At 47.7% G+C, this 229,942-nt stretch overlaps 20 protein-coding genes across 37 annotated transcripts; 11 read left to right on the forward strand and 9 right to left on the reverse strand.

Annotated features, from left to right (window-relative positions):
* Positions 1-11,080: 11,080 nt before the first annotated feature.
* LOC108102272 lies at positions 11,081-12,013 on the forward strand. Its single transcript, XM_017207023.2, has one exon. The coding sequence runs from the start codon at positions 11,081-11,083 to the stop codon at positions 11,909-11,911; it is 831 nt and encodes a 276-aa protein (XP_017062512.1). The 3' UTR covers positions 11,912-12,013.
* LOC108102271 (seminase) lies at positions 11,962-12,967 on the forward strand. The gene has a single exon (XM_017207022.1). It carries the CDS (start codon positions 11,994-11,996, stop codon positions 12,891-12,893), a length of 900 nt encoding a protein of 299 aa, XP_017062511.1. The 5' UTR covers positions 11,962-11,993; the 3' UTR covers positions 12,894-12,967.
* Positions 12,968-21,706: 8,739 nt separating this feature from the next.
* On the forward strand, positions 21,707-31,805 carry LOC108102066. 7 transcript variants are annotated; one of them, XM_043209112.1, is made up of 6 exons: positions 21,707-21,854; positions 21,915-22,062; positions 29,528-29,724; positions 30,987-31,189; positions 31,245-31,415; positions 31,472-31,805. In XM_043209112.1, the coding sequence occupies exons 2-6, from the start codon at positions 22,037-22,039 to the stop codon at positions 31,643-31,645; spliced, it is 771 nt and encodes a 256-aa protein (XP_043065047.1). In that variant the 5' UTR covers positions 21,707-21,854; positions 21,915-22,036; the 3' UTR covers positions 31,646-31,805. The 7 variants fall into 7 exon arrangements, 6 of the variants coding, with proteins under 6 accessions (XP_043065047.1, XP_043065048.1, XP_043065046.1 ...); XM_043209113.1 differs by having other exon boundaries at positions 21,707-21,736; XM_043209111.1 differs by having other exon boundaries at positions 21,707-22,062.
* Positions 31,806-36,920: 5,115 nt separating this feature from the next.
* On the reverse strand, positions 36,921-40,313 carry LOC108097492 (serendipity locus protein H-1). Its single transcript, XM_017199795.1, is given in 4 exon segments — positions 36,921-37,634; positions 37,807-38,380; positions 38,382-39,018; positions 39,075-40,313. Coding segments are annotated over 4 exon segments (2,592 nt in total). The 5' UTR covers positions 40,067-40,313; the 3' UTR covers positions 36,921-37,245.
* A 258-nt stretch (positions 40,314-40,571) lies between these two features.
* On the forward strand, positions 40,572-46,003 carry LOC108097490 (pre-mRNA-processing factor 39). Its single transcript, XM_017199794.1, has 8 exons — positions 40,572-40,672; positions 40,909-41,000; positions 41,224-42,067; positions 42,122-42,330; positions 42,390-42,515; positions 43,791-44,065; positions 44,116-45,414; positions 45,475-46,003. The coding sequence occupies exons 1-8, from the start codon at positions 40,627-40,629 to the stop codon at positions 45,788-45,790; spliced, it is 3,207 nt and encodes a 1,068-aa protein (XP_017055283.1). The 5' UTR covers positions 40,572-40,626; the 3' UTR covers positions 45,791-46,003.
* LOC108097493 (DDB1- and CUL4-associated factor 10 homolog) lies at positions 45,990-48,587 on the reverse strand. The gene is made up of 3 exons (XM_017199796.2): positions 47,916-48,587; positions 47,494-47,863; positions 45,990-47,287 (listed from the first exon to the last, which is right to left on the reverse strand). Exons 1-3 carry the CDS (start codon positions 48,206-48,208, stop codon positions 46,115-46,117), a joined length of 1,836 nt encoding a protein of 611 aa, XP_017055285.1. The 5' UTR covers positions 48,209-48,587; the 3' UTR covers positions 45,990-46,114.
* Positions 48,588-48,856: 269 nt separating this feature from the next.
* On the forward strand, positions 48,857-53,194 carry LOC108097489 (nucleolar protein dao-5). Its single transcript, XM_017199793.2, has 4 exons — positions 48,857-49,177; positions 49,229-49,375; positions 49,445-49,650; positions 49,712-53,194. Exons 1-4 carry the CDS (start codon positions 48,998-49,000, stop codon positions 52,917-52,919), a joined length of 3,741 nt encoding a protein of 1,246 aa, XP_017055282.1. The 5' UTR covers positions 48,857-48,997; the 3' UTR covers positions 52,920-53,194.
* Positions 53,085-60,813, reverse strand: LOC108097494 (neural Wiskott-Aldrich syndrome protein). 3 transcript variants are annotated; one of them, XM_017199797.2, is made up of 7 exons: positions 60,616-60,813; positions 59,320-59,525; positions 55,865-56,092; positions 55,067-55,690; positions 54,735-54,896; positions 54,483-54,674; positions 53,085-54,411 (listed from the first exon to the last, which is right to left on the reverse strand). In XM_017199797.2, the coding sequence occupies exons 2-7, from the start codon at positions 59,434-59,436 to the stop codon at positions 54,160-54,162; spliced, it is 1,575 nt and encodes a 524-aa protein (XP_017055286.1). In that variant the 5' UTR covers positions 59,437-59,525; positions 60,616-60,813; the 3' UTR covers positions 53,085-54,159. The 3 variants fall into 3 exon arrangements, with proteins under 3 accessions (XP_017055286.1, XP_017055288.1, XP_017055289.1); XM_017199799.2 differs by lacking the exon at positions 60,616-60,813 and adding an exon at positions 60,091-60,577; XM_017199800.2 differs by lacking the exons at positions 59,320-59,525; positions 60,616-60,813 and adding an exon at positions 56,195-56,357.
* A 444-nt stretch (positions 60,814-61,257) lies between these two features.
* LOC108097405 (solute carrier family 41 member 1-like) lies at positions 61,258-62,589 on the reverse strand. Its single transcript, XM_017199659.1, has one exon. The coding sequence runs from the start codon at positions 62,587-62,589 to the stop codon at positions 61,258-61,260; it is 1,332 nt and encodes a 443-aa protein (XP_017055148.1).
* Positions 62,590-62,751: 162 nt separating this feature from the next.
* LOC108097589 (adenomatous polyposis coli protein) lies at positions 62,752-74,918 on the reverse strand. Its single transcript, XM_017199986.2, has 4 exons — positions 74,750-74,918; positions 67,387-71,416; positions 67,034-67,172; positions 62,752-66,970 (listed from the first exon to the last, which is right to left on the reverse strand). The coding sequence occupies exons 1-4, from the start codon at positions 74,796-74,798 to the stop codon at positions 63,593-63,595; spliced, it is 7,596 nt and encodes a 2,531-aa protein (XP_017055475.2). The 5' UTR covers positions 74,799-74,918; the 3' UTR covers positions 62,752-63,592.
* A 420-nt stretch (positions 74,919-75,338) lies between these two features.
* On the forward strand, positions 75,339-100,042 carry LOC108097573 (dedicator of cytokinesis protein 3). Of its 2 annotated transcripts, XM_017199957.2 has the most exons (13): positions 75,339-76,076; positions 82,892-83,133; positions 83,195-83,343; positions 92,732-92,852; positions 92,915-93,152; positions 93,303-95,036; positions 95,095-95,915; positions 95,974-96,083; positions 96,202-96,219; positions 96,376-96,582; positions 96,644-96,818; positions 96,878-97,099; positions 97,161-100,042. In XM_017199957.2, exons 1-13 carry the CDS (start codon positions 76,043-76,045, stop codon positions 99,168-99,170), a joined length of 6,081 nt encoding a protein of 2,026 aa, XP_017055446.1. In that variant the 5' UTR covers positions 75,339-76,042; the 3' UTR covers positions 99,171-100,042. The 2 variants fall into 2 exon arrangements, with proteins under 2 accessions (XP_017055446.1, XP_017055447.1); XM_017199958.2 differs by lacking the exon at positions 96,202-96,219.
* LOC108097574 (innexin inx3) lies at positions 83,560-89,213 on the reverse strand. Its single transcript, XM_017199960.2, is given in 7 exon segments — positions 83,560-84,536; positions 84,538-84,642; positions 84,705-84,858; positions 84,924-85,384; positions 85,724-85,932; positions 87,049-87,257; positions 89,126-89,213. Coding segments are annotated over 6 exon segments (1,188 nt in total). The 5' UTR covers positions 87,212-87,257; positions 89,126-89,213; the 3' UTR covers positions 83,560-84,440.
* A 630-nt stretch (positions 100,043-100,672) lies between the features above and the next one.
* On the reverse strand, positions 100,673-118,717 carry LOC108097609 (progestin and adipoQ receptor family member 4). Of its 2 annotated transcripts, XM_017200017.2 has the most exons (8): positions 118,267-118,717; positions 117,174-117,967; positions 106,509-106,724; positions 104,138-104,241; positions 103,924-104,061; positions 103,818-103,826; positions 103,550-103,690; positions 100,673-102,180 (listed from the first exon to the last, which is right to left on the reverse strand). In XM_017200017.2, the coding sequence occupies exons 2-8, from the start codon at positions 117,823-117,825 to the stop codon at positions 102,088-102,090; spliced, it is 1,353 nt and encodes a 450-aa protein (XP_017055506.1). In that variant the 5' UTR covers positions 117,826-117,967; positions 118,267-118,717; the 3' UTR covers positions 100,673-102,087. The 2 variants fall into 2 exon arrangements, with proteins under 2 accessions (XP_017055506.1, XP_017055507.1); XM_017200018.2 differs by lacking the exon at positions 103,818-103,826.
* Positions 104,154-106,441, forward strand: LOC108097607 (neprilysin-1). Its single transcript, XM_017200015.1, has one exon. The coding sequence runs from the start codon at positions 104,372-104,374 to the stop codon at positions 106,397-106,399; it is 2,028 nt and encodes a 675-aa protein (XP_017055504.1). The 5' UTR covers positions 104,154-104,371; the 3' UTR covers positions 106,400-106,441.
* LOC108097608 (endothelin-converting enzyme homolog) lies at positions 107,510-109,898 on the forward strand. Its single transcript, XM_017200016.2, is given in 2 exon segments — positions 107,510-108,072; positions 108,074-109,898. Coding segments are annotated over 2 exon segments (2,025 nt in total). The 5' UTR covers positions 107,510-107,748; the 3' UTR covers positions 109,775-109,898.
* On the reverse strand, positions 109,956-112,147 carry LOC108097606 (neprilysin-4). Its single transcript, XM_017200014.1, has one exon. It carries the CDS (start codon positions 112,137-112,139, stop codon positions 110,100-110,102), a length of 2,040 nt encoding a protein of 679 aa, XP_017055503.1. The 5' UTR covers positions 112,140-112,147; the 3' UTR covers positions 109,956-110,099.
* On the forward strand, positions 114,396-116,644 carry LOC108097605 (neprilysin-4-like; the record flags this gene model as incomplete). Its single annotated transcript, XM_017200013.2, has 1 exon — positions 114,396-116,644. A coding segment is annotated over one exon (2,142 nt), but the record flags the coding sequence as incomplete, so codon positions are not given.
* A 735-nt stretch (positions 118,718-119,452) lies between the features above and the next one.
* Positions 119,453-155,893, forward strand: LOC108097525 (serine/threonine-protein kinase Doa). 7 transcript variants are annotated; one of them, XM_017199862.2, is made up of 13 exons: positions 119,453-119,920; positions 121,218-121,336; positions 121,480-121,575; positions 132,799-132,997; positions 152,534-152,609; positions 153,271-153,337; positions 153,397-153,510; positions 153,576-153,666; positions 153,731-153,901; positions 153,966-154,135; positions 154,198-154,311; positions 154,401-154,591; positions 154,662-155,893. In XM_017199862.2, the coding sequence occupies exons 1-13, from the start codon at positions 119,732-119,734 to the stop codon at positions 154,787-154,789; spliced, it is 1,725 nt and encodes a 574-aa protein (XP_017055351.1). In that variant the 5' UTR covers positions 119,453-119,731; the 3' UTR covers positions 154,790-155,893. The 7 variants fall into 7 exon arrangements, with proteins under 7 accessions (XP_017055351.1, XP_017055349.1, XP_017055352.1 ...); XM_017199860.2 differs by lacking the exons at positions 119,453-119,920; positions 121,218-121,336; positions 121,480-121,575 and adding exons at positions 123,600-123,703; positions 124,894-126,760; XM_017199858.1 differs by lacking the exons at positions 119,453-119,920; positions 121,218-121,336; positions 121,480-121,575; positions 132,799-132,997 and adding exons at positions 143,771-145,818; positions 147,723-148,224; positions 149,323-151,140 and having other exon boundaries at positions 154,383-154,591.
* A 701-nt stretch (positions 155,894-156,594) lies between these two features.
* LOC108097755 (prolyl 4-hydroxylase subunit alpha-2) lies at positions 156,595-158,517 on the forward strand. 2 transcript variants are annotated; one of them, XM_017200266.2, is made up of 8 exons: positions 156,595-156,754; positions 156,816-156,967; positions 157,026-157,173; positions 157,224-157,417; positions 157,473-157,966; positions 158,024-158,077; positions 158,133-158,298; positions 158,363-158,517. In XM_017200266.2, exons 1-8 carry the CDS (start codon positions 156,636-156,638, stop codon positions 158,419-158,421), a joined length of 1,386 nt encoding a protein of 461 aa, XP_017055755.1. In that variant the 5' UTR covers positions 156,595-156,635; the 3' UTR covers positions 158,422-158,517. The 2 variants fall into 2 exon arrangements, with proteins under 2 accessions (XP_017055755.1, XP_017055756.1); XM_017200267.2 differs by having other exon boundaries at positions 158,027-158,077.
* Positions 158,518-205,265, reverse strand: LOC108097754 (lachesin). The gene is made up of 11 exons (XM_043209143.1): positions 204,137-205,265; positions 161,104-161,537; positions 160,918-161,036; positions 160,750-160,850; positions 160,579-160,685; positions 160,352-160,525; positions 160,155-160,283; positions 159,665-159,863; positions 159,383-159,531; positions 159,184-159,243; positions 158,518-159,109 (listed from the first exon to the last, which is right to left on the reverse strand). The coding sequence occupies exons 2-11, from the start codon at positions 161,189-161,191 to the stop codon at positions 158,991-158,993; spliced, it is 1,245 nt and encodes a 414-aa protein (XP_043065078.1). The 5' UTR covers positions 161,192-161,537; positions 204,137-205,265; the 3' UTR covers positions 158,518-158,990.
* Between the last annotated feature and the right edge of the window lie 24,677 nt (positions 205,266-229,942).

A 229,942-nucleotide genomic window follows, 5' to 3' on the forward strand; every position in this document is an offset into this window, starting at 1 on the left:
TAATCCATCTAAATACCTGAAACATTTACAATCATATTATGGTGATTGTAGTTCCTGGATTTGGTGATGGGATTTGTTATTAAAACTTTTCCTGTATGCAGTTCTTTCTCTCTTTTTTATGCAACATTATCCAAAGTAATTATTTAAGCCTCGCTTCGCTTTGTTGTAGTGTAGAGTGGCAGGCAAATCCGGAGCCGAATCATTCCATTACCACCTCGGGCGGCACTCGCGCGTGTTGCACAAAAAGCTGATTAGTTGCCACGGTGGCTCACACACACACACCTATTCACTGTTGCAGCGGCAGGGCTTCCAGGTGTTGGAAATGCCTTCCCGTCGGCACCCCTGGGATAACCCCGATTCACGCGATTCCCAGCTCACTGACATATTACTCCGTTCTATTGCGGAGTTATAGCAGAGCTTCCTCATTAGCATGCGGGTGCTTAATGTGTTCGAGTGCACTCGATAAACTTTCGATTCGATTAGATGCACAAAGCCGATTGCACAGTCAACGGCATTATCTTTAATATTAAGGCAAAGCCTAAAGGTAAGGAGGATTATTATCTAAGGGCTTAGCAGCTAAGTAGGACAGCGGAGGCATTAAAACCTGATTCAGGACCAAGCAGCGGAGTGGAAACAAAGCCCAAAGAAACCGTTGGGTAATAAATAAAGTGGCCATGTTGCCGGCAAAAAGGTGTCACACCCCCACTTGCAATTTCAGCCTGCAGCTTGCAGCGTATAACCTGCAGCAAGTGCTTAAGCCGAAGTTGAACTTTAAGTAGTTGCCACCTCGAGTCGCCGCCAGTTGCCAGTTGCAGGCCAAAAAGCGAAGCGTGGCATATTGGCCCATACGGACTGCCAGTCAGTCCCCGTCCCTTTCCCCATCCCCGAGTCCAGCCAGCAAAAACGCTTTCCCACTCTCCCCGCCAGAAGTGAGCAAACTTTTCCATTATTTTTATCTGCTTCACATTTTCAAGTAGCAAAAACTTTGATGCTGTATGCAAAAATAAGAACACAATCCGCCAGCTTGGGAAAACAAAACCAAAAATTAAATACGCTTTTTTTGTTTTTTGTTTTGTTGTGTGCTTCCCTGTTACAACGCAAACCAAAGCAGATTTTCTCATATAGCCCGGCTAAGACCCTCCCAAAACGAACTCACAAACGAACCAACGAACGAACGGTTATTGTTGCTGGCCCGGCCAATTCAAGGCCCCTCGGGCTGGTGTCCCCGGCATTTTATTTGGTTTGTTATTTGTTCATACTTAAGTGTGTCGCCAGCGTCTTGTATTGGTTTTATTCGAAAAACTTGTCGTATGTCGTCCTCGGATCGAAGGAGGAGCCCAGGACAATAGCCCACACCATAACACTCTGATTTCGGATCCACATCCACATCCACAGCCACAGCCACATCCACACTCGTATCCTCGGGTAAGCAAAGTAAGTTGTTGAGTAGATTACGTTTTTGCGACGCTCGCCTGCCATTGTCTTTAAGTTTTTGCCGTCCTTTATGGCCAACGAGGTGGCCAGGTCCCCGGTGACCCTGTAAACTTCAAATTGCTACAAGTGACACACCTATCCTTCGATCCTTCGGCCAGGACAATGGTCAGGTGGTCAGGCGGCCAGGTGAGGATGGGTGTGCCTTCTTCCGGTGGCAAGGCGCCTTCAATGACACAAAGCTGGCGAAAAAATCCAAAAATAAACAAATTCGAACAATGTCGTGTGTAATTTAAACACTTGTCCCTGGATGTTTCTGCTGGTTTTTGGCCAGGTTACGGACAGCCTTGTTGTGTCCATTTGGCAGTTTAAGTTATTCGAATTACATGTATTCATAGTTTATATACATGAAAGCAATCAGTCAATACAATATAATTTTATTAAAATATAATATTGGGTTTGTATTGAAATCAATTTCATAGTTTTAATTACGTTCCAAACTATTATCAGTGACTCCTCCAATCCTTGGCTTAACCCACTTTTAAATAGGTTTTCTGGTCTACTGACCTCATCCCAACTAAACATATTTAGCCCCCCAAACCCCTTAAAACTCAATACGATCCAATTCCGCGAGTGGGGAACTGGGGAAGATCCAAATCCCTGGGGCCGCACACATGACAGGCCGTGCCTAAGCCATATTTTGTGCCACAGTCATGTAAGTACATAATTCAGCAAAATGTTAATTTAATTAAATTATGAATATGAAATTTTCGGTGGCTGGCTGCTCCGTCAGGTGAAGAGGACCGAGGACCAAGGACCAAATTCGGGGGCGGGCCACTTTGAATGGCACCAAAAACTCGACGCGCTTCGACTGGGCAAATTCATTTATATTTCGCACACGGGGGCGACTCTCTTCGCTCCGCTCCGGCTTTGCTTTTTGTGTGGCAGCTCGGAACATTTACTGGGGAGCTGCAAACCGAGTTCTGAATGCTGAATTCTGGAACGGGGCTCCCCGTTCTCAATACGGAGCGTGGCCCAAAGCCACATACGGCGCACGAGCCAAATGGCAGCATGACCAGCAGCAGCCATTGCCACATGTTGATTTTGCAAACTGAAATTATATAATGCTATGGCTGGTAAACAAGCCGCGGCACACATGACTGCATAAATAAACTGGAATTCGAAGAAAACAACATCATTAAAGTATTCTCTGGGCGGCAAACATGGAGCAAATGTGTTCCGCTTCCGAAACACACAGCCCCAAACCCCAAAACATACTCGTATATTCGTATATTCGTGTTCTCGGAGGAGGTCCACAAACACACGTGGTCCGCAGCCACAGCCGGCTAATATCAGCCGAATCCAGAATTACTAAAAACCAAATGTGCAGCCGCATTATAAACATGCAGCGAGGCAGTTACCAAAAATAATGAGCCCGCTGACTGAGTGTTTGTTTGGTCAGCAGCTCCCAAAAGGGAATGGACTGAGTGCACTCAGAGCAAGTGGATAGTACTCAAAAATAAATACATAATATTTTTTTAGTTTTAAATCCTTTCGTATCTGACACTTTCTTTTGGAGTGCTTTTGTGGCTTGAAAGACGTTAAGCATTTTATTTTATAAAGGGGAAAAACTTTATTAAACTTCCGCTTTTATTGTTATTTGAAGCGGCCAAGAAAACTCCTTCGCAAATGCCAAGTGCTAAGTGTACGAAAGTGCAAGCGCTCAAATTAATGAAATTCTGGATTGAAAAGTGCAAAATTCACTTGAAATGTGAAATGTGCAGTCCGCCAGCTCGGTCAGTTGGTTTTCGTTGGGGAGCTGAAACGGAATCCGCTGCCGGCGGAATTGAGTTGCTGAGCCAGGCCAAAAGCTATCGGTGCAGAATCTGCGTGGCCAGCACAATGCGAAAACACGCCAAGTCGCATCATAAATTCAATTTTTTTATGCGGCTGCTAAGACAAAACGCCAAGAGTTGACATTAAGCAGCCGGATGACGGAGAACGAAGAGCGAGGACGGCAGGACTCGCAGGACTTGCAGGACTCCCCAGCTGCAGTGACAGCGATGACGACCCACGACGAGTGGGAACGAGTGAGTGGGAAAGGAGGCCATCAACTGAAATGCAACCGAGGCTTCAGTTCCGACTTCGGACTCAGATCCTGATTCAGATTCAGATCCAATGCGCGTGACAGAAACCACAGGGCTGTCAGCAGAGCAACCGCCTTGGATGGCCATTACCCGAGTCGCAGCGTCCTTTGTTTGACATGAAGTCCTGGATGGCTGGATGGCTGGCCAGGATGGGGACCAGGATGGGGCTCCAATGGGGTTGTCAACGGCGGATGCTGGATGGCTGCCATAACTGTAACTATATATGGCAGCGTTCTTATTCCGGGCCCACTGCTCGCTCTGCATTTGTAACAGAGCTTTTCGTAAATTGATCCAATTTATGCTTATTTTATGGCAAATTACGAGCGAAGCAAGCAAGTCGTCCTGGGACCCTGGGACCCTGATACCCCGATACTCTGGCCACCGACACCACACCACAGGGAGTCCTGCAGTCCGAGGACCTGATTAAAGGCCCTTTACGTATCCATGTCGTCAGCTAAATGATGTACATCGGCAATCAGGAAATATTTAAAGCAGGAGCTCGAACATTGAGGGAAAATAATACAATTCGGAGAGAGCACTTTCTACCTTTCGATAGAGAACCAATCCAATTGCTTTCACCCGATTGATTGTCTTTGTTCTAAATATACAAATTTAATTTGGTTTTCCCAAAAAAATGTCAGGTGAAAGCAATATCATGGGATAAATATACAACTAATCCGCTTTTTATATTCAAAGGCCTTTAGGCGCATTTAATTTTGGCAATCATATTTATTGAAATTGTTCTAAGCATTTTTTTTTGGCTTTTTGTCCCGAACAGGTGACACTTTTTTGGAAAATGAAATGCAGCTTTTGCCGCTACTGGTATTAAATAAATGCAAAATTGAATAGCCGTCAAAACTGAAAGCGGGCATCATGTTTTATTGAAATGCGTGGTGTGCATTTGAATTTATAAAGCCTGCCTGAGCTTCTCTGCAATATATATACTCTGTATGCCAGCTCACATATATACACATTCGATCTGGCATCCACTTGAGTTGTCGGGCGACAACTGCTGATTGTTCGCTACTTTCACCCACACAATTTGCCTGCTAACTTGCCTTTATTGGCTTCTAAATGCAGCTCTAAATCCTTTGTACAAATTGCCATACTGCTGCCAGCTGCCTCTTGTGCGGAATGTCCTTGCTTGTTGCATTGTTTTCGTATAATAAAATTAAACTTATGCACTCGCTCCACCCCCTCAAGGATTTCTGGGAAACTGGGGAGCTGGAGAAGTTCCCGCCCGAGGCGATTGGGTGAGCATTTGTTAAGTGGCAAAAGATTGAAATGAAGGCAAACACACAATTGCATGCGAGCGGGAACTGACGTGCAGATTATTGGCATGTAAGCGTAAGTGTGCGTGAGTACACTGCGAGAAATTGCCTAATAAGTTTGTAGGAAAATCTAATAGTAAGCAAGGAACATAATTCGAAATTAACCCTATTATTTTGTTTAAGTACCTACTATTAAAATCTAATTTGATAAACAACCTCTTTTTGTTTGAATATCTAATAGTGCAAAGTATTTTTCCCTCTGGTGTTTGAGGGTGTGTAAGTGAAATGAAATGGAACGAATCGGTTTCAACAAAGTGGGGTTCTGCATGGGGCTTACCGACTGCCAGATAAAGTTAAAAGGGGCGCCAACGCAATTTGCTCGGGGTCAGTTCGCCAGCAATTTCGTTGATAACTTATGTCATTCAACAAATGAAGTTGACATGAAATGCCCTGCCCCTCTGCCCCCTTCCATCTGCCCCATTCTGCACCCCCCGTCGACAGGCAGCATTTAATATTCGAACTTAACTTTGGCCCCTGTCAAATGGCCCACCTACACGTGACGCACACACTGAGTTGTTTCAGTCAGTCATCTGAGCCCTGTGCACCTGGGCGGCAAAACCTTAAACATGCTGCAGCCACCGCCTCTCAATTACCTAATTGAAAGTCAAGCCAACGAGATGGGCACAAAGACAAAGCTAGATTCTGATTCTGATTCCGTTTCTGGATCCCGGGGAGAGAGAACCCAGAGCACAGAACTCAAAGCACAGAGCCCAGAACCCGTGGCCTCTCAAGGCTGTGGATGCTGCATATGATTATAAGTTGCAGACTTGTGCCATTCCAATTTGCTCTTTGACATCGCCGCTCTGTGTCGAATGCAAATTGAAAAATCATCGAATGGCCCCGGCGAATGGCTTCCAGTCAGCAGTTGGTAGTTGCCAGTTGGCATTTGGCTGCCGGAAGCGTTTTCCTGCCGCCCCAAACTAATATTGAGTCGGCGGGCTGCAAACTGTTTCCGCTCGACGGCCGGCGGGAAACTGGGTGGCGGAGGCGGAGGTGGAGGTAGATGGAAAGCTCCAGCTGATCCCCAGAACGCCTCCAGCCATGGTTTTTTTGGCACGCAAGTTTTGGCAGTGCTCCTGCAGATCCTGCCTCGCCGCTCTGCTCCTGTTGTTGCCAAAAGTCGCTTGTTAAACAGCGGAAACGGAAACGCCAACAGTCGCACAAAGGGAGCACACAGGCTTTTGGCAACAGGACCCGGCCCACCGGCATCCATCCACCCACCTATTCATCCATCCATCCATCCATCCATCCATACGGCGGGCGAGTGGCAACGTTTCTGAAAAGTGTAAATCAAACTAATTGAATGTTTTTCGCCGAGCGCACAGCCGGTGCCAAGGATATATAGCTGCGATGCTGCACGCCCCGTTAAGCGGCCAGATAGTCGCGCAACAAAAACGAAATCGACAACGAAATCGAAAACTGGAGCACCCCTGTGATGATAAGAAATTCAATTTCGCCCGATGCACACGCTTCTGGTTGAGTGCCGCACGCTCCTTTGACAATTTGATTTGGCAAATATCGCGCATACGCAGCGTTGCTGGGGCCAACTAATCAAAGGCCCATAGAGTCAAAGGGTCGAAGTCGATTTGGCTAATAGTAGCTATTCATTAGCACCTTACAGCGAAAAAGTGATGTATGCCTAAGAAGCCAGCACTCAAATTACGCATGTAAAACGCTGCGAAAAGAAACTTATCAATGGCCCTTTGAAGTAGATGGAATTTAGCTAGGTTTGCAAATAGGCACGATGCATTGAACACACATTTTGACTTGTCGTCAAGCTTCTATATTATTTGTATTCGCACATTTTGGAAAAATTTGACCAAAACAACAATTTTCAGATGATAATGCCGTCTGTCTTTTCTTTATCTTGTTACACAAAAATCTCTACAGTTTTTGACAGGAAAATCAGAATCATGATTTTCTTAAGGTGGGCTAACTTTAAAAAAAAAAAAAAACGAAAACGCAGTTTCTTTGCAATATCCCATAACTTGGCCAATTTCAATGCGATTCCAATTTATTGGCGATTTGGAATTTTATTGCGAGTTTAACGAGGTATGACATTCCACATTCTGAGCATTTTTTGTTAAACAAGGCGTTAAGCAAAGGGAGTACAAACTGAATATCCCACATACGCACCGTTGCCGGCGGCCAACTAATCAAAGGACCACTGAGCCACCGAGCTGCCAAGCTGTCGAGCTGCAGGATCTTGGCTCGTTCAACTAATAGCCACTATTCATTAGCCGGCAAACCGTCGAATCAATTTGCAACGAACCCTTTAAGCTGCAGTTAAGACGGCTCCCCTTTCCCCTTCACCTGCATTTGTCTGCGGCTGCGAATTGCCGTTAACTTAATGAGCATTTTAGCCATAAAATCACTTGGCATGGCTCAATTGCCACGGCGCTGGCAGCCGGCACAATTTATTTGACTGTTAATTAGAAATTTAAGTTATGCGCTTAGCCTCTGCTCTCGAAGAGCCACTTCCTAGCCGCCGCCGATTAATTCTCTCCGTTCGCCGTTCAATTGGCGCTGCACAAAATTAATTGCAGGCAAAGGCGAGGAAAAGGCAGTGGCTGTGGAATCGGCAGCGGCAACGGCAACTGCAACGGCGACGGCAGCCAGCGCCTTGGAGCATCGCATCGTTTGCGCCCTGGCAAATTCGAAATAATTTATAATTTGGCACAATTACGCCCAGCCGCAGGACGGCTTCGTTCTACGTCCTTCGGCAAGTGCTCCTTGCCGCAGGACGAGGCCATGAACCGGTCTGATCTGCTCCGCGGGTTTCGAGTTCGAGCCCCGGGCTTTGGTCTTGGGCCCGGGGTTATATGGGTCATTTGCCATGCAATTGCATTCTATCGATTTTCCTCTGCTCTGCCGGAGATGTAATAAACTTTCACTTGTTTTGTCGCCGTTGCCGTTGCTTTTGCCGCGAGGCGGGAAAGCGGAAAGGCGGGAAAGCGGAAGGGCGGGAAAGCGGAAGGGCGGAGAAGCGGAAATCAGCGGGTGCCGAGGGAAAGTTGCGGACGGTGGTAAACACATTGCTCATAGCCAAAACATTTGGCACACTGCCCCGCCAGACAGCCAGGATGCACTGCCAGAGAAAGTGGGCATAAAAGCCATTATGGAACCACAGAACATAAAAGCCAACCAATCCTAAACTTATTCTATCTCTAGTCAGTAATTTAGAGCACTGTTTTATTCATGGAAAGCAGGAAAAGAGTTTCCACCCAGCAGCAATAGAAGTGCTCGCCTTAAATGCAGGAATATTTTGGCCTCACTAAGCTCCAGCTTAAGTGACCATAAACTTTCGGATTGCCGGATTAAACGGGGATAAATCTCATTTTTTTCTCTCCGTGCAGCAACACCAGCAGATTTAGCTGGGATTGTCAAGTGGTTTTTGGCTCGGTCCCGAGATTTGGCTCCGCTTTTGTGATTTCTTTTCAGCTGGTCCATTGTTTGCCCAGAAATTGGGTCAATAGCCTTTCGGGGGAGGTGTTCTGCCCGCAGCTGCTGGCGATCCTGCTCCTGTTCTCCCAGCTTTTCCTGTTTTTCCTGCTGCTGCTGCTACTACTGCTGCTTCTGATGATAATGACGGGGATGATGGCGATGGCGACGGGCAATGGCGATGGCCATGGAGATGGAGATGGGCAGCTCGGTGATGAGCAGTGGGCCTGGCCCGGACTTGCAGCCATTGTTTCAACTTCTGTGCTTGTAATTTCCTCCTGCTGCACATGCAGCGTGCAACACAACTCAGTCCGGCTGGCTTTTCACTTTCCACTTTCCACTTTTGTTGCTGCCGCACTGATTACGGCTGCTTGTTAGTGCGTTTGACTGTGCGGTTTTTATGCTCGTTTACATGCATGTATTTGTATACCGGAGTCCTTGCCAAGCGCACTAAGCACCGAGCACCCAAAACACACATTTTAGCTTAATTTGCAACTTGTTAGATGTTAGCTGTTAGCTGATGGCTGATGGCTGTTGGCTGGCAGCAGAAGAGTCTCCCTCGGTCTCGCCAAAAACTCATGTGTAAACAAATCAAACTTGAAACTAAAGCTTAGCCCCGAACATTTCGCAATAATGAGCAATGCTCGGGGGCCAAAAGAAAACTTGGTCTGGCCCCGATCCGATCAACGAGGGCAACAAGTTGGCCCGAAGAAGAAGCCAACATTGTTAAATCAGCTTTAAGCTGCAGCTATTTGCGGCCCTCCTCCCGAAGCTCGAGCTCGAGCTGTTTGTCTGCCAAGAAGCGGCGATGTTTGCCAAGTTCCTTTTCATTTCGGTGAAACAAAGGTCCTTCCAATCGACAGCCCCCTCCTCCTCCCCCTCCTCACTTGTCCCGATTCCGGACTTAGTCGACTGGCGTTGTTTAAAATGCGTAACCATATCCCGGCCATGAATTTATGCAGTCAACTGTATAAAAGGCGTAAAGTGTCCGAGGACCATCAGTGGCATCGTGGCTCAGTGGCATCGTGGCTCAGTGGCATCGTGGCTCGGGTGGCCGGTTGCGAGGAGTTTGTTTTGGTGGGGGAAACCGCCGCAAGGACTCCACTCCAGAGCAGCATCCGACCGACGGCCTCTTCATTTATTTCATGCTTCATTGCATTGCGATATGTGTCGGGAAGCAGACAATCAGGCACTCAGAAAAACAAGTGATAAGAAATCGAAGGTGGAGTAATAGTACTTAAAATACTGGTGTATTTTCATGCTATACATATATTTCTTAAATAGCTTGTATTTAAACTCCATTCTGTTTTTTCTAGTTTCTCTAGGAAGGTTCAACTCCTTTCCATTTCAGGTCAATATCCATTTCTCCCTCTGCGTCTTAAACCTCCAGAGCCTGGGAAACACACTGGACACCAACTCCTTGTGGGACTTGTTTGGCCAGCACTACTCGTCCTGGTTGTTTTTATTCAATTACCAATTCGAATGCTGACATTGCCCCACGCCAGTCGATAGTCGATAGTCGATCGCCAGCAGCTGCAGCCGTTTGTCTTGCCAATTGGCCGAACCCATCAACAAACCGAGCCAGCTGGAGCATTATTGTAATTCAGCCAGCTCGACCCGCTCTCGATTTTAAATTGTTTGGAAGCAATAAAAAGTTTATCAAGTGTAAAGCGAAAAACAGCGCACGAAGCCCTTGACTTTCGGCACTCAGTGTTAATTGTTCTGAGCTTTAAGTTTGGAAACGGTGCCACATTTCAAGGACCCTGCTGGCAGGGCTTAAGTCGGACTAAAAGTAATACAAAACAATGGGCCAACACCCACACACACACACACACACACACAATCACACAAAGCAGAAGAGCAGAGAGAGAAAAACGCACAGCAAATAAATCAATTGGCTTTGCCTAAAACGTTCGAAATTGATTTCAAGTTCTTCGGCCCATTGTTTTTATATGCAACAAAGGGACAATTTTTCATTTCCAGCGGCAACAATAAAAGCAATACAAGGTCCTTTTCATGGCGGCACACACTTCATGGCGGCCGACACACACATGCGGTCGATCCCTGGGCATGTAAATTGGCCGCATTGTTTATGAGCCCGGCCATCCTGCGAGTCCTTCGACCAGCCCCCCTCCTTCTCCTCGAACCCCATGTTCTCCGAAGAGTATTGATTGTCAATTCAGTTTAAGCGCCGGCCATAAATTCAGTAAATGACCAGCGTCCAGCCGAAGCTGCCGCCATTCTTCTTAATTTTCCGAAATGCACAAAAACAATTTTCAAATTGCACGAAAGACGCCCGCAACGCGGACAAATGAGGAATCCATTTCTTAGGGTAATAGTTTGGTTGTGTTATAAATTCCAGGGAGCATTCGGATAGAACAAAACGATCATCAATTTGTTTGTGGTTGTATGACCTATTTTAAAGATTTAAAGAGCTAAACAAATCCTTCTGCTGAACTGCGTGTTATTTCAAAGTCAAAGGATATCGGATTGCACTTGAAACGCGTGAGGAGGGAGCTCATGTTTGGTCATTAGACCCGACACATTGTCAACACGTAACAACTGCCAACTGACAGCCGTCAACTGTTTATGTTTGCCATTTACCAGGCACAACATTTTGATTACGCATACGCCATGTGGACCCAAGCGAGGTTGGTTGCTTTGACAGGCGCCTCGAATTCGATTGCGCCCATAAATAAAAGTCGGCTGCTGGTCATCAGTCGATTGGAGATGCACCCGCTGCTTGTTTGTGTTTCGGCGCTTTGCTTCTGTCGGCTTTGTGGAGCGGGGACTCCACTTTGCCGGGATTGCCGGGTGAATGTCATATATCCGGATGCGGAAAAAGTGCCGGAGCAAGTGCCAAAAAGTCAACGAATAGTGCGCATCATCAACGAATTCAGGCGAATCAGCAGGGAAGAATTGGAACGCAGAGATCAAATCAGGACGCATAACTTGCAGGCCAAGGATCTCCGCTTTATAGCGAAGGTGAAGGTCGGGAACTCCACTCGATGCAGTGCAGCCTTGGTGGCCCCCAGCTTGGTGATCAGCTCCAGTGTTTGCTTTCGAAATGAGAGCCCCCAGCAAATTGAAGTACTTTTCACTGGTGGGAAAAAGTTCGAAGTGGATAACGTAGTTAAAGCGGAGTTCTGTCCCGAACTCATCCTGCTCCACCTGAAAACTCCTACTGCAATAAATCCGATAAACATAAGCCATCAGAGCCTGCAGTTGGGCGATAATGTCTCCATGATGATGGCCAGTCCAGATCTGAGTTTTTATGGCCGTCGGCGCACTAAAATCATTTCGAATCGTGCCTGCAAGTCAACTTTTATGGAGGAGGAGTCTGTTTTCATAACACCCAATATGGTGTGTGCTAAGAACTCCATTACTCCGGAGAAATGTGCCACTTTTCCCGGAGATGCTTTGCTGATGGACCACGAATTAAGTGGCTTGAATATTTATGGATTTCGTTGTTTTTTAAACGCACTCAATGGAGATTTTTATATTAACCTTAGTAAACTGCAGCCGATGATCAGTGATTTGATACGGAAACTTAATGGTTAAAAGCTGAAAATTTTAACTGAATCGATTAGATACAGATAAGAACTATTTATCAAAGTGAACGGATTTCTATTTGAAAGCCATTATGCAGCTAAAGAGTCTGCTAGTAATACCATTTGGTTTTCTTTCTATTTTAGTCTCTTCCCAATGGGTGCCACAAGTTAATGAGGGTGAAGTGCCGCCAAATGGAAGACCTTATCAGATTGTGCGGGTAATAGAGTACTTAGTACCCTATCCGTACCACAGATCACCGAAAATATCTGCCAGAAGTCAGAATGTTAACAGCAAGGAACCCAATAGCCTGGAGATTATTCCAGCTGAAATCGAAAGACTTCTAACGAATGATGAAGCCACAGAAAAACCAAAGACAGTCAAACACTTCCTGATGAAAATTCTCCACGAAAACAGAGTAATCTGCAGTGGAGCCCTAATCTCCAGTCGATTGGTTTTGACCTCGGCCCACTGTTTTCCCAGGACCTCCCGCAATCCTTTAGCTCATCAATACAAACTGCAAGCCAGTCGGAGTCGCATATATTCGGTGGCGAGTATAATTCGAGGGACCATTGAAGACATGGCCCTGATGTTGCTCCAGTCTCCGCTGCGGGATGCATTCGTTGAGCCCATTGGACTCTGTGCCACTCCTCTGCAGCGAAACGACAACGTCACCATGTTCATGTCGCAGCAGCATCTGCGATTCCTGCGCACCAAACTCATCGCCAACAGGAATTGCAAGCGCAGTTATGCCCAGGACGAGAACGCCTTCATCACCAAGACCATGTTGTGTGCCCAGAACTCCAACAGACTGGAGGACTGCCAGACGATGAAGGGGGATCTGCTCCTCCACCAGGATCGGGTGTGTGGGGTCGATATTTACGGGCAGCACTGCACCGATGGAGCTGTGAATGGAGAGCTCTACGCGGATGTCTTCAAGGCCAGGACACAATTGCAGCGATTGATCGAAAGATATTCCCCATCCGACTCTTAATGATGAATAATTAATCACGTATTTAATAAATATTCATACTGTAGGGTAGGGGAAAAGTATGCATGTAAAATTCATATTTTTATATCTTTGTTTTATTACTATTTAAGGTTAAATATTTACCTCTGCAGCTCAGCTCTGTGGCTCTGTAACCCAGTAACAATCCTCATGCCGAGAAATCAAGAGATGGCAAATACATTTATTGTCGTTGCTCAATGCTCGTGTGCTGCCCAAATCAAATCAATCTCACTAAACAAACACGGGAAACAAAAGGACGAGAGCGGGCGGAACTCAAAATGGCAAATGGAGTGAAGCCGCCTTCCGTTCCTCGATGGGAAAATTGAAAGTCGCCGAACGCAGCCAACAAAATCAGAGGAACACAAGGGCAATATTTTTGTAACATTTTATTTTCTTTCAATTTGCGGCTTAAAAAAGTTAACTGCTCCCATCAAAATGCCCTGAACTGCAATGACTATGATGTATGTAAATTTGAGCGGGACACAAAAAGAAAATTGTAAACCAAAAAAAAAGGAAAAAAAAACAAAAACAGACACGACCAAACCCCCTAAAAACATCATGACAGCAAAAAGGTGTTACACTTGGCTTGAAATTTACACCATCGGTGGGCGTGGCAACAAAGGGCTTCTGTGGCAAAAAGGGGGGCCACTGAAGAGCTGAAAAAACCCCCGAAGCTGCGCCGGCGACCATGGCTTTTGGCTTTGGCTTTGCGCTAAAATATGCAATTTTGTCATGAAATATGCACATGTCCACCGCGCGGCAAGGACGATCCGCCAGAAGCCAACCCCACTATCGGCGACAGCAACAAAATAAATTTAAAAAGCAACATACATAAATAAATTAAACATTTTAAAAACCCGACGGGAATAATGAAAGATATAAAAGGCGCGGACTGAACGAACACGGAACTGCCCTACGCGGGGATTAAGTTTATTAATAATACAACTCTTCTTCGGCAAATTAAGTACATAAAAATCATGTGTAAGGGAGACATAAAATGCATTAGCTTAAGCAAAGAATTAGCCAGATAAAAGCGCATTGGGGCATCAATCTGGCCGAGAGAAAAGTCGGCTAGTTCGCCAGCCACACCCACCATTTGACATTTAAATGCGGCGAAGCCTGTCGAAAATGTTGCCGGCAACATCAACGCGAACAACTAAATTTATGTACATAGAAATTAATATTAAAGAAAAAACGAACGCTGAATAGCATGTTCTCGCATAAAAGGATGATGGTATTAGTGCGACACGGATAATATTGAAACGGAAAACAGCAATGTCGCGCGCAAAACTTCGGCACTCGTGTGATAATAAAAACAATAAAACAAATATATTCCATTTGACTAAAAAATTGTTTCCCCGGGGGTTTCGGCTGGATAATGCGCCCCGACCACTTGAACCACTTAGCCCACTTCACCCACTTCACCCACTTCACCCACTTGGCCCACTGTGGCACCTCTTCTGCAGCGACCCGCTGACCCACCGCAAATATTTATTGTTTGACAATTTTTATTGCCTACTTTCAGGCGATTGTCGCTAGCGCAAAAACGGAAGCGCCGGCTAACAAAAAAGGAGAAACTTTTCAGAAAAATTCAAAAGGCGTTAAAATGATTTCGAGAAACTTTTGCCTTACGTGACTTTGGGCCCAGAGCATCGCCGGCCCGGCCTACATATTGTTCAATTTCCGACCGAGTCGCAGTCGGCCTGACTGAATCAAATAGGTGGCATAAACAGCAGCCGCCGCGGCAGCAAAAGTGTTCGGGGACCCGGCGCTGGGCATAAAATAAAAGTTTTCCACTTAAGGTTTATGAAAAGTTTAAGTCCGGCAGGCCGAAGGGCGAATCCAACCCACCCACCAACCACCACCCACCGCACACATTCACACCTATAGCCTTCGAATGCGGAAGCGGAAACTACGGTCGAAAAATGATGAATACCCACTCCGGCCGAAGGACTCGAACCCGGGACCCTTCGATCCCCGGCCGATACACAAAACACACTCCAGGGGGACGCATCCTTGGACCGCTCCAAGATTTCCCCCAATGAGGAAGCGCCGCCCACCGACTTTCCCGGTCATAACCACTTAGGAGCCGCCAAGTTTTCATCGGTACAGTAAGGCGGCCGTGGAAAACTCCCCGAATGCAAATAATAATGTAATTGCCAGCCATTTGGCTCAAGTCTGTTTACCTTTCGCTTCAGCGCTGTTAAACTTTTATGAGATTCGGACTGAATTTTAAAGCATTTACACCTGGCCCGCGATGACAAATGGGCAAATGAATTGAACCCGATTGCGGGGCTGAGAGCCAATTTAAAATCCCCCGACTAATTGCAGGTCGGGCCACTAATTGAGTGCAAGTCAAGCAAATCGCCTAATTAGCAGCGCCCATCTAAGCGGACTACGATTGCCGGCCGAGGACCCAGAGCCGATGAAAAGGATATGCAATTTGCACGGCCAGGACACTTGATCTGAGCCGGCGCGGAAAATTGACAGGCAGGCCGCGGCATTCCGGTTTAATGCGCTATTAATTGGCTGCTTAGCGGGCCAGCAGTTGCCATTCCCTTTTCTGCCTATAGACTATAGACTGTGATCACAGAATCCTAATGATTTCTGAATTGTAGCATCAATAATTACCTTTTCTAAAATAGGTAACTACAGCTTATATAATATTATATTTCTGACTAAAAAGTCGCACAATGTATTATGTTCCTTAACCAAATAAGATTAGGTAGAATTTTTCTCTTCACTCCTAGGTAAAATTGCTTAACACAAAAAATAATTCCGAGTGCACTCGTACGACTGGTGGTGTATGCAAATGAGCGTGCATATTTTTTCGACTCCACTTACGGTCTAAGTGCTAGGCCGGAGTACATTTCGAGAACGCCCTCGGATGTCGCCGGGAAGACCACGTGCCAAGGGGCCACCACGTGCCTCGGGGGCCAACCACGTCGCCCGCTGACTTTTCATAGATTTAGGAGTACATTTTTCTCTGGGCCACAGCACCACGGCACCACTTTGCCGCTGAGCCGAACGCACCGCACAATTTGGTGGGTGGGTACGTGCCACGTCCACGGAAAACCACCGATGTCACTGTCTCCCGAACATCCACACGTGGAGCAGACACACATATTTATTTGAGCTGCGCATAATGAGCGTTATTTATATTTAAGCAGCTGCGGAGCAGACGCAAATCGTAAATAAAACGTTTTAATTTATTAGGCAAATGATAATTTTGCGAACGCATAGGGGCAGAAAACGCCATAAAACCGATGTGATAATTGCAAAAACGGAGGCCCAAGGCCCGAATACGTTTAACCCCAGGACAATCAATCAAATTAACCCAGTGCCCAAGGCCAAGTAGCCAAATGCCCAAATTGATTTGTTGGCCTTCGGGCAAGGTCGGCCTTTGACGTCGCCAGACGTCTAAATTGAATCAGTTAGCGTTGGTGTAGAAATATAATTGGGCAAAGTGAAAAACTAATTGAGCCTAAAGAACCCAGGCAGGTTAACCTAAGGCGATTGATTTTCTAACTTCAGCTTAATAATTAAATATACAGTGTGTGGTTACATAAATAAATAGTAAAACTGCATATCCAAACAATTTATTTGAATTGAACGATTCTTTTTCTGTTAAACAATACTTAAAATGGCTAATTGATCTAAGCACCTGCGGCTTCCTACTTTCAGCAGATTCTTTTTCCTTTTCAAATTATTATTGCATCTCTGGGTTCCATTAGGACTCGGCCAGCTCCTTCGTCCTGAAAGCTTATTATGATAATTGGAAATTATATGTAAAAGTGATGACTTAGCGGCCAGGGGCCCCGAGACAATCATCCCGGCCAAACTAGCATTTGTGCCGCATTAATCAGATTATTAATGGCGCACAAAAGAGCGATACGGCAGTGAGGGCAGGGAGCCGAACGTAATTGAATACTAATGCAATCAATTAAAGTTGAACTCCGGCACACGTGCAAGGACGCGGGAGTCGCAGGATAAGACTTGGAGCCTCTTCCGGCCAAGACGCAGATGCCACGGAAGCCGAAGTGGAAGTGCAGTGACGGATGGTCCGATGCTGATGCCAATGCTGATGAGTTCAATCAAGTTGTAAACATGATTCCTCCACATTCTATTAATGCGCCGACAGTCTCAGTAACTCAATACACAATCAACGGCGTTTTAGAGTTCATTTGCGTGGTATAAAAAGGGAAATCAAATCATAAAAAATAATACGCCGCTTTGTGGAGGTCGGGCAGCAGCAACAGGATGTGTGTTTGGGTGGTGGGTGGTGGGTCCCACCAGCAGACAGTTGCGGAGGAAAAGGAATCAACATCGGCAAGTCCTTACCTTTGGCATTCCGCCGGAGAAGGCTGGGTCCTCCTTCCGCTTCTCTGTTCAACTTCAAATTGATGCAATTTATGAAAACTTTTGTGCGCTCAATTGCAAATACAAGTGTACAAGTGTACAATCTCTGTCATTTTTATGCACTTCCCCTAGTTATGCCAAAGCAATTTCTCTCTTTTGGCAAGTTTGCTTTCGTTTTCGCCCGAGTTCCCATCTTGATTTCCCAACCTTTTTTACCATTTCACGTACTTCTGGCCCTGGAATCCCTTCCTTTTGCGCCGTTTCCCCTTTCCCCACTCGAGCATTGTGCGGCAAATTAAGCGCATTGCAAGTGATTTGATTTGCCTCTATATAGAAAATACTTCAAATTTCCTTTGCCATAGCAGCAATCGCTTTAAAGCTCCCAGAGAACGACTGCGAACGAAAAGTAATTCCCAGCTAATGACTGTCATTTGTATCTGAGAATGAAATGTGCGCCACTCCTGACGGCGTTTATTTATTTTTATTGCAAAGGCACAGCGCGTGTCTGTAATTACCGCCAAGCATTCAAAGTTCCGCCAACGAATTATGGCGTTTAATAATTTTGAGTGAGTGCAGCGGTGCCGGAGATCCAATGCCTCAAACAACTCCAGGCGGGAGTAGCCAGGCGGAACTGCACAGGACTGAACGTAATAATTTAGGAAAGTAATTCAATGAAGTGGTAAACAAAAATTAAAGGTATTACCTACAGTTCAAGACATTGAAACAAAGGGAATATTTGAAAGCAAATCTCGGGCTTAAATGGTTTAAAGTAAAAAGAAAATTTCACATTTCTAAAAATAAATTGTACAAATTTTAAAGGTTGAGTGACCTTTATTGACGCCACGCTTATACAGCTTCTAAAAATAGCCATTTGTCTGGGCAATCCAATAAATACAGCAGTTATTGGAAACAGAGCCAGGGAATCCATAACAGTTAAAAAGTTTCATGAGTCAGAAGATGACTGTCCACAGCCATTTTAACAGGTATAAGGATAACAGTCCTTGCACAACAGGGCAAATGGCAGCATGACTTAATAGACCAGAGGCACAACATTTCCGTTACAGAGAAACCACCCCTGAATTTCCCCCTCCTTTTTCGAACATTGCCCCGTTTCCAGGGGATGTTGAGTCTACAGAATGTTAACCGACTACGGAAGTAGTACTGCTAATGTAATGTTAGCAGGAATCCTGCCGCTGCCAGAAAAGTCCTGTAAACTGATGCTTCATACAACCTGTTTCCTTTTATGAATAACACTCTGAAGGAATTTGAATTGAATTTTGTTCTATGAGCTATAACTGCACACAGAAAACACATATGTTGATTAAATTTAAAAATAAAAGTTGTACTTACCTTAAAAAATCCTCTTCGTATTTAGGTAAAAAATACGTATTACTTTCTTTTCTTGCCTTCGATTTACGTTAACATGAAGTCAATTGACCTGTGGGAACATCTGGACAACTGGGGTAAGTAGAGCGATCAATCTAACAAATTCAGTTCACCGCAAGAAAAAGTGTATTAGGAATTAATGGAGGTTTCGACTGCAAACAGAATTATTTCCGAACACTAGCAAGAGAAGGTCTCTTATACATTTCGTGCAGTGTACAGTGGGAAGTTCATTTGGCAAATGGAAGTTTCTCATTTAGCTTCCGGCTGATGAGGTGGAGATGAGGGTCTGAGCCAGGCCAGTGGCTTTTGGCCCCTTTAAAATAGTTTTAATTGAATTTATTGATATTTTAGAATGGAGCAGAGAGATAGACCGTCGCACACACACTCTTCCTCCACTCAAATGCAAACCCAGAAGCAGAATGAACTGGGGACTCGAGCTCGGGGCTCTGGGATTTGGGAATTGGAATGTGGGGGCTGTGCCAAATGTGGCCCGAAAAACCAAACTTTAGTTAACTTTTCATCAGGCTAATAAAGCGTGCGTCTTTTGGCAACAAAATGGCGGCGATGGAGACAACGACACCAAATCAATGCTCAAAGTCTTGGCCCCTCAAAGCGAGTGTGGGAGTGTGTTACTGTGTGTGTGTGTGTGTGATTATAGCTGCGACTAATGAATAGAAATGTCGTCCTTCAAAACTTTTCGGTTGCCAGGCCAAGGAAAATCTACCAGTTTCCCTCTCGTTCTGCTCTTGTGTGGGGGGAGTGGGGGGGTTAATGAAAATCTGATTTTTGTTCCATATCCCACACACAAATGTCTTACGCTTTCAAGTTGACTTTGAGTTCTTGGCTTTTTGAGGGCTCAAGGAAGCGTGGCAGAAGATTTGCGGCTCACTTGGAATGCAAAACTTAAATGCGTGCCATATGAATCGTTAATTGTGTGGGCGTGGCAGCAGGCGGAGGCGGAGGCGGAGGCGGAGGCGGAAGCGGATGCGGGTTGGAAGAGGAAGAGAAAGTGAGCGGCAAAGGGTGAATGAATTAAGTTGGCGCCAAAAGTAAGCGAGCTTTGCAGCTACTAGAATACGAAAACATATTGGAACGTTGCGGTTCAGTGTCATAAATGTTAGATGAACTGTAGAATTTTAAATTTACCTTATCTCGGGAGCTTTTCATTTTAGATTTTAGCTCTGTACAAAGTAGTTTTATTTGAAAGCGGATCAAAGCATAAGCATATATTTGTACAATCCAATTTGCTCGTCTGCTAACACTCACAAGACATTAATGGGCTTCCCTCCTCATCGTAAATACTTTCATATAAAGTCTAGCAGCAATGGCAAATATTTTCGTGCGCATTCATAAAATTTGACATTAGCATATTGCATTTCCATTGCGTTAATGTGACAAAATGACAAATGAAGTTGGCTCCGCTGCTCGAGTCGCTCTGCCAGTCGAAAGCCGTCTGTCTCGTTTCATTTCCTCCGCCTGCCTTCCGGTTCGCTCGAATGCTATTTTATGCGTTTCGCGGCAAGCTGCACTTGAATCTGCATTTGCATTTCTCCGAGCGTGGCAAGAAGCAAAACACCCTGACAAGCGTTTACAAACTCGCCAGTGCGACAACGCCAGCAACAAGCCAAGTAGCGCGGCAACTTTGAAATTGATAAATTGATTTATGCAGGCGAAACAGAGGGAAGGGAAGGAATCTCCCGAGCGGGCGAAACTTGGCTGGCTGCACAAGTCCCTTTTTATATATCTATTCGCTGAGGATAAAACTGGAGCGGCGGGGGCGAGAACAGAAATGTGTGGCCCACCCACAGGCTGACGTGACAGCCTCGGGACACAAAAGGCACTGACACCGAACCTGCGGCTCAGACAGGACCAGCTGCCCAAGTGCTGCTACATACGAAATCAATTAATAAACAATATGAAACAGAGTTTGCAATTGTTCGTGTGTCCGCTGCAGATTTGACCTCTCGACAGCTTTTGTGGCTATTTCTGCCACATCGCATGGCATGTTTTTTGTGAAAGCCTCGCTTTAAGTCACTCTCGGTTCCATTGTGCCGGGATTTGGGGCCATTACTGCTGCCGTGGTTCCTGCTGATTGACCCACGCCCCATCACGTATCGACGGCAGGCCCACCGTATCAGTATCATTTTTTGCGAAGCTCTTTCTGTTGCTGTGACCGCCCACATATCATGTACACCTGTGGTTGAAATTAGAGCTTACATTTCTGTACTTCAACTAAAAGACATAACAAGGAGATCCCAAAAAAGCATCTTTCAGCATTTGACTATTTTTAAATAATTTGTAACGTTGTGTATAAAGTAACTGATGTTTCCTTAAACTAGTTTACTGGCTACAACTAACTACATGTTTTGCTATCTTCGTAGGCACAACTGTATAAACCATGATAGCAGATTTTGATCTGGACTCGTGTGTGTATGTGTATCTTTTGCATGTGCACTGCGACATTTAAGACAAACATCTCTATATGGTAAACAAGTCACGTGCCACGTGTGTTATTGCTTTTCGTTGCCTTTGATTTTCTGCAGCGAGATGAGGGGGCGGATAGCAAGATGTCGGGCTAATGGGCGGCACCACTCCCACTTTTCCGCCACTTGCCAAAGCAGATGGCATTATAAACTTAATTAAAATATCGGCAGACAGTAATAAATGACAGCCCCCAAAAGCAGGCAATGTTTTCTTTCGCAAAGGCAAGCGGCAAATATTTAAACTCGCACACATATTGCGAAGACTTTGGCGCAGATTCGCGGGCGTGTGTGTATTTATAGACACACCCCAGCGGGAAAGTGAGAAGTAGGTTTTTTATTTGAGTGGAAAACCTCCTTCTTTTAGCAGGCGTAGGGGTAGGGATAGTTGAAAACCTACTTCTTTTAGCAGGCGTAGGTAAGGGATAGAAAATTTCGGACCGCTAAATGGGGTGGGTTTCTGAATATGACCATAAGTTACAACGAAGTTGTGACTAATTATTGTCTTTGTCTTTGTGATGCACGGTCACATCAGCATAAAATTTCGTGCAAAAAGTGTAAAAAGTGAAAAAAGTTGTGTTAATCTTAAAAAACAAGATAAAGGTAAGTTATAACATAAATATTTTTGTTTGTATTTCCTTATTTCAGCGTTACGGATATGGTGAGCATAGGCATTTTTACTAAAACTAAATATAAGCCGCCAGAGGCGGTTGTCAAGTAGGTAAGTTTTTTATTTAAATTTATTTTTCAGTTTTTCAAGAACAAACAATGTTTTTTCTAGAATTTGTAATAGATTCGACTTCAAAGATTCTGGCCCTTGTGTTAATATTAACGGCAAAACTTAACGTGCGCAAGCGGACATTCCGATTTCGTCATTTGAAGAACTCGGCCATTTGGACTCCGATGCCGAAGCTAATCCAGAAGCATTTGTAAGTACTTTTTTTCTTTATTTATTTATTTAGTGCAGAATCTGTACAGCAAATTAAAGTACTTAACAACACAGGTGTCACCAATGAGAAAAGTAAACCAAACCTCAGCATTAAGAAGAGGATTATATATAGTATTTTCTTATTGATTCCTTATCGTCTTGGCAAAGCCTTGCCTTTTGAGACGCCTCAAAGGTCTCGCTGGGAGTAGATTCCTAGCCAGTAAGCTGCGGTGTCTTTCTAATCTATCTCGGTATCGGCTTGTGTGTCTCCCAATCTGTTCTTCCACAGTGTGTAGATTTAGGTCTCTGTGAAGTGTCGTGCCACGCACATACCAGGGACAGTCAGTAATGGTACGTAGAAACCGATTCTGCAACACTTGTAACCTTTTGTAGTTCGATTTGGCTGCGATCCCCCAAATTTGAATACCATAAAGCCAGATTGGCAGGATACAGAATGCATATACTGCCCTCTTGCATCTCAGCGGCAAAGTGCTCCTTCTGTGTGTAAGCCAACGCAGTTGCTGAATCCTTTGGTTACATTTTTTGACTGTTGCTTTCAGATGTGGTCCGAACGTAAGGCGCTTATCCAGTGTGATACCAAGATATTTTGCTTGCGACGGCTGTTCCAAACTGACTCCCTCTAGCTGGATTTCAGGGGTGTTAGATACAAGTCTCTTCAGTGTAAAGCAGGGGTTCGTAGTTTTTTGCGGATTGATTCTCATATTCCAACGTTTACACCAAGCAGAAAGATCCTTAAGGTATTCTTGTATTCCATTTGCTGCTTCCCTCCGACATCTGGAATTGTAGATGACTGCAATGTCATCTGCATATGTAGCAATCAAAGCTTTGGAAGGATCTATCATGTGATGTCTGTTTGGGCTTGGTATATCCACTGTATATAAAGAGTAAAGCAGCGGCCCAAGCACACTGCCCTGAGGTACTCCTGCTCTCATTCTATAGTTATCAGAGTATCTGTCCCTAACTCTGACCTTGAACTCCCGTTCTTCTAGGTAGGATCTCAGAAGACCATAGTAGGGGGCAGGTAGGAGGTTTTTGATTTTAAGCAAAAGTCCAACATGCCACACCTTATCGAAGGCTTGCTGCATATCAATGAAAACTGCGTTGGAATACTCTTTGTCATCAAAGGCCTGCAAAATATGTTTCACCAATCTATGCACTTGTTCCACAGTGCCGTGTCCTCTTCGAAAACCAAATTGGTGGTCTGGCAAGATATTGTCTCGATTCATGATAACTGCTATTCGATTGGCAATGAGTCTCTCCCACAACTTGGACAGGGACGATAAGAGGCTTATCGGACGGTAAGACTCAGGATCAGCCTCTGGCTTACCTGGCTTGTGGATCATCTGAATTGCTGCTAATTTCCATTGCTTTGGGAACACTTGAGTCCTAATAATAGCATTAAATATTAAAGCTATAAATAGAATCGCTTTTATGGGCAAGGCCTTCAACGTTACGTTGCAAATTCTATCAATTCCTGGAGCCTTATTTTTCGGTAAGGACTGGATAACTTCAGATATTTCTTCAATCCTTATAGGCTTTATTGGCAACGACATCTGCAGAGGCGTCTCCAGAGTTTGATGGGTCTCGCTAACCTGAACTGTCGATGCAAAGCTATACGGAGTGAAGCGTTCTTCTAGATGTAGACCGAAAGCATTGGCCTGCTCCACTTCATTTTTTGCGAGCTCACCACTGGGACACCGAACAGGAACCTGTCTAAGGGGCTGGCGCTTAAGCGATTTTGTACATTTCCACAGTGAATAATTTGCATCCACCGTGTAGTCCATGGAAGACAATTTATGCTCAAAAAAATCGCTTCGAAGTCTCCTTAAAAGGGTTCGAAGTTGCATTGCAGCTCTGTACCACAAAATACGGTCTTCAGGATCTTGAGAACGAATTGCTCTTCTTCGAAGGCGCCTTTTTGTTACAATTAGCACCTTGGCTTCCCTTGTGAGAACAACACCATAATTGATAGGACGATAATCCGGTTCCAAAGGCGTCGAAGCAGAAGCAGCCATATAAATATTATTAGTTAGAGTGTCAACTGCATTCTCAATGTCTTGTCGTGAGTCCAGAGCAGAATTTAGTTGAAAGGAGTTATCAAGAATTTGTTTGAAAGAAGTGAGATCAGTCCGACTTGTTATTAACCGAGGGCTTCGGGTGATATTGGAACCATTTGTTAGTAGATTAACAATAAGGGCAATGTGATCAGACTCCAAGTCCCAGTTTTGGCAGATATTGATTTGAGAATCCATAATTCCGTGGTATAAAGCAAAATCGATGCAAGTAGCAGTGTGGCTAGGAACATATGGGTATCTCGTTGGTGAACCAGTGGCAAGTATTTTGGACCCTCTGGCTGAAATCGATTCAACCAGCTCACGGCCTCTGGGTGAATTGTAGGTGTCACCCCACATCCAATGTCTAGCATTCCAGTCACCACCAACTATGTACCTCTGACCACAAGAAGAGAGTATATCAGTGAAATGTCTTTCTACAATTCTTTGGCCTGGAGGACAGTATATTGCGCTTACATCCACGAGTCCTAAGCCGGTCGCAACTTTAATGGAAGACAATTGAATGCTTTTCGTTTCTATAATACGTTGTGGGAAATGACTGAGAGAGCTTCTTACCAATACCGCCGCCCCACCCATTCCTTGATTATGTCGTGAAGGTTTATATGCTGGATAGAAGGAATATCCGAAAATTTTGACAACTTCACCTCGATTGAGCCTAATTTCACTTAAAAGTATAATATCAATGTTGTTGTTGTGCGCAAAGAATTCCACTTCTCTGGCTTTACCTGAAATGCCATTGACATTCCAGATAAGGATTTTGAGTGTATTCATTTTGAGGCTGAAACGTTGTTGTGAAGCACTGATTTGCCCCCAGTCCACTGCTTAATAGAATTGGCCATTTCGAAAACCATATTTTCAAGTCTTTCAAGTCGAAGGCTGTTCTGTTTGTTTTGCTTTTGTTGTTCCTGCTGCTGTTGTTGTAACCACAAAAAGAATTGCTGCTGCTGCTGTTGCTGAAGTTGTTGTTGCCATTTCATAAATTGCTGTTGCTGTTGCTCCAATATAGACTGAACGTCAAGCACATATTGTTGTTGTTGAGTATTCTTCGAATTTTGTACTTGCGGCTGCGCTTGGAGATCATGTAGACGGCGCTGGGCATGACCAATTCCATTTCTTACAATAGAGGCATAAGATAAGCCTATATTATTGCTGGCAGAAGAGTTAGGCATTTGCTGAGATTGCTGCTCTCGGATTGGCTGTTGTTGCTGACGTTTTTGTTGTGGATGTTGTCGCGTTGATTGTTTTTTTGAACTCATCGATCGCCTAAGGTATTCTTGATAAGATTGGCAACCCTTGTAGCTTGCTGTATGATTCCCTCTACAGTGCATACATGTAGGCGGTTGATCTTGGGGACGAACACATTGCTTTGTATGGTGATCTTCTCCACAGCGAGCACAATTAGGATGCCGGCGGCAGTACTTCGCTGTATGTCCAAATTCTTGGCAACGAATACATTGAGCTATTTCAGATCTTTTACGCATCCTTTCTATTCGCACTCGTTGGCGGCAAAGAGTTACTATATCATATATGGCATTAATTTTAGCACATGGCTTAATATTGATAAAAAATATGTTGAGTTTCTCATCTGGGTCAGACCTAGATCTTGGGTTATGCACCTGAAGAGCTTCAAAACCTAAGGTTTTAAAATTGGCAACAATTTCGCTAGTTAATGTGCTATGATGAAGCCCTTTAACTACTATTCTGTGTGGTTTATCTTCCTTCATTTGGTACGTATGGAATTCAATTTCCATTTCATCAAAATGATCAACAATGTCTCTATAAGTTTTAGAGTCCTTGGAAAATATTCTTGCTGTAGATCCCTGATTTACTTTAACGATAACGTTATCTAGACTAGTGATCCCCGAAATAACATCAAATAGATCGTTAAGGTTGACAAAACTTAGAACAATTTGTGGTGGTTTTAAATTATTGTTGGGATTATTCTTGCCATTAGAATTATTTTGTTCAAATTCATTATCTGAGACAATTGTTTCCATATCATCATTTAAATCTGTTTGGGCATCTGCCAAGGAAAGATTACTTCTTTCCTCAACAGGTCTGTCACTGTCTAGGTCCACCTCCATGTCTAGTAAGGCAAACCTATTACTAGAGCTTGCCTTGCTGGTTGATGCTGAGGGTGATCCAGATAACTTTTCTTTGTGCACCTTCTTAGGGTAAGGAGTATATGAAAGTTGCTTCTTCCTCTTGTACGACAGATGGCTTTGGCTTAGCTTCAACTTGGTAGCAGCATCAGAAAACGGAGTTGAAGAAATTTTTGAATTATCACCAAGAGTTGGAGAGACAATTGCAGCCCCACCTCTGGGTAATGGGGATGAATTACCAGATGAGCGTTGGGAGTAATAAACATTAGTTTTATCCATACTCGCGGAAGAGCAAACACTGCTGATTTCCGCATCTGATGCTGTAGCCAGCATTGAGGTTATAGTACTAGTGCTCGCAGATTTTGAGCACAGTGGGCGTTGTAAACTGATGATCTCTTCCCTTATCTCCGAAGGTGTTTTACCAGCTATTTGGAACATTTTTTTATAATCAAACTGCTTACCGCTAGGTTGAGAGTTAGAATGAAGATTTCCATCCATTACCCCTCTTGCGCGGCAGCGCGCGGAGTGAATGGTGACCGTCTACAGATGAGTATTTGTAGTTGTACGTCTGCACTAGACAAAGTCCAATTAGCACACGAAGAGTGCGCAAAAGAAAAATTTGAGATCCTCTTGCTTTGCTTTTGGTTTTTCTGTCCACGGCACCACCGAATCTCATCAAGAGCCTTCTTGCAGTTTTGTAAAATAAAATATTTTTAAATTCCAGTTAAGTAGCTATTTTGACGTGTGTCGGCAGCGCTGCTTGATTCGGAATTCCATTTGTAAGTACTCGCTAAATTTTTAATAAGTTTCAACAGCCCTGTGTTCCCATGCTTTTTACTATGTTTATTACTTACTTTTCTAAATTTCTCTAATTTTCCCATTACTTTTTATATATTTATTATTTGTGTTAATATGTAATATATTAATGTATTATGGTTTTTATTTTCAGAGTCACTCAGAAACGACAATTACAGTCTTACCCAATATCAAGATGATCTGCGTTCACCGTTCACTAAGGCAAATAATAACATACAACAATACTTATGATAAAGGCCCTTGGACTGTAAATAGATTAATAAATGCATATACCAAATAAAAAGTATTATTTTTTATTGTGGAAATTCTGTAAAGCGGGAAGGCCAAAAACCAGTGGATTTTGCCCTGCATTCAGCAGTTACAGATCCACTGGATTTTGTCCTGCATTTAGCAGCTGTAGGTCCAGTGGATTTTGCCCTGCATTCAGCAGCTGTAGGTCCAGTGGATTTTGCCCTGCATTCAGCAGCTTTAGGTCCACTGGATTTTTCCTTTACCCCTTACTTTTGTGTGTCACCCCCGTGTATTTTGAAAGGAGAGACGGCAGATTTGTAAGGGGTAAAGGGGATTTTCCACATTCCGCTTGTATGAAGAAACCACTGGAAAATAGCATATTTTCCACAGGTTTTTCCCGCTGGGACATCCCCAGCGGGAAAAAACCTGTGGAAAATATGCTATTTTCCAGTGGTTTCTTCATACAAGCGGAATGTGGAAAATCCCCCTTTACCCCTTACAAATCTGCCGTCTCTCCTTTCAAAATACACGGGGGTGACACACAAAAGTAAGGGGTAAAGGGAAAAATCCAGTGGACCTAAAGCTGCTGAATGCAGGGCAAAATCCACTGGACCTACAGCTGCTGAATGCAGGGCAAAATCCACTGGACCTACAGCTGCTAAATGCAGGACAAAATCCAGTGGATCTGTAACTGCTGAATGCAGGGCAAAATCCACTGGTTTTTGGCCTTCCCGCTTTACAGAATTTCCACAATAAAAAATAATACTTTTTATTTGGTATATGCATTTATTAATCTATTTACAGTCCAAGGGCCTTTATCATAAGTATTGTTGTATGTTATTATTTGCCTTAGTGAACGGTGAACGCAGATCATCTTGATATTGGGTAAGACTGTAATTGTCGTTTCTGAGTGACTCTGAAAATAAAAACCATAATACATTAATATATTACATATTAACACAAATAATAAATATATAAAAAGTAATGGGAAAATTAGAGAAATTTAGAAAAGTAAGTAATAAACATAGTAAAAAGCATGGGAACACAGGGCTGTTGAAACTTATTAAAAATTTAGCGAGTACTTACAAATGCTTCTGGATTAGCTTCGGCATCGGAGTCCAAATGGCCGAGTTCTTCAAATGACGAAATCGGAATGTCCGCTTGCGCACGTTAAGTTTTGCCGTTAATATTAACACAAGGGCCAGAATCTTTGAAGTCGAATCTATTACAAATTCTAGAAAAAACATTGTTTGTTCTTGAAAAACTGAAAAATAAATTTAAATAAAAAACTTACCTACTTGACAACCGCCTCTGGCGGCTTATATTTAGTTTTAGTAAAAATGCCTATGCTCACCATATCCGTAACGCTGAAATAAGGAAATACAAACAAAAATATTTATGTTATAACTTACCTTTATCTTGTTTTTTAAGATTAACACAACTTTTTTTCACTTTTTACACTTTTTGCACGAAATTTTATGCTGATGTGACCGTGCATCACAAAGACAAAGACAATAATTAGTCACAACTTCGTTGTAACTTATGGTCATATTCAGAAACCCACCCCATTTAGCGGTCCGAAATTTTCTATCCCTTACCTACGCCTGCTAAAAGAAGTAGGTTTTCAACTATCCCTACCCCTACGCCTGCTAAAAGAAGGAGGTTTTCCACTCAAATAAAAAACCTACTTCTCACTTTCCCGCTGGGTCCCTGTGCACACACACACCAACACCCACGCACACAATGGCGCTACAATCACAGGTAACTGCTACATGTGTAAATATATTTACAAAACGCGCCAAGCGTCGACAAACCGACGCCAGGCATCTTCACTTTTGCCGCCAACGAGCGGCTCCTCATTGTTGTTGCACCGCGCAACTCTTTAGGTCCTTCCAGGAGCGGATCCTTCGAACGCCAGCGAGCGGGTATTCCACACAGTAGACTTTATTACCTACAGAAGCAACAGAGCTTGTCTCCTTAAAGTGAGGAAAACTGAATCCCGAATATGAGAGATCCCAGCCAATTTATGTAACAATTTGTACGTTTTGTATTTATATTAGCAAAATAAATTCCTTTGTTTAAGCTAACGCACTGCAAAAATCTATTTTAGTAACCTGGAACTATTTTTATTCGGCAATGAAGGAAAGTGAAGCAGTGATTTTTTCATGACTTATTTATAAAAACTCTAAGAATTATCCTCTTCAATTTTTCTGTCACTTTACAGGTATTTTTGGAAGGTATCTTTGCAGGAAGGGTTACCCGCAGGACCCTCAGACTGCTCCTGCCCTTTCGCTCGCCCACGCAGCCAACACAGGTTTATTTATGCCATTCGATATTTATCGCTGTTGCTCTATTTGTTTTTGTTGCTGCCGCTGGTGCTTTTGCACATTTCCCCCTTTGGAAGTGGAAAGTGGGAAGTGGGTGAGTGTGCCTGTGTGTTTTATTCCCTTTTATTATTATTATGCTGTCATTTCTGTTGTCGCGACATTGTCAGCGAATGTTGTGTGTGGTCCCTTTTACGGGTACGCAGAACGTACTGCCGGCATAACATGGATAACATTTCCATGCCCACTCCTTTACGGCGACATCGGAAGGGTTTTAGTTGCCCCCTTCGAACCAACAGTTTTATGTGCCATCCACAGCGGCTTGCCATTTGTAGGGCCTCAAAACAAATCGCTTTACTGCCCCAAAAGCGGTCATAATACGAGACAGAAATCAAAGTGAGAACTTCATTTCGATTACCCGATATCCAAATCAATTTCGTAATTTGTCCCATTTCACATTCTGTCGAATATGCCTCATAATGTCAACGAGGCAATATATCAAATGCTCTCCGACGATGTCTTGAATCTTTATGTTGCCAGTCTACTGGCAGGCACTAGGGTGCCATAAATTTGAAATTACAGAACCCAAAAAGCAGAGGAAACAGAGTTAGTTCTCGTGTGTTTTTGCGTAAGGCTGTAAGGCTTAAAGTAGAGTTTTTGAGTTAAGCAGCTACAGTGATAGGCATATTTTTTTTAGTTTTTTAGATGTATTAAGAAGTTAAAAAGGGTGGAATAATTTATTAAATACGTATGGGCTAGGACCCCTAAGTTCACCCCTCTTTCCAATGCACGGGTAAGAGGGTAAGTAAGCCCAACCCCTGACTGAAGCCTCAAAGGCGCACCGTTTAAACTCATTGCTTGCCTGCTGACTTTGATATACGGCCATTTGAGTGTCGCTCAAAGTAACAGCAAAAAGAACTGGAGTATGTGGAACAACCCTTAGGGCACTCCAATATGCATTTTCCGCTGCCTGGCAGTTCCCTCTCCTGCCTTTTCTACAGGATAACACGACCATTTAAATAAACCTTTATCAATAAAACAATTTATATTATTTTCAAAGCGAAATCTTTAAAATTTGAAAAGGAAATCTTTTTGGGAACTTCATATGTTCATGTACTTGAATTTATCTCGTGTGAAAGTATAGTGTTTTTAATGGCAAATAATTTTAATTATAAACTTATATGTGTAATTAGTGGTTGCTCTTATTGTGAGATGAACCTTGAGTATTATTACTATTATTAACAGAACAGTGGCGTGTTACTGGCCAGTATAAAATGTTTTAAAAAGCAACGTTGGGGCAAGTTTGCTCGATTAAAATGGATCCGAAAGTCATTTTACTGGCGGTGTTACATCTTTTAGCCCATGCCAAAGGGTCTAGATACGAGCTTTCGGTGGCGGATGAGAATATATTCAGCAAATGTCCTGATAATCCTCCCGGAACATTTGACGTAGACAGAATGATGGACTTAACAGAGTTTCAAACTACGATGGATGAAAACGGCGTGACTATCAGCGGAAACTCGACGTTGGCTTGGGAAATTGAACAGGAGGATCGCGTTCAGGTGATTATGAATTGCCCAAAAGACAATGAAAACGTCGACAATCTGTGTTTTTTAGTTGGCTATAAAGCTTCTGTACTTTGACCGAGGGACCTGGACGCCAACGGTGCTCTCAATGCTTGCAAGGGATTTCTGCAAGATCATGTACGACCCGAACCAGATATGGTACCAGATGTGGACGCAATATATAAAGAACGATGTTAAGGACAAATGTGTTAATGTTCCCGGGGTAAAATAGGCCCTTTTGAATTCGTCCATGTTTATTTCCAAACGTTCTATTCGCAGACGAAATTTATCATGCAGACCTACACCCTGAATATGAGCACCTCGATTGCGGGACACCTTCGTGAAGGACGCTACAAGGCCAACCTACTTTACCAGGCTTTCGATTCCTTCGGAAAAGAGAGACCCACTCGCATATGCTTCGAAGTAATGGGCGACCTGTTTAAAGTTCGATAATAATTGTCACTTGTTCAGCTCCAACAAAAATAAATTAAAAATGATTCTAAACAAGTTCATAAACGCATTATATAAAAATAGTTTTGGTATTTTTTTGTTGTTAGTAACTTGTTAGGAAAAACAATGATGTCCACTCTGCTACTTATAAACTCTGGGTATAGTTATTGGGCCTGAAACGCATGCGTTGCCTTTACCTTTTAGTTACATAAGTGATATAAGATTTGTTAAATTTATAACTTATAGTAATAGTTATGTAAAAACAATCGTGAGCATTCTTGTTCATCTCAGGAAATGTAAGATTGCACAAGCTGGTTAAAAAATATTATAAGCCGCTAATAGTTATATAATAATTATATATTGCGGGAATACACTAACAAAAAGCTAGTTACTATAATTACCCACACGTGATACGAAAGGTATATATCGGTCCGAAATGCAATGACCACGCTACAGTTCACGGCTGTGATGCATCTTAAAATTATCCTTCTGGCGGTGTCAGCCATAGCAAGCCAGGCAAATGGAGCAAATTACGTACTCGCGGTGGCGGCACGCTTAACATCAGTGACTTCATGGACATCTCATTTTCACACTTCCATGGATGCTGACGGAGTGACCGTGAGCGGAAGCACGATTTTGCGGTGGGACATTCAATTCGAGGACCGTGTGCAGGTGATTGAGCTCTCGAACCCAACCGACAACTAAGAACGATTCGAAATTCGAATGCATCCTTTAGATGAACATGGTCATGCTGCATATGGACCGAGGCACCTGGACGCCCAAAGTGTTCTCAATGCATTGCAATGATTGCAAGGGACTTCTGCAAGATCATGTACGACAAAAATCAATACTGGTATAAATTTTGGTCGGGACACTTATAAACGACGTGAAGGACAAATGTGTCAATGTGTCATAAAATAAAATCATAAAAAATAAAAGAAAAATTATGTTTGAAAAATTCTTTTTGCAATTATTATTATACTAGCAAACCCGGCGAACTTTGTTCTGCCTTTTTTTGGAAAAAATTACAAAAATAATCAAAAACCTACATTAATATTTAATTTTTATTTCTGTATTTTGGTACATAGGCGTCGATCAAGTTGTTCTTCCATGTTTCATTGCTTAATGATACATCTGCTGAAGATTTCTCGAAGCAATTGCTGACTATCGGCAATGGTCAAGTACCTGTCGATGAATCGAGCGGATTAATATCATTTCGAAATAATTTTTGTAATTTTGTCTCATCAAAAAAGGAACTTATCAACAACAGACGTAAATTATGCGGTGGTAAGCCAGGCACGTCCAAAGAGTTTAAAAATTCAATTGGATAGTTGGTGGCTTCATCTTCATTTGTGACGCAGTCAATAGATTTGAATGAATGCATTGTTTCAATGATCTTATTTTGAATTATGTAGTTCAGGTCGTCAACATCTTTATTCTTAGCCGCTAAAATTGCTCTCTCACTCAACCATTCCTTATTTTTGTAGTTAGAAATAAAGTTTGGAAATACATTGTTGATAAGTTCCTCTTTTGATGAGACAGTAAAATCATTGCTCCTCCAAAACATCTCGAGTCATTCCGTAAAAACTTTAATGTTCGGTTAAGTGCTTCTAATGCACGTTTATGCGCCATTGTGCATTCGTCCCAGATGATGATTTTCAATTCTTCACATGCAGCACGATATGTTGGGAATATTACACCATTAACAGTTCGTAGTGTCTCAAATGATGTTGGCCCACGCACATTTATCAGCAACAACCGCAAATAGAAACATTCATCATTCTTTGGATGAACTGTATACATACGACCAAGAGCATCAGTAGAACGCACATCTGGATACCCAGGAACCGCATCCCCTTGTTTCCGTCTTTGAAATTTTTTCGATGAAGCATTCCAAGTATAATAACGTGGCATCTCCGAGTAAAACAAAGTTCGTGCAAACTGATCGCTTTGGCAGATTGCAAAAAAACTGGTCAATGTAGTTGCTGGAGGTGTTTCAGCACGTTGCATAGCATTCGAAGCCGTGAAATACACTCGTTGACCATTCTCCAGATGCACCGCCAAATGCATTACAGTAGGATGACGTTCGTGAATGGGAAATGCGAATATACGCCAAATAGCTTTATTACTGTTCACATAACGACCAACTTGATAGCGAGAAATTTCATCGTTGGTATTCGAGGATTGCAATCCAAAAACCGCCATATCACTGCCTTTCGTGACATATTTGCATATATATTTTATGGACTTAACTGAATTGCAGTATTCAACGTTGCAATGTGTCTTGAACGTTTTAGAAATAAGAGGCGAATATGGAACAATCCAACTGTTGTCGACAACGAAATCCATTCTTTTTACTTTCGTTGTGACAGTTCGACCGTTGTCATCTGGTGATCGACGCCGATACAGCGGATAACCATCATTGCCAGTGACAGTCTCCGCCGTTAATTTCCGTGGATATCGTTTTGAGCACTTACCATTGACCATGCAAGGCGATTGGGGATTGATGGCACCACACGGTCCATGAATCATATTTGTAGTAATAACGTCATGTAGGTCTGGATCGACTTCATAATCAGGAATCTCGGCACATATGATATCATCTATTTGGTCAGGTTGAATTCTTTCCACTAACCAAATAAGAATGTGTGCGTGCGGCAGGCCTCGCTTTTGCCATTCGATTGAATACATCCAGCATCGAGTATCTCCAAAGACGCGTTGTTTAACAATAAAGTTCTTCAGAGACCGAATTTTTTGCCTGAAAATACGTGCTGTGATGTCGGGTCTATCATTTGATGTTTGTCCAGGAAGCAGCAATTGAGTAATTTCTATCCATTTTGGATTACAGGTAAAAGTAATAAAAGATCTGGCCGACCGTAATGACGAACATATGTCATTGCATCTTGTGCATATTCATGCATATGACGTGGACCAATGTACGTCGCTGGCAGAATAGTTAGTCGCCCAATATTAGCTGCATTTTCTTCAGTACTAACTGCATCACGTAAATGGATGTACTCCTCAGAACGCAGTTTGGATTGGTTCAACCTAATGAATGTTAAACGTTCAGTTTCTATTTTTACATACATGTCAACGCAGTACTGCTGAAACAATCGACGAAACCGCAGCAAATAGTTGTCAGTATTTTGACGAATCATCAAACGATATGCGTAATAATTCATTGAGCTTACTTTCTTTGTAGTTTCTTCACCTGAAATTAAAAATTTTATAATTAACCATTTCAAATGCAAATTTTAAAGGCAAAGAATACACCATTAGCCATTTTTTTTAATAAGCATTATTTTAAATCAGTGTCTTTTAAAAATAAATGAAATAAATTATGATACTAATACTCACCATTCAATGGATTAATCATTTTAATATTAAAATAATATCCATCTTCTCCTTGCCAAAACATTAGCGGGTATTGCAACGCGTCATATGATCGATGAGTTTCAGATATTTGTTGCAGTTGCCCAGTATCGCGACGTTTAAGCACAATATCGCGGTTTCCAAATTGTTCACCAACAATCAGGATGGCGACTTCGTCTATTGTTGGAGCATTAAATGTCCTTTCGTGTGTTCCAGATGGTCGTTTATCTGCTTTTATGACAACTTTATAGTCATCATTTGGCATGCGCTCTAAAGCACTCTTAAACAACCTGACCATCGCATGATGTTCATGAAGCAGACACTGCATGTCTTGAAGAATTGCTCGCTTCATCCCTTCATTGATCGCTAGACGTCGATCAAGTTGTTCTTCCATGTTGCCCATGAAATATATTTGTAAAAATTTTTTTTGTGTATCTTCGAAAGGTAGTAATGATCCAATTCGATGGTGAATCTGCCCTTGTATCTAAGATAAAGTAAGTTATTCTTTAACTATATTCTATGTAATACAAACAAAAAAAAAACCTTAAATGTCGGATTAAATCCTCGTTCTTCGATAATATCTGCCCCAAATGACGTCATTTGGAAACAACCATTGTATTTTCGGGTATTTGCAAGAAAGTGGCGTGATTCTTGTGTTTCACCACAAAGCAACGAATACAATGGCTCAGGTGGCGGAGTCAACAATGGCAATTTAACTTTACCATTAAAGCAGCATAATCCAGGCGTTTCTCCGGAAAACTTCAGTGCACCGCAATACTCGCAAACAACGTCCATTTGCCCAATGCAAACGCTAGGATGCAAGCTGTAATCAGTGATGCAATCGTATTGAAACGCTGCTCGATTCAAATCAGCACTTGATAAATTTCTTCTGCGTCGCAAATGATCTATTTCTTGACCTCTGTTGTAAGCTCGACGATTCTGCATTGTCAACCGAGCCGTATTACGGATTGCCTCTCTTTGCTCTGCTGATTGAGAAGCACGAAGTCGACCTATTCTAACGCGGTTCTGTTCACGTTCAATGTTTTGTTCTTCTTCAGACCTTCCATTTGCAGTATTTCGTAGTCTTCTTGCATTACGGCTTTGTCGGGAAAGATTCGATCGTCTTGGTCGCGGCATTATTAATTAAACTTCCCTTCACTTCAATTCACAAAAAGCACGAAAAACTTCACTTCACTTCAATTCACCAAAATCACAAATAATTTCTACTCACTTTAAAAAAATTGAGTTAAAATGCTATGGTAGTGTGTGCTTGTCAGTTTGATGAGGTAATAACTCAGTTTATATGCGATTTTTGGTATGTCGAACGGAATAAAAAGTACCCTAACTCCTATTCCGGGCTCTAAGCTACCTTCCTACCAATTTTCAGCCAAATCTGTTCAGCCGTTCTTAAGTTATAAGTGGTGGAACTAACACAACTTGCTTTTATATATATAGATGTATTGGTTTTAAGAAACTTTTTGGATCCAAAAATTTTAGTTTTCAAGACGAAGGAAAAAGTTTTAAAAGTAGTTTTTCACAAAAATTCGCCCTTTTCAATAAATATCTAACAAGTGAAGAAAAGTATGCTATCATTCTATCGGCATTTAAATTACCTTTCCATTGATACCAAAAGTTAAACCAAGCAAGTTTAAGTGTCGAGTATATTTCAATAGTAGCGGTTTAAAAAAACATTTAACTTTTCGGATCGCAGACGAAAATAATTTACAAGACCTATGGGCTGAGGTTGACCGCTTCAGAAATGGGAAGCCTGCGAGAAGGACGCTACAAAGCCACTATTATATTCCGTGCATTCGATTCCGCCGGCATTGAGATGCCGACGCGAATTTGCTTTGAAGTACAAGGCGGCATATTCAAAGTTCATCATCCAACAATAAACATCACTTTGTATATTTACTAAAATATGTACGAAATTTATTATTGGTGTGAAGCGTACAAATTAAAGATGTATCATTATGTTTCTAAAGATAATCGTTTATATATACACTCAATACATTTACGGGCTATGCAGAATTCAGCTTAGGTCTATCACTTAAACAAATGTAGCGTCATACTCTTATAACCTACGGACACTTATCCGGATTAATTAAACGATTGCCAGCGGTCAGCGACCGCCCAGTTGCTTGGGCGCCACATGGTCGACACTGCTAACTTAACTAAGACACAGGAGATCGTTGAGGCGTTCATGTTGGTGGGCAGCAGGCGCCGCCCGATCATGTCAGATGCGGCGTGGCCACCGTCGCCGTCTTTCCCGCAAAAAATCGACTGCCGCCGGTCTGGGTGGTGAACAGCAGAGTGTCCACGGAGGGCAGCATCTGGTTGGAGCGCACTACCAGCGGCACATTAACCATGGACACGGAGGGAGTCTGGGAAAGGCTTGTAGCCACGGATTGCGACACACTGACCGTACTACTCAGCTTGCCGTTCGCGTTCAGCGTAAAGGCGGGCAGGTAGTAGTTTCCTGACCGCGTCGGTATTGCCTGCGTCGAGGCGGCAGCACAGGATGCGGAGGAAACGGCGGTCAGCTCCATTGAGGCGGGCGACGAGAACGGTGAGGACTCCAGTGAGGGGCAAGCTAGGCGATCGCTGGGTTTACAAGGCACTGCAAGTACAAAGAATCACATTAAAAATTAAATCTTGCGACAAATTTATTAAGAGCAAATCTATTCAATTGAAATTGAGGCAACTCGCTTATTTAAAACGAATTAAAAATAAATCATAGAAATAATGACAGAGTAGATATCTACTCTAAAAAGAGATTTCAGGGCACTTACTAAAATCATCGTCCGGCAGGAATTCGTCCGGTATTTCATTCTTGATCTGAAAGTGCAGGGCAGCAGCCGAGTCTGAGATTGCGTTGTCCGACGTGCCCATTTCCGCGTTCGCACTGGGTGCGTCGTACAGACCGCACTCCTCCATTTCCAGGGCCTGCTCCATGATCAGCTCCTCGGCCGAAGTCAGACTCAAGCCGTGCAGGTCAAGAAAGGGCCCTTGGTTCTGCACCGGCTCCTTCTTGATTTGCGGCACGGCAGCAACGGGCTCCAGGCTGGTCGGTTGAGTCTGAGCTTGCTGCGGTAGCTGCGGCTTTTGCTGCAGCTGCTTGGGCGCCAGCTGCTTGCGTTCCCGCTTGGCTTTGGTCTGCTTGGGTGCCGGCGGAGGCAGCGCAACCAGCACGGTGGTCAGCTCCTGCTGGTGCGATGTCGCTAATGACGGCGCTGGATGTACCTGCTGCAGGGCTGTGCCCGCCGGCAGAGTAATTCCCAATGCGGCAAGAGTGGCCTGCTGCGGCTGCTTCTTTTTGCGAGCTTGTTTGGCCGGCGCAGGCGCGGCAGCTGGTGCAACGGGGGGGCTTCGCTTTCGGGTCACCGGGGGCTGAGAGGTCGTCCGGATTCGCACCTGATGTTGCCGCCGCAGCTGCTGCTGCAGCCGCCGCCGCCGCTTTTTGGGCCTTGTTGGTGGTGGATTTCTTGGAGCAGTAGGAGGGAATGTTTTCGAGGTGTTCGCCCGTCTTGTGGTCCACCTTGTGCCGGCGCCTCGTGTGCTTCAGCCAGTTGGGGAAGTTGGTAAAGTCACGCGGACAATAGTTGCACTTGAAGGGCCGCATGCCCGTGTGTATGTTCGAGTGCTGCTTCAGCTTCGAGTTGCTGATGAAGCTCTTGTCGCACACCGTGCAGGCAAAGGGCCGCTGCTCCAAATGCACCAGGTTGTGCACCTTGAGGCAGCGTTCCGTCTTGTACATCTTGCCGCACTTTTCGCAGCGGTAGGATCGCGTCTGCGCGTGGTACTTCTGATGGCGCTGCAGATGCGAGCGCTCCTGGAAGCGTTTCTGACACTCGGGACACTCGTACGGCTTCTCCGACGAGTGAATCCGGGCGTGGTGCGTTAGGTTTATTTTCTGCACGAACTTCTGGCCGCAGATGTCGCACTGGTACTTCTTGTTGTCACTGTGGATCTTTCTGTGCATCCACATACTGCCCAATTTGAGGCTACAAAGCGGATAGAATAGTTAAAAAAAGTTTTAAGTTGACAGGTTTCCACTCACCACTTGCCGCAGTCGGGACACTTCTTCCAGGTGTCCTTGCGTCCCTCGGTGCGGTGGGTCTTGAGGTGCTTTTTCAGTCCGGCCAGCACCTCGAACTCCCGTTGGCACTCGTTGCAGCGGTAGGTGAGCCTCATTCGATGGGCGGCCGCCTCGTGCTTGGCCACTTCGTCCGGAGTTTCCAGCAGCAGGCCGTTGCAGTCGAGGCACTTGTGCAGCGGAGTCGGGTCTACTTCAAAGGGCTTGGGTTCCGAGGTTGCCGGTGGCGGCATGCTAACCGCGTCCGCCTCCGCTGACTTGGCCTGCTGAAAGATGGTGAACGAGGGCGGCAGGATCTCGGACTCACACACCTCCACTTTGGCGACCACCTGCTCAGGCGGATGTTTCTCCTCGGGCGGCTCCTCCTTGAAGACCTTAAGGCGCAGCGCCGTGGCCGCCGGCAGCTTGGGCTTGCGCTGCAACAGCTGCGGCTGGAGCGGCTGCTGCTGCTGCTGAAGCTGTTCTGGCGAGAGCTTAATGGGTGTCGACGTGCCGCTGGAGGGGGTCTTTTTGAAGGGTGAATTGGTGAAGGCGTTCGGCGGCTCGGGCCGCAGGAAGGTCACACTGAACTCGGAGCTAGAGTGGTTATCACTTGCTGAGGCAGAGGAGCTACTTGCCGCCAGTTCATCGCGGCAGACGTCCGAAGAGAGGTTCAGCTCAGTGTTGTTCTGAGCACTCTCGTCCAGCACGCGCCAGAAGTCCGTCGAGGACAAGCTGTTCCCGTTCACCAGGCTGGCCGAACTGATGGTCACGCACGCAGACAGATCGATGTCCAGCGACTCGTCCTTAATGCTCGAGATCGAGTCGAAGTTGTTTATTCGCAGCAGTGAGCTGAGGATCTCGTCGTGGGCCGCCTTCGTGGGCGTGCCCTGGCCCGCATCGCCGCCGTAGATTTTAGGCGGCAACTTCTTGCTTGGCGCCTCCTCCTTCATTCTCTTGCCCTTTCCGCCCTCCATTCAACGTACAGGTTATGCGGTCGGCGTTTTCGCCCGCCGTATTTTTGCTTTATTAACCGCGCCGCTGCGCTTCGCGTTCACTGGTCGGGATTGCGTGGTCACTGGGTCCCCGAATCACGCATTCCGAACGCTTTCAATCGGTTAAACGCGCCGCGATTGCTCGAAAAACATTTAATTATTGTGAAATGCGCCTTGGCTTTGTTGTTTTTGTCACGCTTACAATTCCAGTCGCCATTTTGAGAACAGTGTTGGGCTACGCGTGCGAATGGCAGCCCCGCAACAGTGTTGGCGAGAATGCAGGCCAATTCAAGGCAGTGCTGCCACTTTAAAAAAACTCGTTGCTAGATATCACAGGTTCTAAGCAAATTTTAAATTGGATTAGTAACAAATTATGAAACCTCCTTTTTTTACAATATTTGCAATACATTCTCTTAATATATTTGTTTTCCTTGAGTACGTATGTTTGTTAAAAATAGCTTTGGAAATTTTGGCAACACTCCTACTGGTGATGCCAACTCGGGAAAAATATGTAGACCTTGCCCAGCACTTTCAACACTGCAATGAATATGGCGTCAGAGGGCGAAAACGTTGTGATGGAAGGTCCAGGTAAAGTCCAAAATTTTACAAAAGTCGAGCTTCGATTGAACGAAACGCAGTGACGGGCGAAAAGAAACTCAGTTCTGGCAAGGGAAGACCAAAACCAGAATTTTATAGTTATCTAAGCCTGCCGAAAAAATAGGCTGAAAAATCGTTAAATTCACGAGGCCGCAAATCGAGAAAACCGCGCGTACAGTTTATGTAAACCGCGTGGATTAAATTGGCCAGTAATTGCCTTTTTCCAGGTCGCCGCACACGTTCCGGCCGAAAAGCCGCATCCCCGGCTGCATCACTACCAACAAGGAGTACCCGGCGCACATCCAAGCGGAACGCACAGGTCAGTTTAACCCCCGCATCGTCATATTTACTTTACACTGATCAAAAGCAACTGATGCAAACGATTGCAATTTCCAGTGCGGATGTGGCGTTGTTCCATTCGCACATGATTCCCCTCCCAGGAGGAGGAAGTGATTACCTGCAAGGGCCAACTGATGCATACAATGCTTCAGTTATCCTAAGTATTACCCTTTGGCATTAAATAACCCGCCCTATCCTTCTAGCTAAGTGACCACGAAGAGGAGCACGAGGAGCACATAACTATGGTCCAGGAGGAGGAGGAGCCCTTTGCTGGGACGGCCACTGAGGAGACTCCCGCCTTGGAGCCGCAGTTCGAGGAAACGCAACACCAGCTTGACGATGACGTGGAGATGCTCACACCTGCCGAAGGGGGCGGCGTCGATGAGAAAAGCTCTTCCTTTCCTTTCGGCACGGTTGCTGAGCAGCATTCCGAGACCAGTGACGACATTAAGGAGAGTCGCGGCGTAGACACGCTGCTTGCATCGATGGCCGGTGACAATGCCAACAGCCTGCCCTCCGTGGGCGGAAACGATGAAAGTGACAACGCCAAAAAGGCGGACTTTGAGTACAATGTAGAGACGCTGCAGCCGCAGGCAGATAAATTGAATTCGTCCGAAGACTCTAGTTCACACCATGCCATAGCTGAGGAGCTGGGAGATGAAGCGGACACCAGCAACGCCACCATAGTCAACACTGAGATAATATCTGAGGACGAACTGCCTCCGCCTAGCAAGCCGGAGATAAATGATGCCGAGGAGGTGTCCGACGAGGAGCTCCCTGCTCCACAGCGAGCTGAGTTACCGGCGGATGCCGAGGTAATTTCCGAGGACGAGTTGCCCACAAACAACAATAACAACACAGCAAGCGAGCCCAAGGCTCCTGTAAAGCGCAAAGCTGAAAAAGAATCCGATAAGAGCCCAGAAGATCAGAAAATAAACAATCGTGAAACGAGCACAAAGGAAAAATCTGGGGAGCAATACAATCCGGGAAGTCCCACGTCAGAAAGCAACGATGCACAGCCCTCGGAGAAACGGGTCAAGGTTGAAGGTGAGTTTCTAGAGCTAGTTGATAAAGGCAACAAACTTAATATCTAACCCACAGAACCTGAAGCCAGCGACAAGAAAAAGGAAAAAGAGCGGGATAAGGAGAAGGACAAAGAGAAGGATAAGGACAAGGAGAAGGAGAAAGATAAGGACAAAGAAAAAGAGCGCAAAAAACTGCCAGACCTGGATAAATACTGGAGGGCTGTGAAAGAGGACTCCACCGACTTTACCGGCTGGACATACTTACTGCAATATGTGGACAGTGAGGTGGGCAGACGCTTAAGTTGCTTTTATTGAACCCTATATAAAGTTTGTTCCCATTTCAGTCTGATGCTGAGGCAGCGCGCGAAGCCTACGACACATTCCTGTCCCACTATCCGTACTGCTATGGCTACTGGCGCAAGTACGCCGACTATGAGAAGCGCAAGGGCATCAAGGCGAACTGCTACAAGGTGAGTACCCCCCCTAAATTTGGTCGTGCAATTAAATACCTTTCGCAATTTTCTGTACTACGCTTACAATTACGATTACAATTGATATTCATATATTTGTTGTTAAATGCAATTTATTATGACCTAATAAAAATACATTCAATAAATGCAACATCTACAAAACAAAAAAAAAATGTAAAAACAAAAAACCGTAGCAATGAGAATAGTGTAGCCTCCTATCAGGGTCGACTTTTCTCATAGGGTTCGACTTTATTGAATATCTGTTACAGGGAATGAAACCGAAACTGGCTCGGTGTCGGAATATTTCAGATGCTGAAAGTATATTCGCCTTGATTTATTTGGGAGTGCTTATTGGGAACCATATTTTTCAAAAATAAATCCGGGGAATCTATTAATGTTTTAGGTATAAATGAGACACGTATATTGTCAAGTCAAAAAAATGTTCTCGTTTATCTGCATTCATCACTTTTCAACATTTTTCGCTAACTTTAGATCAGTTGGTATTTTTATTTGAATTTGAAGTAGACGTCGAGCATTTTAATGTGCATTTTGTTTCGGTTTCATTACCTCTTCTCGGCTCAAGCAAATCACAGTTCTTTAAAGACATTCTTCGGTGTCGACCTGATTATAATTTTGTTTTTAGTCCCTTATTCACCACTTGTACTCAGTACCATTTACATCACCTAACGCACACGTTTTTTTGGTGACTGCCCCTGAAATGTTGTAAACTTTCTCTTCACGACACAATTTGGACGTTTTTAGTATTATTCACCCCTGTGTCGCACAACTCACGTTGTAGCCCAGCTCAGTTGACCCCTAAACCCAAAACCGACCTGAACCCGAAACGAATGGTTCGTCTAGTCGACGTTCGACCCGTCTACTTTATGATCTTCGTACGTTTGTATCACCAGTTACCTCCATCCTTCTTCAACGCGATAACATAGTGAGCTCGCATCTCGTACAGTCGTAAGTACAAATGGCGTTTAAATGAAATTTTTAAGTCTCTCTGTGAATTTTCTTGTAAATTGAACACTCGAAGTGTGTGCCAAAAAGAAAACAACGACAATCTGTGTTTTACGTATTCCGTGTATCTGTAAAGTCGCTAAGTTAGCCCTAAGCTCGAACACCATTCACATCATAGCCCTAAGTCTGAGCCCGTTGCAATTGAAAGATAACTATAAACCATGAAAATTTCTGTATTTCTCTCCTGTGATCGATCGACAATAATCGAAAAACCCAAACTTGTACCGAACATACGAAATGACCAAATCCTAGGTGTTTGAGCGCGGCCTGGAGGCGATTCCATTGTCGGTGGACCTGTGGATCCACTACCTGATGCACGTTAAGTCGCACCACGGCGAGGATGAGCAGTTCATCCGCGCTCAGTACGAACGGGCTGTGAAGGCGTGTGGCCTGGAATTCCGCTCGGACAAGCTCTGGGACGCCTACATCCGCTGGGAGAACGAGTCGAAGCGCTACCACCGCGTGGTCCAGATTTACGATAGACTTCTGGCCATTCCCACGCAGGGCTACAATGGCCACTTCGACAAGTAAGTTGAATGGCATCTATCGAGATCTTTTTTTTACGATTTCCTTTCAGTTTCCAGGATGTGATCAATCAGCACACAATAACCAGCACAATTGGTAGCGAAGAGCTCGTTCGCCTTCGCAAAGACTTCCACGACCGCCAGCAGAGCAAGTCCTCCAAGTCCTCGTCCAAGCACAGACGCGACAGCAGCAGCAGCTCCAAGGAGAAGGAGAAAGACAAGGACAAGGACCCAAAGGACAAGGAAGACAAAAAGCGAGACTCTGGCAGCGGTGCGGCTGGTAAGTCGCCAAAAGATACTAGTGAACCTCATGTCGATGAATCAGATAGTACTACCACCGATCTGACCGAAAGCGAGTCGTCGCCCGCAGCTCCAAAGGCGGCAGTCCAGATCGATTTCAGCGATCTTAGCACGCTGACCGACGAGGAGGTGACCAGCCTAAAGGACAGAGCGATCTCGGCGCGCCGCAAAATCCACAAGGTGACCGTTAGCGCGGTGACGGCGCGGTGGTCCTTTGAGGAAGGCATCAAGCGACCGTACTTCCACGTGAAGCCCCTCGAACGGGCTCAGCTTAAGAACTGGAAGGACTACTTGGACTTCGAGATCGAGAAGGGCGATCGGGAGCGCGTTCTGGTTCTCTTCGAAAGATGCCTGATCGCCTGCGCCTTGTACGACGAGTTCTGGCTCAAGATGCTTCGCTATTTGGAACCCTTGCAGGAAGAGAGCGGTGTTATTGATCTGATACGTGATGTGTACCGTCGCGCCTGTCGCATCCACCACCCGGACAAGCCCAGTCTGCACTTAATGTGGGCCGCCTTCGAGGAGTGTCAGATGAATTTCGATTCCGCTGCCGAGATCCTGCAGCGCATCGAGCAGCGCTGTCCCAATATCCTGCAGCTTGCCTACCGCCGCATCAACGTGGAGCGACGCCGCGGAGCGCTGGACAAGTGCCGCGAGCTGTACAAGCACTACATAGAGAGTACAAAGAATAAGGCCATCGCCGGCAGCCTGGCCATCAAGTACGCCCGCTTCCTCAACAAAATCTGCAATGATCTCGACGCGGGGGTGGCCGCCCTGCAGCAGGCGCTCGAACGCGATCCGGCCAACACCCGCGTGGCTCTGCAAATGATCGACCTGTGCCTGCAGCGCCCGAAGGTGGACGAGCAGGAGGTTGTCCTGATCATGGACAAATTCATGGCCCGGGCAGACATTGAGCCCGATCAGAAGGTGCTGTTCGCCCAAAGAAAGGTGGAGTTCCTGGAGGACTTCGGCAGCACGGCCCGCGGTCTGCAGGATGCCCAGCGTGCCCTCCAGCAGGCTCTCAGCAAAGCCAACGAGGCGCAGAAGAAGGGGTAAGAATGAAGAGAAACAAAATCAAAGTTCAAAAGTAATTCCTTCACTTGTTATTCCAGCGACAGCAGTCCTAGTCGCAAGAATTCTACAGCAGGCAGCAAGGAGGGTTCGGCACCCTCCGGAGCCTCGTCTTCGGTGGCGGCATACAACAATGGAGGCTCGGCCGCCGCAGCAACTGGCTACAGCTATGGAGCGGCCAATGCCTCCACATACTATGGCCAGCCGAACGCCAGTGGAGGTCCCTATCCGCCGCAACCGCCCCAACAGCAAGCGTCCTACGACTCCTACTACAACCAGTGGGGCTACGGAGCCAGCGGCAGCAGTAGTGGCGGCTACAACTATGGGCAGTGGAGCGGCTATGGCAACTACTACTGAGACCGACTCGTCTAGATTTAAAGCACTCCCTTGTAGTTCTAAGAACCCGACTCGCTAAGTTCCGCCTTGCTGTTCTGTTAAGTTATAGATGTGTACACTTAATTTTTTATCGAGTCCGAATAGTACATACGGATATGTAGAATCTTTGTTTGCGCCCACACAACAGCTTGCAATGCGTGAAATAAAGATATCAGCTTAATCGGTTCACCATAATTATCTGCTGCTTGTATTTCATGCTACCCATTTTCGATGGGGATAAGTCAAAGTATGCCTAAAAATAAAGTAAATTTACAGTGCGACAGGACTCGCGGGCTCAACTTAAGTCTAGAGGTTGGGGCGGTACCAGGTCACCTCCCCGCCGTTGCAGCCCGTTACTAAGAGCGGTTCGCGGGGGCTGAACTTGGCGCACAGCACGACGTCCTGGTGTTCGGTGATCTTAGCCAGCTGGACCAGCTTCCGGGGATTGCGCTTCACCTCCTCGAAGGCCTGGGACTGGGGAAAGTCGCAGCAGTCATCGCTGTAGCCAAGTAAACGCACCCCGTTGCCATACGGCGAGCACACTATCCGCCCGTCCGCTGAGAATCCCGGCTCCTTGATGAAGCCCGGCTTGGTGTTCGTCTCGGCTGCATAGTAGAGCAACTTCTTGGCGTTCACCAGAATGGAGTGACCGTTCTCCTTGGACGTAGCCGCTGCCGCGTTGCTAGTCATCAGAGGTCGCAGACGAACGCGATGGCCAATCTCAAGTCGCACCGTGGTGTCGCTGTTACTGGAGCTGCTGCTGCTGGAACTGCTACTACTGGAATTGCTGCTATCTGAAGGCGGCGGAGTACTTGGCAGTCGGTTAGAGCTGCTGTTGACCATCAGGCGACTGGCCACCGAAGGCCGCAGCGGGAGCACGCCGCTGCTGATTGCGTACACAAAGTTGTAGCCGCTCACCGGGTTGTTGGAGTTGCGCGCCCGGCTCTGTCGGATGGCCCGCTCCTGGACCGTGACCTCCGCAGCCCAAATGTCCGGTATGAAGGTGTCCGCTCGCGGCGATGCGGGGGCGTTGCCGGATCCCAGTCGGCCCGAGGCTGCGTTGTCCAGGTGGAACACCTGCACGGTACCCATGCGCAGTCGCGGTTGTCTGGGTGGCAGCCCATCCGTATCGCGGTCCTGTGAGGGATCGCTCGATGCGCTGCGGCTAGCGGACACTCGCTTTCGCTTTGGCTGCGGCTCTGTCTCCTCGGGGTCATCCTCACTGCGCACCGGCTCCTCGTTGATGTCATGAATGCAGGTCCACTCGCTCTGCTCGTCGCAGCTGACGTTGCGGGTCAGCATGCAGCGACAATGCGGGTGGATCTGCAGGGCCATGATCATCTCGGCATCGTTGTGCTCCGGGAAGTCGGTGACCAGCTCGACGCGGTTTTTCTTCTGGCGCTTTGAGAAGACGTGGTCGTACTTGGCAGCCTGCGGGATGTACTGTTCGCCCAGCTGCATCAAACGGTAGATTCCGGGCTGAAACGCAACACAGAATGCGTAAGTTACCTTTACACAGTTTTTGGCTTAACAGATTAATCGATGATTGTCATTGTTTGCAACACTCTTTGTTTTGGTATGAGCCTCAATGCTAATGCAATACTAATTAGTGTTGCATTAGAAGAGGCAATCAATAAAAAATACTCTAACTGGCAAAAAAAAAAAAAAACAGTCGTCTGGCTCACCCTGAATCCGCACAGATCCTTGTGCAGCGTGGTTAGGTCGAGATTGTGGATGATCATAATATAGCCCCCGCTGGTGCAGAGGACCAACTTGTCGCCCGTAGGCGAGATTCGGCAGCGCATCAGTCCGCTGGCGTGAAAAACGCGCTGCGAGATAAGGCCCTGTTCCGTCTGCGAGTTGATGTCCCAGGTGAAGATGCTGCCGTCGAAGCCGGAACTGACGAGCAGTTTGTCCTTAGAGGAGTACTCAATGTTTTTTACCCAATTCGAGTGTCCGTGGAGCATCCGCAGCTTCTGCTTCATGTTTCTTAGGTCCCAAATGGCAACAGTAAAGTCATCGGAACCAGTGGCGAATAAACGCTCATCGAAGAATCTACAGAGTTGGGAATAAGGTTGGGATAGAGCGAAATAAACTCTGCACTCACTTGATGCAGTTAACACTATCCGAGTGGGCGTCTGGTACCTTGCAGATCTCCTTTTGTGTAATGGCGTCGAAGACCAGAACGCACTTTCGCTCGGTGGCGGCCACAACGACGTTGCCGTCGGCATTGAACTCCAGGTTGAAGATTGCCCCAGTGCGCCCCGCCTCTGTGGGCTTGCAGTTGGCGTGGTAGCTGTTGAACATATTCATCGAGCTGTAGATCCGCCGCATCACGAAGTTCTCGTCTCCGCGGTGGATGTGGAAGCCACTTTCGCGGCGGCTTAAGTAGCGCTCCATCTTGCGAAGATCTTGGGGAGGGTATCCCGAGTCTCAGAAACCAGAAGGAGCTCTCTGCGTGCGTGTGGAGCCCAATTCGCGATTTCTCAGACACCGCGAAATTAGTTTCCCCCGTGGCCTTGGTTTTTTTTTTTTTTATCAAACGAGGGCTGCAAAACAGTGCAGCATGTAACCGAATTGTTTTTTTTTTTTTAAACTAAACGGGACTCAATAAAGTGAAAACATTTTACGATCACATCCGAAAAGTTAACTGTTGTCATTTCAACTCATCCATTCCTATTCAACGCGAATATGCCTGTTTTCTAATAATACTGTTTATTTGACATGGGAATCTTTGAAACATGTAGTACATTTTTAAGCTATTTGTTTAAATAATTTTGCTTGTTAGGCAAACAAGAAATTTTAATAAATGTTCTAACATGTACATATTATAAATTTTCCGAAAACTTAAACAAAACGCTAAACGTTTATATAAAATAGATATATATATATTTATTATAACTATTTTATGTTTACACTGACAACACTTCGACGCTGAAAAAACGCAAACAACCAAGCTTAAATGTTTGTTTTATTAATGGTTAGTCAATAAATGCAATAATAAGTTTATTTAAAATAACATTACTGGGTTAAAATGTATCGATACCAAATAGATTTTTCCACCAAACCTAAGGAACTTCTCAACACTAGCAGCTCGGAATAAACAAAAATGCGAGTTCTAACTTTGATAAAACCAATAAGCATGCTGAATTAAGTGCAGCCGAGATACCCAACAACGATCCGGCCAAGATGGATCGATTCGCTTTTAAGATTGATGCGGCCCTCAAGGCGAATCTCTGCAAGATCTGTCGGCTATGCGGCATCGATAATCCAGGAAAAGTGCAGATACTGCTGCCGAATGAGGGCGACACTATCGACCTGGACGAGCCCAGTATGTCGCAAAAGATCTACGAACTTGTGGGCTTCGCGGTGGGTATTACTCAAGTTACTCCTGCCCAGCTAAACCAACGCCCTTTGCAGGTGTCCACGGACGACAAAATGCCGCAGACAATGTGCAGCCAGTGCGTGGATAAAATCAATGATTTTTACGAGTTTCGGGAAATGTGCTATGCAACGAACAAACAGACGCGAAACCTTCTGGGGCTGAAGCAAATAGAGCCCATGAGGGTAAGAAACCTTTTACAGTGTTTTAAAAACAAAACGTGTTGTCAACATGCTTATAATTTCTTCTCGTAGCTCATTGATCTTAAGCCCATTGTAAAGGAGGAACCGCATTTCTCAGGGCCAGCTGCCAAACGGGGTAGAAAACGAAAAGGCGAGGACTCGTGGCCTAGAAGTAACGTAAAGACACAAGTCAAAAAGGAGCCTTTTGTGTGGCACAAAAAGCAGCGGCTGCAGACCACACAAACCTCTCAAATATATTCCAAAGGAGAGCCTGACATGTAACTAAAACACGATTTATTTTTTTTTTTTTTTTTTTACCCTAATCTTTTGCACTTGCAGCAAAGAGGAGCCTACGGAACCGGAAGGGAGCCTTAAGTTTCCGCCCAAGAAGGGCGGCCGAAAGTCCATCTGCAGCGTATGCGGCGAGAAATTCTTCAGCAAAGAGCTGGCCGATGAGCACAAAAGCCTGGTGCATGTACCCTCGATACCGCGCTACATCTGCAACGCCTGCAACCAGACTCATCACAACCAAAGTGACATTCGCGCCCACCAACTATGGCACAAACTCTCGAAGACGCCATACAAATGTCCGCTTTGCGATGAGAGCGTGGCCAACGCATACGCCTTTACGCGTCACCTGCGAGAGCACACACCGATTATTCCCGTCCAGCTGTTAGTCCTCGACCGGGAATGTCCGCTGTGCAAGAAGACCTTCGTCACGAATTTCTTCTACAACACGCACCGCTGTGCCATTCGCAAACGCAAGTGCGGCGGTTGCAGCCGCGCCTTAAACACCGAAGCGGCCTATATGCGTCACGCCCCAACCTGCCCCAAAATTTACCTCAACCACTCAAGGCACATAATGCCCGAGGTGGTGACCAACGAGGCGCAGATGCGCATCAAGAACGAGGTGGAGGACGACCTCGTAGGCCTACCGCCGGTGACAACTGTACCTCCGGATTTCGTTATAGACGAGGGCATGCAGCCGGTGGTGGTGCTCGAGCGCCTTTCATCGCCATTGTTGCGGGCCTCTGCCGGAGTCAATCGGCTGGGTGCCAACAAGAGCAGGAACAGCGATCGGGTCTCAGCTAAGAATTACTTGAAGCGGGTGGATCAGCTGCTAAAGAACACGATGAGCACTCTGGTAAGCATCAAACATGAGCCAGAGGTGCACATCAGCGACACTGGTCCAGCGCCAGAGCAGGCGCCTAGTGAACCCGAGGAGGAGTCGGCTGGGTATGCAGATGATTTCCATTTAGCCAACGATGATAGCGAGGAGGAAGCTCAACCGGTGTCGGCTCCTGCCCTAGCGACAGCTGGTGACGGTGACGAAGTGCCCAGTGTGTCAAACCGGATTAAACAGGAACCTATAGAAGGGGCCTTCCATAAGCAAATGGAACTGAAGCAGGAGCCACTGAAACTGAAGCTTAAAATAACCAAGAACCATGGTAAGCTAAACTCCTCGCTCATTGACGATCTAGACGAGGTGGGCCAAGCACCCGGCAGGATAAGCAAAAAGAAAAAGAAGCGGAAGCACAAAGAACGCGAGAAGGAAGTAGAGCACAGTCAAGCAGAAGCTCATGTTCGACCCGAGGTTAGAATCAAGCAAGAACCCGTTGACTTCGTTCCAGAGGCCACAGTCATGACCACCATTCCAATGACCCAGTTGGAGAGCAACTTTAATGAAAGCGAACAGCCTGCAGAACCAAATGAGGCCATAGATCAGCCTCTGGAGGATGTTAAACCCAACCGCATGGAGCTTGATCGCCTGATGAAAATCTCACATGTGGCTAGTGGCGTGGACATGGCCGAAGAGGCAGTGCCATTAGAACGAGCAGAAGAAGCCACTCCCGACGAGCCCCAGCCAGTTGAGCTACCGTCGACGAGGCAATCCCCGCCAAAGCCGAAGTCCATAAAGTCCACAGCGAGGAAAAGTACTGGTGCCGTTCAGCACAAGCCGCAAACGCCACCAAAACAGGCTCCTCTGCCGCAGATTGTGGCCGTGGAGAGTGGTGAAGCTGTAGCGTTTAATATTTCTATCAAGTCGGAGCCAAGAAATCGCGGCTATGGGGATGAACCCGTGGAAGAAGAATCTACGGCTACAGAAGAGATTAACCACAACGAGAAGATGGACGAGGAGAATGCCTACATAAATAGTTTAGATCTGAACAACGTGACTGTGAAGCAGGAACAAGACTTGGACATTTCCGAATCTGACAACATGCTGTGCAATGGCGAATTAGAGCGAACTGGCGATGAGAGCGATGAGGACACTGCTTCATCTGCCGACGAAGCCGAGGAGGCAATGGAGGAGGACGAAGAGCGCATCTATCGGGAAATCGAGCTGCCACCACTGGAACCTCTATGCGAGGATAAGGAAGCATCACAAAGGGACCAAGTGGAAACCGAGAGAATGGGTACTGAGGCATCAGCTGCACTGCCAGCCGCAGAAACTCCGGAAGTGGTTGGTGTGGAAAAGCCAATGGTTTCTGCTTTCAGTTTGGTTATAACTAGCATCTGCAGCCAAGCGGTTGCCGAACCACCAAATGAAGTTGCCACTAGCCTTGAAAACATTCCACCAGACGCTGGAGAGGCCCCATCTTTATTAGAGCTCCAAATCCAGAAAGACGAAAAACCCCCTCCTTCTGCAACGGACATCGAAACTTCTCTTGAAGATGGCCGCAGTCTGGCTGTGCCGTTTTCCTCTTCGCTAACAAATCCACCGGCTGCTGCGAGCCAAACCTCATCCTCGATTGATGTCGACCCTAACGTAGTAGTTGAAACCCCGTCCCTCGCAGAGGTTGATGCTGCTCAATCCCCGATATGTGGTGCCTCTATCACTGCAGATGAAATCCACTCTCCTTCAAGCCAAATTCAAACAGAACTTCGCTCAGTTGCGGATCATTCCCTGGACAATAATGGAGCCAATCCAGTAGAATTGTTAGGTACTTCTTTAGTTTATGGAAATCTGACCGATGCAAACGCGGAAACCTCGCTTCCAAGTGGGAGTTCGGCTGCGCTTTATCTTGGAATTACTTCACCGGAAGATCCAGCCTCATCCTTGTGTCCACCCCCGCCTTATGAACCCTCGGAATCTCTAGAGAAATCAGGCAGTGACCAAGAATCTCTGCCAACGGTTTCCCTCCACACCCCCAAGGACAGTGAAGATCAGTCGCCGCCGACATGCGATACAGCTAACATGGAGAGCAGCTACACGTGTGATGAGGAACAACAAAATGTGCTTAACCACGAGCTCTCGGAGCAGCACCAATCGTCACTGGAGGATGCGCTGCTGTTGGTCCACGAAGAGCAGCCGGCTTCACTGGAGGTTATCCCACCGGGACCCTCGGCGAGGCCAATCGAGGAGACTGAGAACCGCATCAATGAGCAGCAGCAGGATTTGGAGCAGGAGGAGCAGCGACAGCCACGCTGCCAGGCCAACGACGACTCCAATATCAACGAAATAGCCGAGAACAATAACAATGCCAACATTGAGCGCGAACTGCAAGACGATGCGCTCGGGGCTCAGGAAAACGCGAATCCATAGACTACGACTAGCTAATAGGCCATACCAAGATTAAACTGCATGTTTTTCCCGATTCAGATATAAATTGTAAATAGACGTAGATTGGTGAATCATGCTTGGGCAATTGGACAGAATCGGGGCAATAATTTATACCGGAAATTCGGAATGAACTTTAAACGGATAGCATTAGTTTTAAGTTAGGTATACACAACTTTATTACATAAATTAATGGCTTATATATTAGCATATGTAAGTATTATGTATTGAAATACATAAGTCGCACAAAACTCTTTAAACATGCGTACATATTAATCCAAAATCTGATCCACATAAATTTCTCGCTCTGACAAGCTTATTGGGTTTAGTAGTTTCAAAAAAGTCACGAAAAACATACATATACGTAATCTTGATTTAAATACAAACACACAGAAGAAAAATGACTACAAGTTGGCATTAAATGCACTCAACTAAAAAGAAAATACTTATGAGTTACTAGGTCGTTAATCAATTGGGTGTAACTGGATGCAAAAGACAGCCTTGGCGGACATCTGTGTCCGAGGAAGCCTTTGAGTCAAAATAAATGAGTACATCCCTTATTAATTGGTTTAGCCATACTTATCGCTGTAGGTAATTATTATCTCAACAAGTAGTGAATTATTACTGAGCAAATTTGGTAAATTTAGTACATGGTTAATTGCGGGCAAGTCGATTAGTTTAAACTTGTCTATGTAATAATTCCCAACTGTGGCTTTATTAAGTAGTCACAGTTTATTTTTCGTTTGATCCTTTCCTTTGTTGTAGATTTATAAAATATATTCACTATAATAAATTTCTATCGCTCAGTTTACAGTTTTTCAGTTCGCAGATAAGGTGAATTTCTAGTTTGCTCACATTTGGTGTTCTCAACTTTTTGGCACAGTAGTCTGAACGGGGATGCAGAATTCACCCACTTATATAATTGGATTAACATACATAGATGCGTATCGTTCATATTTAATTGAGCAGCTTCATGGATATGCAAATGTGATCGGGAACAAACGAAAACGGGCAAATGCTGATAAAATGTCTCGATTTGTGGTTATCCTTTAGTACTTTTTGCGATGGTTAAACTCGTACAATTAAATTAAAGAGGTATGAAAATTCACTAACAGTATTTACAGGGATTTATCTGACGATAAACCAAAATGCCAAAGCACGAACTAAATTATTGCTTATATTTGGAATAGTGTCTGCTGCCCCGCATCGTGTCATCCGTAGCTCCTTAATCCCACTCGCCCTCGTTGTCCGACGACTCGGTCTCGTCCTCGTCCGAGTGAATGGCGTTCCCGCGTGCCGCCAGCGCGCGACGCAGTGCGTCGGCCAGGGCGTCGGTGCCGCCTCCGTTGTCGCTGTTCCGCTGGCTGCCCAGCTCCCGCTCCTTGGCCGGCTTCAGCACGGTCCCCTGTCGGATGTCCTTCATCAAGTCGCTGCGGGAGTCGCCGCTGCCAGTGCTGAGAGCAGACGTGTCCACTTTCTGTTCGGGTTAAGGAAAACAATTTGATTTTATAATGAGTATTGAAGCGAAGGCTATGGGGATTCATCCACCTTTAGCTGGGTTCCCTTGCGAATGGCATCCATCAGTGCGTTGCGTGGATCCGGAGCCGCTGGAGCTGCTGGAGCTGCTGGCCTGGCTGCTTGATTGGGTGCGTGCGTGGTCGTGATGACGGGGATCTCTCCCACTGGCATTGGCGGTGGTGGTGGCACCGCTGCCGGTGGCGGTGGTGGAGGGGGTGGCGGCTGTCGAACGAGAGCAATTAGCAAGCTGTCCAGTCGAATAGGAGCAACAAGATGACTTACCGCTACGGCGGGAGCGCTGACTGGCGGCGGTGGTGGTGCGGTGCTGATGGGTGGTGGTCTGCTGGGTGGAGGGGGAGCTCGCGAGGCGCCCGGCACAGTGACGGGCACTGGGGGCGGTGGTTGCCTTGCCGGCGGCGGAGGTGCACTTCTTTGGTTGCCATTCTAAAATTAACATATGACATAAATTCCCAGAATAACATCATAACTCCTAGAGGGCCTAAAACCCTTATCAGTGTGGCTATAAAACTAGTTCTTCTTATCTCTTAAAAAATGCCCCAAGGGCTGGACCATGAATAGTGCTTGGATGCAAATAGAGATAAGCAGAAACTTACTGAAGGATGACGGGTTGGCACCGGCGGCGGCATGGGCGGCGTCGTTTCCGTAGGGGACTCCACGCTGTCCTGCTTCACCGACGCCAGGACGTTGTTGCTCTGTATGAAGTCGTAGATGAAGGCGCGCGTTTCCCGGTCCTTTAGCTCCATCTCGGAGACGCCGGCCCTGACGAAGAAGTCGTTCAGCATCTGGTCATTCTCGTTGCCCGTCAGGTCGAAGCCCTTCTCCGCATCCCAGCCGACGTGGGTGATGTGCATGAAGTTCGTGGGCTGGCTGATGTCCGCCTTGGTCACCTTGCGCTTCTTGTCCTTGGCGTGGTTGCCCAGTCCGAAGCTACTGGACAGGAAGTTCTTCGACTGCGCCGGTGCGGGGATCAGAGTCACCGAGTTGATTTTGTTGTTTCGCAACTGAACGCCTCCGCCATCTGTGGCGCTCTGCATGGGCGGCGGTCTGGCCGGCTCCCGCGGAATCGGAGGCACTGGAGCATTGGGCGCCTGCTGGCTCTTCTGCCTGTTGCGCTTCTCCTGCCTTTTTCGGTTGCGTGTCTCTATGGTGGAGTCCACAACGCGGAAGAAGGAGTCGCACTCCTCCTCGGACACAAAGTTCAGACCCACATGGCCGTCCTGGAAAACATTTAAAAAATATTTACTTGATATAGTATGGCTTGACCAGTTCTCACATTCACATAGCAAAACTGCCTTTCGACATCTTAAGTCAACATAAAATTTTGAATTTTAACTAGCTCTTCATAAGTTAGTAAGTTGAGTGACAAGTGAACCCCTCGGAAGGATACTTACACTGCCCTCGAAGGTGAGGAGGAAGGGCCGCGACTTGACCACCTGCATGCCATCGTAGATCTCGTGCTCCCAGATCAGCTCCTTCTTGATCAGGCAGTAGGCCCGCATGAAGTAGGACCGGATGGCGCTGTCCTTCACGAAGCAGACGACTCCGGTGTGCCGCTTCTTCCAGTGGGCGTGGGCACTGCCCTCCGTCTTGTAGATCTGCACCACGGCGGTGTTAAGCGTCTGAAAGTGGAGCAAGCGGAGATTGCGTTACACAAATTATGACCAGCGATAGAAAGGCCCGCGGCGATTATCTAATGCGGTCGAACAAAAGCCTGCCAATACCTTCTGTTTGCGCCTCATTTGAATGCAACTCTATTAATCCGACGACCACGAACTCAGTGAACTGTCGCGCTCGAGCTGAAAAACTCATCTGACTTTCGGTTTCGCCAGTTTCTGGCCATCGAGTCGATGGCCCCAAGCGAGCGTGCCGCTTTTGCATACCGATTAGCCTGGCAGCCCAGCTCTTGCAGCAACTGCAACCTGGAGCTGGATGGCCAATCCCGCCGCTTGGCATGGGCATCACGTAGCTCCGGTTGTTGGAGAGCGTGGGTCTAGGCGGTGGACATTAGTCTAGTGCAGACCTCTCCGCCGATCGGTGCTTATTCTGCCAAAGAGTGCAACGGAAACCCATAATCTGCACAAGGAAAAATCTGATATCTGTTCTATCTAAATTGTAGGATTATATTTCCATGAATCTGATTCCCAATGAAAAGCAATGTTTTTATAAACTGAGATTAAATCGAAATTGTTTGCCGTGTGCCATGTGTGATGAGAGACATCGTTTATGACCCAGACAGGAAATGGTGGCGACACCGAGAAGAGAAGTGCAGGATGCCAGCGAATTGCCGCATCGCGTACTTGCCAAAACTATAATATACAATAAGCCCATTGATTTGGCGCCAGAGAAGTCAAGGCAAACTGTGCTGTAGTTATTGAAAGCGTTGTGAGAATTTTCTCAGCATGGTCACAGGAATTACTCGTGCTTTTAGGACATTACGAAAGTGAGTGTGTGATTTGCGACCCTTTGACCAGTTGGCATTTGCCCGAGGCCATCGCATGACCCTCTGGCCGAATCGTGGCTAATTGATTCAACTTGCCGCCCTGGGCGATGATCCAAAATTGTTACGTGCCGGTAATTGAAACAGTGCAGCTGAACAGCAATCCAGCATTATCAATTAATGGACATTAGAGATGGACTGATGGATGGATGGGTAGATGGGTGGATGGCCATGCAGACTTTTGCAGCTGACCTTTGGGGCAAGTGAAAAGAGAAAGAGACATTGACGAGCAAATGGGTTTCGTGTGGCTGTGGATGTCGATGCCTTCCAGCTTCCAGCCCACACATTCGCTCGAACAACTCGTCTCCGGTCTCTGGCAAGTGCGAAATTGTGAGCACATTTGAATTTTTATTGATGCTTAGCTGCTGCTTTTTACTCGGCGCGCTTGTGTGGACATAAGTAGCATTGTAAAATGATGTCTTGCCTTCTACGTACAAGCTGGCTGTTTCTGCTCGACAGCATTAAAATCGATGGAAAACCAGCGGCAACAAAAAGTGGTCATTGCCACCGAGCAGCGAGCGTTTGGCCAACACAAAGCGGGCCGAAGGAAAGGGGTCTTAGCGGTAAAAATCCATACATCCCAAATGGGCCAAGCGGTAAACACGCCCATACGCCCTGTGGTCAGCATATTACGTATGTCACATTATAAATAAACATTCGGCCAGCTATCTATTGCTCCCATTTTATTCGCAATATATTTAGAGAGTGCCCCCTCTATTTATAGTTTCCGATTAAAATATACAATTGCTTCCAGTGAGTCAGCCCGAGACTTCTGTAAAATTCTTTAGAAAGTAATCGAAATTTGGTTGTACGGGCCACCAACATGTTTAACAAGGGTTCACAGCTGACAAAGCCAAACTTAAACATAAACATCAATTAGAAAGTCCGGCTTTGGAAGAGGCAATGTGCAGAAAAATGCGTTAAATAAGTGTATACAAATAAATGCGAGCAAATGTTGCGACAAGCGACTGCCAAACCACAATAACAACATCGGGTTATCACACGATGAATGTGACACTATGTCATCCACAACAAAGGCAGGGACGTACACAGGGAAAAAGATATAGCAGATGATTGATCGGATTATCATCCCGTTTAATCAGGAGACTGGGATTAATGCAAACAAATTACAGCCTGTCATTGCTAGTTAGTTTTCTTTGCGCTAATAGGATTACAGTAGTTTCGCTTATACAAATAAGTGAACCGTCAAAATTTGGTCAATGTTTTCTCTGCGTGGATTTGGAGGGGCTAACTACCTTAAGCGGCGGTTGGTTGGCTGCTTTACTTTGGCCGAGTTCATGTGCATTTGGAAATGTTTTGTCAATGGAAAGCTGCGAATTAGCAAAGCGTGAATTGCGAATCGAAATGAGCGATTTTCCCATGTTGTGCACACCATAATTATCCACATAAATGGCCACATTCCAGGCCTCCACTCCGATTTCGAGCATTCTTATCGCACTTGGCATTGGCCGGTGATTCGCATCGGGCGGATGGATTGATAAGATAAGGTTCGCCGCAGTTGCCCACAAACAGCCAATGACTTATCGCGACCCAATGAGGCGAACTCAGCGGACTGGTTTCTCTTTCGTTTTGCACTAGAATTGGTTTTGACACACCGATAAAGGGGAAAATAAGGCACAAAATAAAAACTAATCAAGAAATGCAAACAACTGCGTTTGTGGACTATCAATGCCGGCTCAAGCCGTTTGCTGATAAGGGCAATAAGCAAAGCTATGTAAATATTAGTAATACCTTAACAAAGCCTAACGAATTGCTCTTCACTGTGTTTTAACTGTTGTGAAAACTGGGGAGAATGACTTAATGATATAATGCAAAATACAACTTTACACAGGTAAAACAACTGTAGTTTCATAACTTGATTCGAATTCAAATAAATACAATTCACATATGTATATGTATATAAAGGCATAAACCCGATTGTAAAAGAATGACTCATAATTTCTTGCACTCACTCAAGTAGTCTTTGCAGCTTAGACAATTTCGTATATTTTTAGAATACTTCATAATTGTTAAAAGTCCCAAAATTAGCTAACATTTCTTTCTGCATTTTCAAAGTGCCTTCAACCGATTTCCACTGTAGCTTCCGCTCCAAAGAGTGAAAACGGGTAGACAAGCCAGCGAGAACAGCTGGCTACCGAATGATATTGGGTTACAGAGGTTCTGCGTTGGATATTCGCACACGATGGGCGACACTTGAGCCGCAGGAAGTGCTTCATCAAGCTCAGGGATTTATTCGACGGCGGGGAAGCCGGACGGTCGAATCGTGTCATTGCCTAATTGTTAATCACCCAGTGCCGAGTAACATCATCGTGCATCATCACAACTCACCTGGCACTTTCTGCCCAGCAGCTCGAAAACGGCCTCGTTCTCCTCCTGCGTGAGCAGAGTGCTGGCGGCATTGACCTTCGCCCGCGGACCGTCCTGCGACCTCATTCCGCTGCTCATCTGGCCGGAGTCGATGGATCTGTGTCTGGATCTGGATGTGGGTCTGGATCGTTGTCTGGAGACGGAGCTGCGGATCTGGGCTGGTTTCCCTGCACAATACACACACAACACGCATTTTATTGACGGGTGAAAACAATACGCAAATGAACAAAGGCCGAAATGTATTAATTTAATAACACAATGCACAGGGGACCCCGAAAGCAAATAAATATGATAACAAAAAGCCACATAACAGTCGGTCTCCCGTAAATCGAACGTTTATATGAGAGTTATGGGATATTGCCAATAATAATGGTTCCACTTTGGGTAAGGGAAGTTCGAGTTATGGGAGCTTGACTGTATTGCGAAAGAGGTTGAACAACTGGAGCCTAAACCGTTTGTTTTTGAATCTTTTGAATTGAGTTTTCAAACCGATAAGCAGTATTGTTTTTGGCGTTTGGAATGGGGTTTTTAGGCCAGTAACTGAGAAGTTTCGAGCAGATCTCTGGGGGTTTTCCACAGATCACGCCCTGAAACTGAATTGGAAATCCGTGACTGGTTTTTATTTTTCGAAATGATTTTCAAATCGATCGATAGTTTTTGTTTTAGTAGTAGTGTTTATTTCGAATATACTTCAAAACCGATGGCTTATTGGGTTTCGAACGGGGTTTGTACCGAATTCCGGCCAAGAGCGCGAGCGAGAGAGACGTGCGTTGGCTGTGACGATATGGCTGGTTATGATGGAACTGCGAGCGGATCGTTAGGTTGAGTCACGGGTGCCGAGAGTCGGAAACCAGAAGTACGAAATCAGAAACAGAAACAGTCAGCCAGCCAGCTGCTTTTGCTTTTTCGCCTCGAATGTGGGTAAAAGCGAGGCAGCTCTTCGAAAAGAGCCCTTATCTTTGGCGAAAAGCACTGATATCGCTTTGCGCATGTATCCATGATGCATACATGTCTGGCTTATTCAACCTCAGAGTTTGGCACTCGCGAGTCGCGAATCGAAGATGTGACAACACCTGTCCGCCTCGCCAGGTGGGGTGAAAAATGAATATGTAAATCGACGGACGGAAAGTGGCTGCCCCAAGGTCTTTGGGGCTGGGGTTTCTCGTGTGTGAAAGGGGTTCTCTTCTGCGGGGGGGCCATTGATTTTTGCGTTTATTTTCGTGCACTTCTTCACTTTTTTCCCACACACACACGCACCACTAAGTCTCTGCGCGCTGCCTGTTGTCCTTGGCTGGCCGACTCCGGGTTCGTTGCGAGGAGTCTTTACTGTGCGCGCCTCCGCGTCATCGCTGGCTTTTCGAGGTGTTTTTCTCCGGGAAGATTGGCTGGCTCGATTATTCGCGACGAACTTAGTTTGTTTATTTGGCACTCAGTTTTAGTGTTGCCAGATGTGGGAACTTCCGCCCATTAAACCCAGCCCTGGATCACCGACAACCCAGTCGTGCCTAAATTTGACTGACAAAGCTGGTTCTTCTACCTAGCACATAATGGGGTTGCAACTCGGTTGGAGTTATCCGTTACAAATTTACAAGACAGCTCTTCGTCTACTTTTCAAACACTAATAAAACAGGAATCTGATTTAAATTAGAAATGTAGTGGACTTAGAAACGGGGCATTTTGGTCAAACATTTATAGGTATGCCACGACGAACTGGTGAAATTTGTTAATTTTTCAGCCCTCTAAAAAGGGTACAAAAACCGTTATTCGAAATAAAATATTTTTTTTAGGCTATACAAAATGTCAATCTCACTTATAAAAACTTGAATTTGATCCCCATAAATTCTCAATCACTAGAATGCAAATAAAATCTACCTTCGGATGCAAATGAGAGCATTCGTTTCATTTGAGGTACCTGATCTTCAGCCAGGGTAGTGCGTTGGGCTCGTACTCCTTGTTCGCCAACCGGAGCAGGTGAAACATGACCGCCAGCAGCCCGGTGCCCAAGGCATCGCCCACAGCGGTCAGGTACGGAATGGCGGCGGTATCCGGATCAATCCTGCGCCGCCAGAGGAGGTGCACCAGGGCGTGGGCCAGCCACAGTAGGACCAGCAGCTGGAGCAGGCTGGTCAGCACGAAGGCGACCACGAAGGTCCACTTCACGGACACGTGGGACATGTACAGGTAGTCGGCCAGCAGGACGAGCCCCACGTTGCCGGGTACAGAAATACCAATTAGAATTCTGACCACGCGGGAGTAGACGGTACCCCGCAGGTAGACGCGATGGGGCCACTCCAGGATGCGGCAATCCTCTGGCAGAGTGCCCAGGCTGGATCGCTGGTAGAGCACGCTGCCCATGTGACTGGCCTGCACGGAGACGAGGTTGCCCCCGATCCCGTTGATTATGGGGGAGAAGATGGCGAAGCCTCGGAAGTCCTCCACGGAGGAGCAGAGCACGAATCCCGCGATCTGGCTGATGCACAGCGCCCCGATCACCGGGATCCAGCTGACCATCAGGATGGGGCGCACGTACACGTTCCGGAGCACCACCACCAGCCAGACGAGCAGCATGACCACCAGGTAGCCAACCGCCAGACAGACGCAGAGCCACCAGTAGTCTCTGCACAGGTCGTACAGCGTGGCGGCGCTGTAGGAGAGCAGGCTGATGGTCACCATGTCGCCGATGGAGGCCACCAGCGGAATGGCCATGTAGTCCGGGTTGAAGCTGTAACGCTGCGAGAACAGGACCACCACCATCACAATGGAGTCCAGGAAGAAGCAGGAGGAGCTCGAGGTGATCAGGGCAGCCGCAGTGAGGACGAAGTAGTGTTTGAGGGAGAACTCGCGGTTGACCAGGGCACTGATCCCCACCGTGAGGGAGCTCAGCAGCACGGCGCACACGATGGCCTGCAGCTGCACCAGCGCCATGTTGCCGACGACGATCTGCAGGACGGCTTTCCTGCTCGAGAGGTGGCCCAGGTTGGAGTGGGTGCAGATTCGCGAGGCCACGCACATGTCCAGGTTCCCCTTCAGGCCGCACAGCACCGAGACGAGGACGAAGAGCTCGTTCACCTGGCGGTACACCGTCCAGTCCTGCACGTTGCCCAGCATCAGTCCCGCCGTAATGGTCCCCAGTCCGGCGAGGAAGAACGGGATGCCGATCTGGAGGAGCGTAGAGTACCAGCGCTCCTGGCTGGGGTCATCGGTCGGTGTCTTGGGCGCCGGCTCCTCCATCCCGGTTCCTCCTCCAGAACGTCAGGATCATAGCAAAGCTGTGACTAAACAACCAACTACTATTCGATTTTGGATTCCGATTTTCAAACCTTTAGAAAAATATATAGAAGGCCTCCAGACTGAAAGATTTATCTCAGCAATAAAAATAATAACACTCCGTAATAAACTTCACTTTTTTTTTATTGATGTTGACAAAAAGCATATTTCGATTTATTATTATTAAAAATGGTTAATCGCGCTGGATCGGTAAAACTATAATAAGTCGCAAAAGATTCGCTTAATACAAAAGCCGTCGCCTAAAATCGGTTACCCTTAAGTATGCTAAATTATATAAAAGAATACTTAAAAAGCTGTGACTACAAAGGTGATTCTCCACTCTCTTCTTCAGATATTTGGTTTTGCATAAGGAAGCCAAGGGCGTACTAAACCTATAAAGTATAATCCCAAATTCACTGCGGGTCGATTGTAAATAATGCAAGATGCGAACTAAACTAAAATGAAAACTTGGTAAACCTTTTCTAATTACGTTATTATTACGTTATTACGTGTCAAATCGAATATATAGCAATTATATATATGCCAGTATACACCTTGTATATATAGGGAGTTGTACACACGTTGAAAGGCCCGATCTACTCGAAGTGTATATATATGCGATACATTTGGCTACACACGGTCCGGAGCTCCGGGGAGATCCTTCTCTGACTGTGACTTGGATTAGTTGGAGTTACTAGGAGTTGCGCTAGCTCTAGCTTACAAAGTTTAGGGACTACGAAGTGTGTAAAGTGGAAGTGGAGGAGAGTAGTGTATTGAGTATATAGAATATATATGCCTGTTGCCTCCTAGCCTAAAAACTCTTTGATTCTTTGATTTAACTCTGACTCTAGCTCCTTTCTTTGTGGATGTGGACCTGTGCGTCTCTCGTTCCAAAAATGCGTAACAAATACAGTCCGTTTCCGTTTGCAGTCTCCACACTTCCTCTCCTGGCTGATATCGATCGATCCTACTTCCTGGCAACCCCCACCACTGGCAACTTGGACTTGGATGCTGATACTCCTCCTCCCGCCGAGGGATTCGGGCTGTTGTCGAAGGTCGAGCTGCGCAGGAGCGTCGGCCTGCCTCCGTTTCCGTTGAGCGTGCTGGAAGATTTTGTTTTCTGAGTCCGCAGATTGGACGACTGCTGCTTCGTTTTGGCCTCGTCCACGCGCTTCCAGATGTTGGCAATGCGGCTCTGGGCCTGGTTGATCTTGGCCGCCGCCGCTGCGGCTGCACTGCCTCCGTTCAGGTTGGAGTTGCTGCGGGAAGGCGGCGTGGTGGTGGAGATCCGCGAGGGAACCACTCGCGTGGCGGAGGTGGACTTGGCCCCCGCCAACCGCAGACTGGTGTTGGCCCTTTGGGGCGTCACCCGGCGCACGGGAGCCGAGCCAATCCTCTTGGGAGAACCGTGTTTAGAGGGGGAGTCCCCGCTGGATGCTGCCTTCTTTGTGGGCAGCTTGGAGGCGCGATGCGTGGGACTGCTTTGAGTGGGCTTCGCCTCCACCACGGGCACCTGGACATTGGAGTTCGTGGGCTCGTCCTTCACGAAGGTTCCCTGCCGTTCCAGGCGAGGAGCAGTAGGAGCAGGAGCAGGCTCCGTCGTTGGCTTCTTCTTGGCCGGCAGCCTGACTCCCGCCGCGCCACCAACCACACTCCTCTTGGCAATCGTGGGGGAGAGGGTCTTCTTCTTGGCCGCGGAGGCGCCGTTGCCACTCCGCTGGCTCTGCATGCTGTAGGGCGACACGTAGGCCGGCTTCTTGCGACCCCGCACCACCTTCACCGCCGTGGCGGGCTCCAGAGTCGCGGGCTTGGAGGAGGCGGGGGACTTGAGCTCCACGACCGGCGGCGGAGGAGGCAGCTGGGCGGGCTCCTGGCCCTCGCAGGACTCCGTCTCCGAGTTCTGGTCGCACTCCGGCGACTCCTCCGCCTGGGCCTCCGGTTCCTGGCCAATGTGGATGTCCGTGATGAAGGTGAACTGCTGCATCATCGCGCGGATGGAGGAGAGCTCCTCGCTGGGGCAGTCATCGCTTGGCGGCTGGATCAGCGCCAGCGGGCACTCGATCAGCTGCGTCTTGTACCGCTCCGCACTGCCCCTCCTCCTTCCATTGGCCCGCGGCGAGGGCGTGGCCACGGGGGGCACGGCCGCCTCCACGATCTCGATCTGCAGGGTCTCGTTGGCCTCCAGCGCCTCTATGCCGTGCTCGCTGCCATGTTGGCTGGTGGCTATGGTGTAGGTCTTGTAGCGGTCCTTGGTGAGGCGGCGCTTCTGCTTCGGCGTGAGCGAGCGGCGACTGGGCGAGGGCGTGGATCCCTGCTTGGGCGTGGACTCCGCCGAGCTGTAGTCGTTCACGGTGGCGTCCTCGTCCTCGTCGAAGCAGCTCTGGAGAACGGTGAGGGTCTGGTCGTCGCAGGCGGTCTCGTAGTTCGAGACCGAGATGGTGGTGGCCATGCTGCAGTCCTGCTCGCCGTCGGCCACCTCCGACTGGATGCTGTCCACGCTGATCATGGAGTCCAGCAGCTCGTCCATCAGCGAGGGCGGCTTGATGTTGTCCAGCAGGTTGCAGCTGGAGTTCACGCTCTCCGCACTGCCCGCCAGATGGCCCAGTGCCCTCCTGGCCACCAGGTTGGCCGGGAACATCTTGCGCGCGAATCGAGGACTCTTGCTGGGCAGCTGCTGGCGCAGGGAGCTCGGCTGCGATTGCGAGTGCAGGTGATCCTGGTAGCAGCTGTTGAGCGACTCCATGCCCGACGGTGGGCGCACGTTGTCCAGGTCCAGGACGTCCAGGCTGTTCATGCTGAAGTCCATCTCCGTGCTATCCTCCTCGGCGGAGGTGGCTCCAGTTGGAGCCGGCTGGAGCAGGTTCTCGGCCAGCGCCCGTGCCTCGAACGCGATCATCGTGGAGTTGGTCATCATGGAGGCGCTGGTTCCGTTAAAGAGCAGCCGCTGCGGCTCCAGCCGGACGCCCGCGTTCTGCACCTGTCCGCCCAGCTGGAAGTTGAGGCCGCCGGACGATCCCGAGTGGCTTTCCCGGTCCTCTACTCCGCTGACCAGCGTGTCCGTCTCGCCCTCCAGCGAAGCGGGCTGCTGCTCGTTCGTGGGCGTAATCTCGACCAGCTCCCGCAGGGATCTCGCCTCCGTGGCGTCCTCGTCCAGGCTCAGCGAGGCCAGCACCGGAGCCGTTTGGCTGACGCTGGGGAAGCTGACGTCGTCGGGACAGGTGTGCTCGTTCCAGGTGTTGTTGCTGCTCGAATTCTTCTGGCTACTGCTGTTGTGGCTGCTGCTGTTGTGGCTGCTGCGCAGCTGCTCCGCCGAGGTGACGAACTCGAGGGTGAGCCGCTCCACGGACCTAAGCATCAGGTCGGGGTCCTTGTGCCGCTCGTTCCCGCTGGAGGCGCACGGCTCGCTGGCTGGCGCGCTGTCCAGCCGGACCATGGTCTCCATTATGAACGACTGGTTGGACTCGTCGCTGGAGCGGTCCTCCGCGTCCAGGTCCTTAGACCCAGTAGCGGTCGCGGGAGCGCTCGGACTCGCGTTCCCCGGACCGGGAGCTGCTCGACTTCTTGCTGTGTCGGTGGCGGTGGCGATGGCGCCGGTAGGACTCGGCAGGATGGGGCTGCTGCTCGACAATTGCGGCTGCCGCTGCTGCTGCTGCAGTGGATTGCTGTGACTGCTGGGATTCTGCTCTACGTCTGGAGCTGCTGCTGTGCTGGGAGCACTTGCTGATGTAGTAGCTGCCATTGGGCGACACGGTTCCAATGCAGCCGCAGACGTAGCCAGGACGTTTTTTGGCACGGCGCTGATCTTCTTCGAGATGCCCGTGTTGATGCACTCCTGCAGCAGCTTCTCGTCCTTGCGCTCCCGCTCCCGCTCCCTGTGGTGCTGGTGATGATGGTGGTGATTGTGGTGGTGGCGCTGCCGCTTCTGCTGTCCAGAGGAGGGCAGCTGCACCGGCAGCGAGTCGAACTGCTTGAGATTGGGGTGCGACTGGGTGCCCGCGGCGCCCACCAGGGGCTGCTCCTCCAGCTGCCTGGCTCTGGCGCCCGGCTCCTTCGACTTGTACATCCCCTTCAGGATGCAGAGCTCGAAGAGCGACTTCGACTGGTTGTCGTTCGAGTCGCTCGAGTCCACCGAGCTGTACGACTCCTGCTGCTGGTGGTGCTGATGGTGCTGGTTTCCTGGTTGCTGCTGGTGGTTCCTGCGCACCGTCGTCGCCGAGCTGAGCGAGCTGGCCGAGGTGGCCGCATTGATGGCTATCGGCTGCGAGGAGCTCAGCGAGCTGGAGCGCTTGCCGTTCGAGCTGAAGCCGAGATTCGACTTGGGTCTATTGCAGCCAGCGGCAATAGCCTGAAAAATCATTGATTTATCTTTGAAACATTATTTTATTTAGGGGTTTCAACGGAAGATTACCTGACTCAGTAAATTGGTGTCGTCCTCCGAGTCGATGGATAGAGAACTCAGCGAATCATCTTGCCAATGCGGCGGCCTTCGGTTTTGCTCCTGCCTGGTGGTCTTTGGATCGGTTCCGGGTTTCGGATTCGCGCTCGATCTGTGGGGGAATCGAGGGATTTAAATCGGAATGCTTTTCCATCAGATGAACTTTTCTAACTTGAACCATCGCTTCACATTAAAGCAAAACATTATGATATATTTAAGATTGAAGGGGTAATACTTTAATATGAACATTAGCATCAAAAGAAATCACCCAATCAATTTGTCATTCTTATAAAAAGCCTACTATAGTGTACAAACTATCTACTCACGATATTGTTTCCTTGAGCTGCACGGCTGGGCCAACCAGACTGGATCCCACCGTGAGGTTGGACAGGCCGGAGACCACGGAGAAGTTGCAGGGGCTGTCCTCCACCAGGAACTTGTTCATCTCGTCGGCGGAGGGCAGGAAGCCGGACAGTGGGTTCCCGCCGCGTCGCAGCATGGCAATGGGATCTGGATTCCGGTCCGGATTCGGGATGGAAACCCCTTCGGAGGGGGGCTTCTGCATGCCATCGCGGATGCACTGCTGCAGCAGGCCAGCTGCTCCGCCGCAGTCTGAGGCATTGGAGGACACGTCGTCGGACAGCTGGTGGGTGTACATCTGTGCCTGGCCACTCGCCACCTCCTTCGGCTCGTTGGAGCTCATGGAGATGGCCGACAGGTTGGTGTTGCTGGCCACTTTGGAGAGCAGGGCGGGAGTGTCCTCGGTGCAGTAGCTGCGGATGGTCTCCTCGGCCACATCCACTTCCGGGTGAACGGGCGTGGACTTCGCAACCTCCGCAGGCTTCCGCTGCATGCCCATGTTAATGCAGTTGGCCAGGAGCAGCTCGTCCTCGTTGTCCTCCTCGGCCACACTAGGCGGAGCCTTCTCGTCGTCCACGATGCTCAGGTTGCTCAGACTGGTGGCCGAGGAGAACTGGGCGGGAGTGTGCTCCACGTTGAAGCTGCTCAGGTCGTCCTCGAACACACTGCGCAGTGGTTGCAGGCTGGCCGGGATTGCGGCCGGGGGAGAGTCCGCATTCGCCGCCGATCCAGCTGCACTGTTTCTCCGCGGGGATTGCGGCATGCTCTGGGTGGGCGAGTCGGGGATCTCGGAGGGGGAGATCACCCCGCTGGCCAGGCGACTGAAGTCGCTCACCACCGAGCTCTTGTCGTCGCAGTTGGCCACGTCCACGTCGGGGTCGTGGACCAGGGAGTCCATGGAGCTGCGCCGCGAGAACATCAGCGGGGTCTCCAGCGCAGAGTTCGCCTGAGTGGGGGGCTTGGCCAGGTTGGCCTGCTCAGCTGGCTGGGATTCGTGCTCCTCCTGCTTCTCCTCCTTCGGCTTGGGTCCCACGCCCGCCTGGTTGGCCTTGCCCGACTCGTCCAGGCTGCTTAACGAATCGTAGCGACTGAAGTAGCCGGGCGTTCCCTCCTCGCAGTAGTTGATGGGCTTCTCGGGAGTGTACGACCCCGATCCGCACTGCGAGAGCTTGGGCAGCTTCTTGGGAGCGCCCTCCTTGGAGGGAGCCTCCCTCACCTCCGGCTTGGCATCCGCATCCGCATCCGCCTTGGCGGCCACCCGCAGGTCGGTGACGGAGGCCGCGTTGGATATTACGTAGGGGGTGTCCTCGGTCTGGTAGCACTTGACGCTGTCCTCGAGGATCAGCAGGATCTCCTGGCCCTCGGACTTCGCGGGAACTGCCTCCGCGGGAGGCGTAAGAGAGGAGGAGGTCTTCTGGGCTCCCGCCGATCCTGATATGTCCATGTCCGACTCCAACTGATCCAGCTGGTTCTCCGCGTAGCGCAGGCTGAAGTCAGTGGGCTGGTCGAGGTCCGTCTCCTGATATGTGGACACAGTCTTGGCGGCTCCCTCGCTGTATTTGGCCGAGTAGTCGATGGGCTGCTCCTCGGTGGCCTCCGCGTCCTGTTCCATCTCCATGTCGAAGTCGGTCATCTTGGACGACTTCCCCTTGCGCTGCGCATCCGAGGCGGAGGCGGACCGGATGAGGTGGTCGTAGGCGCAGTCCGACTTGGCGGAGTACACCGAGTCGCGGCTCTCGCTCTTCGTCAGCATCGCGGAGCGGGTCAAGCGGGGCACGGATGCGGCTGGATGGCGCCTTTGCGAGGCGGACGTCGAGCGCTCCTTGGCCAGCTTCCCTCCGGAGTCGAGGTTCTCGCAGGTCTCCGCCGTGTGCCGCTCGCCCAGCTCCTGCTGCAGCGCCTTCGCCTTGCGCGCCTCCAGCGTGGGCAGCGCCTTCAGTCCCATGGAGCGGGCGATGGGGTCCAGCTGGTGGTGGTTCTGCACGGCCGGCCGGAAGTTGAGCAGGTTCTTCAGGGCGGAGGAGCTGCCCTCCGAGATCATGGCGTGCTTGGAGTGGATCAGCGAGCGCAGCATCGGCACCGCCCCGTTGTCCCAGAGGAACTTCTGGTCCTCGGGCGAGCGGGCCGAAAGGTTCCACAAAGTGCCGCACGAGTTGCTCACTACCGTGAGGCTCTCCGACTTGAGCTGCTGCAGCAGGATGGCCAGGCAGTTGTGCTGGCGCAGGATCTGCCTGTAGGGTTCGCACACCGCGATGTGGCTGGACACGTTGCGCAGGATCCCTCCCGCGTTCTCGATGATCTTGAGCGTCTTGCTGGGTCCCTCGTAGCTGAGCATGCCCACCAGGAAGGCCAGTGCCCCCTCCACGGCGCAGAACTCCGCCTTGTTGGTGCTACAGTGAGCGGAGAGGTTCCACAGCGCCGAGAGGATGGCCTTCAGCGTGTTCTCGCTGCGGTTCCGCATGGCCGCCAGCGCCAACGCGGTCACCGTGCCGATCTCGTTGAGCACCGCCTTCATGCTGCTGTCCGCCCGCCAGGAGAGGTTCCGCAGCACGCTGGCCGTCACCTGGAGCAGGTCGTCGGGCGCGGAGTCCAGCTGGGCCACCAGGGCCTCCATGAACGGCTTCTGGCCGCAGAGCAGCGCCTTGTTGTTTTCGTCCCCGAAGGTGAGGTTGGTGAGCGCCATCAAAGCGTACCTCCTCAGCGAATTGCAGCACTGGTCCTCCGGCTTGGGTCCGTGGACGGCGTGGTCCAGGTGGACCAGGTTGGGGATCGCGTGCAGCGCCCCCAGCTCGCACATGGCGTGCCGGTGCTCCTCGTCGAAGCTGACCTTCATCAGCGAGGAGATGGCCGCCAGCGGGTGGCGGTCCGAGTCGTCCGCGATCGCCTCCCCGCCGCTCTGGAGCAGCGTCTTCAGGAAGGAGCAGTAGTCGACGATCTGGTCGAGCAGGCGCAGCACCTTCGCCTCCCTTCTGCCCGCCTTCTCGTCCGGGTGGCCGTGGACCACGTTGTGCAGCGCCTGGGAGGCGCACCGGCGCACCTCCTGCTCGTTGTCCGCCGAGTGCATCATCTGGACGAGGAGCGGCATGCAGCCGGAGCGGCGAAGGGTGGCGCAGCTCTGCGCGTTCCCCGACAGCTCCAGGAACTTCTTGGCCATCTCGAGCGGATCGTTGGAGCCGAGCATCGAGAGCAGCGAGTAGACGCACTCCACCTTCGAGCCAAGAGACGCCTCCACCGCCGCCGAGCTGCTGTACCGCTCGTCGAAGCTCGTTGTCCAGGCGGCTCCCTTGGGCAGTCGGCCAGCGGGAGTCGCCGTGGCGGGGGAGTCGCCGTCCAGGAAGCGGGAGAGCGTGTAGGAGGGCTCCTTGCTGCGCGAAGCTCGCCCTGCGCTGGCCGGGGATCCGCCGTTGGTGCGCGGAGGCAGCTCCTCCAGCTGCTGCTGCTGCGCCGACTGCCGCTCGAAGTTGCGGTCCAGGCTGCGGTGCTCCCGCATCTCGCGCAGCTCCTGGGCCAGCATGTAGTCCGGCGGAATGGGGTTCTCGTCGAGGAAGTGCTTGGCCGGCTGCTTCTTATTAACGGCTCCGGATCCCAGGGGTAATCCTGCTCCGCCGCCGCCACTCTGGTAGTGGAGCGTGTTGTCGTCCTGGGTGAACTCCTTCTTGGTGTAGCCGCTGGCGGCCAGCTCGTAATCGCTGACCTCGCCGTCGCGCTCGTACTTCTTGTCCATCTTCAGCTGCTCCCCGGAGCTGGTCCCATGGAACATGGGCTCCTTGTAGTCCGGCGGCGGTACGGCGTCGTAGTCGAGGAAGTGCGGCTTGCGCTCCGGCACCGCGTCCACGTCCACGTCCACGTCCTCCAGGCTCAGGCCCGCGATGCCCTCCTCGAGGTCGGGAGTCAGCGTGGGCTCCAGCATGGTCAGTGGGGATCTGCAGCTGGAGCGGGAGCGGCTAAGGGAGCGGGATTCGGGATGCTCACTGCGCGGAGTCAATGCTCCATGGCCTGCAACGGTGGGAGATAGAGTAGATTGAGTACAGAGTGAGAGGGACTCTATAAATTGCAATAGACTTGGTGGTGGCCGGGCCAGGGCGTGGGCTAATTATAGCCACAGCCGCAGCCGCCTTTCCTGAATCCGATGCCTGTAACAATCCGATGGGCAAGGGTGGAGTAGAGGGGAATCGGATGGCCAAGGGGATACCTATATCGAGTGTCAGGTGTGGGCAGCGCTCAAAAATGCAACCGGATAAGGCGGGGATGGGTTTCAGGTGCCTTGTAAAGTAATTGCAAAAATAAACGAGGAATATGATATGTACTTAAAAGTTGGAAAACCTCTTATTCAAATATCAAAAACTTTTGAACTGAATAACGACTTAAACTATTAGGAGCCTACACTTAACTCATCACCAGCATATGACTCGCTTTATGATCGATTGTAACTGTGCCAGCTTTATGATATGATAATCCCAACACGATAATGTTATCTGAAGAGGGTGAGGTCACTTCCGAAGGGAGATCTCAAGTTCAAAGTCCCTAAAATCGAGTACTTGTAAACCATCAGGTTTTAATTAGTTAATCAACTAAGAAAATTAGCTGACCCTCTTCGCTTGCTACCCTTTACTTTCTAAGCGAATGCATAATTTAAGAGCCGCCCGAAAGAATTCGTCTGTTGTTGCGGCAGGTTCTCTTGATTGCCTGCTCTATCGCGCTGTAACTTAATCATCGGACCGACTTTCAGGTAGTGCCAACAACAATGGCAAATAATCAGCTAAATCATTATCATGATTAGCCGAGCTGGCGCTGCATCTTTTAGAAAGTTAGCGGCACACGGCGTCGTCTTTGCGGAATTTCCAGTGCATGAAAAAAAGATACAGATGCGTTTTCAGCAGATATATTGCTTTTGATATTGTTGGTGTTTCTCTTGTTATTGTTGTTGTTGTTGCTACACACTCTGTTCGAGTACAAGACATATTTCTCATTTGAGCTACCGTTGAATTATGTGCAAATGCAATTTGGTGCTGCACTTCTTTTTTTTTAGTTGTTATTGTAGCGTAAAATTGAGCATGGACGGACAAATGTGTATAAATATGTATGTGCACAGAGAGAAAATTCTAAATAATTTCATTGAATTTTTATTTCACAAGTAAGTAGATTAATGGAAAAAAATAATACTTTTTTTACTGTGCCGACAATCCCAGCCAAAGTGGATCGGGAATGACCCGGGTCGTGTACCAGTTCTCGCTCCCCACAAGTCAACTTGTTCAAGCTCCAATTGGCAAATTAATCAAATTTTAATTGCGACCAGCATAAAGAGAAACAACGAAAAGTGGTAACCGCAATTTGAGTGGCTGCGAAATGCAAATCGCTTGTGTAACAGCGGAAATGCATCCATCGAATCCACTCGAATCGGAATGGAATGGAATGTTAGATTGGCCGGCCAATTGGTGGCCAATCATTCATCATTCGAGTGGCTGCTTGCCTAGGCCTTCACCCAAAATTAACTGTTGTAATCAGACCCTTGATAAGGCGGCCCCACTGATTAACACTTAGCAAGAGTTCCGCGGTATCTATGTATGTTCGTAGTCTTTAAGAATTCAGAGGACGAACACTTCGATGAATCAACGATCCGCGAATTAGAAGAATCAGCCCCATATAGATCCTATACTATATACTATATATACATGGGGCTGGCAAGTGCCACAAAGAATGCGAAAACATGCGTCACTCGTCTAGCCAGAGAGCCAGAGCTCTATAGTTCCCCCAGAGACGACTCCTCCTCGAGTCATTAACCGGGCAGCAAAGCACATAAGGAACCCTCGCACAATGGAGACAATTCAGCTCTAAACGGTTTGAGTTTGCGAATTCAATTGGATGGCTGTGGAGCAGGCGACTTTCAAAACTATCCCACGCTTTAAAAAAAACATTTGGGGATCATGAGTAATTGCAAATTAGAAAGTGAATCAGATCGTTTTAACCTCTTGACAAAAACAAGACATTAACATCTAAGTATCACTTACGTTTGACAAATTTAAAAGAGTGGAAGGCGGGCAAGAAATTTGAATAATTAAATCAAGATGAGTGCGATTCCTTTTATGGTGCAGCAATAAGGCAAACTCAGTTTCGTTTTATTCTAGTTATGTGGTCTATAAGATTAACCTTTACTTAACTTAGTTGGGAGAGCTACACATACTGTCTAAGAGGGTGAGCAAAAATGGATTTGGGGTCCGAAACCGGCCATTTTAGAGGGTAAAGTACTTCAAAGAAAAGACTAAGGGTAGTTTCATCTCATCATCCCCTATACTTTTATTCTCGAAAAGTACAAACGGAAAACGATACATCAAACATGAAATACTTTAGCAAGGCAGGAATTTAAGCCCATCAAGTCAATCAACTATTCTGCCCCCCAATTCCCCGACGCCCCCCACTGTGCGGCTCTTCGGTATGGCACACATTTTGCATACCGAATGGTTTATTTGGCGGCAGAATTATCAAAGAAAGAAGAATTGAAGATTTACAGGGGGGATAAAGAGGGGACGATGAAAGCCGAAAGCCATTAAACAGGCGCACAGGGAAATATGCGCAATAATATTAAATAATAAAACTACACACTATACACTACTAACTAACTACTGCCACTGTACTGATTCATTCGGTTTAATGAACGCCGCTTTGTTTTGTTGTTTTCTTGTTTTGCTGCCTGGCTTTACGAGTTGTCTTTGCCGCGAGATGATGATTATGTAAATTGTAGAAAAGTAAAAGGGAAACTAAATACGGGCGCATGCAGTGTGGAATTGTGTTGTGTTTCTGTTTCCAGTGTTTTCGGAGTCGTGTAAAACAATCGAGCGTGCAGATATTATTGTATTTTCCTTAATGGGCGTGCAGCCGAACTGCGGTGATTAATTATGCTGCGGTGAAATGGAAATGGAAGTGGTCGAAAATAGTTATCAATTAGGCGTGCCACAATCACTTGCAGCAGCGGGAAAACGGGAAAGAAAACATTGAGCAGTGCGTTTTCCAACTGATAAAGGAGCACCCACACACGCACGCAAACACACGGTGACACCCTCACTACTGCGCAGACGCATTCTGATTGGGACCTTTATTGATTTTTCCTGCGGAAGGAATCAGCAGGGAAACAGGAATTTCGCAGATAGCCCATAAACACACAAATTTATCACTTAAATCTCCAACATACACACACTTCTGCTATATAAGGTTTTAGCTTATGTATTCAGTAAACATTCCGCGTTTATTGTCACGCCAAAAAAGAACATTTCCAATTGGAAGAGGCAGCGACAAAACTCCCACACACACAGGCAGATTCTCCAACTGGCGTACCTTGACTAAAACAGTTTCTCCTCTTTTTTTCGCCCACCAGATGACACATATCACTTTGTTTACCCACAGATATCAACTATTTGAGTTCTGGGTTCATTTCGCGACAAAACAAATAGGAATCGCGCCCGAAAGTCCGCTTATCAACAAAATCGCGACCAACCGCGGCGAGTTGTGTGACCGTTGTGAAAAATCTAGTTGAAAAACAAGGGTGTGCCCGTCTTCTTGTTCATTCGAAAACACCTTACAATTACTATTGGGCAGTTACATTACAGAATGTCGAGAACAGAAAAGAATAAAATTTAAAAAATATTTTTGATTTTCTACAACAGAACATACTGTCTTTGCTTTTATGAAAAATGTACAACAAAATGCACTTTAAAGGAATATATTGGCACTTGACTATAAAGTTGTCTGGATCGAAGCCAAGGTGCTATAATTTAGCCGTGTTTCAAACCAACTTTCGACCAATTGGAGACTTCAACCAATGACAATGAGAATTAAAAACCTTGCTGGATTTTTTAGTTTGAATTTAACGCTAGCTGGGAGAAAGCCATATCTCCGACTGGTAACTCTAATTGGACAGCTGAGCGCCAAGGAGAGTACTTTGTTGTTGCTGCGCCCGGGAAGCTGCCAACGGAAAAATCGAAAAGCAATAGAACGCAAAAACCAAACAAAACGGTCGCGAGTGCGCGACGAGCTAACAACAATTGGCGGAGCCAAAAGTCAAACCGCTAAAATTTGCAAAGTGAAAAATCCAATTGGAAGTGCAGATGCGAGTCCGAAATTCGTATTGATTTTCTTGTTTGTGTGTGCGCGGGTCCGTGAAAAACGCAACAAAAGCAAAAGCAACCACTTCCAGACTCCCCAATCAGCCACTTCCTTTTTCTCCACCTAGCGGTAATCGTCGCCAATTGGAAGCGCGATCTTTGCCTTCCAGTGGCAGCAACAACAAAAGCAGTAGAAAAACAACAACAATGTAGACAAGTGCAAGTGTCGTTGTGCGTAGTTGTAGTTATTAAACAAGATAAAGTGGAGGAGAGCGAGATAGAGACAACAACAAAAGCGAAAGTTTTATTGCGTGCGCTTGTGTGTGTGTATGTATGTGTGCTGTGCGAAAAATGGTGGATAAATATAGGCAATAATAAATGCAAATTCAAATGCAAATGCAAATCTTTGCCAATAAAAAGGGTGTTTCTGCCGCAATAACTGGATAAAATACGTAAATGCAGGGAGTGGCCGGCTGAGTTGGATTTTTTCGGCAAAACCTGAAGCTCTGAAAACAGCAGCGACAAAATGTGGATACCTTCGAATAACAAATACGGAGTCGGTGAGTAAATAAACGAAATGTACCACCCACTTTTCCAGCGCACCCTGCCTCCCACCTTCCACCACCCCCCGCCCCCCGCTGGGCGTCACGTGCGTGGCCTTTGTTTTTATTGTTGCCTTTTGCGGCGATTCACGCTTTTTTCCGCGAAACGCCGGATACCAAACCGAATACCCACCCAACCACCCCCGCACTTTTGGGCGGACAGCAGGGAGGAAAAGCGATTTTTCTACTTATTTTCGTACACAAACTGTTTGTAGCATCATCATCCCCCAGTCCACCGCCCCCCTGCACCCCCTTTTCCTTTCCACCCAGCGTGTATCTCAAAGAGACTTCTCTGTTTGTTGCTGCTGCCGTGCTGCGATTTGATGTGTTTATACACACAGCTTTCCCCGCTCGCACTTTTCCGCACAGCGCTCTTCTGTCTTCTGTCGCGCTGCCAATTTCCCGGCCAGGTGCTGCCAATTTAAATGCTTTCGTAATTACACACCTAAAAAAATATATCTTTTGTATTTTTTAGTTATATTATATAGGATTGTTTAGTATAGTAAACATATGGAATGGAAAATTATAACTCTTGCAATCAAATATATATATTTTCAAGAATTCTGTTGTTTTTGTTTTCATTTTCTGTCTTTAGATTTTTCTCATTTTAAAGATGAAGATACATAGTTATCTCTTTTTTGCTGCACAGCTAGTTGGCAAAGTGGCTATATCTTAACCGCCGTAGAAAATCGCGTTGCGTGTTTTGATAACACACTTGCGGACAATTCAAGTAGATCTTGGAGTTCTTTGTGCCCACTCAGTCGCTCCTCTCCAGCTGGATTTCCACATTATCTCCGCATTCGTCACACTTCCCGCTTCAATGGCAGCGCTTAACAAATTGCAGAGGGGGCGGGGCAGGGAAGTTGGAGAACAAAATAAAACAAAACGAGTGAATGAAATAAAAGACCGAACGACAGCATCTTCAGAAGCAGACTCTGTGCCAAGTTTTATTCATTGTGCCGCTTCAATGGTCTCCGCCCAGATAAGCACCAATTTTTATTGTTGTTGAGGAAGGCAATTTGTATACACTTAAAGGCTTAAAAATTCAATCCACAGTATGTCAGATTTAAAATAATACAAATTATTATAACTAAACCATTGGTTTTAATAGTATCTTTAGTACTTTTGAAGTAATCGGAGGTTTGGCAGGGTATCTGACATTCGGTGATGAAGTTTCTTGTGGCTCCACTGCTGAGCTGCTTCTGCTCCAGTTTCCCAGCTTTTGCCGCTGCTCGCTGATGTTTGCCCCCCATTTAACCCGCCAAAGATTGACATGACAGCGGTCAGAGTTTACACAAATCAATCAGTCACTCGGCGAACGGCGATCCATTCTAGTTGAACATCATTAGCGATTCGAGGCGCTGTCAAGCCAACGCCCTAACCTTGCACAATTACCAGTTCCCAGTGCCCATTTCCCAGTTCCTCCCCCTTTTGTCACCGCCTCCTTGAGGTCCTTGTGCCGCTCCTCTTTCATCCTGTCTTTCATCCTGCAGCGCCACGTGCTGGCCAACTGCAACTGCTGGGCAATGACTTCATTACCATCGCACTCTTTGTCTCCTTTTCAAGTAATCATTACCGCTGCGGAAAATACAGTCTGCCATCGGTAATCAAAAACCACCATCTGTCACTTAGAGAAATATATAATAGAAATTTTCATTGATCAAACCACAATTTCGTTTATAAAATTCTTCAGAGGAGAAACCACCCCCCAACATTAGTTACCATTTGCGGTATTTCATGTTCCCTTAAGAGTCTTGCTAATCTTCTCCTGCAAAGTCTTCTTTACCCAGGTCCAACTGTAGTTATTGCCCTCGATTGCGCAGTGAGTCGAGTGCACAATGGTGACAATTTGCGGAGCAACCCTCGTGGATCTGGGCCCGTCCATGCGGGTCACTTCCACTCGGGAGTTGCAAACTTAGATTCGAAGCCGAAACTTTACGCAACTTTAGCCAAAAAATCAAAATGAATCTGTGAAGGGAGGGGAGGGAAGGGAGGGGCGGAGGAGGGGACTGTGGACCGGATGTTGCCGCTCCGTCTCCCCGACTTTTCTACGTTCCGACTTTCCGTATTTCTGCCTGGCTGTCTGCCTTTCCAGCGAATTCCGCTGTCGCTGCGGCAATTTCAGTTTCAACTTTAATTTAATATTCATTTTATGCATTTGGCCAGTGGAGCCGCGCACAAATTTGTGCAGCGCTTCCTTCCTCCAGAACGCACAACATACACACTCTACACTCAACCACACACATGAGTGCGCATAAAATTGATTCATTCCCATTGTTTAATATGCTGGGCGGCAAGGGTTTCTCTGATTCGAGCTGTGCGTACGAGGCACTCGTCCATTTGAGCTGTACTTCCATAACTCGTCTTTAACGATTTATTTATGAATTGCCATTTGTGGGACACGCGGCGTATGATTAACAGCCCGCGCACACGCACACTCCACTCGAAATTTATCGGGGAATCGCATCGCATTTGGGCGCATTATCGGTCACATTTCCGGAAGGACGGACGGTTTCCCCATCCGCCGGCTGATTTACTCGTATGTTAATGCAGGCATTGTGGAGGGCTCGTCTAGTAGAGCCTGGGGATGTCCCCCATTAGGAAGTTCGATGAGCCCCGAAAGATAAGGAGTTACCTGTCCCGCAAAGTGATTAAATACGCCAGCGTAAATACACTGTACAAATAGTTATGAAGGTCTTCCGGTGGAGCCCCAAAAAGGGGGAGCATTGATGGGAAACTGGCGTTAGCAGTTGTCGCTTATCGATCGATATATGTAAGTGGATATAAGTGGGGGCTTACGAATTAAATATCCGAAATGAGCAAACAAAGTTACAGCGCTAAATGCGCGCCATGTGGATTTTAAATGCTCATTTACATGCGAAAACAAAATGCAAACAGTGACAAAAAACAAACAAGTGTGCAAGCACTCAATTGAGTGGCACATATGAAATGCTTTTAATTACAGCAATGCCAGCCACATCGGGAGATACAAAATGCATATAATAAGCAAATATTTTCAGACCCGCCAGCACGAACACATACTCATTCCCCAACTGATGTCACTAACTCGCAATTATAATAAAATCCACTTGACAATGGAGGAAAGTCCGCTTTGTTCGGCCGGAGTTCGCTCTCCGAGCGGAGTGAATGCCACAGCAGCATCCATTCGGGCAACTCTATTATTCAGACAGCGCCAGTGATAATGACATCTGATTGACATTTGGGTCATGCTTCCTCCTGCGGACAGCTTTCGAGTGGTTCCGCTAAGCAAACTAAAGCAAAAGGGTGTTATGCCCTCTATATACACGTTTCACTTTGATTTGCATTTGAAATGTAGGTATTGCACACTTGCATTGACTGCGATTTTCATTGGTTGCGAGATTAACTTGGTCATAAATGAGACAAGTGGGGCAAATATGGTAATATAGTATAACAAATACATTCAATTTATAGTGGCATTTTGTCGTCATATGCACTTCACCGTATAAATCCACATAAACTGACTATCTTTATTGTCTGCCTTATCGGTTTTATATATGTAGATTGCAATGTTATAGATCATAAACTTGCTAATAGTTCACGGCACAAACTCAAGCTAATATACAGCTTATAAATCAATCAACCAATTAATTAACCACTTTCGAACACGTTTGCTTTGGTAGTCAAATTTCGAATTAAAATATTTTCCGGACGACTTTCTAAAACAACCTTTAAATAACTTTTAAACAGAGCATGTGTCATAAGTACTCCGCTTTAGAATATTTAGTAGTACGAGAATCGTTACCTGCGAATGCGATAATTAAGTTTTTGTCCCCCAGAGGAGCTATAACCCTATAACCCCAGCCGATTCAAAGCTAATTTTAGTGGGTTTGGGCCAGCCACTTGACCCACATTCGGGCGGTTTCCCTTTCCGCGGTCGGCGGGTTCCGCACTTTGCTGGCGACCTCATATTGTTGGTTATAACACAATTAATTAATTAAATTCTTAAGCCTCCCCGGCGGCACTCGAGTGCCGTGGCGGCTGAGGCGGATGCGGATGCGAATGCGGATACGCGGGGGGGTCAAGTGCGAAGATGGCCCCCTCGGGGGGCTAACCACCACGCCCCTGCAGTCGGCCAGCTCATTCAATCCATTTGCAGTGGGGCTTCTACTGAGGCTCGCCAGCAGCGAGTAGTGCAGGCAGCTCTTTCATTTAATTTAAAATTATTTCCCCCACTTTCCCCTTTTCCCCCTTTCCATCTGGCATGCACTTGCCTTAACGACTTTTTTATTTAAATACGTTTGTTGACATTGCGGACTTGTTGGAGTGAGCTTTGTGTGCTCCGTTCCGCTCCTCCTTCGGGGTGGATACAGTCCCAGCGCTTCCCCTTTGGCCTTTGTGCGAGGGCAAACAAAAGGAGTGATGTAAGCCGAGCCTTTTGGGATATTGCATTCATCGTAAAAGTAATTATGCGGCTCAGCCCTGCGATGATCCTGCCAATTTCCACTGCCACTTCAAGACAACTTTGCGAAGTTTAATATTAAATTTCCCTAAGTCTGCTAAATGCTCATTATAATTATGTGTGCACGCAGAGAAAAGTTTGATTATGCTGCACATTAACCCTTTTGTTTGGGATATACACACTGTTTATTTAGGCAGCTATTAAGCACTTCTTAATCATTTTGCTGAGATTGCTTAAATTAGTTTGAGCTGGCAATCAAAGATTTCACAGTCCCTCCGATCTGAGCTTAAGGAAATGCGTTCCCCTAATGGCTATGACTTTTTTGTCAGTGTACTCGAGAGGGTTTTTCCAGTTGGCTGTGAGTTTTAGCTGCTTGCCAGGCCGACGCCTGCCTAATGTGACTGACCTAAATAGTGCAAACGCTTGGCTGGCATTTTGCCTACTACGCTGCGGAATCCAGGATGTGTGCAAAAGTACACTCAAGAAAATGTGTTATAAGGAACCCAAAAAATATATTAAATTTTCCATTAGAGAGGGCATAGATTGAGTATCTGAAAAAGAGGAAAGAAGTTGGGTTTTATTTTCATAATGCTGAGCTATTGCTTCCCTCTTCAACTCAAGTACCCTTTAAAAGTATTGATCCTTTTTGGAGTAGGAAACACTGGACTATTTTCTGAGTGCCAAAGCATGTGTGTGTGTGAGAGTGTGTGTGTGTGTGCTCATTTGGCGGAGTGTTTGCCCGCGCCGGCTGAAGTGCCAAGAGCGGAGGTCTTCAACTGGCGTTTTAAATTATAAAATACTTGCTATTTAGCATCTCCAGAATTCATTTAAATCAGGCTGCCGCATTCGCGGCGAGTGGCGCAAATTGAAGCCAGTTAGCTACAGCTGAAATAAAGACGAGGGACTCTGGCAAAGGCAAAAGCAAAAGCAGCAGCTCCATAAAGCACTCACAGCAGCAACAGCAACAGCTACGACAGCAGCAACATCTACAGCAGCAACAGCAACAGCAACAGCTACAGTAGCAACAACAGGAAGCAGTTTGCCCATTTTCATGGCACTGAAGCATTTCATTTACATCTCCCCTCCCGAATCCCCTTTTCAGTCTTTCTGACTCTCTGTCTGAATGTCTCTCCGTCTGAATGTCTGTCTGTCTGGGCGTGCGTTTTATTAGCTCCTTTCGTTGATATGCTCATGCCGTGCTCGCTCGTTTGTCTTTCAACAGGGGAGCCCACATACACACACACACTTACATTTACTGCCAGATCCACCCAGCCCCACAGACACCACCTCCGCCACCTCCACCACCAGAATCAGCAGCAGAGCCCGCAGAACCGGCAGAAGCACCACCACCGCCATCAGCACCACCCCATCGCTGCCGGGTTCCTCTTCTTGCGGCGCCTCCCAGACTAGAGTGTGTGTGCCTTGCATTTGTAATTGAAACACGGCGAAAAATCGGACGGGCTTGTCCGGAATGTGAATTAGCCACACGAACTTTGATATCAGCGATGATAGTGGGGAAACTCACTGATTCATCAACTTACCTACTAGTACTTACATTTGGTTTCTTATCATATTATTTGTCTTACGAAGAAAACTTTTCTAATCAATGTATCGATTACCCAAGGTTAGGTTACCGACTTCTTAATCTGTATTAACAAAAAGTGTAGAATGTAGTGAAGCACAACTAAATCATGAACAGAAATACCTAAAATATTTTCCTTCATTCAAAATATGAATGTGCGAAGTACGAAGACGGAGTTCAGTAACCTCTTCAGAAAAATATAATTGAAATTCCAGATGGCTTGTTTTTCCCAATCGAACATTTATTGTCCCGAGACCAAAACCAAAGTTGGCAGTGTAATCGTTACCATATCCATATCCAGCATTGCGGATACATGCAGCAGCTTTCTCAGCCGGCGATGTGGCTCCCGTTTTCGAGCCCGGATCGGAGTTATGGTGGCTCCCACTTGGTTTGCTGGATCCCTGTGTTCCCAAAGTGTTCGATTGCTTTGGCATTGTTCCGTTCTCGATAAAGGGACACCCCCATCACCATCACACGAACCACACTCGCCTGGCTCCATAAAAACACGCCCGGGTGCATATATTTTCTTTTCATAGCCATTTGCCTATTTATAGTTGAAGTATTTATTGTTGCCGGGCCACTCGTGGCATGCTCAAGTGGCCACTCGTGGGGGCACTTTAATTGCCACGCCGTCCATCCTGGGGCAATGTCATGGCCAAGAAGTGCGGCGCAACTGGTTGTAATCCTCCGCTGCTAAATCTTAACTTTTCCTGCTCTCATTTCGTTTTCCCTCTCTGTTCCCCCAAACAGCCATCCACAATTGGCATGGCGATGTCCGGTTCGGCTTGGCACTCGACGTCGGCGACTCCGTGGACATTGTGGAGGAGTGCAAGTTCTGGTACCGCGGCTCCTGTCCCCGAAAGTCCCGGACGGTGGGCCTCTTCCCCAAAACCTACATACACATCAAGGACCTGTCCAAAATCGATCCCGTGGTCGCCGAGTGCACCCAAGTCCTGCGAGAATGGTCCGAGATCTGGAAGCGCCTCTACGTGGTAAGTTGATTAAACACCCCTAAGAAATATAAAGCTAAATAAATCCAAATCCCTTTTTTAGGATCGCGAGGCTTACAAGTTCCAAACCCTGCGCAAAGTAATGTTTTCCATATTGGAAAGTCGGAGGGAGCTGCTGAGTGCCACCATGACCCAGGACCAAACCCTGGAGCTCCAGATGATGGTGGTTTCGAAAATCGACTGGGGTAACCGGTAAGTTGATCGCTATTCATTATGATTTCCCAACAAGCCAAGCTTGAGTGCGTTGTTGGAGTTCTGCTTTGTTGAAAAGCATTCCCACGAAGTTATGAATGCCGACTGCGTAGTACTACAGTCGTAATTCAATGCCCTTGCTAAAACAATAGAAATTCCAATCTTTGTTGTTACGAATATAAACACAACCGTTTCCCGCCATTGATAAGACCGGAGTTTAGCTGAAATTGTATATAGAATATTTATTACAACTTTGAACTTAGATAGCTTGGGTTCTCTTTTGCTTTATGTAAAATGTGTTCTTTTCTAGCAATAATCACAATAATTTTGTTATAAACAAAATTCCTTAAAATTACGATATATCTGTAGACTAAATGTTAGGACAAAAATAGCGAGAGCATCGTGTATACGTATACTCGATTAAATATTCGTAATTATATCCTCGTCGTACTCGTATCATTCGATTACTACAATTTTATATAGATCAACGTTTCGTGAGCGTGCGTGAGCGATAAGCAGATATAGCTGCATAGGTTTTCTTCCCGGATCGGATCGGATCGGTCATCCGAACTAACTGTTAAACTTAAGTGTATATTTAAATGGCGCATCATTGTCATCGACCCACCTACGATACCCAGTAGCCAAATCGCAAATGGGATCCTTCATACTCCATACTCCATCCTCCAACCTTCAAATCCTCAACCTACAAATTGCACGGTCTTCCTGTGTCCCTCTTTATAGTTTCCCCTCTCCTCAATGGGGTATCCCCAACTCATTCTCACTCTGTGGCACTCACTCTGTACTGCACTCGTGTCACCGACGAACTGCACCTGCTCTCCTGGGATTCAATTCAAAGATTACTTCCTTACAATTTCGCTAGATATATATTTCGCATAGAACATACAGAGCTGGATCTCCGCTGATTCGTGATTCGTCCTCCTGCAGTCCTGCGCTTACAAATGGAAATGCCTAAACTCATGACACACAACTCTCTCCACTCCTCTCTCCACTCCTCTCCTCACCTCCCTACCTCCCCTACGAATATTATTGAGAAATCATTGAAATCATTGTTTTGGAAGCCAGCCGGAGCGGTGGGCTCATGTCTCCGTCTCCTTGCCGCCGCCGAAGCTCTCCACCGGTGGGTAGATCGGGTGGCTGATGGGGTTCATCTCGAGGGTCGAGGGGGCCGAGGGGGGTTCGGGAGGCTCCGAGCAGGCTGCAGAGCTGCTGCAGCATGTCGCTGTACGACCTTGTGCTGAGGTTCTGGCTGAGGAAGTGCAAGATGAGGAAGTCACCAATCTGCGGGATAGAAAATGATGGTTAGAATCGGTTTAGAGGGGATAACCAAGAGTAACTTATACCTCCAAACGCCTGACCAATCCGGCGATCTCCTTGCGCTGTCCTGAGCGATAGGACCGCTTGATGATGGTCTCCCGGGTGGTGGGCATCATGATAACCACCAGCGAATACAGCACAGCCACTCCCGAGATGGTGGCCAAAATAATAAACCAGAACCTGTTAGGTAATCAAAAATCATTGAAGATCTATTCAAAGAAATGGGTTCAAGCTCTTGAACTCACCATAGGAAAATGTAGATCTTCTCGTTCAAAATATTCAGAGCGAGCACACAGAGCGTGTCGTGCTTCTGGATCGATCCACTGGGACCGAACTTGTGGAAGGTGCACTTGGTCAGTCGCGGGAAGATCTCGATCATGGGATCGTAGCGCTTGTCCTGGTCCATGTTCGAAAACTTGACCACGTCCGTTCCGTAGGACATGAAAGCACCGCCCAGGAACTTATCCACCATGAAGATGTTCACAATCACATTGACGAAGTTCAGCAGCTCGCAGAAGAAGTAGGCGAACGAGTAGCCGTTGTGGGTGTTCAGGCTGCTCACGAAGTACTTGAGGATCCGGTCCTGGCGATCCCGCCGATAGTCGTCCGGCACACTGACCATGCCGCGCAGCCCATCGGTGATCATGCGGATCTTGCCGTCCTCCATGTTCTTCCAGACCCAGTGGGGCACATAGAACATGAGACCCTGCAACACAGTAAACAGATTTGTTTAGTCGGAAGTGGAAATTACATTAATAGACACTAGACCGCCTTGCTTTAAGTGAGCAATAGTTTCTGTGTCTAGAGTTCAATTAAGTCCACTTAATCTTACACAAGATGGTTATTTTACCAGTCTCATTTGATCATCTTCGTGATAATTGGAAAATCGTGTGGAATATAAGATCTGCTTACATTGTTACTAATTCAATTTAAAAGCTGTTTTAAGCATGAAGATAATCTTTTGAAAAACATTAGGATGTTTTAATGTATTCTATCTGTTTAGTTGTTTCTGCTATCTTATCACTTTTTGGTCGTGTAAACTCACCTGGAAGAAGAGCACGAAGGGCACCCATTGGTAGTAGCTGTGGTAGCGCTTCTCTTGGCCGTACTCGTTGCCCAGGCCCGGAGCAGCCACGTCCGTCCCGATCTGGCGGTGCTGCTGGCCAGGTATCGTGAACGTGTAGGTGATCCAGCAGAACGTGTTGATCACGTGCATCGGAATGGAGCCGTCGTTGATGCAACTGATGGGATCGCCTGCAAGCGCAAAGATAAATACAATTTGTAGATATGCACTCGACCTCGCCGCAATTCGAATTCCTCGCCGGCAACCTCGCAGGCGAGCCGTTCGTCAACGTCAAGTGCCATTAGGGCAATCTCTGGTCCCGGCTCCCCAGCTCCCCAGCTCTCCATCTCCCCAATCCCAATTTGTCGGCTTGTGGGTGCGGTTTTTCTACGGTTACATTTATTACGGTTGCAGGTCGCTATACTCGTACTCGTGTAGACGACGTGCCTAGGCAGACTTGCAACATTCAAGCGGGCGGACAGATAGACGGACGGACGGAGAGAGACTTTTTGGGTGCGCCCCAACTTCAACATCAACTCTGCCTTTCCCTCTGTTTTGGGCAAACAAAGTGGCTACAAATGGAGCTGCAGACGGAGGAAAAGAGGGTGGAGAGGGGAATTCCCAGAACCAACCGTCAATATTTGACTGTGGTTCTGTCAGATGTTCACTTTTAGAGCACTTCTTTTAATGCACAAATATTTGGCTCGAAGCTGGGCGGCTGTGCGGTTGCCTAGACTTCGGGTTGAAGTTTCATGAAATCAGTATTAAAGCCATCTGCTCTAAACTTGTTACCTTAACCAAATGTTAGGTAACCATGCCTGCTTTACTATTATTTACAGCTTTTGAGCTCTTCATGAGTTCTTAATTTGCGAATCGCTAGTTGGGAAGTCTAATTATCACCTTTTTATGCTGGAAATAGCAACATTCTTTTCTTAAAGCCCAATTGTGAGTGCGTGGGAACGCAAAATCACATTTATTTCGAGTATCATTATGTAAAGCACCTCAGTGATACATTGATTTTCACGGCTCTTTCGAACGAATCGCAGGTTACCTCCCGCAGCGACCGAGTTATGAGTCATTTGAATAAATGGCTTTGGATGAAATCCGATCAACGTGCTGCGGTCAATTTGTGAAAGCTATGCACGAGCTACTTTTCTTTATGTTTCGATGAGTCGGATTGTGTGTGGCTTGCACTTTAGTGCTGCATTAGCAGCCGTGTTGCAATTGCTTGAGCAAACTGGGCTAATCGGGTGCTAAACACTTGCAGGGCTGCACTAATTTCGGATAGTGGGCGGGTGCTAACTTACCGATCAGATTGTTCGCGGTGACGATGATGCAACAGGTGAACAGAATGGCGGTCGTGATCCTGTAGTGGCAGCGGAACACCATGTTGTCGATGACCGCCTTGTCCAGCAGATAGCGGATCTTAACGAAGCCGGACACGGCCGAGACCATGCCAAAGACCGCCATGTTGATGGTTGCTGTTGGTGTTGATGTGCTGCTGCAACGAAGCTAACTGCAAGTGGACAAGCGAAGAGTAATTGGATGAGAACGGGTGCACTGAGAGAAATTGATAGTTGGGAGATGTTATTCCCAAGGGGTAAAGACTCTTTTATATATAACACCCTTTGATAGGATTGTAGTCTTCCTAGTTGAATGCTAATAAAGGATATAGGGAATATCCTGTGGGAATATGGGATGCTTAGCAAGCTCCCTTTTTCCGAGTGCACTGCCATCGCTCTTTCTTTTGCCATACTTAATTGTGCGCTGTGTTTGCCTTGTGCGTTATCTAGGACAGACATGACATATTCCAAATTATTTCACCACTGCTCATACATATAGGAACGAACTTCCTCCCCACTCCCAATCTCTGGGTACTGAAAGTGCCCTCCCATCGTTAGTTTCGTTCGTTCGGTTTTTGTGCTCCAGGGTTCTCGGCGTTATCGTCGACAAGCCGCACTTACAATTAAGTAAGTGCTCGGGCAGTGCCGGAATCGGAATTGTTTGTAGGAGCATAGCTCCACGGCGGGTTGTGCAATCTAATCTAATCTGAGCTAAGCTGGCCAGGTTGAATGCCCTCCCCTCCAGGCCCCCAAAATATGTACGTTTCGCTCGGTGCCAACAAGTTGGGTTCATCTCAAGAACTCGGCTCTCAGAACCGGTACAGCGCTTTTTGTCAACCCACGCATAAATTTCACTTTGTCCCCAGTCCAAACCTCTTGAGGTTTTGTTTTCTTTTTCCCAGCTTTTGGTGCTTTGTGGATTTCGATTCGGTTTTCGGCTTTCTGCTTTTGGTTTTCGGTTATTCGGCTATGGATCAGGTTCTGGCTGGCTTTCTTCTTGGCTCTTTTGTTTATATGCAAATTTTTTGGTGGGCTTTATTGTGTGTTTTATGTGTGTGTTTTGGCTGTATTTCATTTCGGCACGACAGATCGAATAACTCCGTCAGTAACTCTGAGAGCAACGCACACACACGCAGCGAGCATAATGCATGTACCATACACCATATAGTCGTCTCTGTCGCTCGCAGGCGAGCAGCAATTAAAGTCGCAAAGTATCTGTATCTGCGCAACGGCAGCTACTCCTTTTAAATGCATCAGCTTCTGCATTGAACATTCAATCTTACCACGCACACACACACACAGGCACCTGGCACACAGAAACACACACAGAGGAACACACACACAGGAACACACACGAGCACTTCATTTCAACCCAACTTCAATTCTTGCCTCTTTTCTTTCAATAAATTTTTTTCTTTTTCGAAAAAGACAAAAAAGAAACTGGTTTTAAGGTATTTTCTTTTTGGGAGCGGAGCGGGCGCGATCGGATCGGATCGGTTGTTGCCACTGTTCTCTCTCATTTGTTGTTTGTTCGTTTTCCTTGGGCCGACTTCTTTCGGTCTGAAGGTGTTGCTACCAAGATTGGCAGCAACCTGCCAGTTGGCCAGAACCGAATGCGACGACCCCTTCGCACACTTAAGTGATTCTTTTGCTCCTGCCGAAGTTCAGTTTTAGAAGTCGTATATTTTAGAGCTCCCCGCTCGCATTTAAATTTATTGCTGCCACTTTTTTTGACACTTTGCAAACTCGTTTTCTCGTTTCGCTGCTTGTATTTATTATTTCTGGCTAGCCCCTGTGTGTTTTTTGTTACTTTTGCTGAAACGTTGTTGCAGATCCGAGATTTCTATTATACACAAGTACACACACAGATACACTCGCACACCCATCCAGCCAGCCCGCACACACACACACACAATCTGGCAGAGAGACTCAGCTGGGAGCTGGAACTGCATTCGTAACTGCACTCCGCGGTGGTGGTGTGCGTGCCGCTTGGTGGTTGTGGCCCAGTGGTGCTGAGCTGAGATTTAAGTGGTGCCCATACCGTATCCGTATCTCGAGACTCGAAAGTGGGCAGCTGCTCTCAGCGGCGTTCAAAAACCTACTGACGGCGTCGCCAGATTTCGAGAGCCAGCCGCCTCGCGGTTCCGATCGGAGCCACTCTCTCGCCTTTGTTCCCTCTCGATCTCGAACTAGTTCTCGGTTCCCAGCTCCCAGTTCGCGGGTCGAAGTAACGCTCAAGCTGCATTCGCGCACCACCATTACCTTTTACCTGAGACCCGGCGTTACCTGTAGACCAAGACCGAGACCCACCCAGCCACCTCGGGTCACTTAGGTAGTCCTCACTCCGGTAACCTTCCGATTTTCCCTCTATCTTTAACGGACTTGAGAACAGCAAACTGAAACCATCTGGACTGAAAATCTGTAAATCTGTAAATCCATTGATTAGTTGGGTATCTAGGATGAGCTGACGATTTTATTGCTTTCTACAACTCTATCAACTAGATCTGAAAATCAGATTAAACTACTGGTAAAAGAGAGGAAAAGTCAGAGTCGAAGTCATTCGGGCGAAACAATGATATTGATACACAAAGGGCCAGATCTGGAACACCATATAAAAGACTTACGAAACAAAAGATTACCCGAAAATAGAGAAAAGCGATCGAAAAATAAAGAATATCCTATGGTTTCTTAAGTATATGTTATTATACTTATATTAAATTTTTTAAAGTAATATGGTATTTAAAAGAATATAAAAAAGTTTCGTAAAATATGTTATGTAAGGTATAGTGTAACTTAAAAGCAGTAAAATCTGGCAAAAAACATAGTTTAATTCCAATTTACACAAAGTTGTTCTGCAACCTAATTCCAGTTTTAATCACCTCTAAATTTATGTTTTTCTAAATCCGAAGCCAGGTAACTGAAATTAATGAGGTAGACCGCAAGTACTTCGGCTGAGTCCCTCTTGCCTCATTATAAAAACGCATTGCAATTAATTCCGCGCAACTTGAAGCTGCCTGTCCGCTTAATTTATCGTTGTTTCCACGTCCATCGAATCCTCTGCAGAGGAGAGGCCGCCAAGTGGTCTTAGGAACCCTTCCTTTTCCAGGGTTAAATGTGTCGTCGCCGATCGCACACACTCTCACTTGGGGTCCGAAAATCAAGATCCATTTGCATGCTGAGAGCTAGACAAGCAACGCCAAACTTGTTGCCAGGCATTCCTGGCCCCAGTTCCAAGTTCAAGCCTTACCCATACCCATACCATACTATGCTATACCAACTCCTTACCCCCGCCGAAAGCACCAGCTCCTCCTTCCAGCAACTCCTTGGCGGAGTGACTCAGCTCGGCGGCTTTGGCTTTTTCTTTGGTTGTGGCCTGCCTGCTGGTTCTTCGGTCTTGGCCATAATGAAATGGCATTTCGAAATGGCTGCTGCTGCCGTTCTTGGCGGTTCTGAGGCTGCTGTTTCCATGTCCTGACTCCCCACTCCGAACCCCCACTCCTCCCGCGTTGCAGTGCTTGTTGGTTTTCTGTGGCTGCCTGTGGCCTCTCGCAAGAAATGTATCTGCGAGCTACACCTTTTATAAAGACATTAAATACGAAATATATGGCATGTGTGATTGTGATATGTGCCGTGTATCTGGGCCGCTGCGAGGCGAGACCCATAGATACAATGCCATCGCAGGCAGGCTTGTTGCTGTTACTGTTGCTGTTGTTGTTGCTGTTGCTATTGCTTTTGTTTGTGGTTGACAGGCCTGCTTATCGAAGTGTAAATAATTAAATTTTTCTGTATCGTCTGTTCTCCATCTTGTTGCGTCCCCCGCACTCCCCCTCCTTCCTCCCCACTCCCCACTCCACTCTCCGTTCTGTTGTGTCACATCTTCATGGGCTTCCCAACACTTTGGGCCGGGCTTAATTAAAGGGGAATTTGTCCAGATAAGCGAGCCTTTCACCTGTTGAGCTTTGGGTCACAGCCACTTAATTAAAGGCGACTCAAGAGTTCGTTACCAGCGTGGCTACTGTTTTTGCGGGTTGCGCACGCGCTCGGCTCGGCTCATATTTGTATCCATATCCACGAGATACATTTTCGAGTCGCAGTGCTTCATTTGGTCACGTCAACTCAGAGCCACGGCTCCCGGCGTAACAGAGGTGGCCCAAACCCCACACAAACACACACACATACTCGTATATTTAACTACATATCTCTGTACAGAGAGAGGAGAGCCGAAATTCCCCAGAGATCTACGGCTTTAGTTTCTCCGCTGGTTCCGGTTCCAAAATGGAGATTCTCTCCGCTCGCCGCTCTCTCGGCTTTCGGCTCTCTCGCTCTCTGGTTTTCACCTGAGCAAGAGCCAGGCCGTTTAGGCCTCGTTAACAGCCAAACGGCTTCTACGGCCTGTTCTTCTGCTGGAGGAATCGTGAGACGCCCGGCTCTCTCGCTGCGTAAGCCAGGTAGAAGGTCCAGCGTAGCCGAGGTAGCAGCATCGTCAACGACGTCGGGCAACATATTGCTGATGACGTTGGACGGTTGCTCGCTCGTCGGCCAACGCCATGAACCTGGCCCGAACTGCCGCCCCCCTCCCTCGGCCACTCCTCCCTTCTTCTGCGCGCATGCGCCACCGGAATGCCGTGAACCCATTAGCTGTGTAGTTTTTGTGTACCTCACTCGATCTGGCTGGATCTTGGATCTCTGGTCTTGGGTCTCTGGTCTGGGCTGTAAGTAAGCAGCCGAAATTTATGCGTCATGCGATGTGTGTCCAAGATCCGTGGCCGATCATCGTCATTATGAGGCTCTCGGACTTAATCATGTAAATTCCGATCGGTAGCCGGCGAGCGAACAGCGGGCACGTACTGGCCATAGATAGTGTGAAGTTAATGATCGCCCAATCCAATCCATTTGGATGCGATCTCTGTCGATAGAACCGATTGATTCGAGTCGAAACTCGAGCTACTTTCCGAAAGTTCAGTTGATTCGTGACAGGTTCCCGGCTGCCTTGGCACTGATTCACTCGCTTTGCATGAGTGGTACAGGTTTCTCAGAACGGGGTAACTTGAGAAGCTATGTTGATAAGAATTTATGGAGCTTTAATAATAGAACTATATTGAATATAACAAATGTATAAGCATTATTTAGCATGTTTAACAATAATATTGTTTAGTAGGATGCATCTTAGGAGCAACAAACCAGATCTAGGTTAATAGTATTGTAATAATATTCCAAATACTTTCCTTACGATGACACTTATAATTATCATACATTTCAAACTTCACACCTACGAGGAGAGACCCCATGCTAAACCCAAACATTCTCGAAAACGTCTTAAAAATAAATCTCCATTCCCCCTATTAATGGGCATTCCCGGTGATTAATGATGATCGCCCAAGATGACTGACCAAATTTGTATTTAATTCTTGGCGCTCCACACGACTCCGACTCCGTTAAGCGACAATTAATTACGGATGCGTCAGTTTCCCCAAAGCTCCGATGGTTTCCCCAATAACCAACTGTATCCAGCTCCCACGATCCACTAATTGAAATGTGTCGTTCGAATCGGAACGTGACAAAGTGGCAAAGTTGTTTTAGCTGGGTGCTTCCCTCCCCTCCCCACATTGCAATCAATCAGCTTACAAATGCTTTTCGATCTCTGCAGCAAACTCGGACTGGATCTGGTGCCCAGGGAGGGACCTCTGGCGGTGGATCCACATGGCATCGGCATCGTGAAGCTCTACAATGTCCACGTGAGCAGTGCTGATAACGCCAAGGCCTCGTCGGTATGTTTTGTTTTGGAGTGTTATTCCATTGTAGTAACAACATTCGATTTGATAACCCACAGAGTCGAGGAACTTTGAGGCGGAAGACGCAGCGGAAGATTCTGACCCACCATCTCTACTTTTGCATGCGGGACTTCGGCCATCGGATAGGAGGCGATGATGCCGAGGTCTACTTTTTCCTCTACGACGGCAGCCACATGCGACCCTTGTCCGAAAGGTTTCTGGTCAAGATCTCCAAAGACGGCTTCTCCAACTACATTGAAAAGTTGCACAGCAACTGCACGGTGTTCACTGATCTGGGTAAGGATTACACTCTAAACAAGATTAATTTCTTAAATATATCTTTATCTGAATAACCTAAGGATTACACTCTAAACAAGATTAATCTCTTAAATACATCCTTATCTGAATAACTTAATTAAATGATTAAAATCTATTTCCTATTTTTAGGCGCCGCTGATCTCAACGAGGACCTCCACCTCGTGGCCGTGGTGATGCGCGTGGGCAAGATCATCCAGTCGGACTCGATCAAGAAGATCGAGAAGAGCGGCACCTTTGGCCACGGACCCACCTTTCGTCGTCCTTTCGGAGTGGGAGTGCTCTCGCTGGCCGACATCGCCCACTTCGACAGCAGCCTGGAGCAGTCCTCCGACGAGCGGGAGTACAGCTTCAAGCTGTTCCAGAGCGAGGAGAAGGACTTCCACCTGCTGCCCGAGCTTATCATCAAGAAGTCGAGTGGCAAGTACTCGCCCATCCAGACGAGTCAGGGAACCCAGGGTATAGTCGTCTCGCTGAAACTCCTCCACGGAGGACTGGGACAGGCTCGTCAGGAGCAGCCGCTGCTCTTCCAGGGATCGACGATCACCAGAAAGATGGGCTTCCCGGACGTTATCATGCCCGGGGACGTGCGCAACGACCTCTTCCTGACCTTGGAGCGTGGGGAGTTCGAGCGCGGGGGCAAGAATACGGGGAAGAACATCCTGGTGACCGTGGTGGTGCTGGACGTGACGGGCAACGTGCTCACGGACTGCTTGTGGGGAGCCTCCGGGATGGACTCGCAGCCGCAGTACCGCTCGATGATCCTGTACCACCAGAACGCGCCCAGCTGGAACGAGATGCTGCGCCTGAGCGTTCAGATCGACAAGTTCGCCACGGCGCACGTGAGGTTCGAGTTCAGGCACTGCTCCACGCGGGACAAGACGGAGCCCAAGCTGTTCGCCTTCAGCTTTGCCCGGCTGATGGACACAGGAGGAGCCACCTTGGGCGACGGCCAGCACGAGTTGTACGTGTACAAGTGCGAGGATCCCGCCAAGCTGCAGGCCTCCAACTACCTGCGCCTGCAGTGCCGTCCGAGGGACGCCCAGGCCAAGATGGACTGCGGCGGCTGCTTCAGCCGCAGCTCCAAGGAGGTGTTCGTGCTGCGCTCCCTGCTCTGCTCCACCAAGCTGACCCAGAACGCGGACCTGCTCTCGCTGCTGCAGTGGCGCACGTACCCGGAAACCATCCAGGACTCGCTGACGGGTGTGCTGCGGCTGAACGACGAGGAGCTGGTCAAGTTCCTGCAGGACGTCCTCGACGCCCTCTTCGCCATGTTCTCCAACGAGGAGGGGAACAGCACCCAGCACTCCGGCCTGGTCTTCCACGTCCTGGTGAGCATCTTCAGCCTGCTGCAGAGCAACAAGTTCCAGCACTTCCGCCCGGTGATGAACGAGTACATCGAGAACCACTTCGCGGCCGCCCTGGTGTACAAGGGGCTCATCACCTCCGTGGAGCACATGGCCGTGTTCATGACCAAGGCCGAGCACCCCGATCCCTTCCAGAAGTGCTTCGGCTCGCTGGAGTACATATTCAAGCTGCTCATCCAGTCGCGGAGGCTCTTCGCGAGGGCCACTGGCGGGCAGTACGAGGACTCGTTCCGCCGGGATCTCCATTCCCTGTTCACCGCCCTCAACGGAATGCTGGCGGTTCCCTCGTACGACGTCATCATCCCCACCCAGGAGATGCTGCTCAACTCCACGGGCGTGGTGCTGGAGCAGCTGAAGGACACGCTCCCCGCACCGGAACTGGGAATGCTGGCGAGGAACATGCTGGACGCGATTCCCCGCGGGGCTCCCATTCGGTTGATCCAGGCCAAGTTGCATGCGGTCAAGGATCTGGTTTCTGGGGAGCTGTTCCACGAGGATGGTGAGTTGGGTAATCCTTTATCTGTATCATTGTAATCTTATGAGAGTATCTACTGTAGATTCCCGGACTGTGGTTCTTTCCGTGGCCTGCAAGCACCTGAGGATGCACCTCAGTCGGCGGGACGAACTGCGCCTTTGCGCCGAGATCCTGTCGGAGATCCTCAGCCAGCTGTACGACCTGCAGAAGGAGCAGCGCGACAAGGTGACCAACACCCTGCAGCACGACCTGGACTCGCTCTGCAAGAACATTCTGGGCATCCTCATCCGCACCATCAGCATCATAATGGAGGGATCCAACGCGGTGCTGCCCCAGCTGGTTTCCTGCCTGCTGGGACTGCTGCAACTGCTGGACGAGACCCACTACAAGCGCTACTGGGACGAGCTGAGTCCCAACAAGGACCCGCGCGATCTGAAGGAGTTCCTCAGCAAGTCCCTGCTAGTCTACGACGAGCTGCTGACCCAGGACTGGCACGTCTTCCCCAACGACTGGCTGGTGATGAAGCTGGCCGCCAACGATGTGCTCCGCATGTCCTTGGAGGAGTTCGCCAAGCCGCTGGTGTACAGGTTCCTGGGACCGCAGGCCTTCGATTCGCAGCTGTGGTGGAGCTACTTCAGTCTGGCCGTCTCCTTCCTGACCCAGCCCTCGCTGCAGCTGGAGCAGTACAGGGAGCCCAAGCGCCTGAAGATCCTCCACTCGCACGGCGACATGCGGGTGCTCATGGGCTTCCAGATCCTCAGCATGTGGTCGCAGCTGGGCGAGCAGAAGCTGCACTTCATCCCCTCGATGGTGGGGCCCTTTCTGGAGGTCACCTTGGTGCCAGAGCCCGCTCTACGAAAGGCTACACTCTCCGTCTTCTACGACATGATGCAGTGCGAGCAGGTAAGCTGCCTCTAGCCTCAAGTAGCTTATAAATTAATATACTACCCTGATTATATAGGCTGCCCGAGGATCCTTCCGTTTGGTGGAGAGTGAACTGATCGATAAGCTGGACCTTCTCATCAGCGAAAACAAAGGCGACGACGAATACAGGGAGCTCTTCAGCACCATGTAAGTTGGCGAACTCTTTTTAAATAGTTATACCATCTGTATATAAATGTCTGTAAATGCCTGTAAATATTTATAACTCACTCACTTCACACTCATTGCAATCGCCATCCATAAAAAGGGAACATCTCAGCTTGGTGTAAGTTTAACTCAGAGCAATTTATCCTTTGCCTTTTGTAGATTTCTCCGCTAGACTTTATTAGTTTCCTGTATTCTTGTGTATTTATTTTGTTTGTACCTCACACTTGTGATTTAGTATTCAAGGCATTAAGTAATTCTGTATTTCTGTGGTTAGCTTGCTGGAGAAAGTGCAGATGGAGAACCCCAACTGGAAGGAGGCTGGCATTGCCTTTATCGCCTCGGTTACCCGACTTCTGGAGCGACTCCTGGATTATCGCAGTGTGATGCAGGGCGAGGAGAACCGGGACAAGCGAATGACCTGCACCGTGAACCTACTCAACTTTTACAAGAACGAAATCAATCGCAAGGAAATGTATCTTAGGTGGGTTAACTGCTGTTCTGATGAATAATATATTTTACTGATTGATGTTCCTACCCCTCAGATACATTTACAAGCTGCACAACCTGCATCTCCAGGCGGAGAACTACACTGAGGCGGGATTCACCCTCAAACTATATGCCTCCATGCTAAGTTGGGATCGGGAGACCCAGAGCTTCGCCCCCTTCGACAACAGTGGCCAGCCGGAATGGCAGCGAAAGGAGCGACTTTATCACGAGGTTATCCATCGTCAAAATCTTTTTTAATCCAAATTAAATATTATAAACCTACTCTTTAGATCCTCAAATACTTTGACAAGGGAAAGTGCTGGGAGAAGGGCATTCCCTTGTGCAAGGAACTGGCGCAGCTGTACGAAACCCGTCGCTTTGACTACAACAAGTTGAGTGAAATACTCATCCAGGAGGCCAAGTTCTTCCAGAACATCCTCACCCAACTCCGGCCGGAACCGGAGTACTTCCGAGTGGGATTCTACGGCATGGGACTGCCGCTCTTTGTCCGGGTAAATCTTGAACCCAATTATTTATTTAAGGATCACGTACTAAAAAGTGTATCCTCTACAGAACAAGCAGTTTGTCTATCGGGGATTGGAGTACGAGCGAATCGGAGCCTTCACGCAGCGCCTGCAGACGGAGTTCCCCAGCGCACAGATCCTGGGCAACAACAGTCCGCCGGACAACGCCATCCTGAACGCACCGGACCAGTTTATCCAGATCAGCAACGTGCGGCCGGTGGGCGATGCGCAGGCCCTGAAAACGGCGATGGTTCCGGTGCCGGAGAAGATAGCCAGGTTCTACGAGGTGAACGACGTGACGCGCTTCATTTACGACCGACCCGTCTACAAGGGAACGGTGGACAAGGACAACGAGTTCAAGTCGCTGTGGATCGAGCGCACCATCCTGGAGATCGCCAGTCCGCTGCCGGGCATCCTGCGCTGGTACGAGGTCAAGCAGAAGACCATGCAGGAGCTGGCGCCGGTGGAGTACGCCTGCGAGATCATCAGCAACGCGGGCAAGGAGCTCTCCGAGCTGATCGTCCAGTACAAGCGCGACCCGAAGCGCAACATCAACCCCTTCTCGATGCGGCTGCAGGGCACCATCGACGCCAACGTGATGGGTGGCATCAGCAAGTACCAGGAGGCCTTCTTCTCCGAGCAGTTCCTCAAGTCGCCGCAGGGCGCCGGCCAGCAGGCGAACGTGCAGCGGCTGAAGACGCTCATCCTGGAGCAGATCCAGATCCTGGAGCAGGCCCTCGAGCTCCACGGCCAGCTGGCCCCGAGTGGAGTCCAGCCCCTGCACAACCGCCTCCTGGAGCGCTTCTCCCAGCTCAAGCAGAGCCTCTCCGGAATGGGCAGGCTGAAGAGGCAGCACTCGGAGAGCATTGTGAACACCCCGCTTCCTCCCTTGCCCACGGAGCAGCGGGTGGCGCAGGCCTCCACCTCCTCCGGCCTGGGTGCCAGCTCCGCCACGCACTCCACAGCGCACTCCAACTACGTGTACGACCTGGATGAGATCTACACGAGACCCGGCGACACCCCGCGGCCCGTCGACCCACTGAGCTCCTACCAAACGCTGAGCAAGGAGAGCCTCAGCATTCCGCTGGAGGAAGCCGCCGCTCCGCCGGTGCCCAACCGCCCGCGCTCGCAGAACTTCGTGGGCAACGGGGCCATGGACAGTCCGGAGGTGCCTCCGAAAAGGCAGCCCACTATTAACTCCCCCAATGCTCCGCCGCTGCCTCCGAGGGGAATCACTCCCGACAAGCGGGCCTCCAACCCGCTGATCTTCAACGACTTCGGAGGCGACTCCGTGGGCCGCCGCCACTCGCAGCAGCAGCAGCAGCAGCACGGCCAGAAGTACTCCGTGGTGGACATCAGCTACGACGACCCGGAGGCCGACCAGCAGCCGCACTCGCTGCCTCCGAGCTTCCAGGACGGCCACCTGAGTGTCTGCTTCGCGCCCAACGACTTCCGGGACTCGGGCATCTCGACCACCAGCTCCCGCGAGCTGAACCACATGAATCTCAACAACCTGAGCGAGGACTCCTCCTCCATCTCGGCCATCACGGTGCAGCACCGGGAGCACTGTAGGATTAGCAGCAATGGCAGCCTGGACTACAACGCCAGCGCCTCGATGAACATTACGCAGCGCGAGAGCTCGACGAGCTCCTTCGACGTGGAGGACTTCCCGGTGCCGCCGCCGCCCATTCCACCCAAGTCCCTGGCCGTGTCCAGCAACGGGGTCGACGAGACGCACTCACCACACAGCACACAACTCAGTTACCAACACCCGAATCAGAATCTAAACCAAAATCAGAACCAGACTCAGAATCAGAATCAGAATCAGAATCAGAATCATTCCACAAACAGTCATCTTCATCTCGCCCAGCAGCAGCAGCAGCAGAATGGCGATGGCGATGGCTACAGCTCGCTGCAGCACCAGGTCAACGGACTGGGACTGGGAGCGGGATCGGGCAATCCCGCAGCTGCGCAGCCTGCTGCTGCTGAGGCGCCACTGCCAGCCATTGCCAGTCATTCATCCTCATCTGGTCACCCGCACGATGGCGGCACTTTTTGAGTTACAATATGTCGCTGCCATCACCCACCCGACCAGCCCCATCAGCCACACAAGCCATCCTCGTCCACGTCCACGTCCTCGGGCAGCACGGCCACGGACACGGGCTCCGAGACCACGGACTGCAGCTCCTCCAGCCACTCGATGACCCCGCCGCCGCCGCCTCCGCCGCCGCCCTCCTTCAGTTCCAGCCAGTTCCACCAGCAGGCGGCGGCGGCTGCCGCGGCCCACTACTGCCAGGACTGCCTCTCCTCGCCCTCGCCGCCGCCCACGATCATCACGGAGCAGGCGCAGGTGCACGCCACGCCGGGATTGGCTGCTGGGCAGCCCCACATCGAGCACTGCTCCTGCGGCCTGAGCTTCCCGGTGGGGCAGGAGCAGCCGGAGGAGCTCAGGCAGCTCTCCGGGAGGCTCTCGGGCGGGGGGATTCCAGGTGGAGCAGATGGAGCAGGCGGAGCAGGTGTCCGGCTGCCAGCACCACCACCACCACCAGCAGAGTGTCCTCTACTATCCGACGGCGGGCAGCCAGGATGCACATGCTCAGACGGACTTCTCCTATGCGCAGCGATAGAGCATCCGTAGACTGTAGACCGTAGACCCATAGACCAAAAGCAGAGTGAGATCGAATTTCGCTAGTTAGTTTATGTTTACCAATGGCTTTTGAAATGCTCCCCACTTCTACTCTAATTATTTTCGGTGCCAAATTTATGCTGCAGAGCCCAAAGCGCAAGACAAACAAGTGTTGTAATCTATAGGTTGCTTATACAATTATTAGTTTTAATATTATTTATATTCGTACGGGAATTGTCGCTAAAGTTACTAAGCAGAATAATAAGCTAAGAGAATAAAGATCGCAGTTTTGTAACGAACGAGAATATCAAACACTAAAACCAAAACACAGAACGCTAATCAAAAGAGGTCAACGCCAGACATATAATATATACACTGAGAACAAAGCAGGACACCGACGGAATGTGCAATGCAGTCTTACTTTAACGAACATATTTACACGAAATATAGACATATACGCGACTACTACATATATATGCGGAAAGCAGTTAGGAATTTTAAAGTGCTACTAGCTTCATAACGAATCAGATAAGTTTTCCATTTTTGTAAATTTTTTAAACAAACTTATATAGAGTCTTTCTATGCATATATACTTTCAGACGCGCATCAATCAAAAGCGTTAAACTCGTATTTAAACAAACTAATCATAAACTACAACTAGTCAACAACTCGAATAAACATTGATTATTACGAAGGGAAAGTAAAAAACATATTGTCTATACACATGCATGGCGAGAATATATGAATTTACTAAAGAATTTAATAAAGTATAAACAATCAAACAGTTTTCTTATCGTTTCAACTATTTAAAACTGGGTTGCCAACCTCTTCTCATCCTTCACTAAACGCCACCTTTGGGAAACACAACGCGACAGGGGAACCAAACACCACCTGGCGTTACATTTAGAATACTTCAAAATAAAAGTCGTTATCAGTTCGATTGCTCATTAAATACACTTTTAATGTTTATTAACCTTCTCAGAAAATCATTTACATTACTCGTATAATTGTCACTTAGGTCTAGCAGCAACTTTAAACTTAAAGCATTGAGTCTGCCTATAATTATTGCTTTGTCCTTTGAATTAGTTTGTTAGCTTACGTTTCACTTGGATTTGCTCTCGCTCTTCGTTCGCGGGTGGTGTAAATTATTGACACTACTAAAACGCTTTACTCATAATTGTTCGCATTGCTTGAATTAAAATAGACCGACGTTCGGGAAGTTCTATCGTATAGTTAAATCTGGTTGGTTGTACAAGGTATACCCTGAGGTATGCCCCAATGCTTAAGATCTAGGGAACTCGTACGGTAATAATATTGCGGTTTCTAATAATATTCAATACTCGGGGAGCACAATAAATACTCAAGGTTAACATTGCGCACTCAATTGACGTAAATGATATAAACCCAATTCGTACTCGACTACGTATTATGTATTATGTTCGTGATTCGTTGCAGCAGCGATTGATCGCCAGAAGATTGGATTGATTGGTTTCTTTCACACTTGTCCAACTTGAAAACGGGTCTCTAACTACGGCGACGATAGAATGGCTGAGTTGGGTTCACAACTATATAGCTATATAGCTATCCACAGACTGGAGCGGTAACTAAGCCTACGTAACCGCTAGCAACTAACAATTTGCATATCTAAAAGTTCAACTAGGAAGAGATTAGCTTATAGGTGTTCTTATTGTAGAATTCCGACGAGGTACAAAGTTATACGTACGAGTACTTGAAAATAAGATGTGTTGTCGTAAGCACAATGAGGTACACGTGTATCAACATCATTCAAATCATCGTTACCACTACTCGATATAATCGTTTACTCCTCACACATCCCCTACGGAGTACGAAACTCCGTAATCAATACCTAATACCCAGTACTTAATACCCATTGACCAGCCATTAAAGCCGACTGTTTATTCGCGAGAGTGTAGCGTGAAAATCCGAAGACTTGGTTCCGAATCCGTCTCCTGCTTTCTGTCCTTCTCCTCCTCCTCCCCGTCATCCGTCATCGTAATTATATAACCTTAATGCTTAATACCACAGTCGAAGTATGTACTATATGCAATACACACATACAGTTCGTATATGTATGGCCTAGTCCTACGCCTAGAGATACATATGCATATTGTTCCTGCAACAGCTCGCTTATCCACGCTATATATACTTAAGGAGCCCTTCTCCTCCTCACCCCATTCTCCTCGTGCTCTCATCCGGGCACCGGGGCCCGCCTCCTCCGCCAGGCGATGGGCGCGATGAGGGCGCGGATGAGGTGCGTCCGCGCCCGCCGCCTGGCCAGGATGATCCACGGCAGGGGCAGCAGCACCAGCGGCAGCAGCCAGTAGGCGGGTCATAGCTCCACGTGCCCCAGCGCCTGTTCGGTCACGTTGCCGCCCGTGTGGCACGTCTGCGTCGACATCCACTCGAAGTCCTTGATGGTCGCCTGCAACGGGAGATGTGTTAAGTAATGCACTACTTTATAACTACTTTACAACACTAATCAAACTCATCCAAAATAACATTATTTGAAAGTATAAAAAGGAATTAATTCATAAAGCATCAGGAAACGAGAAAAACCTCTATGATTAAAAATGATTATGAGAAATTGTTTAAAATGGTGTTTAATATGTATAGATGCTATAACAGATATGATTACTAATCAAGAATTTAAGGGGCACAACTAGTGTGACATTTAAAAAAAATCCGCCGTTGGAGATCGACTCTAACTTAAAAAATATTTAATTTTTTTCTTCAAAACTTTCACTGTACATTTTTAAAAAATGTATAAATATATTCTGAAAGTTTTGAAATAATTATTAAAGTAGTTTTTATACCCTTGCAGAGCAAAAGGGTATTTTAAGGAGTGAAGGAGACACCTCAGACCCCATAAAGTATATATATTCTTGATCAGCATCACGAGCAGAATCGGAATCCGCCTGTACGTCTGTCCGTCTGTCCATCTGTCCATCTGTCCGTCTGTCCGTCTGTCCGTCTGTCCGTCTGTCCGTTTCCGCGCAAACTAGTCTCTCAGTTTTGAAGCTATCGTGCTGAAACTTTCCCAAAAGTTGTGTAGTTGTTGCACGCAGTATATAAGTCGGAACGAGCCGGATCGGCTGACTATATCGGATAGCTCCAATACAAGGGAATGAAATAAAAAATTCTCACTCTGTTGTTTTTGATCAGATCGACTTGATTTCTTCTAGATGGCGTTTTCAAACAGTTTTTGAATTTCGGATTAAATTTGATCAAAATCGGATAACTCTATCATATAGCTGCCATAGGAGAGATCGAAAAATATATAGAATTAATGGAAATAAATTGATTACATCGTTGTTTTTTTATCCCACGAGCATGATTTTTTGAATATCAAGTTTTCTAACCACGTTTATATTGAGAAAAAAGTTTCATAAAAATCGGACAACTATATCTTATAGGTACCATAGGAAAGATCGAAAGATCTATATAGAAATAACGGAAATAAAATTATAATATCGTTGTTTTTTATCAGATACGCATGATTTTTGGAATATAAAGTTTTCTAACGACTCTTGAATTACGAATTAAATTTGATCAAAATCGGAAAGCTATATCATATAGCTCACATAAGATCTATAGTCGAAAATATGGAAAATGAATAGAAAAATAGTCTTAGCTTCGATGTTGTTTAGCCTTTAAGTACATATCGACATATTTGATGACTGCAAGGGTATATAAGCTTCGGCTTGCCGAAGCTAGCTTCCTTTCTTGTTTTTAATAAAAATTCCCAAAAATCACCCGTTACACTAGTTGTGCCCCTTAGGAAGTAAACCCACCTTGTGCATGGAGTACACCGCCACGACGACCAGCACGTGCATGATGTTGTGGGAGTTCAGGTAGAAGTCCACCACGCCGGGGAACCACTTCTCGGGGATCCGCATCGCTCCGATGGCGCCGCCCAGGATGGAGACGCCGTCCTGGAACAGAGGGTAAGCGAATTGTCAGGTTAGGATTGGGCGGCATTGGTTTCATGTGACCGCCGGGCAATCGATCGGCGGCTCTGTCCGTTACTCGAATGTACATATGTGTGAAAGAGTGACTTACAACTTCAACCTATGCGCACCGAGAGAGAGAGGCCAGCCAAAAACGGTACAGTACGGTTATAGATAGATAATAGCAGTTAGTCAGTTGGAAGCCCGGACATACGCACCTGCAGGTAGACATGGGAGAGGGCCATGTGGCTGCCGCCGACCATTCCCCGGATGCGCAGGAAGGTGAGGATGGAGCGCATTCCGAAGGGCAGGGCGAAGCAGAGGCGCCGCTGCCACGGCGAACTGGCGGTGAGTGCCTGGACGGGATTGGGAATAAGGGTTAAGAGATTACTTGAGGTTGCATCCTGCTCCTGGATGTCTGGAATGGCTCACCTTGTAGAGGCCCCACAGCGAGAGCACGCAGTAGGAGACGATGATCAGCCACTTGAGCACCGGTGGGAAGCAGAGGGTGGTGGCGGTCACCAGGGGCAGGGCACCTGAAAGTAGCGAAAGCAAGAGTCGGAGAGCGGAAGAGATTATCACCACCGCAGAGCACTCGGAGGTAATCAGAACGGCAGGTCCAGCTTATCGCTGGCAGCTTCAGTGAGAATCCAAATCTCGAACGCGATGGAAGTTCGTCATCCGGCTTCCGTTTGTATAATCTTGGTCGCCTTGGCCCTCGGATCGTTGGCCCTCCAGGGCGGCCACTTCAAGGAGCTGACCACGCCGCTGGGCCAGCAGATCATGCGGCTGGCCAAGTCCGCCGAGATGCGCTCCTTCATGAAGCCGGACGCGGATCCCTGCCGGGACTTCTACAGCTACGCCTGCGGCAACTTCCCCTCGATCAACAAGCACACTTCGGATGTGAGCGACCTTCTGCTCGCCGGCTACCTCCGCCGCGTGGGGCAGCTGCTCAAGGAGCCCCGCATGAGCACCGACCGGCCGATGGAGGTGCGCGTGAAGTACTTCTACGAGTCCTGCCTGGACACGGCCGCCCTGCGCCAGAACCGACGGGCCCACGTCATGCGCATCCTGCGCGAGTTCGGCGGCATGCCCGCCGTGGACGGCAAGTCCTGGGACTCAGTCGGCTTCGACGCCGTCGGCATGATGGCGCAGCTGCTCCGGCGGTACGGGAAGCTCCCCCTGGTGGGCGTCTACGTGGCCCCGGACTTCGCCAACGCGCAGATCAACCGCCTCTACATCGGCCAGCGGCGGGACTTCAAGCACGTGCTCTTCGGCCTGGGATCGGACATCACGCACAGGAAGAGCCTGCAGAGCCTGCTGGGCCTCTCCGAGGACGACGCCCACCTCACAGCCTTCGAGGCCTTCTCCCTGGAGCTGGATCTCTCGGAGAGCGCGGTCGATCCCCGGAAGGAAGAGGACCCGCGGCTTCACAACCGCCTGACCCTCCTGGCCAACATGACCGACGCCCACGGACCCGTGCTCAATCTGACCCGCTTCGTGAGCACCTGGCTGGGGCACGAGTACCACCTGCCGGTGTACGAGTCCGTGCCCAGCTACCTGGTCCAGGTGGAGAATCTGCTGCTGCAGACGCCCAACCGCATCCTGGCCAACTACATGCTCGCCTCCCTGCTGGCCGACTTTGAGATCGAGGCGGACGAGTCCTACCAGGAGCAGATCTGCGCCGCCCGGATCACCGATCTCTTCCCGGACGTGGTCGACCACATGGTGTACCACTCCCTGGAGCAGCAGAGTCCGCACTTCGCCAACGAGCTCGGCAGGCTCTGGCTGGAGCTGAAGGCCTCCTTCGAGGAGGTGCTCCGCTCCGAGGAGCTCCACTGGCTGGACGAGGCGACGCGCGGGCAGCTGCTGGAGAAACTCCAGACCATGGCCTTCGAGATAGCCGGCGGCCAGCCGGAGGACTTCGAGCAGCGCTACGGAGACCTGGTGGTCAGCTCCGCCGACTACTACGGCAATATGCAGCGGCTGCTGGAAGTGCGAGCCGCGAATCTCCGCAAGGCGCTGGTGCAGGAGTCCTGGAAGCCGAGCTACTACAACGACGGGATCGTCCACGTCCCGCTCTACCTGCCGGAGGCCAACAAGGTGGTGCTCCCGGCCAGCTTCATGCAACACCGCTACTTCTGGGACGACGTCTACCCCTCCGCCCTGAAGTACGGCTCCCTGGGCCTCTTTCTCGCCCACGAGATGGGCCACGGGTTCGACGACCGGAACCGCCTGTTCGACGCCAAGGGGAGCCTGCGGGAAAACTGGCCCCCTGCGGCCAAGACGGGCTTCGACCAGGCGAAGAGGTGCCTGGCGGATCAGATCAACAGGATCCGGTTCGAGGAAGGAGGCTACCGGACTTCGCCTTCCCACGATTCGCAGGCCGAGGAGATCGCCGACAACCTGGGCATCCGCATCGCGCAGGCGGCCTTCAGCAGGTGGCGGAAGGAGCAGCCGGATGCGGATGGCCAGGATGCGGAGAGCCAGGATGCGGAGCGCCTGCCCCACCTGTCGCTCTCCCCCGAGCAGCTCTTCTTCCTCGGCGCCGCGCAGACGGCGTGCACCAACTGGCAGCTGGCGTACCAGACGCGGGTCTACCCCATGATGGCCAACCTGCCGGCCTTCGCCGCGGCCTTCCAGTGCAGCAACAGCAGCAGGATGAATCCCTCGGTTCGATGCCAGGTGTACTGATCAATAAACAGTTCCGCTTCCCAGCGGAAACCCGCGATAACAGCGATGCTCTTTCACTATTTCCTATGTATACTATATTGTTAGACAGATAGTAGGGGATCGTACTCACCGAAGCTCTGGCTCACCCAGATGCCGACCATGTCCAGCTTGAGCAGCGTGTAGTAGACGTTCTCGCCCTTCTCGATGTTCATGAACAGGTGGTAGACGAAGCTGCCGCACCACGGGGCCACCGACCCGAAGACGTGGCAGAAGGACAGGAACTTGTAGCCACTGTCCCAGGGCATCAGGCCGGGCACGATGGCCAGGATGTAGAAGATGGGGATGGCTGAAATGGGTTCGGATTAATTGGGGATTAGTGCCACCTCTCTTATGTACAAATATACGCATTCAATTAAATAGTATTCACACACTTATGAAGGAGGAGCTTGTTCATAAATGTAAGGAGAGGAACTGAATGGCAATAAGGAATTAGCACAAGGGTTAGCGGCTAGATCAACTTGAGTCGGATTTGCCTGAGAACATATAATTAATCCCACTCACGTGATATGATCACAAAACCTATTCCCAGTGGCGGATTTACGGGGGGCTTTTTGGAGTTCAAACCCTCCCAAAAAACCCAACCTATCTCGGCCAATTTTACCGATTTGCATTTGCAGAGCGGTAAAATTGAATTGAAACTATTAGTTTATAATTGAATAATTTTACAATAATTAGATGTACTGATATAAAATGTTAATTCCCGAGATTAACATATAAATTCCACAGACTAGATTTACGCTGGAAAATTTTTTCCAGTCGAAACCCCCCCAGACTAAAATCCTAAATCCGCCGCTGCCTATTCCACAACAAAAACTCGTATGGTTTCATTTTGTGCTGCTAAAAAAATAAAAACACGACGTAGTAAATGGGGCTATAATTAGGTGGACAATACATGCGAACTAAACACCAGACAGGAGAATTAATAGTTATCTTTAATGTTTAGAAATAGGTAGTCCGATAACCTGGACACATAGTATGACATAAAAGTATGACATGAAAAGGGGGCGAACGATTAACCTTTAGGGCTTCCCTGGTGTCTTAGTTTTAGCTGCAATTGTTTATAATTGTAATTGCAATTGTTTTGAGCTCATGTGAAAAGGTACTACGTCTGGTCTGCTCTAGTTTCCACTGAACCGAACTCTTATAAAATTCTTGCGAATCGTATAAGAGGCGGCTGAGGCTCTAACGCCGAGGAGATAACGGAGTGACCTACCCCAGCTCCCTGGACATTGAATGCACGAGTCCCGCTGATAGGGTGGCCCTCAGCGATGGGGGAGCGATTGAGAATCAGTTGAACTAAACGCGACAAGATGACGAGTTGGGTGCTGCGGCTCTGCCTACTAATAGCAGCGGTCCCCTTTCTGGTTCTGGCGAAGCCATCGGACACAGGGACGACGGACCCTTCCGACGATCTGACCTCGGAGTACGCCAAGCAAATCATCCGCCAGGCGAAGGCTGCCGAGATGCTGGGATTTATGAGTCCGGGAACGGCGCCCTGCGACGACTTCTACACCTACGCCTGCGGCAACTGGCACCGCCACAATCCTGCCCAGGTGCTGGGCAGTCTCGAGACGGACGCCTTCCGGCTGTTCTCCCAGGGATTGGACAGGCGTCTCGCGCGGCTCCTCCGCTCCCCCCGAACTCAAGTCCGAGCTGGAGAGGAAGATGCAGCGCTTCTTCCAGTCCTGCACATTGGTGCACCGCGACGACGTCCAGTACCACCTGGCCCTGGAGAACGTCCTGCTCGAGTTCGGGCAGCTGCCCGCGCTGGCAGGAGCCCAGTGGAACGCCTCCGACTTCAGCTGGTGGAGAACGGTGGCCCAGATCCAGCGGAAGTACGGCAAGCAGATCATCCTGGGAGTGGAGGAAATGAAGGCCCCACCGGACTCCGTGCCCTCGGAGAACTCAGTGTACATCTCGGCGGGAGACGCGCTATCGAGGGCCCTTGAACGGAAGGATCGGTTGCAGGAGCCCACGACCTTCCCGGATCTGCAGCAGCTGTTCGGCTTGAGTTCCTCGGTGGAGAAGCACACAACGAAGCAGCTGGAAAAGTTCGATAAGGAGCTGGCCGACCAGCTGACCAATCCTGCGAAGCCTTTCGAGGAAGCGATCTCCGTTTTCACGGTGAACGAACTGGAGCAGAAGTACCGGGACCACCTCAACTTCACCGAATTCCTGGGACTCGTCCTCGGCGAGGAGAACATCCCGGAGATGGTCTTCGTTTTCGACGAGGGCCAACTGCTGCGTACGCTGCTCGCCATCCGCTCGACTCCGCCGGCCGTGGTGGCCAACTACGTGTTGCTGCGGCTGCTGGAGGAGTTCCTGCTGGAGGACGGGCCCGAGGATCTGGGCAAGAGGTGCGTTCGGAAGACCAAGGAGCACTTCGCCCAGCTAGCCACGACCGCGGTCTATCAGACGTTCCGCAGTCCGGCCGCCGAGGCGGAGGTCTTCGCCGTCTGGGAGCAGATCAAGGGGATATTCCGGCAGCAGCTGAGTGGCGACAGGCTGGACTGGATCTCCAACGCCACCAGGACACTGGCCATCGACAAGCTGGACCGCATGCAGCTGAACATTCGCTCCTACGAGGCCGCTGAGCTCGAGGAGCTCTTCGGCGCGGTTTCCATCGACCGCGCGAACTTCGTGCCGAACATCCAGCAGCTGCTCATCGCCAAGGCCAAGAGGCCCGATTCCCGGATCTACCAGCCGAGCGGCGTCTATAGTTCAGCCTCGTATCATGTGGATCAGAACAACGTCTCCATCTCGGTGGCCCTGCTGCAGCCGCGCTACCTGTGGGCCGAGGAGTACCCGGTGGCCCTCAAGTACGCCACGCTGGGCTTCATTCTCGCCCATGAGATGCTCCACGGGTTCGACAGCCACAGCTGGCTATTCGACGTTGGCTGGTGGGACGAAAAGTCGCGCTACGGGTTCGAGGAGCGACTGAAGTGCTTCCGGGCGCAGTACCACCAGTTCAGCCACCTCGGAAAGAAGCTGCCGGAGATGGCGGACCAGTCGGAGAATGTGGCCGACAACGGGGCCGTCCGGCTGGCCTACGGCGCCTACCAGCGCTGGCTGGAGCAGCGCCCGGGGAAGGAGTCCCTGGAGTCCCTGGAGGGGCTCTCCCTCGACGGCCGCCAGCTGTTCTTCCTCGGGTTCGGGCAGCTGATGTGCCACGACGTCAACTGGTACTTGATGTTCCTCCCTTCGGATGAGGACACTCATTCCCCCCAACGGTTCCGGGTGACCGGATCGCTGTCTAACTTCCAGGAGTTCTCCTGGGTGTTCAACTGCTCCCGGTCCGCGCCCATGGACCCGGAGTTCAAGTGCGCCATCTACTGAAAGGACAGCTCCTAACTGCTGCACTTGAAGTGTGCTATATATCCAAATTATACTGTAGTTAGTTGATCAATACGTTTGTTACTCATTGTTATGTGTTCATTCAATAAACCAGTGTGAACACTTATAACTTCTGGCAAGGGAATGGAAACAATAGCTTTATCAGCAAGAGTACTTCCCACGATTCAATTATACAGTTGAGTATTTATTTATGCTTATGTTCAGAGAGTTAACACGCAATTCCATTCGATCTGCAAGTGTTCCTCTAAGAGCACATACGTCTGTAATATTCAACTTAGGGTGATAGGTATTCAAGTTAAGGTAATAGCTAATCCAGGCCCACGGCGAACAGCTGGCACTTCTGGGGAGCAGCCATCTTGCTGCCGCCGTTGCAGCTAAAGTCCCTTGAGAAGGCCCCGAAGTTGGAGAGGGCGCCCAGGACGCGGAGGGCACTGGGGGTGCGCAGCAGGAGCAGCGACTGCTTCTCCCGGAACTGCTCGTTGGCGTCGGAGCACCACAGCTGGGCAAAGCTGAGGAAGAACAGCCGGCGGGAGCTGAGGTTCAGCTGGGGCAGCGACTCGGAGCCGAGGAGCGCGGGGGCCAGCTCCCCGAGGAAGCGGCGGTAGGCGTGGTAGGCCACCTGGACGGCCAGGTTATCGGCGATGTTGTCCGCCTGCAGGTCACTCGCCGGCAAGTACTGTCCGTGGAGCCGCAGGCGGGCGTACTGCTCCTTGAAGCAGGCCTTCCGCTTCGCGTACTCCGCAAAGGAGCTGGCGTCCCACTTGGAGGCGTCCTCCAGGCTGTGGGCCAGCTGCTGGGCCAGCAGGGTGCCCAGGCTGCCGAAGCGCACGGCCTTCGGGTAGGAGCGGGACCACAGGAAGTTTGGCTGCAGCATGGCCACCGGCAGCAGGACCCTCCTCCCCGCAAAATCGTACGAGGGTGCGGTCAGGGTCCATTCTCTCGTCTCCGAACTCGGTACCCGGTGGCTCAGGATGGCCTTCAGGTTGTGCAGGTACTCGCGGGGCCTCAGCTGCAGATCCGCGTACCGCTCCGTGAAGTTCACCTCCTGGTAGCCGACGATCTCCAGACTGGTGGAGTTGATCTGCGCCAGCAGCTGTTCCCGCGTCTCCACAACCAGCCAGTCGGCGGAGGAGTTCTCCAGGAGGCCCCGGAAGCTCAGCTGGATCTGCTGCCAGAGGGAGTGGACGTCGCTGAGGGTGGCTTCGTCCCCGTACTGCCGGAAGACCATGTTTTCGAGCAGCTCGGGGAAGAGCTCCCTCACTCGGTCCGCACACTGACCCACAAAGGACCTCTCGGATCTGTCGTAGTAGAAGCGCTGCAGCAGCTCGTTGAAGATGTAGTTGGCCAGCACCTTCTCGGGGGTTACCGCCACCAAGTCGGCCAGTTTGACCAGGTAACTGGGTACGTGCTCGTACAGGGACTCGTTGGGTTCCAACTTCCTATCGAGAACAGTTTCCACGTACTGCGTCAGATTCAAAGTGTTGAAATCGTACTCCTCCGATTCGTTGAGGGCGTGCAACTTGGACAGAACTCCAACGCGACGCTCCACCATGATGCTGGCCAAGCGCTGCTCGAAGTCCGTGATCTCCCTGGCGGCCTCCCTGGCCAGCTGGGGATCCACTCCCAGGTGGAGCTCCAGCTTGGAGGCTATGTCGTCGGTCACCGCGTGTCTGTCGGCCTCCGGGAGGATCTGCCTGGGCTGGCCCACGTAGATGCGGTCCGCGTGCTCCTGGAAGAGTAGCAGGATGTCGAGGCCGAACCTCCGCCTGATGCTGGCCACTGTGTCCAGCCAGTCGAACCAGTCCGAGGGCCACTCCTGCCCCGGGAGATTCAGCACGGGCATCCGGCCGAACTCCGCCACGATCTCCTGCAGCTGGCGGCGGTAGAGCTCCTCGGGGCTCTGCCGAAAGAGCAGGCAGCTGGCGTAGAACTGCTTCAGCAGGAGGACGGGCGGCTCGTCCCGCTCCTCGTCCGCCGGCTGCTCCATCAGGCGCTGCTGCTTGTGGCGGTAGGCCTGCACCAGCAGCTGCTCCACGTCCGTCTCCCGCGGATGGGCCTCGTTGGCCGGGTTGATCTGCGGCCAGCTGCCGCAGCTGAACTCGTAGAAGTTCTCGCAGGGCTCCGCCTCCGGGCGCATGAAGCTGCGCATCTCGGCGGACTTGGACAGCCGCATCAGGCGCTGCACGTAGACGGTGTCGTTGTTCTGCGAGATGAGCTGCTCCCGCGACTGGATGCGCAGGTCGATGCTCGGCTGGCCCGGCAGCAGGTGGCCCCGCCCACTTCCCGCGAGGAGCAGCAGCAGGAGCACCAGCTTCGGTTTGACCAGGTCGCTAGTCGCGTTCTCCATGGCGAACATTCCGAGGGCGACTGAACGGGCAGCCAGCGCGACGCACTTCCGCACTTAGCTCTCCGCTACTGGGATTCAGATTACAACACACTGCGCGAAATCACCGAACCTCATTGGAGGCACACAAAAGTGACAATTACACAAGTCGAGCGTAATTAGTTGAGATAATTAGCTGAGAGAATTAGGAGAGATAAATGGTGTAATTTGAATCAAGAGTACAAATCAATCCCACCCAAATCAGTTCAAGTACGAGACTGAAAAAAAATCTCTAATTGTTTTCAGTGCAGCGGGAAGAGCAGAAGGGAAGGTCGGACACAATCCTCCTTATCGCCCGCTCGGTCGTTGGATCCCGTCTCCCCAGCAAAAGCTAGAGGAGAGTGCGTGATTGAAGCCCAGCTCACGTTCTCGAGCAATAACTGCGAGAAATTGTTTATGTTTATAGATTACTTATGGCCTAGTTGAGGGTTTTAGAATGGCAGTCGGAATTGCGCAAGCCGTGAATTTGGTTTACATCTTAACAAGAAAGGAAGCTTATATACCCTTGCAGTCATCAAATATGTAGAACAAAACACATAAAGGCTAAACAGCATCAAAGCTATGACGATATTTCTATTAATTTTTATATTTTCGACTATTGTTCATATGGCAGCTATATAGTTGTCCGATTTTGGTGAAATTTAATTCTTAATTTAAGAGTAGTCAGAAAACTCTACATTCCAAAAATCAACTTGTCTGATGTGCAACAACGAAGTTATTATTTTATCTCCGTTATTTCTATTTAGATTTTTCGATCTTTCCTATGGGAACTATATGATAACGTCGTCGGATTTTCATGAGATTTTTTTCTCGTTTCAAGGGTTATTAAAAAACTTCATATTTTAAAAATCATGCTCGTGGGATTAAAAACAACATTATAATTTTTTTTCCATTATTTATATATATTTTTTTTTGATCATTCCTAAGGTATATCCGATAGAGTTATCCGATTTTGATAAAATTTAATTCGAAATTCAAGAGTCGTTAGAAACGCCATCTGAAAGAAATCAAGTCGATCTAATCAAAAACAATTACATGAGAATTTTTTATTTCAATCTCTTGTATATCCGATATAGTCGGCCGATCCGGCCCGTTCTGACTTATATAATATAACGCGTGCAATAACTACACAACTTTTGGGAAAATTTGAGCAAGAAAGCTTTAAAACTGAGAGACTAGTTTGAAGAGAAACAGACAGACGGACAGACGTACATACGTATTTGGATTCTGATCGTGATGCTGATCAAGAATATAAATACTTTATGGGGTCTGAGGTGTCTCCTTCACTGCGTTGCAAACTTCTGACTGAAATTATAATACCCTTTTGCTCTGCAAGGATATAAAAATATAATATATATTTCCTAAGAACAGTCAGGATCTGCGGAAGATGATTAATCTTTAAGCAGCAGCTCCGCAATCAGATGGTTCAAGGTCCAAAAAAGTTTGTTCCCTTTTTAAGTTTGGAGAGAGAATACCTTTCCATCTGGATCCAACATGATCCCAACGAGAAATGCACACTCTACTAGTTCGAAGACGTTAAACATTTCGTAGACTCATTAAAACGCTTTTAACAAAGTTATAATAATAGATTAATAATTGTATACTTGTAGCGAAAAGTACGGCTTTCATCAGAATCACGAACTTGTGGTTGTGAAACTTGTTGTGCTCGGAGTGTGTGTTCTGCTATTTTCCAACTGGCACGTCATGGCAGAGTAATCAGCTCCGTAGACACCAATTGTTTAATTTCGCTGACACACTATTTTGCACTGTAGGTCGCGTGAGTGAAAAATTATGGAAAACTCACAGCTTGTATATTTCTGTGGAAACCTAGTTATCAGTTTCGGGGTAAATTCGAACCCAATCAGACAGTGCGGAGAACTTGTTGCAAGATTAAAATGTAAATTAAAACGAAATTAAATCTAAGCAAATCAGTGAGAAGTTCAATTAGAAATGATTTGGATATCATTTTAATACTCAGACATACTGGTTTGTTTCTGCTTTATGTTTGCTAATGTGAAAAACCCAACATCAGGGTAATATTTTACTATGGCAAATCGCTGAGTCTCCGGAGAGATGAGTTAATAGACAGTTGAACCGCAGTGGCTGAGCGATTCGCTGCATCGGAGAGGCTGCGATAACCCCAGGGTCGCCTTTTGTTTTCTGAGAACAGATTAGCGGCCGGCTGAACGCGGATGGCGATGAACTCGGCGCATCCCCTGAATCGTCGGCGGTTCGACAGTCGATCTCTGGAACTATGGCGAATCGGAACGCGGTGCAGCTGCTCCACATCAGCATTGGCTGGCTCCTCCTGCTCCTGCTGGCCCTGGCCGCGGGCTCCCCACCGGTGGCAAGCACGATCTCCAGGAGAACACGCCCTACATGCGCACGCTGCTGCGCCTGGCCAAGGTGGGCGAGATCGAGAGCTTCATGAACCAGAAGGTGGACCCGTGCAACGACTTCTACTCCTTCGCCTGCGGCAGCTACGAGCGCATCAACTCGGCGATGAGCATGCAGGTCGTGACCACCGGGGTCTTCGAGACCTTGACCAAGGGGCTCAACCGCGCAATCCTCGAGATGCTCGACAAGCCCCACGACAGCCTGGACACCCCGGAGGACACCCAGGTACGGCACTTCTACGAGGCCTGTCTGCGGCTGAAGGAGCTCAACGCCACGTACACCGGCAAGCTGAAGGCGCTCATCTCGGAGTTCGGATCCATGCCGGCGATCGAGGGGTCCTCCTGGTCGGAGGTGGACTTCGACTGGCTGGGCACCACGGCGCGCATCGCGTACCGCTACGGTATCACGCCCATCTTCGGCGCCGAGGTGAACAAGGACGTGGCCAGCAACCACCGGAACCGCATCTACCTGGGCCAGCAGGACTTCCCGCTGGAGGCGCGCTCCATGTACCTGGACAACGCGACGGCCGTCTACCGGCAGAAGTACCGCGCCAACATCCAGAAGACCCTGCAGCGCTCCCTGGGCGTGAAGGCGGACATCGCCAAGAGCACCGCCCAGGAACTCGTGGACTTCGAGGTGGACCTGGCCCGCGGCCTGGTGGACGAGAGCGAGGGCCTGGGCCTGGACGACCTCGCCGAGCTGCTGCCCGTGGCCGAGGTGCAGAGGCGGTACGCACCCACGCTGGACATCGAGCGCCTGCTGTTCGTGAGCATGGGGGAGCGGATCTCGGAGGAGATCTACGAGTTCAACGCGGGCTATCAGAGGAACCTGGTCGAGGTGATCAAGCGCACCCCGAAGCGCACGCTCGCCAACTACATTTTCTTCCGCCTGATCTGGGAGTTCCTGGAGACGCCGGCCGAGAAGCCGCAGAAGCAGAAGCAGAATTGCCTCGACCTCACCAAGAAGTTCTTTGCGAAGAACCTGGACAACATGTTCTACCGGCGGAGCAACAACGAGAAGTCCTCCCGGGAGATCGACAGCATGTGGCGCCAGCTGAAGGCCACGTTCAATGAGACCCTCCGCTCCAGTTCGACGCTGGACTGGATCGAGCGGCCCACAAGGAACCTGGCCATGGCCAAGCTGGAGGCCATGACCCTGCAGATCAACAACTACGCCGAGGACAACTTCACGGCCGAGTTCGCCGGCCTGAACCTGCAAAGCTCCGACTACGTGGAGAACGTCCGCCAGGCGAACATCGTGGCCGCCAGGCAGATGCGCGAGATGCTCCACCAGCCGGCCAAGCCGCTCGAGGCGGGCACCCAGCTCAGCTACACGCCGGCCAACATCCTGATCGAGAACACCATCAAGGTGCCGGTGGCCCTGCTGCAGCCCTTCTACATCTGGGCCGATGTCTATCCGAACGCGGTCATGTTCGGCACCCTGGCCTCCCTGATTGGCCACGAGCTCATCCACGGGTTCGACGACAGCGGGCGCAAGTTCGACGCCAAGGGCAACTCGAAGGACTGGTGGGACGACAGGTCGAGCAGCAACTTCCTGAAGCGCAGGGAGTGCTTCACCAAGCAGTACGGGCGGTACGTGTACGACGGCATCCAGCTGAAGGAGTCCACCTCGCAGTCGGAGAATATCGCGGACAACGGGGGCGTGCGGCTGGCCTACGAGGCCTACCGCAAGTGGTACGACTCCCGGCTGGCCCAGGACCTGGACAATGAGGTGCTGCCCGACCTGCGCTACTCCGCCAAGCAGCTGTTCTTCATCAGCTTCGCGCAGATCTGGTGCAACGACGCCCATCCCAGTGTGAAGGCCCTGCAGGTCTCCACCGACCAGCACATGCCGGGCAAGTACCGGGTGATCGGATCGCTCTCGAACTTCGACGAGTTCGCCAAGGAGTTCAACTGCCCGGTCGGATCGAATATGAATCCCAGCGAGAAGTGCGTACTCTACTAAAACTGAAGGTTTCTCTTGCCAGCTTGCTAATCACTTGTGTTTTCTTAAGACGTAATCAATAAAGATCGGAAATGATGAGTTTTACTCATCATTTATATTAAAGCAAAGAGTATTTTATGATGTCTAATATTACTTTGAAAATAATATAATCTAGCTAGGAATGAGTGCTATCAACCGATGTCTCGCTCTCGCGCTGCTATGGACTAATCAAAATTTTGGATTTTTAAGAACACATCATTTCCTGAGTAATTAAACTGAAATGTATATATATTTAGCTAGCTCACTGCCTTTTGTTTACACAGTCAAGGAATATATCCAAGCTGATCCGATCAGAAATAGCCATTTTCTGGCAGGGGTGAGTGCTATCTTTGGCCGAGAAGGTGGCCGTTCTTACGAATATATGCACGCCAGCCAAGCCAACCTCAGCCAAGGCTCATTAGAAATGCCGACCTAATCTATTTACGTGCCTCCACTTGGCTTTGACCGTGATTGTTACGAGCAGCGAGACGAGGCGGGTCGATAAGTGAGCCGCTGGTGACAGGTGGGCGGAAGAGGAAGCAAGGAGGAAGCAAAGAGGAAGAGGAAGTGGTGGTAGGAGGTAGGAGGTAACTGCTAAGGTGCCAGTGGAACACTCACCGTGCGTCAGTATGTTGATGGTCTCGTTGTGCCAGTAGAACAGGCTGAGGAGGCAGCCCTTGAAGGTCTGCAGGGGTCTGTATCCGCGGAGCACGTAGGGATTGAACTGCAGGTACGTGGGCATGTCCTGCCAGGGCAGCAGCTGGACCACATTCTCGCCGGATCCGGATGCGGAACTACTGCTGCTGCTGCTGCTGCTGCTGCTGCCGTTGCTATTGCTGTTCGCCACTGAATTGGGAGCTCCGGCTGGGGGACTCTCCGCTGCTGACCCCGATCCCGGTCCTGATCCCATTGTGGAAGTTTTTGCGGAAGACGTGGATGATGTGGCGGGCAGTTCCGGCTGCGTGGGCTCAGGGTATGCCACGGTGGCTTCGGGCGCCTCCTTGGCCTTCAAGCCGTTCGGGAAGTGCATCTCGACTGGGGTACTGGACTCCACGTGGACGTCGGAGGAGCGCGATGGCGGCGTGGGCGGTGGCGTCACGGACATGGTCTCCACGGTGCTGCCCAGGCAGTTGCATCCAGCACCAGCTCCAGCACTTCCGGTGGTCACTCCCGCTCCGCCGATCCTCGCCTTTGTGGAGCTGCCGAGGAGCTGCTGCTCGGATTTCAGATCAACGGCGACTGCAGCGGCGGCGGCGGCAGCGGTGTCCATGCCTTGCGAGTGCCCCCGATCGCTGGTGGTTCCAGTTGCAGTTCCGGTTCCGATTCCGATTGCGTGCCCGTTTCCGTTACCGGTTCCGTTTCCAGTTCCGTTTCCGGTGCGTTTCCTAGCTAGCCAGCAGCAGCGGCATCAGCTGAAAGCGAAAGCCAACGTCATGAATTATGGATCGTTCACAGATAGAGAGAGTGTTACGTATGTGTTGGCCAAAAAGCACGTGCTGGTGTGTGCGAAAGCGAAAAGGATAGTAAAAACGAGACCAGGACAATGTCAACACACACACACACACTCGCACAGCAGCCTCGTGACCCAAAAAAGGCCTGCGCGCCTGCCAGTGTGTGTGTAATTGAATATTCCATGCGAATCACGCGAGTCTCGGATTAGGCCACAAATACCAGTTCCCGGGCCCGGGAAAAAATCAATAAAAATACTCACTTCTGCCATGGGACGCACAAACGTTTCTGGTGGCGAATCTGCCTGGCGAAAGGACTTCCGCCGACTGGGACAACGAGTTTTTCTGGTCTCAGGAATCCTGCTAAGAGCCGTGTTTTCCACTCGATTTCGAAGTGTTACGTGGGCGGGGCATAGTCTATATCGCTATGAGATTTATTTAGCCATTTGATCGGCTGCTCTTGGAGTTTTTGGCGGATTAAGTGGAGTATCCCAGCTGGATTTAGATAAACCTTTTTTCCAGCGACAAAACGCGGGAATCGGAGTCGGAAAAATCCGCGCACACGACCGTTGGGACAGGCACGTCAGTATCTGACTGAGCGTGGGCACACGATAACGATACCGTTATTTCACCCAGCGTATTGTTATGCAATTGAATGAATTGGAGCCCGTATTTTCATTGGGCGCCAAAGCAGCGCAGGCGCACTTTCGAACACGAGGCAGTCAGCTGTTTTAAATATATATAAAACAAAACAAAAAAAATAAATGATACTTTTAATTGTAATAAGATAAGTTTATAAGTGATATATCATACCAAATATTAAGTCAACCATGAGAAAAAATATTTTGAGTTTAATTATTTGTTACAGATGAAAATCAACTTTCAAAAAAAAGCTTAGTAAATACACGTAAAAGCGCTTAATAAATAATATAATTTATTTTAGATGTAGATGTACTGGAAATTAATAAATATTTAAACGTAAATAAATAAATATATTATTTATATTATTAAATTATTAAAAACATTGAACATAGGAACATAAAAAGTTTTCTTACAGTCCCTTAAAGTGCTATCATTTTATTTATTTTTACATTTGAACTGCTTTATTTAGATTTGAATTTACCCGCCCTAATCGGTTAACCGAGTGGCTTGGTAATCATTGTAACTTAGTAAATACTAAAAACCGATTGATATTTAGTATTTTGTTTTTTCGATTTCGATCACAATGTAATTTGATGCCTATTGAAATATTAAGAGTTCATATTCACAGCAGACTTGTTGGACTATTTGTACTTTCAAATATCTGATTTTAAAAAACTTTCACCTCAGATATCGTTTGGTAACAAAGAAGTTGTTAACCGGAAAAAACTTTTATATGTGGATCACGGTTTGTGATATCGATGTTGTATCGATATTTGGTTTAAAAACATAGGTGTACGTGAAAACCGACGTTTTCCCACCTCTAATGGACTGAATTCAAAAAGAAAATTCAATTTAATCCGTTGCAAATTCGCGTGTTAATTGAAATACCTGCGTTGCAGGCTACAAAAAATAGTGGCCCAGTCAAATGGCCACATCCAGGCGGTTAGAAATAACGCCGAGGAGCCATTAAAGGGGCATAAAGGGCAGCAAGCGTAAAAAAGGCGCGAAAAACTGAGGACGTGAAAATAAACAACGCAAACAACTACCTTAAAAATAGGACGGATAACAGGATAGAAACAAGGACCCATGCAATTCACCTTACCTAAGGACAAACCCATGCAAGCGAAAGCGAATTTCTCCTGGCAATCGCTAACGCAACTGTTAAGAGGCCTGTGGCATCGCTTGTATTTGCCCCGATCGCCGTTTTTGGCCCTGCCTGCTCCGCCTCTGGCCCCGCCCCCAGCAAATACTACGCAGCAACACGCAAGCGAAGAGGTAAGACAGCTGAAAAGCCGAACTAGATATGAAAAGGCTTGGTGAGATAGGAGAAAAACCCGAAAGATATCAAAAATGCTACCTGTCCGCGGATTTGAAAGCACCCATACAGGCGCATACACAAGCGTGCCTGCAAACAGCTGATTGCGCAGCACACCGCGTCGTCAGAGTTGCCACATCTTGCAGTCCCTATTGTTTTGTTTGTAAATAGATATACACAATTAAGAAAACTTTAAACCGATATTGGGTATCTCAGTAAGAAAACTAAAACCATTTATTTTTGTAAGCGCATGTTTGTTATTTTGACTTCCAGGATTGTCGCCTTTTGCAATTTTCCAAAACAATATAAACAATTGTTTTGTTTTTGTATCAAAGCAGGCCAAGGTCATGGAGAAGGTTGCTTCCACTCTCACGAGTAATTTACCGAACAAATTTGCTCCCTTTTTTTCATTAGTAATATTATTTTTATTGATTTTTAAGCTTGTATTAGGAACATTTTTATAAATATAAATTATTTAATGACCAAAACGTGCAATGTGGTGAATTTCTGTCACGATTTAGGCAACCCTTTTGCGCCAGCACTTCTCAACACTCTCGTTGGAGACTCTCAACACTGTCTCAGACGTGGTGAATAAAATACCAAGTGACGTGAATTGTGGGAAAAAAACACGATTTTCAGCAAAACGCACATTATTCCGATTGTGCCAAAAACGCAGGTACTAAAAATAGAGGACAGGATCTGCAGGACAACCGCTGCACATACTTTGCAAGGCAGCAGCAGTAGTAGCTGCAGCACAAATAGCAACAACCAAAACGGCAGCGACAGCGACGCTTTGGCCAAGCAGCAACAACAAAACCAAAGCAAAACCAACGGAGCGCATACAAAAATCAATTTTCGCGATCGTGAAACAAATCGGCAGCAAATTGCAAGGTAGATAGTTAGGAAATTAAAATTCGAAAGTTAATGGTTTTTGGTTTTTATTTGTGGTCTGTTTTTCGATGTACCAATACAGAAGCTGGGCAATTGCAATTTGGTTAGGCGTCCGCTTGTGTGTGTGAGCGAGTGCGAGTGTATTCGTGTGCGTGCCAGCTGTATTCCGTACTGTACTCACCTCTTCGGTAGGAACAGTTTAAGAAGGGGTGGGGAGGTGAGGAGCTGTTCCCATTGCTCACACCACCCGTTGCCTTAAAGTTCATAAGTACATATATATAAATACTATTAAGGTATATCTCCAAATAGGTATCTCCTAGGGAAACCAAAAATCAAAGGACTACAGTGTGTATACTATTTTTTCAGATGCCCAGAACACGGAGACTCCACCACTCAAGGGATCGATCCTCAGCGGGAACACGAGACAAGCGGCGACGACACGATACTGCCGATCATTCGCCACCCCTAGCTGAGGCCCCATCACCGTAAGTTCTCTGTCTACATGTGTACCCATATACCCCTATGTTCTCGGGGTGCTCTTCGGGCTGTGCGAGGGATTACTCATTGTGCCCGTCTCGCAGGCCCAAGGTAACTCGGTGGTACTCATTATTCCACTGTTTACCCACAGGCCTCGGATCACCAACACACATCACACCAGATCGGCGGCCAAGCGAAGGCGACACGAGCTCGATGCCAAAAAGGCCCAGATATCCAAGGAGCCCACGTAAGTAAAGCAAAACAGTGATTTGTTTCCTATCAAAAGGTCGAATCGGAAAATCAATATAAATATGTCCCTTTTATTGGCCATTGCTAAACTCTTCTTTAAATCTATTATAGTGTTGTGTAAATTTAATACAAAAATTCGAATGGAAATTGTAGAAGTCAGAGTCGAAATGCTTTGTGTTGCATTGATTTGTTTATTGAGTAAATCATCAATTCATTTTACCCAATATTCATGCATTTATCTAAGTCGGCTATTGTTTGTTAAAGACTATTGGTTACTGTATTAAAGAAGTCAATTGCGAAATTTTTATTTGGTTTCTCAGCTTTTTTTTTATCTCGGGACTCGCTTTGCATTTGTCTTATTGTGAATTAACATGACTATTATGAAGTTGCCCAATTTGTTTGTAAATAACAAACTAGTTGGGCTTGCAGAAATCAATTATATGCAAAAAACCGATTTGATTTTCTATTTTTTTTAGAAATTGGTCTGAATTTTCTATTTTCCTTTCATTTTAGTTTACGAATTTAGGTAAATCTCTAAGAAAGGCAAATTACATTTTCTAATTATACAAGTCCACATGTAACACAATCTCTAAAAGGGAAAGCAATGGCAGTTTCGAATAGAGGAAGGAGCCGTTTCTTCACATCTTCTCCACAATAGCGAGTAAAACAAAATATCTTTTTGCTATGAGTAAATAAAAAAAATATCTCCGGTGGGGGAAACCATTCGAAAAGTCTCGGGTCTTGTCCACTTAAACTGGCTCTGCCTACTGATGCACGGGTTTTTCCCCTGGTTGGCTGGTTGGCTGAGTCGCGGCCGCCTGAGTGTCCTGCCCACGCAGCTTTCTGCTCCTTGCGACTCGCTTTCTTTGAATGGCTTGTAAACGGTCGTGTCTTTTACGGTCCATGGCCCCATAAAAAAGTGCCGCTCGATCAGCAGGAGCAGTCAAACGGACAAATTAACATTCGGCCATATATGGCAAGTGAAATCTGCGCTGGTTCCTGCCAGCGAAGAGTCATCCTCTTCAGTGGGCTTACTGTAAATTAACGCGAATTCAGCGATTTCTTTGTGCTGACCCCCTTCGGGAGGCCCGTGGACGTGGGCGATCGATGTGATGCGGTGGATCTGGCGGATCCTGGCGGGTTGTCCGCTGCACTTCCTCGCCTTAATTTATGCGTCTGCGTATTTAAGGCGTATTTGCATATTACTCAAAACAACGGACAACTTGAGGCGCGACGTTGTCGCATTTATTATTGTTTAATGCACTTGGCGTGGCCTTTTTAGGTAGTTGCAGCAAGAGCATCTTGGGGAGTTGGCTTAATCAGAGTCGCATTTCGTAATTTATACGCCACTAGCAGCGACCGCTTTCTTTGTCGATAAAGTGACGTTTTCATGCCCGCCACTGCTGTCATTGTTTATTAACCTTTTGCATTTGCCATAAAGCACGCTGGCTAAGTGTTCATGAACCGCAGCACAACAACAGCAGCAGCGGCGTCAGATTAATCGACCTGTCCCGGCTCATTACTCAAAAGCTGGTGACATCTTGCAACGCGGAAGTGGCCGAAAAACGCAGTCCAAATATGAAAATCACGCGGAGAGATAAAGTGTTTGTTAATTTGTTAACGCACACTGTTTTCTAAAAGCACGACCAATAAGCCTTGCTGCATTGAAATCTAAAGTAAACATTATGGGCATTTTTGGCAATAATTTTAAACTTTCTTTCGCTTATTGCAAGCAAGGAATAGTAGTCTCAAATGTTCACTGCCTGCATTTCCGCTATCCTCCGGTTTGTTATTGTCGTTGATCATTTTCAATTTCAATCATTTTTTATTTAAATTACAAGCCATCAATTGGGTGCACGCACGATGGTGCGGCGAATTCGCAGTGTTCGCCCGCTCGCTCGATCGGCTGTAAACTGGAAATGCGAGCGGCGAAGTCGAGCGGTGGGGGCAGCGGTACGGACGGCGCAGAGCGGCGGCAGCGGCAGCCAACCGACACTTGTTCGCTACCAACTTGTCGCTCGATTGCTCAGTCGCAACGACAACTCGAAAGCGAATGGAGGTGCTGGCTTCTTCGCTCGTCGCCGTCGCCGCCGTGCTACCGCCACCAAGTGTCTTTTGAAAGAAAAGTACGACCCAACCGCGTATATATCTGAAAATAATTGTTTATAATTTTTAACAAATGCAGCTTTTGTGTGTCTGTGTGTGCACCTTCTAGTGATTTGTGCGATTCGCGCGATTTGTTTATGCATCCTGGCCAAAAAAAAATAATTCGCGCTGACTCTGCGCCTACGGAATTTCAATTCACAACACCCCCTCAATTATTCCGAGAAGTTTCAATGCTGTGCATACTCTGGCTTTAGAGCAGAGCAGGGGAAATCACTGGCCAATCGGGCACAAAACCTTAGGCAACACAGACGGGTTAACTAAACCAAGATAAGATAGCACGGACTATGACGACGACGCCTACGACTTATCAAAGACGAGTTGCAGGGAGCTGATGACTTGGAGGAACCGGACGTGCCGATTGTGTTTTTTATTGGGCAAGGGATTTCGCACGCATTTCCGAGTCCATTACTCATAGCATCGCAACAAGTTGCTGTTCGTCGGCTGCTCTTGCTGTTGCTGTTGATGTTGCTGACCCGTTTGGAGCCGCAGACTTGCGTTTCCTTTTTGAATCAGGTTAAAAAAGTAAAATTGTGAAAACTGGTCGGAGGAGGACCTGTTCGCAGCCGGGTCTTTGAGCTCGGCGCATGCGCAGACACTTTCTACCAACTTGCAGGCAGGCAGCTAAGTTTTTCCCTCGCTCAGCGAATTGCATAAAGCCTTAACTGGTTGCGTTTTGGGGGTCTTATCAATGAACTTGCCAATGGCCACTGGCCGGCGGCTGGTGACTGGTGGCTGGTGGTTGGGGGCCAATTGGATTTGCCGCAGGCTAAATCGCAGTCAAGGTTCAGGGTTGTTTTAGCAGCTAATTCAATTGTGGCCCTCGCCGTGCTGACAGGCCGAAAGTGTCTAAAACAAAAACGAAATGCGGCCAGAAAGAAGTCGCACAAATGCAGACTGGGTAGTGGGTGGCCAACTCATAAGCCATCGAGAACGTGTTAATTACAAGCAGCCAAATCAGCAGCAGCAGCAGCAGCAGCAGTGCCAATAGACAAAAGGAAATTGTTCGATAATATTAAAATTAAAGGCTGGGCCAAAGCTTTTCATGGAATCTGGCTGGGCGCCGTATTTTTATATAGTAGTCCGCATGCGACGGGCCAAGTGTGTGCACAGCATTGAAAATTAAGGCAATAGTATTCTCAAATTCAAACAGCCAGCGATATACAAATGATAACGATAAAGCTAAAGATAAGCGATCTTTTAAGTGCACGCGTTTAAAGTAAACGTTCCGCAGTTTAAATTTCAACGCCAATTCTAACAAGATCACCATCAACAACAACAACAACAACAAACCAACATCATTGCCCCGCAGCAACATCAGCAATTACGAATAATTAACCAGCGAGCCAGTCTATTAACAACGAATAAAAATCATAAAAAGCTAACAAAATGCCAGTCGTTGGTCAACAGTATGGCAGTGGCTTTCGGCCATACAGCTCCTTTCGAGTGCCGCGCAGCAGTTGTGGCTACGGCAACAACAACAACCACATTAGTAGCAGCAGCAGCAATAACAACCCCAGCAGCAACATGAGCAACGGGGGACAAATGGGAGCAGCAGCTGCCCAACCCCTGAGCAGCAATGGGGCCAACAGATCGACGGTGAAATCGATGCCGGGCAGAAACAACAACGCGCCAGCGGGATCCTCGTCCACCTCGACCGCCTCCTCGTCCTCTTCGATCCATCAGCAGGGTGTGACTGGTGGCAACTTCGTGCGCCAGCAGCCCTGGCGGAGCAGCTATTGCAGCAGCAACCGCTACAAGTTGCATCCCGATGCCCACCAGCAACACCAGCAGCAACAGCGACTGGTGAGCGGTGGCAGCGTCAAGCCACTGACACCCAAGCTGATCCGCCGCATCGAGAGCACATGCTCCACCTCGGCGCCCACGCGGCATTGCAAGGCTCGAGCGCCGCCACCACCCACGCAGGCTGTCCGCCCGGCGAACACGCCCAGCACTGCCAGGAAACAGTATCAGCCGGTGTCGGTATCGGTGTCTCAGCAACCGCTGGGCACGCCCACCAGCCAGAAGCGAACCCACCAAGCGGGCAGGCTGGCCGCCAAGGAGAACTGTCCGGCCCGCGCGGGCCAGCGCTCCTGCAAGAACTATCCGGCGCCTCAACCACCGCTGCCAGCTCGCCGGCAGATGGCCACCAATGATCTCACCAACGGAGGAACAGTGGCTGGAAAGGGCACTCCTCTCGCCCAGCGACGCCAGCTGCCGGCCACGCCCAAGCTGAGCTTGAAGCAGCGCAGCAACGGGTGCAGCCACAACGGAGAGGGAGCTGGCTCCTCGACGGGCTCCAGCGACTCGCACGACTCTCCGCGGCTGAAGAAGGCCTTCTCGAACAAGTTCCCGCAGGGACTGCCCTTCGAGGAGGAGTTCTACGGCCGCAACCGCTCCTACTCGCAGTCCTCGAGCAACTACAGCTTCTATAGCTCCGTGGGAGCGCCCACAACCCCACACGATGATGACGAGGACGGGGACGTGGAGGAGAGTGTGGTCACCCGCGATGAGGATGACGAGTTCCAGCGCAAGCCGGCCACCGACGAGTCGCTCTACGTGGACTTCTCGAAGCTGGTGCAGACCCACCAGCAGCGGCAGTACGTGCCCGCCAGTTCCTGGATCCGAGCCTCTCCGGACGAGGGCGAGCTGCTCCGGAGCAGGCCGACTAGTCAGCTAACTCCTGCCCAGCAGCGGAGGAGGAACAGCAAGTACGCGCGCTCGATGCACGAGTACCTGTACAGCGAGGATTCCGGACAGGCGAGGACGAAGCACCGGTTGTCCGTGGTGGACGAGCCGGAGGACGGATACTACAGCTATGCGGCGGGCACGCCGGACCCCCTGCCCTCGCCGCCACCCACTCCGCGGACGGACATCTACGTGGCCGCTGCTTCGTGGGCTCCCAAGCCGCTCTATCCCGACCGCGTGCTGCTGCCGCCAGCGGATGGCAACAACAACCACCAGAAGGCGCAGCCGCGGCGTCGTTCGGAGCACTTGGGGTCCACGACGTGTGAGTATAAGTGAGTGTCTCTTCAGCATGCGGAAACTCGAGTCTCTGAAAACTGGAGCTAGCCTTGAGTGGCGGCGGCAGCACAGCTTGCTGACTAAGCGTTCTGTCCGCACTTCATTTAAAGCCACCACCTCCTCGCTCCGCTCGTTGTTTCTTCTCCATCTCGAGCTCAACCCAACTCAATCTCGTTCTCGATGATGTTTGTCTTCTGTTTTTTATTTTGATTTTTTCCGTTGTGTTTATACGTATGTTTGTTATTGTTGGCGCTGTGCCGCTACGATTCGGTTCAAGATCTCCCTGCCAAATTTGGTCAAGCACACCGCCCCTACTTATGAGCCGAGTCGAGCTGAGCTGAGCTGCGCTGAGTTGCGGTGTCCAAATGGTGAGCTCCGTCCGGCTCATTAGGCAACTAAGCGCCGGGCTGGGCCAGTTGCAAAGCTTTTAGCGTTCTACCCTCAAGTATGGGGCATACTTCATTTGGTTGAGCGGTTAAATGCCTGTTGGCCCCCTTTCTGTCGCTTTGTTGACTTAGGGTTGCCCAAGAGCTTCGACCTCGTTGGGCACTTTCCAGTGCTCAACATCCACGACGTTCAGTAGCTTGCATTGTGATCGTTTGATTGAGCAACTGATCTCCAGATTTTGATGAAATCCAAGTTCTGATCAATTAACACATTTTATACAATTAGTGCTATCGCAATCGTTAATCTAAATTCTGATTTTAAGTCGGTTTTCCACGTAAGTTTGGAAGGTTCCCCAAAGATTGAATTTCATTTCCACTTATTCAAATACATTTAAAAGGTTTCTGTTTGGCCAACAATTAGCAAAACAAATTAAGATCAAGTTATTAAGTCAGCTTCTCGATACCTATTTATGAGGGCAGAACGACTGCGGCTTTTTAATTTATATTCTGATCACTCATAGTGAAATCATTTCTGATCTGATAGTTCCATCCCTGTCTGCTTTATGAATTCCTTTTTAAATAGCACTCTTGGGGAATATTTTTGTGCAATTATGTCAGCAGCTGGCCGAAAGGAATCCTCGCTCTGTCATTGTCGGTTCCCGCACCTTTTGACTGTTTTTCAGAAGGGAGGGGCCCAATGATCTCTTGCCTTTTAATTTGGGTTTTCGTTTTGTGTTTGGTGTGCTTCTGTTTTTTGCTCGAACTCATTCATCTGACGTTTATCACGATCGGAACAAACCGGACCTGTCTCCGCAGACCCATATACGATCATAATCGGAGCTGCTACCGCCGGCAGCGGAGGCAGCCAACTAAAAGCTGACAACAAAGCTTAGATCTTGAGCACACAGTTCTCGATCGATTTCCGACAGCGCAAGGCAGGCCTAATCGAAAAAAGCAAAACAAATGATCTGAAAACAAGAGTGAATAATGGCTGCAACTCTCAGCGCCAAACGAAATGCTTTTTAATGTATTTTATTGACTTCCTATAAAGAGTCAGCCGAAAGGTGATTGACTACGCACCAAAACAAACGCAAAACTCGCACCCAGACGCAGCGCAACTCGCATAAATCACGAAACAAATAAAACAGTGCAGTATCGAGAGATCTTCTAGACTTGATTTTAAATTGCACACAAATTTCCATCGCTTCCTTTTTCGAACCGAGTGGGGTTGGTGCTGGGGCTGGGGCTGTGGCAGGGGGACATTTCGGCATATTTAATTTGGCTTGTTGTTGAATTCGCTTAACTGTTGTTTGTTTTTGTTAACAGTAATGGCCAGCTCGGTCCGTTTGCGATGGAGGAGATCGAAGGGGGAGGGCGGAGCTAAAATTTCATTACGTTCATTGAACCGGCGATCTCTCTGTGTCTCTCGTTACCGACGGATCAAACTGACTCAGACTCAGACCCAGACCCCGACACTCTCGGTCTGCTTGAACCCGACTTGGCACTTCCTCGTCCAGTGGCTTCCCAGTTCGCAGTTCGTAGTTCCCAGCGCCCAGCTCCTCCTCCTCCTTCCTTTTCCTCAACTGACGCACAAAGAGCTTTCAATTATTTGCAGTGCTCAGCTCACTAACTGCCCGAAGTGCTTATTGATGTCTTTTCGCGAGTCCGCTGTTTGCGCAGACGCAACCAATGACCTTGCAATTGGCCAACGTCACCTCCAGTGATCACCGGCCTGGCCCTCTGCTCCTCCGTGCCCTCAATTCGAGGTCTGCCACCCAAATGGATTTGCATAATCCGGCAGCTGTGTTTGGGCTGCTAACATACTTGGCCACTTACTCATTCTTTGTTAATAATTTTAGCTTTTCATCGGGGATACGAGTATATCTCGGCAATATTTGTAACGGCACTTCTTTTGTCATTTAAGGCGCGCGACAATCATTTGCATTTAACCCAACCCCCCGAACTCTTGGGCCTCGAACTCTTGGTAACTTTTAGTCGGGGGGACGAACCGAAAATTCCGGTTTCTCATTATGTTTCACTTGAAGACAAAGACAAATGTGAGTAGTACTGGCTTCTGCTATAATCAATGAGCAGGCAAATAAAAACAAAGATATTCCATATATACTTTTAATCATATTCAAGTTCTGTTGACCAGGGATGGGTTTCACATTTCGGTTGTGAAGTGTCACAGAAATAAATAGGAAGAATAGATAAATGGATATTTAAAGATGCCAAATTGATGAATTTTTAAACCCGAATTATTCCATATCGGGAGACTCTAGAAGTCAACTTTAAATGATGAGTAAATTGAGATTTAATATGGGAATATATTATTTCCGGAAGTGTCAGAAGTTGATGAATGTTAATAGGCTTACGAAACACAAAAGAAAAAAAATTTGAAGTCTAAAATAGAGTAATTCCATTGATTTGATCTCCTTAACCTTAAAGTTATTTATATCAAACATTAAATAGTTCACGAACCAAGAAAGATTGCCTTGACTCATTGACAGAAATAAAAAGCAGGGGTTTATTGATCCGAGTTATTGAAATTGTTTGGAAATATTTTGGTCTTATGACATCTGATGAACTGTCCATCACGAAGTCGAATGTTTATTGAGCTGGCCCGCCGTAAATAGTTCACGAGCTGCGAATGCGAACCTTGAACCATCTCTAGCATTTCTTGGGCTATTCAACCGCTTTCGGGTATTTTTCGTGTGTAAGCGCATAAAGCCAAAGCCAAAATGACGCATTACTTCTGCAGTTCATTGGAAGCGAAAATTTGAATCCAATTGTTAACGCTTTTTTATTATATTTGTTCAGATGATTATTCGAGCGCAGGAGGGGGTGGAAGGAGGGCGGCTCGCATATGTGCGCTACGCTTTGCTTAATGTATTTATGGCAATTTCAGGGTCAGCACAAATACAAAATACAAAAAGCTACTACAAAACGAAGAAAAATCTCTCGGGCCGCAACAAATGTTTGTCGGCGGTTGGCGGTGCAGGCAGATCTGGTTGGTGGGCTCAAAGTGTCTCAGCTGCTCTATGTAAATCATGAAAACAAAACTGGTTTTCGAATGATTAATTTCATAATTCAATAACACGGCAAGCGCGTATAAGAAACTATTTTCATGGGTTCTGTATATGTCTCGGGTTGGATATTCTTGTTTGCCAAATGGCAAGAGAATTGCAGAGTTCGACTCGCAGTGGGTTATTGTTCTTAGCGGATTTGGCTGTGGCTAATCTGACTGGCTGGATCTCGAGAGCTCGCAGCAGCTAATTGTTGTCGCAGATTCCTTATCATCTTGGAGTCGAAAAAGTGTACATGATTCGTACAAATTGCAGGCCATTAGGGAAGTTGGCCAACACAATGGTGTTTATTGGTGGTTAATTGCGGCATTCACTGCGTGGAGGGGGTTCTCTTGTCCGTTGTGGATGCATAAATTCCAAGTTGGCAGCAAGAATTGGTCAAGGTCGTCCCAATCACTCGAGGAAACGGTGTCCACATGTGGGGAATGATAAGGCCAGAAATGGGATTGGCCTGGCCATAAAGTTGTTGTCTCATCTGTGTGCCCGCGAAAAGTCGAGGCCAACAGAGAAAAGTAACAATATAGAAACCCCGGTGTGCCTGAGCTGGCGAAATCCTCAAGGGCAGTCCGCGAATGAGGAACTCTATAAATATGGGCGCGATCGTTGAATTGCCTCATGTGGCGGCTTGGAATAAAAAGATTTTTCAATCCTTGAAATTATCAACAACTCGTCCGATTGTTTTGTGGTGGGAATAGCCTCTTGTAACCCCTTCAGTCCAAGCAAGTTTGTATTTATTTGGTGCCCTAGCCGTATCTTATCTGGGTTCCCACAGACTGTCATAACTTATTACCTCGGCGAGCAATAAAGCGGTCGAATTCTTACGATTATTCGAAGATCAACCGAGGAGATAATCGGCTCGGGAACATAGCTACCATACTATCATATTTTAGGAAACTATTTCCCAAGATATCTTATCTCATGCACGCCCATATCAGAGCTTTCCTCGTGTGACATCGACCAAACCCTTTGTTTACATTTGCCTCGGCAATGTTTATGGTAGTCGCACTGAACCCCTTGCTCGCGTTCTTTTAGGTCAAAGATAATATTTTATGTGGTTTTTATTAGTCAAGCTTTCGACCTGTTCGTTCGGCTGCCTTGAGTGAAATATTAAGCCAATTACCTTACACAACGCCGATCTGAAATGCTCCGGTCCAAATTGGGCAGCTATTATGAACTGGCTTTGCCATTCGCTTCCTACCCGCCGACCCCTCCCACTCTTCTGTTTCTCGAAATCGGACTCTGGATCTGGAGCTGAATCGGAATCTGAATGTGAATCGACGAATCATTAATATCCAATTACAGTTGGCCATAAAAGCTGTTCTAATTTGCACGCAGCGCGTCATCAATCATAAATCAAAACGCCGAAAGAGCTTGGCTACCATGGAGTTGTGTTCCTTTTATTATTATGTTATATTAGGTGCCGCGAGGCCGTAAGCGGCTTTTCCGCGACAGACGCCAGTCGGAGATCAGAGATCGGCGATAGGTTCAATTCAGTTCGTTTCTTGGCCAAGTGTCTCTTTCCTGCCTACGGAATACGGAGAGGTGCCTGCCTCCAGATACAAAGATACAAAGCGTGTGCGCTCAAGTAGTTTTCTTGGCGGGTGCGCAGGCGTTGAGCTTTGTTGTATAATAGATACACCGATGCAGGTCGGAACTAGCGAACGACCGAGTGTACTTGTGGCCAAAGTCACTTTCAGCTTCAGTTCAGCTCTGTTCTGTGTTTCTCATAATTTGTGCCCAAATTTAGATGCTTTTTGGGGGCCACGTGGGCGATCAGTGAGCATTGAGCAGCTAGCGCAACCGACAAAAATTTTCGTAATCGCTCAATGAGAGCTGGTTTGCCTTATTAGCATATAGCTCGCTGACTTCTTGGATCTTGGATTTGGTAGTGGCTTCATGTTAAGCTTCAGCTTTGGCTGCATAGGTCAGTTATCTCCAGCGATCAGCTGATTCATGCCAAGATCTCTGCCCACCCGCACTTCTGAATCGCGGTGTCTGGTCTTTTTAGGGTGGGTGTGGTGTGGCATGGTGTGGTTTTTGAGAGCCGAGTGGATGTAACATGAGCACGAACATGCGCTACCGATGTTATTGACACAGTTTCTGGCCTCGATCGCCCAGAGCCAAGGGTTCAGCTAGCTCACCACTGCTCTGTGTCACTCCGCGAACCATGAAGTACTCTCGAAGGCATTTGACCGGCGGCAAAGGTGGGCCGCTGCCGCTGCCAGATAGCCAACAGCTGAGGCAGTAGCCATCCGGCCGAGTTGATTAACTTGATTGGTAACGCAAAACCGACTCGCCAACACACGTCTCGCATTCATTCGCTTGCCGGTCCTAAGAATCCGGCGGCAAGGCGAGCGTGGAGCGTGGAGCGGCTTAGCAGCTAAGTAGCTGAGTAGCTGAGTAGATGTGTGTGCGAGTATCTCAGCTAAGTAGCTTTCCATGTTGTCCAATTGGCTGGGCGTTGCTCCAAGGACGGCCATTCATCCGCGGTTGGGTAACAGTAACAGTTCTCGACACCGCCGAAAACTAACCGGACACCTTTCTTTCTCTTTATCTTTGCAGTTTCGATGACAGCATCTCTTCCCGCCGACGCAAGGAGCGCTCGAAGCGGTCGCACCGCAAGTCGCCGGCCGCCAGTCGGCGGCAGCACAAGTACCGCTACAGGGACGAGACCTCCCACTCGAGCTCCCGCCGGCGGCACCGCGACCGCGCCAAGGACGAACGCGACAGTGGGCGCAACAACCGCCAGTCGCAGGCTAAGGTAAAAACTTTTCATTTTATACACCCCACACATAGCAAACAAGTGAAAATTGTAGGCAGGGCAACGAAAAACGGAAAACCAAAAGACAAACTAAAGAAAATTGAAGACGAAAGCTGAAAAGCAAAACAAAGTGGTAAAAGAACATATAAGTGGACAGATATACTTGTACATAAACCGAACGATCGGACCGATTCGACGAATGTGTTTCAGTTAACCAACGCCTGCGTTTCTATGTCCCTGTGCATTGCGCCGCTCGATTGATCGGTTCTAGAATATAGGATATAGTGTATAGTATCCCGCTTAGAAATGCTGTTCTTCAAGCGGTACCTTGAAAAGTCGCAGCAGGTGGCCGACCATTTCGAGAGCCTCCAGATCCCGTGCTACATCAAGATGCGTGACCTGCCGGCTCCTCCGGTCGTAGATCACTGTCGCGACCTCATCTTGGCCAGCTGTTCCCTGCGATTCGTGCCGTACACGGAGGACTGGATAGTGGTGGAGTACTTTGCCGACCACGACAGCGACTACCTAGTGAGCTTGTGTCCCCTTGCAGCCATCATCGATCGATCCGACCACCCACCATAGACTCTTGACTAACCTAATCGCTCACATGTTGCCCGCCTTCTGAGTGTGTGTGTACGATTCTTGATTACAAGTCGAGTGGATCTGTGAGGCGATCACTGATCAGCTATCACGATCCTCCGCCATTGCACTCGCTCGCTCTCTCCTTTCTTATCTATGCGCGTTGAGCTAAATTTGTCATTAGTTGTGTCACATTGCTCGGGTTCTTGGTCTTTGTGGCACAGTGATTACATGAGTAACTCGCTGTAATCAGTATTCAAGAATTAAAATACCGCGGAATATGGAAATGCTTGTTCCAGGGCTCCAACTGCCCAGGCACTTCAGATCTAGGCGAGTGGTGTTGATAAGATAGTACTTGGAGCAAAGTTAAACGTTGAGCAAGGCCTTAAAGCGTGTGTGTTGAAACTAGGAATCTTAAATGGAGTGTGCCCTCTGCACTGGGGAAATATAAAATAATCAGCATGGTGTAATTAAGTGCCCATGAAGTATTGACAGTTTAAATAAAGCGACACAGTAGCCACATCGAATATTAGCATACCTAACCGAATTTAGTGATCCATTAAATGAAAGCAATTAAAGGAGGGCCGTTAATTTTCTAAGCAGTTAATAGCGAAAAGAGGAAGCGCTGTTAAAGCGGCACTTAAATAGAGCAGTAAAGCGAAACCTTGGCAAATGTAGAAATGAAGCTATTCCTATGCGATCTTCGTGCCATCGCGCAATATGGAAAAATAGCTCTTAATTAAACCAGATCTTTATAGTTCCCATTCACTGTTGGTGGTTCTTCGCGGTTCCCCCTGCCCAGCACTCCCCGCTGTCCCAGTTATTTTCGTTCAATTGATCATTTGACATTAACTCGTTGACGGCGGCCAGAGGCTTCTCCTCTTCTCTGAGATGTGATGAGATAGTGCCTCTGGTGCTGCTGCGGATGATGCCTCGCCAGCTTTGCCAGTTGCCCATGTCGCCGCCAATTAAGTGGGCTGAGTAACGCGCATAGAATTCCCACCGCGTCATCGTTCAGCGCCGTCAAGATTCAGTATTTCAGGCAGTTGGAGCAGCAGCTCATCATCCAGCATGCGGCCAAAAAGGCGAATGGCTGCGGCCTGGATCTGGGGCTGGAGGATCAGGAGGAGGGATTCCCCGGCGACGGGGATTCCGTGGTCGTAACCCGCTGCCTGATGATGAAGCGGCAGCGCAACCACTTCGACCTGGTGGCCCTCTGCGACTTGCCCGTGGACAAGTACGCCGGCGACAATTGGATCGTCGAGGAGTACTTCGTGGACCACAATGACGACTACCTAGTGAGTCACTCGAATCCGAGAATCTGAGATCGTCGACGAGTGGTGTCATTTGTTGTCTTGTCTGTTGCATGGTCGGCCCTTCTTTTCTGCGCTCACTCAAAGAAACTTACGCCTTAGACCGAAATAATAGCAGTGCTTGTGTTTAATTTCAAGAAATAGCCAAGAAGAGTCATTTATCCTATAATTTTTGTACCCTTGCAGAACAAAGGGTATTCTAATTTCAGTCAGAAGTTTGCAACGCAGTGAAGGAGACCCCATAAATATTCTTGAATCAGATAAATTCTATCATATAGCTGCCATAGGAAAGATCGAAAAATCTATATAGAAATAACTGAAATAAAATGATTACCTCGTTGTTTTTCATCATGATTTTTGGAACATATAGTTTTCTAATAAGTCTTGAGTTTCAAATTAAATTTCATCAAAATCGGACGACTATATCATATAGCTGTCATATGGACAATGTGGAAAATAAATAGAAAAATCTTCAAAGCTTCGATGTTGTTTATCCTTTATGTATTTTGTTTGACATATTTAATGACTGCAAGGGTATAGAAGCTTTGGCTTGCCGAAGCTGGCTTCCTTTCTTGTTCAACCATAAAAATTAACAATTCCCTTATTTAACGTATATTATTTAGTCGCAAGATGGAAGTAGATGATTTATAGGCAGTGCTACTATTTTGACCCCAGCTATACACACCATATTTGCACAGGGCTTTCTCTCGCCTGATTATATCCCTCGTATATCTGTATATATACTTGTCGGCTCCTGAGAGCGACGCCTTGGGTTGGGGACTCCTCTCCGGGAACTGCGCATGTGCCTCTGGCACAGCTGATGCTTCTCCTTTCTCCGAGATGCGCGCGCAGCTTCATCCGGCGGAAAACGTTTTCTTGGGACGTGTGTGTTTGCCATTTGCTCTAAAAAACCATCGGAAAATTATAAATACACGCGCCGCAGAAAGTCTGCGCTCTTCTCTGCCTGCGAGCACTTTTCGGCAGAGAATTTTCAAAATTTGGGAAGCCGAAACAGATTGAAATCTTCGTTTGTTGGCTGTGTGTCGCCGCCACTGCTGCCATATAAACTATATATCGTTGTCGTCGCCTCGTCTTCGTCTTCGTCGTGTAACGGTACGGAGACCCCCTCGCCCGCAGACTATATCCCCCTGGTCCACCGATCCGCAGATCCGATCTCTATATCGATCGTCTCCTTTCGCGCATTTTGTTTATCGATATGTGTGTGCTGTGTGTGCGTTTCTGTGTTTTTGATTATTTTTTGTATTTGGCTCAGGAACACCAAATTACCGAGTTGAACAATATTTAGAGGTACACACTGGGCGTATGTGCAATGCCGAAACGCATTTCAGGCCGAGAGGAAGGTAGAAAAAGGAACGCAGTCCCAAAACAATTGCTGGGCACCGTGACATAATCAGCCGAAAAACAAAAAACAAAAACCAAAAAACCAACCCAAAACTTAGAACATTTAAGTGTTTTAAAAATAAAACATTAGCAGCGGCAAGAAGAAAATTGTCGAAAACGAAAAACATCAAACAAAACACAAAGAGTGTTAAAAAAGTGCGCGATATTCAATTCGTCGGTCTGAATTTGTTTAAACAAAGCGCGATGCAAGACACCAGAGCCAAACTGTTTTATTGACCCCCCGCAAACGGTGGCGAGTAAATAATTCGGAATATTATAAACCATATAAACTGGGATGGGAGTCGAGCAGCTGTGAGGCGTCCAAAACGCTGATAGTGAACTTTGCACTTTTCCATCAAGTTTGCAATTAGCGAGGCGAAAGATACTTATAATAGAAAAGCGGATGGATAGAGGAGGCCAGTGCAACATTCACTCATCCAAATACACAGAAAATATTAATTGGCAGTTATTTAATTACACAAGTTTATGGAACTCTGTTTGCTGCAGAGGTTTCTTTATGTCAAGCAAATTTTATGAAAGTAGATGCTAGATTGAATACCTTAGTCTTACAAAAAAAAAAATATCATTTTGGCACTGTTCAATGTTTGCTTAAATGGTTATAATATTTTCTCTGTGTACGCGGAGGTGAAGGAGAAGAAGACAACGCAGCGGCCAAGCAAATCAAAACAAAAACTCAAAACTAACAAATGGAGCACACACGTGTGTGTCCGTTAGTGTGAGTACCCCACATAGATACAAACTATAGTGATATATGTATGTGCGCCACGGATCGGCGGGGATTATTCATCGGGCTGCCACATCATCATCATGTTGATCTGCGCCGCTGCCCTCCATCCTCCTCCTCCATCCGCCATCCGCCATCCGCCATCCTCCATCGTCCGCTTTTCTGTTTAGCTGGCGTTTTGTATAATTTTCGAAAGCTATTTTCGTAAGGCTTGCATTTATATTTAGTTGCCACAACAAACTTGTAGCGAAAATCCAAGACACAAACTTGTGTATGGTACAATTTTGGCCATATGATGCGAACCAAAATAAAAGTCAACTGGGGTGGAAAAGTTTTCCCCTAAGTTTTTCCCATCACACACTCGCATGTGTGCGCCCATGTGAATGTGCTTCGGTACAGTGAAAGCTAAGCCAGAGATCAGCAGATCCAGATCAGCGGAGATCGGAAAACTAATGGAAAACCGAAGTGAATTCAAAATGCAATCAAGTCGAGTGCGATAATCAGAGATGCGTAATCTAAATTAAAGCTGTGACCGCAGAAGCTGACTGAGGAATCACTGTACTGGCACCACTGGCGTCACACGAACCGAGTACTGAGCATTAGGTATAGCGCCCGGCTGCGCCAATTTACGTGCGTCGTCGTCTATTTGTTAAAAATAAAAACAGATTTCGAACGGAACACAGAATCGCAGGGGGAAAAGACGCCCGATGAACCCCACCGAGATATCACACATCGGCCAAAACGATCTCTCCAGGGATCCGTCCGCATATTCATATTCACATCGCCATATATCTGGGGCAAGGTGCAGGTTTTTTTGGCTAGAGTCTCGAAGGGGCGAAGGGGCTTTCTCGGTGAGGCGGCGCCGCGATCAGTGAGCTCATTGCTGCGATTTGTAATTCGTATGTGCGCCATACACCAAAACAAATTGGGGGTGGCTATGGGCTTGTACCCCCGCAGAGGAAAAGTCTTTGGTCGAATGACGACCATTGCTGCAATTAGTAAGTCAAGTCGCCGGCCATTTGCCAAAATGCCAATGAGACATTGACATTGAGCGTGCGATCGATCGATCGATTGTTCCCATCCGATCCGATCTGATCCGATCTAATCCGAACATAGCTAATACGACCAGATCCGATTTGGCGCAGGTTTCCTCTGCGGCCAGCGCTGGCAGCCTCGCGAGTCTCGCCCAGCCATTCGAACGCATCGCAATTCGAGGAGTCGCCAGTGCGATATTAGATAACCGAGTACTTTTCATTTCCCCTTGGGATCCAGAAAGAAACCTGACCGCGAACCGGAGGGACCGCCCACCGCCCATCCACCACCATCCAACGGAATGTCCAACGAACTCAGCGAACTGATAGCCCTCGGCTGTCCGGACCTCACGGCCCAGAAGCCGCAGGGCGCCAGCACCCAGGTGGAGTTGATCCTCAACACGGAGCGCCGCCTGAGCATCAAGCAGATGACGGCCACGGACCTTGCCTCCCTGCGGGCAGCGGCCGCCGCCGAGGCGGAGTCCCGCTCGCGGCAGCAGGCGGAAGCGGAAGCCAGGGCCATTGCCCAGGAGCAGCTGCGACAGGCGCGCGAGGCCGAGTCCAAGGCCAGAGCACGCGCTGCCCTCGAGGTGCAGGCCCAGTTGCAGCGAGTGATGGAGAGCGAGAAGCGGAGGCAAAAGGAGGAGGAGCATAAGCACAGCAAGGAGCAGGAAAATGAGGTTGAAGACGAAGAAGAAGAGGTTCAGGAGGAAGAGGAAGAGCACCCGACGAAGGGTTCTTTGCCCTCGAATGCAGGACCCAGGGAGAGGATCACCTCGCTGCCCAGCAACATGGACGATGCCATGGAGATGCACCTGCTGAGTGTTTCGCAGCCGAAGGCCTCGTCCAAGGACGACTCCCCGCCGCAGAAGAGCACCTCCCACCTGGCCGACTCCATCGAGCTGCTGCGAATGCAGCGGGCTGCTCGGGACGCCCGTTCCCACAATCGCACCCGCGAGCGTTCCGTTTCGCCGGAGCGCAATCACGAACGGAGCGCCGCTCCCGATCGCCTCCAGAGCTCCGCGAGCATGAGCAGCTTGGACTCGGCCAGGATCAGTGCCTCGGCCTCGGCCTCTCGACAGCCCAGCAAGGCGGCGAGTCGCAGGGGGAGCACCTCCAGTGCCTCCGGGGTGGAGCCACCAGCTGCGGCAGCACCAGCTCCACAGGCAACCAAGTTTCCTCTTACCAAAACCGTATCAGCCCCGAATGTCATGAACCGACGGCGGAGCAGCCTCACCTCGCTCTTCCCCGGACCTTCGCCATTGGTGGCTCCTGAACCCTCGCTGCACACCAATCCCGATCCAAAGGTTGTGCAAGAGCAAGAGGAGGACCGTCGTCGCGGGCGAATGGAGGATGGCTACCGCGAGATCCCCAGCGGAAAGATGGTGCACCGAACCAAGACACCGCCGCCAGTGGGCACCAATCTGGGAGTCAGCCTGAAGCGGGTGACGGCGCCCAGCGGATCCATAACCATCAAGCCCAAGGAGTCGCCCATGCTCGGAGTGGTGCTCCGAAGGGTGGAGAAGAAGGTGGTGCCGCAGAAGAGCATTCTAGACGACGACAAGCCACTCTACAGCTTCTCGATCGTGCGGAGCGACCACAAGGAGCACGTGCCCGAGAAGAAGCCAAAGCCAAAGCCCGCTCCGCCAGCTGTGAAGCCAAGTCCCGGCGGCATCCTCACCGGTCCGCAGGTGATCCGCACCGCTCCCAAGCAACCCGTGCCCGTGAAGCCACAACGCCCCATGCCCGGAGTGCCCATCACCATCACCAAGATCGAGGGCGACAAGATCATCATCATCAAGAAGATCGTGGTGCCGAAGAACAGTAAGATACCGGAGCAGTATCTGCAGGTTGGTCGTCGTCCACGTCCACGTGCTCGTCGTGTTGGTCATGTCTCTAGTTCGTCTGGTGTTTGGTGTCTCCTTCCTCCTCTGTGTTCTGTTCGAAATCTGTTTCATAGAATTTACCTCGACGCTAGGATAACACTTTACACTCTCAACTAGGAATATATTTGGGTTTTAAGAGCAGTAAGGTTAATTTAAAAGATATAGAAAACGCACACACAGATCACAAGTAAAACCGCGATAAAATCGAATATCTAAATAGAAGAACCCGAACGGTTCGCAGTGCGCGATTGTTTCATATAGATGAGTGAAGATGCCGGCAAGCCAGCAATTGCAGTGCCACCATCGGTTTCCTCCGCCAACGTTCAGTCGCCGAACCTAAGAACCAAAGAGGAATCCCAGCCAGCCATGCAGAAACCCACTCCGCCGCCAGTGTCCACTGGACAGCAGTTCTTCCAGGTGGTCTCACCGCAGTTTGCCTCCGTGCTATCGTCCAGCATTCCGGACAGCAAGTGCGCCGTGCGGTCGCCCATCTCCTCGCCGTTGGCCATCCGGAAGAGTCGTCCACCTCATCTGCCGGCGAGTCCTAAGTCAACACCTCCGCTGCCACGGAAACACCATCCGCTGGCCTACAATGCGGCCACGGGAACGATCAGCAGTCCCTCTGCAACGGCGCTGCACTCTCGTCTGATGGCCACCATTGCCTCGAGTCCGGCCTCGAGTATATCGCTGTCCTCGTCGAGCTCACCTTCGTCCTCGCCACCTCCGCCGGTGCCATGTCGGGCTCCAAAGAACGGGAGCAAGCCGATAGCTGCTGCCATTCCCTCTCCTCCGTCAAACGAAATCAGCCTGGACAAGTTGCTGCAGCAGCAGCAGGAGCTGGAGGAGAAGTCGGCGGCGGCCACGAACAGCGCCAAGCTGGACGCGAACTTCTACGATGCGGAGATCGAGATGATGAACAAGTATCTGAAGAGCCTGCCCGACTACAGCGAGCTGGACCGGAAGCTGCACCAGGAGTTCCAGGAGTGCGAGGATCTTTACGACAGGATCAAGCGGCAGCAGCAGCCGCTGGCCAAGTCCAACTCGCAGCAGTCCGTGGCGAAGGCTGCACCGGGAGTGCCTTCGGTCTCCTCGGGTCTGTCCAAGTCCTCCTCCATCAACTTTGCCCAGAACCCCAGCAGAGGAGGAGTTGCCCCGCGAATGGCCTATCCCTCGATATTCTCACAGACTGCGGGGGAACCCAAGCTGCAGCGCAGTATTTCCAGTTCCAACATGCCGCTGAGTACGCCGACTCCAATGCGTCCGCTGCCCGCCAAAAACGGACTGCAGAGTGGCTCCAATCTGTCGCTCAACAAGCAGCTGATGAACGAATTCTGGAGCGAGAATCTGTCCAGCTCGCAGAAGCGGCAGACGCCGAAGCGAACCTTCTGGAACTACGAGAAGATATGCGGAGCTCAGCTGGGAGACGCTGGCCAGCCCTTCAAAGTGGATGCCAAGACGGCCAAGAAGCTGGCCATCTTCGATCCCACGGTGGCTGAGGCGGCTCAGAAGGAGCTGCAGCGACCGCAGCAGTCGCAGGTTGCACAGCACCATCCCCACAAGCTGCAGAAGAACGCCTCGCTCTCCCACCTGGATCTCAAGGTGCGCCAGGCGGTGACCAAGGATGATCTCTACAAGCTGATCTGCAACGAGCAGTCTCCGTCGGCGGGGTCGGGATTCGTGAGCAGAGTGCCGGTGAAGCAGCAGCCGCAAGTGCAACAGCCACAGGTGCTGCCGAAGAGCGTTTCCATGACGCACGTCCCTGGTGAAGTTGGTCCACCCGGGGGTAATCCCTTGCTGAGGACCTCCAGTCGGACGCACATCCCCTGCTACATGAAGAACCTGCCTGCGTTGAGCAGGAGCACCTCCAACTCGGCGATATTGATGACTCAACCCCGCAAGGAACCTCCACCGAAGGAGCCACTCAAACCAGCACCTTCTGCTTTGGCTGCCGCTCCATCGGCTGTCCAAAAACCCAGTGGAGTGCTGAAGAGCTCCAGCAGTTCCTGTGTGCCCTCGCCCCGCTGTGCCGCTGCCTTCTTCCGGCGGCCGCAGGAGGGCAGCAATCCGCAGCAGCAGCATCAGCAGCCGCTGCAAAAACCGCAGCACGTGGCCCCCATCGAGGAGTCCGGGCCAGGAGACTCCGCGTCGCTGGAACGGAAATCGGAGAAGAGCAACAGCACGATCAGCACGAGCAGCTTCACGGTGACCAACTGTTGCACCACCCACCTGCCGCAGCTCTCCAAGTTCACCTCCTCGTTCCACATCGCCCCTGCCACGGCCACAACCACAGCGACCACGGCAACAGCAACCTCATCATCAGCAGCAGCAACACCAAGCGACCAGCAGCAGCAACAGCAACAAAGTGGGGCGTCGGCTGCCAACTTGGAGGTGCCAACATCGTCATCGTCGTCGGCGGTCACAAAGCGCCAGAAAGATGTTGACAACAAGCTAGAGAAATGTCTGAACGACATGCTAAAGTTGAAGAGCAGCAACAACAGCAGCAACAACAGTAACAGCAACAGCAACAGCAATAGCACAAGTACCAGCAATAGCAATAATAATGCAATCATGTCGCAGTCGCTGACAAGTGAGCACAAAGAGCCGAAGAGCGCAGTCGAAGGCCCCACGACGAGCGGCGTCAGCAGCAGCAGCAGCAGCAAGTACGTGGGCGATTCCCAGATCCCCGTGCCAGTGCAGCTCTACGATCCGCAGAAGCCGCTGCAGCAACAGAGGATCTGCTATCCCATCGGAAAGTCGAACTCTACCTCTCAGCTGCCCATGGGTGGCTACCAGCGATTGCTGCAGCAACAGCAGCAGCAACATCAGCACCAGCAACAGCAACAGCAACAGCAGGATCACCAGCAGTATCCGCAGCACAAGAGACCCTTCTTGAATTGGAACAGCTTCGCCTGCTCCGCCATGAATGGAGCCAGCGACCCCTTCATGCAGCAGCAACACTTGCCTCACACCCAGCAGCAACAGCAGCATCATCTGCCCCACAAGCTGCAGCAGTCGTACTCCTCGTCGCACGTGCCCAAGCAGGCGCCCAAGTCGGGACTGGCCATGTTCCTGCAGAAGAACACCAACAAGGAAAACAAGTTCGGCCAGCCGCCGCAGCAGCAGCCGCCCGGGATGATGCCCCAGATGTACGGCTACCAGGCGCCCCAGCAGCAGCCATCCAAGATGGGCTATCCGCGCATCGGCGGCCCGCTGACGCACTCGGCCTCCTTCAGCTCCGCCCAGAGGCCTACGGCCCTGCAGTTCCACCAGCAACATCAGCAACAACATCAGCAACAACATCAGCAACAACATCAGCAACAACAGCAGCAACACCCCCAGCAGCATTCCAGCTTTGGAATGGGCATGATGAGTCGGAACTACTACAATGTGCCCAAGCAGCCGGAGCGCAAGCCGCTGCAGACCTTCGATCCGTATGCCTATCCCAAGCCCAATCAGATGCAGCCGGTCAAGTACCAGCAGCAGCAGCAACATCAACAACATCAACATCAACAACCGCATCCGCATACGCAGTTTCTGAACGCTTCCGCTGGAGGTGGAGGCGGAGGCGGCGGTGCGGCCGGGCTTCAATACGATCCAAATACAAATACGCAATTGTTTTACGCGTCGCCGGCGTCGTCGTCATCGAACATGCAACCGCAGCAACCGCAACAGCAACAGCAGCAGCAGCAGCAGCTACAACAAAGCAACTCTGTCATATTCAATCACTCAAGCCAGCAACACCAACCACTACAACAACAGCAGCAGCAGAATGAGATGTCCAAGTCCGCGTTGGGACTGCATTTCATCGAGGTAGATTCTATTGCCCGAACCTATTTTCGTCTTGTGCCTTGTGGCTTGTGTTTGTGCTGCACATACTCGTATGTTTGAGAAAATGCCCACTAACAACAACATGCAACCGCTTCCAAAGAAAGTTTACACCCAAAATAGCCGGCTGACTCATCGTTGGGCTCCAAAAGGCCTCCGACGAAGACGATGATGACGATAGCGCCCCCTGATTTTCCACTCGCCTTCGCTTGCTTTATGTTTCGGCCCCCAAGTTTGTACTTCCTGTACTTTCGGTGGCGTTTCAAGTGTGAAGCGTTCCCAAGAACAGAAACAGAAGCAGAAGCACATTATCGCTTACCTCCAACCTTAGCCGCGGTCCCCTTGGCGTCTGCACCGGTCCGATCTCTTGGCCTCTTGGCAGGCTCTTGCACTTGTCGACATCGACAACATTGCACAATCGAGTGGCGACTGCGGAAAATTCAATGTCAATTTCTTCTGCGGCGGGACGGGCTCTAAAAATAGTCCCTGGCCACTTAATTTATGCTTGTTGTTTGTTTACTCGATTGCAGTGCTTCGGCAGGAATCTTTGGATTTCCACTAACTGCTTCCACGGAACGTATTTGCTTAACTAATTTATTGCCAAATTGCGACCCCGATGTAATTGTTTTAATAATTAAAAAACACTAAACAACACGGAGCGCGATCAGCAGAATCGAATGTCTAAAAATATGTAACACTCAGCACGACCTGCTCTCACGCTCTCCGACTGAAATGACTTATCCACTTGGAAAGCGACTCGACTGATGGATACCCTATTCTATTGAGAACTCCCTTACCTCCTGCTTGATTTAAACACTTTGGGTGGAATGCATTTTATCAGATTTTGTGACCCTTTACCCGGGATAAGTGACCCTTAACCATTTTCCATTGCGTTAGGCATTCATACCTGATCTAATGACTTGCTCCCCGCTAGTTTCTTGGCTTCCTTCGGTCGCAGCAAACAATAATAGCAACGGAAGAGGCGCACACTCAGCGGAGCTCTCCCGCGGATCTGTGGCCGTGTGCTCTGTGCTCGGGTTCTCGACATCGCCGATATTTTCAATCTTTATAATTAGTATTTGTGGCGTGCGCTTTCGTTCATGTTGCGCTGATTTCGGTTTGTTTGTTTCGACCAATGCGCAGGCATTCGGCGATCGGTGAAGGAATCGCGTTGTGAAAATCACCAGGGGCACGTTGGCAGTCCAGCATCGGATGGCTCTAAGTGCGTGCGAATTGTGGGGGATTCAGAGTGCGGTTTAGATTCAACTCCGACTCCGACTCCAAATCCGACTCGAAGTTGTCGCAGTGGCGGGGGCGACTGCGAGTTGCCTCTTTGGTGTTGTGTGTGTCTATTTCCGTCGAAGCTGCCGAATCTCTTACAATTTCAATTATTTTTACACATAAATACGCTCTGTCTATACTAGATCTCTACGTACATCTTGCCACTCCGAGAACGTACAATACATTCTATTTTATTTGTCTACAACAAAACCATGCTCCCAACAAATACCAGAAATCAGTACAATTAATGAAATCGACCAAGTCGGAAGAGCACGATCCGGATCCGCCAAAAATTCAAACGGCCAGACGGTCCTCAGTACTCGGTACTCGGTACAACCGACCACCCACCCACCGCCAAACAACCAGCCCCTTTGCGGTGTTAAGTATTATCCGATTGTCGTCATCGCGGACGAAAACCCACGCGAGGAAATCCGAAATCCGCACTCCGAAGAAGCCAAGAAGAAATGGCCACATTTCTCAATCGTTTTCATCGCGAAAAAAGCGAAAAGATTCTGCCCACAGTGGCGGCCGCTGAAAATGGGAAAACAGCTGACGCGGAGGCGGTACAGCAGCGGCCCCAAAGGCGGTACATGCGGAGCGCCACCGCCGCCAGCGTCACGCAGCTGCTCTCCGAGAGCTGCAACAGTCTGCTGCAGCGCTTTCGACGCAATCCGAGCGAACGACCTGATAACAAACAGCAGCAACATCAACAGCAGCAACATCAACAGCAACAGCAACAGCAGCAACAGCAACGCAATCGGTAATCGATGCAAAAGAAATCAAGCAAAAGATTTATAATTTATTTTTAATTTTGCGTGCCTTCTTTTACTTTCGTCGCCTTTCGTCAAACGAAAAACTCGGTCAAAACTCGCTCAGCAGCGTTTAATTTCCCCTCTATTTTCATTTCACTCGTCTCGAGATTTTGTTCTCTGCATCAGCACTCTGATGGTGAATTTAAGCAGCGTGGTCAGCGCGTAATTGCGAGTTTAGTTGCGGCGCGTCACTCCGCGGTCGAAAGTATCTCGCGATCGGATCATTTCTTCGCCGCCTCGTCTGCCTTGTCTGCTGCACTTCCCACCTCGCGGCCAACTGCCTTTTGGCCATCGCGAAGAAGGCCAATTATGTAAACGGCTCGAGTGCGTTTGCGTTTGCGATCGCGCTGAACTCGAACGCACCTGAACTTCCAGTGGCAGCTGAAGTGGTGAAGTGCGTCGATCTCGAAAAGTGTGAAAATCTCGCGGCCATAAATCGCGAATGATTCGATTTGATTGCCAGGGGGAGAAACGGCTTGAGGAGGGAGTACTGCCACCAGTCGAAATTTGATTTATCACTTTTGATTGCCAGCCGTAAATCAAGTAGAGCTTAACCGAACTCACTCCCCTGTCGGTTTTATTTGCGCTGGATGCCTCTAATTGTCAATCTAACGAGTGAATAATTGCTGGGTGATAAATAACTGAAAGTGAAATGGAGGATAGTTGGCCCAGATCTGCCTTCAAGTGGAGATCTCTTGCTTTGTGCCTGCATTCCAGTATTCCCATAAAAGCCCCCAAATCCAAATGTTTGCCAAATCCGACTATCTGACGTGTTTTATAAGGCTAACAAAAGTTCAATATTTTCGACCAAACTTTTGGTTGCACAAAAAGCTTGAGTTCTTCCCCCGAAGCTTTCACAGCTGTCTCCTCCGAGCGATTCTCTTCGGCGGACGAAGAATTCCTCATATCTCTCTTCAGCTGTCTTCGGGGAATACCAAATAAATTCTCTAGATTTCCCATATGTCTGGCGATTTCTTCCTCATACGCATGATTACACCAAGTATGCGATCTCTCTTTTCGCTGCTCTTTGTTTAACTGCAATGCTCCTTTATTATTTATACGCGAGCACGTTTAAAATAAAACGTAAATGTTTCGCTTTGTTCTTTTTATTTCTTTTCCGCTCAACCAGCGGCGATTTTATTGTTCTTCTTGTTGACTTGACTTGACTGCTTGTTTTGTCGGCGAGAGTTCAAGGCTTTTTCTGCGAAGACTTTCGATCATTTCCCGGTTTGCTGCTAACCTGACGGAAACGAAACGAAAACGTAAACGTAAACCCGAACGCAAACGTAATTGCACAGGTTACAAAGTGAAATGCATTCCGATGAAGCGTGCCTCGCGTGCACCGCAAATGGCCCAGCTGGCAGACAAAAGAAGAGAAGCATTCCCATCCGAGGCGAATCGCATCCAACCAGCCATCCAACCAACCCACTATCCCATCCACCCACTCGTCTACATATGTTATTGGGCTCTCCGCTCTCGCTCGCACCCGCTCGCCCCGTCTCGCTCTGGCAAGTGCGCAATATTTTCACACTTTTCACAAAAATAAAAACGATTCCTCAATATTTTCTGGCCGCCGCCACCGCCGCAGCAGCGTTATTTCCTTCATCTACTTCGGTCTCCGCATCTGCCGCCTCTTTCCTCTTTCTTTGGTCGTCGTCGCACGAATTTTCCGAAAAATTTTCCTCAGCTTTGCTCAGTTAAATTTTGGTCCGTGTCGTGGCAGCGCGTTCTCCGTCTTCGTTGTTCGTCGCGAACCGCGTGGATAGACGGCATCCAAGAATCCAGAAAGACAAAGAAAAGCAAAGACCAATCCTCGCCAGAACTCATTGTTTTGTTGGGCTTCTCTTTCAAGTGCGGCGGCGATAGCCGAGGACCCGAAAGACTCGAAACCCAGACGCAGCAACTCCAAGACCCCAACGAATGACAGCAATAATAACAGAGGGAAAGTTGGAGCCAGCAGTCAGAGCCAAAAGCAGAGCAAACGTCGCCGCAGTTCGGACAAATCCTCGGCCAGCCGGAGACAGCATCCGGAAGGGGAAAGGGAAAGGGAGCGGGAAAGGGAACGGGAGCGGGAACGGGACCGCGATCGTGATCGTGATCGGGAGATGGCCGATCGCCACAGGCGCTACTATGCGGGAGGAGGACTCGGGAGCACCGCCGGACTGGGCTACCATCCCAGCAGCAGCGGGAGCAGCGGCAGCGCCGCCCTAATGGGTCGCTACCAGAAGAGCTCCACCACGGCCAACGCCCTGGACAGACTGCGGACCCACCTGAGTCCCGTGGGCGGGTACTACAAGCCTCTCATTCGCGGGTTGGGAGGCGTGGCCGGAAGGCGTGACCGCGACCTAGACGACGTTAGTATCAGTGTCTCCGGTTTGGAGGAAAGTGAGCCAAAAGTGAGCGGTGTGCAAACCACTCAGCAGACCCAGACCCAGACCCCTATCCACATCCACATCCAGACCGAAACCCAAAAGCGAGACCCGTGACTCACTGCCCGGGCATTTTGTTTTGGAAAAGCAGAGAAAGAAATCTCATCTCACCTGTCCACCGTGAGTCAGCGAAAGAGCGAGTGCCCTAAATGTGTGACATGTCTGACATGATCAGTCGGTTGGACGGGGAGATATGCGCAATTAAAGGGGTAACATACGTACTATATATACTGTGTTGCACTGGGGGCTACCCCTATTGCCTATTGCCACATTCGCTGGCTATAGAAAGTTGCTTCCCACACAGCTCGGCTATATGTGCAGATATTATACTAGGGGCCCCCACACGGGCGCGTTTATATTTTATAGCGCTTCTATATGCTCGTTCTATATCTTCAGCTTCATTCTTGCCGTGTGCGTTTACGTTGTCGAATTTATTTTCGATTCCAACATCGCAGCGCTTCTCCTCTACCGTTCTCTATTCCGCTATATTTGTATCTCTCTGTACGCCGCAGATGTGTGTATAAAGCTATTCACGATTTTCACGATTTTCCGCCGCTTTATATATAAACTTTGAAGGTCGTCGCGCCGTGGACTTTTTTGTTTAGATTTCGCTAGGCATTCTAAATAAAAATAAGGGGTATCCCCGCAGCCCACCGCCCCTCGAACCCAAAATACTTGGAGAAAGCCGGATAGAGTGGCTTTAATGGCAGTGAAATTGTGCGAAATGAAAAGGCCCAAGCACCCCATAATTAGCCACTGCCGAAAAGGCCATTTAAATGGGTCTAACTCTGGGCCTGGGTCTCGGTCTACGGTCTTTGGTCTTTGGTCTTCAGTCTTCGGTCTTCTTCTTTCGTGGAGCGTAAAGAGTTTTACCCCCGTTCTAGTTGGTTTCACACGAGCGCCGCTTTTGGGCACTTTCCTTCTCCATTGAACCCCCGAATCCGAAACTGAATCTGAATCTGAGTCTGAAACTGAATCTTAATCCAAACTTAAATCCCCCACAAAAATCGTCTGGTCTGGCAGCGACGAGATCTGCTCTTGGACAAGGACAGAACACCCACCACGTCATCGACCTCTTTGGGAGCCAAGCAGTCTGCCATTTCGCGGCTGGAGAACAAGTACTCGGACATCTTGGAAAGAGCGGCCGGAAGGCGACGCCATGAGGAGGATCGCGACAAGACGCTGGAGCCGGACGACCATGGCGCCGGCGGAAGTAGCGGGCTGCTCCGCTCGGCCACCTCGCACCAGCTGGCCAAGTCGAAGCTCTCGTCCAGCTCCTTCAACGCCTCGGACCGCAAGGAGCGCACTCCCTACCGCACCCGAGCTCAGAGGCAGCGCTACATGGCGGAGTCCAATGACAGTGGCTACCTTACCAGCGGCAATCGGCTGCTCGACGAGAACTATCCATTAGATTATGGCCAGCGGTACGATTACCACGACGCCCTGCGTCTCGGAGGAGCCTCCGGATATCCCTCCAGTCGGTATGGAAGAAGAGCGGGCGAGGAAGAAGCCCTCTCGCCACGGACCACAAGAGCCTATGGAAGGACCAGAACTGTGGAGAGCCTGCTGGCCGCTGAGATCCACGACAGCAGTCGCAATGCAGCAGCACCCGCCGAAGATCGCCCGCTCAATTCGAGGAACCGCTTTGCCCATCGACGCAAGGAGCAGCCTCCTCCGGAGTTGACCGCCGAGGAGAAGGAGATCCTCGCCGACGACCGCTCCTCGGAGGACAATGCAGCCATTCTGCTGCTGCTGCGCGAGGACAACCAGTTCCTGGAGGCCAAGAAGTTCGAGGAGCGCATGCGCAAGCGCCGCGAGCTGAGGGATCGAGTGAAGCGCATGGAGGAGGCGGCCGAGGAGGCGAAGAAGACTGAAGCGGCAGTGGCGGCGGCCGAGGCGGAGGCAGCTGCTCTCGAACAGGAGGCCAAGAAGGCCAAGGAGGCAGCCGCAGCAGCGGCCACTGCAGCAGCAACTGCGGCAGCAGCATCAACAGCAGCAACAGGAGCAGCGGAAGCCCCGCTGGAGGCGCCCAAGAAGAAGTCGCGCAGCAAAAAAGTAACTAGAGACGGTAGCGAAGGCAGTGGCTCCTCCGAAAGCACCTCGGGCAGCAGCTCCTCCGAAGAGGCGGAGACGGAAACCGAGACGGATTCGGCTGTGCCCGGTGTGCAACTAACCCACACATCAGACACCACCACCACCACGTCCACCAAACCACAGACACAGATCCCGTCCGTCAATGGCAGCACCAGCAGCTCCGCCAGCTCCTCTGTCAACATCACCCCCACCTCGAACACAGCCTCCTCATCCACTAGCACCTCCGCTCCTTCTAACCACACACCGGCAGCAGCGACGGCACTCTCCTCCGGCACCACCAACAAGAGCCGCTTTCTGCCCCACTCAGATCGCAACAACAACGACCTGGCCAAGTACAAGCCGAGCAGCCAGCTGCTGCACTCCTCCAGCTCCGGCGCCCTGGCCTTCGGCGGGATCGGAGCCCGGCTGGCGGCGGCGGACGCGCGGCGGCAGCAGCAGCGGTACCAGGGCGCCAGTTCGCGGACCGCCGCGGTGCTCAGCGAGTTCGATCGCTACAAGCCGCCGGGCTCGGGCGGAACGGGAGTTAGTTCCGGGTCTAGTTACCTGCACGACTCGTACAGCGGCAGCAGCCGGCGGTCCAACGCGCTCGCGGGCAGCTCGCTCTATCCGCAGAGGTCCCAGCTGGACGCCTACCAGCAGCAGTCGTCCTCGTACCTGCAGCACAACGACCACTACTCGCTGGCCAAGAGCGCCACCTCGTCGGCGCTGTTCAGCAGGTCCCGCATTCCAAAGACACTCTCGACCTTTGTAAGCAGTGGTTCCCAGTTGCAGCCACTCATTGAGGGGATTGGCTGGCTGGCCGTTTAGTTTGCAGCTTGAGCTTTGTTGGCGCCGCCTCTTCTAACTGCCTATCACTCCCCATCTCGGGAGCCCCACCTACATCCCCATCCCATCTACTTCTCAGACAGTCAGTCGACCTACTACTACAGAAAGCTAACAGCACTGCGGATTGCGTTCCATGTTGTTCCCTGATCCCTGTTGATGTTCTACTAATTGTTGCAATGTTCAGCCTGCTTGCATGCGATGATTTGAGACTAAAACTAGGAAGCAACGTAAGATACATATGTGTTCTGACCCCGACAGACCTACTATACCATACTATATGTGTTCTTTTACCACTTACACTCACGAATTATTGCCAAGAAGCCATTAATTGAATTACTAAGCTAAAAGCTGGAAACCCCGAAAATGGTTTGTTGTTTTTTGTTGCCCGTGAAACAAGAGCACAGCTATTGGTGCATTTCCTATACATATCTATAAATATATATAACTCGTTATATATGCCATTTTCGATATATACCTATATGCCATTATATATGATATTGTTTGTACATGTTTTGATATTAACCATTTTTGTAAACACAAATCTCAAAAATTTGTCCGAACTAATTTTCTTATCGAACAAACGAAACGTATTTTTCTCGTGTTTTTTCTGAATATGATGATGAAAATCACAATGATGATGATGATGATGGGTTGATGATGATGATGTACATACACAACTCGATGGGGATGATGAAATGATGATGATGTTGGTTGGTTAACGGGCTATCTGCGGCCGACTTGTGAACGGAATGCGATTGCTAATGGTGCCAACGTGGGATGTTCCGAAATCGGATGTTGACCTGATGTCCTGCGACCTGCCATCTGCGACCTTCGACCCCTGGAACCCTTGGAACCCCTGGAAAAATATAAATTTTTGTTTCTTTTTTCTCTTTCTTTTTTTGTTTCTTTTTCTCTCTTTCAAATTACATACTCTTGCCACACACGCACACACGCACCTTCTGTGTACGTCTGTTAACTGCCCCGCCATCAACAACTTCAACTGCAACTGCAACAACAACAACAACCACAACAACGCCCCCAACAACTTCTCGCTCGCAAATTCTCCGCTCGCCGTTTCTCGCTTCTCTCAACGGACCGAAATGCACCTCCCGCAACGCAATCGCAATCGCAATCGCAATCGCAATCTTCGCCACCACCAATCGCAACCACCACCCACCCGCTGCGTGCAACAACGGCAACCACCGCAACGACCACCCTACGTTACGTCGTCGATCGCTCCGCTCCGCTCCAAAACGATCCGATCCGAACCGAACCGATCCGATCCGATCCCGATCCCGATCGATTGCTCGAACAGACAGCAAAGCCCGTCATTCAAGATGATGCTGATGGTCACTTAATTTACCACACCGGAGACATTCTCCATCACAGATGTTCGTGACAATTTTTGGTTTTTAATTTTTCCATACTTATGTTTAGACAACAATCAGAAACAAAAAAGTTACAAAAAATAATGAGAGGCTAAGCCACCAGTCCACACTACTCTCTCCTTTCTTCTAATAACTCTCTTTTAGTTTGAAGTATTTCCAAGTTTTCTTTATTATTTCTTAATTAACTCACAGCAAGACCAAAATCGCGTCGCGTGCAATCGGGAAATTACGACAATTTTGAACCAAATACAAAAAAAAAAGAGAAGGACAAAACAACAATTGAAAGTTTTCACACAATTCTCGTCAGTTTCGCGAAAACCGTTTCAACTTCCGAAATTTGCCTTAGACGACCCTAAGTTTATCTTTTACCGGCTACAAAATTTCCCCAACCACAAGTTTCAACTGGGAAGTTTTCACACATAAACCGAACACGAACTTTGGCGTATAAATTACGAAATAATACTGAAAATACAAGCTCTTTCCGTACACACTCTCCGCTTAGAGTCCAAACTAGTTTCTTGCCCAGCCCTCATCGAAAACTTAGTTACAGCTTCAGGATTAGCATTAGAACAAGAGAAAATAAAACAGACAGCTAACGTTTAACACTCCTTTTGAACTTGTCCGAAGCCCTACTACAACTCGCTATCCTTTTCCCGAATTTCAGATAAGATCATGGCCACACTGGGCGAGGGAACTTTCGGACGTGTGGTCAAGGTCAAAGACATGGAGCGGTAAGTTTAGTTACTTTTATATAAAGTAAACCAATGCTAAATTGTTTTAATCCTTCCAGTGATTATTGCATGGCCTTAAAGATTATTAAGAACGTGGAAAAGTACCGCGAAGCTGCCAAGCTGGAGATTAATGCCTTGGAAAAGATTGCACAGAAGGATCCGCATTGCGATCAGTGAGTCATGAAATCCACTCTTTGTCTTATTATATTTTTATTAAACAATCTTTTTACTCGAACAGCCTGTGCGTGAAAATGATTGACTGGTTTGATTATCATGGACACATGTGTATAGTTTTTGAAATGTTGGGGCTTAGTGTTTTCGATTTTTTGGTAAGTGGAATGATGATTTCTAAAGTGAATTCTGTAAGATAAAGTTCCTATTCGTTTTATGCAGCGTGAGAACAACTATGAGCCATACCCGTTGGACCAAGTGCGCCACATGGCCTATCAATTATGCTACTCTGTGAAATTTCTTCATGACAATCGTTTAACGCACACAGATCTCAAGCCAGAGAACATACTTTTTGTGGACTCGGATTACACTTCTCACTATAATCATAAGATTGTAAGTAAAGACAGCTCAAGACTGATCAGTTCACCCAGACCTATGAATACCTTTTCACTCACAGAATCGCGAGGTGCGCCGCGTCAAGAACACGGACGTTCGCCTGATCGACTTCGGGTCGGCCACCTTCGACCACGAGCACCACAGCACAATTGTCTCGACGCGACACTACCGCGCGCCCGAGGTCATACTGGAGCTGGGGTGGTCGCAGCCCTGCGACGTCTGGTCCATTGGGTAAGCGCTTGCCACTCCACGAGTGCGCACATTGAGTAATCAACTCGAAATTTCGCCAACAGCTGCATCTTGTTCGAACTGTATCTGGGCATCACGCTCTTCCAAACGCACGACAACCGCGAGCACCTGGCCATGATGGAGCGGATCTTGGGACAAATACCATATCGCATGGCACGGTAATACAATGCAGCTCATGCTTTTATTTCCCAAGGCGCAGTTCCCTTCACCGAAATCGTTTAACGTGTAGCAACCATACTCTTTATAGCAAAACCAAAACAAAGTACTTCTACCACGGTAAGTTGGATTGGGACGAGAAGTCCAGTGCGGGTCGCTACGTGCGCGACCACTGCAAGCCGTTGTTCCTGTGCCAGCTGAGCGACAGCGAGGACCACTGCGAGCTATTCAGCCTGATCAAGAAGATGCTGGAGTACGAGCCCTCGTCGCGCATCACGTTAGGTAAGCTGCCATCCCCCGATCCGATTGACTTCCATGCCATGCTAATCCTCCTCTTGTTGATTCGTTCCAGGTGAAGCCCTGCGCCACCCTTTTTTCGACAGGCTGCCCCCGCACCACCGAGTGGGTGAGGCGAGCAACAAGCAGCCACTCTCGTCGGGCAGCAGCAGCCGCGAGCGATCGCACAGCCTCTCCAGATGAGAATTACAGCGATTTGGTTATTGTTGACAGACGGCGCTGCCCAAGCACCCACTCATGCACGCATACACTCAGAGCAGTCGTCCAGCAACGTCTTGCACCGGCCTCGCAGAGTAGACCAGCCACTCTGCGGCAGAACCCTACTTTAAGAGCTAAAGTCTTTTACTACAATTTTGAACTTGACTTGTATAGATGTTATTATACAAAAATCCATCGATCCCCTTTGATCCATTGTTTCCCCACAATTCGTGCACCTGTTGCTGTGCATCATTTGGAGCTGTGTAGCGCTCGCCGCGCCTTGTGTATTGTACCATACCCGCCAACAGTGATTGTTCTGTAATGATAACCAAATCGTGTATAATATTGATAGTGCGGTGCGTCCTCCCGACACTTGAACCTTGAACCTAATTGTAAATGTCCTAAATCGTGCGCCCCAAAGGAAGTGAAGGAGACAACCGATCGACCGACTGCAAAACCGACTAATGGAGTAACAAGTGTAGTGTAAAATAAGGAAAGAAAAGAAAGTCGCTTACACGCTAGTTGAAATGCATCCCCATATGTTCACTGTCATGCATTGGGACCCCCGACTAATTTGTAATTAATACGCCATTTCGAGAGCGTGAACTGTAAGCTAATGCAAGCCATTATGTACACCGCCCCCGAATGTACGAATGTACGGATAATTGTAAATGTAAAGAGCAATTGTTATGCCGCCCTGTGTGCACTACGGCGATCGCAGCGCATTTGTGTAAATTCAGCAGTAGCAGCCCGGAGTCATCTCTCTTAGAATACGTTTTCAAGTGTGTGCAACTCGCCGCCGGTCTGTTTTGTTCGTTTTCGTTCTACCATCGAATATCGAATATCGAAGGATCAACCCATTCACACACACATTGCTACGCACGCATACACACATGCACATCGTACGAGCCCTAGAGTATATTTTAATATATACCATACATACTTAATTCAAATGATTGTGAGTTAGTTTAATATTACATAAATATTAATTATAAATTACATTATTTGCAATTTAACCCGATCAACCAGCATATAAGATAAAAAATGTCAAGTTATTAAAAATTGAAATAAATCTTAAATAAAAAAGAATTTGTAAGATCTTGTTTTAAATTATAAAACGGAGTCGGTGGGTCTCGGCATATCCTAACCATTCGGATATACAGCGAACGGGGACACAGTGTTGGATTCTAAATTTAAGATTAGTTAATTGACTAGACTCGCATCCAAGTCTCACAAGACATCGATTGTCCCAAAATTATTTTTCTTATTTATTTATTTAGTGCAGAATCTGTACAGCAAATTAAAGTACTTTAACAACACAGGTGTCACCAATGAGAAAAGTAAACCAAGCCTCAGCATTAAGATGAGGATTATATATAGTATGTTCTTATTGATTCCTTATCGTCTTGGCAAAGCCTTGCCTTTTGAGACGTCTCAAAGGTCTCGCTGGGAGTAGATTCCTAGCCAGTAAGCTGCGGTGTCTTCTTAATCTATCAAAATTTTAGTATCCTTTTGGGGGCTCATGCAAATTGTGCTGACGCAACATTTGGAGTATACTTTTGGGAGCATCTGGAAAATCTTAGGAGTAGCCAAAATGCAGCCTACTACTGCATTCTGTTCGCCTGGTACCTCAAAATGAGGTTTGGTTGAATATGTCGGTTTTAGCCGATGCAACGGTGCAGAACATCTCTAGAATCTATAGTACCTGAACAAATTGAAATTTCTCTGCTTGTAATGTGCATATAATAGGTGCTTGGGATATTTTCATTCAGTTATAATAATGAACATCTACTGGCTGGTTTTCCTTGTTGGAGTGACTAATGCTGAGGACATGTACTATGCCACATCAACGCGGGGAATGGCTTCCCTGGTTCAAGTAGAAGACGAACTTATTGCTCTTATGCGGCAGTACGCAGGGGAGTTGCAACAAAAAATAAACACAATGCGAACGTAAGAGATATGATTAGACTCTCAATATTAATTTTTTACATTGATGGAATCACTGCCAAAGTTTTTATAAGGAGTGGACAGCTAGAAGAATGAAAGGTCCTGCTGATCCTACGACCTATGTGGCGAATCCTTTAATAAGCTATCCCTTGATACGGCGAATGCACACGGATGCTCACAAGTGGTTGGAGTTCGCTAAGCCAGATATAAATCAGGGTAGGGCTAAATATTTTTAAATTTGATTATTATGCAAGCTATACCGATTTCTGGACAGGCTCTCTTAAAAAGTTTTTACACAAGGACTTCAGGATTTCAGCAACGGATCTTAAAATGGCTGCAACTGGATTGATTCGCTTTCAGGGGGTTTACGGCCTGAACGAGAGTGAAATGGCCAATGGAAAACTGTATGACAAACAGTACAAGTGAGTTTCATAAAATCTTTATCAGCCAAATCTGAAATGTTTTCCAAAAGCTCTCGGCTCAGTGCAGCAGATTGCCTCGCTTTGGCAACTCATCTGGAGAACCAGCAAAAGGACAAATTGGCCCTCAAGTGGTTGAACGTTTCCCTCAAGCAGTACGAAGATCATTTGGACCCTGTTAATAGGTTGCTTCAAACTGGACGATCCCAAATCTATGAACATTTAGGCCTAATTCTGCTTTCCAAGGGTAAATCAAGTTAAAAACCAAACTGCGATTTCACTTTTAAATGGTTTATTTTTAGACGACCTGCCGGCGAGTCAAGATGCTCTTAAAAAGTCAATCGAGTGGGCCTCCAAAGATGATAATACCAGTCTGGCCGATCACTTGGTTGATAATTTGAGGCACATATTTGTTCATTTGGACAACTGTCGGGGGAAAAACCTTCTTCCAAAGAATTCCTCTCTTCGTTGTCAGTATTTTACAGAAGGCTCACCATTTCTGCGACTGGCTCCTTTGAAGCTTGAACAACTCAACCTTGAGCCTTTCATCGGACTCTACCATGATGTTGTTTCACTCGAGGAGCAGGAGGATTTAATTGCCCTTACAAGATCAAGGTTTGAACAGAAGCAAGAGGATGCTGAGTTGGATGCGAATGCCTCAAGCCATGTGAAGATTCTCCACCAAAGGATTGAGGACATGACAGGACTTGAGTTGGAAAACAGTGAACCACTAACAGTTTCCAACTTTGGCATTGGAGGACAGCAGTACATCCATTTTGACTGCCAGCAGCCTAAGGTATGTGTGGATTATAATCTTTCTTTATTAAACAATATAGAAAATACTACACACTAGAAGTTTGATGAGCCATTCAAAGAAGAGTACCGCACGGCGACAGTTCTTCTTTACGTAAGTTTCTTAGCTTTAATACATTAAAGTTAAATATAAGGGTTTTTGTTCCCAGCTCTCTGAAGTTCAGATGGGCGGCTACGCCTCCTTTCCGGATCTGGGCTTTGGCTTAAAGCCCAGTCGTGGATCGGCCTTGGTTTGGCACAACGTTGATAACTCGGGGAAATGCGACATTCGCAGCTTGCAGGCCATCTGTCCCGTGCTCCTTGGAACCCAGTGGGGTAAGTCCTTCAGTCGCCCACCGATCCCCTTCTCACCACTTACCGCTTACCTTCCGGAGAACAGTGGCCAGAAAATGGATCAGTGGGTCAGGCCAGTGGCGCAGGAAACCCTGTCGGAAGTGAAGAAAAGCGGTCTTCCATTCGGTTTTTCCTCTTTTGCGATAATTTATTCAATAATTTTGTCGTTATTTATATTATGATAATAAATTTTATGCACTATTTTATAGTATTCATATTTAATTTATATGCAATGTAACATTATTCGGGGCAGGGGAAGGTAGGGCTTGGCTTCCAATAGTCCACTTTTGATATCCTCTTCAGGTTGGCAGGTTTTGGGGGCGTTGGCGGGGATTGGCAGGGGTTGGGGTGCTGAGCGGGTGGGAACAACGCGTTTCCTGATACGTATGCAAATGATATCTGAGGCAGCGGGCGGCGCCTCCGGCAATATGTACGAGTATGTGTGCGTGGGCGGCCGTTGGAGTCGGGGAGAAGGTGTCGGACTCGGAGTCGGAGTCGGATTCAGAGACCGAGACCGAGACGGAACCGGAAACGGAAACGAACAACAAGAACGCAGGCGGCGATGGAGAGAGAGAAAGATGTCGATGTCGATGTCGATGTCTATGTCGCTGTCGGTGTCCGAGGGAATCTGTAGGAATACTTGATTGCCGGCTCTTCTTCTCTCAGTTTTGATATCACGCTCCCCCGACCCTCAGTTTCAGCCGCATCCACAGAAGCATTAGCGTGGCGAGCAGCGGCAGCCACGTCGTCCGGCTGCCCCGCGTTGCCGCGTTGCGAGCCGCCTCCTCGAGACCTGACAATGAAAATTAGGATTTTATAATTTCTCGCACTGAAGGAAATTTTAATTTATTCAAATACGGGGCTCACCTCCGATGTAGTTCAGATGATCATCGTTGCTGGCGGAGGCGCCCGGATGAAGCTTGATTTCTGCAGCCCGGAATCCAGAATACAGAATCCACAATTCAGAACCCAGAACACAGAATCGAGAAAAAAGCAAGCGTGGACAAACAAAACAAATTAAAAGCGGTGAGCCGGAGATGGCGGAGCAGAGATTGCGTATACGCACCGTACAGCCGCAATGTGCCCTCGGCACGGCCCAGCGAGTTTGTGCTGACGCAGTGGTAGGTGCCCACGTCGGAGGGCGAGAAGGAACGCACCACCAGCAGCATAACGCCGCGATAGCCATCGCGCCGCTCCGTTATCCCGTACTTGGGTCTGCGTTGGATATGGGTTGGCATCGCATCAGAATCAGAGGCGGAGTCGGAGCCAGGATGTCAGAGCGGAATGGAATGGAATGGAGACGGACATGTATCACTGATGTCTGCCGACCGGAATTCCCCGAACTTACCCGTCGAGCAGCATTTCGGGGCCCGGCGAGCCGGACTCGAGGCTCGCCGTGGAGACGCTCGCGAACCCGTTGGACGTCCGCGCCCCCTTCAGCCAGTAGGAGACGGGCGAGGGGGAGGCCTCCACCTGGCATTCCAGCTGCACATCGGAGCCCAGCGGCGTTCCCAGCAGCTGGCTGGGGGCCCTCACCATGGGAGCAACTGGGGGCGAAGCAGAGAGTTGGAGAGTTGGTGTTTCATCGATTTCAACGTAGCGTAAAATTAAGATTATTTATTATCTTCACTCTTCACGGCACTGACTTTTTAAGTGATGAATTTTTAAATAACAAATATCATAAATCAATCAGCAAAAATATTTCTTAATTCAAGCAAAGGGTATAAAGGGTATCTTTTAAAAGGCATTGCACGTAGGAGGTACATGTTGTGCCACTTTGTCAAAGCTACTCCCTGCATTTAATATTACATTAGCAGGGTAAATATTTGATGACTCACATTGCACACTTAGCGAGACTCGTTTGCTGACGGCAGGTGGAACATCGTTGGAGGCTATACACAAGTAGGCGCCCATCTGCCGCCTCTCCAGACGGAGCAGCTTGAGCGAGGATCCATTGTAGGATTCCACTGAGATGAAGAGAAAAAAGCATTATAGGAATTAACTTGTTTATCTGCTGAGGCATTTGGATACCCACATTTCATGAACTCGCGACTGTTGGGCTTGCGGAAGAGAATCATCTCGCCGTCTTCCCTGCGCCAAATGACTCGCGGCTGGGGATTCCCCGTCGCCTTGCAGGTGAGTGTGGCATCCTCGCCTTCCTGAACGGCCAGGTCGGCGGAGGACTCTTCGTTTATGATATCCGGTGGAACTGTTAAGGTGAAAGTGATATAGTATGTATGAGTTAGAAATAGGAAAGCTTACCTTGCACGTCTATGCATCCCACTTGTTTCTTCATGGGACTCGTGTTTATCTGACACATGTAGCAGCCTCGATCGCTTTCGCGCAGCTTGCTGATCTTCAGTTTCCAGCTAATAGGTTGGTAAGTTAACTTTTGGTTTTATAATTTCGATGAGGAACTCCTTTAATACTTACGTGTGCATATCCTGGTGCATGACGCTGATTCTCGCATTGTGGGTGACCACACGACCCTGCAGAGCCAACACCGTCTGATCGGAGGCTCTCAGCCAACCCACCTGGTAGTACAATATCACTTATAATATAAAGGATATATTATATATTTAAAGTGTGGTAAGGAAATACCTTATTCTTGCCCAGATTCCGCACTGAGCAGGCCAGGATGGCCTCGCGTCCTGCCGGATACGTGACGTTGTTGATGAAGCCAATGAACTCCGGATCCGGATCCAGCTGAGAGTTGCTCTCTGCGAAGGGAGGGCCAAGGACATGAAGTAAGGACCTGCTCGCAATTAAATCGTCCTGCCCACTTACCGTGATGTTGGTTCTGGGTCGAGCCACTGCCGCATTTTGTGGCCATTATCAGGATGACAAACAGCGTCGATTGCAGCAGCTTCTCCATTTTGTTGTTGTTGTTGTTGCCGCAGTTGTTATGCTGTGCCTTCGTTGTTGTTGCTGCTGCTGCTGCTGCTGCTGCTATTGCTGTTGCGGTTCTTTTATTTGCTGCAGCAGCTGTTTCTCTTGGCACTCTTTGTTTTCCTATTATTTTATGGGTATTTTAGTTGCTATTTTTTTGTTCTGTGGGGGTCTCGTGGCAATTTCTATTTCTATTTGCATTTGAATTTGAATGTGAATTCCTATTTCGATTCCGATTGCGATTGCGAATTCTATTTACCGCGTGTTTGTGCCAATTGGGCTTTGATTTTCAGCTGGTCCGCCTCTCCTCCCGCTGCCACGCCCATTGACATCTGCAAGTAAACAAGAAATGCGAGCAAAACATCAGAATCTGAATCAGAATCGCACTGCCAGTTCGAAGCGGAATCATCGGTTTAAATTTATATCGCGATAAAGCCAAAAAAAAAAGGAGACGAGGAGTCGGACACAAGGCTAACAGGCTGTTCAATCTGAGTGCTTTAAAAGGGGGGAGAGGGCCTGCAGGGGGCGGGGGCGGAGGGCGCTAAAAGGGGGCGTGGCGGGTGGTGGCAGGAGCGTCGCCCGTCGCTAACTTGATTATCAAGCGTTGCAACAAATTTGACGTTGCCTGCTTTTAGGGGCATCCAATATGGCTGCCGGGCAAGCTCAATCCCACCAACACAGCAATGCAACACACTGAGAAAAATGTTTACTTAATAGCAATCCTTATTACTTTTAAGTTTTTGAAATGTTTTTAAAAAGTATGGTTGCATTGCTTTAGGTTTTCTAGAGTCAATATGCTTTTAGTTAGCTCATCAAAGTTAATTAACTTTATTTCTTACAGTGCACCACCCTCGTTTCGCCACCAATTCGGAATCCGCGGCTCAGCCTCGACACAAAGTAAAAGGCAAATGCAATTTTCAACACAAACAAAAATTTATGACTCGGCAGCATCCTTGGTCCGTCCAGCAGCAGTCAGGATGCTGCAGGATGCAGAAGTTGCAATAAAAGAAGAAGGCCGCGCGATTTTGGGAGGAGGAGCGCGTGGAGCGGTTAAAAAGGCGAAAGGTGCAAAATATGAATGTAAATATTAAAAAAGTTTCGAGGCGCGCACAAACTAACGAGGTGTTCGCTCATTTGCCGCGGCGCCAAGGCCCGCCACAAACTCTCCACCCTACGCCCACGCCCACGCCCACCTGCCACATCGCCATGCGCTGTAATTTAATTCCAGTGTGAAATTGAGCGCTCTCCTAATAGTGAATTTGCACTAAACCAGTTAGCAAGTCGCCGGGCGATGTCTTGCGAACTTCTGACGAGGTGTCAATGCGATGCTCCGGGAACTGGGAGCTGAGAGCTGGGAAAGCTGCGAGCTACGAGCTGGAAAACTCCGGGTTCCGGGTTCCGCCTCCCCACAAACTCCGCCGGAGTTTGGCGCGGCGACATTCAAAAGGCGGAAATGTGATTTACTTATTAAATTAGAGTTTCAGAATGTTGCTGGGAGGGAAGTTTACTTGGCGTGGGATGCACTCGAGCTTGCAGCCGGCGAGTCGTTGGGGGATTCGGATGCGGATGTGGATGCGGATGCGGATTGGGGGGAGGGGGAATCAATCTGCTCTCCTGCTAAGTGGATTACCTCACGGTTATTAAATTCAATTATACTCCCAGCCCATTGTATTTGAAGTGGTTACCCCATTGTTGGCTATGAGGGTGAGTTTTATAGCTGGACAATCGCATTCGATTTTTCCATCTGCCTCTGCACACACATGCTATCTAAATTAAATTTCTAAATTTACATATCAGGACTCAGATCTTGCTTTATTGACTTCCTTTTCCACTAAACGCCATTATATTTGCACTAAATAGCTGCACATGTCAGCATTTCCTTTTTCATGTGTACACTTCCTTTCGAACTATTTTTTGTTTTATTTAAAGTTGAATAAATGTTCGGAAAGGAACACCAGCCAAATAATATAATTTGCATCCAAATGGATGCATTTAAATTTGATTTATCTGGCGAATTTATTGAATATTTACACAAAAAGCATTAAACAGGCTTGTTCGAATTTAAATCTGAATGTGAAGCTATAAAGTGCTGCAAACAGTTCTCGCTCCTGGTTATTATTAGATTAATCGAGGGAGGAGGCTCGCATAAAGGACTCTTCTGATATATTTACTCAGAAAGGTATCTTTCTGTTTTCCGGCCTTCATATTCATACTTCTGCAAGTGCCACGTTGCATTAGTTTACAGTTAATTAGAGGTGTTCAAAGAAACCTCTTCCGATTGAATGGTTTCCTTACGGTCGCCCCATTCCATCACACAAAATATTTGCCCTGGTTCATGGCAAATTCCCAGTTAATCTTCGGTCCTTACTTCAAGTGATTTCTGCTGCCTCTGGCCAAAAACCCCTCCACCCTCCACCCCTGCCTCTCCACTGATTGCCCGCCCGGCAGACAACATTTGCATTAGCACTCAAAAGACGGAATATTTAAGAGCGTCCCACAGTGCGAAAATAAATAAATTTGCTGTGTAAACAGAAGCGGCGCAAAGAGAGCAGCTGGAAAAGCTGGAAAAACTGGGCAAAGAGAAGAATGAATGGGCTAGAAAAAACATGACAAAAAGCTGCGCCCATCAAATGAAAAGAAGAAACTGCAAATCAGCGCAGTTGCAGCAAAGGTAAACTTCAGGCCTGGCCAAAAGGAGTGCTGTCGAGGGGGTAACTGAGGGGCGGGAAAACGCCAAGGGGGCGTGGATGGAGGGGGGGGTATGAAAAGTGTGTGCGTGGGCGGGGAAGAAAGAGAAACTCGACAAGTGGCAGCGAGAGGTCGCCGGAGCAAGTGAAAGGAGCAAAAGGCGACAGCAAAGCGAACTAACACAGCGGAAAAGCCTTTTGAAGTTCCACTACTAACGGCAACAACAACAACTAAAACAGCAGAAGCGTGAATAACAAAAACAAGAGCCATTACAACAACAACACCAAAGGAAGTTTGGCTCAAAGATTCGAAGTCACTTCTACCCTACGTTTCTCGGGGCATGATCCTTTTTGCTAATGCTCAGCAAGGATATATGTCACTCATTATAATTCTTTAAAGAACAATGTTGGTTGCACACGCCATTTGCTCAAATTAAATATTTATCTTTAATTGGTTTAAATTTCCGATATTCAGGTCAACCAAAAAACCGTAAATGCAATTTTAAATTAAAGCGTCACGACCACAAGCTGTTTAAGTTCAGCTTTGCCATTGATTATTTGTCGTTAAAAATGATATAATAAAACCATATATTTATTCGTAATTTTTTTAGCATTTTTAAATTAGCTCGAATCACTTTGTGGACTAAACAAAGAGTTTTGCTCGCTTGTTTGCTTTGTTAGCTACTCTCAACCGCATTATAAACTAAACTAAAGTGGTGATACGTAAAAAATTAATTTATTGCGAAGCCTTTGTTCAGATGTTGGCCAAAACGGCTGGCCAAATCGAAAGCACCCTTTTATTCCGGCCAAAAGCCAGTGCAACAAGAACAACGGCAAACACTTGAGTTGGAGTGCGATGACGACGTCAGCAACGCGTCGCGAAAGCAGCGGAAAAGCGGAAAAGCCGGGGCAAACGGCGGCACGGCAGGATCCGGCAGGACGGGCACGATGAGCAGGGGGGGAAGGATCCAGGCAGGACTCGCCGGGTCAGTCGTGCAGGCAAATGGCAGAATGTTCGGCAAAGCAATTTGACTTAAAAATGCTTAGCACTTGCATATCCTGGCAATGGCGATGGCGATGGAGATGGAGATGGCGATGGGTCGCCCTACAGAGCCAGCTCAGCTAAATAAGGACAACAAAGGAGACGGCGGAGACAGCGCCGGCGACAAGGACAAATAAAATAAGGAGCGGGCGTAGAGCCTTAAAGGATCACGAGCTGTGAGTGCGCTTAAGCTCATTTATTTAAATTAAAACAAACACTGCAGGCGCAAAAGGCAGCGCAGGACACTCGACTGGAGGGCCCAGTGGGGGGCGGGGGGCGTGGCTAAGCCGCCAAAGCCTCGCCTCAGTGCATACATTGTGCATATCCTGTGCCCTTTTTGGCTCTGTTTTTGTCTGCGTCTCTCTCTGTCTGAGTGTGTGTGAGTGTGTGTGTGCTGGCCTGCGGGGCATCCCAGCGGGAAAGTGAGAAGTAGGTTTTTAGAAGTAGGTTTTCGGTTTTAAGACTACTGGAAATCCTGCTTCTTTTAGCAGGCGTAGGGGTAGGAGTTAAAAATTTCGGTCCGCTAAATAAGGGTGGGTTTCTGAAACCTGTGGATTTTTACATAGAAACCTCCTTTACCCCTTCCTTTTGTGTGTCACCCCCGTGTATTTTGAAAGGAGAGACGGCAAAAATGTAAGGGGTGAAGGAGGTTTTTGCCCTTCCGCTTGTATGAAGAAATCTCTGGAAAATAGCATATCTTCCACATCTTTTTCCCGCTGGGATGTGAGCTTGTTTGTGTGTGTGAGTGTGTCTAGCAGAACTTTAGCAACATTTCCGATTGCCTGCACCAGGATGCTGGCAAAATATTTTGTGCCATTTGTCCTTTTTGTCATTTGTCCGGTGGCACAAACAGGGCAAATTGTTTGAAATAATGCGCGTGGCAGCCGGAGTGCGGCATTCAGCATCCAGCATCCAGTTTCCAGTATCCAGGAGCCAGGATCCAGCTTGCAGCATGCGGCATGCAGCATGCAGCAGCACTCAGCAGGTGCGACATCCAGGTGAGAGTGTGGAGCGGTGGTTGTGTGGGGGAAGGGGCGCTGCGGGGGGCCAATGAATTTCACTCGCATTTGTAAGTGCCATCGAATAACAATAACAACGAGAGCCGCGGAAAAAAAACAGGACAATGGCTGCGATTGGCCTTGCACGCCTGCCAGTTGGCCGGGCTCGCAGGTTTACCAGTTTACCAGTTTGCAATTTTGCATCGGCACGCTCAAAGGGATTATAATTAACAGGTGCAAAAAGTGGCCGAGCCATATTGCAGTGCAGCCAATTGCGACGAAACCCAATGCGCAGGCATTTAATTCTGTTAAGTTAACAATTAATCCGGCATAGGGAAAATTACAGTGCCATATGCAATATGATGAATGTGTTACAAAATTATTGCTAAGGTTTCAATTACATTTAATGGTTAAACAGAACAGAGATGTAAGCTGATTCAAGGAATTCAGTTTTTAACAGCCAATCTATTTATTAAATACTTGGGTAATTAAGCCTCCTTGAAGGTGGCATCAAACCGTAAAATCGTTTTGTTTTGGCCAACGGCAGGCAATCAAATTACAATTAGCATTCCGCGCGCACTCATTTGGCAGCAAACAAACATCTATTATGCCCTTTCAAGCCATTTGTATTGGATGCCGCTGCAGCAAGAGCAACAAAGATGACAGAATGCCATGCAATAATTTGCGCTGCAAAGTTGAAGCGGAAAATCGCAAATGAAAATGTTAATTGATTCTGTTTTTATGCCACCAACTCCCGCTCCTTTACATTTTTTCTCGTCGCCATGCAGTTGCTGTTGTTTCTTTCCAGCTTTTATTTGTTGTAGTTGGCAGGAAAGTTTTGTCAATGGGATTTTTTATTGCAGTCGGTAAAAGTTTTTATGTGGCACCATTAGTAGCCAATTATTGGCGACTTCTAAGGGGATTGCGGGGATCGAGGGGAGGGAGGAGAGGGGGGAGGGGCGGTGCGAAAGGGCTCTGCAAATTTATATTCCATGTCAGCGGCTTTCGACTGCAGCTGGGCAAAAAGCGATAGACAAGCGGGAATGGCCGATAATGAGCGTCTAATAACTCAATTTGGGCCAAGTCAAGGATAAGTGGGCGAAGGAGGTGAATGGAAGGGGGAAGGGGAAGAGGGGGCTGAGTGGGTTTTGGGCTAAGAGCGCGACACTAATTAAAACCACTGCAAATGGCAAATGGCAAATAGCTGCAGTTGTCGGCGCTTCTTTTAGCTTAATTAAACATTGCCGCTTGACTTTTAATTGATTGTGAACAAACTGAAAAGCTTGCAGCAGACAAATAAACAATTTAACTAAATGCGCCGCAAAGTAGGCAACAGCGGGTTTTTATGGCCTGCGAGGCGAAGCGAGGCGAACCGAGAATCGGAATGGCTGGAATGGGCGTCCCTCTAAGCCAGAAGGACTACCGACAGCCGACTGCCGACTGCCGACTACCGGCAGCTGGCTGCTGGCTGCCGACTACCAACTGGCAGCAAGTGGCAAGTGGCAAGTGGCAGGGAAATGGAAATGGAAATGATGCCTGCCGTCGCCGGCTGGCTGCCACCAGTGTAAATGTAAACACAGCTCAGCAACAAAAGCCAGCAAGGCGTCAGAGCAGGAACAATGCGTAAGTCGAATGAATGGAGCACCCTCCCCAGACCAGGACATGCCTCTCCCCTCTCCCGATTCCTAGCCATCCATCCTGCTAGGCAGCAGGCAGGACCTCCCGCCACCCGGAATGAATGAACAAATGCTGATGGCTTAGGCTGCTCCGACTTGGCCTCGTCTCTGCCTGTTTCTCTGTTTTGAGTGAGTGAATGAGTGCTGGGGACAATTGCGATAATTGCCGTTGTCTCACACCTAGCTGCAAAATCTGGCTAAAAGGCGGGGGGAGCTGTGAAAATGTGTGCTATGTGGCTGCAGGGTCGTGAAATGATGACAAGAAAAAGCTTTTCCGCCGGCAGTTTGCTCGTCCCCTACCCGCTACCCCTCCCTCCCCTTTTCCTCCCCTTTCAACGCCCACGTGAACCCTATTTATTCAACAATTTTCTACAATTTTATTGTTTACATTTATGTTGAAACTCACACATGAGTAGCATGAACCCCGTCTTTGGGCAAAACTTTTTCTTGGCCTGGTCTTTCGTTATTTCCAACTCTAAACTCGGGCTTTTGCCAGCTCATGCTCGCTGGTGCTCTCCCCCTTCCCCCGTTTCCTTTTTCGGGACGTCTTTTTTCGCGCACAATTTGCATGCGAATTTGCCGCTGTCTGTGGAACACCCCCTCCCCTCTCAGCTCTTCCCCACCCCTTTCCCTGTTTCCATCTTGGCTGCGCGTGCCTTTTCCTTTTTCCCGCACGACTGCAGGCTGCCTCCTACCCCTGCCACTCGGCCTCTCCCTCTGGCCATCGCAGCGAGCTCTTACAACTCATCCTCCCATCTGTTTGCACGTTTTTTTTCTCGCTCACTCCTTGTTCATTTTTTATGCCCCGTTAACAACTTTTGCTCGGTTTACTTTTCCCGTGTCGAGCGGCGGCAGCGACGTCTTTGAAAGTTTAATTGTTGTTGCATGTCTTTTTGCGACGCCTCCTTCGCCCTCGTCCTGATCCCTCCACCCGTGTCCTGCTGCTCCTGCTCCCTCTTCCTCTCTCTCTGCTGCTCCGTTGTGTAAATTGTACGCCGCACGTTTTTACGCCTGCAGCGGCTCAAGAGCGAAGGATGCCGACGGAGGGAGGCCGGGGGGCAGGACCAAATGAAGAGCCAGGAGAAGACGCGCTGACGACTCAGGGACTCCGCTGTCTTACCCATATGCATATGTGTCTGTCACAGCCGAAACAACGCAGGTCACAGCAATAGCTCTACAAAGTATTAAAATGCCTTCAAGCAAGAGCCTTTTGCGTTCAAAATATTCCACAAGGATTGTTATTAAGAGCACAGGAATAGGGTGAGCACCAGCAAACTATTATTATTATCCGGTATAGATAAATTTAAAAGGAGGAACGAAATCTTATAGCAATTTAAATTCCCCGACTTGGTGTCACCAATTTGCCGGGCTGCTTTATTCTCGTGACAGCCACTGTGTGATTGCGAGTGGTCGGGTGTCCCGGGCTCTTCCTGCTCGTCGGAAGTGTGAAACTGAAATTGAGCAACTAAAGGACTAAAAGGCTGTTGCCTACTTCCTGGCGCTGCTGCGTTCATTGCCAACGTCTGTTACTGTTAAACGTGTGTGCGTGAGCATGTGTGCGGTTGAGTAGGGAAGTGTGTGTGCGCGTGTGGGTGTGGGGTGTGCGTGCCTTCGACTTTATTTGGTTTACGTAGCGCTTGGCATTTATTTGCCCACAGTGAGACACTCGCAGCCAAACTGGGAAAACTTCGTTACCCCGAAGAAAAAAAGAATCAAGGAAAACTCGCGTGTACATATATTTGGGGAATTGCTCGGGGGGAGTTTGTAAAACGCATTGTGCTCGCCGATAACTCCATTGAACTGGGCACAAGTGTTGTTCCATTTACCCTCCCTTTCTACCCACTCTGCTCTTTCTTTTTTTTTTTTTGCATGTGTCCAGAGTTGGTAGCTCGGAGCTGGAAAACGGAAGCGGAAGCGATAAGATAACACACACACATGCATATGATTTTACACGCTCGTTCTGGTTCGAAGGTTCTCTGGTTTTGTTTTCCTTTTTGCCGAGTACTTTCCTGGCTGCCCGTGTTTGCTCTCTGCTGTGTGTTATCTGTTATCTAATAGTCGTGATTGCTCAATCATTTGACAAATTTGATTGTAATTGAAAAGCTGAGCTACGGGATTGACACGTCAGATTGGTTGCGATCGGATAGAATGGCAAATGGCGAAATTTAATTTTGACTACGGGGAAGTGAATTCTTGATGGGGCTCATTTTTTAAAGCGTGACGGGAAAATGGGGACGAAAGTTGATTCCGAGACTTATAAATGTATACAAGCACTACCGAAATAAATACAACTAATCAGGAAATAACTACTTTCAAGAAAAAACATCCTTTATTACTAATTACAATTCTAATTTCTAATGATGCAGTTTGTTATAAAATTAAGAGACAAACAATTTAAGATATGCCACTTCAAAATCTGATTAAAATTAGAAAAGTAATGGACTTAGAACTAGTGAAATTTGGTCAATTTTCAGCAAATCCATTTTTGGGAAATTAATCATTAAAATTTACAAAAATCGGCCTAAAAAATAAAAAATTTCTTATGATGCAGTTTTTTTTAGAATCAAAATACAAATATTTTGAGGTATGCCACTTCAAATTGATTAAAATTAGAAAAGTTATGTACTTGGAACTGGTGAAATTTGGTCAATTATCAGCAAACCCATTTTTTCGGAAATTAAAATTGACAAAACTAGGGCAAAAATAAAAAAATTTCGAATGATGAAGCTTATAGGAAAATTAAACTACAAACTTTTTGAGGTATACCACTTTAAAATCGGATAACAATTAGAGAAGTTATGGGCTTGAAGTTGCTGCATTTATTTTCCAAATTCTCCCAGCTCCATCTCTTGAGGATCGCATAATTGGCCGTGCTCCGGAGACATGGTTGGACGCATTAAAAAAAAATCCTGGAATTGCAGCAGAAGCGGAAGGGACCGCATAATCGGCGCTGCTAGCCACATTTGCAGCCATAATTGCTGTTGGCTTAATTTCAACAGGCAACTTCCGTGACGGCAACTTGAATTGCTTCTTCGTCTGCTTATTCCGCTCCTGCTTCTCTTGCAGCAACTCCTTCGCCGGCGACAATGACAACATGGAAATCCATTTGAGTCCACAAGCTCGCAATGTTGAAGAAAGAGAGCGTGTGTGAATATTTTCACACTTGGAAAAATGATTTGGGCCTCCCAAGTTAGAAGTAAATATTCTGTTGAGCCAAGTAATCATGTGAAGTCTGATGTTTTTAAAGCTTCTCCAATTATTGCTTGTATAAATGCCAGTCGAGTTGTTATACAAAACACTTTGGCTTAGAAATCCCATGCGACCTTTCTCCGTGTGCATGTGCTGCTGCTCATTTGGCTTTGGCTTTCTATCCGTCTGCATCTCGCTTTCCCCACTTTCTCCCACTGCCCACACTTCTCCGTTCGCTTTGTTATTTTTATTGCAGTGGCTCTCGCTTTGCCTCCTCGTCGTTTTCCTTTTGCTGTTTGCTTGGCTCCTCGGCTTCCTTGTGTGTGTTGGTGAGTGTTTGAGTGTGAGTGAGAGTTTGAGTGTGTGCGTGACAGGGAGTCCTGTGCGAGTGTGTCCTGTGTCTTGGAATCGTTTGTCCGGCACCTAGCCCCTTCTGGCGTCTGCTCATCAACGCCACATTTGTGTGCTCCTGCTCCCGCTCCTTTAGCTTCTGCCTCTGCTGAGCCTTATCCTCTCGCTCTGCATCCTGAAGCTCCTTTCACTCCTTTCACTCCTTTCACTCCTTTCGCTCCTTTCTCCACACTCAAGCCATGTCCTTCCGTGTGTGTCCGTGTCCGTTTCAACTGTGCATTTGTCTGGTCGCTTGAGCAGCCTTTCAGCTGTGATCCCCCGACTTCACCGCCCCTCCCCCTCCCCCATCATCCCCTTCGGATTTTCCATTTCCCCCATCGACGCCCCTTGCGGCTGTCTCTGTTTGCATAAATGACTGCGCCTGTGTATTTGGCATGACTCTTGAATTAATTTTGCAACATTTTAAATTGAGCGCAATTAATTGCAAAAATGTTTTATTTTTCCACTTGCACTCGTTTTTCACATGGCATACATATGCAATTTCATACGTTCATATGCCTGTGACTGTGTGTGTGAGCGTGTGTGTATGTTTGGGTTTGCTGTGCATTTGGTTGCCATTTTATTTTTTGTTCGCTCGCCAGCAAGTGCGAACACGCGCATTCAAGCATATGCACGTCGCCAGCGCGCTTTCTATACATGCACACACACTATCACACTTGCATATGCATGCACTTACACACACACACACTCTCACACAGCCGTGCTCAAGCCCATCTATATGCGACTTTTTTTGTTGCTCGCCCATCGTTTGGACGTGCTGCCTCTTTTGCCACTCATTTCATAGTTGCCATTTCTTTTTTTCCACCCATTACGAGGAGGCACAAAGGGTATATCCAGCAAGGCAAAGAAGATATTTATTATTATTTTTGTTATAAATAATTCATGAGCTTTTAAAAACAGATGGAGCTTCCGAAATTAAATTTGTAAATGCAGGTAGATCGTATTTTTAATTATAAGTAAAGCACATCTCATGTACTTACTATAAGTATATACTGAATAGGTTTTTTAATTTATAAACTTTTATTACTCCCTATTAATACAAATGGGAAGACTAGAACTTTTGCTAGGGTAACAATGTATTTATTACCAAACGAGTTGCTGAAATATGTAAGCCGCGGCAACAGTGCGTATAAGTGATATATTTAAAAAGCATCTCGCAGGCATTCGAGCCATTTCGTATTTAACTTTTTTCTCCAGCAATGAATTATGCACACACAACCGAGGCAAGTTGAAATGGCCATCTGACCAACTGGGGTCCGCTTGAACGGAAGGCATTGTGGCTGTGTGAGTAATATTTTTACTAATAGGCAACCGGCAGGCTTGGGAATTTAATGCATTCCCACTAGAAGTCCTAATGAAAGATAAGTTTCAGCTATGATAAATAGTAAGTTCAGCAATAAAATATGATTTGGTAGCAGGGTTGCAGAAAAATAGAGATCGTCCGAATACCAGGTATTTAAAATTCCGAAATTCCCCTTGTCTATTGTGCTTTTGTTATTTCCGTTGTCCTGCCGTTGCTGTTTCACCCAATTTTCTTGCTCGCTCGCTTTTTGTGTGTGTGTTTTTTCTCGCTGTCGTATTTTATGCATTGCTTTTATCGCGCTTTCTAGGCTCACACACACGAACATAGTGGCACAGAGAAAAACACACGCACACATTGAGGCCGGAGGCATCGCATAACACGCATCGCCTAAAAGTATGCAGCGTGCATTGAAAGGCTTTTACATCCACTCCACATTTCACCCCATCCTTTCGGCTTTCTGTTTCATTTTGGCCATTGTCCTTTGCCGCTGTTGCTGTTAATTTTTTGGCGCTGCTGTTGCATTTTTGTCAGCTTCACTTACATCCGCGTCACTTTACCATCCTCTGTGCCTGAGTGTGTGTGAGTGTTTGTGTGTGAGTGAGTTTCAGCGTGGCTATGTCGCTTATTTATATCCAATTGTTCATTTGTCTTTGGTTTATGTTACGCATACGTCATTTCTGGCCATATTTTATGCCCCTACACGTACATCAGAGTGATTGCGCGGGAGAGTGGCGCACCACAATGTGGAATATTTTTCGCAATATTTATGTTTATTCGCATTGTCCTCCTGCCACGCCCTCCTTTTGCTTCGCCACTTCAATTTACAGAACTCAGGATGGAGCCGACGTGGATTTGTCAGACGCCCGAAAGTGATCAACGAGCGGCGAAGGAAATGTTTGCGCAAAAGCACAAATAATAATCATAAATTATAAATTTGTTGATCGGGAAATCGGACTTATGCAAACAATTTTTATGGCCTGCGCTGCCAGGAGAAACTTTCAGTCCCGGTAATTTATCTATGTAAATATTGGAGGTATATCGCCAGCTGTCGTTGTGAGAAGATTAAATGGAATATGCTGTCAAAACTGCCGAGTTCTCTATTTTCAGCTGCAAATTTAAAGAGAATTTGGTATTCAATGAACTGCAGGGGAAATATTAAAAAAATGCTGGGAATGTTTAAAGGAATTACCCCAACATTTAAAGGTACTACATTGTCTCTTTAACTAATAACAAAATAAGCAGTCTGTTGCAGAAAACAATACAACCGATTCCCCAAAACCCACAAAAGTACAGAATGAAAGCTCCAAGTGCTTCGCCACTTAAGACTTTGATAGATTGAAGTCTCAGTTCCTGTTCGTAAAATTTCCGTTCTTCTGAAAAGAACCGAAACTTGTCCAAAAATCGCACTCAAATCAGTCTGGAGCAGTGCTCGAAGATGTCCTGGCTGCCAAAGGATATCCGCTTTAACTTTTGCCGCAATTGAACAGAGAACTCGCAATGTGAATTTGCCAGCACTCTTAAATGTATGTATGTGTGTGTGTGTGTGTCTGATTTGTATGGCAGTTGTGTGTGTGTATGTGTGTGTGAGTTTGTGCGCTCAGGATTTCTCCACTTCGTTCATGAGAAGAAAGCGATTTTTCTTATTTATTTCTTTATTTTTGCTGCAAATTGTATCAGAATTTTTCATCGTTTTCTTGCCTGCAATTGGTTTTCCCCATCTTTCTGTGTTGCCACTTTTCTGGTTTTGTTGTTGCTCATTGCTCAAATGTATTTTGCATTTTTTATGGAACTTGCACTGCCAATACAACAACAGTGGCAAATTGTGTCTGTGTGTGCGAGCGAGAGAGGGATGGAGACACAAGAGGGCAAACTTTTATTCCACTCTTCTTGGGCTGTCACATTTTCTTATTGTAGTTGATAAACTTGCCGTTCGTGCTCGGGCCATGTCCAAGTGTCTATGACTGTTTATGGCCCAGTCTGTCAGTCCTGCCCCGAATCCTTCGAGCCCCTCTATCCTGTGTGTCTGTGTGTGTGAGTGGTGTGTGTGTGTGTGTGGGGGAGTCCTGTCAGTCAGTGTGTGAATGTTTTGGTTGGTTTTTTTATTATTCAGTAAATCAAATCAGTTGCCTAACAACTCAATCCAAACACTTGCAGCACGCGCCATGGACAAGGACATGGACATGCCCCGAGCAGGACCACTTTCCCGCCCACTCTACCTCCCTCCCCCTCCTCCCCCCTTCCAGTCTCATCTTTTTCGTCCTGCTCATCTGTCTGTCTGCTGTGTCCTGGGCTCCGTCTTGCTGTTATTTTTACAGTTAAGTCAATATGCAGCCGTCAAAAACAACACTTGATACTTTTGTGAGTTGCTGCTGCCACTGCTATGGACTTGGCCATATCCCTTGGTCCTTTGGCGCCCCCCTCCCCCTTCCCCCTGTTCCCGCCTTCCTTCCTTCCTTCCTCGGTATCTGTCATCTGGCCATTGTGAGTTTTCCCTTCGAAAGTTTTGCACAAAAATAAACAACACACAAGCGCCGAGCCCCGAGAAGTTGGCAATGAAGCAGCGCAACAAATTTATGGTCATATCAACAACAGAAACACACACAAACACACATGCACACACACAGAGATAGGACACCCATACACACAGTTACAATTGGTTTGTTTCACTGTTAACAATGCATATGCATGAGCTGAGGGCGACCATAAGCGACTTACGTGCATAAGCCGGAGCAAAAAGCTTGAGCTATCATCCTAACAAGCGAGCGGGCTGCAGTCCGTCACTCAGTCGCTCAGTCGCTCAGTCACTCTGTCATTCTGTCAATCCACCAATCAGCCAGTCGCCCAGTCCATCATCGCACACACACACACACACACACGAGGGTATCAAAAGCATCCAGGTGGGCTGGGTTCGGATTCCAAATCGTGTGAAAGCGGATTGTTATCAATTCAGATGTCGATTCGCCTTCATGCAATGCCGGCCAACTCCGGACAGGTCTAATGGCCCTGATGCGATAATCCCCGATATCCTTCTCGAGTGTAGAGTCCTGCAGCTCGACTGATAACTTTTGAGCACTCATATAATGTGGCTTGTGGACGTGATTTATTTCGACTGGGTGGTGGCAGTTTAGCTAATAATAAATAATAATGGTGGTTACTTTATCCACTAGCTTACTTTATTTGTTAGTTTATAAGATTTCCTAATTTAAACTAACATTTACCTAATTCAATTATTCCAGTACCAACTATTGAAATAGGATTTGACTTACGAATATATTTTATAATCTTATTACAACCCTTTGACCGCCATTCACTTAAGACCAATTTAATCTTCTCTTCTCACTCGAAGTAGAAAACTTGGCCGAGACACTTTCGAGCCATTCATCATTCGGAATCATTTCGGGCCATCAATGTTTGATCGTTTCAATCGCTTTAAGGACCATTTTCATAATCCAAACACCCACGTCGAAGGAAACTTATTTGGGCAAATCTCATAGACACGTATGCCGGAGTTGTGTGCCGTCGGCCATTACCAATTCGCAGGAACCTTTTTTTACGATTTACGTGCCGCATCCCCTGGGATCCTGCGGAACAGACCCATTGTGCCACGCCCCCGCTCCCCATCCACCAGTCCGCCCACTTACATGCCTCGCCGTGGCACATAGACACTTCCACCTGGCACTCTGGTCATCCACACGGTTTCGGGCTCGGGCTTTTAATATTTCTCATATTTTTATGGCGCTTGCTGCGAAGCGGAGCCTTCCAATTGGGGAAACAAGGAAGCGGGGAAGGGAAGAGGGAAAGGACTCGAGGGTCATCATATTTTGTGTGATTTTTATGCTTTTTTGCTCTGGCCCAACAACTTTTGCCACTGAAATTAACAAGTCTCCACCCCGCACACACACACACACACACACCTACTCATTCGACCCACACACGTGCAGTTATGGAATATTTGTGTGTGCCTTTGACAAACATTTGGTGTTTGTTCATTTGTAATTTGGTTGTCGGCATTTGCATTCGCATTCGCACTCGCATTCTGATTCTGGTTCGGGTTCGCATTCGCAATCGCATTCACATTCGCTTTAGCCAAATTGGAATTGAATCAAATGATTGCCGCGGGACATTTGCCGTTAATAAAGCCATTCAATTTTAATCATCGCCATTCAGTGCAGGGCACTGAATGTATTCGCTCCCCGCGATACAAAGCCAGGTGAAAAAGAGCGAACAACACTGGCGGCAAACAAACAAACAATACGCCCAAGTATTTGCCCTGGACAAATTTTCCGCAATCGGCCGCATTGTTGACACATTTTGTTTGGCGGGTTTTGGTAATTCAATTTGATATTTGATTAAACTAAACCCCGCCGCCAGCCCTCCTGGCAGGCTCATTTGCCCGCCTCCTGCATATTTAATGTCAAATTTTTTATTATCCTCACTCAGGGAGCAGAACAACAGCGGAGGAATGGTGAAGGAAAGGGGATTTGGGAAGTGTGGCAAAGTTGGGAGTAAAGTTTTGCCAGGCAAGTCAAGGCAACTTCAACTCAACTCAACTCAGCTCAGCCAGCTCATCTCAGTTCGGTTGAGTTGAGTTCAGTTCGGTTAAGTTCGGTTCGGATGTCAGCCCCATCAGGAGCATTCAGCTGGGGAGTTGTCAGTGTCCTGCTCCTGTGCTCTTCCTCCTTCGATCCCGATCCCGCTCCCGCTAGTGAATCCCGTATCCAGAGTCCCGATTCCCGACCCTGTCTCCTGCACATCCTGTGCCCCATTTGGCGCCCTCTGTGGCAACTGAGGCGTCATCATCGAGCTGGGTCCATTGTTGCTGTCCTAGCAGGACATCAAGGGACATCGGGGAGAAGGGACATTGGGGTGTGCTGTTTTTCTTTTTCTTTTTTTTCGGTTTTTTTTTTTTGGCAGAAATGAAGTTTTTCCCGTTCTTTCGCCATGAATTGATAATGTACACATGCTCATAAGGGGATGCGTGTGACAGGGCGGGGATTGTTGCTATTTGCATACGTATGTGGATGTGGATGTGGCTGTAAATGTGGGAGTTGGGGATGTGGATACTTATCTGCTGTGTGGCTGTATCTATAATACTGCTGGATGCACATCGGTTGCTGTATGTATGAATTTGCAGATTATTTAGCCAAAAGTTGAAAGGTATTCCCAACAAACTAAAAAACAAAGAGCACACACACAGATGAGCGAAAGAAAAACAACAGAAAACCCCAAAACTTTTATTAAGTTGGAAGATATTTTGTTGAAATTTATACACATTTGCTTTCTTTCCCGACCCCCTCCCCCTTCCAATCCCCTCCCCCCTTCCCATCCCCCTCCCCCTTCCCCTTTCAATCCCCTTCGAATCCCGCCTTACCAGCTTAGAGCTCACTTTTGTTTCGTGTGCTTCTTTATTTCGATGCTTTTTCTGTGTGCTTTCCCTTCGTTTTTGCCCCATTTTTTTGCGCCTGGCCGTTAAAAAACTACAAGCAAATGGTTCGGCACAAAATTCGGCATTCGTTCTGCCTCTATTTCTTTGTCTTCCGGACCTCTTTCCTCCTCCTCCTCCTGCTTCACTTTTTTTCCTTCTTGGCCGGCACTTCTTCAACTGCGTCTTCGGCTTCTACGGCTTGCATTCCGCTTCATGGGGATTTATATTTTTTAATGGAAAGTTAAGCTCATAATAAACTGTAAAGAAAATGGAGCGTCTTAGTTTCGTTGCTCGTTAGTTTTCGGAAAGTAAACAAAAATCTGCTGACTGTCCTGTGTGTGTGTAAGTGTGTGGGTGTGTGGGTGTGTGTGTGGGAGTGCTCAGTTTGTGTTTGTCTCTTTGTTTTAGTGTGCGTCGGTGTGTGCCAAAGGATTCGCCGCAGAACTTTGAGGGATTTGGAATACCTTGGGCGGGTTAATACGCGCTCCTGTGGTCAGAGCCGTGGCCTTTTTGAATTGAGGCAGAGGCTTTGGTTTGTTATCCGGATTAAACGCACATTCCTGATCCCCGAGGGTCCTTCTCCCCTTTTTGGTCTAAAAACAATCGAAAGCGGTTGTTTGGACTTTGCATTAATTAAAATGCTGCTTCAATTTATCTCATTGTGGATAACTAATAATTAATTCCACACCGAAAGAAATTGCAATTGGTGTTCCTGCTTTTCATTTTAGTTTCACTACAAAAGCTACATAACAATATCGAAATATTTTCCATTTGAAATCCACTCTTCTTTCGCGTTGTGCATCAATTAATAGCTTTGTTTTCAGCCAGCCAATTCGCCCCTTTTTGGCTGTCAAAAGCTAGGATTAACCAGACCAAAGTCACCGCGAACAATTGGCCATACATAAAACTAAACAGCCAAATTGGATCCTACAGCCATTCATCAGCGGCACAATTTGCATGATAATCGCGAGAAAAAGTGGGAGTGGGAGGGTTTGCCGAATCGATAATGAAGGCCGCCACTTGAATTAAATTGGGATTGGGATGAAAAAGGAGGCTGGGATGCGCGCAACTACGCAACTATGTGCTTACGTCGCTCGCTAACATATTTATAAATAATTTCCATACTAATATGCATTTTATGTAATTAGCGGTTAAAATAATAAATACACTACATAATTATCGCTCATTGGCTGACCGCACAGAAGCAGCGACAGAAATGAACTAGTCGAGTGGAAGTGTGGGATCGCATTATGTCCGCCGGATGAACTGTACGAGTATGTGTGTACTTATGGTTGGTCACTTATCGCGGCTTGTGCAGGTGTGCATGTGTGTGTGTGTGTCTATTTGGGCGGAGTGGTGGGTGGTGGGCGTGGCATTAAGGCATTAGCACCACAAAAACATCAACTAATTGTGCATTTTAGCGATAATAAACACAACCGTCCGCTGGCTAAGAGTTTATTATTTCAGTCCCTCACCACGGACACATAATGGTGCCAAAAAAAAACGAGGAGAAATTGGAGCTGGAGCTGGCGATGGGAGTATCCAAATCCCACCCCGCACATGTGACAAAAAGTTTGACATTCCCAGAGGGCGACGGTGCCCTTTGCGGCCCAGTGAAATTAATAAGCGTCGCATTTATTAGCAGTCAAATAAAGTGATCAAAATGTCACTCATACGCAACGTATGCCGCCAGCTGATGCTGTGGCAAACAGTAAAATATTTCCCTTCGTATTTGTTTGTATGTCAGCGAGTGTGCGAGTGTGTGAGTGTATATGTGTGTGTGTGTGCAACAGTCAAGCCAACAAACAAAGCCACACTGCCACGCCTCCACAACGTTAAATATTTCAAATAGTTAAGCGCATTAGCGGCACTTTCAGTTTGGGTTCGGTTCGCCGGTTGGTTTGCCTGTTGGGTCGGAGCTGAAGTGGGTTGCTTTTGGGCTGGAAAGCAGACAGCTGCCACTTTGCGAACACTGCCAGTGGCAGGACCTCCCCTCGCCCACTCAGCACCGCCCCGCCCTCCTGTCGTGCAACAAATCCTTTTGCATATGCCGAGAGCTATCGCATATCAAGCATACGCAGCATGCGCCGCAGCCAATTAAAGTTTTTAATTCCCTCGCACCGCACCATCACCTCGCTCCACCGCCGGCAAACAGAATGGAGAGCAGTTCGGTGGAGAGAGGGGTCGGGGTTGGAGTACTTATCCATTATCCATGACAATTGTTAAATGAACTTTACGCTCTAATGAGCTCATGGTACATGAATTAAAAATTCGCCAACTTTGGCCGCATCTCCCGCTGACTTTCATTTAAGTTTACCGCGCGCGCTTCGCTCGGAAAGGGAAACTGAATCTGATGGTGAATCTGAATCTGAATCCGACTCTGAATCCGAATCCGCATCCGCAGCTGAATGGAAGCTGAAGTGGAATACTGAAGTGGGACAGTGGAGTGGGAATAAAAGAGCGCAGATGTGGCTGCGACTGGGCCATCATGCAAAATGGATATTTGCATAAATTGAATCAATTAATGAATCGCATTATGTTTTAGTAATGAGCCGAGCAGATGCCAAAGCAATCACCCACCCCGCGTCCCCCGGGAACCTCGGTCGCCTCGAAAAACTTGGCTTCAAATATTAATGTCATGTCAAACAGCAATTATGCCATGTAACAACAAAACCAACAATAGCAACAGTAAGAGCAACAACAACAGCATGGCAAGGATAACAACAATAGCGATAAATCCAGGCTCTTCATTCTTTGCATATGCACACACAAACACAAACACACTGGCGAGCACACACACACACGCACATGTATTCATGCGAATCTATATGTGCATATTTATACACATTTGTACACTTGAGCAATTTGGCAAATAAATCATTATTATTTCATCAAATTTGTCATTGATAATGTTACGAGAATGTTGCCAGCCATTTATGTGTGTCCATGCCTCCGTTCCGTTTCTGTGACTCCCAGTTGCCTTTGTATGGGTGAGCGAGTGTGTGCGAGAGTGTGTGCGTGTGGAATTGCAGAAGGATTTCAAAGTTAGCCAAAGACAAAACACACTACTGAGCCAAGAGCAAACTGGCTGACACCGAGGCTGTATCAGCAGACAAGTTTATGGCAGGAAGCTGCAACATAAATTCAGGCGAAACTTAAATTCACAACGACAGTTTGATAGAATTTTCAAAAATTTAAGAAACACGTGAGAGCAGAAACAATTTGAAAGAATTAAAGCAAACATTCGGCAAATAGAAGCCCGGAAGCTTAATTAAAGTTTGAATTTTTAAGATAAGTAACGAATGTCAATAGAAAATCGTATTCTTCATTCAATTAATTAGGTTTATCAAACTTTTCAAACTTGCTGCTCTAATTTTCTTTCTCCGAAAGAAAGGTAATGTATTTCGGAAGCTTAGTGACTAAGGAGATTCAATCATTCCGAACGACTTTCCTCCTACAACCGTAATTAATATTTCAATTTGCCAGGCTCTTCCTTCGCCCCTCCGCCCCTGAAAAATCCACTCGACAACAACTTAATATTCCCAATTCTCAGTGGGCACAAATCAACGAAAGTCCATCAACTTTCGGCCAGTGTACTGGGGCATGTAATGACCAGAGCAGGGATAATTTAAGCTGGAAGCCGTAGCAGGAATTGTGTGTATTAAATGCATTTTGTAGTACCGAAATGGGTTTCTTTCGCCGCCCCCAAAAGCGGAGAGCCCCTCAATGGATGGAATAGATGGATGGCGGGGATAAAGCGAGAATGATAGATAGCCGGGTTCGGGTGGTGTGGGTAATTTTAACACACAATCGAGCATCATTATCAATCATAAATTTTGGTAAATTGCACTTAGACTGTAAATGTTGGCCAGCATAAATTGTGAATTGCATTAGTTATACATGGACATACAAACACAGGAAAGTGCACAGATAGCAGTGTGCAATCAACGCAAATGGTTATTAAATTTACATTCCACCAGAGACAAATATTGAGAGCGACCGGGGCGGAGATACGGCTTTTCAGATGACTTTCATTAGTTGATTTCATTTCGGTTAATTCGCCCGAATATTTTGCCTTCATTACTCGACGTTTTGACAACCTGGCTGAGTGCATAAATACCCTCCCTTCCCCGCCCCCTCTTTTCCGGCTTTGCCGCCTTCAGTTGGCTTTTCTTTGGCAGTAGCAATAAGAAGATTAAATGCATTTGGCCTAAATGAGTTAAAAACCTGCAAGGATTCCTCGTTCGGCCGGTGAATTTTAAATTGAATTTATGTCGTCCGAAAAGGGCAAAACTAATTGAGGTGCCTAAGCAGATTTATGCGAATTAAGTGCATTTTAACTGGCCACCAGCAGCAGCGGCAGCAGCAGTAGAATCATAAATCTGGAAAATTCCTCTGATTAAATGAGTGACTTCGTTTCGGCCTGGTCGGTTCGCCTTTGGTTTGGTTTGTTTCGGTTTGGTTAAAAGCAAAGAGGAAACACACACGTCCGTGATTTATTAGTTATTCAAGCAGTTATCGTGATTTATGATGCATTGATTTATTCGCCTCTCGTTCACGCGTTTTTTGTTTGTTTGTTTAATAAAGCCTTCGGAAAAGTTTTCCGGATCCCGTGATTTGCATAATTCAATAATTACGAGTGCGGGCGGAGCGGACGGGCGGAGCGGAGCGGCAAACCGCGAACAATGGCGAGCGGAAGGAGTGCCATCCAGCGAACAAACTGAAACTGAGCTGAAACTGCGCCTCCGCGGAACGGATTTCCCTTGGTGGCGGTCTTGAGTTGAGAATTAATAACAATTTGTATTCATTTGTGAATATTACAAAAGGATTATTCGAAATTAATTAAAATTCGCATTGGCACTTCCAAATTGCTTTTAGGGGCGTCGGGGGAGCGCCAATGCCAAAGCCGCCGCGATTGATGCCGCCTAAATCGAGTTTAAGCACATTGATGGGCATCAATTAATCATGCCACAAATGACATTCGCCCCAGTTGGCCTAAGCCGAGGAAAGCCCCCCAAATTACGCATACGACACGTTCGCCTCGGTGCGCGATTGCCAATTAAAAATTGAGCCCGGCAAACCGAGCAGTTGCCAATTACATCGGCGGCGGAGGCGGAGGAGAGCGGAAACCGAAGCCTGCGACACTGATGCCGGTGCTTAAAGCACTCAATAAACGGAATCGTTACGGACTGGTTAATGCGCGACTTAAAGAACGCTCAAGCCACAAGGACTTACCCACTTCCCACTTGCCCAGCCACCCTCTTTATGCACAACCCCCACCTCCCGCAAATACACTCACACACCTGTCAGGCAGCCAGACGAACACACAAACAAACATGTCATTATCATAATGCCAAAAGGAGACCTCGTTGTAGCGTCTCAGGACATTGTGTCACCGACAGCGCGGCAGGAGGATCTGGCATTCGGTGAAGGAGGAGGAGAGGGAGAGGAGGGGATGGGTGGATAGAATGAGACATTCCCATTCTGCTCCGCTGAAGCATGCGAAATGGCGACAGTTTGTGTGCGCATAACTGAGCATAATCGACGCCTTTTGGTTATAATTAACTCATTAAAGTGAAACGCCAGCCGCAGGATGCTCGCTAAATGCGCTGCTCAACCATCAAAGTGCACACATGTTCGCTCCCGTGTAATCCGAGCCACTCGGCGCACACATCGCCGCCAAACAGGGCCGGAATCAACCGCTAACCCCAACAGAGCCAAGCCAAGCCAAGCCAAACCAAGCCGAACCGAACAGAACAGAACAGCAACCCAAACCAAACCAAACCGAACCAAAACCAAACCAGACGAAGGCAAACACGCTTCTCTCGTTACGCCCACAACTGCGACCATGCCCACCCATCCAGCCGAACAGCCAAACAGCCAAACAGCCATCCAACCATTCAGCATTGGCCCGTCTAACCGCAGGCTCGTAAATAAGAAATGAAATCAAAGTTAACATTTTATAAATCTGATTTTTATAACTTTTCTTGCACCACACAACACCGCACTCACACACTCCCACACCCACTCGCACACACACAAACACGCGCCGACTGTTGGCCAATTCCCATGCGAAATTGCAATTAAATTAATTTCACGCATACGCCGCGTATGGCAAACACACACGCTTCCTGCCTTCTATTCAGCGGGATGCGAGGAGGGGGAGAGGGGAGGGGGCGGGGGGCGGGGCAAGCGGCAGCGGAACAGGAACAACGGGCCACATAGCTCAGGTTTTATTGCTCAGCCGCAAACAATAACAACACAGCCATTGCGACAGCGGCGGCAACAGAAACAGCAGCAGGAACAGCAACAGAAACAGCAACAGAAGCAGCAGCAGGAAGAGAAACAGGAACGGGAACGGGAACGGGAGCAGCAGCAGCAGAAGCGGGGCAGCAGCAACAACAAGGATAACAACAAGGACAACGGCAATAGCAACAGCGGCGACAACAACGCCGGCGTTCACAATTAGTGCGTGTTGCCAACCGCAGCAACAAAAGCAGGACAAGCACCTCTGGATACCCTGTACTTATTATTATTCATTTAAAGTGAATCCTGCGGCAATTCAACTACGCATCAAGCAAAAGTTAAAGTAAGTTTTTATAAACCATTAAACATTTATGAGTTTTAAATAATAATTGGAATGTTAGCTATGCTTGTTAATAAAGAAGTAAGAACATTAAAAGCACTGAATTGTAAAGAAATATTAAAAATCCTTTTAGTTATCTACAAAATAAAAAGTATCTATACACTTTAGTTGACATTGGAGTGGAGCTTCCGTTTTAAGGGTTTTTCTAAAATGCATTTATCTTTTAAATTAAGTGGTTTTTATAATAATTCAAGCCCTAAAACCATGAAAACTAAACAAGTGCTTAAAAGCGTTACATAGGCGACCGCAAGGGACGCATGACCTCTAACCTCGCTGCTACCGCGTGGGGCAACAACAGCAGCAGCAACAACAACAGCAGCAAGAGTGGCACCACCGCCAGCCAGCTGCTGCTTGGCGGTCAAAGTGCGGATGAGGGAACGGCGTTTGTGCTCTGCATATAAATCGATGCTTGTGTTGATGCTGTGAAAATTTGGCAAAATAACTACGGACCGAAAATACACGCACGCGAATCGACACATACTTGGGCCAAAAGCAATTAAACTGCTAAAACCACATTTTGTGCGAGAAATAATTGCGAAAATGCCAAAACATAAAGCCGAACAACAAACATAACCGAGTGCCGCTGCCAAAAGCAAAAAAAAATGCGAACGAACAAACGAAAATTGTTCAGCCTAAAGCAGCCCCAATACAGAAACAACAGAGCATCAATTACAATGGGGACCTTTTGGGGAGGGCGCTTAGCTGAACCGAGCCGAGCTGGGGGCCAAGCAGCCCCAAGTGGGTTGACAAGGCCGGTGATCGAAGCCCGAACGGCAAAAAGTCAAACCAAACAGCAAGGACCGAAAAAGTGCCCAAATGGCAACAACAAATCAAATATATTATAACGCACAAAAACAAACCAAACTCAAATGCCAGCTTCAATAACAATAACACAGTCGGGCGGATCCGGGGGGCGTGGTTGGGGTTGGGGGGCGGAAGGTGGAAGGTGGATGGTTGCACAGTGGCGGGGTAAGTGGGCTGTGGGCGGGGTTGCGGAGGCGGTTGTGGAACAGTAACGAGCACTGACAGAATTCGGTTGCGGCGGTTTTGTGTTTACACTTTACAATAGGATTGCCGAGGCTTTGGCGGAATTTCACATTTTTCCCAGGGCTTTCTAATGAAATCTCCAAAGGCAACAAATTAGTTTTCGCTGTCCCCAAAATGGGTTCTGCGAAATGGAGCAGGGTGGTTTATCTGGAGTTCCTAACGGCGATATTGAATAAATATTGGCGCCAGGAGAGGGATTTTCGTGGCTTTGATTGCGGACCTAATTTTTGACAGAGGTACGCACTGTGATATTTTAATTATTAATGGGTGGCTGCAAGTAAATATGGGGAACATAAAAGGTATATTACGTATTCAATGGAGTAATAATAAATTCTGACTTAAGTCACACCCTGAAACAAGTAACCTCAGCTTTCAGTTAACCAAACTTTTCCCCACCTCAAAGGCGATCGGTTTCAAAACAAATCAGAGACCCAGCGCCGAAGTTGCAAAATTGATGCCTTATCGAAGGACCAACTTTTCGCTCCCATTGAGCTGTTCAAACTTTGTTCATACAGTCCGATCATAAACACATCCTGCCCTCGAAAGTAGGCAACAGATGCGAATCGCCGCCGGGTTAGGCCCACAAATGCAAAATCGAAAATGCGTAAACAGAAACCGAGAGCAGAAAACCAAAAGCAGAAAACCGAAAACAAAAACAAACAGCCTGCCAGGACAAACAAAATGAATGGCATTCGCGGTTGAGCGAAAGACAAATTAAGATTATAAAAAAAGGAAAATAAATATAATAACAAAAATAACACATAGCCCTCCTCCGAAGGGCAGGGCGCAAAGGAAGGGGAACGTGAATTGATTGATTGATTTATCAAATGTCTGCCATGGCAATGGAAGGTGTTCTTCAGTGGGTGGAAGAGGGGGTGGGGGGAAAGGGGGAGGCGGCAGCTGCGGCACGGCACTCCTGTCCATATCTTTGTCGGCGACTGCGACGCGTTTGTGATTTGACAGACGAACTGACAGCAAGACGTGCACAGCGACAGTCGGTCCACAAGTCGGGGGTTTTAGGGGTTTGATCAGCGGGCTTTGCCTGCGGGAGGGGTGGAAATAGGGGCGAGGAGGGGGTGGGGTGGTGTTGGATTCCAGGAGATACGTCCGCCTGTCGGCGTTTATGTATGCGCGTAATTCCGGAGGCCAGCTCGCCAGAACGGGAAAGATGGAGTGAACTGAACCGAACCGAACTGAAGTGGAGTGAATGCCGAGATGGTGCGTAGGTGTGCCTATAATGCTGGCCCCCGGTGTGTCTGTCTTTCCAACTGTGTGTGTGTGTGTGTGTTTGTGCCTGCGACACGTAGCACATTTTATTTTCCAAGTAATAAATCAATTTTCCGCACCACTAAAAATGAAAACGAAAAACGAACGAGCGGAGCTGAAGTTGACGCTGACGCTTCTATCGAGTGGGGTAGTGGGGAATGGGAGATCGAGGGTGGGGGCTTCTGGGGAGGCAACAGTTGGCGCACCTGGGCAGGGCGTAAATTAAAGTCACTAAATCAAAAAATTCCCCAAAACACAAAAGGCGAGGGAACGGGAATGGGATGGGTTCGGAGTGAAGCGAAGCAAACGGGAAAGTTAACATTTGTTTACGTGGTCGGACGATTGCGGACGTCTTGGACGTGGAGCGCACCTATTTCTACCTGGGATACCTGGGAGCACGGTGGCCCAAGTTTCCCAGTCATTTATTGGCCAGAAAAGTTCGCCCGAAACGCAGCGACTAGGAATGGGAATGGGTCGGAATGAGCAGCAGCGGCAAATGAGCAACTTGGCGCAAAACAAAAAGTAAGTAAAACAATTTGTTGTTTTTACACTTGCCATCCATTAAACGAAGGGGTATGCTCGGCTAGAATTGCTTTCTGGGCGGGCAGAAAGGGGTAAATCGAGAAAAGTTGGCAGAGATCCCGGAGTTTGAATGGAAATTTCCGCATTTCCGCATTTCTTGCTTTCATTTCATTCAGGCTTTTCAATTTGGCTAAAGTCCACGTTTAAATAGTGTTGGATGAATTCCTTCATTTCGCACTTAATCATTTCAAATAGTTGCAACTACAGCTTAATTATTTCCTGTCGAGTTATTTAGTCGCCTGTTTACTGACCACAGTATTGCATTAAAACTTTTTTGGCAATTATTTTCTAACCACAACATATTTAGTTAATTTATTTTCATTTACGCAAGGTATAGTTAGTTGATTAAATTATCTGATTATTAGAGCAAGTTAATTATCCAAAAATCAGACTGTCAAAAAAACTGTCAAAGAAATTCCTTTTGGAGGCGATTTCCATTTGTATATAAAAATCTGCCAGCAGTAGTTTTTTTTATGCATTGCCGTTTAAGTGGCATAAAAAACTGCTCATTTTCTCTACCCACATTTTGTTAGTAACATACTTCAACAAAAACGTAAACAATTCAGCAATCCTGGGATTTCAAAGGACGGCTTTCCTTAAAGATTTCCCGGAATACAGCCGTGTTTTTCCAGCCCACCTAAATGGCATCGCTTAGTCGAATCACTTTCATTTGCAGCGAGCGGACATGATTTTTTGTTTTCCTTGGCCAGTGCGGCAATTTGTTTTGAGTGGGGTCGAAGGGGCCAGGGGAGCGATGGTCAGGGGATGGGCCTTTCTAGCCGGAGGGGGAGGGACTGTGGGGCAGCGTCAAAGGCAGCAAAAACAAATCAAGTCAACAATCAACGAACGCACAAGCACAGAAACAAACGAACACACAAACACACAGAATCACAGGCCACCGAGCAAACAGTCGGCGGCGAGTGGGGGAAAATGGCGGCCAGAGACATTGGGGCAGACACCCTGTAAAAGTTAATGTAACGGCGCATTTAATTGCACGCACGGAATGAATTCCACTCCGGCACTTGGCCGCATGCCACGCCCACACGCCCGCCGCCCACCGCCCACATTCTCCCTAGAGTGGAGGAGCGCAACTTTTTTCCTTTTTGCCTGCCAACGGACTATCACAAACTTGGCTTTTTGGCCTCACACCGGTTTTCGGGCCAGGTGAGAAGCGGCAGTGAAGTAAGTAAAAATGGCTATTAGCCAAAGCATTTTATGTGGCTCCTTTTGCTCGGGACACGCCCGCTTGGCCTGCATGCTCCGTTCCGGCTCCTCCGAGTCCTTTGGCTCCTTCGACCCCCATCTCCTCCATCTGCTCTTGCCTCTCCCGCCTGCCATCCTTTTGTTGCCTAATGCGCTTTGCTATTTTTTAATTATAACGCAAGTTACCTGCAAATGAAAAGTAAAAGGGCTGCCAAGACGACGACTACGACGACGACGTCGAGGACGAGGACGTCCGCATCCTGTCTCAGGAAGTGGCTGCGGCCAAGACACGAACAGCCAGGACGAAAGGAGGAGAAGTGGGGAGGAGAAAGAAGAAGAAAGAGCTGGCAAGGGGCTGCTACAGCCTTTATTTTTTGCTAGCTGCAACGATGCTGGAAAATTCGCTGGCAACAATTTTAATTGCGTAAACTGTGCAGTTTCTTGCGCCGTCCCTTTCGCACCCTCTCCTATCTCTCTCTCTCTTTCTCTCTATATCTATCACCATCCATCTCTTTCACTCGCCGACTGGCTGGCTGTTGCAATCTCCAGCTTTCTCTGGTATTCCTGACCAGTTCTAGCGGCAAAGGCCAAGCTGTGGAAAAATTAAATTACTCATACGCTCAGTTGGCCAGGGCTCCGTACCAACTACGTACTACGTATATATGTATAGCGTCTCTAGTCCGCCGACTGGACTGCGGCTGCGACGGATTTATTGTTAATTGGAAATGAGGCATGCCCCGACTGTTTGATGCGAACGGAACAAGATTTCCGCCACTCAGCCGAAGCTGAAGCTAAAGAGACGCTCCGCCAGAGAGGCACAAAAACATCGAAAAAACGCTGACAAATAGCACGCGTAATTAGAAATTAAGTTTCTCGTGCTCGAACTCGAGTGCCGCGGAGGTCCTGCGGCCAGGAGTGATTAGTACAATGACAATCTGAATGGGCCAACTGCAAGCCGCTCGAGACTCCGAGACTTCGCCGCAGAGGATCTGGAAACGGCGAGCTGGCAATGACAGAAACTGCTTCCGTGCCGAGCTAATTTATTACAAATGCTCCCCGGCATCTTCTGGTCTCCCAACTCCACCATCTCCTCCCCCTTTGTCTGGGCTGCTTTAATGAAGGTCTTTCAATTATTTTCTAGTTATGCACTTACCAACGACGTCGTCCCGGAACGAGCTCCAAACTAAATTTAGTCATTTCTGTGGAAATTTCGCAGTGATTCGTGGCAAAAATAACTTGATCAATCAGGAGGTACAGGGTGTCGAAGGAAAATGGTAATGGAGGATTTTAAATTGAGATAATCAATATCAATGACTGGCATATCAATTTAAATCATAAATAATAATTATTTCTGGTACACCTGATTTGAAAGCAATGACTTAATGTTTATAGCTCCTCATTTACTTTAGTAGTAAGACAGTAAAGGTAATTCCTAAGGCAACCGAATTACATGCTTCCCAGGCTCAATCGATTTTGAGCGGCAATTAACCATACATTCACTCACTTCGCTCCGATACATTTTCAGTCGAAGGACAAACACGAAAATCCTTTCTCTGTTGATTTTGATAATGATTAATAAAATAAGCCCAGCAAGCCCATCGAGTATTAAGGAACACTTGCCCAGAGTCATCGAACTGCAATGGAGCCGCCTAAGTACCCAATTGAAATTAAATTGCATAAATAAGCACAGGGCTTATTGTGAATTTGCACTCCGAATTGTATTTAACCGACGTGCAGCAGTTTAAATATCCCTGGCTCCGGGGATGGGGCTTAAATAATCTCGAAAACCCGTAGTCGGGCAGGAAACCAATTTGGGAGCACATAACTGACTTCAGGTCCTGGCTGCAGCAACGAAGTGTGCATCCTTCGAGCCGTTTACTCCCTCGATTGCCCCGAATTGTGGGACAGACAGACGTTCTGTGTGGTACGTGAACGTGCACACTCGTGCATATGTATAAAGCATCAAATTAGAATGGCTAATTGCAAAGTCCTCACATCAGGACCACATTTTCTTTTGTTAACTTGCCCAAAAACTTGCCTGCAGCAATCATCACAACTGCCGGCGGAGCGGGGGTGCAAGTTCGTTGCAAGTTCGGTGCTTTTGCTTCTGGGCCGGCAGTGGCAACTATTGCCGGCTGTCCATGAAGAGGACTCGGGCGCTTCCAGTCTCCAGTCTCCAGCCTGCAGACTGCAGACTCTGCTGCCAAGCAGTTAAATTACTTCTCGTTTATTTTAAATTGTGAAAAATATGTGCAAATGCTCGGCAGCTAGGCAGCTCGGAAGAACGGCAGCTCAGAAGCCCGGCAGCCATCAGACATTACACAATGATACCTAACAAGACCGAACACGAAGGGGTTGCCCCCCATCCCCTTCCTCATTTCGAAGGAGGGGAACACCCCCTTGAAAAGACGATGCCTGGCACTCGGATTGGACGGGAGCAAATGGAGCTGGCTGGAATCGGGGAAACGAAGGGGGCGATCGGGTGGCAGGCCAATGCAAAAACATGGGGCAAAACTCTTCTGCAATTTGCAGTGAAAATCGCATCGCACGCGCTGTATTTTCAAATAATGCGAAAAGTTTTCCGCCTATGTTTTCCCGCAGAAGAACACGAGTGAGCCAGGAGCGGCAGATGAGTTTCCCGCGAATACAGGGGATGGTGGAGGGGGGATAACCACCGCCCCACCCTCCACGCTGAACTCAGCCGAGGAGAGCCGAGTTGAACCATCGAGAACCAAACCCCGAATCCAGAGCCCAGAATCGTGAATCCAGAATCCAGAATCCAGAACCGGATTCCGACAAAAGCAGCAGCAACTCCGATATACTTTTGTTTCTTCGCTTCTATTGTGATGCCATCTCGCTCTGCCCACCCCTTCCATCCCTCTCACTCCCTCTGGTCCTTCTGGCTGCCGGTGGCTGCGTGAAATGCAATTTCTCATATTTGCATAACTGCAGACAGCAGATAGCTCAAAATAAAGTTGAAATTTTCGCTGCGGTGGCGGCAACAACAAAGCGCCAGCAACAGCAACAACTTTAATATTGCCTGGCCGTGCTGCGTAATTGCCCCCCTTCCCCAGAAACCCCCACGATCGGCCACAAGTGCACTGAGCGAAACACAAGTGTCGAGAACAGTGCAACGGTGAATTGGCATAAATAAATATTTCAAGGCAATAAAAATAATCGAATTCAAACTTACAAAGCCACTGAAATCTTTTTGCTTTCCTGTGCAATTAATTAAGAATTTTATTTATATTGATTTGGTATAGATTCCACTTCAATTAAAATAGAAATCCTTGAAAGATTATATTTTTACTTTGTTAAAGTTTAATTTGTATATGGAAAGGCTTTTAAATGTTATTCATTAAGTGAATACTTTTGTTGAAGTGTACGAGATTATGAAATACCATAAAACGCTTAACTGAGAAAAGTATGCTTATGTTGTCTGGAAAAAAGTTAGTCTTATAAGTCACTGAAGCCCAGTTCTTTTTTGCAGATACATCAGCCGCATGGCGAATGGCGAAACGAAAATAAAAGCATGACCACCAGTGAAGCAATTATAAATATAAGCAAAGGAAAGCGAATTATTTCAGTTACTTCTGGAAACACTTTCCACGCATTAGTATAGCTGCGACAACAGGTGAGTTGATCGATCTGAGGGAGTAACCCAGGAATTTCTCCGAGTGCATCGGCTGTGCGACTGCAACAGCGGAATCCTTTCCGCTCGGCACCAGTACGTAGTCCGCGGGTTTCCGCCGACTGTGCGCTCGATTTTACCAAACAATACGGCAATGGAATGCGACGGGGCACGGCGGCCAAATCAACGGAGTTACGCGCACAACAGCCGCACTCACACACCCACACACACATACACACTGATTCGCGGGGGGCGTGGCAGGGACAATGCAATACACGCGTACATGCATAAGACAAAGCATACTTTCGGGCGCAAATAACCGACGCTGCGAACGGAAACCAAAATTGAGCGTCCTTCGCATCGCAACGCGCCAGGATGAAAAAGGAAGCGCCACGCAGGGGGTGTGGGGAGTGGGGGAGTGGGGGGAGCGGAGTGGATCGGAGCGGAGAACTCGTTCTATTCTATTAGGATAAACACAAATCACAGCTGGCTGCTGTGTGGGTGGGTCCACTGTCCCACTGCTCCAATGTTCCACTGCTCCAATACTCCGATGCTCCACTGGCCAACTGAGCGCAGGAATTTCACGCACAAACAAAGCAAACAATGTCGGTGGCCGCAAAGCAAACATAATTGATATCGTAATCAATTCAAAAATCTGGGAAACTAAAAACAGCAAATGCTGTGAAAACAACGATGTGGACACGGGACAGAGCTGTCGCAGCCGCAGGCGGGCTAAGCACACAAGGACCCTCCCCAGGACCCTCCCTCCTCCCTTTCTTCATCCTCGTTGTCGTCCCCGACCACCCACCGAAACCACTTTCCCATCAGACATATGTGCTTGCCAGTGCGTGCCACTCAATCAACTCTGAAAAAGTCTACAAATATTAGCCCCTAATACCATTGAGACTCGCTCGAAGGACGACGGAGACGAGGACCATGACGAGGAGGTGGAGGAGGGGGAGGAGGAGGAACTGCACCCTCGTCCACGCCCATAAAAAAAGTGGAATTGTGTATAAAAATGAAGCAGCAGCCGAGAGCAACAAAAAGTGGCAGCTTCAAATAAAATTGTTGCGACAAAAGGCGAAGGAGCAGCTGAAGGAGCCGTCCTGGCACAACGATAACATTAAGACGGAGTATCGAAAAAATGTGTAGTTCCGTACACACTCCCCCCACACCCACACCCACACACACAAACACAACCACACTAACACACACACATATCCCACCGTCTGAGGCGACGGCAAAAACACAAAAGCTGAATAACAACACAATCAAGCGAGGAGCTTGGCGGCTTTGTGGGTGGTTGGGTGGTTCGAGGTCGGAGGTTGCCGGCTGGCTGAACCGAAGGGGGAGGGGGAGGGGAGGGGTACCACCAGGGGGATCCAGGGAGGAGGGGGAGGGGCGAGCGTGTCTGGGCATAGGCAGCAGCGCTGCATAAGTTGCCAGCGCCAGGCGCAAGCGGCACGTAATAACATTTTTCCAAAGACAGTAGAAGCAGCAACAACTACACTTCGGGAAAAATAAATAAATGAAAGGTTTCAAGTTAAGTTGTTTAGCCCATACACTGTTGAAATTGTTATTCTTTGGTTATTTACTTAATAAAAATATTAAATAAAAGTATTTACAGAATATTAACAATCCTATTAATTTACTTATTTTATTTTACAAAAGCTAGCTAGCATAGCTGTCATATAATATTTGATAATTAAAAACAAATAAATGCAAAACCATTATAAATTCTATAAAAAATGACTACATTAAATAATAGTTTTAAAATTTTAAATAATTATGTTAACCAATAAAATAACCAAAAAGAAAGAAAATGCAGCCATTCACTTTGTAAAAGTAATCTATTTTTGGTGGGGGTAAACAGAATTGGTAAACTTTGCAACTAGTTTGGAAAACAAAAGCTGCATTTGTAATAAATGGCTGGGTCACCACCCCAGTTTCGCTCAGTGTCCCGCGAGGACAACAAAATACCGTCACACAGCTCGACTGAGGAAGACGTCAGGCGGAGGATCCGCCGAAGTTGGGGCTGCGAAAAGCAGCGAAAAATGCGCAAGCGAAACACACACACTCAGTGGGGAAAAAAAGGAGAGAGGGACAAAGAAATGTGCGTGGCGTGTCCTGGCTCTTGTGGAATGCTGTCAGGAGACAAGTTATTGTTTTTGATTTCATTTTTCTTGCGTTTTTGCGCTTTCCCGGCCGCCACTCCACTTTACGAGCTGCTGCTGCTGATGCTGAAGCTGATGCGATGGGGGATTGGGAGCGGCAGTTCATACATATGTGCGATTGGGGGACTTATTTCCATACAGGGAGACAAGGGAGGGACTAGCCCAAATTGGTTAGTTCGGCTAATCGAGGTATTTGGCCCGGCCCCACAAGGATTTGCCTCGCTCGGCTTTTTTACGAGACCTAAGAAGATTGGCGCTGGCTGCCTTATTATTATTATTATTACGATTATAAAAAGTTGCCCTAATCCGAGTGGGTAATTCATTTCTGAGAGCTAGACTAGCTTGATGGGGCCCTGAAAACCTCCGGACTCCGGAAAATGCCGGGAAACTATGACGGAAATCTTAGCACTGAAGAACCCTTATGGGATTTTCAAATGTGCACGGAGTGAACGTGCTTTTCTCCTTGGCAGAACTATTATATATTTTTGGTGCAAGGGCGGGCATACATGAATGAATTTTTATACAAGACAGCTTAGGTGAATTTTGCACTCACTTTAGTTCAGGTATTTACCTGATTTTGTTATAGTTTTAATTAATCTAAATTAATAACAGAAAACCTAATTGATACATGATATTTTTGTGAAAGCTTAACAAGAACAAGGTGCAAAGTAAACCGAAAGCTGTCGGCTTAAAATTGTGAAGTGACTAAGCTCAGACTTTTAGCGTTCACACAAGAAGCTTATTTAAAAAAGACTTAAAAGATAATCCAGCTGTCAGAATTAATGAACTTCAAACGCGTTTATTTTGCAAATTGCTGAGGAACTGAAAAATAGCACAGGAGAAAGATATTTTTTATCTTTCAATTATTTTAAATAATACAATTCTGGTTCAAAAAAATATCTGGTAGGGCGATTCACATTGTAAGTAACTTTTTGAATAATTGAATCCCAGCAGAGGTCGAAGTTTACTGAATCCGAAAACTCCGATCATTAGGTGAAGTTTTCTTATCAAGTCTTATCCACGCCGCACGACGCAACTCCCGAGAATCATCAAGTGGTACCGAAGTGGGTGAGGAACAAATAGAATGTAAATAAACGAGAAGTAAAAAATGCAAACGATGTGAAAATGTGAGTAAGCCAGCAATGACAATCAATCATTCAGTTAGTTGCAGCGGCAAACTTCAGCAATTTGGCCACTCCCCACTCCCACTCCCCCTCCAACTCCCCCGCCCCCTTTGAAGTGGGGGTCATTAGGCCCCCGCCCCCAGCATTTTGGCAACCGCAATTCTGGTCTGTTTCACTCGCAAACTAACTTTGGGGTAAACTTTCTAATAAAATAGCCCTCTATGCGCCCCAAGGTCCAGGGATCCTGGCAACTTGCTGCTCCGCTCGGCGGTTATCCCCCGAAAAGAGAGTCCAAGGAGCAGCAGGACACCGCAACAGGAGCAACTGCAGCCGCCGAGAGCCGAGGATTCAATCCACTTTCCGCTTTTGTGCTGCAGCCACAATGCAGTTGCGAGCGAAAGCTTTCCTAACTTTCTCTCTCCTGGCTGCCCGTTTCCATTTTGTTCCGCACATGTAACTGAGTTACTCTGTATGTGTGTGTAAGTGTAAGTGTAAGTGTCGCTGTGAGTGAGTGTGTCTGTGTATACATGGCCGCAACATCCGTTACAATTTTTTACGACTGCGGCGCTGACGTTGATGTTGCTTTTGTGAGGGTCCCTCTTTTTCTGTGTGTGTGTGTGTGTATGCCTGAGTGTGGCGGGGCATGCCACATTTAAGGATTGAGGAAATTTTTGTGGCCTCCTCCAGTAATGATATGGAATGTGTTGGAATTTCAAGAAGTTCCTCCAGATTTCTTTATTTATTTAAATGAGCAGCCAGCGAGAATGCCACAAAGTCAGGCCCGCAGTCATGTCTGTCTGCGTTTGACTCTCCGTCTGTCTTTGTGTCTGTGTCTGCGTTTGTGTTTGTGTCTGTGTCCGTGTCTGTGCTTGTTTCGGTGTCTGTGCCCCTGCATCTGTGGTGGTGGCCAGCCAACCAGCATCTTCAATTGACTGACTCGCTGGCTAAATGACTAACTGACTGACTGACTGACTCACTGACTCACTGCCTGACTGGCTGACTGGCTGACTAACTGACTGACTGAGTGAGCATACAACTAAATGAGCGTTGTTATCGGTCCATGCCGCTCCCTCGGCGACTGACTGTCTGCCGCTCAACCTGACTACACAGCACGAAATCAAGTGGACATGCTAATAAAGCCTTTTGCATTGTAATTACTCTGCAGTGACTGAATCCTGCTGGAGGAGAGCAGCTTAAAGACTTATAAAGTTTCAAAAGAAAAACAAGACATGTAACAATTTAAACTTTAAATAAAATATACAATTGAATAAAATAAATTAATGGGTTTATTTATAGGATATTTATTGCTTAAATAGCTTTAGTAAATCAATAAAGATCACACACTTTCTCCAAGTGCACTTTCGTCCGTCTGAGTGTGTGACTGTGCGTATAATTGTGAGGGCAACCTGCTGATGGCGGCAGTTGGGCGAAAGTTGAGGGGATTCGAACAGGGAGCAGCAGGCAAGCAGCCAAGAGCCAGGAGCGCTGAGCCAGCAGCAGAGGCGCAGGATGAGCACCAAGGATTCCAAAGGAGAGGGGGAGGAGGGGGAGGAGAGGGAGGAGACTGGGGAACCCGCAATCCGCAGGCAACCAGCAACGTCATTGAAATTTATGCACGTTGTACTTTCGTGTAGTGATATTTGTATTGGGAATTAAAACTATGCCCCCGGGATTATATCCTAATTTTTGGCGCTGTTCTGCTTTGGTTGCTTCGCGTCCTTCTCGTCCTTGCGGCCCTTTTGGTTCTTCTGGTCCTCAGCCCCTTGTTGATGTCTTACTGCCAGGCACCCCAGCTCATTTCCCTCGGCTGTCTGTCTTGCCATCGCCATTTTTACTTTTCATTGCTTTTGTTTGCCGTGTAATTAAAATAAAGGCGTGGAGTAATTGCTGAGGTCAGTGGGCAGCGGCAAACAGCGGCGAATACTGGAGTGCGGAGTGAGGAATGCAGCAGTTGGCCACCCGTACGTATACGTAATGCTAACTAAGCTCACCGAGCAGCGCTGAAATTAACACTTTTTTCGGCTAGTTCAGCTCGTTCCTAGTCGTTTTTTGTGTGCGGGCGGTATTCCTTGGAGCCCGGAGCTGTGAATTACCGAACAGCAGATAAAATTCTCAGTTTAACACTTTGTTAAAATGCTGCCCATACGGATACGCTTACGTCGTTTACGGTTACGTATACGCCATGTGGCGCGTCCGCCCATAAAGTGTGCCAGCATTTGGCACCCCTCCTCCGTCGAATCCCCACCACCCCCATCCCCACCATCCCCATCCCCACCCATCGCAATCGCAACCCACTTAACTGGACTTTGGTCACGTTGCTGCTGCTGCTTTTGCTGCTTTGCTGCTTTTGCTGGCTGCCTTTCTCGATGGTCGGTTGTTGGGGCGCCTGCGGTAAATTTCATTTTGCAGGGCATCATTAGACTGAGACCCAGAGACCTAGATTTCCATGCTAATTGGATTCGCAATAAAGCCGGCCCCGAGATCGAAGAATTCCAGCCGTCTTGGCAGCTCGGCAGCACAGAGCAGCCGACAATTTGAAGAAAAATTAAATTCCCCAGTCAACATGAATGTTTCATCTGCCACATACTTGCAAATGAGTTATGACCGCAAAAGAATTTTGCCAGACCGAAAAAAAAGGGAATCAAATAAATTATTAAGGCCGGCTTTGATGAATGGAGTTGGCTGACAGCGAGTACATATATGTGGGATTTCTCGGCAGACAGGAAAAAAAGGTAAGCAGAAAGGAGAAACTCAATCGAGTGGTGGTTAACCTTCGTTCGGGTTGAAAGTACTTAAAACAAACCGAGAAGAGTTTACGGCAACTCCACTTGAGGACCAAGGAAACCCCTTTAAACTCCCCCTCCCATTTCCTTCAGCCATGTGACTCTAATCAGCGCTTAATTATGCATGCTTGCCAGGCCGAAAGTCGCCCATTAATCAACATCATTTATTGCCGAGCCGGCTGCTCGAACGCAAATCCGAATTGAAATTCAAGCTGGCAGCCAAAAACAGCCAGCTCCGCTCGGCGGCGGCCCCAAATGGCCGAGAAGAGCCGGGAGCAGGACAACAAGCAACTGCCAACTAAGCCAAATTGTACGCTCAAGTGCCATAAAGCAATCAAAGTTGATATCAAAGTACCACACTGCTAACTTATGTTCTCATGTATTCAATTAGGACAGCTTTTCGAATGCCCAGCCCAGGTCCTTGGTTCCTGATTCCCGGTACCCGGTTTTCAGTTTTCGGCTTTCAGTTTTCAGTTTTCGGGTTTCGGTCCTCCCTGCTCGTTCATTTAAAAGAATTAAGCACTTTTCTGCAGCGCAACCGCAGCCGAGGAGATGAAGAAGCTGCTGCAGCCAGGAGCTCCTGGCATTGAAACCAGCTTCTGCTCCATCTCCTGCTGCTCCTGCTCCTGCTGATGCTCCATCTCCTGTTTCTGGGGCTCCTTCAGGAACTTTCAACAACTTCCTATGCCCAAAGTTTCCACAAATTAGTTATGCAAATTATGTGAGTCGCCTTCACCTCGCCAGGACTCCATCTCCTTGGCCGAAGTCTGGCATCCGCCACCGAAGACTCCGAAGGCTCCCCACTGTGATCCGCATTTAAAACAATGGATGGGCGACCCTTGGCTGCGAAATCGCTCCCAAAAGCGAGTCCTTCGGGCCGAGGACCTGCCCGATTAGGACGCATAACAAAGTAGAATTTGTGTAAGTTCGTATTTAACATGCTTTATGCATTCCTCAATTATAAATAGATTAAAGTCCCGAATAGACTAAAGTTAAATGTTAACTTTCCGGCCAAGGCGGACACCATTCACAAAGCAATTAACGCAGCCTTCCTCCCTCTACTCCCTTTACCCCCTCTACTCCCTTTACCCCCTCTTAGCTTTTAGGCCGAAAAGGAAAGGAAAGGCAGGAACCCAATTTAACTGACTGCCAACTTTCCACAATCACTGCCCATCATCAATTTCAGATTTTGTTGTATGTTTTATGAAGCAGTCAAGGCACAGGACAGCCGCCCGTCAACCAGACACTTGGACAGACAAACAGACAGGCTCAGAGACAGTCGGCGATTGGGTGGGTGGAAAGTCGTAGGTGGGTGAGGAGCTGATGGGTGAGGAGGTGGGTGGGTGGCAATGGGTGGTTACGGGTGCGGCTGGCTGGCTGGAAAGTGAAAACAATGCCTGGCCGCAATCGGCTGGGCAATGGCTGTCCGGAGAGCAGGAGGAGGAGACCGCCTGGCGAGTGTGTGCGGATGCTCCTTGCCGAGTGTTTACTTAACCGTAAGCCTGACCCACCGACCCCCAACCCCCCAACACCGGGCAACCAACCCACCACCCCATCGAACCCCCGGCGGTGTGCTGAACTTGAACCACATGGAACAACAAAGGCGAACAGATAAAGCAGCGACGGGGAAAAAAGGGTTGGCGTCGGGCGTCTTAAAGGATTGCTCAAGTTGGCCAAAACCAATATGTAAATGTGCGTGTTGTGATTAAGCACAAAAGCAAAGTAAGCCAGATACAAGGACGACCAGCGGACAGACGAACGAACGGACCGACGGACCGACGGACGGAAGAGTTTTCTTGTCCGAAGCCAAAGTCCCGAAAGCCAAAATCTCCAACCGCACCGCACACACATAATGTGGGCCAAAACGAAGCCAAGCAAAAACGCAGCCTTGGCTAACTTTACACACCTCAAGTGTTTGTTTAGGTTGCTCTGCTTTGCTTGGGGTTTTGCTTTTTGTTTGAGCGATGGCCGGGAAAGGGGAAACACTTAGGAAAAATTACCAAAAAAGGAGGATTAGTGCAACTCGTTGAACTTAAGAGAAAACCATTTCTCAGTGCCGAAAAGTAGTTTCGCCGGCCCGAAAAAGTTTTCAAGGGAGCGCAAATAATCTGAAATATGGATTTTAGTTTTAGGGCAAGTGTAAAATTTAAGTTTAACAATGTCAGTTATTGGATTTTAAGGCTTAGGGTAAGTAACAAAATATTTTGAATTATTTTTAGAAGAAAATAAATGAAGATATATTTGTTTTACAATAGACACAATGGGAAAGCAATGATTATTTATTTCATGTAACTACTATTCATGTTTCTTCAACCCCATAAAATTCAAGGCTTTTAGGACAGTGTAATGTTTTAAGAAAATTATTTTGTTCTCGGTGGCCATTTGACGCCTTTGTTGTTTTTGGTCAGCACCATTATAAATCTTTTTCGCAATGTAGGAAGCGATCGGGGCCTGAAACCCTCACCTTCTGGAGCCAAAGACAATGGCTTGGAACCCTATTAGCGTGTAGCAATCCTGCTCGACAGCCTCTTCCCGCAGGAATGTGTGGAGATTCCAGGGGTACGCCCATAAATCGCAGCCGCCAGGTGAGCGGTAAGTGGGTGCTGGATGCTGGATGCTGGATGCTGGTGAAGGGGAGAAGGTGAAGGGAGGGGCTAATGGGTCACTCCTTGATGTATCACACAAACAGACACAAATGATACTTATGCCGCCGCAGTTGCTCCTTTACCGCTCCTTTTCTCCGGCGGAGGAGCCGTGCGGCTTCTTCTCATGGACAGCAGACGCGCTCCGCTTGGTGTAATAAAAACTAAAATCCGCACAACAATATGTGCGAGGATAATGCCATTTCCGTTTTATGGGAAATCCTGTTAGTCCTCCGTCGTGTGTGTGAGCGCTCGCATGTGCGGCTTCCTCAAGGAGCCCGAATCCTGAATTCCGAATCCCGTATCCCCTATCCCGAATACCGAGTACCGAATCCCGGCGAACGAGTTACGACTACACCGGCCAAAAAGAATAAGCCCGGCGAAGAGCTATTGCGGTCGCCCTGGCAGTGATGGGTTGCCATATGCCTTATGCGATAGGATTCGCAGGACGTTAAGGCGGCGATGGCATGCGTGCCGGCCGGGAATGAATGGATCAGGGATCAAATTTTATGGATTGCCCCGGCGCTCCGTACGCGCACTCCGCCGCACTCACATAGTAATGAAGTCGGAACTAAGAAATAAATTCCGCAAAATTTCATTATGCGGCGGAGTGGGAGTCGCAGGGAATTTAAATCGCAGAGGTTCAATAACAGTGCGTGGGATCGAAAAGTTATTGGTTGGGCTTCCGACTTTCCTCCACAATTAATTTATTAACTTTGCAGTAAATCTTCGAGAAGTGCCAGCCCGAAGTTTAAGGTCTACATTATGGATTCGATTTACTAGAATTTAAAGGTTATAAAATGCAGGCTTTACTAGATAAAATAGTATTTTGTGACATGGTGGTTGGTTATCTCCAAGTTCGTAATGCAAATAGTTCTTAATAACTTATGAAAACTACAAAGAATAAATAACTCTTGTACGAGCGGAAACTCGCCCACGGACTTACAATCAGCTAATCTGTCTTACATATTTGCATATCGCCTCGGCTTCAGCTTGGATTACGATGGTTATTCATTAGCCGCATTCCTGGACGCCCTCGGCCGGCAACTAGGACACTTGCTGCGGTTGGCCGCAGGACTCTCGTCCTCGCCTCGTCCTCCAAGGGCTCTCTATTACCATCGCTTTGCCAGCCATAACTAGGCAAACCTTTTTGCTCAGTGTGTGTGCGGAACGGCAGGAAAAACAAACGTCCGACTTTCGCCAGAGTGTGAGTGTGTGAAGGAAAAAGCGCAACCGGAGAAGAGATAGATGGACAGGGGGCGAGGGAAGAGAGGGGAGTGAAAAGGGAAGAGGAAAAGGGGAGAAACGGAAAGCCGGAGAGTAAGAAAAACCATAACTAAATCCATTGCCATAGGAAAATCCAAAGCAAAGTCTGCGATGCAAATAGTAGAGATTATGGGACTGCAGATGTATGAAGAACGAGAGCGAGATGGAGGTGGAGATGGCAGTGGCAATGGCGATGGCGATGGAGATGTAGCTGGATATGGAAGCTGAAACCCAAGGCGCGGCTCCAAAAGGGGTTTTCCCAGGCTGCGGGGGGATGCGGGGGATTCCGGCAGAAGGTGTTATGTGGACGTGGGCACGAGTGTGTGAGGCACAATAAATCTTGCGAGGGTGCCGAATGGCCAGGCGGCGGAGCCCGAGGCCTCCGGTCTGGATCCTGGCCATTGGCATGGATTTGAGCCGGGACTTTATCCCCATCCGCCAGCCCTTTCCATCGTATCCTCCAACCTTTATCCTTCATCCGCCCACCGCGCTGCCCCGTCAGTGAAAACCAAAACCAAATAAAACTGACATTATGCGAAAAGCGAAAGCCATAACTAAAAGTTGGATAACGTGGCCATGATGATGGAGCCGACGTGGAGTGGGCGAGAAATCCGGCTGAGGAGCAGCCGTAAAGTTGATACTGAAGCAAAGAGCAGAGCTTGCAGGGCGGATAAGTCGAAAACAAATCGGAGATGCCATTGTCGAGGGTGCTGGACCATCAAGTACCTTGCAATTTCCGCAAAGTGACAAACCGAAAGGTTTGCATATCTCTTTTTATTAAATACAGATTAACCATCGAATATAAAAGGAATATTACTTTCTTTGTTTATTGCTAGAAAATATCCTGCTCGAAACTCTATTTGGGTCAAGGATTCTAACTTTTGTCAGCAAAGAGCGTTTCAAAAATTTCAGCTTAACACTGCAGCTTGTAATAAACATTTGACTGCTGAACTAAAAATTTTATATAGTGGTGATGATATCCTCCTTAAATATTTTATACTTCGAAAATTTCATCAGCTCGTTGAGTAATTTTTAATTATTATGAGGGTCTGGAATAAGTTTAACCGGAAACTATATAAGCATATAATGGAGTTATGGCTCTGCAAAGAGCTTCTTATATTATAGTGCTTTTAATAAAAAATGTAGGTCTTGGTAACTCCATTCATTCCTCGCTTGTCTGAGCATAAAGTGAAAAGTTTATTTGTTACGAGCAGTCGGTTCAAGTGGATTATAAACACGAGTACCTTTATATACTATTATTTACTATCGGAATCAGAACTACTGTTTACTTATGATGCAAGAACGTGTACTCAATCGTCATTCCATGTCGAAGCAAACAACTTCAAATTATCTTTCTAATTGCTGCGCTGGAAAAACCCGAGTCACTCCAACAGGTTTCAATTGGTACAAGCCAGGAGCTCTTTATTGGATCATTAAATCGTGGGGAGCTGACCTAAAAACTGAGACCGCTTGAATGCTGCTAAGCGAGCTCAGTTTTCTCCTTAATCGCTTACAGGGCCGCCCAGCACCACCTTGTAGTCCGCGAACCCACCGCACCGCCGCACCACCTCGCCTCCGAATGCACCACAATGGATTTGCCACAGCAAACTCCGGCACGAGCTGGATATTCTCCGATTTTACCCTTTCGATGTTGGGAGTCGGCAGTTTGGAGTTGGGGCAGGGATATCGGGTATGAAAAACAGAAACAGGAAAATAGAAATGATAGCAAAGTTGCTAGGCAAAAAGGGGGAGGGGAAGGGGAAGGGGGAGGGGAAGGGAGGGAAAGGCGGACCTGCTGAAACGGAAATCGACTTTGGTAAGGAGTTTTTCTCGTACCTGTGAATCGGAATCTGAACGCTGGCGCTGCACCGAAAGTTATGCAAATGCGAAGTTGTTCGTGCCTGCTCCTGGCTGCCGAATCCTGCCGCAGGATCTGCTATTGGTGTTGTTGCTGCTCCTGCTGGTTGGATGGTTGCTTCTACCCTTCTTCCACTTCCACTTCCCCTCCTCCTCTGGTGTCAATCGAAGGCGATGTCGCGAGTGCTAATGACGTTTGCTTTGATTGCGCCCCGCACTCGAAGCCAAAACTGAGCCACAACTCACAACTGTCATTTTCGAGGCAGCGAGGTTTGCACAGGGTTCCAGATTCAGATCGAGACCGAGATATAGCTATATCTGTTCTATATGCGAGTGTGTGTGCTGCTGGGTGTCTATCTCAGCTGCTCACTCCGTCCTCGGATGTCTATTTATTTAATTTGCATGCGATTTTCAATTTTTATGCGGAATACTTGGCATTGACAGCAAACGATGCGCACATTTCGCATCGGCAATGCACAATAGAAATTGAATTGCAAAAATTTGTTTGCCCGTCCAGGGCAGCAGGCAAATGGATTGCGAGCACAGTGGAATGGCGGATTTTGAGGGCTCTTCACGTCTTCACGTCCTCACGCCAATGTGGCAAGGAGTCGAAGAAGGGCGCCGAAGAAGAAGTCACGGAGCCGGGAAAACAGGGAAAGATTCAAGGAGCTGAACGAGCGCGAGTTGGGCGCGCTCAGGAAATCGCACAATTTGGCGGCGAGGATGTCAAGTATACGCCGCGTTGCGCTGCCACACTGACTGCAATTACAATGGGCCAGCAACAGCAACAACAATGCCGGGGATATGCCGGCTGCCACACACAGAGGCACTCGCACACTCCGCACTCCGGCAACTGAAACTGCAACTGGAGCCGCAGATACGTACGCTCCGCTCCGCAGGATCCGGAGGAAAGTCTGAGTCTGAGTCTGATTCTGAGTCACGAGCGAGGACAGGCGACAGATCCTGGCGAAGCACTGCACGCACACACCGATGCCAAAAAGACGCGCGAAATTTGCGACAAAAAACCAAAACAAAACAACAACTTCGTCCGTTTGGCTCGCTTTTGGAAACTCGATTTGAAAACTCGGCCGCTTGCACCACCGAACGCTCCGAAACTGAATTCGCAACTGAAGCAGCGGCGAGCAGGATGCTGCCATCTGGAGCCGAGTCGCCAGGACGAACGGGATGCCGACACGGATGCTTCGGATGCTGCCTCGTAGAGCTTTTTCCCCGAGAGCAAAAGGGAGAAAGAGAGAGAAGAGACATAGAGAGAGAGAGAGTGCTGGCATTGGCGACGTGTGACTTCGTTAAATTTCTGCGGCGACAGCACACAAAACGGATTCGGAAGCGGAAGTAGCAAGTAAGCGAGCAAGGAGCGCTCTGTATGTGTGTGTGTGTGCTGTGTGCTGTGTGAGTGCGCCTCTGTGTGGCTGTGTGTGTGTGTGAGTGGGCGGGCCGAGTGGGCGGAGTGAAGTGGGCGCTGAAGTGGGCGAAGTAGCACCAAGTGGCTGGCTAAAGTCGACTCGCGGAGCACGACCAGAATGGAAGTTTTGTGTTTGTGTTTTGCAATGCCAACTAAACACACATGCACAAAGGTCCGCACACACACACATGCATATACTCGTATATGTGTATATATTATAACCCATACATACTTGCGCCGTGGCATCAATATTCACATTCGCACTTGTGCGAGTATTTTCTGATTTGCTGCAATCGCGTTTGCCAACAACAAACTTGGCTAACACAACGGCTGCGGGGTGGGGAATTTTCCAGCGGATGTTTGGTAAATCTTTGGCGCCGGATACCAGCGCTGTCTTCCCACCTCCCCCAATTCCTCACCCCCAGATCACCGCCCCCGTGAGACTCGGTTAGACTCTTCCCATATCTTTACATCTTGGCAATGCACTGGGAGAAAACTCAGGGAACTAATTAAAATCTATCTTTAAATGTATTATTTTTTAAAGAAATTGAATAAAATGCAAAAGAATAATGATGACCCATTTTATTTATCAGTTTAAATCAATTATGATCAATTAACAATTTAAAAGGAATATATCAAACTTTATATACGACTATGCAGAAATTAATTTCGTTGGATGACATTTAATTTCTTATAAATCTCAAAGATTTTTCCCAGTGCATAAGAGCTGCACCCTTGGGTCTGTATGTGTGGGTATCGATAACTAATAAAAGCATTACATTTATGTTAGAGCCAAGCTCCCCGCTTCCCCCTCCGATTCGCCCTGAGCAATAATTCAGTTTTCATTTCTCTGTTTTCCTCAGTTTCTCATTTTCATTTTGCAGCCACTGCATGTGTGCCTTTCCCCCTCCTTGCCCCATCATGCCTCCCCTCTGTTCGACCAACGTTTTCGCCACAGTCACGGCCAGCTAATTGGAAACACTTGCCAGCTGCGGTTTCTTGGCCTGTTTTGCGTTTCGGGCTTCTTGGGGAGCTGGCTGCCGGTGTCCCGTTTAGTTGCCAATTGCTTAGTTGATTTTCATTGTCTGCCCTTTGGGCCACACTCACGCTCGGCTTGCCAGGTGAAAGGGAGGGGGAAGGGGAAATGGGAGCGGGAAACTAAGAGTGGGAAAATGCAGGAGGTTTTCCGCTGTATTGGCTTGTAAGTGAAACGATAAACGCTGTAGCTCGCTGTCATTAATTGGCTGCCGGTTGATGTTTATGTCGTTAGCTCTTCGTTACTGAAAGAGGGAAAAGCGGATTGGAAGCTTAATAATCTTTTCACATTCAGCTGCTCCCAGTGATTTTCCCCCAGCCCCTCCGCACCGCCGCTTTTTAGCTTCATATTCAATTAACTTTTGCAGGACAAATCTAAGCGGGTTCTGCGGAGGACACTCGCCTGAATGTTAATTAATAATGTTTGAGCTTGTTCCTGTTCCTGGTATCTGCTGCTAGTCTGCTCCCCAGATTGTCTGGCTGGTGGGGCTATTTAGGCTGCCAAGTCTTCGTCGGCGAGCAGCCACTATCCCCATTTCCTCGCCTCAAAAGCGGCTTCCGCCTGATCCTGAGAGCCTCGTCTTCGCAGGCAGCAGGGCAGCAGGTCCTGCTGGTTGTGTCAGGCTGCGTTTACCTGCGAGCGGGGCGAAAAGAAAATATCCGGTTTTCAACCGCAAACTGCACTTTCCAACCCATTGTGCCGAGCTTCATTCGTTATCCTGCTGAGTGGCCCACACAGCCAGCCAGCAAGGCAGCCAGGCAGCAGGACTCAGGACACACACACATACACACGCATGCAGAGAGAGACAGACAGACGGACAGACAGACACACGTTCGGGACATTGAATTTGTTTTGGGTTTTGATTTTTCGATTTCAGATTGCACGTTTGAATGGCCAGCAACAGCAACACCAGCAAATGCAGCAGCAACAAAAGCAAAAGTACCAGCAGCAGGATCAGGAGTAGAATCAGAATCAGAATCGCAATCAGGAGGATGACAAGAAGCAAGGACCTTCGATCGGGCAGTTCAAGGCGCAGCTGAAGTGTTGACTGCCACATTTATCGCAGCTGCATCTGCAGCCACACAAAAATATTCAATTGATTGCAAAGTGCCATGATGGTTCGGCCATTCAATAAACTAATTAAATACAAGTGACGTATAATTAATTTGCTGTCGAGCACCGATTTCTGGAGGATATCCGGGGAATTGAATTTTTGTTTATGCCCATCCTGACTAATTAAATTCACCGGTCTCTCGAGACTCAGCAGCATTGTAGCTCTCTAATTCCAGCATTGTAGCTGGAAACTCATCAATTTTCAGCTCGATTCGCTCTCGCTTGGAGCATTCAAATTGTGTTTGCATTCTCGATTTTCATATTTCTCATATTTCTGTTTCTGTTCCCGGCTGCTCTTCCAATGTTTGTCCTGCCCGTCTTGGCCAAATGGAAAAAAATCCTCGGTCGGGAATCATCTCAGTTTCAGCAGAACAAAATAACAAAGGAGGAGGAAATTGAGTTAATTTTGCAGTCGCACTCCGGGCTGGCTTTAATAAATATTTGAGTTCGTTGCCAGTAATCGGCTAATGAATCGGGAGCTAGTCGACGCCGACGGAGCTTTCCATTAGTGGGACTGATCCGGAGCGACCGGGAGCTGATTGCTCCAGGCCGAGGGCCTCCGACATGGAAAGGCTTTTATCCGCAGTTAATGCACAATGGCTGCAGTTAAAGACTGTGACTACCACTGCAACTGGGAGCTCATCAAACCGGCATGCATGGCCTGGCCACATAATTGCAAATGACACCGCAAAGGGAAGCCAGCTTCCCAGTTTCCCAGCTTCCCAGCTCGCCTTCCTCTCAGCTGCTCAGCTGTTTGGGTTCCGACTGCCGGCAAAATGTTTCAAGTCTACTCGTACTTCTGTGCTTAGCCTCTTTTCCTGCTGGTTTTATTTTTTTTTTCTCTAGTTTTTTGCCTCCCATTCTCGTAGTTTTCCTTTGAGCGGACTCGGTCCTTTGAACGGCGTGCAGCTCCAACTGTAACTGCAGTTCCAATTGCAACTGCACCTGGCAGCGCCGCCGCTTTCCGCTTTCCACTTGTTTACCACTTTTTGTTCTGGCCTTGGCTCGGCTTGGCTTTCTGCCATTGTGGCCGGTCGGTCGTTTGTTGCTTGTTTGTTGCATATCAGGGAATAAGTATTTCTGGCATTATGGCTATATGAGTGCCACAGTGCTGGGGAAAGTGCAGAGAAAGGGGAGTTGGGAGAAACGGGATGGAGACAGAGACAACTCTAATACACTTAACCCTTGGCCGGGCTGGGCTCACGGGAATCCGCTCGGCAATTTCCTCAGCTGAGCGTTTTAGGGGAGACTCTTTAATGGATAAGCACGGAGCAGCAGGGAATCATTTCAGATTTTCCCTACTTTTGTGCTTCAATGTTCTTTGAATACTTATGAATATTTTAACTCGAGAACTCCATTCCATTAATTCCCATAAAAATAAAAACGAATAGTAACAGAAGCATTATTAAACTCTATTATATTCCCGTCAAAAACTTGGCCAGACCCTCTTTATACGACTCAGGATCCCGAAGCGGGGAACAAACTTTATCTGGACCTGCGAGATGAAGTGAAAAGGTCAATCAAAGTTTTCCGAAGTATGCAAATTATCCGCTGGCCCGTTCCAGAAGGGTTAAACTGCTGCGGCAGCCGAGGCAACCGAGGCTCGCCAGGATCCCCGGATTATCGGGGCCGCCTTTCACTCGCTCTCCCCCAAAAAGCGCAAAAAGCCGGGACTTTCCACGGCAAAAGGATAGTGCGAATTGAACCGGCGCTGGATGTCTCAACTTTGCAGCTACAGCTACTGTTTCCCCCGCCGAACCACGAAAGCCGTGGCTAAAAAGCTTCTGCAACGTTTTTTGGGCCTTATGCCACTGCCATTTTTCGCGTTGTTTACCAAGTTTCCACGACTTTTGTGCTCTTTGCCGAGCTTGTTTGTTTGTTTGCCATTTTGCCACCGAGTGACTGGTGCCGGCTGCCGGCTGCCTGCTGCCTGCTCCCCTTTTTCCCACCGCCGCCTTCGACGGAATCTGCGTTATCGAGTTGATTGATATTTTTAAATTATGTGCCGCAGTCGGCATAAATTTTAAATTTGGCCAGCAGCTTCAAGACGCTGATGCTCTTAATCCGCCGTCGAGGGCTCGGCTCGTCGTCCGTGTCAAAATGCCAATCGAGAATCGGCTTCCTCCCCCTCAATCGCCTCCCCCGCTCCATCGCATCGCATTTTCCCCGGCGCCCGGCTTTCCCGATGATGATGATGTTGATTGGCGCGGCCGCTGCGGTGCTGGCCTCATTTTCCCATTTTCCCAACATCGCAGTGCGCTGGCGGCCTTAGCATAAAATTAACATTAATTTACTTGCGGTCTTTGAAGTTATTGTCGGCCGCCCGGTCGTGCCGCCGTGTTTTTTGTTCTTGTGTTTTTTGAATTATGGAGCCGGGCTGGGCCGCCTTTCCCGGCCGTCCAGCCGACCAGCTATCCAGCCGTTTGCCAGCCATTCCAGATATTGGGCCGAGATCCTCGAACAATGCGGCGCCGTGGGATTTTGGGTTGCGCCGCTTATCGAAGCGTGGCACAAATGTTATCGGCCATTTCCATTAATGAGGCGGCCGTTTAATGAATTCTAAAGTGTGAGCAGGATGTAGCCAGGTCCACGTCGACGTCCAAGTCCAGATTCAGGTCCACATTCAGGAGCTGGTCCGAAAGTCGCCGCTTGTTGTGCCGAAGGATGTGAAGGATGTGCGAGCTCCGGGCCGCTGGCTCAGTGAAAAGATTTTCGATTTCGGCTTTTCAATTGTTCGCACGGCAGCGACACGGCCCAAAACTAATTTGCGGGCAACGTTTTAGGGCGCCCGGAAATGGCTAAGGCCATTAGGCCTCACTCGGGCCCAGTCGATTCCCAGTCGATTCCCAGTCGATTCCCCGACGATCCGGTGGGGCCCTAATTCGCTCTCCTGGTGAAAAGTCATCAAATGGCTTATGTGGCCCTTACACATGACGATTTTGGCAGTTCGATAAGCCGGCGTAACAAATTTAAGCCCACGCCTTCGTCCTTCGGCCTTGTCGCCCTGCATTGATTAACTATTTGCTCGGGCGGCCCCAAAATGTAGGCAACGATTTCTCCCACTCCGCCTCGCCCTCTCACTTTGTTTTGCAACTTGATTATTTTGATGGATTTCGGTCATTAAGGATTACAGTCCGCAGTTTTCAATCCAACCCCCTAAAAATAAGGCGAAACACAGTTCTCTTCGGAGTCCACTGATTACGGGGCGTATGCGCAATGTGATATTGTTGGCAAATTGGATGTGCTAGTGATACGTACAAAAATGGCTATTCTAATTTGTGTATTCGCCATGCAGGAATACTCCCTCATTACCGATAACTATTGAGTTACCCGCAGCGAGTACTCATGCCCGTACTCGTACTCGTTCTCGTACTCGTACTCGTACTCGTATTCGTGCGGTGGCCACAAAACTTAATCAAGCCACATAATGCATGCAAATGGTAAATCAAATTTAACACCCCGCGCCGCGCACAAATGAAAGGGTTCGCCACTTACTTATTCAAATCAACAAAATGAGCAGCCGCAGCAGGAGCAACCTGCCCGGCGGCAACACAAAGCAGCCCGCAGCAACAGCAACATCTACAACAGCAACAACATCTATAACAGCAGCAACATCAACAAAAGCTAAAGCAACAGCAACAACAAGTCAGCATTTAAATGAAGCAGCTCGCACGCACTCGGCTCAGACTTATTAAATGGATTAAAATGTGCTCAAAAGCGGCCGTCGAGGGTTCTCGGAAATCGGCAGTTGCCGAAGGGTCCTTCAGCCAAAGGATTAACTGAATTGGCCAGGCAAATAATTGAAATTGCTTTCCATATTGCATGCTGAATGCCAAATAATATTTACTCCGCACAATTCAAACTTGGCCCGCAAATGTTTGCCAGCTGCCGGGAGCCAAGAGGCCAGAAGGTGGCAAACAAAAGCGATTTGAAAATAATGCCAAAGACAAATAATATTACCTGTTACACACAAGGACTCCTCGCTCGTATAACGGTAAAGGGAGGAGGCGGAGGATAAAAGGGGGGAGGGGAGTGGCGGGGGTGAACGCACAGCCTGCGGCTCTATCGGTTTATTTATTTAATCAACACTCCACAGTTGGCTTAGTGGGAGCTCCGCTTTTTTCGGCTGCCTTTAAGCCAAATAAAGTGCGGCGCTTAATCTTTGCCACATTTTATCAATTTAATTATTTCAATTTGAGCGTAAGCAGCGGCAACAACAAGCGACAGCCAGAGCCACCGACAATTTCAGCTGCAGACAGGCAACATACACCCACACACACACCAGCACACCCACCCACCAACACACCAACAGACACACACACACACACACACACAGGGATAAAGGAGCTACGGTATCCTGGCTCGAATCCTGTTCCTCCTGGCTAAAATGCGCGCAATCTGCGCATCAATAAACGCTTTAATCTCTGCTCTGCCTGCCATGTTGCTGCCGTTTCTGCTGTTGCTGACTTGTTTGCCCTCGACAGCCCGCCTCCAATCCTCCAATCCTGCAGCCCCCAATCCTGCAGCCCCCAATCCTGTAGCCCCCCATCCTGCAGCCCTTGTTGCTGTTGTCTGCCCGAGTCGGTCGGGATTGGTTTTGGCCTGCTATGGCCTGCCGTTGAGCTTTGACCTAAAGCGATTCAATAATCAACTGCCAACAATTTTACCGTACTTTACTTTATTTTCACGCTAAACTATCTCAAAGATGCGAGCGCATAGATACGCTACAACGATTTTTTGTGCGGATTGCAGACACACTCCGACACACACAGAGACAGCCCCACAAATACACACACACATATACATATTATATATATTTGTGTGTGTCTAGCCTTAGGCCAAAAGTTACCATACTAACTTGTTTTTAGTTTCGAGTTCGTACGACATCATTTTACTTTAAGCACTTAAATATACTTTGCCCCACCACCAAACCAGAACCAGAACGAGAACGAGACCGAGAACCGAGAACCGAGTTGAGTTGAGCAGAGAACGGAGCCCAAGGCAGGACAACCGCTCCTGCCACTCCTGCCACTGATGCCACCACTCCTTGCCCCTCTAGCCACCATCCAGCCAGCGTCGTCATCCTCCAGCGGCTAAGCCAGAAGTATATTCTATTTTATTCCAACATCTATGGGCGGGTGGCGGCCACTCGAGCAGTCCACACTTTTTATATCGGCAAACTTTTGTTGCGCTGCGAGTTGTTTGTGTTTTTCTTTTGCAGTTTTCCAGTTTGTGTTTCGCTCGCTCCCCGGCTCCTTGCTCCTTGGTCCTCGGTGGCATCCTTTGGTTTCGGCCGGGCCAGAAGAGATTTCTTTGCAGCTCACCTACAGGCCGCATAGGCTTCGCAGGCCACCAGTGTTGGCGACTGGCGGCAATCGATTGCCGGAAAGCCAGGCTCCGGATAATCACGGTCCGCCATCTGTCTGCAGATGCAGTCCGCAGAAGATGACACTATCAACTGCCGCAGTTTGTGGCAAATGAATTGCATTCCGAGCGGAGTCCTCAAACAAATTGTATTGTTCGATTTCGCACTGGGAAAATAGGCTTTTTAATTAAGTGGTAATTCATTGAATGTCTTAATTATCAGATTAAAGGTGGTGGATGGCACATTAATTGTTTTAATTTAATTTGACTAATATAACTATATTACTTTAAATGCCTCTTTTTGTTTAAAACTGCATTGATCAGTCAACTGGCAGTACCTTAAAATATTTATTTAAATACTGCCGTGAACTGTTTCGAAACTCTCCAATTTATTAACTTACGAAAATCTGACCGAAATCCGCTGCTCGGGCATCCCTCCATCGATTCTCGCACTCCTTTGACGCATTTATGGGCTCCCACCCTTCGAATCCTGCGAGTCAGCCAGCTCGAGCCTCCATCCCTTCCATCAGTATCGAGAGGCAGCAATGGCATCAAAATCGCATTTGAATTTAGTCGGCCTATTGTCCCCGTCCATCGTCCTTGTTGCCACTGCCTTTGGCTGGCCACTGCTCCTTGGGGGAGAATTGCTGCCGAGGAATGGAAATGGAAACGGGAATGGGATTGGGGCTGGGGATCGGGGATTGGGGGAAGTGGGGATTTGCGGGCTCTCACTTCGGGCGGCGCGTAAAGTCAGGCGACCCTTTTAGACTATGCGGAGAATATAAATTTCAGCTGAAAGGAGGTGGGTTTACAGGGGGCATAAAGGGAGGAGGGAGGAGGGAAGAGGGGGAGTTCAGCCCCCGCCGTGTTCTCCAGTTGTTCTCTGTTGTTGTTGTTGTTGTTGTTGCTGTTGTTGTGTTGGCGACATCGGCAGCATCGTTGTCGGCCTTGTGGGGCATTAAGGCAAATCGGGTTTAATTGAAAATAAAAATTCTTAATGGTCTTTAACCCAAGATTATGGTCCTGTATTGCCGTCGTCTTTTAGTGGCCTCTTTTATTAAATGGATGTGAGTGTGCCGCTTTGTAGGTGTATGTGTGTGTGTATGGAGTATGTGTGTTGGTCGAAAAACCCTTTTTGGCCAAGCATCTTCGTCTTCGTTTGGCCTGCGCCATTTTTATGTCGCCGGAAGTGGCGTGTAATCGTTTTTATTTTGTAATTGTTTTAGTGCCACTTCCTTTCGTGTTTTTTATGTGCTCCCTTCCTGTCTCCACCCCCTCCCCTCCTCCCCTTCCCTTTCTCTTCGAACTTCCTGCCCTTTTCGGTTTCGGTCCTTTCTCGGCCAGGATTTTTTCCCAGCTCCCTTTTCGCTCGGTTATCCATCGCCCATCGTCCATCGTCCGTAGTCCATCGTCCACGCTTTTATGTTGTTCGGGCGCAGCGCACTTCTGGGGCCAAATAGGTGGCCTCATAAATCAAATATGTCACAGCAATTTAGGTGTCAGAAATTTTATTTTTTATTTTTATAACATTTTCCCTGCCAAAAGGAAATGTCCATCGCCCCCACATCCTCCTCCAACGTCTCTTCCGTCGATTTCCCCCACATTTCCCGCGGAAGGGCAGTGAAATGCGTAAAACCCGCAAAAATATTTAGAGCCGTTCTCAATGGACCGCCGCCTTGGGTCCGAAGTTAATGGCTCTGCCAAAGGGTGCCCTGCGGGTCAAATATTCCGAGGGCTCCGTCGAATCCGCCGAATCGCTCTCAAGAAAACGCAAAATTTAATGAAAAAAGTTTCATAAATATGGCAATGAATTTAATTAAGGCCAACAACAACGGCAGCTAACAGCAAAACAGAGAGAGCCGCAGCGAACAAAAAAAAAAAAAAAAGAAAAAATGTTGAGAACGGTCGGCGACACAAAAAAACAAACAGGAAATGGGCAGAAAAATGTCGGAACACTAATTACGCGAATTAAACGTCAAATTACAAAAACAATTTGTTTGCAGTCATTCAGCGGAGGGAAATCATAAAGGGGAAATCGGTCCAAAGTGAAATGGAGCCGCCATTTCGCATATGAGGGCTGTAACCTGCAACGAGGTAATGAAAAGTTGATGGCCTTTCCGGGAAATTGGCGAGATGAATTTCGGGTATTCGGGCATTTGGGGGCTCAAAGCCAAGAAGCTTGCCGGGGTTAAACACTGTTGTGCGGAACTAAAACTTTGTTGGCCTAAACTTAAACGCAAACAGCCTGGTTGTTGACCCAACAAATGCTGGCCACACAAATCAAAAGTTAAGTAAATTAATTAGGCGGCGATTAAGAGCGCTTAAGTCCTCCGATGCTTATCCAATCCAATTAGGTCACATCTCCATGAGAATAATCAAATTCACGCCTTGCTACTTCAGGCCTAATGCGCAATTATCCTTGCCTAATCTATCAGACACATGTAAATTTTCAAGCCCCAGCTAACAAGGGGTTAATTAATTGCTTCCCACTCCCAACACTCTCGACACTCTCCACATAGTTGACCCACAAACTTTTCCAGCCGGCGGGGGGAAACTTATTTAAATGATTTTTCCATGCTCGAGCGCCACGAGAGATAATCGCTTTATTAATACAATACAATGTGTGGTCTAATATGCGCCAGATTGAATCGCATGGCCATAAAATCATTTGGCTCATAACGAGCCATAAGCTAATAATGAATACAATTCCTATTAAGCCCGGCCTTAATTGAAATCCTCCCCAGCTCGAACGGAATGGAAACATTGAAACCGTTGACTGCTGCCTCTTTCTGTCGAATGTCAGCGAATTAAGTCTAATTACGCTCGAGTCTGTGGCGCCGATGATGAAAAATGTTTTGGCACACGCTGTCAACGTGGCTAAAAGTAGTTGAGGGGAGAGGAGGAGGGGGAGGGGGAGGTGGGTTATCGGGCGCATCAAAAGCAGCCGCATCATCGAAAACGCGATAGAGATTCGTTAAACGCGGACGAGGTCCTCCCCCGATTCACGGTCAAATGTTAATGAATCTATCGGTCGACCCGGCGAAAAAGAGAGGGGAAAAGGGACGGGGAAGGGGAGGGGAAAGGGAGTGGAAGTGGCGGGGCAGTACATCATTGTAATTGAGTGTTCATTAGTGGGCCAGCTTATTGGCTGCTCCGACTGCGGCTATCAAATCATCGGCACAACGTCATTAACATGCCCGCCAATGAAGCAGTCAAGCCGAAAGCCCCGCCATCTTTGGCACCCTTGGAACTTCCACCCCCAACATTCCCCCCCTTCGCCTTCCGCCGCTAATCCACCCCAAGCAAACCCCCCACACATCCTCATTATCGTCATGAAATCATCATCTTTATGCGCTAATATTTGTGATGTGCTCGCCAAGTTTCGCCAATTTCATTGTACATTTAAGAAGGCCAGTGGTGGGGGCTCCTTGGGGGAAGGGGGTGGTTAGGGGGTTTGATCTGACTGAGCCAAGAATCTGTGAAGGGCCACTCGCTGCCGGTAAGCGAAGTTTACAAATATAATTTCGTAAATGTGCGTTATGGCGGTGGAGCGAATGGAGGGGATGCCCAAACGAACTCTTTCGCAAAAGTACTGCGTTGGGGGACAGTGGCGGGGTGCAGAGGGGGTTAAGGGGGTGAAGGGGTGAAGGGGGTCCTGGGGTTAGGAGTGAAACTTGAGCTCGAGCTGAGCGAATGCCAAGAATAACAACAATTTGCTGTCGGTGTTGTTGTGCTTAAGTTTTTTGGCAGCGCGAAACATCTGACTGGGATTTGATTAATTCTGAAGTCGGTTTAACGTCTAAGGGGGTTTTTTTGAGGGGGTTGGCTTTTGAGGGGCTTTTGGGGGGTAGCACAGCTTATTCATTTCGCTGCGGCTTCAGTCTGTCGGGTTAAAACTTTGACGAGGGCGGCGGGCCGGGGAGCCATAAGCCATGTTGCTGGGCATCCGGCAGACGTTAAATCAAAAGTAGCTCGAGTAACAAGTTTGATTATAAAATGCAACAACTGTAAATGTTATGACGGCGGAAATTTGTGGCAAGAAAGCTGGCATTGAGGGGAGGGAAGTGGGGAGGGGAAGCGAGGCTGTATCTGCTGCATTGTTTGCGGCACTTTGAGCTCATCCCCATCCCTAGGACCCAATCAATTATTTACGGAGAGCGTCCTTTAGTAATGGCTCCTGATTGCCTCCTCCCGGAAAAATGTATTTAATGGCAGCGATGAAAGAGAAGCGTTTAGCAAAAGAAATTATGAATTCCAGAGGAATACTGCAGATTCCTCATTTTATTGCTTAAGTTTTTAAGCCTTATCAATCAAAATTTGGTTTGTTGCTTAACAAGCGATTACCGCTCGAATGTTTGTTTGGTGAGCAGCAGCAACAGCACCGGGTGGCCCACTTCTAAGCCGACTTAATTGGCCTTCAATTGGACAGTTATTGGGGAGCGGTCAAACGTGTGTAAATAACTTTTGCCACTTGCCGGCACTTCATGGATAAGTCCCCCAAAAGCGACACATAATCAAAGATAGCTTTGCAGCTTGTTGGGCTCTGAGTGCCTGTGTGTTGGCGTGTTGGTCTCGGACTGAGTGACAGTCAGCTCTTAACTCCGCACTCCCAGCTCCCAGCTCTCAACTCCCAACACTCCACTTCAGTTGCAGCTCGGGCAGATAGTTAATTTCTGTCATTCACTGGAGAAGCAGTGAGGAGAAGGAGGAGGAGCCAGAGGAGCTGAGTGCATTTGTAGCCTTTGCTGTTGCAACTTGAATTATGTGCATGTCATTGTCTAACTACACTCGCATAAAACTCATTTTCCATTTGCAGAACGCTCTCGTATTTCGGATTTGGGTCCTTGGACCGGGCCATCGTCATTATCATTCAGCCATCCAACTGCGACAACGATCAGACAGACGAAACGAAAATAGGGAAAATACGGGCCGAGGCACTCGCATCTCCCCTTTTTACTGCAAACACAAAATAAATTAGAATTGAAATAATTCCAGGGCGAAACTTTGTGCCTGCCCGCTTTTATTTTCATTTTTTGGTAGTTTTTAATAAAGCAAACGGCGCTGTGCAAACTTTTGACCAGCGGCAACGCTGCGTATGGGCAATATGCAAAAATGCCAGCGCACCCAGCTCAACTTCCACTTGCCCCCGTCGTCAGTCGGGGAGTCGGTGGAGCCAACAGCTTTGCGGTCGGAATTGTGGCAAACAGGCAAACAAACAAACAAAGCAATAAGGAGCGAGCCAGGAAACAGGACTAGGAATAGGACGAGTTGGCGATTCGGGGATCGGGGAGTCGGGGAGATCGGGAAGTCGGGGCGTGCGGCCCAGAGATCCAGATATAAATAAATAAAAGTTCAAGGATGCGTGCTCTTTTATCTTCTTGGTCTTTTGCCGCTGATTCCACTTGCTTTGCTTTCGTTTTTCATTTTTCCGCCGCTACTTTTTCTGTTCTCTGTTTGTTTTCTGTTTTTTTCTTTTTTTCTCGCCTCATTCACGTTTTCATATTTTGTAAATAGCCGAGCGAAAATGTTCTCAGTCCGTCGCAAACTTTTTGCGGCAATTTAAACTAATGATTTAACATTTTGTGCGGCTTTGTGCGTCTGTGTGTCGTTGGAGGACATTCGCATTCATTCGATTCTTCCGCCCCCCGTCCCCAGGCCCTTCGTCCATTGAGGTCCTGTCGAGACGACGAGTCGAGGGTCGGTCAGCAAAACCGCAATTTGAATATATAAATATATTTTAATGATGTCGCCGCTCATTAATCATAATCTATTCATTAATTTTAGCCTCCTAGCCTGACACATCCCTCGACCAGGGGAAGGAGAGGGGGTGGCTGTTTAGGGGGTGGAGGGAGGACTAGGATGTTCTACAAACAAGTGAAATGTTTGCGGACTGTAGGGCATACCTTCATAATCCACGCAGAATGCAGATAGCATCGCGAGGCGGCGGATCCAAGAGATCCAAACTCGAACATGACATCACAGCTAATTAACGAAAATCCCGCTCCCCAAGTCATCTTCGCCACCTGGCCAATTAGCAGGGGAAGAGGAAAGCGCCGCTTTCCCTAATGACAAATTTTTTCGTACATATAAATTATGCATTAGCCACGGTAAGCGCGGCGCGAAAAGCTGTTAAATATTTGAAAAATATTTAGCGCTGAGCTCAGCTGGGCCCCAAGTTAAACAGAGCTGAGATTCCAAATAGGCGACAGTTGGTGTTTTTGTGTACACAGAAAAAAAAGAAGCCACAATTAATCAAACCTTCGCTTATATTTCAATTGTATTTTCTTCTGCTATTCAAACATTTCCTTGTTATCTTATGGTATAACATCTTTAATTTATGGGCTAGAATCAGCTCTGAAATATATAGAGAAATCGCCGAATTTGTCACCGTTAAATATCAATTGTTTTTTCGAAGTGTAAGGGGCGGACCCGGGGGCGTGGCTGCTACAGAAAATGTGTCCCATTAGCCCGTTTTTATTAAATTCAAGTCACAGTTGTCCGGTTCGGCTGGCTGCTAGTGGAATCGGCAGATCGGGGCGGGGATGTAGTGGATGGATGGAGTCTCCGGGAAATCGAAGCAGGATAATTTGTCACCAACGAGGGCTAGACGAGGGAGAAGGGCCGAGGCGAGGGCCGGTCGAAATGGTGAAACATTAAATTTGGCAAATAAATGGACACTTGTTTGTCATAACGCTGCAAATGCGCCCAAATAAAATGGAAAATGAAAATGAAAAACCAAAAAGGAGAAGCGAACGAATTGACGGTGTGACGGCAACGGCGACGGCTACGACGTAATCCAAACAAACAAAAAAAAGCGGGGAGGAAAAAATGTTAAAAATGAAAAACAAGACCATTACCATCGGTGCAATAAAGTAGAAAACAACCAGCGCAACTATTGTTTAAGTTATTGGTAGGCGACCCAGGGGATATCCTGTAATCAAGGAAGAAGGATCTGAAGTAGATATACAAACTTCATCAACATTATGGGAAGGAAAGAGCTTTGTCAACATAATAGTATTTAAAACAAATGTTTATTTAGAATGCTAAAAATCCGATTTGGTAATTAAACGCCAAAAAAAGGAGTAACTACAAATACTGAACAACCAATTAAAAAAATCTCTCCATCATTTTAATTGTTTTCCCTGCATAAATAAAGTTTCATAAATTATTCAAAAATTTGGCTCTTTTAATTATTTGTGTAATTCTATTTAACAAAGCGTAATATTTTTAGGAACCTTTCTTATCGTTTTATCCCTTATGTCCTGTCATAATCATACTTTAAGGCCGATCTCCTAATCCCCAAATACTGCCCAAATCCCTAGTTCGGAGATCCGTTTCCATTATGACCTTATCGCTACATTGAATCCGATGCTGTCAAATCAATAAGGCAAATACTTTAGTGCCCTTCCATTCCAATATGCCTCAATTTGTAGCTGCACCGCATCTAAAAAGCAGAAGAAGAAGCCCGACCGAAAGAAATAAAGCTGGAGTAAAGGGTGAATCGGGGGGAAGGGGGATGGGGAGTGGGGGGCGAAAAAGGACAAGAGTGCGAGCAAAGCGGCAAATACAACGACACGAGGAAACGGCAAATGGCAATGGCAAAAAGTAAATAAATCGCTTCAAATTTTCGCATGGATTGCGGGCTAGGCGGGGAGTTCAAGGGGGTGGGGCTTTGGGGGAATAGGAGTGACAGGGTGAGGGGGCAGGGAATTGGAACCCAAAAACTGCTGAGCTCAAAACTGAGCAGAGACCAAAAGGCGACAGAGGAGAAGAAGTTGAAGGCGATGGCAAAAGTTGCAACTACACAGGGAAAAGTTTAAGTATCTCTAAATAAGTAAACCCCTAATTGAAAAACAAAACACAACCAAAATAAAAGTAGTCAGTGTATGCTGTGATATGATTATTTTTAAAGAGAATACTGTCTACCTCATTATTTTTCAATATCATGTAAATAGCTGTCATGGCACTTAATTTCTGTATAATTTCAACAGATAATATCCTTGTGCATTGTATTTATTTATTTGTTTTGAGTGCACCCGCCGGTAGAGGGCGCCCTTTTGCTCGCTTATTGTTTTTGTTGCTGCTGCTTGTTATTATTGTTGTTTGCTGGTTTTGTTGGTGTCGTAGGTTGTTAAAGGTTCCGCTCACTCCCAGGGATCTGAGGACAACTAGGGACACTTTCTGCGTAGCGTGGCATGTACCAGGTGCAATCTATCGATTCGCCGTTTCACTCCCCCATCTTCCCTCTCACTCGCTCCCCTTCTGACTGCTCCTTCCTCCTTGCTCCATGCTCCTTGCTCCTTTTCGCCTTGTCGCCGGCTCCTTGTTTGCTATTTGTGCTCGTTATGGTTGCTGAAGCTGCCTCGCCGTTGCCGTTGCCGTTCCTCTGCTGTTTCTGTTGCTGTTGTTGCAGTGAAATATTTACGACGTACGTTGGACTATTCCACTATTTGTAACACCCCGAGATGGGGCTCGACACACGCACAAATGCTACCCGGAAATTCGCAGGGGACACGGGTATGCTCGCATTAATACCCAGCTATTATATATTCCGGAAGCAATGATATTTCAGCTTTCTCCGAAGAATTCCCAGGAACCATTTGCCATTAATCAGGATTACTTAGCTGATTTTAATTGGTTATACTTTGGGCACGGGAAATCTGAAAGAAACAAAAAACAAAATAATGATGAAGCAATTAAATAATTTCTTTCAAGATAACCGCTTCAGCTGTCATTTCCCATTTATTTAAGTTTGCTTGTAGTTTATTTGAAAAATAACCCAACAGTGATTGGAAATAAAAGCAAAACTTGTTTTTCCATTGGAAAACACAAAACTATAAAATATTTTATTGACACAATCAGTGCATATTAATTTACGAATTTTTCTGCTAGCTTTTGTTCTAGCGATTAAATACCAATTTACAGAAAAAATCCATGAGTAAACACATTTTCTTTGGACCCAATTTTTAAAATAACATGTTTGTTTTTCTGGCGGCAGCAAAACAAAATACGAAAAGCTCAGAAGTGCGTTCAATACAAAAATATTGAGTTTGTTATTTTTTGGAACAATCAACACATTCTGTTTTTCTAGTTTTTCCACAGATTAAAATAACTAAACCAAACGCATTTGTTTAATCTCCCTTTGTTGCATTTAATGAAAAACTTTGATGTAATCTAAACAGATTAGAATGAAAATTACTCAAAAACCTTGAAAGGGCTTTGAAAAATGTGAGTACCGGGTATGCGATAGTTTCGAAACTCCTCTCCAGCCTTCCAGTCTTGCTAGTTTTTTCTTTATCGCTTACCCCTCACCCCCTTCCCCTTTATTCCCCAACCCCCTTGCAGCACTTGGTTGTGCATCAGTTTTGTATTTTTGTATTTTCGGTTCTTATTGTTGGCTGGCTTGCGAGGACGAAAGCGAAACCAAAGGGGAATACACAGTAATAAAATAACAAAATAAGAGAAAAAGCAAGGAAAAACCAAACGAGACGCGTCCTGCTTTCATTTATAATTTTATTTATTTTTTCAATGCATTTGGCGTAAATAAAGAAGTAAAGCGTTGGCAAAATACAAAATGCGAGATGCGAAAAACAAGAGCCGGCGAGCGGATGGGAAAACCATGGTGGCTGAGGAGCAGCGGAATAATTTGTGCAAATTTTATGTGCGGCACTTTTCATTATTTGCAAGAACAAAAATGCTGGAGAAAAAATAAGAAGGCATAGAGTCAGACAAGTGATGGCAAAGGCGAAGAGTTGGAGGAGTATTTTAATAAAACCGTGCACAGGGAGAAACGGGGGGTGCCTGTTTGGGTGGAGGTGGGGGTGGAGCACACGCATAGAGTTTCATAAAGGCAAAGAAAGCAATTGAGTTGCGTTGAAGTGGCATAAAGTAGTGGCAAGTGGCGGTTGCCGAGTTGTTGTTGCTGTTGCTGTTGGCCCGGCTTGGCTTGCTTTTTAACCATTTTTGTTTGGTTGCTGCGCTCACCGTTCAGCGTTCTCCCTTTCTGGCTGACACACACACACACACAAACTCACTCTTGCTGGCGCACACATATAGCTGCTGGCAGAATAACAGCACTAAATTGGATTATAAGTTGCAAAATATAGAATGCAAAGCTCACTTTTGTCATAAAAAGTAACACTATTCGGTTTGAATATATCTACTTCTAAATCCGTTTACAAACAAATTATTTATCCTGAAATGGAACATTCCGAAAGGACTTTGTTTTGGATAGGTTTCTAAACTATATATTAAATTAGGAATACTTAGTGCTAGTATCCTTACCCCAACTGTACTTATAACGAGCCGGAGAGCCAGGTAGATCCTGATGCGGAGAGCTCCTCCTCGGTTGTAATGGGAAATGAAATGAATGAATGAGCATAAGCACTTTTTTGTTTGTCTCTGTGTTTGTTTGTCTGTGGTGGCTTCCTTGGTGAATGTGCATGTCGATGTGTGTGTGTTTTCTGGGGCTGGACGAGTGTGAGTGTGTGTGTTTGTGGCCGCAGACTCAGACGGCAGAACAGAAATGATGCACTTCAAATTAAAATGCGAATGCAAGCGAAAACTTCAAAAGAAGCACTAGAACAGAAAACAGAAGCGCAAACGAGATACTAATAGACAATGCCAAATGCTCGGGGATCCCCATCTATCTGTCTATCCGTGTGTCTCCGTATCCGTATTGCTGTGTGAGTCATCCGAAAGGGGGCGCCGGTCCTTGGTAGGCGTGGCCGTTTCATTCAATTGAAGGACCTACCATAAACACACTAACACACTGTCCCAGCGAAAGTGTCGTCGTCTAAGTGTGTGTGTGTGTGTGTGTGTGTGTATGCCAGAGATAGTGCAGCCAGCGAAGGATAAAGTTAGCGACGATGACGAAGCAGGACTTTCAAATGCACTCCGACTCTAGAGATGGTCCTGTTTTGATAAAATAAAATTAATCAATTAAGAATCCTCTCTGTGATAGTGAAATTCATACCGAACAAAAGCACTGCACTTTGATCCGCATTTTGACAGGCTCAATATATTTGATTTGTGCTTATCTGCGTTTTGATTTTGACATATCGGATGACCTGCAAAAAGCCCATCCGACTATGTGATTTGTAATTTAATAACGTTGCGCAAAATTTAATTGACATCCACTTAGCGGACCAACTGTTTTTCTAAATAAAAGCGATAAATTAAGTACTAATAGCTTTTCATGTTTAACAGGTCGTATACGTTATTAAATCGAATTTAATCTTTTACGCTGTGGCTTCATTTATAAAGTTATTAATAAAGTCTAGTTTAACTAAAAAAAGGACTATAATTAATCAAGAAAAGGCCCTGGACTTCTCTGCAAACATTTACCATCTCTCAAAACCTTTTTCGAACAACTTAAGCCTGATTGTGGGCCATCATGGCAATCGTTCAAAATCACTCCGAGTCTATGCCACAATTCGATTCGACTCGCTTCGTTTCGATTCAATGCGATTCAATTCGCTTCGATCCAATCACGTTTTGGGGCACGAACGAGGTCACGCGCCCATCCCTAATACAAATGCACTTTGGACGTGGCCGACGCGCGCTAAATTCGCCTTAATTCACTTTTCATACAAAACAGCAGTAGCACAAAAGCACGCCCCACACGCACACACACACACACAAGGCAAGGAAACAGGATACTAGATGGGGTGCACCCACACAAACACACCCACACACAGAGAGAAGCACAGGGACACAAACACCAGCACACAGAAGCAAATGCATGTTTGTTGTAATTAATTTAAAATATTATTACAAGAGCGCGCGCGAGCGCTAAACTAAAGAAGGAAACTGAAACAGGAGTCGCGAGGTGGCAGCGGCGAAAAGGACGCAAGGGGGGCTCAAGGGGCACGGGAGGGGGTGCGAGGGGAGCAGACAGTGACAAGGCAACGTTAAATAATTATAGCCCAAGCGAACTGCAAACAGAAGGCAAACAAACACAGCGCCGGCAAACAGCATGTGAAGTGAACGAGAGGGATGTGGCTAAATAACCGTATGCTGCTTTCTCTCTGGAAACTAAAAACCCCAACCCGCGACCCCAGTCTCCAAGCCAACTTTATTTTTAATTGACGCGACAACAAGCAGGAAGAGCAAATCACAAGCACCAAGCCAAAATAATGGGTTAGAAGGGGGAAGAACGGGAGTCTGCCAAAGTACCAGCCAAAATACCAAAAGCGAAATTAAAGAGCTTCGACAAAAAAAAAACCGAAAAAAGTAATAAACGTAAAGCTATTACAAAATCTGATAATGGTTCGGGGGCAATGGCAATGAGGCAGACAAATAAACGCATGCCGGCTAACACACACAAGCGAAGGGGATATTAAAAAGAGAGTCGGAGCGTTTGAGAGAGGCCGAGAGAAAGCGAAACGAGTGGTTGTGGAACACTACACCAAACAAAAATTCAATTTCACTGGTTATCCTTTAAGAAGATTGTTGTGCTGTTAGCAAATCTATTTTAGTTAAGGATCTTAAAAACATAAACGCAATCTAAAGAACAGGAATGGCAATTTTTTTTTTTTTTTTTTTTTTTTTTCTTTATTTATTTATTTAGTGCAGAATCTGTACAGCAAATTAAAGTACTTAACAACACAGGTGTCACCAATGAGAAAAGTAAACCAAACCTCAGCATTCACAAGAGGATCATATATAGTATTTTCTTATTGATTCCTTATCGTCTTGGCAAAGCCTTGCCTTTTGAGACGCCTCAAAGGTCTCGCTGGGAGTAGATTCCTAGCCAGTAAGCTGCGGTGTCTTTCTAATCTATCTCGGTATCGGCTTGTGTGTCTCCCAATCTGTTCTTCCACAGTGTGTAGATTTAGGGCTCTGTGAAGTGTCGTGCCACGCACATACCAGGGACAGTTAGTAATGGTACGTAGAAACCGATTCTGCAACACTTGTAACCTTTTGTAGTTCGATTTGGCTGCGATCCCCCAAATTTGAATACCATAAAGCCAGATTGGCAGGATACAGAATGCATATACTGCCCTCTTGCATCTCAGCGGCAAAGTGCTCCTTCTGTGTGTAAGCCAACGCAGTTGCTGAATCCTTTGGTTACATTTTTTGACTGTTGCTTTCAGATGTGGTCCGAACGTAAGGCGCTTATCCAGTGTGATACCAAGATATTTTGCTTGCGACGGCTGTTCCAAACTGACTCCCTCTAGCTGGATTTCAGGGGTGTTAGATACAAGTCTCTTCAGTGTAAAGCAGGGGTTCGTAGTTTTTTGCGGATTGATTCTCATATTCCAACGTTTACACCAAGCAGAAAGATCCTTAAGGTATTCTTGTATTCCATTTGCTGCTTCCCTCCGACATCTGGAATTGTAGATGACTGCAATGTCATCTGCATATGTAGCAATCAAAGCTTTGGAAGGATCTATCATGTGATGTCTGTTTGGGCTTGGTATATCCACTGTATATAAAGAGTAAAGCAGCGGCCCAAGCACACTGCCCTGAGGTACTCCTGCTCTCATTCTATAGTTATCAGAGTATCTGTCCCTAACTCTGACCTTGAACTCCCGTTCTTCTAGGTAGGATCTCAGAAGACCATAGTAGGGGGCAGGTAGGAGGTTTTTGATTTTAAGCAAAAGTCCAACATGCCACACCTTATCGAAGGCTTGCTGCATATCAATGAAAACTGCGTTGGAATACTCTTTGTCATCAAAGGCCTGCAAAATATGTTTCACCAATCTATGCACTTGTTCCACAGTGCCGTGTCCTCTTCGAAAACCAAATTGGTGGTCTGGCAAGATATTGTCTCGATTCATGATAACTGCTATTCGATTGGCAATGAGTCTCTCCCACAACTTGGACAGGGACGATAAGAGGCTTATCGGACGGTAAGACTCAGGATCAGCCTCTGGCTTACCTGGCTTGTGGATCATCTGAATTGCTGCTAATTTCCATTGCTTTGGGAACACTTGAGTCCTAATAATAGCATTAAATATTAAAGCTATAAATAGAATCGCTTTTATGGGCAAGGCCTTCAACGTTACGTTGCAAATTCTATCAATTCCTGGAGCCTTATTTTTCGGTAAGGACTGGATAACTTCAGATATTTCTTCAATCCTTATAGGCTTTATTGGCAACGACATCTGCAGAGGCGTCTCCAGAGTTTGATGGGTCTCGCTAACCTGAACTGTCGATGCAAAGCTATACGGAGTGAAGCGTTCTTCTAGATGTAGACCGAAAGCATTGGCCTGCTCCACTTCATTTTTTGCGAGCTCACCACTGGGACACCGAACAGGAACCTGTCTAAGGGGCTGGCGCTTAAGCGATTTTGTACATTTCCACAGTGAATAATTTGCATCCACCGTGTAGTCCATGGAAGACAATTTATGCTCAAAAAAATCGCTTCGAAGTCTCCTTAAAAGGGTTCGAAGTTGCATTGCAGCTCTGTACCACAAAATACGGTCTTCAGGATCTTGAGAACGAATTGCTCTTCTTCGAAGGCGCCTTTTTGTTACAATTAGCGCCTTGGCTTCCCTTGTGAGAACAACACCATAATTGATAGGACGATAATCCGGTTCCAAAGGCGTCGAAGCAGAAGCAGCCATATAAATATTATTAGTTAGAGTGTCAACTGCATTCTCAATGTCTTGTCGTGAGTCCAGAGCAGAATTTAGTTGAAAGGAGTTATCAAGAATTTGTTTGAAAGAAGTGAGATCAGTCCGACTTGTTATTAACCGAGGGCTTCGGGTGATATTGGAACCATTTGTTAGTAGATTAACAATAAGGGCAATGTGATCAGACTCCAAGTCCCAGTTTTGGCAGATATTGATTTGAGAATCCATAATTCCGTGGTATAAAGCAAAATCGATGCAAGTAGCAGTGTGGCTAGGAACATATGGGTATCTCGTTGGTGAACCAGTGGCAAGTATTTTGGACCCTCTGGCTGAAATCGATTCAACCAGCTCACGGCCTCTGGGTGAATTGTAGGTGTCACCCCACATCCAATGTCTAGCATTCCAGTCACCACCAACTATGTACCTCTGACCACAAGAAGAGAGTATATCAGTGAAATGTCTTTCTACAATTCTTTGGCCTGGAGGACAGTATATTGCGCTTACATCCACGAGTCCTAAGCCGGTCGCAACTTTAATGGAAGACAATTGAATGCTTTTCGTTTCTATAATACGTTGTGGGAAATGACTGAGAGAGCTTCTTACCAATACCGCCGCCCCACCCATTCCTTGATTATGTCGTGAAGGTTTATATGCTGGATAGAAGGAATATCCGAAAATTTTGACAACTTCACCTCGATTGAGCCTAATTTCACTTAAAAGTATAATATCAATGTTGTTGTTGTGCGCAAAGAATTCCACTTCTCTGGCTTTACCTGAAATGCCATTGACATTCCAGATAAGGATTTTGAGTGTATTCATTTTGAGGCTGAAACGTTGTTGTGAAGCACTGATTTGCCCCCAGTCCACTGCTTAATAGAATTGGCCATTTCGAAAACCATATTTTCAAGTCTTTCAAGTCGAAGGCTGTTCTGTTTGTTTTGCTTTTGTTGTTCCTGCTGCTGTTGTTGTAACCACAAAAAGAATTGCTGCTGCTGCTGTTGCTGAAGTTGTTGTTGCCATTTCATAAATTGCTGTTGCTGTTGCTCCAATATAGACTGAACGTCAAGCACATATTGTTGTTGTTGAGTATTCTTCGAATTTTGTACTTGCGGCTGCGCTTGGAGATCATGTAGACGGCGCTGGGCATGACCAATTCCATTTCTTACAATAGAGGCATAAGATAAGCCTATATTATTGCTGGCAGAAGAGTTAGGCATTTGCTGAGATTGCTGCTCTCGGATTGGCTGTTGTTGCTGACGTTTTTGTTGTGGATGTTGTCGCGTTGATTGTTTTTTTGAACTCATCGATCGCCTAAGGTATTCTTGATAAGATTGGCAACCCTTGTAGCTTGCTGTATGATTCCCTCTACAGTGCATACATGTAGGCGGTTGATCTTGGGGACGAACACATTGCTTTGTATGGTGATCTTCTCCACAGCGAGCACAATTAGGATGCCGGCGGCAGTACTTCGCTGTATGTCCAAATTCTTGGCAACGAATACATTGAGCTATTTCAGATCTTTTACGCATCCTTTCTATTCGCACTCGTTGGCGGCAAAGAGTTACTATATCATATATGGCATTAATTTTAGCACATGGCTTAATATTGATAAAAAATATGTTGAGTTTCTCATCTGGGTCAGACCTAGATCTTGGGTTATGCACCTGAAGAGCTTCAAAACCTAAGGTTTTAAAATTGGCAACAATTTCGCTAGTTAATGTGCTATGATGAAGCCCTTTAACTACTATTCTGTGTGGTTTATCTTCCTTCATTTGGTACGTATGGAATTCAATTTCCATTTCATCAAAATGATCAACAATGTCTCTATAAGTTTTAGAGTCCTTGGAAAATATTCTTGCTGTAGATCCCTGATTTACTTTAACGATAACGTTATCTAGACTAGTGATCCCCGAAATAACATCAAATAGATCGTTAAGGTTGACAAAACTTAGAACAATTTGTGGTGGTTTTAAATTATTGTTGGGATTATTCTTGCCATTAGAATTATTTTGTTCAAATTCATTATCTGAGACAATTGTTTCCATATCATCATTTAAATCTGTTTGGGCATCTGCCAAGGAAAGATTACTTCTTTCCTCAACAGGTCTGTCACTGTCTAGGTCCACCTCCATGTCTAGTAAGGCAAACCTATTACTAGAGCTTGCCTTGCTGGTTGATGCTGAGGGTGATCCAGATAACTTTTCTTTGTGCACCTTCTTAGGGTAAGGAGTATATGAAAGTTGCTTCTTCCTCTTGTACGACAGATG

Source organism: Drosophila ficusphila, unplaced genomic scaffold (genome assembly GCF_018152265.1).
Source record: "Drosophila ficusphila isolate 14025-0441.05 unplaced genomic scaffold, ASM1815226v1 contig_791, whole genome shotgun sequence".
Lineage (NCBI taxonomy): Eukaryota > Metazoa > Arthropoda > Insecta > Diptera > Drosophilidae > Drosophila > Drosophila ficusphila.

Coding starts and splice junctions, on each gene's coding strand:
- LOC108097493 (XM_017199796.2), bottom strand. CDS start 48,208: ATGGAGCGCTACTTAAGCCGCCGCGAAAGTGGCTTCCACATCCACCGC. Junction 47,864..47,915: donor GATAGTGTTAACTGCATCAA/GTGAGTGCAGAG, acceptor CCAACTCTGTAG/ATTCTTCGATGAGCGTTTAT. Junction 47,288..47,493: donor AGGATCTGTGCGGATTCAGG/GTGAGCCAGACG, acceptor GTTGCGTTTCAG/CCCGGAATCTACCGTTTGAT.
- LOC108102066 (XM_043209111.1), top strand. CDS start 21,902: ATGTTTTTTCTAGAATTTGTAATAGATTCGACTTCAAAGATTCTGGCC. Junction 22,063..29,527: donor AAGCTAATCCAGAAGCATTT/GTAAGTACTTTT, acceptor GTCACTTTACAG/GTATTTTTGGAAGGTATCTT. Junction 29,725..30,986: donor AAGTGGAAAGTGGGAAGTGG/GTGAGTGTGCCT, acceptor TACATCTTTTAG/CCCATGCCAAAGGGTCTAGA.
- LOC108097607 (XM_017200015.1), top strand. CDS start 104,372: ATGGAAGTTCGTCATCCGGCTTCCGTTTGTATAATCTTGGTCGCCTTG.
- LOC108097755 (XM_017200266.2), top strand. CDS start 156,636: ATGTACTATGCCACATCAACGCGGGGAATGGCTTCCCTGGTTCAAGTA. Junction 157,174..157,223: donor CTGTATGACAAACAGTACAA/GTGAGTTTCATA, acceptor GTTTTCCAAAAG/CTCTCGGCTCAGTGCAGCAG. Junction 157,418..157,472: donor CCTAATTCTGCTTTCCAAGG/GTAAATCAAGTT, acceptor GTTTATTTTTAG/ACGACCTGCCGGCGAGTCAA.
- LOC108102271 (XM_017207022.1), top strand. CDS start 11,994: ATGCAGCTAAAGAGTCTGCTAGTAATACCATTTGGTTTTCTTTCTATT.
- LOC108097490 (XM_017199794.1), top strand. CDS start 40,627: ATGAATATGGCGTCAGAGGGCGAAAACGTTGTGATGGAAGGTCCAG. Junction 41,001..41,223: donor CATCCAAGCGGAACGCACAG/GTCAGTTTAACC, acceptor CTATCCTTCTAG/CTAAGTGACCACGAAGAGGA. Junction 42,516..43,790: donor TCAAGGCGAACTGCTACAAG/GTGAGTACCCCC, acceptor ACCAAATCCTAG/GTGTTTGAGCGCGGCCTGGA.
- LOC108097606 (XM_017200014.1), bottom strand. CDS start 112,139: ATGGAGAACGCGACTAGCGACCTGGTCAAACCGAAGCTGGTGCTCCTG.
- LOC108097489 (XM_017199793.2), top strand. CDS start 48,998: ATGGATCGATTCGCTTTTAAGATTGATGCGGCCCTCAAGGCGAATCTC. Junction 49,178..49,228: donor ACGAACTTGTGGGCTTCGCG/GTGGGTATTACT, acceptor CGCCCTTTGCAG/GTGTCCACGGACGACAAAAT. Junction 49,651..49,711: donor TCCAAAGGAGAGCCTGACAT/GTAACTAAAACA, acceptor TTGCACTTGCAG/CAAAGAGGAGCCTACGGAAC.
- LOC108097494 (XM_017199797.2), bottom strand. CDS start 59,436: ATGAGCAGCGGAATGAGGTCGCAGGACGGTCCGCGGGCGAAGGTCAAT. Junction 56,093..59,319: donor TGCTGGGCAGAAAGTGCCAG/GTGAGTTGTGAT, acceptor CTCCACTTTCAG/ACGCTTAACACCGCCGTGGT. Junction 54,897..55,066: donor TGCCAACCCGTCATCCTTCA/GTAAGTTTCTGC, acceptor TGTTAATTTTAG/AATGGCAACCAAAGAAGTGC.
- LOC108102272 (XM_017207023.2), top strand. CDS start 11,081: ATGCACCCGCTGCTTGTTTGTGTTTCGGCGCTTTGCTTCTGTCGGCTT.
- LOC108097609 (XM_017200017.2), bottom strand. CDS start 117,825: ATGGACACCGCTGCCGCCGCCGCCGCTGCAGTCGCCGTTGATCTGAAA. Junction 106,725..117,173: donor CATCAACATACTGACGCACG/GTGAGTGTTCCA, acceptor AACCCATTTCAG/CCATCCCCATCTTCTACATC. Junction 104,062..104,137: donor CGCTGTGGGGCCTCTACAAG/GTGAGCCATTCC, acceptor AATCCCGTCCAG/GCACTCACCGCCAGTTCGCC.
- LOC108097573 (XM_017199957.2), top strand. CDS start 76,043: ATGTGGATACCTTCGAATAACAAATACGGAGTCG. Junction 95,916..95,973: donor ACATGATGCAGTGCGAGCAG/GTAAGCTGCCTC, acceptor CTGATTATATAG/GCTGCCCGAGGATCCTTCCG. Junction 96,583..96,643: donor CGCAAGGAAATGTATCTTAG/GTGGGTTAACTG, acceptor CCTACCCCTCAG/ATACATTTACAAGCTGCACA.
- LOC108097405 (XM_017199659.1), bottom strand. CDS start 62,589: ATGGAGGAGCCGGCGCCCAAGACACCGACCGATGACCCCAGCCAGGAG.
- LOC108097589 (XM_017199986.2), bottom strand. CDS start 74,798: ATGTGTCATCTGGTGGGCGAAAAAAAGAGGAGAAACTGTTTTAGTCAA. Junction 67,173..67,386: donor CAGCTCAAGGAAACAATATC/GTGAGTAGATAG, acceptor ATTCCCCCACAG/ATCGAGCGCGAATCCGAAAC. Junction 66,971..67,033: donor ACACCAATTTACTGAGTCAG/GTAATCTTCCGT, acceptor ATGATTTTTCAG/GCTATTGCCGCTGGCTGCAA.
- LOC108097525 (XM_017199863.2), top strand. CDS start 138,369: ATGTCCAACGAACTCAGCGAACTGATAGCCCTCGGCTGTCCGGACCTC. Junction 153,902..153,965: donor CTCACTATAATCATAAGATT/GTAAGTAAAGAC, acceptor TTTCACTCACAG/AATCGCGAGGTGCGCCGCGT. Junction 154,136..154,197: donor TGCGACGTCTGGTCCATTGG/GTAAGCGCTTGC, acceptor TTTCGCCAACAG/CTGCATCTTGTTCGAACTGT.
- LOC108097754 (XM_043209143.1), bottom strand. CDS start 161,191: ATGGAGAAGCTGCTGCAATCGACGCTGTTTGTCATCCTGATAATGGCC. Junction 161,037..161,103: donor GACCCAGAACCAACATCACG/GTAAGTGGGCAG, acceptor CTCCCTTCGCAG/AGAGCAACTCTCAGCTGGAT. Junction 159,864..160,154: donor AGTCTCGCTAAGTGTGCAAT/GTGAGTCATCAA, acceptor CTTCGCCCCCAG/TTGCTCCCATGGTGAGGGCC.